The sequence below is a fragment of the Nerophis ophidion genome, linkage group LG14 (genome assembly GCF_033978795.1).
Source record: "Nerophis ophidion isolate RoL-2023_Sa linkage group LG14, RoL_Noph_v1.0, whole genome shotgun sequence".
Taxonomy (NCBI): Eukaryota; Metazoa; Chordata; class Actinopteri; order Syngnathiformes; family Syngnathidae; genus Nerophis; species Nerophis ophidion.
This window is the reverse complement of record NC_084624.1, coordinates 23,523,230-23,800,441: the sequence shown is the minus strand read 5'-3', so window position 1 is coordinate 23,800,441 and position 277,212 is coordinate 23,523,230. Positions and strand designations below refer to the sequence as shown.

The 277,212-nt window shown below is 40.2% G+C and overlaps 8 protein-coding genes and 1 long non-coding RNA gene across 24 annotated transcripts in view; 5 read left to right on the top strand and 4 right to left on the bottom strand.

The window, feature by feature from the left end:
* LOC133568318 (uncharacterized) overlaps nt 1–7,507 on the top strand; it is an 18,445-nt gene extending 10,938 nt beyond the window's left edge. The window contains exons 2-3 of one of the 2 annotated variants that reach the window (XR_009809569.1): nt 399–468; nt 5,407–7,507. This is a non-coding gene — a long non-coding RNA (uncharacterized LOC133568318). Of the gene's footprint in view, nt 1–398; nt 469–2,515 lie in introns of both variants that reach the window. The other variant, XR_009809570.1, reaches the window with a different exon arrangement.
* Nucleotides 7,508–40,355: 32,848 nt separating this feature from the next.
* capn10 (calpain 10) lies at nt 40,356–59,419 on the top strand. Of its 5 annotated transcripts, none has more exons than XR_009809568.1 (14): nt 40,356–40,634; nt 43,715–43,915; nt 44,592–44,723; nt 44,800–44,996; nt 46,778–47,010; nt 47,091–47,238; nt 48,219–48,385; nt 48,461–48,714; nt 48,786–48,988; nt 53,550–53,805; nt 53,880–54,070; nt 54,153–54,198; nt 58,609–58,941; nt 59,058–59,419. XR_009809568.1 is itself a non-coding variant. In XM_061920189.1 (14 exons), the coding sequence occupies exons 3-14, from the start codon at nt 43,772–43,774 to the stop codon at nt 58,645–58,647; spliced, it is 2,010 nt and encodes a 669-aa protein (XP_061776173.1). In that variant the 5' UTR covers nt 40,356–40,634; nt 40,752–40,812; nt 43,715–43,771; the 3' UTR covers nt 58,648–59,419. The 5 variants fall into 5 exon arrangements, 3 of the variants coding, with proteins under 3 accessions (XP_061776173.1, XP_061776172.1, XP_061776174.1); XR_009809567.1 differs by having other exon boundaries at nt 59,037–59,419; XM_061920189.1 differs by adding an exon at nt 40,752–40,812 and having other exon boundaries at nt 58,609–59,419.
* A 5,182-nt stretch (nt 59,420–64,601) lies between these two features.
* Nucleotides 64,602–67,772, top strand: eif4e2 (eukaryotic translation initiation factor 4E family member 2). Its single transcript, XM_061921098.1, is given in 6 exon segments — nt 64,602–64,757; nt 64,836–64,970; nt 66,914–67,018; nt 67,095–67,247; nt 67,325–67,465; nt 67,698–67,772. Coding segments are annotated over 6 exon segments (765 nt in total).
* Nucleotides 67,773–72,387: 4,615 nt separating this feature from the next.
* On the bottom strand, nt 72,388–84,176 carry LOC133568937 (phospholipid scramblase 1). 2 transcript variants are annotated; one of them, XM_061921120.1, is made up of 9 exons: nt 83,274–84,176; nt 83,088–83,153; nt 79,726–80,010; nt 79,588–79,665; nt 79,325–79,517; nt 77,634–77,745; nt 77,471–77,570; nt 77,347–77,405; nt 72,388–72,477 (listed from the first exon to the last, which is right to left on the bottom strand). In XM_061921120.1, exons 2-9 carry the CDS (start codon nt 83,095–83,097, stop codon nt 72,451–72,453), a joined length of 864 nt encoding a protein of 287 aa, XP_061777104.1. In that variant the 5' UTR covers nt 83,098–83,153; nt 83,274–84,176; the 3' UTR covers nt 72,388–72,450. The 2 variants fall into 2 exon arrangements, with proteins under 2 accessions (XP_061777104.1, XP_061777103.1); XM_061921119.1 differs by having other exon boundaries at nt 83,088–83,138.
* Nucleotides 84,177–88,047: 3,871 nt separating this feature from the next.
* On the bottom strand, nt 88,048–119,638 carry chrng (cholinergic receptor, nicotinic, gamma). Of its 3 annotated transcripts, none has more exons than XM_061920177.1 (12): nt 119,506–119,638; nt 111,384–111,520; nt 111,277–111,321; nt 111,090–111,214; nt 110,868–111,023; nt 106,042–106,139; nt 100,623–100,823; nt 100,433–100,547; nt 100,255–100,369; nt 96,899–97,184; nt 92,806–92,939; nt 88,048–89,098 (listed from the first exon to the last, which is right to left on the bottom strand). In XM_061920177.1, the coding sequence occupies exons 1-12, from the start codon at nt 119,561–119,563 to the stop codon at nt 88,910–88,912; spliced, it is 1,659 nt and encodes a 552-aa protein (XP_061776161.1). In that variant the 5' UTR covers nt 119,564–119,638; the 3' UTR covers nt 88,048–88,909. The 3 variants fall into 3 exon arrangements, with proteins under 3 accessions (XP_061776161.1, XP_061776162.1, XP_061776163.1); XM_061920178.1 differs by lacking the exon at nt 119,506–119,638 and adding an exon at nt 112,984–113,122; XM_061920179.1 differs by lacking the exons at nt 88,048–89,098; nt 92,806–92,939 and adding an exon at nt 93,285–94,343.
* On the top strand, nt 88,813–218,218 carry vwa5b2 (von Willebrand factor A domain containing 5B2). 5 transcript variants are annotated; one of them, XM_061920170.1, is made up of 26 exons: nt 88,813–89,114; nt 127,801–127,872; nt 138,652–138,865; nt 165,691–165,831; nt 165,958–166,042; nt 170,798–170,962; nt 171,132–171,332; nt 173,079–173,301; nt 178,942–179,102; nt 179,426–179,557; nt 179,629–179,753; nt 186,275–186,451; nt 186,520–186,630; nt 188,473–188,675; nt 197,976–198,090; nt 200,005–200,181; nt 200,284–200,488; nt 200,549–200,862; nt 204,353–204,572; nt 205,679–206,005; nt 206,075–206,212; nt 206,571–206,699; nt 206,773–206,823; nt 209,352–209,463; nt 213,599–213,722; nt 213,787–218,218. In XM_061920170.1, the coding sequence occupies exons 6-26, from the start codon at nt 170,824–170,826 to the stop codon at nt 214,537–214,539; spliced, it is 4,137 nt and encodes a 1,378-aa protein (XP_061776154.1). In that variant the 5' UTR covers nt 88,813–89,114; nt 127,801–127,872; nt 138,652–138,865; nt 165,691–165,831; nt 165,958–166,042; nt 170,798–170,823; the 3' UTR covers nt 214,540–218,218. The 5 variants fall into 5 exon arrangements, with proteins under 5 accessions (XP_061776154.1, XP_061776157.1, XP_061776156.1 ...); XM_061920173.1 differs by lacking the exons at nt 88,813–89,114; nt 127,801–127,872; nt 138,652–138,865 and adding an exon at nt 146,380–146,529 and having other exon boundaries at nt 186,362–186,451; XM_061920172.1 differs by lacking the exons at nt 88,813–89,114; nt 127,801–127,872; nt 138,652–138,865 and adding an exon at nt 146,380–146,529 and having other exon boundaries at nt 200,284–200,404.
* Nucleotides 129,322–139,034, bottom strand: prss56 (serine protease 56). 2 transcript variants are annotated; one of them, XM_061920174.1, is made up of 14 exons: nt 138,673–139,034; nt 137,726–137,884; nt 137,374–137,628; nt 137,059–137,248; nt 136,869–136,977; nt 136,142–136,298; nt 135,923–136,065; nt 135,693–135,852; nt 135,423–135,611; nt 134,208–134,399; nt 133,875–134,077; nt 132,983–133,505; nt 132,801–132,907; nt 129,322–129,841 (listed from the first exon to the last, which is right to left on the bottom strand). In XM_061920174.1, exons 1-14 carry the CDS (start codon nt 138,920–138,922, stop codon nt 129,668–129,670), a joined length of 2,811 nt encoding a protein of 936 aa, XP_061776158.1. In that variant the 5' UTR covers nt 138,923–139,034; the 3' UTR covers nt 129,322–129,667. The 2 variants fall into 2 exon arrangements, with proteins under 2 accessions (XP_061776158.1, XP_061776159.1); XM_061920175.1 differs by having other exon boundaries at nt 137,461–137,628; nt 138,673–139,033.
* On the bottom strand, nt 217,079–234,047 carry alg3 (ALG3 alpha-1,3- mannosyltransferase). 3 transcript variants are annotated; one of them, XM_061920181.1, is made up of 9 exons: nt 233,902–234,047; nt 225,846–225,945; nt 223,469–223,616; nt 221,370–221,530; nt 221,139–221,259; nt 220,873–221,078; nt 219,058–219,133; nt 218,843–218,988; nt 217,079–218,773 (listed from the first exon to the last, which is right to left on the bottom strand). In XM_061920181.1, exons 2-9 carry the CDS (start codon nt 225,917–225,919, stop codon nt 218,590–218,592), a joined length of 1,116 nt encoding a protein of 371 aa, XP_061776165.1. In that variant the 5' UTR covers nt 225,920–225,945; nt 233,902–234,047; the 3' UTR covers nt 217,079–218,589. The 3 variants fall into 3 exon arrangements, with proteins under 3 accessions (XP_061776165.1, XP_061776166.1, XP_061776164.1); XM_061920182.1 differs by lacking the exon at nt 233,902–234,047 and adding an exon at nt 233,127–233,800; XM_061920180.1 differs by lacking the exon at nt 233,902–234,047 and adding an exon at nt 227,322–227,537.
* On the top strand, nt 232,260–272,677 carry klhl24a (kelch-like family member 24a). Its single transcript, XM_061920176.1, has 8 exons — nt 232,260–232,533; nt 238,158–238,272; nt 238,348–239,192; nt 245,871–246,055; nt 251,043–251,161; nt 261,152–261,340; nt 268,519–268,707; nt 268,783–272,677. The coding sequence occupies exons 2-8, from the start codon at nt 238,198–238,200 to the stop codon at nt 268,981–268,983; spliced, it is 1,803 nt and encodes a 600-aa protein (XP_061776160.1). The 5' UTR covers nt 232,260–232,533; nt 238,158–238,197; the 3' UTR covers nt 268,984–272,677.
* The last annotated feature ends 4,535 nt before the right edge of the window (nt 272,678–277,212 follow it).

Here is a 277,212-nt window from a genome sequence, read left to right as displayed (position 1 = left end):
GTAATTGATCTTTTTTGTAACACAGTTAGTGAATGAAGCGCACATTTGTAGTTGTTTAGTTCTTCTGTCTCCTGCTGCAACACTGATGCTAACTCCCATTAGCACTTGTGAAGCGTTCCGTCAGACTGAGAGGCAGTGAGGCGCTTCTTTTTCCCCAAACCTTCCTGCAGCTCCGTCTGGTGAAACTCTAATGTCGTTATCTTTAGGGAGCACATCACACCACTCCCAGCAGATCCACTTCCTGCCGCCATAGAGCATTGGCTGAGAGGAAGACAAGTGTGTTAACTTTGGTCGTCTCAACTCGAGAAATCTTAAATCAGTCGACTGGAAGACATGGAAAGCAAACACGCCCAGAGGGAGTAGATCTCAAAGCAATGCTGTTTGTGTTTCACTTGCAGGCTTCCTCCATCGACTCAAAGCTGCGGGCGTGTGGGCGGAGCCACGATAGCACATGGGCGGGCCTTGCAGGTAAATGCCGTGAAGCGCTCAATGAGTTCGTCCATATGTGTGTGTAGAGCACAGCTGGGCAAATATTTTGACTCGGGGGCCACATTGAGAGGAAAAAATGTGTCTGGGGGGCCAAGGTGTATGCGTGTATAAATGATATGTACTTGTTTAGCTGTAAAAGTCTACTGTACAGTATGTGTTTCGGTGCCTTTTTTTCAGGGACACTGATGAAAAAAATAAGGGCAGTGTTCTAAAAAAGTTATGACAGACCACTTAAAAAAAAAACGGAATGGAATTTTGCAGTCTTTTACTTAAAGAGACACCAAAAATGTACATGAAAATAAAGAAAGTGGGATTTACAATATTAACTATGAACAATAAAACACTGAGTATTAAAAATATATGAATATCTTTTACTTCTCACAGCAACTCCTCGATAGTTGTGTATCTTTTACAATCAAGCAAAACACAACAAAAATGTAAAAAGCCTCAAAATATGAATGCAAAGTGTAATAAACACCTAAACATGATATATTATCACATAAAAATCTGCTTCTGCATCTGTTCCGTTTCGGGCTGGCTGCTCTGGAAAAAAAAACCCGCCCGCTCTGCTTTGTTCCTGGTCTGAGCTGCTGTGACATAGATTGCTGTAATAACTCCTATAACACCCAAATGCGCAGATTTTAAGCATTGAAATACTTTTTATAATTCAAGACTTACAGTCAATTAAAAACAGCACTGCACATCATAATGGCGGCGATAGTTTTAATGTTAAAGGTCTTAAAAATAATGTAGAACGTCCAGCAGGCCGGTTTGAAAATCATAATGGGCCTCATGTGGCTTGCAGGCCGTATTTTGCACAGGTCAGGTTTAGAGCTTCACTGTGTAAATGGAAAGGTGAGGTCAGAGGTGTCAAAGTCGTTTTCACGGAGGGCCACATCGCAGTTATGTTTGGCCCCAGAGGTCCGCTTCTAACAGTGAATACTATTTGTACACAATTAAAAAAAAAAAAGTTAAAAATATATGGTAAGTTTACATAATCAATAATAATTTCACATCAAAATTGTGTGTACATTTCTGTAAATATAAAAAAAGCAATGCTGTTTCTATGGTAAAAAAAAAAAGGCAGCTCAGTTGCCAACATTTTACTGTAAAATTTACATTTGTTTTTTTTACTGTGTATAAAAAAGACTACAATTATACAGTAGAATTTTGGCACCTGAGCTGCCAGTTTGTTAGTTTTTTGTTGATTTTTTTACCGCAATTTAACAACTGTAAATTTTTCCGTGTATTACTGTAAATGCCAAAATGGCACTGGAGTTTATCACAGTAAAAAAAAATTTTAATTTTGAGCTAAATTCTATAAAAACCACAGTAAATTTCACAATTTTACCATGAAATCTTTAGCTACTTTTGCATTGCACAATTTGATGGATAATTTGCTTTGAAATCATTATGGTTAGTATTTTTTCTATTTAAAAATGGTTTGAATGTTTTATGTTATATTTTTGTATAATTAGACAATATTTAAATGAACATTATTTGCGATTACATGGAGTACATATATTTTTGTTCTCCAAAAATAGAAAGAAAGAATATGTTTGGTAAGAAAAGTTCCAGTCCTTCATTGATACAAATTATTTCCAGGCTTTAGAGCAGGGGTAGGGAACCTATGGCTCGCGAGCCAGATGCGGCTCTTTTGATGATTGCATCCGGCTCTCAGGTAAATCTGATCTGACATTGCTTGACACGATAAGTAATGAATAATTCCAATTCTAATCACAGTGTTAGAAATAATGTTAAAAAAATAAAACATTCTCATGCATTTTTAATCCATCCATCCGTTTTCTACCGCACCTATTAAAGAAGTTCCGTTAATGGTAAGAAGTTATTTATTCATTTTTGGTTAGTGTGGGGCTTGCTCTCCTGGGGGTTCTTCAGACCACCAAGCACCGACATGAGAGCCTGTTTCAGGGCTACAATATTGTTTTATTTTTCAATAAGTCTCTCATTTGCTTTACAGCAATTGTCTTTTTCTCTTTCGTTCTCGCTCGCACTCTGGCTCCAGCCCCAACCCCGTCTCTCCTCCTGGCTGCTGCTTACAACAGAGCGACAGGTGATTAGATAACAAGGCCCAGGTGGGCCATCTACGCACCTGTTGCTGATTTCGAGGCCGATCCTGGCAACACCCCGCTTCGCTGCAGACCACGCCCCCTCCACAGTTAGCTTCAGAATAACAATGTTATTACAAAGAATAAGAGACCTATTTATACTCTAGAAATGTTGGTCTTACTTAAAAATACACGCGTTTAGTTGTGTTCAGGGTTGAAAAAAATAGCATATGGCTCTTACGGAAATACATTTTAAAATATTTGGACTCTTGGCTCTCTCAGCCAAAACGGTTCCCGACCCCTGCTTTAGAGGGTCAAAATAAAATGAAGTGGAGGGCCACATCCACCCCCTTGGCCTTGAGTTGGACACCTGTGGGTTACTGTAGGTCAGGAGTGTCAAACTCATCTTCATTGAGGGCCACATCGCAGTAATGGGTGCTTTTAGAGGACTACTTTTTAAAAATTGCTTTACATTATGCATGCCGGTAATAACCTGTGATTAATCATGATTCATTGAAATGCATATGCATTTTAATATTACATTTTTTTACGTATAACTTGTTTTTATATCATAAATAAAGGTGACAAGCAGTTGTTTTTATCCCACAAAAATAGTTTTACATTACAGTATATAATATTATCATTGACATGATCAGATATTATTAAAGCTTAAAATATGCATTTTTTTTTGTCCGTCAAAATTTAAAAAAATAAAATAAAAAGTATTTTATTGAAACCCATTTTTTTCCAGGCTTTCAAGGGCCAAATAAAATGACACCTGTGTGTTACTGTTGGTCAGGGGTGTCAAATTTGTTTTCACTGAGGCCCTCAACTGGCCCCCGGGCCTTGGGTTTGACACCTGCAGGTTGGGTAATGGAGAACTCCCCCCCCCCCTCCTTGCATACCACCCCTACACCCACTTTGCACCCCGCCTGAGGCGTCCACAATATACTGCCCATCTCGAGGAGTGTATGACCTCTGACCTCACGTCTAGCCAAAGGCTCAGGTCTGTGGGGGTCAAGCCAGGTGGCTTCCCAGGGTCTTATTGGCGCGTCCAGGATCACATGACATTTGAACCGCCGCCCCTTTTCGCTTAATTAAAAAACTCTCGTTTGATTTCCCCCCCCTCTACATTACGGGTCAGACGGTCGGGAGGAGGTCGGCGAAAACCCGTTAAAGTGGGAACATCTGCTCTGGCTTGGGTTCGCTCCTTTACCAGACGGCGAGAAGGCTTTAATCACGGCGACGGCGACGGTCCTGTCGCAACATGCTCGACCGCACGAGCAACTCCCCGTGGAAATTTTGGAATCTTTCCCATTGTTCCTGAAGGAAAAGGGGCGGGGCTTCGTATGGAAGTGGGGAACGCCAGGAAATGACAGGCATTCTTTGTGGACTGTTTGAAAATAAACGGGTGGCCCCTCCTGACAATTAGGCCCCAAACTTCAAAATGAGGACACAATTAAAACGTTCAGTTTTGCAGTGGAATCTTCTGTTTTCTATCTTTTTTGTCCTTATTTTGCCTCACATACCCCCCCGCCCCCCGAGTTTAACCGCCAGCCTGCTGCTTGAGCTCTGCTTTATGAGGTGTGACAGAGAGGTCTGTGCAGACTGGAACGTAAAGGACTTCAACGGACTTCACCCCTATACGGGCCCTCGTATACAGGAAGTGGCGCTTTACTGCTGAGCTGGCATGGAAGTGTGTGTCTAGGGTGGGGGGTAGGCCCTAATTGCTGACTTTCTACTTTTCGTGAAGGATGTTAGACTCAAAGTACATTTTATTTATAAAGCGCTTGTGCACAAAACATAGGAGAAGTAAAACAACAATTCAATGAAAACAACAACAACATAAAAAGGATACAAAGGGGATTAAAAATGATAGACAAAAGGTGCATTAACTAAAAGCTTTATTAAAAAGAGAAGTTTTCAAATGCTTCTTAAAAGTCTCAACACAGTAAAGATCACGGAGGGACTGTTGCAAGTTGTTCCAGAGCACACGTGTCAAACTCAAGGCCCGCAACATCATTTTATCTGGCCTGCAAACACCTGGAAATGATATGTGTCAATAAAATACTGTGTTTTTCGGACTAAAAATTTATTTTTTTTCCTCAAAACTTGACAGTGTGCCTTATAACCCGGTGTGCCTAATGTACGGAATAATTCAGGTTTTGCTTACCGACCTCAAAGCAACTTTATTTGGTACATGGTGTAATGATAAGTGTGACTACTAGATGGCAGTCACACTTAAGAGATATGTTTGGACTGCAATATGATGGCAGTCACACATAAGAGATATGTGTAGACTGCAATATTACTGAAGTGAACAACACCAACATTTTATATGTTTTATTGAAAATGGATTGTACATACAAGTATTATTATGGTGTGTGAATAAGGTAAGACATATTGTCTGCCGTTTTGTTTCACGATAATATGCAAAACAACTTTTCTTACCTGCTGATCTGTATTTGGAATCTGCATAAGTCCTGAAAAATAGTGTGCCTTCGCCTTTGTAGTCCGTGGAGACACCGTAGTCGATAAGCTTCTTCTTTTTCTCTATCTTCTTGTTATGGGACATTCATCATTCATCTGTTGCCATTTCTAAAATAAAGTAGTGTAAAGTTCTTACTTATATCTGTCAGTAAACTCGCCATGAAAGCACTAAAACATACCGGAACTTTAGTTATTAGAGGGTTCCGGTCGGACGGTTTTTCACGGGATACATTTCTGGCGTTGTTGTTTCCAGATGAGGAAATGCTGCTCCGTTATTGATTGAAGTAAAGTCTGAATGTCATTAAAACAGTTAGCGCCATCTTTTGACACTTCTTCCACTCCTGCCCTTGAACGCTAGACCGCTACAACAAAGATGACGGGGAGAAGACGCTGTCGAAGGTGAGCCACGTAAATAAGACCCCCCACAAAACGGCGCATCCTGAAGCGACTGTCAGAAAGCTACTTGAAGATGATCTGTAAAACATCATCAATGCAACATTTTGACCAAAGAATCACCATTACATGTTATGTAGACCAAAAAGAAGTATTTTCCATTTAGAAAAAAAAAAAAAAAATTTATTATCATACTTTCCAAACATGTTTTGTATAAATAAATATATTTTACAACAAACTACCCATCAAATGAATCAAAATGACAATAAATGTTACGTTGTTCTTTACAGCATATTACTGTAATTTGAAAAAAACTCCTACTGTTTTTTGCGTTAAAATTATGTTGACTGAGCTGCCAGTTTTTGATTGTAAAATCTTTGGGGGGTTTTTTAACGGTGTATTACTGTAAATGGAAAGACGGTACATTTGTTTTTATGGTACAACAACTGGCAGCTAAGTTGCCAGAATTAAAAAAAAAACTTGTACTGTTTTTCCATGAACAATATAATGTTGTAAAAATCAACGTCAATTTAACACAAGAATGCTAGCAATTAAACTGCCAGCCAATTTCTCATTTTAGAAATATTTCTGAGATGATAAAAACAGTAAAGATGCAGATTTTGTACTTGACGTACTTCTGTCTAGATGCCTGTAATAACAGCTTGTGTTCTTTTTTAGTCATAACACACTTTACTTCCTCCTCCTCTTTTCCCCCCACTGGGCCGGTGGTAGTTCCCAGGTATTTGAGCGGTCTAGCGTAGCTTGTTCAGTCCTCCGTGAGACAAAGGCAGCGTGCTTCCAGCAGAGGGATGAAAGAAAAAGGGGCCGTTCACCACTCCTGTTTACAATGGGAACCCTCCTTAGCAAGGCTGTAGAGCAAAAACCACCTTTCTCTTTTCCTTTTTTTATTTTTATTTTAACGTCGTCACAGAGAAGGGAGGCTGTCTATAAATAAGAACCGGATGTCATTTACCTTGCCCAAGCAACTTTTTCATCACAGGATAGGAGAAGGTGTTTGGATTGATTTTAAATGCAAAAAATTTTTGCGCACAAATATAATGCATATACATATATTTTTGCATATATATGTGTGTATATATGAATGTATGCATGTTTATGTATGTATGTATGTATGTATGTATATATATTAGGGATGTCCCAATCCAGGTTTTTGCACTTCCGATCTGATACCGATATCGTTTTTGCACTTCCGATCCGATACCGATACTGGCCGATACTGACCTATCTGAGCATTTATTAAAGTTTAAAGTTATTTAACCTACTTAGTTGTCAGATTCATATTGAAAAGGATTTTAGTACTCTTGACAACAACTAGCCAGCTGAATTAGGTGAGTTTGAATAATACACAATGGTTGGTATTTAAGGATAAACACAAAATATAAAAAATTATACATGACAAACAGAAATGGAATCATTAAACAGTAAAAAAGTGAACAGTATAAAGTGCAAATAATGCTGTAAACATTATTAAAAAAAGCAAAACACAAAAACAACCTGAGTGGGATAAAATGTCTATAACTCCGCATCAATACTTGCTCTTGAACAAGTGTAAACTCGCAAGAGTCGTTAAAATGTCTTACAATTTTACCACCACGCTTGACTTTATTGTGGCATGTTTTGCACTCCACCTCTTCACCTTTTTCGTTTTGAAGGATAAAATAATCCCACACAGCTGACATTGTTACCGTAACTTTTAATTCACACGGCCGTCTGAACGGTTAGAACGCAGACCTGTGGATGTTTTGAAGGTGTCCTGGAAAATGCGGAACGGAGTTTAGGACGCAGCAGAAGAGTGGAATGTATTATTTGAATCGGTGCGTTGGAAAACACAGACCGGACTTTTTTTTAAAAAACTGGATCTGGCTGGATTGGCATTTTCCCATGCCTTGCCAATACGCATTTTTTGGCAAATATCGGCGACCGATCCGATCCAAATATCGGATTGGGACAACCTTAATACATATGTATGTATGTGTGTGTATATGGATATTAATATATATGTATGTGTGTATATGTATTTCTGCATGTGTATATGTGTGTGTACAGTGGGGCAAAAAAGTATTTAGTCAGCCACCGATTGTGCAAGTTCTCCCACTTAAAATGATGACAGAGGTCTGTAATTTTCATCATACGTACACTTCAACTGTGAGAGACAGAATAAGAAAAAAATCCAGGAATTCACATTGTAGGAATTTTAAAGAATTTATTTGTAAATTATGGTGGAAAATAAGTATTTGGTCAACCATTCAAAGCTCTCACTAATGGAAGGAAGTTTTGGCTCAAAATCTCACGATACATGGCCCCATTCATTCTTTCCTTAACACGGATCAATCGTCCTGTCCCCTTAGCAGAAAAACAGCCCCAAAGCGAGTTGAGTTTATACCAAAAAGTTCTATTTTGGTTTCATCTGACCACATGACCTTCTCCCAATCCTCTGCTGTATCATCCATGTATTTTGGTATAAACTCTACTCGTCGTGTTTGGAGGAAGAAGAATACTGAGTTGCATCCCAAGAACACCATGCCTACTGTGAAGCATGAGGGTGGAAACATCATGGTTTGGGGCTGTTATTCTGCTAAGGGGACAGGACGATTGATCCGTGTTAAGGAAAGAATGAATGGGGCCATGTATTGTGAGATTTTGAGCCAAAAACTCCTTCCATCAGTGAGAACTTTGAATGGTTGACCAAATACTTATTTTCCACCATCATTTACGAATAAATTCTTTAAAATTCCTACAATCTGAATTCCTGGATTTTTTTTTCACATTCTGTCTCTCACAGTTGAAGTGTACGTATGATGAAAATTACAGACCTCTGTCATCATTTTAAGTGGGAGAACTTGCACAATCGGTGGCTGACTAAATACTTTTTTGCCCCACTGTATATATGAATGTACAGTATGTATGTTTATATATGTATGTATGTATGTATGTTTATACATGTATTTCTGCATATATACATATGTGTGTGTGTGTGTATATATATGAATGTATGTATGTTTATATATGTATGTATGTATGTGTATATATGTATTTCTGCACATATATATGCAGCATATGAATGTATGTATGTTTATATATATGTATGTTTGTTTATATATGTATGTATGTGTGTATATATTTATGTATTTATGCATACCGGTACATATGTATGTATGTATGTATGTGTGTGTATATATATACATATATGTATGAGATTTTTTTTTGTAAATATAATGCTCTTTCATATAACTAAGGGAAACTTAAAAACTACATTTCCTGGTGTTACTATTTTGGATTTTGTAGTATTTGCCCTTTAAGGGCATACTTTTACCAAACTCTTTTTTTTGTTTTGTTTAGTTTTAGGTTTCGATCTGGATTTTCCCAACCTCCCACCCCCACATTTCTTTTTTTTTAAAGATTTTGCTTACTGCATGGCTAGTGCATGAATTTCAAAGACAATATTTAGGAGTGGCTATTCATATGAAAACTGCTTGTTGCCAGAGGTCTGCTCAACTGACACATTTCATTCATGGAAAAGTCTGTTATCACTGTTAAATGATTGGTGCTCAGCGGATTGTTATCATCTGGCATGATCAGAAGGAAAAAAAAACTACAGCAGCCTTCTTTTTTATGGCCATAGCTCCAGCTCCAACCTGTTCTCAGGCACCTCTCTTCTGCTCCTTTCTTTATGACATCATAAATTCCTCCATTTCCTCCGACCAGTTTGTATAAAGGCCGTACCTGCTCGGTAATTGTCTGTCTGGCTCTCTCATCTGTCAGTGGCGCCGACTTCCTTCAGCGCCACGCTGCGTGAAGACACACATCACCTCCTTCAAGCACAAGGATTTGCTTGCAGGAAGTGAAGAAGGTTTCTGTCTCATTTTTTTCAAATTTGGGTCAGTGACCTTTCTGCATGCATGTGCACAACAACAGCCCACTCTCATAGCTTTTGTCCGTGGAAATGTGAGGATGAAGAGCGGAAAAGAAAGGATTACAGGGAAAGAAAGGAAGAAAGAAGCCCTGAGGAACATTCAGCATCCATCTGATGCATGGCCGGGTCTCCTCGGGGAGGCAGGAACAATACGCACACCAGCACGACGACATTCTTTAAGGGTTAAAAAGGTCAGGGGTCACCCGGCGACCCCACCCTGCCAATCAGTCTGAGGGCGCACACACACACCACTGTGACTTTGTTTTTAGCTTTATGTGGTCGCACTTGTTGAACAGACTCCGCACCTTGTGTTACGACCTGCCCTTTGCTCTTTACTGTCTCCTAGTAGTCTTTCTGCTTTTTACCTGCGCCACTTTTTTTTATTTACGACAGGGTTTGTACAATCTGCTGAGTCAGCAACAAGAGCACATGTGTCAAACTCATGGCCCACCACCTCATTTTATTTATGCAGCCTGGAATTACCACGCGTCTCTTTGTTTCTAAATGTAGTCAATTTCATATTTTAAACTGAATCAAATATTGCGACAAATGTTATATTATCACACATTCCAAACGTCAAAATAAGTACTCAAAGGCCTACTGAAACCCACTACTACCGACCACGCAGTATGATAGTTTATATATCAATGATGAAATATTAACATTGCAACACATGCCAATACGGCCTTTTTAGTTTATCAAATTGCAATTTTAAATTTCCCGCAAAGTGTCCTGTTGAAAACGTCGCGGTATGATGACTCGTATGATGACGCGTGCGTTTGACGTCTCGGGTTGTAGCGGACATTATTTTCCAGCTTTAAGTAGTCTGCTTTAATCGCATAATTACACAGTATTCTGGACATCTGTGTTGCTGAATCTTTTGCAATTTGTTCAATTATTAATGGAGAAGTCAAAGTAGAAATGTGGAGGTGGGAAGCTTTTTGCCCTTAGCCACAAAAACACAGTCGGTGTTTCCTTGTTTAACATTCCCGAAGATGAAGCTTTACTATGGATCAGAGCAGTCAATCGAACATGGATCCCGACCAAATGTTAACCGGCAGTTTTCGGTGAGAAAATTGTGGTAATAAGTCGGCTCTTACCGGAGACATCAGCGGAGCTTCCGTCTTGCTGCAGCTGCGTGACTTCCCTCAGAGACTCTGGCGTCAACACACCCGTAACCACACCCCTCCGCTTTTTAGGTACTCTATAATCTCACAAAAAGACTAGTAACACAATAGGCAGATAAGGGATTTTCCAGAATTATCCTAGCAAATGTGTCTAACAACATCTGAATCGCTCTCACTGCCCTCGCCTTTTTTTTGTTTTTTTTACTTTTTTCCCCTTTTTTTTTTCTAGTCCTTCACTCTAAATTTCCTCATCCAGGAATCTTTCATCCTCGCTCAAATTAATGTGGAAATTCTCGTTTTCTCGGTCCGAATAGCTCTAGCTGCTGCTAGCTATGATTGTCAACAATGTGAGGATGTGAGGCGCTCTACAACCCGTGACGTCACGCGCACATCGTCTGCTACTTCAGGTAAAGGCAAGGCTTTTTTATTAGCGACCAAAAGTTGCGAACTTTATCGTCGATGTTCTCTACTAAATCCTTTCAGCAAAAATATGGCAATATCGCGAAATGATCAAATATGACACATAAAATGGACCTGCTATCCCCGTTTAAATAAGAAAATCTAATTTCAGTAGGCCTTCAAATACAGTCGTTGTCAAAAGTTTACATACACTTGTGAAGGACATAATGTCATGGCTGTCTTGAGTTTCCAATTATTTCTACAACTCTTGTTTTTTTGTGATAGAGTGATTTGAGCACATACTTGTTGGTCACAAAAAATATTTTCTACTGAAAATGTGACCAAATCTGCTGGGTCAAAAGTATACATACATACAACAATGTTAATATTTGGTTACATGTCCCTTGGCAAGTTTCACTGCAATAAGGCGCTTTTGGTAGCCATCCACAAGCTCCTGGCAAGCTTATGCTTGAATTTTTGACAACTCCTCTTGACAAAATTGGTGCAGTTTAGCTAAATGTTTTGGTTTTCTGACATGGACTTGTTTCTTCAGCATTGTCCACATGTTTAAGTCAGGACTTTGGGAAGGACATTCTAAAACCTTAATCCTAGCCTGATTTAACCATTCCTTTACCACTTTTGAAGTGTGTTTGGGGTCAATGTCCTGTTGGAACACCCAAATGTGCCCAAGACCCAATCTCCAAACTGATGATTTTAGGTTGTAATCCTAATTTTTCATTGTCCCATTTACTCTCTGTAAAGCGCCAGTTCCATTGGCAACAAAACAAGCCCAGAGCATAATACTACCACCACCATGCTAGACGGTATGATTGGTGTTCCTGGGATTAAATGCTTCACCTTTTCTCCTCCAAACATATCGCTGGGTATTATCGCAAAACAGCTCAATTTTTGTTTAATCTGACCACAGAACTTTCCTCCAGAAGGTCTTATCTTTGTCTATGTGATGTCAAATGATGTTCTTTACAAGGTTATGTAAACTTTTGACCACGACTGTATTTGCTTGACTCATGATTTTGAAGCGACAAATTGTACAATGTATAAATTATTTTTCCGTAATAAACTGGTAGCTCAGTTGCCAGAATTTTGCCGTAAAAACACGAAACAAAAAAATGTTTAATATTGTTTTTCCATTTACAGCAATACACAGTAAAAACAACGCCCATAGGTTTAACAGTAAAACAGTGGTACTGTTTTCCCAGTTACATTTACTGTATAAACGTGGAACATTTTATGGTAAAATTTCAGCAGCTAAACTTTACTCTAAAATGTACATATTTTTCTTACAGTGTATGTCAAAATATATACCGGATTTTTCAAACTATAAGGCACACTTAAAATCCTCAAAACTCAACAGTGCGCCTTATAACGTGGTGCACCTAATGTACGGAATAATTCTGGTTTTGCTTACCGACCTCCAAGCAATTTTAATTTGGTACATGGTGTAATTATAAGTGTGACCAGCAGATGGCAGTCGCACATAAATGAAAGGTGTAGACGGCAATATGACTCAAGTAAACAACACCAACATTTTATACGTTCCATTGAAAATATAGAACAAAAAAATAAAAGATCAATCAAAAATTTTTTTGTTCGACTTTGGTAAGCTATGAAGCCGCACCGCTTAAATGGATTGTACTGTGCTTCAACATAAGAGTATTATTATAGTGTGTGTAAGGTAAGACATATTATCTGAAGTTTTGTCTCGCAACATTATGCGAAGAAACTTTTCTTACCTTCTGGTACCTGCTGATCTGTATTTGGAATCTGCATAAGTCCTGAAAAATTGCGCGCGTCCGCCCGCCTTTGTAGTTCGTGGGAACACCGTAGTCGATAAGCTTCTTCTTTTTTTCTATCTTCTTGTTATGGGACATTCCTCCTCTGCTTTTGCCATTTCTAATATAAAGTAGTGTAAACTTCTTCCTTATGTCTGTCAGTAAACTTGCCATGAAAGCACTAAAACATACCGGTGTAGTGAGTTTTCTCAATTCACCCAAGGAACTTTAGTTATTTGAGAGTTCTGGTTGGACATTTCCGGCGTTGTTGTTGCACTATAGAGCCACGGATGAGAAGACGCTGCTTCGTTATTGATTGAAGTAAAGTCTTAATGTCATTAAAACAGTTGTCTCCATCTTTTGACACTTCTTCCACTCCCGTCCTTTTACGCTACACCTCTACAACAAAGATGACGGGGAGAAGACGTAAATAAGACCACCCACAAAACGGCGCATCCTGAAGCGACTGTCTGAAAGCTACTTGAAGATGATCTGTAAAAGTAAAGTGAATTATATTTATATAGCGCTTTTCTCAAGTGACTCAAAGCGCTTTACATAGTGACACCCAATATCTAAGTTACATTTAAACCAGTGTGGGTGGCACTGGGAGCAGGTGGGTAAAGTGTCTTGCCCAAGGACACAACGGCAGTAAAACATCATCTATGCAACATTTAGACCAAAGAACCACCATTACATGTTATGTAGACTACAAGGAAGTCTTTTACATGTAGAAAAAAAAATACTTGACTCCTTTAATGTGCCTTATACATGAAAAAAGATCGAGAATAGACCCGCTCATTGGCAGAGTGCCTTATAATCTGGTGCCCTCTGTGGTCTGGAAAATACGGTAACAATAAATAATTGTGTAATGAAGAAATTGAAAATGTATATATTATTCACTGTTAAAATTGGCCCTCTGAGGGCAGCCATAACTGCGATGTGGCCCTCAATTAAAACAAATTTGACACGCCTGAACTTGAGGCTTAAATTCTGGCAGATGGGTGCAGGTTTGAGAGCTGCACATGGATGAAAAGAACCACAGACTGTAATTACTTTGGATATATAGGTCGTCTTTTATGACAAGCTTTGTGAGCACCATAGCACATTTCAGATAAAGTGAAGCACATGCATGGGGGTTGCTGTTTGAGGGCCCCCGCAAGGCACGTCTGGTAGTCATTATGAGTACTGTATACACTGGACTACGTTTAAACCTCGCCCACTGCCGCATCGGACCACCCCAGAGACAAACCGCTGGGACCTCCTTCTCCCCTTCCACGGTTCATGGGGAAGTGCTTTTTGGGATTTCCGGAGGCTCAGTTGGACTTTGTGACGAAAAAAGTCTAAAAGTGAAAGAATAAACTCAAAGTTCAAACTGTCATAATGCATAGACGTAGAGCAGACCGTGGCAAAATACGACCATGCGGCCCTTTAAGATTTTCAACCCGGCCCGCCGGACGTGCTACATCATTTTTTTAGACCTAACATCAAAACTGTAGCCGCCATTATGATGTGCAGTGCTGTTTTTAAATGACCGCAAGTCGTGAACTATAGAAAGTATTTCAATGTTTGAGATCTGCGCTTTTGGGTTTTATAGGAGTTTTTACAGTAATCTATGTCACAACAGCTCAGACCAGGAACAAAGCAGAGTGGGCGGGGTTTGTTTTCAGAGCAGCCAGCCCGAAACGCATGTGTCAGAAACAGATGTGGAAGCAGATTTTTACGTGATAATATATCATATTGTAGCTGTTTATTACACTTTGCATTCATATGTTGCTGTTTATTACAATTTTGTGTAATTTTGTTTGATTGTAAAAGATACACAACTATGGAGGAGTTGCTCTGAGAAGTAAAATATGTTCATATGTTGTTAATATTCAGTGTTTTATTGTTTATAGTTAATATTGTTAATACCACTGTCTTTATTTTCATATGCATTGTGGGTGTCCCATTCAGTGAGGTGGTCTGTCATAACTGTTTTAGAACATTGTGACTTTTGGTATTAGTGTTCCTGTAAAAAAGGGAGCCAAACACACTCTGTACAGCAGATTTTTACAGCTAAATGTGTATATATCATTTATACACGCATACACCTTGGCCCCGCAGACACATTTTTTCCCTCAATGTGGCCCCCCGAGTCAAAATATTTGCCCAGCTCTGACATAGAGAGACTTCAGCTCAGTTTTTTAAGTGAGGGATGAAAACAGTAAAAATGTGACGATAACCATAGAACAGGAAATGGGCCTTAATGTGATGTATTTAAATCAATTTTATCCCACAGATTTAAAATGACCATTTTTTATGTGCGTGAATAAGACACATGCATCACCTGATTATACCAGATATACAACAAACATTCCTCACCATGATGGGGTCTGCAAAGGGTGAGTAGCTTCACTGTATTTTAGTTTTATTGTACAGCCATGAATTTAACCGCTATACTGAACAATATAATCTGGAGCAAGGGTGCCCACACTTTTTCTGCAGGCGATCTACTTTTCAATTGACAAAGTGGAGGTGATCTGCCTCATTTATTTATATCATTTATTTTTATTTATTCATGAAATATATGTTTTTGTTAACAAGTTGAAGGGGTTTAATGATAATACAAGCATGTTAACATTCGTTTTTTTCATAAAGACAAGAATATAAGTTGGTGTATTACCTGATTCTGTTGACTTGCATTGATTGGAATCAGACAGTAGTGATGGTAACGTCCACATTTTCAAATGGAGGAGAAAAAAAGTCCTCCTTTCTGTCCAATACCACATGAAAGTGATTGTTTTTTGCCATCTTATTTGTCCAGCTTCCATACTCCTTTTTATACACTTTGCAAGAAATACATTGGCGGCAAACTCCGTAGCTTGCTAGCTTGTACACGCCAGCTTTCTGTGACTCTTATATTGTTTGCGCAGGCAGGATGAAGCAGGGCTTTTATTGTGAAGACAGGAACTTAGCTGTCGGTCTTTAGAGTTTTGGCGCCAGGTGAGAGTCTTTTGAAATAAAAAGTGTTTCTCGCCTTCTTGTCGGTCATTTTTTCTTAATAATGATCTGGCAGCAGCCAGCGTCATCTCACAAGATCCACGGGTGCTGTGAATGTCAATCAAGTGACAAAACTGACTTCTTAGTGAAGATTGACGAGCGCTCATTTTTATCATCACTACTGTCTGATTCCAATCAATGCGAGTCATCAGAATCAGGTAATACACCAACTTATATTCTTGTCTTCATGAAAGAAAGGAATGTCAAACATGCTTGTATTATCATTAAACACCTTTAACTTGTTAATAAAAACCTCTCTTTCATAAATAAATCAATATAAAATACGGTATATGAATTAAGTAGATCCCCTCCACTTGGTCAATTAAAATGTAGCTCGCCTGCAGAAAAAGTATTTTGATCTGAACTCACAGGCCACCAGTTGAGTAGCCCAAATGATGAAAAAGAGGACCTAAAATGGAACATTACTAAAGAAGTTGAACAATTGACGAGTGACTGCATCTTAAAAGGCAACACCAGGGATGTCACATGGCAGTTATGTAACAGTGAATAATGTATGGATTGGCCTCTGGATATCATTATTAATTATATAAATTGTTTTAAGAAGACTGTCCATTTTGCAGTAAAAACTTTACATTACAAAATGTTACTGTAAAATGTACTGTTTTTTTTGTTTGTTTTTTTACAACATTTTACTTTAAATGGAAAAACAGTACTACTGTTTTTTGGGGGGGTTTTACGGAAAAAGCTGGCCGCTTAGTTGCCAGAATTTTTGTGTTGAATTGACATTGGTTTTTACAACATTATATTTTTCATGGAAAAACTGTGCAAGTTCCTTTTTTATACTGGCAACTTAGCTGCCAGTTTTTCTACCGTAAAATCAAATGTACCACCTTTCCATTTACAGTAATACACCGCTAAAAAATACAACCCTAGATTTTACAGTCAAAAACTGGCTGGTAGTTTTTTCAATGTACAGTAATATGCTGTAAAGAACAACGTAAAATGTATTGTCATTTTTATTATTTTGATGGGTAGTTTGCTGTAAAGTTAAGTATTTTTATTTAGACAAAAACATGTTTGGAAAGTATGATAATATACTGTAATATTTAGTGCAATATTGTATACTATTAAAGTTTAAAAGGTGTGCAATTTCAAGCAGTACATATATTTTTTTCTGTCAAAATGGAAAAAAAGAAATAACATTTAGTGAGAAAATATGAAGTACTTCATTGACTCATATCATTTCCAGGTGTTTGCGGGCCAGATCTGGCCCCCGGGCCTTCAGTTGGACAGATGTGGGCTACAGCAACACCTGACATTACGATAAGAATCGTGTAACTGCCAAAAAGGAGAGGACTTAAAGGGGTGCCTTGAGGAACTTCTCAGTTATGTAAATCGCAAGTTTGGACCCTAGTGTTCTCCGTTTGCACACAAACTTAAAATGTCAACGCGAGGATCTGCCGATATGGTCCAAGTTCCCCTTTACGTGGTCTTTAGGTGCACTCTTGTCTTCTTTTGAGAATTAACCGGCAAAATGAACTGTGAGTTATACACCAGAGAGCAAGAAGGAAAAAAAGTTGTGTCCACATGAGGATTTGACTAAAGGTCGGCAATACATTCCACTCCCACAAACGTTCTCTTTCCCGATTTCCCACTTTCCTGGGTCCCTGTTTCAAGACGACTCTAATCCTCCTGAATATTATCATCCACATTAAATCCCTTCCCAGGCGAGCAAGGAGCAAATAAACGTTTATCCGGCTGCAGCTGCAGAAGCACTCCTAAGATCGTTTATTGTCAGGGCAAAAAAAAAAAAAATGGGAAAAAGCGCCTCTATTTTTCTTTATTTTCTCTAGCAGCTGACGTCTCTTCCCACTCGCTTCTCCTACAATGGTGGAGTGTCCTCGCCTTGGGAGGAAGTTTCCTGGAGGAATAAATGAGTGTGGCAATGCCAAGCTGCATGGTGCTTTGTTAGTGATGAGGCAGGAGTGGCCATATTTGCTGGGCAAATATTTCGAATCGAAGGCCACGTTGAGAGAAAAAATGTGTCGGGGGGGGGGGGGGCAATGTGTATGTGTGTTTAAATGATATATACACATTTAGCTGTAAAAATCTGCTGTACAGTATGTGTGTTTGGCTCCCTTTTTTCAGGAACACTCATACCAAAAGTCACAATATCCGATGGAATCCTAAAAAAGTTATGACAGACCACCTCAAAAAATCTGAATGGAATTTTACAGTTTTTTACTGAATGGTACACCCAAAATGTACATTAAAATAAAGAAATGGGGATTTACAATATTAACTATGAACAATAAAACACTGAATATTAACAACATATGAACATCGCTCCTCTTTTACTTCTCAGAGAAGCTTCTCGATAGTTGTGTATCTTTTAACAATCAAGAAAAACACAACAAAAATGTAACAAACAAACAAGAGTAATAAACACCTATAAAATGATACATCGGGCGGAAGGCAGCGTACACCCTGCACAAGTCGCCCTATTGTTGCTGAGGTAGGCTCCAGTGCCCCCGCGACCCGGAAGGAAATAAGCGGTAGAAAAGGATGGATGGATGGATGGAATATGATACATGATCACTGTGACAGTTGCTTGCTATCGTCGCTCGGGTTCAGTGGACCACCCAGGAAGGACATGCTTTTGAGCAGGTTTGACTCTTTCATTTTTTCAAATAAAGCTTGTCTTTAGTGTAGGTCGGATCGCTTTCCAGCTCCTCCTTTCCACTGATCCCTCACGGTCCGCTCTTTCAGCCGCCGTCGTCGTCGTCCTCGTCGTCCTCCTTTCTGGCTCGCTCTCTGTCGCTCTTGGATCGCTCCTGCAGGCTCTCCAACTCCTTCCTTGATCTCTCCTCCTTCTCTCTTTTTATACAGCAGGAGGAGATTATTTAATTGTGTGCCGATGTGTGTGCCACGCACCTGATTTAGATTGTGGCAGCGTCGCTCCCAGCAAGCCCCACCTCTCCGCTCCGCGCATCCTCCGCCTTTTTTCCGCCATCTTGGGCATGTCTGTAGCGTGCCCTGCCCCGCCGTCGGCCCATTGGCTCCGCCTCCCCACAATCCTCCATCGCCAGACGCATGCCGGGATTCCGCCTGACTGAGCCTACTCCCCCCTCCCTTTTTTGAAGGGGCGGGAAAAAAAACTGCCACGGCCACCTGTCTTCTCTTCTTCCATCGCTTACTCCACCGAGGCGAGCTTGTCCTCTTCCTCTGACACCTATTTGTCTTGTGGTTGTACATCCGCTTTTTCCTCCTCTTTGACCTTTTCTTTGTCTTTTTCTTCATCCCTTTCTTTGACCTTTTCTTTGTCCTCTTTGACCTTTTCTTTGTCTTCTTCTTCTTCGTCCTCTTTGACCTTTTCTTTGTATTCTTTTTCTTCATCCTTTTTGACCTTTTCTTTGTCTTATTCTTCTTCTTCTTTGTCCTCTTTGACCTTTTCATTGTCTTCTTCTTCTTTGTCCTTTTCTTTGTCCTCTTTGACCTTTTCTTTGTCTTCTTCTTTGTCTTCTTTGACCTTTTCTTTGTCTTTTTCTTCTTCTTCGTCCTCTTTGACCTTTCCTTTGTCTTCTTCTTCTTCTTCTTCTCCTTCGTCCTCTTTGACTTCTTCTTCTTCTTCGCCCTATTTGACTTTTTCTTTGTCCTCTTTGACTTATTCCTCTTCCTCCTCTTCTTTCACTTCTTCTTCTTCTTTTTCTTCCAGCACCACTACTTTTTCCACTGCTTCCTCTTCTTCATCTTCATCATCATCATGCTGTTTTTCTTCTTCTTTTTCTTCTTCTTCTTCTTCTTCTTCTTTTTCTTCAACTACAACCACGTCTTTCACTTCTTCTTCTTCCTCTTCAGCTGCACGTTCCACTGGCTGTGCATCTATCTCCTCAGCAGGGGGCGCCTCCTCTGCACCGCATTCTGCCTTCTTGTCTTCGGGGGGCCATTCGCCGCCACCCCTCTTGCAGGAGCCGGCAATTCTGACGGCTGCTTTCCGCAAGGCCCGCTAGCGCACCAATGAGAGCCCACAGGGGATCATCGTCCCCCGCTTCCGGTGGTCCAGTCACGTTGGGTGCCAAATGTGACAGTCGCTTGCTGTCGTTGCTCGGGTTCAGTGGACCACCCAGAAAGGACATGCTTTTGAGCTGGTTTCACTCTTTTATTTTTTCAAATAAAGCTTGTCTTTAGTGTAGGTTGGATCGCTTTGCAGCTGCTCCTTTCCACTGATCGCTCACAGTCCGCTCTTTCAGCCGCCGTCGTCGTCGTCCTCCTCTCTGGCTCGCTCTCTGTCGCTCTTCGATCGCTCTTCATCTGCTCCTGCAGGCTCTCCAACGCCTTCCTCGATCTCTCCTCCTTCTCCCCTTTTATACAGCAGGAGGAGATTAATTATTGTGTGCCGGTGTGTGTGCCACGCACCTGATTTAGATTGTAGTGGCGTCGCTGCCAGCAAGCCCCGCCTCTCTGCTCCACCGCATCCTCCGCCTCCTTGCCGCCATCTTGGGTAGGGCTGCAGAGTGCCCTGCCCCGCCGTCGGGCCGTTGACTCTGCCTCTCCACAATCACTTTTATGCAGAAATTTGTTGTAAAAATTTGCTTCCGCATCTGTTTCTGACACATGCATTTGGGGCTGGCTGCTCTGAAAACAAACCCCGCCCACTCTGCTTTGTTCCTGGTCTGAGCTGATGTGACGTAGATTACAGTGATAACTCCTATAAGACCCAAAAGCGCAGATTTCGAACATTGAAATACTTTCTATAGTTCAAGACTCACGGTCATTTAAAAATTGCACTGCACATCATAATGGTGGCGACAGTTTTAATGTTAGGTCTAAAATAATGATGTAGAACAGGGGTCTCAGACATGCGGCCCGCGAGACGTTATTTTGCGGCCCCCACCGTAATATGAAAAGTTTATGTTAGTGCGGCCCGCGTGTTTTATATGAATGGCTCTTGACAGCGTTGTGTGCAGAGCTGAAGGAATCTACCAATCACGGTGTGGCATATGGCTCTCGAGGGCCGAACATTGACGTCACTTGCGTGATTCAAGCAGAGAAACCTTTTTCCGCTTTTCCACTAGACCAAAATGGCTTTTTCAACGTTCTGGGTTGCCTACCCCTGCGTTAGTGGAAAAGCGGCAAATGAGTGAAAGCGACAGAAACGTTGCTATGGAGACGAGGGTTTTCTTACGTGCCTGGCTGCAGTCACTCCGCGACACCTGTCCGTCAGTAATAACAGTCCCCGATTACCTGGACCAATTCAAACTGTTATGTTTTTTTTCATTTTTTTATTTACATTGCCTCACACATTGTTGTTGACTGGAGAAATCGAATTATTATTTTTATTGCTTATGACTGATTTGTTTACTTAATTCTCATTTTGTTCCTTTATATTTTGAATTTATTTTGTGTTGAAAATAAAAATAAAGACATTTAAAAATATTTTTTTTAAGAAATCTTTTCTTGTGGCCCGGCCTCACCCAGACTCTGCATCCAGTGGCCCCCCGGTAAATTGAGTTTGAGACCCCTGATGCAGAACATCCTGTAGGCCGGATTGAAAATCAATGGGCTGCTTGTGGCCCGCAGGCCGTATTTTGCCCAGGTCTGCCATACAGTGAAAAGATGATCTCCCACCATCAACATAGCCACTAAGAGTGTGTGCGATCTGAGCTGTGGATGTTGGAAGAATGCAGTCTGCCCCCCACCCCGGGTGAGCTATGATCTCCCCTTGTAACCTCCGCCCCCGCCCCCCGTCACCTCTCACATGCACACACATATATATTCAGAGGGTCTCTGCACACAAAAGAAATATTCAGCTGTAGAGAGCGGGGGTCCCTCAGAGGGCGTGACATTGAACTGGATGGAAGGGGGAAGTGGATTAAGAAGAAATGGCTGGATGACACTCAGGTTGCCATGGCAAAGTCCCCTTTTTTCTGCTACTGCTTGGACACATCCTCCCTATATGTCACTTTAAGGTCTCATTGTGGGGTCAGGGCGTGACCATCCTTACTGGGGATATGTAGTTTAACATGGACAAAAACAATCTCAAAACCAAAGTAAAAGTCATCTTTACACTTTGCAGACGTAAACATGTTTGAAAGCACAATGACCTTTTCTTCTGTGTGTTTTTGTTCCACATGAAAAAACAAAAATTTCGACTGCTGTGAAAGTATTGACTACTATCATTTTTTAATCAGATTAATCACACTTTAAAAAAAAATAAAAATAATTAGTCCCAACAAAATAATACACAGTATTACAATAAAAATACAATTTCAAAACCAAACCTGGACCAGCAACATTCAGAATAGCAATCAAAAGAGCAATTGAGAGGACACACAAACATGGCACAAAACAATCCAAAAGTAGACAAACAATAATGAATAATATCCACAACAACATCAATATTAATAAGAGTAATAAAGTACTATCTATCTATCTATCTATCTATCTATCTATCTATCTATCTATCTATCTATCTATCTATCTATCTATCTATCCATCCATCCATCCATCCATCCATCCATCCATCCATCCATCCATCCATCCATCCATCCATCCATCCATCCATCCATCCATCCATCCATCCATCCATCCATCCATCCATCCATCCATCTATCCATCTATCCATCTATCCATCTATCCATCCATCCATCTATCTGGCCAACATAGCAGTGATTGGAAATCCTTTATTGACATTATCATCACAGCCATTCCTAAAAACTGAAATAAAAACATTTTAAAAATGAACACTTTTGAATTTGGATTAATCCTGATTAATGGCAGGTCGTCAATTGCTTGCGTCATTTAAACTAACTTCAAAGACAACCCCAATATTTGGACATAAATGCAATTTTATGGTCAGAATGTCACAGGAACAGTTTTTTTTCATTTTTTAACTTGAACGCACTTATTTTTTTCTGCTGATCTTTGCACCGAGGCGATCACTAAGTACAATAACCCGTGCTACCTTTTAGGTAAACATCCGAAGGTACGGGAAAAGAGCATCCACAGTCAAAATGAATTGCGTGAATAATCTGCGTGTATACATGATTATGTGATATTTTTGAGTGATTAATCACATGAGTTAACTCGTTATTTTTAACAGCCCTGCTTACAGTGCAGTAAAATTCCCAATTCAGATACCCCAAAAGTGGTACATTGGGAATTTAACTCACATTTTTGGGAGGAAAAAAAAAACCCAAAGGACAAACAAAAATAGGCTTGCTAAAACAGAAAAATTTCTTAAATGAAATGGTCGATTCTTAAATACATCACGATTCGAATGTGGACTTTTCTGAATCGATGTCGGACGTTCAAATATCGAATGTTTAAGTTTGTTAACTAAAGTAATACGGACAATTGTGAAATTTGAATCTAGTGCATACTAGGGTTGTATTGTATACCGGTACTAGTATAGTATCGCGGTACTAATGAAGCAAAAATTGTACTATACTCTCTTTGAAAAGTACCGGTTACCGGGCATGACGCCACGTCATGACATTGCTGGTTTTATAAGCAGAGGAGCATGTTCGGCAGCGCACACACTGAGTACTTACAAGCAGACACAGTGTGTAGACAGAAAAGGGAGAATGGATGCATTTTGGCTTAAAAACTAAAGATAAAGGTGAAGTTATAACACTGAAACATCCTCAGGAAGAGGTGCTTTAAGACAATACTAGCCAGCTAGCTGCTAATGTCCATCCACAGCTTAAGCTACTTCTAAATCACTAATCCTCGCCTCCATGGTGACAAATACAGTACGTTTCTTACAAGTATCACTGTAGGACGAGGTATAGCTCAACATGCTTCACTACAGGATACAATAGCTCACCGCCGTCACAATGTAAACAAATGCCATGGGTGGATCTACACCTGACATCCACTGTAATGATACCAAGTACAGGAGCGTACCTAGTCAATACTATTATGGTTACTTCGATATTTGTTATCGTCACAAAATCTTTTTTCTTTAAAAAAAATAAAAATCTTGTTATATTCATAAACTCAGGAAATACAGGAGAACTAAAATTATGATCAATGCATGATCCTGTAACTACTTGGCATCGGATTGATACCTACTCAGTGGCATAGTGGTTAGAGTGTCCGCCCTGAGATCGGTAGGTTGGGAGTTCAAACCCCGGCCGAGTCATACCAAAGACTATAAAAAAATGGGACCCATTGCCTCCCTGCTTGGCACTCAGCATCAAGGGTTGGAACTGAGGGTTAATTCACCATAAATGATTCCCGGGCGTGGCACCGCTGCTGCCCACTGCTCCCCGCACTTCCCAGGGGATGATTAAGGGGATGGGTCAAATGCAGAGGACAAATTTCACCACACATAGTGTGTGTGTGACAATCATTGGTACTTGAACTTTAACTTTTACTTAATTTTAACTTAACTTTAACTTTAAATGTGTGGTATCATCCAAAAGTAATGTAAAGTATCAAACAACAGAAGAATGAGTGATTATTACATTGTAACAGAAGTGTAGATTGAACATGTTAAAACAGAAAATAAGCAGATATTAACAGTAAATGAACAATTTAATTAATAATTCATTTTTACAGCTTGTCCCTCATAATGTTGACAAAATAATAGAATGATAAATGACACAATATGTTACTGCATAGATCAGCAGACTAATTAGGAGCCTTTGTTTGTTTACTTACTACTAAAAGACAAGATGTCCTGTATGTTCACTATTTTATTTAAGGACTAAATTGCAAGAAACATATTTTTTGTGTACTCTAATAACTTTTTTTGTTAAAATAAATTAGATTAGATTAGATTAGATTAGATAGTACTTTATTTATTCCGTCAGGAGAGTTCCTTCGGGCAAAATTAAAATTTTCAGCACAATCCCATTCAAGATCAGACAAACATTACAGGGAGACAGAACAGGATGGCTGATGGGTCTGCCTCCTTCCAGCGCCCCTTACAAAAAAGGTGAGATACAGGTAAACAATAGAAGATTAAAATAAAATAAAAAAATCAGTCTAAGCCTGGTCCCTGGAGAGGGGGTCCAGACTGAGGCCAAGGGAAAAAAACAACTCATAGCCATAGTACAGTGGTCCCCAACCACCGGGCCGCAGAATAATTTTTTATGGAAAAAAAAAAAGAAAAAAAAAAAATGTTTCATTTTTTTTTTTTATTAAATCAACATAAAAAACACAATATACACTTACAAATAGTGCACCAACCACAAAAACTCCCTTTTTCATGACAAAAACGTCCCTTTTTCATGACAAAGAAGAAAAAAGAAAAAAGGGAAAAAAAGGACACCCCCCCCTGGGCCGTGGGACAAATTATTAAGCGTTGACCGGTCCGCGGATACAAAAAGGTTGGGGACCACTGCCATAGTACACATCCCTCCTACATGTGTGTAAGAGGGAAACATCAAACATCAAAGGACATGAAAGACATTAAAGTAACGGAGCTGATGCAACCAGCCAATTCTACATAAAGCTATGAATAAAAACTAAAAGAAACATATACACTGTGGTGGCCTCTGCGCCAGTAATGCCTTTTTTTGTGGTTTCCTTTATTTAGAAAAGTATCAGAATACATTTTGGTAACGGTACCAAAATATTGGTATCGAGACAACCCTACTCACTACCAGGATTCATGTATTCCTTCAGTAGTTCTATTAATGCATTATAAACTTGCTAATGGATGAAGTATCCTCCATGCTTGTCAGAGTGTGTTGGTGCACATCACCAGCAGGAGAGCAGAGCACCAGCGGTAACTCAAAGAGCCAATTGTCTCCCTCCTTTATGGCTTTCTGAATTATAGCTGCAATAACGTGATGCATTTCTCATGCATGTCGGGCGAGGATGGGAGCGAGCGTATTGGCGTGGTGGGCTGACATTTGCCTCCTCCCGCCCCGCCAGAGTAATGGATTCCAGTCCACCTCAGCCACCACTCCCCCCATCCCCCCCCCCCCCCCCCCCACCCCACCCCGACATCCGCCCCCGTTGCTCTATGACATCAGCAACATAAGCCGATAAAACAGGGGGGTGGGGGGGTAACAAATGTTCATAGATGGGCGCCCGGGCACCATGACGTCAGAACCCCCCCCACAGTCGGCGAGGCGGCAGGGTGACACTGCTGCTAGTTGTCCCCCCGGACCCCCCAGCCTGGGACAATTGGAGCTCTCAGCCAGTTAAAAGACTGCACAGTGGGACATGGCAGCATTGTTCCCCGGGTGGGACCATGGTCCATAAGCACCATGACAGCCTCTAATATTATTCTGACTCATGTCACACGTCCAAGTGTTTGGAGGAGGCTCACAATAGAACAATAACTATCATCCAGATTTATTGTTTCTTGTATTCTTACTTAACTCAAACAGATAGAACCATCCATCCATCCATTTTTTACTGCTTATTCCCTTCTGGGTCGCGGGGCGCGCTGTTGCCTATCTCAGCTACAATCCGGCGGAAGGCAGTGTACACCCTGGACAAGTCGCCAACTCATCGCAGATAGAAGCCATTCGGCTTAGTGGTATTTACACTGCACAAAATGAAGACTGAAATGGAGTGTGTTTCTTGGCGCTGGTGACGATGTCGCTTTTTGATGCAGTACCGCCTGAGGGATTGAAGGTCAGGGGCATTCAATGTTGGTTTTCGGCCTTGCCGCTTACGTGCAGATGCCGGCTTTTGAACTTGGCGCCTATAACAGTCCGGATGGTTCTTTTCCTCTTTGTTCCGGAGGACAGGACACGACGTCCACAGTTTCCAAAAACAATTTGAAATGTAGACTTGTCAGACCACAGAACCCTTTTATATTTTGCTTCAGTCCATCTTAGATGAGCTCGGGCCCAGCAAAGCCGGTGGAATTTCTGGGTGTTGTTGATAATTGGCTTTTGATTTATATAGTAGAGTTTTAACTTAAACTTACAAATGTAGTGACCAACTGTAGTTACTGACAGTGGTTTTCTGAATTGTTCTTGAACCCATGTCAGGGTTTCCCACACATTCATTTATTTGTGGCGGCCCGCCACAAAAGAATTACGGCCGCCACAAGTAAATTTAAAAAATTGAAAAAATTATTATTATTATTTTTTTTCCGGCTTTTGACTCGCTTGACCGCTCATAAAAGAAATGGGACTCTGTCTGTAAATGGAGCTTGTAGTTACATATTATATAAATATGTAAATAAATATGTATATAAAGTGTTGTAATTATATTGCAACTCCGCGTTCTTCTTGGTCATCGCTGCCGCCGCTAACAACATCCCCCAACCCCCCGCCGCCCGACGACACCACCACAAATAGATGCCTGACCTGTGGGAAACACTGCATGTGGTGATATCCTTTACACACTGATGTCGCTTTTTGATGCAGTGGGCATGAAAGAAACAAAGGTCATGGGCTTGCCGCTTACATGCAGTGATTTCTCCAGATTCTCTGAACCTTTTGATGATATTACGGACCATGGATGGATGGATGGATACATGGTGAAATCCCTAAATTCCTTGCAAAAGCTGGTTGACAAATATTGTTCTTAAACAGTTTCCTCACGTATTTGTTCACAAAGTGGTGACCCTCGCCCCATCCTTGTTTGTGTATAACTGAGCATTTCACAGAATCTGCTTTTATACCAAATTATGGCGCACACCTGTTCCCAATGTGCCTGTTCACCTGTGGGATCTTCCAAATAAGTGTTTGATGAGCATTCTTCAACTTTCGCAGTCTTTTTTGCCACTTGTGCCAGCTTTTTTGAAACATCAAATTCCAAATGAGCTAACATTTTAATTTTCCTGAAGGAATCAATAAAGTACTATCCATCTATCTATCTATCTATCTATCTATCTATCTATCTATCTATCTGTCTGTCTGTCTGTCTGTCTGTCTGTCTGTCTGTCTGTCCGTCTGTCTGTCTGTCTGTCTGTCCGTCTGTCCATCTATCTATCTATCCATTTATCCATCCATCCATCCATCCATCTATTTGCCAAAGATAACAAAGTTTACCAGTTCGAACATTAAATACCTTGTCTTTACAGTCCATTCAATTGAATATAAATTGAAAATGATTTGCAAATCATTGTATTCTGTTTTTGTTCAGCATTTACACAATGTACCAACTTCACTGGTTTTGGGTTTTGTACAAAATATAAATATGTAAATATACTCACACCGGTGCTTCAGGTACAACCTTTTATTTTATTTATTTTCTACATTTAGTAATTATGCTTTAACTTGGTAGATTATTTTTTTAGTCTTCCTGTTTATTTCTGTGATGCTATATCATCAACACCTGGCGAGAGTAATATACTGCTGGCTTTAACTCTGTGGATTAAATTGAGTCTTTGTTTATTTCTGTTATGCAAGGCAGAAGACATCATTAGGAAGGAGCAACCGTGTTGATTAAATGACATGTACATTGTGTGGGAAAGCATATATTTTCAGCCTTGTTTATGGATTGTATTCAGTCTTTCTGTTTATTTCGATTATGCAGTGGTTCTCCAGCTTTTTTCTGCTCAGAAAACGCCTGGTTCTCCAAGTACCACCACCATTAAAAATACAGTAGCATAGTAGGCCTAAATATTCATTAAAAACAAGGCAGAGGTTTTTGGGTCTCTGAAAAATGACTTACAGTTTGAACAGTAATACTGTGTTTATATATTTAATTAAGTGATCCCTTGAGAAGAATTATGATGATTTAATAACGTTTTTACAGGAATTAAAATTGAAGTGTACTACTTGGCGCTGTTGATTTAGTCTTTTTATCTAAAGAAATATAAAAGTAGAATATACTCACACCGGTGCTTCAAGAGTAAACTTTTATTTTGGAAGTAAATTGGAAGTAACATTAAATTTGAAAAATACAAAAATAAAGATTTAATTCTGACATTAATGTGTAAATATTTTTGATGATTTTAAATACCAATATTAGGAGACAATATTAGGAAATACCGACTTGAGATTTTTTTTTTACTCCCCTAAAATTAGTGAAGGAAATTATATTTATATAGCGCTTTTTTAAAACATTTTTACAATAAGGTTAAAAGGGGAAAAAAAACTTTTGATATTGTGAGAATAAAGTTGATTTTTTTGCAATTGAGTCACTCTCCAAGAAAAGTTAAATAAAAAATAAAGTACAACATTTTTAAGAATTAATTATTTTCACCACACACTAAAAAATTTTGTGCTAAAAAAATAACCACATTTTAACCCAACTGCTGGTTCATAAAAGGACGACCTCCTTACTTGAGTTATTTTATCTCAACATTTTGGGTTAATTTTTTCAACCCAACGTTTGCGTTAAATTATTTAACCCAAAAATTGAGTTATGCTAACTCAACGTTGATTAATAACACAACTATTGGGTTTAATTTATTTTACACTAAAGATGAATTATGCTTACTACAATGTTGGGTTATTCTCAACCCAACTATTGGGTTGAGGAATTTAGCTCTCCTAGACCCAATATTTGGTTAAAAATTTTACATTTTGCTGCTGGATTGTCCTCTTCTTTCCCAAATACTGATCAAAATATTTTTTATTCCATTAATAAACTCTCAGAAGCTAGATATGAGTTACATTTATTTTTACAGGAACTGTCGTATATGGTCATAGTTGTTCTATACTTATATTTTCATGTACATAAGATGTGTGATTGCAAATAATGTTAATGGGATTAATCCACAATAAAATTCCCTTCAAGAATTTTTTTTTTAAATAAAAAAAAAAGTTTCTTACTCTAAAAAGAGTTACTCATTAAAAAACAACCCAAAAATGGTTCATAATTTTGAAAACCCAGAACTTGAGTTAAAATAATACGCCTCAGAACCCAAACGTTTGATTGCTCTTCATAAAAATAACTCCAAAATTCAACCCAACAGTCATAACTCATGAATTTGGTTATTTTTTAGTGTGCAGATGGAGCCACTTCACAGTTTGAGAATCCAAAAAAAGAAAAATCCTTTCACCCAAAAATGCGTTACTCATTGAAAAACAACCCATTAATGGTTCATAATTTTGAAAACCCAGAAATTGAGTTAAAATAATACAATTAAGGGGCGGCGTGGCGCAGTTGGGAGAGTGGCAGTGCCAACAACCTGAGGGTTCCTGGTCCGATCCCCGGCTTCTACCACCCTAGTCATGTCCGTTGTGTCCTTGAGCAAAACACTTCACCCTTGCTCCTGATGAGTTGTGGTTAGGGCCTTGCACGGCAGCTCCCGCCATCAGTGTGTAAATGAGTGTGTGAATGTGGGGAAAAAACAAAATCATAATAATACCCTTAAAATCCAGAAAATGAATTGCTCTTCATAAAAATAACTCCAAAATTCAACCCAACACTTACAACTCATAAATTGGGTTATTTTTTTAGTGTGCAGATGGAGTCACTTCAAGCCTTTTACCCAAAAATGCATTACTCATTGAAAAACAACCCAAAAATTGTTCATAATTTTGAAAACCCCAAAATTGAGTTAAAATAATATCATTACAACCCCAAAAATTGATTGTTCTTCATAAAAATAACTCCAAAATTTAACCTACCACTCGCAACTCAAAAATTGGGGTTATTTTTTTTGTGTGCAGTGGAGCCACTTCAGTTTGAAAATCCCCGACCTTAAAATTTTTTTTATATATGGATATATACATATACATACATACATACATACATTCATATAAAATAAAAAAAAGCCTTTCATCCAAAAATGCATTACTCATTGAAAAACAACCTAAAAATGGTTCATCATTTTGAAAACCCAGAAATTGAGTTAAAATAATACCTGTATGGCGCGGCACAGTTGGGAGAGTGGCCATGCCAGCAACCTGAGGGTTCCTGGTTTGATCACCGGCTTCTACCACCCTACTCACATCCTTGAGCAAGACACTTCAACCTTGCTCCTGATGATTCGTTGTTAGGGCCTTGCATCAGTGTGTGAATGTGGGGAAAAAACAACTAATGATACCCTTATAACCCAAAAAATGAATTCCTCTTCTTAAAAATAACTGTTAAATTTAACCCAACACTCGCAACTCATAAATTGGTTTTTTTTTTAGTGTGCAGATGGAGCCACTTCAGTTTGAGAATCACTGGTGTTTTAAAAAAAATAAAAATAAAAATGCATTACTAATTGAAAAACATCCCAAAAATGGTTCATTATTTTGAAAAACCCCACATTTAGTTATAATACCCTTATAACCCCCAAAATTGATCGCTTTTCATAAAAATAACTCCAAAATTGAACCCAACACTCGCAACTCATAAATTTAGTTATGTTTTAGTGTGCAGATGGAGCCACTTCAGTTTGAGAATCATTGATGTAAAAAAAAATTGTATATACACATATATATATATATGTGTATATATATATATATATATATATGTGTATATATATATATATATATATATATATATATATATATATATATACATATATATATATATATATATATATATATATATATATATATATATATATATATACATATATACATATATATATATATATATGGGACACGCACTACTAAATTGGCCCTAGTGTGTGAATGTGAGTGTGAATGTTGTCTGTCTATCTGTGTTCGCCCTGCGATGAGGTGGCGACTTGTCCAGGGTGTACGCCGCCTTCCGCCCGATTGTAGCTAAGATAGGCGCCAGCGCCCCCTGCGACGCCAAAAGGGAATAAGAGGTAGAAAATGGATGCATATATATATGGATGGATAGATGGATATATAAAGCCTTTCACCCAAAAATGTGTTACTTATTGAAAAACAACCCAAAAATGGTTTATTATTTTGAAAACCCAGAAATGTAGGTAAAATAATAACCTGATGGGGCGGTGTGGTGCAGTTGGGAGAGGATTCCTGGTTCGGTCCCTGGCTTCCACCACCCTAGTCACGTCCGTTGTGTCCTTGAGCAAGACACTTCACCCTTGCTCCTCATGGGTCCTGGTTAGAGCCTTGCATGGCAGCTCCCGCCATCAGTGTGTGAATGTGGGAAAAATACAATAAAAATAATAATAAAAATAACTCCAAAATTCAACTGAACAATCGCAACTCATAAATTGGGTTATTTTTTTGGTGTGCAGATGGAGCCACTTCAGTTTGAAAATCACTGGTGTTAAAGTTTTTTTTAAAAAAAAGCCTTTTACCTAAAAATGCGTTACTCATTGAAAAACAACCCAAAAATGGTTCATCATTTAGAAGACCCAGAAATTTAATGTGGAAAAAAAAAAATAATAATAATAATAATACACTTATAACCAAAAAGATAGATTGCTCTTCATAAAAATAACTCCAAAATTCAACCCAAAACTTGCAACTCACAAATTGGGTTATTATTTTAGTGTGCAGATGGAACCACTTCACAGTTTGAGAATCACTGATGTTAAATATTTGTGTCAATATTACAAATGTGTGTGTGATGTGTTGTTCTTCTCTCATGTGTTTCAGAAGTCAACCAGGAGACGACGAAGAAGAAGAGAAGGGCGGTAAACCCAATTCTTAGTCTTTGTTCCGCTCGAAACGGAACAGGAGTCGCGTGCCTCGGCGAACATTCAACGCTGTCGGTGAGTTTGGTATGGCTCACACAGAAACCATCGACCGTTGACTGTGCCCCGAGGTGCGCCCAGGCGACGTCAGCGCATGGCCATCTACAAAAGAGGCACAGAAGGCGCTGTGTGGTTCCGGGGACCTGAAAAGGTCACAATCAACATTCATTGCTGTCGCTGGGTTGGACTGTGTAGAAAAGCTCACTGAACAATGAGTGCAACTGTGGCCTCCATCTGCCTTGGCGGCCGGACCGGACGTTATTTCCTTCTTGTTTTTCGCTTCTGTTTTCTGGCTCCCGGGAGCCGTCATCACGGGGCGGGGGAGGAGGAGGGAGATGGCGACGCAAATAGACTCCCGGCTCGTCCTCATCCACCTCTCGTCTAATTGGCGGTTGTGTGCGCAGCAAGGGGGAAGGAAGCGGCGTGAATGTGTAATCATTTGGAGCCTCGTCTCCTTCAGATGTTGCATCCCTCTCCTTTTTTGTTGGTCTAATTACACCGTGCGCTCGGTTAACTCCGCGTTAACTGCCAGTCGGCCGCTGCCTGCCAGGAACGGGCCGGAGGAACAAACAAGCACTAGAATTAGTCCGGTTTGTAGGATAGTCTTTAAAAGGCAGCGATGAAGGGATTGTTTCGAGATTTATACACCGAGGATGTTCTATTGCAGGCCAATTATTTTGACCCGGGGGCCAAATTTAGAGAGGCCGGTATGTCTATCTATGTATACATATAAATGTATATACATTGGGGCAAAAAAGTATTTATTCAGCCACCGATTGTGCAAGTTCTCCCACTTAAAATGATGACAGAGGTCTGTAATTTTCATCATAGGTACACTTCAATTGTGAGAGACAGAATGTGAAAAAAAATCCAGGAATTCACTTTGTTGAAATTTTAAAGAATTTATTTGTAAATTATGGTGGAAAATAAGTATTTGGTCAACCATTTAAAGCTCTCACTGATGGAAGGAGGTTTTGGCTCAAAATCTCGCGATACATGGCCCCATTCATTCTTTCCTTAACACGGATCAATCGTCCTGTCCCCTTTGCAGAAAAACAGCCCCAAAGCATGTTTCCTCCCTCCATGCTTCACAGTGGGTATGGTGTTCTTGGGATGCAACTCAGTATTCTTCTTCCTCCAAACACAACGAGTTGAGTTTATATCAAAAAGTTCTATTTTGGTTTCATCTGACCACATGACATTCTCCTAATCCTCTACTGTATCAACCATGTATCCATTTTGGTATAAACTCGACTCGTCGTGTTTGGAGGAAGAAGAATACTGAGTTGCATCCCAAGAACACCATACCTACTGTGAAACATGGGGGTGGAAACATCATGCTTTGGGGCCGTTTTTCTGCTAAGAGGACAGGACGATTGATCCGTGTTAAGGAAAGAATGAATGGGGCCATGTATCGTGAGATTTTGAGCCAAAACCTCCTTCCATCAGTGAGAGCTTTGAATGGTTGACCAAATACTTATTTTCCACCACAATATACAAATAAATTCTTTAAAATTCCTACAATGTGAATTCCTGGATTTTTTTCTTCACATTCTGTCTCTCACAGTTGAAGTGTACCTATGATGAAAATTACAGACCTGTCATCATTTTAAGTGGGAGAATTTGCACAATCGGTAGCTGACTAAATACTTATTTGCCCCAATGTATTAGGGTTGTACGGTATGTCGGTATAAGCATAGTGCCGCGATACTAATGACTCCTATTCAGTACTATAGCACCTCTAAAAAGTAAAAAGTACCCCCGTCGTCGTCACGTCATTGCTGGTTTTACAAGCTGAGGAGCTTGTCCGGCAGCGCGCACACACAGAGTGCTTACAAGCAGACACCGTGCGTAGACAGAAAAGGAAGAATGGACGTATTTTGGCTTAAAAACTAAAGATAAAGGTGAAGTTATAACACTGAAACACCCTCAGGAAGAGGTGCTTTAAGACATGGCGAGCTAGCTCGCAGCTTAAGTCCATCCACAGTCGGCAGTGTTTTAGCTACTTCTAAATCACTAATCCTCGCCTCCATGGCGACAAATAAAATATGTTTCTTACAGGTAGCATTATCACTGCAGGACGAGGAATAGCTAAACATGCTTCACTACACACCGTAGGAGGATACAATAACTCACCGGCATCACAATGTAAACAAATACCATGGGTAAATCTACACCTGACATCCACTGAAATGATACCAAGTAAAATAGCGTATCTAGTCGATACTACTATGATTACATCAATATTTTTTGGCATCACAAAATCTTGTTTTGTTTTATTTTAATCCATATTCTGTTTATAAACTCGGGAAATATGTCCCTGGACACATGAGGACTTTCAATATGACCAATGTATGATACTGTAACTACTTGGTATCGAATCGATACCTAAATACACATGTACACATTTTGGACAACACTAATATTAAATCAAAAATAAAGTACCTAGCACAGTAGGCCCAAGTATTCATCAAGCACCACCACAATTACTAACATCAAAGTGCAGCAGCGTAGTAGGCTTTAATGGCCATCTTTCACCAAATAATTGATTTAACTTAATAATATATACAATACTATAGAAATATAAACACAAAATTGACAACCACAGTGTGTGTGTGAGTGTGTGTGTGTGTGTGTGTATTTGCAACACTGCTCATTTCACGTGTAATCTTTTTTTATTCTTTTCAAATAAAGTCAACCCTCAGCACTTGTGTGAGTATATTCTATTTCTGTGTTCATTGTACGTTTCCCCCTTTGTCATCAACGTTGTTAGTTTGCTTTAAGAGCAAAGTTTTACAAGTACATGATTAGGGTGAGAAGCTCTGTCATCCGGGAGGAACTCAAAGTAAAGCCGCTGCTCCTCCACATCGAGAGGAGCCAGATGAGGTGGTTCGGGCATCTGGTCAGGATGCCACCCGAACGCCTCCCGAGGGAGGTGTTTAGGGCACGTCCAACCGGTAGGAGGCCACGGGGAAGACCCAGGACACGTTGGGAAGACTATGTCTCCCGGCTGGCCTGGGAACGCCTCGGGATCCCCCGGGAAGAGCTAGACGAAGTGGCTGGGGAGAGGGAAGTCTGGGCTTCCCTGCTTAGGCTGCTGCCCCCGCGACCCGACCTCGGATAAGCGGAAGAAGATGGATGGATGATTAAGGTGGCACTATTAAGAGGAAAAGTCCAAATATTAGGAGATTAACTTCAAAACCTGACGAGATCGGCAACTCCTAACTCAAGCTTCTTAGTATTTGAACTATCACTATACTACTACCTCTTTGTCATGAAATCAGTATCTAATTCTTGTAAAAAAAATATATATATTTTTACAAGGATTAGGAACATCCGTAGACATTAATTAAAACTTTATTTTTTGTAGTAACGTTTTTTGTTACTGTGAAATAAATAATAAAAACATATGTTTACAATTAATTAATTATTCAAATGTTCACTAACTAATGGTTAAATTTCAACTTTACTCGTGTGATAAAGAATCAACATCAAAATAGTTTTTTGCAACATTAACAAAAGTTAACAAAATAATATTAGTTAATTAACAAAAGTTTGCAATATTAAGGAAATTGTTAAAAGTTAAAGTACCAATGATTGTCACACACATACCGCATTTTTCGGAGTATAAGTCGCACTGGAGTATAAGCCGCACTGGAGTATAAGTCACATTTTAGGGGGAAAATGTTTCGATAAAACACAACACCAAGAATAGACATTTGAAAGTCAATTTAAAAAAAATAAAGAATAGTGAACAACAGGCTGAATAAGTGTACGTTATATGACGCATAAATAACCAACTGAGAAGGTGCCTGGTATGTTAACGTAACATATTATGGTAAGAGTCATTCAAATAACTATAACATATAGAACATGCTATACGTTTACCAAACAATCTGTCACTCCTAATTAATAATTCTCCTGAAATCTTATATGTCTAGTCTCTTACGTGAATGAACTCAATAATATTATTTGATATTTTACGGTAACGTGTTAATAATTTCACACATAAGTCACTCCTGAGTATATGTTGCACCCACGGCCAAACTATGAAAAAAAATGCGACTTATAGTCCGAAAAATGCGGTACTAGATGTGGCGAAATTATTCTCTGCATTTGACCCATCACCCTTGATCCCCCCTTGGGAGGTAAGGGGAGCAGTGGGCAGCAGCGGTGCCGTGCCCGGGAATCATTTATAGTGATTTAACCCCCAATTCCAACCTTTAATGCTGAGTGCCAAGCAGGGAGGTAATGGGTCCCATTTTTATAGTCTTTGGTATGACTCGGCCGGGATTTGACCTTACGACCTACCGATCTCAGGGCGGACACTCTAACCACTAGGCCACTGAGTAGGTTCAGAAAATCACAAGATTAACGTCAAGATCTGCAGCTCCTAACTCAGACATATAGCTTTTTTGTTTCTGATAAAACTGTCACATTTGGAACGCATTTTGGATGCACGTGTTGAGTCACCCCCAGATGCACGAGGACCAGGACAAGCAGGGATTGCAGGTAGGAGCTTGGTTTAATATACAAAAAGTAAAAACACTGGTACAAAAACTGACAAAAGAAAGTGCGTGCCTTCGCATGGGAAGCTAACGCTAACAAGTATCGAGTTCAAAGAGTCCAAGAAGCGCGTGCCGAGCGCACGGAAGCTAAAGCGAAACTTAGCACAGATACAAAGAAGTAGATAACCCAACGTGATTGTTGCACGGAGCAAACAACGAACCAAGGGAGGAGGCAGGCTTTAATACAGAAACAATAATCAGAACACAGGTTTGCCTAACAAGCAAGAGTAGGTGGGACAAATGAAAAACCATGGAAACAAGATAAAACAGGAAGTGCAAAACTCAGAACAGGAAGAGTCCAACAATAATCAGAAAACACACAAAAGGACTCAAGAACAAAAACTATGTATGATCCGGGAGGCGGATCATGACAAAAACTAATTTTACTATTACCTCTGATTTATTCTCATAAAATTACAATCGAGTTCTTCATTTCAATTTTACATGAAAGTGTTTTGTTTTTTTTAACTTCTCAAGTCCTGACATGTTTTTTTTTTCTAATTCAGTTCAGTTTTTCACGTAAAAATAATTCCATTCTCGGAGCATTTTCTCCAAAAATTCAGATTTTCGTTTAAAAAAAAGTATCACTATACAAAAAAAATTATTTTCACTCGTGTAAAATTGCAATTTTTTTTTTTATTGTATTTTATTTTTTTTACTTTTCTCCCTCAACTTTTTTTGAAACTTGACCTAATTGTAAATTACATGACTTTACTTACACAATATTAAAACTTGAGATTTTTCTGTTGCAAAATTACAGCTCTATTTTTGGATCAAAATAAGAACAATTCTCAGACAATGACTTAAAGCTCTATAAATTGTCAGAATTTTTTTTCTTTTATTCACTTAATATGAATTTCTTATAATTAAAACATTTGCAGATTGATGAAAAAATTACAGCTTTGTTATTGTAAATATTTTCCCCAAAAAATGTGCATTCATCTTTGCCAAACATGATGCACCTTTGGGAGTATTTCATATTTGTGTGTATTAATTCTCAGTAAGTGCCCCCTTTTGTCATCAACCCCCCTGCCAGTGCCCCTATATTATTCATAAAGAAGCACTCTGTGCACTGGTGCAGAAGAGTGGAGGTGATGTAACAGTGCCTGTGAGCGTGCCTCCCGTCATTTGGGATGGATTCATGCGACAAAGGCAGAAAAAATGTTTGCTCAGCTTCGTTAAGCACACGATGAAGGTACTTTGTGCCATAGTCACACTGCATTGACCTAAAAATCAGCTCCCTGTTAAAGTGTAAAGGTGCAAATTGGCTATAAAATATTGTTTATCCGCAAATATCAAGCAAAAATGATGACCAAATAAAAAGCATGTTGAATTACCTAATGCCGTGTTGAAAATCCCTTGCACAATGTCCAAATGAAGCATGATATGATTGTCAGTAGAGCAGAACGCACATTACACAGTAAAAGAAGCATTAAATACAAACTGCAAAACAAGTGACGTTGGTACATTGTGTAAATGGTAAATAAAAACAGAATACAATGATTTGCAAATACTTTTCAACTTATATTCAATTGAATAGACTGCAAAGACAAAATATTTAATGTTCGAACAGGTAAACTTTGTTAGTTTTTGCAAATATTAGCTCAATTGGAATTTGATTCCTGCAACCTGTTTCAAAAAAGCTGGCACAAGCGGCAAAAAAGACTGAGAAAGTTCAGGAATGGTCATCAAACACTTATTTTGGCCATCCCACAGGTGAACAGGCTAATTGAGAACAGGTGGGTGCCATGATTTGTTTTAAAAGCAGCTTCTATGAAATGCTCAGTCATTCACAAACAAGGATGGGGCGAGGGTCACCACTTTGTCAACAAATGCGTGATCAATTTGTCCAACAGTTTAAGAATAACATTTCTCAACCAGCTATTGCAAGGAATTTAGGAATTTGACCATCAACCGTCCGTAATATCATCGAAAGTTTCAGAGAATCTTGAGAAATCCCTGCACGTAAGCGATGATATTAAAGACCTTTGATCCTTCAGGCGATACTGCACCAACAAGCCACATCAGTGTTTAAAGGATATCACCACATGGGCTCAGGAACACTTCAGAAAACTGCTGTCAGTAACTCCAGTTGGTCGCTACATCTCTAAGTGCAAGTAAAAACTCTACCATGCAAAGCCATTTATCAACAATACCCGGAAACAGGTGTTGTTGATAAATGGGCCCGAGCTCATCTAGAATGGACTGATGCAAAGTGGAAAAGTGTTCTGTGGTCTGACGAGTCAGCAAAACAAATTTTTGGGGGAAACTCTGGATGTCGTGTCCTCCGGAATAAAAAGGAAAATAACCATCTGGATTGCTATAAGCGCAAAGTTGAGAATCCAGCATCAGTGATGGTATGGGGGTGAATTACTGCCCAAGGCATGGGTAACTTACACATCTGTGAAGGCACCATTAATGCTGAAAGATACATACAGGTTTTGGAGCAACATATGTTGTCATCCAAGCAACGTTGTCATGCACGCCCCTGCTTATTTCAGCAAGACAATGCCAATCCACGTGTTACAACAGCGTGGCCTTATAGTAAAAGAGTGCGGGCACTAGACTGGCCTGCCTGTAGTCCAGACCTGTCTCCCATTGAAAATGTGTGGCGCATTGTGAAGCCTAAAATACCACAACGGAGACCCCTGACTGTTGAACAACTTAAGCTGTACATCAAGCAAGAATGGGAAATAATTCCACATGAAAAGGTTCAAAAATGTGTCTCCTTAGTTCCCAAACATTTACTGAGTGTTGTTAAAAGGAAAGGCCATGTAACACAATGGTAAAAAATGCCCCATGACAACTTTTTTGTAATGTGTTGCTGCCATTAAATTCTAAGTTAATGATTATTTTCAAAACAACAACAACAAATTCCTCAGTTGGAACATTAAGTATCTTGTCTTTGCAGTCTATTCAATTGAATATAAGTTGAAAAGGATTTGCAAATCATTGTATTCTGTTTTTATTTTCCATTTACACAACGAGCCAACTTCACTGGTTTTGTACTTATGCACACAATACTAGGAATGTCAATTGAAAAAAATATTTCAAGTATGGTGACACATTTAATGGATTATGTAAGGATATATATTAGAGTTATAACTATATTAGGTATAGTAGTATAGAAAAAAATCAAGATCAGTTTACACACACACTGTATGGATGCATGACTGAATAAAGTGTCTTTTATCTTATACAGTTCGCACCGAAAATGTATGTCTTCTCATACATCGGAATGCTGTGCAGGTATGTTTTCACACAAATCTAAGTGTCACTAGTGTGTGCCATACTTTAGTACTTTTGCATATAATAGATTGATTGGCAACACTAAATTGGCCCTAGTGTGTGAATGTGAGTGTGAATGCTGTCTATCTGTGTTGGTCCAGGGTGTACACCGCCTTCCGCCCGATTGTAGCTGAGATAGGCACCAGCGCCCCCGCGACCCCAAAGGGAATAAGCGGTAGTAAATGGATGGATGGATGGATGGATATAAAAGTATGATGAATAAATCTAAATATTTTGTATGCAGTTGAAAAGGACACATTGTTCATGTCATACACCTTGCTAACGGTAGGTGGCAGCCTTGTACAGCAGTACAGGTCAGGAAGCATCCACTTCCGGAAGTGGAGCTGTTGTCACACTGTTTAACGTTCATACTCGGCGATGTGACATATGGCTCTCTAATTGATAAAGAAACGTGTCAGCCTTAGTTATGAACCGTACTTGAAGCGACATGACGACAGCTAGTGAAGCGTGACAAAATAAGCGCCGATGGAGACGCCACATGGCCGGTATAACATACAGGCTAAGGAGCTTAGCCGCCGTGTTATGATGGCGACGGTGCGCTGGATGAAGATGCTCACAGCAGGTAAGAGAGTTTTTAATTGTGTGAGGTCAAGACTGTTATGTAGCATCACTGCTGTCATTGTTACAAATACTACTGTCTGCTTTTTATTCTGTTCGTTTTAACTGCGTGATGTTAAAGTGTGGTTTTAGCGCTGTCATGGTCACTGCTGCCATCTAGAGTGAAGAAGGCGTACTTGCAGGTAATTACCGCTATTTGAGGGACAAGCAGTAAAAAATGGATGGATGGTACCCAGTTCAGTGTTTTTCAACAACTGTGCCGTGGTACATTTCTGCAGTGGTTCTCACCCTTTTTTCAGTGATGTATCCCCTGTCAACATATTTGTAATTCAAGTACCCCCTAATCCAGGGGTGTCAAACTCATTTTAGAGGCAGGACATTTCTCTTAGCACCTAAAGTTCTGAACTTTATTGAGGATGTTCTCTACTAAATCCTTTCAGCAAAAATATGTCAATATGCTATCCCTGTTCAAATAAGAAAATCTCATTTCAGTAGGCCTTTAACCAACCGTGAGAATCGGAGGTAAAACTATTCAAAAGGCTGAAGTTTTCTCACTATATTTTCATACCTTAGTTGGCGCCTGTCATGGCGGTAATCCTAGAACCCGTTGGTTGAACACCTTACTTCACTGGTTTGGTCCATGTGGCGCCTCTAATGGCTCTGATATTCCGAAGCGTTTTGGGTGTATAGAAAATAGTTTTATCCATCTATTATTATTATTAATGTTATTACTATGGAAAAAGGACGACAACGAGACATCTTGCAATGGTAAAAGTAGATTTTCAAGACAAAAAATTATTTTCAAGGTAAAAGTTGATTATACGAGTACACAAGCTACTACCGACTATTCTTAAAACCCATTCAAAGACATTATTGGGGATGTCAAATAACGATGTGTTTGAAGCGGAAGACACAAAACGGCTGGTTTTAAGTTTCCACGCTTTACTTTGTACCTCTTGCTGTTCCTAACAGAATTGCTATTGTGACATCCAGTGGACACATCTAGAATAGCGGTTTCTTTAATAAAAAAAAAAAAATGCAACTCATTTTAATACTTGGCAAACTCATCAGGCGGGCCACATAAAACCTGTTGGCGGACCTGATCCCACGGGCCGTATGTTTGACACCCCTGCCCTAATCAGAGCAAAGAATTTTTGGTTCAAAAAAAGAGATAAAGAAGCAAAATACAATTGTATAACAGTGCAAAATATTGCTCATTTGTAGTGGTCTTTCTTGAACTATTTGGGGAAAAAAAATAAAAATAATAACTAAAAACTTGTTGAAAAATAAACAAGTGATTCAATTATAAATACAGATTTCTGCACATAGAAGTAATCATCAACTTAAAGTGCCCTCTTTGGGGATTGTAATAGAGATCTATCTGGATTCATGAACTTAATTCTAAACATCCATCCATCCATTTTCTTCCGCTTATTCCCTTTGGGGTCGCAGGGTGCGCTGGTGCCTATCTCAGCTACAATCGGGCAGAAGGCGGTGTACACCCTGGACAAGTCGCCAGCTCATCGCAGGGCCAACACAGATAGACAGACAACATTCACACTCACATTCACACACTAGGGCCAATTTAGTGTTGCCAATCAACCTATCCCCAGGTGCATGTCTTTGGAGGTGGGAGGAAGCCGGCGTACCCGGAGGGAACCCACACATTCACGGGGAGGACTTGCAAACTCCACACAGAAAGATCACGAGCCCGGGATTGAACCCTGACTACTCAGGACCTTCGTATTGTGAGGCAGACGCACTAACCCCTCTTCCACCGTGAAGCCCTAATTCTATACATTTCCTCACAAAAAATAAATCTTTAACATCAATATTTATGTAACATGTCCACAAAAAATCTACTTGTCAACACTGAATATTGCATTGTTGCATTTCTTTTCACAGTTTATGAACTTACATTCATATTTTGTCGAAGAAGTATTCAATAAATGTATTTATAAAAGATTCTAAAATTGTTGCTATTTTTGGAATATTTAAAAAAAATGTCACGTACGCCTTGGCATACCTTCAAGTACCCCCAGTGGTATGCGTACCCCCATTTGAGAACCACTGCACCAGTGTACCATGAGATACAGTCTGGTCTGCAGTGGGAGATTATCTAATTTCACCTAATTGGGTTAAAAGTTTTTTTTGCATACCAGTAGTTATAATCCACCAATAATGTGCCGTTGTTGAGTGTCTGTGCTGTCTAGAGCTCGGCAGAGTAACCATGTAATACTCTTCCATATCAGTAAGTGACAGCAGGTAGCTATCTGCTTTGTTGATGTCGGGAACTACGGAAATAGTTTGTCCTGATCCCAATATGCAACCGACAGCGGGAGGCAGCATGCAGGTAAAAAGGTATCTAATGCTTAAACCAAAAATTAACAAAAGGTGAGTGTCACTATGAAAAGGCATTGAAGCTTTGAGATGGCTATGCAAAACAAAAACTGAACTGCCTGCAAAGTAAAAAAAAAACAGAATGCTGGACGACAGCAAAGACAAGCATGTGGAGCAGAGACGGTGTCCTCAAAGGACATCCGTACATGAAATGACAATCAACAATTTCCACAGAAGGAAGGATAGCGTCCACACAACTTAAATATTCATGATTGCTAAAACAAAGCAGGTGCTGGGAATAGCGCTTAAAGGAAGACATTAAACTACTACAGGAAAATATCAACCAAACAGGAAAAATACACTGAAATAGGAGCACAAAACAAGAACTAAAACACTACACAGGAAAACACCAACAAACTCAAAATAAGTCACAGCGTGATGTGACAAGTTGTTACAGTACACCTACTTTGAGACAAAAGTTATTGTGATGCATAGTTGGTTATGGTTTGAATTCAGATCCAACGATTGCGAAAACAACTTTTTATTGTCAATATCGACTGCTGAGTTTCATTTTTTAATGTTTTCTGCTGGTGGTGTGCCTCCAGATTTTTTCAATGAAAAAAATTAAATAAAAGGTTGAATAACACTGACCTAGTTGATGTGCTATTGACTAATCCTCAAGTCACCTTTTTTTTTTGCATTTACAATGTTAACTGTTTTGTTTATTTATTTGTCTACAAAAAGCAATGAAGAGGGTGACGGCGGTCACAGCTGGCTGGTAGTTTGGAACTCAAAGAAGCCATGGGAGGCGACGAAAGGGAGGAGAGTTGTGATGGCAGTCTCTATGAGGACCAGGACTTCCCCTCCGATGACTCGTCAGTGTTCTGTGACAGGTCCACACCCATCTCCAGGCTGCAAGGACACATTACCTGGCTGCGTCCACAGGTTAGCCCCAGTTGAAGAGATCACGGAACAGAATGTGATGAAATATTTTGCTGATGTTCTGTTACCAAAATATTTAATCCGCAATTTGTGCATATGGATTGTGTACATTTGATTCTATGAGGGAGCATTAATGTCACACAGTGGATAAAAATAGTAAAAATACTGCACATAATTGTTTTATTGAAGATCTTTAACATCCCTCATCTTCAGAATCAGATCAGAAATATTTAAAAAACCTAGAGGGGAAATTAAGATTTTCAACACAATCCCATTCAAGATCAGATAAACATTACAGGGAGACTGAGCTTCAAGAGTTAGTCACCTGAAATGGTTTTCACTTCACTGGTGTGATTAAAGCTCATTGAGAGAATGCCAAGAGTGTGCAAAGCAGTAATCAGAGCAAAGGGTGGCTATTTAGAAGAAACTAGAATATAAACCATGTTTTCGGTTATGTCACCTTTTTTTGTTAAGTTCATAAATCCACATGTGTTCATTGATAGTTTTGATGTGACAATCTACAATGTAAATAGTCCTGAAAATAAAGAAAACACATTGAATGAGGAGAAGGTGTGTCCAAACTTTTGGCCTGTACTGTATATGTGTAAATTAATAATCAACATCAAACTGGATGATTGCACTGTATCACTACCATTATTTATTTATATTTTATCTGTAGGAGATCTGCCAATCACCGGTGTTCTTCCCTGACAACATCTACCAAAGTCATGCCAAACAAGGTTTACTGGGAGACTGCTGGTTTTTGTGTGCTTGCTCCATGCTGATCAGGAACAAACATCTTCTGGACAAAGTTGAGAAAATCACTTTCTTATATTGCTAATAATTATAGTAATGTTGTTGTTAATTAAATATTTGACGCTTTGTAGGTCTTTCCTGCCCAGCAACCTCTGTGGAGTGACAGCGGCTACCGCGGCTCCTTTCACTTTAACTTTTGGCAAAATGGACTCTGGACTGAGGTCACCATCGATGACCGCCTGCCTTGTGTTGACTCCGCTCTGTGCTTCTCACACTGCAATGGCCCCTCTGCATTCTGGGTGGCTCTGCTGGAGAAGGCATATGCCAAGTAAGTACACTTCAATCCATTTCTATTGTACAAAATCCAAAACCGTGGCATGTTGTTGGCACAGAACACTGTTCTACTTTGCATCAGTCCGTCTTAGATGAGCTCGGGCCCAGCGAAGCCGGCTGCGTTTCTGGGTGTGGTTGATTAATGGCTCTCGCTTTGAATAGTAGAGTTTTAACTTGCACTTACAGATGTAGCAACCAACTGTAGTTACTGCCAGTGGTTTTCTGAAGTGTTCCTGAGCCCATGTAGTGATATCTTTTACATATTGATGTCGCTTTTTGATGCAGTACTGCCTGAGGGATCCAAGGTCGCGGGCATTGCTGCTTACGTGCAGTGATTTCTACAGATTCTCTGAACCTTTTGATGATATTTCAGACCGTAGGTGGTTAAATCCCTAAATTACTTGCAATAGCTGGTTGAGAAATGTTGTTCTTAAACTGTTGGACAATTTGCTCATGCATTTGTTCACAAAGCGGCAACCCTCGCCCCATCCTTGTTTGTGAATGACTGAGCAATTCATGGAAGCTGCTTTTATGAGATAATATTTTCAAAAAATAACAAGGTTTACCAGTTTGAATGTTAAAGGCATACTGAAACCCACTACTACCCACCATGTAGTCGGATAGTTTATATATCAATGATGAAATATTAACATTGCAACACATGCCATTACGGCCTTTTTAGTTTACAAAATTACAATTTTAAATTTCCCGGGAGTTTTGTCTTCGAAACGTCGTGTAATGATGACGTGTACACAAGACGGCACAGGTTTTTAGGAAGTATGAGCGCTGCGCACACACACAGCTAAATTTCGTCTGCTTTAACGGCATAATTATACAGTTTTTTGGACATCTGTGTTGCTGAATCTTTTGCAATTTGTTCAATTATTATTGGATAAGTCACAGTAGAAAAATGGAGTTGGGAAGCTTTAGCCTTTAGCCACACAAACACACGGTGATTCCTTGTTTAAAATTCCTGGAGGTGATAGTTTCCTATGGATCAGAGCGCGGTCAAGAGAACATGGATCCCGACCACATGTCAACCAGCAGGTTTCGGTGAGAAAATTGTGGTTAAAAAGTCAGTTCTGACCGGAGAAAAGCTGAGCTTGTGCCGTCCATAGCTGCCGTCGACCTCCCTGAGACACTGCGCGTCAAGACACCCGTGGAGACACCCTTCGGACTATCAGGTAATATTAAACTCACTAAAACGCTAGCAACACAATAGAAAGATAAGGGATTTCCCAGAATTAACCTAGTAAATGTGTCTAAAAACATCGGAATCCATCCCAATGCAATCGCGTTTTTTGGGGGGTTTTTTTCTAGTCCGTCGCTATCAATATACTCAAACACAAATCTTTTCGTCCTCGCTCAATATGTGAGGAGCCATCAAACGTGACGTCATCGTCTGCTACTTCCGGTACAGGCAAGGCTTTTTTATTAGCGACCAAAAGTTTCAAACTTTATTGTTGATGTTCTCCACTAAATCCTTTCAACAAAAATATGGCAATATCGCAAAATGATCATGTATGACACATAGAATGGACCTGCTATCCCCCGTTTAAATAAGAAAATCTCGTTTCAGTAGGCCTTTAAGCATCTTGTGTTTGCAGTCTATTCAATTGAATATAGGTTGAAAAGAATTTGCAAATCATTGTATTCTGTTTTTATTTACCATTTACACAACGAGCCAACTTCCCAGGTTTGGGGTTTTGTACTTTAAATTTCAATACATAAAATACTTAATTAATAAATCAATCTGCCCTCTCCTTGTTTCTTTAGACTTCGTGGCTCGTACGAACAACTATGGGCGGGGCAGGTGTCCGAAGCCTTAGTGGACTTGACTGGGGGTCTTGCAGAGAGCTGGACCCTGTCCGGCATCAGTTCAGAAGAGGAAGAGAAACAAAAAGAGAGTCACAGTCAGGCCAGGATGAGCAGAAAGCTGGACCTGGATCTTATGTACCCAATGAGAGCTTTTTGCGTACTCTGTTGCTCCACTCAGCACATCCTTGGAGGTATGTTATGTCATATATGGTTTCTGAACCTTGTAAAATACTTTTTGATGTCATTAACTGATGATATCACCTGCTGTTAGGAGGAGAGGAGGTGGGTCAGCAGCACCATGCCATGGCTGTGATGGAGTGGTTGGATGTGAAGTCAGTAGCAGGGAGCAGCAGAGTGAGACTGTTCAGGATCAGAAACCCCTGGGGGAGGTGCTGCTGGGGAGGAGCTTGGACGGAAGGGTGATCATCCTTAATTCCTGTACTGTCTAAATGTACATATGTGTTTCCTTTATTTATTTAGTTGTTATTTTTGAATTTTTTTAGATATTTATTTTGTGTACAATTATGATACTTTTGGAGAGTGTGGAACGTGGTTTCATTTGCAAACCAGGGACGCCTCCAAAAACAAACATCTTGCCGAGAGATTAAAAAACGGGCTATAAAAGTGAGTAGGGAGTAGGACTGGGCGATTATATGATCATGATTTTATTGAGTTCGATATTGCCTCGATCAAACATTGCGGAAATGTTTATTGGAAATTACCGCAGCGATGCAACGTTGCTTGGTATAAAATTGCACGGGACAATCCACCTTTATTGACCGGGATCCTGTGTGTTTCTGTGAATGTGAAAGAAGGCTGTTTTTGTCAAACTCTTAATGTGTGACTCAAATGACACAGTTGGGTCAAAGATAAAACCGAAATTCTTTACAGAGTCGCTGTGTGTAATTGTTTGGTTGTCAAATGTTTAGGTGGTATTATTAATTTTTTGGTTGTCAAATGTTAACGTGGTGTTATTAAATAAGTGTATAATTGTTTGGTTGTCAAATGTTAAGGTGGTATAATTAAATAGGTGTATAATTGTTTGGTTGTCAAATGTTAAGGTGGTTTTATTAAATAAGTGCCGGTGTCTAGCAGGACCGATAATCAACATTTCCGTTTTACGTTGAGATGCAAAAAGTTGCTGGACATCCATTGTTTGATTTCATTTAGACATGCCTCCAGGTGACTACAATCTGGCGTGTTGGTCAGCTTTTGAAACACAACATATAGAAGGAGTACAAACTTTAGTCTCACTGACTGCTGCAGCTCACAATGTAGTGCGCAGTCATCGCAGGCATTCATGTTGAATCTATTTAAAAAATGTGGTATTACATTGTTCATTTTTGTATTGTTTATCTCTGATGTAGCTGCTTTTATCACTCTTCCTCTCCTTTTGCAGTGGAGCAGGATGGCGCACCCTTGACTCATCTGAGGCTTTGGCTCTCCAAGCCAGGGTGTCACAGGGCGAGTTCTGGTTGGATGAGACGGAATTCCTGTCCCAGTTTGATGATGTCACCATCGGCTACCCTATCAGTGAGGAGGGGAACCTGCTAAGCATCTATACTGGTAATTCTTCATATTTCGATATTTGTTTTTCCACTTTGTAATTTGTTTTCTTGATGACTTTCTCAATGATGTCAGGAAACGCGCTACCTTACTGCTATCAGCTCCCTGGCCGCTGGGTGAAGGGCCTTTCCTGTGGTGGAAGTCGAAACAGCCGGGGCTACCTCGATAACCCCAAGTTCTGGCTGAAGATGTGCAACAGAGGAGAGGTTCTTATCTCCCTTCTGCAGTACAGAAAGTGGAAAAAAATGGAGGACCAATTGGCGGACAGACGTTCCGGGAACGACATGAGACCCCAGCACTACCACGCCATTGCATTACACATGTGGAAGGTGTGTACTGCCATCCGCACTCAAGTGTTGCGTGTCCTGCTTGTGCGCCATCATCACTTTTCTATCGCTAGGTGGAGAAGAAGCGTTTTAATCTGAACCGTACTGTAAACAAGCCTCCATGTGCTTCAACCCACTGCCACGCCCACCAGAGAGAGGTGGTCTTGCATGGGCAGCTGGATCCCGGGCACTACCTTCTCATCCCCAGCTCCTACCAGCTGGGAGCAGAGGGCAGCTTCCTCATCAGGGTCTTCTCTTCGTCTGCTTCCTCCCTCAGGTAAGAACTAGCTAAAGATCCGCGGAACTTATGATGATAGCCAGAGAGCTGGAAATTGAGCTTACACACCGAGTACAACATGGATGAAGTGACACTAAGTCAACATCAATAGTGAGACTTTGTGTTTAGTTGTAATCCTTGTCCAATTTAAGATGGATTTTTGTTGCGCTTGACCATTTTTTCTCTCAGGGAATAAAACAGACTGGTCAATCCCAAGTTTTTTTGGATGACATACAGAACGGTACAAAACCACGTTTCCTAACGCTTCAGGAGACCAGGCCTTACAATGCAAGGATAGCATCAGTAAGTGAGATCTAAATCCAAACAAAACGAGTTAGCTTTTGTAGAGCGAAAACAACCCCTCTCACCCACAAAGGAACGCGGTTGCTTCTTCAAAACGGATAAGAAACTGGCCAAAACAGCTTTGTGAGCCGACAAACAGGAGCCCTTAAGACAAAACAAAGAGTTTGCTAGCGGACATAGGGAAACAAGAAGGTCACAAGAAGACACACTGCATGGGAAAATACTAGCTTCTTTAAACATGACTATGGATGAAGAAAGAACAACTTAAAAATATCTCATTCTCACACTACACATTTACTTTTATGTGTTTCGGTTTCCGGCCTTGGTTTCTACATTTTTGGTTTTGTCCAAGAATTTTCATTTCGATGCCTCTCGATTGAAGAGACTTGTAGTCACATGTACTTATAGCTTTAATGTTTACTATAAATAAATGAATTTCCTTCTGCATTAGTATGAGCGTTAAGAACATTCAAAATAGTAATTTATAAAGGTCCCAATTAGGGTTGGGCGATGCAGACGATACATTTTGCAGACGATAGAGATTTTAATAGTACGTCATATCGTGATAAATCATGGTAATGACACATTCTAGCTGTTTCCGGCAAATTTGACAACGACAAGTGAACAAATGCGCTCTCAAAGCGTTGTAGAGCATTCTCGTTTGCTAGCTATCAGTTAACGTCCCTCCGCAGTGTAAAGTTGTTTATAAATCAATAATCCTCATTTCCGTCAAGGCAAATAAACTACTTTTAAGTATCATCACAGGAGGACGAGGAATAACTACACACCGTAGGAGGATATGCTAATTGCTAAGCTAGAGCTGGTGGGCGGATTGATAGTATCAATATATGGGCGATGCGACATTGGTTAGATTGATATTTTTTGTTGTCTTTTTTTGTTAATGCTTACAAACTCCGTAAGTAAGTCCCTGGACAAAGGGTCACAATCACTAACTATGAGAGACAAGAACACCCGGTTTTTTTTTTCTTTTAAGGATTCTAAAGATGATAAAAATACGCTTGCAAAACGTGGCTAATGAGAGTCACCGTTGTAGCCTTCAAAGCCCTGTAAAACAGCTTCCAAACCCTCCAACTTGTTATGTACATGCTGCAAGTATATATATATATATATATATTTATATATTAGGGGTGGGCAAATTAACGCGTTAATTACGAGTTAACTCATCAATCTATTAACGCCGACAATTATTTTATCGCACATTTGCGTATGTTGTTTACATGCTTTTATTTTGTTAACGCCCGGCCGGATGTTCTTCGGCGTCAAGGGGCTCTTGGTAAAGATGGAACATTTGGCAAAAATACCGGACAATTCTGCAAATTTCATGGCTGGCTTACAGCGTGGTCACTCCGGGATCACTTTCGACCGCCAGACAATTCTGGATGTGGATAGATCGGGCCGTTTTGGACTGAATGACGCGTGCTTGCTAGACCGGCTAGCTAGCAGGGGAATACTTTGCCGGCTACATCCAGCGGCCTGTGAAGCAGCGGAGTATATGTGTTGTATGTCTATTCATGAATCATGCAGACGAGGAGTGTTGGATGAGTTCTTAATGTTTACTTTCAGAGCGTGCATATCACAACATAAAAGATGCCGTCATGGCGACACAACCTATACCGGACTACCGCGCATGCTCGTCACTCCTGTTGCATGCTGGGTAGGGTAGTTATTTTTTTCCCTGGCTCATAATATCACAATATAATACCATGTATATGCGTTCAGTTTATCAAAGCAGCAAGCAAATAATCGGAAAATTCCCATCATATCAATTCCTAGATATGGTCATAATTATTTTAAGTGCACTACGCATAATAAACACAACATTATTAATATTGCTACTACGGATAATTTGATCAAAAATTCCCTAAAAAAGCCCACTACCTATAATATAGGTTTTTTAAACATAAGATCCCTGATAAAAAAAATGTTTCTGCTGTTACCTCAGAAATAGCCTGTTCAGATGTTATGATTGTGGCTCAGAGATTTGTATGTAGATTATATTTATTTTCCATAACAAACAGGATAACTTAAATACCCTGGCAGTGGCAATAAGCTTAAATGTTTGTATTTACATTTTTTGAGTTAATTTTCATAAAATATGCTATTTAACTGCTACTGTTTAACAAAGACTGATTTAAATTGTGTTTGCACAACAAATGTTTTGGCGTTTTTGTTCACGTGGGAGAATATTCCAATAAAGGTGCACTACACACTACTTTTGAATTCATTATTGGGCTTTGCGTATACAATGCAGTTAATCACGACTAATCGGAGAAATAGTGCGATTAACATCGATTAAAATTTTTAATCGTTGCCCAGCCCTAATATATATATATAATGTTGTAACAGACACCCTCATGACAAAAAGGAATATTTACCTAGATTACCGTATTTTGGTAATTTTAAGAATTGCCAGGATTTATTTCCTCAGCGCATTTATTCCCGTTTTCCATAGCAGGACAATTCTGACTTCCGGCAACAAATGTGTGTCCTACTTCCTGAAACAAATGCGCGTGTGTTTTGTAATCATGGCAGACTTTGTAACAGCCCAAAAAGTTTGGGGAATTTTGGACGATGGAGGATTCACAACCTTATTTTTTTTAACCTGAATATACGGAGGATGAACTATAAAAGCGAGCATGAACAGAGAGTGAAACTTTGGTGCAGATGGAAACCGAGAGAGGGAGGTCGGTGTCATTTGACGCTGTAAATGTGAAACTTGGAGCTAATCTATGCTGACAGAAATGGCGTGATCACCCAAATTAAACCAGAAAAAAAATGTCTCTGCCCAGCAGGACCTAACGGAAAACTGTCAATCGAGTAAGTCACTATTATATTAATCATGGTACATGCTGTACATCACCGTACAACTACAGTACATACGCTGTCAAGCTAGCTGTGTACAAACAAAACATTCATCCATCCATCTATTTTCTACCGCTTATTCACTTTGGGGTCGCGGGGGGGCACTGGTGCCTATCTCAGCTACAATCAGGCGGAAGGCGGAGTACACCCTGGACAAGTCGCCACCTCATCTCTTCGCAGGCCCAACACAGATAGACAGACAACATTCACACTCACATTCACACACTAGGGCCAATTGAGTTGCCAATCAACCTATCCCCAAATGCATGTCTTTAGAAAAAAGAGATGCACCCTTTTAGTTGAAAAAAAAACATTTTAAACTAAAAGTAATATTTGTAATCCCAAAATTGGGGATAAAATGTTGAAATTAGGAAATAAAATCGAAATTATGAGCTAAAAAGTCATAATTATTAAATTTAAAAAAATTAACTGTCATAATTATGGGATAAGAAAGTCATAATTATGAGACAAAAAAGCCAAATGAAGTTGAAATTATGAGATAAAAACTCATAATTAAGATAAAAACTTTTTATTTAATAATTATAACAGAAAATGGATGGATTGAGAGACTTTCTTATCTCATAATTTTGTCTATTTATCTCATAAATATGACTTTTTAGCTCATGATTAAATTTTTTTTAAATCATAATTCCGACTTTTTTACTATAACCATTACTTGTATTGCATAATTAAAATGTTTATGTTATAATTTTGAGATCGGTAGAAAAATGGATGGATAGATGGATATTATAATTTCGACCTTTATCTCATAATTGTGACTTTCTTATCTCATAATTTCGAATTTATTTTATAAATACCTTTTTTTCTCATAATTTCGACTTTATCTCATAACTGTGACTTATTTCATGATTGTACATTTCTTATTTCTTGATTTCAACAAAACATTCAATGTGGGCTAATACTCGACAGATATGGTTGTTATTGTTTTACAGTCAGTACATTTTGAGTCTTATCGCATTGTGTTGTGCATTTCAAACTCAAAAGCCCTTCAGCTGCTGACACAGTAGCTTGCTTACCTTTTGCTGTAGTTAGCTTACGGTTAATGCCTTAGCATGCCGTTGCAAGGCGATGTGTTACTATGTTAGAAAAAGAGTTCCTCAGTGTTCGCTCTTACAATGACAATGTCGCTACAGCCTGGTTATTAGACAGGTTACGTAACGTAAATAAAGTTTTGTTGGTGGTTTTTGTATGCATTAGTAAACTGTTTTAGAGGCAGAATGGATCGATTACATCAGCTGCATTGCTAGCCAACTAAAACAAGCTTTTTGATCCAATAAATGCTCCGGAATGATGGTCTTAATAATATCATTGTATAAATGTGTGATATTGCTTTTTTTTATTGATCTGTCCTTAGTGCCTTGAAGAGCCTAGCACCTTCCCTGCCATCAACCACAGAAGGAGAGTGGGAGACAACTTATTTCCAGGGCTCGTGGACAAAGGGAAGCTCTGCCGGGGGAAGCAGGAACTTCAGTTCTCACCAACAGAACCCTTGCTTCCCTTTTACGATTTATGATGAGCCTGCAGCTATGGCGGGCGCCAACGTCAATGTTACCCTGAGCCAGATCTGCAATGACGCCGACCTGCACCCTATCGGCTTTCATATTTATAAGGTCACGAGACACTTTGACAGGAGAGTTAAATCATATTTAATTATGTTTAACATCTGGCTTTCATTGCATAACAGGTACCAGCAGGGGAACTCAGTCAGACCATCCCCAGTGAGGATCCAGTCGCCAGCTGTGTTCCTCACTGCTACACTCAGGATGTCACTATGGCCTGCTCTCTTCCAGCCAGAGCTTACCTCATCGTACCGTCCACGTACGAGCCTAACTGCACCGGAGCCTTCACCATCTGCCTTGCTCGCAGAATACAGAGGTTAGCCCTGACACCCAACTGTGGTGTATTTTGTAAATACACTGCCATTAGCAAGCATAAACCGTCTTTGTGTGTCCTTTAGGAGAGTTGTAAAAAGCCAGGAGAAGCTGGGAAGAACCATTCAGGAGGTTGGTTGCCATGTTTTCACCTCGCAGTACAGTAAACCTGATCTGGAGTGACCCCATTATAAAACCTATAGCCTATTAATTGCTATGGCAATGTTTTAAGTAACAGTGTTCAGAACCGTCATACAAGTGTAAAAATAAGTTAACCACTGTATAATAAACTAAAAAAACAGCTAATATATGGTATTCAGATTTAATTAAACTAAAGAAAACTTAAAAAAATATAAATAAAATATGTTTTAAAAAAGCTCACAACTCGAGGATTAATAAAATTCGAGGTGTAATAAAAGTAAAAAAAGTTTCCAAAAATATTTGCTGTGGAAGCTAAGCTCGGTAAAATAATCTAAGTAAAACTAAAATAACGTTGAAAAAATATTGGAAGATATCCACAATATGAACCAAATTAAATACATTAAATTTACTTAATCACATATTTTTTGCTATCTTGTGCAATTTTTGACAATAGATGCACAAAAATTGCACTGTTTCCACGTAAAGTATTTGATAGTGTTGGTGGTGTGCCTCCGCAGCATATTAGTCGTCACACCTAAAAACTGAGAGTTTTATTAAAAAACAAAATGGAGTAATACAATAGTTTGTAGCCTCCAGAAAAAAAACACAGTCAGATTTGTATTTATTTATTTTTGCCAATTGTATGCTAACATTGGGCCCAATTCCAACAAGTATTTCCTCACACACTTCTCTGTATTTCACTCTCTGACACGCGACAATACTTCCTCATTCTCGCTGACAAGGTGTGTTCACAGACCATGGGAAAAATGGACATCATAACAACATTAACACCAGCTGGTAGTTTCAGTATGTAAGGGTATATATAGTTTATTATTTCCGCACTGTTGATTCTTGATGCACCGAAAATTTGGCAGCTGAAAAAAGACCTACTTTGATCACCTGAACACCGCTGCCGAAACCGGATGTTGTTATGATGTGGTTTGTGGTTGTCTGGAGCGGAGGCAGGATGTTCCCGTTGTGGATGCACTTTAATATGTCCGAGATATACACGCCGACAGTTATCTTCAAAATTTAAGAGGATAATGGTGGCATTCAATGAGAAAAAGGCTCCCAGCAGCGCCTAGCAAGTGTGACGTGAGGCTCGCTTTTCATCGCGGACATGGAGTGACAGAAGTGAAGAGTCTCTAATAGGGACGTAACGGTAAACGGTATAATAACAAACCACGGTAAAATTCTGTACGGTTAGTAATACAGTTAAAATTTTTAATTAACAAAAATTGTCATTTATTAATGCATTTCAGGCAACACTGCTTATTGATTGATTGATTGATTGATTGATTGATTGATTGATTGATTGATTGAAACTTTTATTAGTAGATTACACAGTACAGTACATATTCCGTACAATTGACCACTAAATGGTAACACCTGAATTAGTTTTTCAACTTGTTTAAGTCGGGGTCCACGTAAATCAATTCATGGTACAAATATATGGGGGACGGCGTGGCGCAGTGGGAGAGTGGCTGTGCGCAACCCGAGGGTCCCTGGTTCAAATCCCACCTAGTACCAACTTCGTCACGTCCGTTGTGTCCTGAGCAAGACACTTCGCCCTTGCTCCTGATGGGTGCTGGTTGGCGCCTTGCATGGCAGCTCCCTCCATCAGTGTGTGAATGTGTGTGTGAATGGGTAAATGTGGAAGTAGTGTCAAAGCGCTTTGAGTACCTTGAAGGTAGAAAAGCGCTATACAAGTACAACCCTTTTATTTATTTATTTATATACTATCAGCATAATACAGTCATCACACAGGTTAATCATCATAGTATATACATTGAATTATTTACATTATTTACAATCTGAGGGGTAGGATGAGGAGGGTTTGGTTGATATCAGTACTTCAGTCATCAATAATTGCATCATCCAGAGAAATGGACATTGAAACAGTGTAGGTCTGACTCAGTAGGATATGTTCAGCGAGCAGAGAACATAGTGAGTTCAGATAGCATAAGAACAAGTATATACATTAGAAATACATTTGATTATTTACATTTGGTTATTTACAATCTGGGGAGATGGGATGTGAAGGGGGGGGGGGTGCTAGTAAAGGATTGAAGTTGCCTGGAGGTGTTGTTTTAGAGCGGTTTTGAAGGACGATAGAGATGCACTTACTTTTACACCTTTTGGGAGTGCATTCCACATTAATGTGGCATTCCTGGAAATGGCGTCACAGCCACTAGCGTTGTTCGGTTTGAACAAACATGGTGTAACACAACTATACAGACTTTGCTACGAAGATTTTCTCTTGGAGTTGGAGCCGAGCGCTTGGTTTAACTTCTTTCCCTCGCCTCACTTCCGTGCAGTCTCAGCGTGCGTTTAAGAGCGCACTGCTGTTTTTAGATGACGAAAGGTGTGGACAATATTGGAGACGGACACATTTGTCTCACATTAAAAGCATACAGCGAAGGAGAAAACGATTTGATGTTGCTTTTATTTTCTCAATATGGCGTCTTTCAGCTGTGACAGAGGTGAGGAAACATGCAGCAGTCGACGTATCGGAAAACATTGCCTTAACTTGTCTATAAAGAGTTTAGTTTGTTTACTGGGATGCTCATTCGTCCTTTATTTAACTGCAAACTATATGTGTTCAAATAACATTAATACTATCTGTAACGTTTTGTCATCGAATTGAACGCAGGCTGTGAAGATTGTGTTTTTGATGTGAGAGGTATCACTTCTGTTTAAAATTATGAATACTATTTTTATCTATATGGACACGAAGTGCAGTTACGTCTTATGACCATTAGGTGCCACCTTGCACAATTCTTGCATTTGTTTTTATTTGTTTATCTCTTATGTCCATATAATGCTATCTTGCAGAATTTTTACATTTATTTTATTTATTTTTTATTTTCTTATTACTTGTTTATAATGTTTGTGTTGCTTTCCCTTACACATTCAATTTCTACTTGAGGTTCGTGAAACCGTGTTCTTATCTACAATAATGTTTCTTCTACAAAAGAAAAACATTTTTTAAATGTGTTATTTGTGTTTTTTTTTTAAATAAAACTTGGTTAAAATATTTCAGTGCAAGTAATATTTGAAAATTATGAGCACATTTAAAAATATCGCCATAATAACGATAAGCGTGATTATTTTAGTCACAATAACATCATAAGAAATGTTCATACCGTGACATCCCTAGTCTCCAAACACCAGTAAAGTTTACACCAGTGGTTTTCAGCCTTTTTTCAGTGATGTACCCCCTGTGAACATTTTTTTAATTCAAGTACCCCCTAATCAGAGCAAAGCATTTTTGGTTGGAAAAAAAAAAGAAAGAAATAAAATACAGGACTATGTCATCAGTTTCTGATTTTAGTGGTCTTTATTTAACTATTTGGGAAAAAAAGATATAAAAATAACTAAAATCTTGTTGAAAAATAAAAAAGTGATTCAATTATAAATAAAGATTTCTACACATAGAAGTAATCATCAACTTAAAGTGCCCTCTTTGGGGATTGTAATAGAGATCCATCTGGATTCATGAACTTAATTCTAAACATTTCTTCACAAAAAAAGAAATCTTTAACATCAATATTTATGGAACATGTCGGACATGTTCCATAAACATTGATGTTAAAGATTTCTTTAACATCAATATTTATGGAACATGACCGACATGTTCCATAAACATTGATGTTATAGATTTCTTTTTTGTGGACATTGTCCACAAAAAATCTAGTTGTCAACACTGAATATTGCATTGTTGCATTCCTTTTCACATTTTATGAACTTAACATTCATATTTTGTTGAAGTATTATTCCATAAATATATTTATAAAGGATTTTTGAATTGTTACTATTTTTAGAATATTTAACAAAAATCTCACGTACCCCTTGGCATACCTTCAAGTACATCCAGGGGTACACATACCCCCATTTGAGAACCACCGGTCTACACCAACACCAGAAATAGATGCTAGATTTGTTGCTAGACGTTTTTAATAAAGACAGAATAACTAAAAAGATTGGTCAATAAGCTGCAATATTTGGAAAAATAAAGCAAAACAATATTGTGAAAGAAAAATATATGTTAATACTATAATTAATAATAACAGGTTTGTTTTAAATGTATGTATAATTTTTTTTTTCCTTTTTAAAGAAAATATTTGCATCACAGCAAATCTGATGACGTCATATTGACCATACCTCTAACCACGCCCTGACCGCAATGGCAATGGCAAATGAGGTCATAGTAACCACGCACCTCGTCACAAGTACAGTATAATGGCAAGGGGCGGGGGGACCCTGAATTGAGTACTGTTTAGCAAAAGAAGGACCTTACAGTATTTTATTAGAATTCTTCCGTGTTTTTATTTATGGTTTGTCAATGACCAGAAGATGGCGGCATTAACTAATCCATGTCTTTTTCGTTCTGTTCGGCAGGTGACTCACATCTCTGTGATGCAAAGCCAGCTCTCTTGAAGTCGGCACAGGATGTGGAGCAGTGGGAATGTGTGTGTCCGCTGGAACTTCCCTTTATCCAGAACTGCTGAGGCTCAGGGCTGGATGGGCAACAGCCCCACTCATTGGCCATTAAGACATCAGAGACTGTCGGTGGGCTGGGCTGCTAATGAACTATGACTGGACCGGCCGGTGTAAACAAACAGCCGCCATTGAAGAGGCCGCCACCGCTGTTTGCTCATTCGGTCGCTGATGTGCTTGCCGAAGCAGAACAAAGGGTCCTCTCATGAAGGTCCTCACAGAAGCGGGCAAGGGGTGAGTGGTTGGTCTGTCGTGAGCGCTGAGCCAACCAAACTTTACCAGGACACACCGAATAGTCTACCAATCTGCTTATTCAACTTTTTCAACAGACATCTTGTCACCATCCTCAGAGCACCCTTCAGACCACCACTCTGACCTGAACCCAGCCTCCGATACCGCCCCTGAGCGGCAGGATGCAAGCGATGAAACGAGGGCTGCGGCACATCAGAGGAGGTCGGCCCGTGTGAAGAGAGTGCCAGTTGGTTTTTTGTTGTTTGCCTCCTGTTCATCCACCATAACTGTGTGCTAAAATGAAAGCTTTCTGATGACCGAATCACTTGGGGGCAGCCAAAGAATATAGGAAAAGTGACGTTTTCTATGTTTTACGTCTGGAATAAGAGCAGTATTAACATATTTAAATAGTGACGTGTATGATGTTGTTACCTCTATTCACCACCAGAGTGGATGGGAAATAAAACAAGATGTGATTGGAGTGTAGACTTTCATTTTAAATGTAGTTTTTAAAAAAATGCTTCATTGGCCTTCAAATGCTGATGCTTAGTTGGATACCGAGTTGAAACTTCCAAGCAATATTGCTACGGTTAATGATGGGAGTGCTCTTCTGGTTTTAAGAACCAACTGCGAAAAAGAAAAAAACACAGCTCAAAGATCTTCAATGACTTGTTCCGCTTTTTAGGACAAACTGTACTGAAAAAAAACTCTATATAAAGATAGCTTACTACAGGCGTGTCGAATTTGTTTTCATCAAGGGCCACATTGCAGTCATGGCTGCCCTCAGAGGGCTGCTTGTAACAGTGAATGTAATAATATAAAAGTATAATCACCTCATTATATTATTGCCTTTGCATTTGGTTATTTGATTTGTGTACGTACAAATTGATAGATAACTTGCTTTGAAATCGTAAGTCCAGGTGACAAGCAGATATTTAAGTATTTATTGTTGTTTTTACAAACTGTAATATGTTATATAATAATTAGGGGTGCTAAAAAATGTTTTTTTTATCACATTCAGATCCCGATTTTTATTTGTCTCGTAGTGTTCAAAAATCCATCCATCCATCCATTTCCTACCGCTTATTCCCTTTCGGGGTCGCGGGGGGCACTGGCGCCTATCTCAGCTACAATCGGGCAGAAGGCGGGGTACACCCTGGACAAGTCGCCACCTCATCGCAGGGCCAACACAGATAGACAGACAACATTCACACTCACATTCACCCTCCGGGTACTCCGGCTTCCTCCCACCTCCAAAAACATGCACCTGGGGATAGGTTGATTGGCAACACTAAATTGGCCCTAGTGTGTGAATTTTGTATTTATTTTATATATATATATATATATATATATATATGTGTATATATATATATATATATATATATATATCCATCCATCCATTTTCTTGGGGTCGCTGGCGCCTATCTAAGCTACAATCGGGCGGAAGGCGGGATACACCCTGGACAAGTCGCCACCTCATCGCAGGGCCAACACAGATAGACAACATTCACACTCACATTCACACACTAGGGCCAATTTAGTGTTGCCAATCAACCTATCCCCAGGTGCATGTCTGTGGAGGTGGGAAGAAGCCGGAGTACCCGGAGGGAACCCACGCATTCACGGGGAGAACATGCAAACTCCACACAGAAAGATCCCGAGCCTGGATTTGAGGCAGACGCACTAACCCCTCTGCCACCCTGAAGCCCTATATATATATATATATATATATATATATATATATATATATATATACATACATACATATATATATATATATATATATATATATATATATATATATATATATATAACAACCTGTGCGTTTATGGACATATATTATATATATATATATATATATATATATATATAATGTATAACAACCTGTGCGTTTATGTCATACGTCAGCAACCAAAAAGAGGATTTGTAACCTGTAACCCATTTTGTTAAGGTGGTGTTGTTACTATTTTACCAAATAATACATTGCAAAAATCAGTTTGAATCCAGATTTGTGTTGAATCGAGTATCCATTATGAATCAAATCCTCACCCCGAGAATCGTAATCGAATGACGAGGGGCCCAAAGATTCACACCAATAACAATTGAATATTTGTTACATGAGCTGATAATAACAGAGTTTAAAACATATAAATAGGGTTGTACTTGTATAGCGCTTTTCTACCTTCAAGGTACTCAAAGCACTTTGACACTACTTCAACATTTACCCATTCACACACACATTCACACACGGATGGAGGGAGGTGCCATGCAAGGCGCTAACCAGCACCCATCAGGAGCAAGGTTGAAGTGTCTTGCTCAGGACACAACGGACGTGACGAGGTTGGTACTAGGTGGGGATTGAACCAGGGACCCTCGGGTTGCGCACGGCCACTCTTCCACTGCGCCACGCCGTGGGAGTTCCTGTTTTACATAATTTTTTTTCTGTCTAAATGGAAACAATGAAAACGTTTAGTAAGAAAGATGAAGTATGCACATTATTTACAGGCTGGACTTCAACTCTTATGGAGGAGAGTCAAGTCTATAGTGTGATGGATTGTGGGTTTGCCAGGTAAGCAGAATGGGCTTTGTGTTTTGCCTGGAGAGGTTTATGGATATCCGGTGGAATGTTGTCCAACCAGTCCTGATGATTACACCTGGTGTACCCAAGGGATTCCTCTGCTGCCTGATGGATGGCAGTCCTTAGGGAGTTCCAGCAGGTGTTGATGTTAGGGTCCAGGTGAGTATCAGGGATTGCAGACAAATTTTCTGCAAGCTGTGCTCTGAGCTGAGTAGGAGCAAAACACCTGTGCAGTGAATTGATTTAAGTGGTGGTAGAAGTGTGCAGTCTCTACCCACACTGTTTTGTCTTGGTCCCATGTGGCGTCCTCCAGTGGCATGTAAAGCTCATGAAGACCTTCTATCGCGACACCGGTCTGTCGGTGACTGCTTAATGTGGGTTCTTGCCACAGATTTTTCGTTAGAGGTTTTCTCCTGTAGCCTATAACCAAGTGGTTAGCCAGTAGGCACTGGTCAGTCGGATGGTGGTACCCTGGATGGAGGCTAAGCTTTCCACCCCCGGGGAATCCCATGCTGTTTAGCCTGAGGCTGCAAGGCACACAGCTACCGGGGACTGCCAGGAGGAGGCACAGCAAAGGTCTTGGTGATGGAGAGGCTATGTATTGGCAAGGAAAGACTTACGAATTCTGCTTTTCCATTGATTGGTTCTTGATCAGCCAGCCAGCGGCAGTTCCTGGAAGCGAGAGGCAGCAAGCAGCAGGCATGCAACACAGCAAGCAGCAGACAGGCATGCAACTATGCTATTCAAGAATGGCTGCACTAGACGCATCACATCACCCTGCGAGTCATACCCGCTAGCCCACATGTTTAAGAACAGCAAAGTGGAATTTAAACAGTGCTTGTGTTTTAATATGACCATATGACTTAATTTATGTCTATGATCCATTTGGTGAGGTAAAATGTGAAGGTTTGGCAAGACATCTGCAAAATATCAAGTGAAGTGCGGACTTAGAAGCGTTCTGAGAGAGTAGGTAAATAGTCCTGCTTTAGTTTTAGTTTAGATTTATCCATCCATCCATTTTCTACCGCTTATTCCCTTTCGGGGTCGCGGGGGGCACTGGCGCCTATCTCAGCTACAATCGGGCGGAAGGCGGGGTACACCCTGGACAAGTCGCCACCTCATCGCAGGGCCAACACAGATAGACTGACAACATTCACACTCACATTCACACACGAGGGCCAATTTAGTGTTGCCAATCAACCTATCCCCAGGTGCATGCCTTTGGAAGTGGGAGGAAGCCGGAGTACCCGGAGGGAACCCACGCATTCACGGGGAGAACATGCAAACTCCACACAGAAAGATCCCGAGCCTGGATTTGAACCCAGGACTGCAGGACCTTCGTAGTTTAGATTTAACAAGTTAAAAATGCGTCTGTGATTTACCCTAAAACCGTACAAAAAGGGTTGATACAGATTGTTAGACGATTAGTGTTCATTAAGCTGCTGGTCAACAATTTTTTGAGTATTTTCGAGATAAAGGGAAGGTGGGACAACGGCCAGTAGTTTACTATGAGGTCAGGATGGAGGTTAGGTCTTTTGAGCAGAAGATGAATAACCATTTTTTTGAATGCGAGGGGAACAGTACTAGAGGTAAGTTAAAGGCCTACTGAAATGAGATTTTCTTATTCAAACTGAGATAGCAAGTCCATTCTATGTGTCATACTTGATCATTTCGCGATATTGCCATATTTTTGCTGAAAGATTTTAGTAGAGAACATCCACGATAAAGTTTGCAACTTTCGGTGCTAAGACAAAAGCCCTGCCTCTACCGGAAGTCGCAGACGATGACGTCGCAAGTGTGGGGGCTCCTCACATATTCACATTGTTTATAATGGGAGCCTCCAACAAAAAGTGCTATTCGGACCGAGAAAACGACAATTTCCCCATTAATTTGAGCGAGGATGAAAGATTCCTGTTTGAGGATATTGATAGGGACGGACTAGAAAAAAAAAATGCGATTGGGACGGATTTTGATGTTTTTAGACACATTTAATAGGATAATTCTGGGAAATCCCTTATCTTTCTACTGTGTTGCTAGTGTTTTAGTGAGTTAAATAGTACCTGATAGTCGGAAGGGTGTCTCCATGGGTGTCTTGATGCAGCTATGGACGACACAAGCTCAGCTTTTCTCCAGTAAAAAGCGACTTTTTAACCACAATTTTCTCACCAAAACCTGCTGGTTGACATTCCGTCTTGATTCATGCTCGCTTGACTGCGCTCTGATCCATAGTAAAGTTTCACCTCCAGGAATTTTAAACAAGGAATCACCATGTATTTGTGTGGCTAAAGGCTAAAGCTTCCCAACTCCATCTTTCTACTGTGACTTCTCCAATATTAATTGAACAAATTGCAAAAGATTCAGCAACACAGATTTTCAAAATACTGTATAATTATGCTGTTGAAGCAGACGACATTTAGCTGTGTGTGTGTGCAGCGCTCATACTTCCTAAAAACCCGTGACGTCTTGCGTACACGTCCCCATTACGCGATGTTTCCAGGACGAAACTCCTTGGAAATGTAAAATTGTAATTTAGTAAACTAAAAAGGCCGTATTGGCATGTGTTGCAATGTTAATATTTCATCATTGATATATAAACTATCAGACTGGGTGGTGGGTAGTAGTGGGTTTCAGTAGACCTTTAATTATATGTAGCGCTGATGGTCCTAATATTACAAACCTCCTTGATGAGTTTCCCAGGAAGTGGGTCAAATAAACATGTTGTTTGTTTTATCCCATTTATAAGTCGCAGGAGTTCCTCCTAATGTTATTTCTTAAACAAGAGAAAACATTTTTTGGAGGGCAATAAGGTATGGCAAGACATCTGCAAAATATAAAGTGGTGTGAAGAGTTAGAAGTCAGCGTTCTGAGAGAGTAGGTAAATAGTTCTGCTTTAGTTTTAGTTTAGATTTAGCAAGCTAATAATTCCTCTGGGTACTTTTTGCTTAAGTTGATAAAAGCCAAATGCCAAGTTTGTGCTGCAATGAGGTGGCGACTTGTCCAGGGTGTACCCTGCCTTCCGCCCGATTGTAGCTGAGATAGGTGCCAGCGCCCCCCGCGACCCCGAAAGGGAATAAGCGGTAGAAAAATGGATGGATGGGATGGCCAAGTTTGTGTTTCTATCAAACCCAGTCTGAAAGATGACGACAGCGGTGACCACGACCAGGACCAAGGCTCACCGAAAGACAGTGAGAAGGAAAACATGGAAGATGAGGACCAGGAGTAGAACTCTACAAAGAAAAAGGTGAGCTTGTAGTGTCAAATAGCAATACACACTCATATGTGTTCGATAACACTTGAACTTTTGAACCCTCTGTAATAGATGGTGGTCCCAGGGGCCGGTGAGCACCCTCTATAGTACAACTACAGATTGTGGTACTCCAGACGAAACCCAGGTCGACCATCGAGCACTCAGAGCTCCGAGCAGAACATCAGACAGATTGGCAGCTTTGCCTCGGTTCGTCCTGTCTCCTTCGGGTATTAGTTGTTGACACACCATGTATTTACACTTTTTAACACGTGGCACAAGGGTTGTACAGTATCGCGGTACTAATGAATCAAAAATGGTACTCTCCTCTGTTTGAAAAGTACCAGTCTGCCATATTTTTTTACAGACGTGATGGCGCGTCGTCATATTGTGACATTGCTGATTTTACAAGCAGAGGAGCATGTTTGCCAGCGCACAATCACAGAGTACTTACAAGCAGACATACTGTGTAGACAGAAAAGGGAGAATGGAAGCATTTTGTCTTGAAAAGTAAAGATAAAGGTGAAGTTATAACACTGAAATACCCTCAGGAAGAGGTTTTTTAAAACATGGCTGGCTAGCTAGCAACTAATATTCTTACGCAGTCGGTAGTGTTTTAGCGACTTCTAAATCACTAATCTTCGCCGCCATGGCGTCAAATAAATTAAGTTTCTTACAAGTATCATCCCTGCAGGACAAGGAATAACTAAACATGCTTCACTACTTATCGTACGAGGATACAGTAGCTCACCGGCATCACAAGGTAAACAAATGCCACTGGTGGCTCTACACTTTGACATCCACTGTAATGATACCGAGTACAATAACGTATCAAGTCGATAGTACAATGATTACATCAATATTTTTTATCGATAAAATCGTTTTTCCTTTTTTAAAAATTCATATTGTTTATAAACTCAGAAAATACGTCCCTGGACACACAAAAACTTAAATTATGACCCATGTATGATCCTGTAACTACTTTGTATCAGATCGATACCTAAATGTGTGGTATCATCCAAAACTAATTTAAAGTATCAAACAACAGAAGAATAAGTGATTATTACATTTTAACAGAAGTGTAGATAGAACATGCTAAAACAGAAAATAAGCAGATACTGACAGTAAATGAGGGTTTCACGTTGGAAGAGGGGTTGGTGCGTCCTCACAATACGAAGGTCTTGAGTAGTCCTGGTTTCAATCCCGGGCTCGGGATCTTTCTGTGTGGAGTTTGAATGTTCTCCCCGTGAATGCGTGGGTTCCCTCCGGGTACTCCGGCTTCCTCCCACTTCCAAAGACATGCACCTGGGGATAGGTTGATTGGCAACACTAAATTGTCCCTAGTGTGTGAATGTGAGTGTGAATGTTGTCTGTCTATCTGTGTTGGCCCAGCGATGAGGGGGCGACTTGTCCAGGGTGTACACCGCCTTCCACATGATTGTAGCTCAGATAGGCACCAGCGACCCCAAAGAGAATAAGCGGCAGAAAATGGAAGGATGGATGACAGTAAATGAACTAGTAGATTAATAATCCATTTGTACAGCTTGTCCCTCATAATTTTGACAAAATAATAGAATGATAAATGACACAATATGTTATTGCATATGTCAGCAGACTAATTGGGAGCCTTTGTTTGTTTACTTTCTACTAAAAGACGAGTTGTTTAGTATGTTCACTATTGTATTTTAGGACAAAATTGCAAACAGAAACATATGTTTAATGTACCCTAAGATTTTTGGTTAAAATAATGCCATTTTTGTGGTCCTCTTTATTTAGAAAAGTATCGAAATACATTTGGTTCCAGTACTGGTACCAAAATATTGGTATCGGGATGACTCTACGTGGCACTGAATGCTACTCTTTGGCAGCATTATTCTCAGACTTCTTTGGACTATTCCTTTTCCTTGAGTATTGGTCCTTTCAATGAGTGCTGTCAAACTGAAGAATGTTATTTCATATTGTTAGAAAAGTGTATGCCGTATGCATTAATACAGTGTGCCAGGTTTTTTCTGCAGTTTAGCCATGATATGAGAAAAGATATTATAAGAAAATACATTTTCCACATGGTCTGGAGTGCATATACTGGGGGATGGTATCAACTTATCATTTCAACTTTTATTTCATCCCAAGACGCTGAACATTTTCTCGCCAAGGTGGAGCAGTTCTGGCGTTTCTACAGTCACATGATCCGACCAGGCGACATAACGGGCCACAGTGACTTCCATCTTTTCAAAGAAGGCATTAAACCCATGTGGGAGGTGAGCATCTCAGCGTGTAGCGTCGATCACGGTATGATTTTCTACGGCGTCTTTCTGATGGTATGAGTCTGTGCAGGATGATGCCAACAAGATGGGCGGGAGGTGTATCATCCGTGTGAGGAAAGGCTTAGCGTCACGGTACTGGGAGAACCTGATCCTGGCAATGCTGGGAGAGCAATTCATGGTCCGAGAGGAGATCTGCGGCGCTGTCGTGTCTGTCAGGTTCCAGGTAGACACATATGGCTGCAGCTTTATAGGAAGAGTTTGACGCTCCTAAAAACAAATTACCTTTTTGGAACCACCCAGGAAGACATTATTTCCATCTGGAACAAAACAGCCGGCGACCGGTCTACCAGGGCCCGCATCAGAGATACACTGCGACGAGTCCTCAACCTTCCCCCCAACACCTGGCTGGATTACAGGACACACAACGATAGCATTAAGTTTGTAAGTCACTTCCTGTTTCGTTCTCTCTCACATACTCCTACTGTAAATACTTGATCTCACAACCAAAGTGAGTGCAGACCTCACATTTCAGCAAGCATATTAATTACAGAATATTTTCTCCTGGGAAAATTATACCTCCATATTTGTCAAAGCAGTCAGTGTAGTGATAGGTCAACACACTAGTACTGCAACCAACTAACGATTATCTCAACACACCGGTGTCAAACTCAAGGCCCGCAGGCCAGATCTGGCCCTCCAAGTCATTCTATATGACCTGCAAAAGCCTGGAAATAATTTGTGTCAATAGAATACCTTATTTTCTTTCTTTACTTTCTTATTTCCTTACTAAAGGTATCAGTTGTTTTTTTTCCCATTTTAACAGGAAAAAAATTGTGTCCAATATTGCAACAAGTATTAACTTATCTAACTTTTATATTAAAACTTCAAATAAACACTTCAATATCTGCTTAACTTATGATTGCGAAGTAAGTTATCCATCAAATTGTTCAAAATGTGCACTCTTGTCACTTTTACCCTAAATCAGGGTAGCGGCGGGGTCTTAAAAAGTCTAAAAAATTCTTAAATCCAATAATTTGAATTTAAGGCCTAAAAATGTCTAAAATTATCTTAAAATCTCATAAAATGTCTTAATTACGATTTTGAAACGTCTTAAAAATCTATTGACGTTACTTTTAGTTAAAACATGCATTAACTTCAGTCTCGCTTTGAAATGTTTCGATTTTTGAGGACGCTATCAGGTAATACACAGCGGAACTTACTGTGCTGCCCGCTCAGAATTTGTGGAACACCAGCAGCTATTACTGTGTACGCACAGCTGTGTATTGACAGCTTATTTAGAATAACAGCGGACAAAACTTAACGAAAGACCACAGCAAAGCCAAATGACTTGCGTAAGATGGGTAAATAAAAGTTCAACAATTTTTGTCTCCTGAATAATCAATGTAATGCATGGTTGAAGCCGGTAGATGGAAACTTATGAAGTGTTTAGTACCCAGGTGTGCAGACATCAAGGAGGTAAGTGTATGTAAACATGGCGGTGAAAGTGAATGAAATGATCATGGAAATGGATAAGTCTGTGTCAAAAGATGCTGAAATGCCACAAACACTTGCACAACTTTACAAAGATAAACATAACAAAGGAGTGTTATGTGGGTTAAGTGGCGCAAATTGCCAAAGGAGATCACGAGATGTTTAATAGCAAAATCTTACTATGACATACAGTAAGCACACACTAAAAGTTTATCTGTGGTAGTTGTGTACTCAACAGTAAAACTGTATAAAAAAACATAATTCTCTTATTATTTATATCAGGGTTGTCCCGATCCGATATTTGGATTGGATCGGCCACCGATATTTGCCAAAAAATGCGTATCGGCAAGGCATGGAAGAATGCCGATCCATGTCCAGTTTTTTAAAAATCCGGTCCATGTTTTCCAACGCACCGATTTAAATAATACATTCCACTCTTCTGCTGCTCCCTCCGCTCCATTCCGCATTTTCAAGCACACCTACAACACATCCACAGGTCTGTGTTCTAACCGTTAAGACGGCCGTGTGAATTAAAAGTTAGGTAAAAATGTCAACTGTGTGGGATTATTTTACCCTACAAAATGAAAAAGATGAAGAGGTGGAGTGCAAAACATGCCACAATACAGTCAAGCGTGGTGGTAAAGTTGTAAGACATTTTAATGACTCTTGAGAGTGAGAGGCTTTTTAGCACTCATTATTGATGAACACAGGAGCAGGCTGACACCTGAGCATCTTGAAGTGCTCGTCTTTGTTAGAAAGAATCTCCCCATTATGCTTGGACTTCAATTGTTTGCCCCAGTCAGAGGGGGGGGGGGGGGGGGGGGGGGGAAGTATGTAGATAGTTTTTTTTTTTTTAAGTTTACACTTGTTCAAGAGCAAGTATTGATGCTGAGTTATATACATTTTATCCCACTCAGGTTGTGTGTGTTTTTCTTTTTTTAATAATGTTTACAGCATTATTTGCACTTTATACTGTTTACTTTTTTACTGTTTAATAATGCCATTTCTGTTTGTCATGTATAATTTTTGATATTTTGTGTTTATCCTTGAATACCAACCATTGTGTATTATTCAAACTCACCTAATTCAGCTGGCTAGTTGTTATCAAGAGTACTAAAACCCTTTTCAACATGAATCTGACAACTAAGTAGGCTAAATAACTTTAATACATGCTCGGATAGGCCAGTATCGGATCGGAAGTGTAAAAACAATATCGGTATCGGATCGGAAGTGCAAAAACCTGGATCGGGACATCCCTAATTTATATTATTTGTTCCAGTAATTTCAGGTCAGCGTCTCATGCCTAATATTTTCTCCAAGTTTATACAGCAACTGATATTAAAAGTGGTTGCCTGTTTAGTGTTTACTCTCATCTTATTGTGGGGTGAGGAAAGCAATGGAGATTTGCAATTGTCATCTTGTCATGCCTAAATAAAAACTAATCACTGTGTATTAGAAAAAAAAAACAGGTCGAAATGTATCTATACACAGCAGATACAAAATGAGCTCAGCACAATTGAATGTTATCCACATGATTCACATTAATATTCTCTTTGAGGCTTGCAAGCCATAAAGGCCTTCCTTCGTTTTAGACAAACAAACTGTCTGCACACAGTTTTTCACAACTTTGTGCAGATACAGTAGTACTGTAGATGTTTTTATCTGTTTGCTACATTCTGACAGCCGAATAAAACATTACCAAAGTTAAGCATTTAGTTTTAGCGGAGATGCTAACAGTCCTTTAGGGTGTCGATAACCACTGTGTTGATTGACCCAAGCAAGCGACAAGAGACGAGAAAAGCGTTCCTTTGTTGAGTCAGCTTGGAGACGACCAGAAAGCCAGGAGGGCATTATTTTAACCTGGAAGCCTCAGATGTCTTTTTTACTTTTAGATTAGATAGTACTTTATTTATTCCGTCAGGAGAGTTCCTTCAGGAAAATTATAGCAAGTATTCAAGAGTTGACTAATGACGTTTGCCAATTTGGTATAAACGTGGCTACATGCATCAACTTGAATCTACTGAAGATGGGAGTTTCATCAAAATACTTTGTTTTGGGACTCAACAATTCCTCTAATCATTTCCAACTTTTTTTTTACTGTTCCTGTGTGAAAGTTATCTGTAAAAGCAGATAATTCTGAAAAAATAATGACATCGGTCTACTCTGAGAACTTAAGTGGGAACCCAAAGGAGGAGCTCCCCAATGTGGGGCTGACATACACTTGGCATCTGATGAGTGGACCGCCATGCTGCCTGTATCACTGTGCCTCACAACAAACTATGTTCCCCTAACTGTCAGTCTGGCCTTTACCCGCTAGTCCAGTGGTTCTCAACCTTTTTTCAGTGATGTACCCCCTATGAAATTTGTTTTAATTCAAATACACCCTAATCTGAGCAAAGCATTTTTGGTTGAAAAAAAGAGATAAAGAAGTAAAATACAGCACTATGTCATCAGTTTCTGATTTATTAAATTGTACAACAGTGCAAAAGATTGCTCATTTGTAGTGGTCTTTCTTGAACTATTTGGGGTAAAAAGATATAAAAATACCGTATTTCCTTGAATTGCCGCAGGGCATGTAATATGCGCCTGCCTTGAATTACAGCCGGGTCAAACTCGCTTGGCAAAATAATTAGCGCATGCTTAGTATTACCGCCTGGTCGAACTCGTGACGTCACGAATGACACTTCCCTGGTCATCATTTTCAAAATGGAGGAGGCTGATTTCAATACCGGTGATTTAAAATCCCATAAAGGGAAGAAGATTAAGAGCTATTCATTAGGATTTAAGGTCTAAGCTTACATTACAATCAATATTTTACTGCATGCCTTTGGTAAGTGCCAAAGTGAGAAGAGGTTTTAAAATATTTAGCGCATGCTTACTTTTACCGCAAGCCTTTGGTAAGTGCCGGAGTGAGTAGAGGTTTTAAATTAATTAGTGCCACGGCGGCAATTCAAGGAAATACGGTAACTAAAAACTTGTTGAAAAATAAACAAGTAATTCAATTATAAATAAAGATTTTTCTACACAGAGAAGTAATCATCAACTTAAAGTGCCCTCTTTGGGGATTGTAATAGAGATCCATCTGGATTCATCAACTTCATTCTAAACATTTCTTCACAAAAAAAGAAATCTTTAACATCAATATTTATGGAACATGTCCACAAAAAAATCTATCTCTCAACACTGAATATTGCATTGTTGCATTTCTTTTCACAGTTTATGAACTTACATTCATATTTGGTTGAAGTATTATTCAATAAATATAATTTATAAAGGGTTTTTGAATTGTTGCTATTTTTAGAATATTTAAAAAAGAATCTCAAGTACCCCTTGGCATACCATCAAGTACCCCCAGGGGTACGCGTACCCCCATTTGAGAACCACTGCGCTAGTCCAAGGAATGGACTACTATGCTTTAAAGTCCTAAACTGGCAGGTGTAAAGACTATCTGCTATTTTGCAGTACAAGTAATGAAGCTGGGCTTGGAGTCAACGTCACCCATTGGAAGCTTGCTGGAGAAGCGTCTGTGGTTTGTTGGCAAGCTGCTAACACCTCTCATGTCTGGAAGAGTGCGTGTGCGTGTGTGTGCATGGTTGGATATTTGCTTGATGGGTAATAGCAATAAATGAAAAACATGCAGCTGCTGCTAATCTGTCTCAGTCAAATATGTAGATTGTCAAAAATGTCCATATAGTAAACTGCTAGTTGTCAAAACAACTTGCAAAAATGTATTTATTTGGTCTGAATTGAGATGCTAAATTTGAATAACTTTAAGAAAAAAGATTTACCTGTATATTTCATTAATTTGAAACATATAAAACACATTAAATATTTATAGAATGTAATATAATAATAAAAGATAGTGCCTCAAGTTATGAGTTGAAAATTTTTATTTTTTTAAAACAACATATTTTATTTGACCCATAATGACGTCTTCAGCTCATCTCAAAGAACATGTAATTCTGTGGAGAGATCAAAGAACAGCGTTATACAATTTAATGCAATCATGTTTCTAACTTTTTTAAACTATACATACAGTGCACCCGGAAAGTATTCACAGTGCTTCACTTTTTACACATTTTATGTTACAGCTTTATTCCTAAATGAAATAAATTCATGTTTGTCCTCAACAGGGACGGCGTGGCGCAGTGGGAGAGTGGCCGTGCGCAACCCGAGGGTCACTGGTTCAAATCCCACCTAGAACCAACCTCGTCACGTCCGTTGTGTCCTGAGCAAGACACTTCACCCTTGCTCCTGATGGGTGCTGGTTGGCGCCTTGCATGGCAGCTCCCTCCATCAGTGTGTGAATGTGTGTGTGAATGGGTAAATGTGGAAGTAGTGTCAAAGCGCTTTGAGTACCTTGAAGGTAGAAAAGCGCTATACAAGTACAACCCATTTATTTATTTATTTATAACATTGTGCACTCAATACCCCATAATGACAATGTGAAAAGTTATTTTGTTTTTGAAATGTTGAAATTTTATAAAAAATTAAAAACTAAGAAATCACATTTAGATTCTGTAAGTATTTACATCCATGAAGTTTAAAAGTGAGCTGAGGTGCATCCTGTTTCAACTCATCCTTGTGATGTTCATACAGCTTAATTGGACTCCACCTGTGGTTGGACATGATTTGGAAAGGCACACACCTGTCTACATATAAGGTCCCACTCTTGATAGTGCATGGCGCAGCACAAACAAAAAATAAAGTCAAAGGAATTATCTGTAGACCTTCTGGACAGGCCTGTCTGCAGGCACAAATCTGAGGAAGCGTCCAGAAAAATATCTGCTGCCTTGAAGGTCCCAGTGAGCACAGTGGCCTCCATCATCTGTAAATGGAAGACATTTGGAACTACTAGAACATTTCCTAGAGCTGTCTGACTGATAAAACTGAAGGGACCTAGTCATGGAGGTGACCAAGAACCCGGTGGTCACTCTGTCAGAGCTACAGCATTCCTCCGTAGAGAGAGGAGCCTTCCAGAAAGACAACTATCTCTGCAGCAAACCACCAAATCAGGCATGTATTGTACAACATGATTTGCTAATCCTTTTCAACTTATTTTCAATTGAATAGAATGCAAAGACAAGATATTTAATGTTCCAACTGAGGAATTTTTTTTTTTTTTTTTTTTTAAATAATCATTAACTTAGAATTTAATGGCAGCAACTCATTGCAAAAAAGTTGGCACAGGGGCATTTTTACCACTGTGTTACATGGCCTTTCCTTTTAACAACACTCATTAAACGTTTGGGAACTGAGAGGACCAATTTTTTTAAGCTTTTCTGGTCGAATTCTTTCCCATTCTTGCTTGATGTACAGCTCAAGTTGTTCACTGTTAATTGTCAATAAATATAAAAGTTAGTGTTAAGGATGGTTTATATACAGTATATGTGCCTGTGATTGGCCATGCTAATTTCAGTTAGCTTATTTATGAGCTAGTCCATTGTATGTTAGCATTAAGCTAGCGGCATTACAGCTCAACCTTCATCCTACATAATTGTATTTCTTTTTTCAGTTTATTCCAAATTATATTATTGATCTAATGTGATTCCTACATGCATGTGCACTTCATGTGTACATTTAATGTACTTTTATGAAGGTGATTAGTTTTACACTGACTTTATTGTGAAGAATATCAACAAAACACCTGAAGTTGTTTTTTCAAATCTAACTCAAAGGACTGTTTACATATTTGTAAAACTAACTTGCAACATTCAGTGAGGGCAGACTATTGTGTAGCCTGCCTTACCTTTTACAATAAGAAGCAACATCTGAAAGTGCATTGAACAGAGAGCACAGTCTACCAAGTCAAATTCCTTTTGGTACAACTGAATGATTGTGATCAGTGGTGTGCCGTCAGGGCGAGCAAAGCTTTCTCTGCTGGCCTAACATAACCAGAACTCATGATTATAATCAAATATCAAAGTTGTTTTTAATTTAATTTCCCTAAATCTCTCAAAGTATTCATATTATCTTCATGTCATATTATGCTCATTCCAATGCTGTTGTTTTTAAGTTATAGAGTTTTTATCCAATCAGAATTCAGCAAGCTTATGTTGCCATGCTGTACCAAATCTGCCCGGGCCCTTCAGAATCAACAATGTCTGCACTGTAAGTGAATGGGCACATACAGTTGATAGATAATTGCCATAACCAATCAGATCACGAGTTGTTGTCAGTAAGGCCTTCTCGCTGGCCTCACGGTAAACGTGACATTTGCGCGTCCTGTGATTGGATACTCACTGGTTTGAGCCACGGTGCTATGCAGATCAGCAGAGCCACACCCGGAGCCGTTAGCGGATTAATTGAATGTAAACGAACAAAACAGATACAGTTGATAGACAGTTGCGATAGCAGCCTATCTAGGTAGCCTGCTATTAACGAGACTGTTATTGGATACTCACTTGTCACTCCAAACTGAGTATCCAATCACAAGTTTCAATTTACTATAGCAAATAGTGTTGCACCGCAGCCATACTGGGCTAGCAGAAATCTCGGTTACTCGCTTTTTTAACCCACAAAGAAGGAGAAGAAAACGTTGATTAGGTGGCACATATATATTTACAAGGCCATTTTCAAGAAGGATATTTAAAGAGAAACTACATCTTGTGAGACGATGCCGGCCAACCCCGCAAGCTTGCTCAACGGTCCGAGCGGTGAAATGGGGAAATGCCTGCCACTTCTACCTGAATCAACCGACTACGAGCGGTACCACTGGCTTATACGGCGTCTAATGGGTGCTACAAATTGTGAGTAAAATATTTAATTTCTCTATTTTGTAAAGTTTTTAATGTTTTCTTTAACAATTATTGTAATTTTGACGGTACCACATAACATATGTTTTAATTGCAGATGCGGGTTTATTGATTTATAAATGCGCCAGAAACTAACCCGTTATGTACACTGTTGGTGGTGATTCAATCCCCAGTAGTGCATAAATGTGTGTCTGTATAGTATTTCTCCAGCAATTATCATGTGGTGACATAAATGATGATATTTTGAGAGGTAATCATTGAAGTCGGACATCACTGAAGGCCTAGGTGGGAAATGCACGGCCCGCCACTGATTGTGATGATATAAGAAAAAAATGTCAATATTATTAATGGTATTAAATAATAATATTATTTGTTTTTAAATATACATTAAACATTTGTTTATCCGTTTAAAAAAAATATGCGTCATCCATCCATCCATTTTTCTACCGCTTATCATTGCAAATAAAAATAATTGTCATATATATGACATACTGACCCCCCCCCCCCCCCCCATTATCCCAAAGCCTTTTTGCTAAATAAAAGAATGCACATTAAAATAATGTGGGATTTGTAATATTTGCTATGAATGATAAAACACTGAATTTTAAGAACTTAGGAATGTCTCTCCTCTTTACTTCCCAGACATCCATCTCAAGATCGAAAAACACGGTGAAACTAATGCAATGGAACAAAAAACGCAGATTAGTGTAATTAGTTGAATATCACTCAAAAAAGCACGGTGGGGCAGGGGTTAGTGCATGTGCCTCACAATACGAAGGTCCTGAATAGTCCTGAGTTCAATCTGTGTTAAGTTTGCATGTCCTTCCCGTGACTGCATGGTTTCCCTCCGGGTACTCCAGCTTCCTCCCACCTCCAAAGACTGGGGATAGGTTGATTGGCAACACTATATTGTTTCTAGAGTATAAATGTTGTCTGACTGTGTTTGCCCTGTGATGAGTTGGGGACTTGTCCAGGGTGTAACCCGCCTTCCGCCGGATGCAGCTGAGATGGGCTCCAGCACCCCCCTCAACCCCAAAAGGGACAAGCGGTAGAAAATGGATGGCTAGATGGATCACTCAAAAGCGCAGATTTTAACCATTGAAATGCTTTTTGTTGTTCAAGACTCATGGTAATATTGAAATGTGCACTGCACATCGTATTGGTGGCTCCAGTTTTGATGATAAAGTTTAAAACTAAGTTATTTGGAGATATCCAGCGGGCCTGTTGAAAAGCTCAACAGGCAGCCCACTGGCGGTAATTTGCCAGTGCCTGCTGCAATTGCTACCAAAGGTGCAACAACAAAGTATTGAGCAAAGGCAGTTAATACTTACTGTATGTACATTTTTTTTTACTGTTATTAAATTTTCAGAAAGCTTATTTTTCACATTTTTATTATAGGTATTGTGTGTAGAATTTTGAGGACAAAAATAATGTATTTCATTTTGGAATAGGCTGTAAGATAATGTGAGAGTGAGATATTTTTAAGTGATCTTTCTTAATCCATAGTCCTGTTTAAAGCAGCTAGTTTGTTCCCATGTGGTGTCTCTTCTTGTGACCTTGTTTTTGTCTTATGTCCGCTAGTATATTCTTTATTTTGTCTTATGGGCTCCTGTTTGTTGGCTCACAGAGCTATTTTGGCCAGTTCCTTATCTGTTTTGAAGAAGCAGCTGTACTCCTTTCTGGGCAAGAGGGGCTGTTCTGTTTTGTGACTCCTCTTGTCTGAATTTAGACTTTGCTTACTGATGCTTTGGTCGTGTTTTAAGGGCTGGTCTCCTCAAGCTTTAGTAAAACTTTAGTAAAACCAAGTACTATTCTGTCTCGGTGGTCCTTTTTACTCAACATATGTCATCCAAAAGAATTTGGGATTGACCAGTGTGTTTTATTCCCTAAAAAGGAAGACTGGTTGCATAACAAAATCAAAATGTGGAGAAAATAATGCCCTATTTATTGGATGCACTGTATACAAGTTTAATGTTTATGAGAATTGTGAGAAGTCTATTGCGGATTCATTGTTTAATAGAACACTGAGTGGGAAATACAACGACGATAACAAAATAATTAGTTATTATTGCTTACCAGTAAGAATGTGGCTGCCAGTAGTAACAGTTTGGTTTGTGAATCCATGCTCAGCGGCACTGCACACATGAAAGTGTCATTTGCTTCAATTGTGTTCCAACAAAACACATTTGATAAAACTCACCCTCCATCCCAAAATATTCATGGTCCATGTTGTGTTCCTGTTGAAAGCCAGGCCATTTCTTCCATATGGTGCCAATGTTCTCCCCGATGTTGGAGGTAATCTTATTTTGAAAAAACAGTATCTGGGCTCACGGTGCTAAAATGAACCCTTATGATGATAATACCTGGAATTGTTGGTTTGACAAGCAGCGACTTGGGCAGCACGGTCCCTGAATTTTGACTGCAGGCACTCCCTCTGCATCTTTGACTTCAATCAGGGGGGTGAACATGCTCCACCTGGAAACACACACAGTGACATTACAGCGACTATCTCCTCTCAGAACCCCGCAGTAAGCGCTGGCAACCAGCTCTTGATGCTTGGTCGCTCACATTGGAAGCTGTCATGATTCCGCAGAACCGAAATATTTACACCAAGTGAACCCCTAAAACCTCCGCTAGTCCTGAATTAGACACGTTTCTGGGCAATTTGAGCTACCGTATTTTCCAAACTACAAGGCGCACTTAAAATCCTTTTTTTTTTCTCCAAACTCGACGGTACGCCCAATGTACGGAATAATTTTGTTTGTGCTTACCGACCTCGCTATGTAATAAGTGTGACCAGTAGATGGCAGTCACACAAGAGATATGTGTAGACTGCAATATGACTCAAGTAAACAACACCAACATTTTATATGTTCCATTGAAAATATAGAACATTAAACACGGTGCTCAAAAATCTATCAAAATGTTTTAGTATGTCTTTGGTAAGGTATGAAGCCGCACCGCTTGATGTGCTTCAACATACGAGTGTTGTTATGGTGTGTGTATAACGTAGGACATATCTGGCGTTTTGTTTCGCAAAATTATACAAAAGCAACTTATCTTCTGGTACCTGCTGATCTGTATTTGGGATCTGCATATGTCCTGAAATTTTGCGCGCGTCCGCCTTTTTACTCCGTAAGACAGTAGTCGATAAGCTTCTTCTTTTTCTCTATCTTCTTGTTATGGGACATTCATCCTCCAATGTTGCCATTTCTAATATAAAGTAGTGCAAAGTTCTTGCTTATATCTGTCAGTAAACTCGCGCTAAACATACCGATGTTGTGAGTTTACATTATTCAGTTATTAGAGAGTTCCGATTAGTAGGTTTTTTACAGGACACATTTCTGTCGATGTTGTTTCTGGATGAGGAGATGCTGCTCCGTTATGGATTGAAGTAAAGTCTGTGATTGTGAATGACTGAGCATTTCATGGAAGCTGCTTTTAGACACAATCATGGGGCGGTATAGCTCGGTTGGTAGAGCGACCATGCCAGCAACTTGAGGGTTGCAGGTACGATCCCGGCTTCCACCATCTTAGTCACTGCCGTTGTGTCCTTGGGCAAGACACTTTACCCACCTGCTCCCAGTGCCACCCACACTGGTTTAAATGTAACTTAGATATATATAGTTTCACTATATAAAGTGCTTTGAGTCACTAGAGAAAAAGCGCTATGTAAACACATGTATAAAAATACATGCATAATTCATGGCACCCACCTGTTCCCAATTAGCCTGTTCACCTGTGGGATGTTCCAAATAAGTGTTTGACGAGCATTCCTCAACTTTCTCAGTCCTTTTTGACACTTTTGCCAGCTCTTTTTAAACGTGTTTCAGGCATCAAATTCCAAATGAGTCAATATTTGTAAAAAATAGTTCCTCGGTTGGAACGTTAAATATCTTGAATTGAATATAAGTTGAAAAGGATTAGCAAATGATTGTATTCTGGTTTTATTTACCATTTACACAACGTGTCAACTTCACTGGTTTTGGGGTTTGTATTTAACATGATACATCGCAGGGAAGGAATAATTAGCTGTCCTTCCTGTGCAGCCTACCTTTGAAACGCAGCCCCGATGAGTCGCTTTTGAGCCGTGTAGGCGCTTATTTCCATGAGGCAGCAACCGAAACAGCAGCCGTCCATCCTGAGCGGTCTGTGGAAGTAGAAGACCTGCTGGCCCTGCTGGTTGAAACCCTGCAGGGAGCAAGCTCGAGCCGGACCGCAACACTGAAGGCACATGCATGAGCTCTCTGACGGGAACGAAGGAGGAGAAGTTGAGATGTCCTGCAGGCACAGCTGGACGGGTGAGTGATGCCGTACCTTCCACGGCCACAAACAATTGGGACATGTTGGCCCCGGAGGTGATACTGTAGAGCCGTTGAGCAACACACTGTGGCCCTGCAAGCAGGAGACACATTGGACCTAAAGAATATTTGCACACAGCTGAGTGCTCCTCACCCTGTAGTTGTGGTCTGGCAGTGATGTGGAAGTCACTGACTTCATCCAGCACGCTCAGAGAGTTGGAGCCTCCTGCACCATCCAGCCAAGACTCATCGCTCCTCATGTTCTGTTGCTTGGCGGACAGTCGGAGATGTCGATATGGTGATGGCGAGTGACGGGGGCAGTGATACGTGGGGTCACACTTGTTTTGGAAAGCACTGAAGATCATGCGGATGTGCCTCTCTCGCTCCAGTTGGCCGAAGGGAAGAGGCTGGTTGGTCACGGCTGACATGATGGAGACACCTGATGAAGTAAAACACACCCCAAACTACTTACTTCAACCTTTTTTACAGGCCAAAAGTTTGGACACACCTCATTTCAATGTGTTTTCTCTATTTTCATGACTATTACTACATTGTACAAAACCCATTTCCATATGAGTTGGGAGATCGTGTTAGATGTAAATATAAACGGAATACAATGATTTGCAAATCATTTTCAACCCATATTCAGTTGAATATGCTACAAAGACAACATATTTGATGTTCAAACTGATAAACTTTTTTTTTTGTGCAAATAATCATTAACTTTAGAATTTGATGCCAGCAACATGTGACAAAGAAGTTGGGAAAGGTGGCAATAAATACTGATAAAGTTGAGGAATGTTCATCAAACACTTATTTGGAACATCCGATGGGTGTGCAGGCTATTTAGGAACAGGTGGGTGCCGTGATTGGGTATAAAAACAGCTTCCCAAACAATGCTCAGTCTTTCACAAGAAAGGATGGGGCAAGGTACAACTGCGTGAGCAAATAGTCGAACAGTTTAAGAACAACATTTCTCAAAAAGCAATTTCAATAAATGTTGGGATTTCAACATCTACGGTCCATATCATCAAAAGGTTCAGAGAATTTGGATAAATCACTCCACGTAAGCGGCATGGCCGGAAACCAACATAGAATGACCGTGACCTTCAAGCCCTCAGATGGCACTGTATCAAAAACCGACATCAATCTCTAAAGGATATCACCACATGGGCTCAGGAACACTTAAAAAACCACTGTCACTAAATACAGTTTGTTGCTACATCTGTAAGTGCAAGTTAAAGCTCTACTATGCAAAGCGAAAGCCATTTATCAACAACATCCAGAAACACCGCCGGTTTCTCTGGGCCCGAGATCATCTAAGATGGACTGATGCATAGTGGAAAAGTGTTCTGTGGTCTGACGAGTCCACATTTCAAATTGTTTTTGGAAATATTTGACATCGTGTCATTCAGACCAAAGGGGAAGCGAACCATCCAGACTGTAGTCGACGCAAAGTTCAAAAGACAGCATCTGTGATCGTATGGTGGTGCATTAGTGTCCAAGGCATGGGTAACTTACACATCTGTGAAGGCACCATTAATGCTGAAAGTTACATACAGGTTTTGGAAGAACATATGCTGCCATCTAAGCGCCGTCTTTTTCATGGACGCCCCTGCTTTTTTCAGCAAGACAATGCCAAGCCACATTCAGCACGTGTTACAACAGCGTGGTTTCGTAAAGAAAGTTTTAAAGTTAATGTACCAATGATTGTCACACACACACGAGGTGTGGCAAAATTATTCTCTGCATTTGACCCATCACCCTTGATCACCCCTTGGGAGGTGAGGGGAGCAGTGGGCAGCAGTGGTGCCGCGCCCGGGAATAATTTTTGGTGATTTAAGACCCAATTCCAACCCTTAATACTGAGTGCCAAGCAGGGAGGTAATGGGTCCCATTTTTATAGTCTTTGGTATGAGTCAGCCGGGATTTGAACTCACGACCTACCGATCTCAGGGCGGATACTTTACCCACTAGGCCACTGAGTAGGTAGCGTGGGGTTCCTGGCCCGCCTGCAGTCCAGACCTGTCTCCCATCGAAAATGTGTGGCGCATTATGAAGTGTAAAATACGATAGCGGAGACCCCGGACTGTTGAACGACTGAAGCTCTCCATAAAACGAAAATGGGAAAGAATTCCACTTTCAAAGCTTCAACAATTGGCTTCCTCGGTTCCCAAACCTTTTATCGAGTGTTGTTAAAAGAAAAGGTGATGTAACACAGTGGTGAACATGCCCTTTCCCAACTACTTTGGCACATGTAGCAGCCATGAAATTCTAAGTTAATTATTATTTGCAAAAAAAATATAAAGTTTATGAGTTTGAACATCAAATATCTTGTCTTTGTAGTGCATTCAATTGAATATGGGTTGAAAAGGATTTGCAAATCATTGTATTCCGTTTATATTTACATCTAACACAATTTCTCAACTCACATGGAAACGGGGTTTGTACATTGTCACATTAAAACCATGACAGCTGTGAAGTGAAAACCATTTCAGGTGGACTACCTCTTAAAGCTCATGGAGAGAATGCCAAGAGTGTGCAAAGCAGTAATCAGAGCAAAGGGTGGCTATTTTTCAGTTATTTCATCTTTTTATGTTAAGTACATAACTCCACATGTGTTCATTCATAGTTTTGATGTGACAATCTACAATGTAAATAGTAATCAAAATAAAGAAAACTCATTGAATGAGTGTGCGTGATTTAATTAAATTATTATTAAACAATATACATACTTATATAATACCTTCTGGTGCATTGTTTGGTGTTATGATTTATTCAAACATTTCCATTTCACGTCGTTTTTCCTTGAATATTGAGAGATGTTCTTAAAATAAAAATGTGTTTACAGATGTGAGTGAAAAAAGTCAGTAGTATTTTTTTATTACAACAAAAATCAATTTCAAATCAGTAAAATATACATTCGTAATGCTTCATGATAATGTATATACATTAATATATGTACATAGTGCTTCGATTTGCAAAACTTATGAAGAAATAAAAAATATTTGTACATTTTCAACTATTTTGATTACTTTTTTTAAACAGTTTCGTAAATAAAAAATTAAATATTTCGACCATTTTGATAGGAAAAATTAAACTAGAAAACATATATTGCAAAATGTCAACTATTTGTTTATTTTACTAAAAATAAGTAATCAGACCGATATATTGTAAAATGTTAACTTTTTTTCAAATGTAAAACTTTTTTAAATACTATTTCTTTTTTTAAAGTAAAAAAATAATGTGAAATCTTTTTTAAAAATATAAATAAAATAAAAATTCAGAATAATTATTTAATTAATTATTAATTAAAGGGTTTAATTTATGTTACCACTATTTCCACAATTATTAACTGTAATGAATACAAATTTGCTGGTCGACCTTCCACTTTGTACATACTACTTTTAACCTCAGCAGGTTATAGTGAGTCAACATAGCACTGCTCTTAATCAATATTACTTGCCAAAGAAGTTGATTAAACCTAACAAACAAAGTATATTTAGCTAAGGTTACCTTGGACCATGTCAGCATTGTTGGAAGTGAAGAGTAGTTGTTGTTGCTAATCTGCAAAGAATGAAACTTAGAAATAACATCTTGTTAACATTCAACAACACCATCATTAGGCGAGAGACGGTAACTTGCCGCACAATCTTCCAAGATTTCACATCGAAAAGAGTTTGTAAAAAGTTCCAGCCTTACCTTCTGTGGTCAGCTTGTGGTGATGCACACACCATCTCATGTAGAAGAGCAGCTATGTGTGGTCATGAGTGAGACGCTTTGTTGAACACCAAGTAGTGATGTTTGCCTTTGTAATGAATGTGTGTGTCCAGAGATCTTCTCTACCGCCTCTGTTGCCATGCCAACCAGCCGGATCTGCCTTTTGTGGGGCTAGAGAGGCACCACTCAGCCATGTAATTGAAATCCTGCTCGGAGAGGGTAACATTTTGGTCCATCTCTCACAAGTATAAGCAGAAGTTACTAGTCTTGCACTGTTCTTTGAAGGTTCCCTAATATGCAAATTACTTTGTAACTCGCCTCGAGATAGATGAGCCAACTCCGTGTGTACGCCCACTATTTTGTTGACGACAACTTGGAGGGGGAAGGAGGCTTCGCTACAGATCTTAAAGCAAAGTCTGTGAGTCGCCCAACTATTCACTGAGTTTGATAGTTAAAGTAAAGTTAAAGTACCAATGATTGTCACACACACACTAGGTGTGATGAAATTTGTCCTCTGCATTCGACCCATCCCCTTGATCACCCCCTGTGAGGTGAGGGGAGCAGTGGGCAGAAGCAATATCGCGCCCGGGAATCATTTTTGGTGCTTTAACCCCCAATTCCAACCCTTGATGCTGAGTGCCAAGCAGGGAGGTAATGGTTCTCATTTTTATAGTCTTTGGAATGACTCGGCCGGGGTTTGAACTCACAACCTACCGATTAAGTTTTTCTTGAGCAAATAGGCTAACTTAGCATAATGTTGCTGTTTAAATGTGACTGTAATGTTAGCAGTGTAGCTCACATACTGCTTTCCATTATTAAAAGCACTTTTAAACCGTCTAAATTCCAGTTTTGTCGCTAAAAACACACTTGCAATACTGTGAGACCTCTTAGACTTGTAAATTGTAAAAAAAAAAAAAAAAAAAAAGGTAAACAAATTATATATATATGTGTGTGTGTGTGTGTGTGTGTTTATATATATATATATACAGTATGTATGTTTGTGTTTGTGTATATATATATATATATATATATATATACACACGCACACACATACATACATACTGTATATATGTATGTTTGTGTGTGTGTGTTTGTGTGTGTATTTATATATATATATATATATATGTATATATATATATATATATATATATATATATATATACAAACCCTGTTTCCATATGAGTTGGGAAATTGTTAGATGTAAATATAAACCGAATATAATGATTTGCAAATCCTTTTTTAACCCATGTTCAGTTGAATGCACTACAAACACAAGATATTTGATGTTCAAAATCAAACTATTTTTTTTTTGCAAATAATAATTAACTTAGAGATTCATGGCTGCAACACGTGGCAAAATAGTCGGGAAAGGACATGTTCACCACTGTGTTACATCACCTTTTCTTATAACAACACTCAATAAACGTTTGGGAACTGAGGAAACTAATTGTTGAAGCTATGAAAGTGGAATTCTTTCTCATTATTGTTTTATGCAGAGCTTCAGTCGTTCAACAGTCCGGGGTCTTGTTGTCTTATTTTACGCTTCATAATGCTCCACACATTTTTGATGGGAGACAGGTCTGGACTGCAGGCGGGCCAGGAAAGTACCCGCACTCTTTTACTAATAAAACCACGCTGTTGAAACACGTGGCTTGGCATTGTCTTGCTGAAATAACCAGGGGCGTCCATGATAACGCTGCTTGGATGACAACATATGTTGCTCCAAAACCTGTATGGACCTTTCAGCATTAATGGTGCCTTCATAGATGTGTAAGTTACCCATGCCTTGGGCACTAATACACCCCCATACCATCACAGATGCTGCGTTTCAACTTTGCGTCTATAACAATCCGAATGGTTATTTTCCTCCTTGTTCTGGAGGACACCACGTCCTCTGTTTCCAAATATAATTTGAAATGTGGACTCGTCAGACCACAGAACACTTTTCCACTTTGCATCAGTCCATCTTAGATGAGCTCGGGCCCAGTGAGGCCAGCGCCATTCCTTGGTGTTGTAGATAAATGGGTTTTGCTTTGCATAGTAGAGTTTTAACTTGCACTTACAGATGTAGCGACCAACTGTAGTTACTGAAAGTGGTTTTATGAAGTGTTCCTGAGCCCATGTGGTGATATCCTTTAAAAACTGGGGTGGCATGGCGTAGTGGGTAGAGCGGCCGTGCCAGAAACCTGAGGGTTGCAGGTTCGCTTCCCACTTATTGACATCCAAATCGCTGCCGTTGTGTCCTTGGGTAGGACACTTCACCCTTCCCCCCGGTGCCGCTCACACTGGTGAATGAATGATGAATGAATGATAGGTGGTGGTCAGAGGGGCCGTAGGCGCAAACTGGCAGCCACGCTTCCGTCAGTCTACCCCAGGGCAGCTGTGGCTACTGATGTAGCTTACCACCACCAGGTGTGAATGAATGATGGGTTCCCACTTCACTGTGAGCGCTTTGAGTATCTAACAATAGAAAAGCGCGATATAAATCTAATCCATTATTATAAACTGATGTCCGGTTTTGATGCAGTACCGCCTGAGGGATCAAAGGTCCGTAATATCATCGCTTACGTGCATTGATTTCTCCAGATTCTCTGAACCTTTTGATGATTGTACGGACCGGACCGTAGATGGTAAAATCCCTAAATTCCTTGCAATTGCTCGTTGATAAATGTTGTTCTAAAACTGTTCGACAATTTGCTTACAAAGTGGTGACCCTCGCCCCATCCTTGTTTGTGAATTACTTAGCATTTCATGGAAGCTGCTTTTATACCCAATCATGGCACCCACCTGTTCCCAATTAGCCTGCACACCGGTGGGATGTTCCAAATAAGTGTTTGATGAGCATTTCTAAACTTTATCAGTATTTATTGCCACCTTTCCCAACTTATTTGTCACGTGTTGCTGGCATCAAAATCTAAAGTTAATGATTATTTGCCCAAAGAAAAAGGTTTATCAGTTTGAACATCAAATATGTTGTCTTTGTAGCATATTCAACTGAATATGGGTTGAAAATGATTTGCAAATCATTGTATTCTGTTTATATTTACTTCTAACACAATTTCCCAACTTATATGGAAACGGGGTTTGTATACACACACACACAAAATCTATATATATATCTTGTGTGTGTGTATATACATATATAATATGTACTGTACATATACAGATGGTAAATGGCCATATATAAAATCCATCCATCCTTCCATCCACGCAACCCGAAGAGGGACAAGTGGTAGAAAATGTGTGTCGAGTCATTGCTGGGATAACGAGTAGAGGAGAATGTTCGGCAGTCCACACACACATAAAGTACTTACACACTGTGTAGACAGAAAAGGGAAAATGGACGGTCTAAAAACTGATGATAAAGGGGAAGTTCTAACACTGAAACGCCCTCAGGAAGAGGTGATTTAGGACATGGCTAGCTAGCTATTAGTTGAAGTCCAGCCAATGTCTGCAGTGTTTTAGCAACTTTTAAATCACTAATCCTCGCCTCCATGGCGAGAAATAAAGTTTCTTACAAGTATCATCCCTGCAGAACGAGGAATAGCTAATAAACATGCTTCACTACACCGTAGCTCAACAGCGTCAAAATGTAAACATTGGTGGATCTACACCTGACATCCACTGTATTGATACCAAGTACAGGAGCGATACTACTATGATTATGTTAATATTTTTGGGCATCACAACTTCTCCTTTTGTTTTTTTTAAATTTATATCATGTTTATAAACTCAGGAAATATTTCCCTGGCCACATGAGGACTTTGAATATGACTAATGTACGAACCTGTAACGACTTGGTATCGGATTGATACCTGAATTTGTGGAATCATCCACAACTAATGTAAAATATCAAACAGAAGAATAAGTGATTATTACATTTTAACAGAAGTTTAGATAGAACATGTTGAAACAGAAAATAAGCAGGTATTAAAAGTAAATGAACAAGTAGATTAATAATCAAATTTTACAGTTTGTCCTTTTGTTGACAAAATAATAGAATGATAAATGACACAACATGTTATTGCATAAGTCTGTGTGTTTACTTACTACTAAAAGACAAGCTGTTTAGTATGTTCACTATTTTATTTAAGGACAAAATTACAATGATAAACATGTTTAAAGTACCCTAAGAATTTTCGTTAAAATAAAGCCAACAATGCCGTTTTTTGTTGTTCCCTTTTATTTAGGAAAGTCACAAAAAGTATCGAAATAATTTTAGTACCTGTACCAAAATATTGGTATCCAGACAGTGTGTGTGTGTGTGTGTATAATGTGTGTGTGTGTGTGTGTGTGTGTGTGTGTGTGTGTGTGTGTGTGTGTGTGTGTGTGTAGTATCTTGTTTTATAGCCTTTTGCCACTTTCTTGTCTCCTTTCCAGCAAGACAACACCCTTTGAAGAAAAAAAAAAAATCCTTCGATTTTAAAATGGATCTGCATATGAATCGTTTTGGGCCTAACATTAGATAGCCAATGCTAGCAGCTAACGTTAGCATCTTCCCGATGCACCTTCTCATCACAAGCACAGGTGGGACACAAACGTATGAGAGTACCAGGGAATTGACTAAGTCATATTTCGGGGCACTTTTGCCACATTAAGATGCTTGAACGTCATGACCTTTTTTAAGACAGTTCTCCATAACAGTGGTTCTCAAATGGGGGTACTCGTACCCCTGGGGGTACTTGAAGGTATACCAAGGGGTATGTAAGATTATTATTATTTTTTTAATATTCTAAAAATGGCAACAATTCAAAAATCCTTTATAAATATATTTATTGAATAATACTTCAACAAAATATGAATGTAAGTTCATAAACTGTGGAAAAAAAATACAACAATGTAATATCCAGTGTTGACGGATAGATTTTTTGTGGACATGTTCCATAAATATTGATGTTAAAGATTTCTTTTTTTGTGAAGAAATGTTTAGAATTAAGTTCATGAATCCAGATGGATCTCTTTTACAATCCCCGAAGAGGGCACTTCTATGTGTAGAAATCTTTATTTATAATTGAGTCACTTGTTTATTTTTCCACAAGTTTTTAGTTATTTTTATATCTTTTTTTCCAAATAGTTCAAGAAAGACCACTATAAATGAGCAATATTTGTCACTGTTATACAGTCTAATAAATCAGAAACTGATGACATAGTGCTGTATTTTACTTCTTTATCACTTTTTTTCAAACAAAATGCTTTGCTCTGATTAGGGGGTACTTGAATTTAAAAAAATGTTCTCAGGGGGTACATCACTGAAAAAAGGTTGAGAACCACTGCTCCATAACATCCATCCATCCATCCATTTTCTACCGCTTATTCCCTTTCGGGGTCGTGGGGGGCGCTGAGCGCCTATCTCAGCATTGGGGCATAAATGCGATGTCTCTCGACAAAATGGTGGTTTCTACAAACCTTTATCAAATAATACACCAAGTTTGCAGTTGACACGAATGTTCACTGCTGTTGGTCACATATCTATGTACAGTATGTTAATTTGTATTTTTTTTTTTTACAGTAATACAGTTTGTGATGCGTCAGTCAAACCTGGAGTCTGCCCACCAGAAGTGACACATAGGATTCAACAAACATGAAGATGCCATTCATCCCAAAGGGTCTACGCCCGCCTAGCTGTCAGTGAGATTGCTCATCACAGGGAGGTACTTCTTGGGGTCTCCCAGAAAAGGAGAGGAAGGAGGCTGGTTGAAGTGACCCATCAAGAAGACACCTATGGTGCCGATGAAAAAGAGCAGAGCCATGAAGATAAAGCAGACCCGGTCGATTACCCTGGCGACCAGGAACCACTCTTCATTCTCCTGCAGGGTGACAAAGGTAGGAAGCCGTTTAATTCATGAATCGAAGACTAGGGCACACGTGTCAAACTAAAGTCCCGCCAAAGCCTGGAAATAATGTGCAACAATAAAGCCCTTCAGCTTTCTTACCAAACATATTCGTTCTTTCAATTTCAACGTCAAAATTGTATACAATTGAATGTCTTTTCAATTTAAAAACTATCTGGCCATGCAAAAGCACAAATTAAACATATGTCCAAAGTGCGGCCTGCAGCTCCAGTTTTGTTGCCATATTATTGGATAAAAAAATTAAAATGTGCAAAAGCAAATATTATGATGTGTAGCAAAAAAAAAAAAAAAAAGCTTAACAATTTGATACTAAAAAACAGGGGTGTCCAAACTTCTTCCACTAAGGGTTGCATACTGAAAAGTAAAAGTATGTGGGGGTCATTTTAACTTAAAAAAACAAACAAACAAAAAAACGACATTCATACAAACAGTATTTAAAAACAGAACTTAGGTCTGCTTTTGTTACAAGTGACAGTATATTATTATTATTCGTATCAACATTTCAGCTTTTACTCATTATTAGTTACTGTTTTACTGTTTACTGGTTATAATTAATTATAGTCTACTTTGTCACTTATTACACAAAGGAGACAATAAGTTGTTGTCTTTAAATATATGTAATGTATGTACCTACTTAGTGGCCTAGTAGTTAGAGCAGTGGTTCTTAACCTGGGTTCGATCGAACCCTAGGGGTTCAGTGAGTCGGGCTCAGGGGTTCGGCAGAGGTCAAAACACACCCAACTCATTGTGTAAGTACAAACTTCTCCCTATTGGGGTATTACGGATACGGCAACAGCTGACTGATTTGCAGGTGTGAAATTTGTTGTGAGTTTAGGCACGGTCTTGGTTTTGTTGTTTGAACAAGGTGACGTTCATGCATGGTTCATTTTGTGCACCAGTAAAAAACAACAACATAGTAACACTTCAGTACGGGAAACATATTCAGCATTGATTAGTTGCTTATTAACATGCAAATTAGTAACATATTGGATCTTAACTAGTCATTATTAAGTACTTATTAATGCCTTATTCGGCATTGCCTTATTATAACCCTAACCCTGACCCTAACCCTAGCCAAATAACTCAAAATTAAGTCTTTGTTACTTTGAATATGTTCCCCGGGTGTCCAAATAACTCTAAATTAAGTCTTTATTACTTAGTATATGTTCCCCGAGTGTCCAAATAACTCCAAATTAAGTCTTTATTACTTAGAATATGTTCCCCGGGTGTCCAAATAACTCTAAATTAAGTCTATGTTACTTAGAATATGTTCCCCGTAATAAAGTGTTAACAAAAACCTCTAACTTTGTCTTGAATTTGAAAAAAAAAACACATTTTATTTTTTACTAAAGAAGAATGCTCGTATGAAACTGGTGGGGTTCGGTTCCTCCAACAAGGTTAAGAACCACTGGGTTAGAGTATCTACCCAGAGATCGGTAGGTTGGGAGTTCAAACCCCGGCCGAGTCACCCCAAAGACTATAAAAATGGAATCCATTACCTCCCTGCTTGGCACTCAGCATCAAGGGTTGGAATTGGGGGTTAAATCACCAAAAATTATTCCCGGGCGTGGTCACCGCTGCTGCCCACTGCTCCCCTCACTTCCCAGGGGATGGGCCAATGCAGAGGACACATTTCACCACACCTAGTGTGTGTGTGACAATCATTGGTACTTTCACTTTAACTTTAGCATTTTTTGCACAAAAATATATCAAAATGGCCCCTGAATACTTTTTAGAATGTGGCCCTTGCGCACCCCTGTATTATTAACATATATTCCAAACATGTTTTGTTAGAATAAAATGCTCGTCCCCCTGACTTACCATTTCAAAAGCAAATACGTCGTCCATACATTTGTACGTGAAATGTTTTTGATCAAATGCATAGGGAAGTGTGTCACAATATCAGGAGGAGATTATCCATCATAATTCATATTTATTTATTGTGACAGGCGGCCCTCTCAGCGACGTGGCCCTCAATGAAAAGGAGTTGGACACACCTATACTAGGGCCATAGTTTTACCATGAATTGATTAAGTGGACCCCGACTTAAACAAGTTGAAAAACTTATTCGGGTGTTACCATTTAGTGGTCAATTGTACGAAATATGTACTGAACTGTGCAATCTACTAATAAAAGTCTCAATCTATCAATCAATGGCCATTCCCCTAAAGTGGTAAGCCAAGACCACACAACCCTCTGCCAGAGAGTAGAGAAGAGTTTAGGTCAGGGGTCAGGAACCTTTTTGGCTGAGAGAGCCATGAATGCCAAATATTATAAAATGTATTTCTGTGAGCGCCATATAATATTTTTTAACACTGAACACAACCAAATGTGTGCATTTTTAAGTAAGACCAACATTTTAAGAGTATAATAAGTATTCTTATTTTTAATAACATTGTTATTCTGAAGCAAACCAATAATGAATAAAACAGTTCTTACCATAAATGCGATTTCTTGATCAGGTGCGGTAGAAAACAGATGGATGGATTAAAATGCATGAGAATATGTTATATTTTCAACGTTATTTTTAACACCGTGATTACCAGGGGAATTATTCATTACTTATCGCGGTGTTTTTCAACCACTGTGCTGCGGCCCACTAGTGTGTCGTGAGATACAGTCAGGTGTGCCGTGGGAGATTACGTAATTTCACCTAATTGGGTAAAAAATATTTTTTTGCAAACCAGTAATTATAATCCGCAAATGTGCCGTTGTTGAGTGTCTGTGCTGTCTAGAGCTCGGCAGAGTAACCGTGTAATACTCTTCCATATCAGTAGGTGGCATCAGGTAGCTAATTGCTTTGTAGATGTCAGAAACATGGTTTGTCGTGATCAGAATATGCAGGAGGCAGCGTGTAGATAAAAAGGTATCCAAACACTTCAACCAAAAATAAACAAAAGGCGAGTGCCGCTAAGAAAAGGCATTGAAGCAAAACGAAACTAAAACTGAATTGGCTGCAAAATACACAAAAACAGAATGCTGGACGACTGCAAAGACTTGCAGCGTGCGGAGCAGACGGCGTCGATAAAGTACATCTGTACATGGCATGGCAATCAACAACTTCCACACAAAGAAGGAGTGTGTCCGCACAACTTAAAGTTTTGCTTGCGAAAAAGAAAGCAGCTGCAGGGAATAGCATTCAAGGAAGACATGAAACTGCTACAGGAAAATACCAACAAAACAGGAAGAGCCACCAAAATAGGAGCGCAAGACACACAGGAAAACGCCAAAAAACTCTAAATAAGTTAGAGTGTGATGAGACAGGTGCATGGTGACAGTACACCTACATTGAGACAAGAGTTATAGTGATGCATGCTTGGTTATGGTTTGAATTCATATCCAACAATTGCGAGAACGACTTTGTATTGTCAGTATCGGCTACTGAGTTTAATTTTTTTCTGTTTTCTGTTGGTGTGCCTCAACATTTTTTCAATGAAAAAAATGTGCCAGAAAATGTTGAAAAACACTGACTTATCGTGTTAAGCAATAACAGCTAAGATTTATCTGAGAGCCAGATGCAGTCATCAAAAGAGCCACATTTGGCTCTAGAGCCGTAGGTTCCCTACCCCTGCTTTAGGTCCTAACCTAGTGATCAGTGCAGCCCCCGGGGCGTCCGTGAGTGACCCTTTTTAGCTGAGCTGGCTGGCGTCTGTTCCACTTACATTTTGAAAGATGTTGTGCTTCTTTGTCGTTTCGGCGATGTGTTTGCACGACGCCACGCATTGCTTCAGTTCCGGGGCAGCTTTAGCCAAACTGACGCCAAGCCTTTCAGACGTTCCCCCCTCCAGGCCCTTGTCTAGAGGGAAAGCAAACCCAATATGCATTTGTAAACAATAGTGGTGTACTAACACATTTTATATATATATATATATATATATATATATATATATATATATATATATATATATATGTATGTATATATATATATATATATATATATATATGTATATATATATATATATATATATATATGTATGTATATATATATATATATATATATATATATATGTATGTATATATATATATATATATATATATATATGTATATATATGTGTATATATATGTATGTATATATATATATATATGTATATATATATATGTATGTATATATATATATATGTATGTATATAGATAGATAGATAGATAGATAGTACTTTATTGATTCCTTCAGGAGAGTTCCTTCAGGAAAATTAAAATTCCAGCAGCAGTGTACAGAGTTGAGATCAATTTAAAGAAAAAAGTAAAAAGTATATAATGGGGGTTTAAAAGGCAACAAAATAGAGAAATATTACAAAAAGAATAAAAACAATGGGAATAACAATATAACAGTAAAATAAGAATATAACAAGACAAAGTAGGCAGTAGTGACCATGTTATGAAAACGTATTGCACTGTTAATGTTTTGCATCCCCTGTCATCCTAATACCCCCCGCCCCCCGACCCAGAGAGGAGTTGTACAGTCTAATGGCGTGTGGGACAAAGGAGTTCTTGAGTCTATTAGTCCTGCACTTGGGATGAAGCAGTCTAGCACTGAACAGGCTCCTCTGGCTACTGATAACGCTATGCAGAGGGTGACTGGCATCATCCAGGATGCTCACTAGTTTGTCAACAGTCCTCTTCTCTGCCACCGTCACCAGTGAGTCCAGTTTCATTCCGATTGTAGAACCGGCCCGCCTGATCAGTTTCTCAAGTCTGGAGCTGTCCTTAGATGTACTGCCCCCCCAGCACACTACCATGTAGAACAGAACACTGGCAACCACAGACTGGTAGTACATCCACAGGAGTTTTCTACAAATGTTGAAGGAGTGCAGTCTCCTGAGGAAGTACAGCCTGCTCTGTCCTTTCTTGTACTGGTGGTCCGTGTTAGCAGTCCAGTCCAGCTTATTGTCCACCCAAACCCCGAGGTACTTGAATGAGTCCACGGTCTGTACCTCAACTCCCTCGATCAGAATAGGTTGTGACCGTGGACTCGACCTCCCAAAGTCAATGACCAGCTCCTTGGTCTTTGACGGATTGAGCTGCAAGACGTTCGTGTGGCACCAGACAACAAAGTCCCTCACCAGGTTCCTGATGCACCCGACGATGGCTGTGTCATCCGCGTACTTCTGGATGTGACACAGCTCTGAGTTGTAGCAGAAGTCAGCGGTGTACAGGGTGAAGAGAAGAGGAGCCAGCACCGTTCCCTGCGGTGCTCCGGTGCTGCTGATCACAGTGTCAGACGTGATGTCCTTCAGTCTGACGTACTGTGGCCTGTATATATACTGTATATAGCCAAAAGTATTTGGCCACCCATCCAAATAATCAGAATCAGGTGTTCTAATCACTTGCCCCGGCCACAGGTGTATAAAATCAAGCACTTTGGCATGGAGACTGTTTTTACAAACTTTTGTGAAAGAATGGGCCGCTCACTGGAGCTCAGTGATTTTCAGCGTGGAACTGTCATAGGATGCCACCTGTGCAATGAATCCAGTCGTGAAATTTCCTCCCTCCTAAATATTCCTAAGTCAACTGTCTGCTTTATTATAAGAAAATGGAACCGTTCGGGAACAACCACAACCCAGCCACAAAGTGGTAGGCCTCGTAAACTGACAGCGAGGGGTCAGCGGATGCTGAAGCGCATGGTGCAAAAAGGTCGCCGACTGTCCTTAAAGACATGGATGACAGAGTCTGGTGTGGATGAACTTGACTGGCCTGCACAGAGTCCTGACCTGAACGTGACAGAACACATCTCCCATCCAAAGGCAAAACCTAGTAACTCACTTCTAGCTAATTTTGAGAAAACAAAGGAAAACCAATCTATTTTGATGCTGTCTTACAAAGATCTACAAAGTCATCAAACGTATAGATGTTTTCTTGAGCTTTCATTTTCTTGCCGATTGAGCCATGGATTGAATCTGCTCTCATGAACGTGTGGCCTTTCTCCAGATATTTTATCACAATCTCGGGTGGGCCCCATTCTGCGTTTGGACATGGGGCAAGAGCTGTGTACAGCGTCCAGTTCTTATTTTGACCTCCACAGTTATCTGCCCAAAAGAGTATGCAAGGGGAAGAATCAAGAACAATACATTTAATGAAGGTGCTTGCAACGTCCTGGGCCAATCTTCCAAATATCCCCTCGTGCCATAATATCACATAATCAGGTTGACCGTCGGCCCCCATTCGTGCAAATGTCTCATTAAAGACAATAAGGCGACTGACAGAAGCTCCGATTGGTCCTTTGAGATACTAGGTTTTTCTGTTGTATCTACGCGGTTATGTGGTAGTTGCTAGGTCCTGCCATGTGCGTAACAGCTTACTTATGGAACAAATTACAATATCGCATACACTAATGTAAAGCATATCACCTAGGAAACCCAAAATTATTATCAGCTCAGTTTTGACCAAAATTGAGTTACTGGGTTTTGCCTTTGGACGGGAGACTTTTGGGATGAAGTAGAACAGAGACTGAGATCCAGGCCTTCTTCACTAATATCAGTGTGTGACCTCACCAATGCATTTTTGGAAGAATGGTAGAAAATTCCTATAAACACACTCCGCAACCTTGTGCACAGCCTTCCCAGAAGAGTTGAAGCTGTACTAGCTGCCAAAGGTGGACCCACATCATATTGAACCCTATGGGTTAATAATCGGATGGCACTTCAAGTTCATATGTGAGTCAAGGCAGATGGCCAAATACTTTTGGCAATATAGTGTGTGTGTGTGTGTGTGTGTGTGTTTGTGTGTGTGTGTGTGTGATGAGTTGGCTACTTGGACAGTCGGCGACCTTTTTGCATATATATATATATATATATATATATATATATATATATATATATATATATATATATACACACACACATTTTCTACCGCTTATTCCCTTCGGGTTCGCGGTGGGCGCTGGAGCCTATCTCAACTACAATCGGGCGGAAGGCGGGGTACACCCTGGACAAGTAGCCAACTCATCACAGGGCCAACACAGATAGACAGGCAACATTCACATATATATATTAAAATGCCTTAGAACATTGACTCTCAAACTGTGGTATGCCAAATCACTTGTTTAAAGTACAGTGTTTTACTTTGCTATATTTAAACAGGGTTACAGTCCAAGCTGTGTGTAGTGTTACAGTGGCCAAAAATATTAAATAGATTTGTGAAATAAAACCTTTGCCTTGTTTTTAATGACTACTTAGGCCTACTACGCTACAGTATTTTAATGTTGGTCACTTGGTACTCAAAGAGCCAAGCTTTTTGGGGGGTGGGGGAAGTTTGACAACATGAAAGCATGCTTGCAGAGTTATCATTCATATATATATATATATATATATATATATATATATATATATATATATATATATATATATATATATATACACAAAAATCTCCTGACGATTGAGGGAACCCCTCATGAAACAGTTCTGTAGAGATGAAGTAGTCTTGTGATATTTCCCACATATACATATATATATATTTTCTCGAAGTTTTGAAAATAATTAGACATTTAATAATAAATAGCTTGATCAGTTTGGCTTCATGTCGGCTATGTTTTTCAACCAACTCTACTAAATTGTGTGCCTGTCAGTGCCCTTGAGGTGTCTAGCAATTGACCTGCTGATTTGACTAAACACATTTTTAGTTACAGTAGGTATGTTTTAGGCTGTGTGAGAAAGTTCAAGTCAATCCCAAATATGGGGTCCAGTGTTGTTGTTTGACACCTAGGAAACATAGCAGGCGGGCATGTCTTGCCAAATGTTGTGTGCACAAAATATACTTACTCAACTTCTCAAACACTGACTTCATCAGTCCCTTTCTCTCTTTGAGTCGGGCAAACATGAGCTCCGTCCGAGCTGTTTTTAAAGTATATTCCTCCGCCTTGTTGATGAGCATCATCGAGCTGCGGCGTCGGCATGGGGCCAAAAGCACCTTCTGCCCCTCATTGACTCCAGCGTCGCCATTGCTGTTCGGGGCGTCGGCGGCACAGGCTTCAGAGGAGGCGTGGTCATTGGGCGCCCACGGCTGCATTCGCATTCTCAGCAGTCGAGGCAGAACGTTCAGAAGGAGCTGAAGGAGACACCAAACAGATCCTCGCTGGACCAAGTACTTGATATAGATTCCAAACAAAGACAGAGGCCAGATACTTCAACCCATTAATGAAGAGGAGGTCTGACCAAAGAGAAAATAGGAATGGGCGATATGGCCTACAATCTATATCATGATATATATTGAAGCCTCCTGCGATGATGATGTATATTATTTTGTATGTATTTGATATGTATTTATATGGCTGCTGACATATCCGGTTAAATTAAAATAAATTTCGGACTTTAAGGTGCGCCTAATGTACTGAATAATTGTTGATGTGCTTACCGACCTCGAAGCTATTTTATTTGATACATGGTGTAATAAGTGTGACCAGTAGATGGCAGTCACACATGATATATAGGTGTAGACTGCAAGATGACGCCTGTAAACAACACCAAAACTTTAAATGTTCCATTGAAAATATAGAAGATTACACACGGCGATCAAAAATCCGTCAAAATGTTTTAGTATGACTTTAGTATGCTAAGAAGACGGACCGCTTGATGGATTGTCGGGGCATTACGGCGACCATAATCAGACGTACTGTGCTTCAACATACGGGTATTGTTTTGGTGTGTATAAAGACTGCAAAATGTCACCTTTCAGCAGACATATTATCTTGCATTTTGTTTCGCAATATTATGCAAAACCAATGTTCTTGACTGTGCTTCAACATAGACAGAGGCCAGATACTTCATAGGGGTATTATTATGGTGTGTATAAGGACTGCAAAATGTCATCTATTAGCAGACATATTATTTGGCGTTTTGTTTCGCTATATTATGCAAAACCAATTTTTCTTAACTTCTGGTACCTGCCGAAATTTTTGTGCGTGTCCGTCATTGTAGTAAGTTGATAAGCTTCTTCTTTTTCGCTATCTTCTTGTTATAGGGCATTCATCTTCCGCTGTTGCCATTTTTGATATAAAGTAACGTGAAGTTCTAACTTACCGTATTTCTGGGACAACAAGGTGCATTTAAAATCCTTTAATTTTCTCAAAACACGACAGTGCGCCTTATAAACCGGTGCGCCTAATGTATGGAACAATTCTGGTTGTGCTTACTGACCTCAAAGCTATTATTTGGTACACTAAGTGGGACCAGTAGATGGCAGTCACACATGAGATATAGGTGTAAACTGCAAGATGAGGCAATTAAACCACACCAAAACTTTAAATGTTCTATTGAAAATATAGAACATTACACACGGCACTCAAAAAATCCATCAAAATGTTTTAGTATGACTTTGGTAAGCTAAGAAGCCGCACCGCTTGATGGATTGTCGGAGCATTATGGCTACCATAGTCAGACGTACTGTGCTTCAACATACGGGTATTGTTTTGGTGTGTATACAGACTGCAAAATGTCACCTATCAGCAGACATATTATCTTGCATTTTGTTTCGCAATATTATGCAAAACCAATGTTCTTACCTTCTGGTACTTGCCGAAATTTTGTGCGTTTCTGTCATTGTAGTCCATTGATAAGCTTTTTCTTTTTCTCTATCTTCTTGTTATGGGGCATTCATCTTCCGCTGTTGCCATTTTTAATATAAAGTAGCGTGAAGTTCTAACTTATCGTATTTTTGGGACTACAAGGCGCATTTAAAATCCTTTAATTTTCTCAAAACACGACAGTGCGCCTTATAAACCGGTGCGCCTAATGTATGGAACAATTCTGGTTGTGCTTACTGACCTCAAAGCTATTATTTGGTACACTGATAAGTGGGACCTGTAGATGGCAGTCACACATCAGATATAGGTGTAGACTGCAAGATGACGCCATTAAACCACACCAAAACTTTAAATGTTCTATTGAAAATATAGAACATTACACACGGCACTTAAAAATCCATCAAAATGTTTTAGTATGACTTTGGTAAGCTAAGAAGCCGCACCGCTTAATGGATTGTCGGAGCAATACGGCTACCATAGTCAGACGTACTGTGCTTCAACCTACGGGTATTGTTTTGGTGTGTATAAAGACTGCAAAATGTCACCTATTAGCGGACATATTTTCTTGCATTTTCTTTCGCAATATTATGCAAAACCAATTGGTCTTACCTTCTGGTACCTGCCAAAAGTTTGTGCGTGTTTGTCATTGTCGTCCGTTGATATGCTTCTTGTTTTTCTTATCTTCTCATTATGGGGCATTCATCCTCCGCTGTTGCCATTTTTAATATAAAGTAGCGTAAAATTCTAACTTACCGTATTTTTCGGACTATAAGGCGCACTTAAAATCCTTTCATTTTCTCAAAAATCGACATTGCGCCTTATAAACCAGTGCGCCTAATGGACGGAACACTTCTGGTTGTGCTTACAACCTTGAAGCTATTTTATTTGGTGCAATGATAAGTGGGACCAGTAGATGGCAGTCACACATAATGTATAGGTGTAAACTGCAAGATGACGATAGTAAACGACACCAAAACTTTAATGTGCCATTGAAAATATAGAACATTACACACGGCACTCAAAAATCTACCAAAATATTTTAGTGCGACTTTGGTAAGCTATGAAGCCGCACCACTTTATGGATCGTCGGAGCATAACGGCTACCATAGTAAGACGTACTGTGCTTCAACATATGGGTATTATTATGGTGTGTACAATGGCAACTACTGCCAGACATATCATCTGGTGTTTTGTTTCGAAATATTATGCAAAACCAACTTTTCTTACCTTCTGGTACCTGCTGCAAATTGGCGCGCATCCGCCGTGGTTGATAAATTATCCTACGCTGTTGCCTTTTGTAATACAAAGTAGCGTAAAGTTCTAACATCGGTCAGTGGAAACTGACGCACTCATTAAAACTTCTATGTCGATTCATTTTTCCATTCCTCGTGCAGCCCTACAGGCAAACCAAATTAGAGCTTTTCTTCCTGTCGCTCACATACCAGTGAGCTGTTTTTTTTTACTTGAGTAGGGGCCAATCCAAATCCTACCACTTAGCCTTTACCCCTCTTCTTACCCTTTAAAATAGTGGAGGATTGAAAACCTGGCCCGAAGAAAAGAGGCGCCACTGGAAAATTGGCGCCTGTGCAGCCTCACCTTCCTCACTCTGTCCGACATTATGTGAGTGTTTGGAGTTCTCAGGGAAACGTTGAGGACGATCACGCAGTTCATCACCACCATGGTGGTCACCGACATCACGAACTTCAAATACCTGCGGCAGAACATAAATATTTCCAATAATAACGTTGGAATATTGAAAGTACTCAGGACTTACTTTCCGATAAGAGGACCTGCCTTTGAAGTCTCTGGAACCTTCTTGGCGATGAGGAAGAGGAACACTGTCTGGCCCAGAAGAGTGGCGATAGACATGGTGCACTTTTGGCCACCGGCTGCCAAAAAAATACAATGCACAATGTTGAGTCTCAACATCCCAGTTTTCAATAAAGGACATAAAAAATGAAGACCTTTAGCAGGGAGGTAGTACACCAGCAGGCAGAGAGAGGAGAAGAGCACGCATGGAGCGATGATGTTGATGATGTAGAATAGAGGCTTTCTCTGGATGATGAGGAAGAAGACCACTTCTTGGTACTCCAGGTCATCTTTTGTATACTGGCTGTGAATAACCTTCTTAGCTGGCCTGTGTTTGATGGCCCACTCTCCATTTTCTAGCAAGGACAAACAAAAATAATGCTGAATATCCAGGGGCGTCACTGGGTCTGAAGAACCTGGGGAGCATTAGCCCTTGCAAGATCTTCTCGCTCACAACTTTTCGGCACCGTATTAGAATTAAACAACAAACAATGGTTGAAAGTGGAGGTGTAAGAATGATTCAATCATCTTTAGTCAGCATGAGACGGTCCAAAATGACAAGAACAGTGTTGCTGTGTGGACAAACTAGCAGTCAACTTGCAAACAGGGAAATATTGCACAGATGATAGCAGTGTATACCAACTTGCACAGAACTACAGAGTTGAGCTGAAAACAGAGGAGGTTCTGGTGGAAAGAAACAATCTTGTCTGGAAAACAGGCGGGATGTCCACCCAAAGATAGGTTGTCTGTGCACAACCTCTTTGATTCAATATTTCTGCACTTGCAGTGTAAGGAAGCGATAGTTCTTTTAGAGTTGGGACACGATGGACAGAGAATCCGTTAATCATCTTTATTGCTGAAAGGTAGTCGTAAATGTGTACGAAAGCCTATTGTGTGCCGTTAACCAGTTCTGTAATTTTTCCTCTTTTCTCTATTTGTTTAGACCAGTGGTTCTCAATTTTTTTCAGTGATGTCCCCCCTGTGAATTTTTTTTTAATTCAAGTACCCCCTAATCAGAGCAAATAATTTTTGGTTGAAAAAAAGAGATAAATAAGTAAAATACAGCACTATGTCATCAGTTTCTGATTTATTAAATTGTATAACAGTGCAAAATATTGCTCATTTGTAGTGGTCTTTCTTGAACTATTTGGAAAAAAAGATATAAAAATAACTAAAAACTTGTTGAAAAATAAACAAGTGATTCAATTATAAAAGAAGATTTCTACACATACTGCGATGAGGTGGCGACTTGTCCAGGGTGTACGCGGCCTTCCACCCGATTGTAGCTGAGATAGGCACCAGCACCCCCTGCAATCCCAAAGGGAATAAGCGGTAGTAAATGGATGGATGGATAGCTGTAAATATACTCCTCCCCTCTTAACCACGCCCCCAAAACGCCCCGCACCCAACCACGCCCTTCGCCCGACCCCGACACCTCACCTCCCGAAATCGGAGGTTTACACATGGAAGTAATCATCAACTTAAAATGCCCTCTTTGGGGATTGTAAAAGAGATCCATCTGGATTCATGAAATTAATTCTAAACATTTTATTCACAAAAAAATAAATCTTTAACATCAATTTTTATGGAACATGTCCACGAAAAATCCAGCTGTCAACACTAAATATTACATTGTTGTATTTCTTTTCACAGTTTACGAACTTACATTCATATTTTGTATTATTATTATTATTATTATTTAATAAACATATTTATAAAGGATTTTGGAATTGTTGCTATTTTTAGAATATTTAAAAAAAATCTCACGTACCCCTTGGCATACCTTCAAGTACCCCGAGGGGTACGCAGACCCCCATTTGAGAACCACCGGTTTAGACCAAAGACACACATTCACATCTACCTTTCAGCCATAAAGATGAATTAACGGATTCTCTGGCCGGAATCTGTCCATCGTGTCCCAACTCTAACAGAACTACTATCCCTTCCTTATATTGGTCCTTTGAGCCGGATAGAGTTCTACCATCAGACACAACAGAATCATCAGCTGCCACCATTGATCGAAAACGGCTATTTTAAAGACGTGCTTTAAAGGGGAAATGACGTTACAGATTGACCTATCAACTTAAAGGCACAGGAACATTACAGAACTGGTTTACGGCACACAATAGGCTTTCTTAGGATTGTTTTGCTTACAGCTTGATGTTTCTGTTCAGCAAATACCGAAGACGTGGAAATGTTTAAAAAGCTTCCTTTTCCCTGTTATTACTGTAAAGGTCATTTAAGGCAGTGGTTCTCAAATGGGGTTACGCGTACCCCTGGGGGTACTTACCATGAATTGATTAACGTGGACCCCGACTTAAACAAGTTGAAAAACTTATTCGGGTGTTACCATTTAGTGGTCAATAGTACAGAATATGTACTGTACTGTGCAATCTACTAATAAAAGTATCAATCAATCAATCAAACTTGAAGGTATGCCAAGGGGCACGTGAGATTCTTTTAAAATATTCTAAAAATAGCAACAATTCAAAAACCCTTTATAAATTATATTTATTGAATAATACTTCAACAAAATATGAATGTAAATTCATAAACTGTGAAAAGAAATGCAACAATGCAATATTCAGCGTTGACAGCTAGATTTTTTGTGGACATGTTCCATAAATATTGATGTTAAAGATTTATTTTTTTGTGAAGAAATGTTTAGAATGAAGTTGATGAATCCAGATGGATCTCTATTACAATCCCCAAAGAGGGCACTTTAAGTTGATGATTACTTCTATGTGTAGAAATCATTATTTATAATTGAATTACTTGTTTATTTTTCAACAAGTTTTTAGTTACCGTATGTCCTTGAATTGGCGCCGTGGCGCTAATTAATTTAAAACCTCTTCTCACTCCGGCACTTACCAAAGGCATGCGGTAAAAGTAAGCATGCGCTAAATATTTTAAAACCTCTTCTCACTCCGGCACTTACCAAAGGCATGCTGTAAAAATTTGATTGTAATGTAAGCTTGGACCTTAAATCCTACTGAATAGCTCCTAATCTTCTTCACTTTATGGGATTTCAAATTACCGGTATTGAAATCAGCCTCCTCCATTTTGAAAATGATGACCAGGGAAGTTTCACTCGTGACGTCACGAGTTCGACCAGGCGGTAATACTAAGCGTGCGCTAATTATTTTGCGAAGCGAGTTTGACCCGGCAGTAATTCAAGGCAGGCGCATTATAAATATGCCCTGCGGCAATTCAGGGAAATACGGTATTTTTATATCTTTTTTCCCCAAATAGTTCAAGAAAGACCACTACAAATGAGAAATATTTTGCATTGTTATACAATTTAATAAATCAGAAACTGATGACATAGTGCTGTATTTTACTTCTTTATCTCTTTTTTTCAACCAAAAATGCTTTGCTCTGATTAGGGGGTACTTGAATTAAACAAATGTTCACAGGGGGTACATCACTGAAAAAAGGTTGAGAACCACTGATTTAAGGCATTTAGACTACAGCTGTCAAATTTAAGGCCCACAGGCCACACTTGACAATAGGAATGGTTGATATGGACTATCACAATAACCTGCCATTTATGGTGAATACAACAAAATGAAGATAAAAAACACCATAGAACTCCACCTTTTTGAGTTTGTCAGTGCATTCAGTCTTCAAAGCCCTCAAAACACGACTTTAAAACAGCACTAAGGCTATTAAACTACATCAATTAAGTTGAAGCAGCACACCTATACTGCAAAGCTGTAGTAGTGTGCTTTTTTATACGGCATGGGCGTTATTTTTCTGTCAGCAATATTATATTATTATGAGTTTTAGATTACAAATCAATCAGATCGTGTTTTAATAAGACTTCAGCGTGAACTCTCCAGCGCTCCGGTCGCATAATGGCCAATAATGATGACTACCGATATTATCGTCCGACAAACTTTAAAATGTAATATCGAAAATTACCGGTATTGGTTTCAAAAAGTAAAATTCATGACTTTTTAAAACACCGCTGTGTACACAGACGTAAGGAGGAGTACAGAGCGCCAAAAAGCCTTAAAGGCACTGCCTTTGCGTGCCGGCCCAGTCACATAATATCTACGGCTTTTCACACACACAAGTGAATGCAAAGCATACTTGGTCAACAGCCATACAGGTCACACTGAAGGTGGCCGTATAAACATCTTTAAGACTGTTACAAATATGCACCACACTGTGAACCCACACCAAACAAGAATGACAAACACATTTTGGGAGAACATCCGCACAGTAACACAACAGAACAAATACCCAGAATCCCTTGCCGCACTAACTCTTCCGTGATGTTACAATATAGACCCGCTGCTAACCTCTCTCCCCCCGACCCCACCACCTCAACCCCACCCACCTCAACCTCCTCATGCGAGCTGCTGTTTTGAGGCATGTTAAAAAAAATTATGCACTTTGTGACTTCAGTAATAAATATTGCAGTGCCATGTTGGCATTTTTTTCCATAACTTGAGTTGATTTATTTTGGAAAACCTTGTTAAATTGTTTAATGCATCCAGCGGGACATCACAACAAAATTAGGCATAATGTATTCAAACTGTGACTGTATATATCGATATCGGTTGATATCTGTATCGGTAATTAAGAGTTGGACAATACCAGAATATCGGATATCGGCAAAAAAGCCATTATCGGACATCTCTAATGATGACGCTTATGATGTATATTGTTGATGTGTATTATTCACCGAAATAGACGGATACAAAATATATAGTTGACAAAATGAGCAGAAACAGGCAAAAATAATGTTTTTGGATGTCACGCCAAACAATGTTCCACAACTGATCGCCGTCACGCTCTTCAGGGCAGACATGGAAGCAGATTTCCCCAAAACTTCTTTCATGATCTTCAGAAAATGTTGACTTGGATTGCACAGAATCCTTGAAATTGCCACAAATGCGCCAGCACTGAGAGGACTGGAATTGAAGCTAGTTTCTGGTGTTCTTGTCTCATAATGATAATGATTCCAAAAAAGTCCTGTTCCCCTTTAAAGTTTTCCATGCAGAAAACAGTGTGAAATGCATACAAAAAAATAATTAAATGATTAAATTTAAATTTTATATCGCTTTTACCTTTACTGAAGACGTTTGTTTGGGAAGACGGCGATGAGTGGAGCAGGAAGAGGGAAGGGAAGGTTTTCTTGAATCCAAAAGTGTTTCTCACCATCTTTATCAAAGTGTCGGTAATCGCAAATTTCTTTGGCCCGTGGGTGAGTTACTTTGCAGAGGTACTTGATAAAAATGAACGGACTGAGTCACCGACTGGGGATTCTTTGTTTGGGCACTGGAATGACTCACGGCGGAATAGACCACAGTAGTCCGTTAACTAACTGCGCATTGTTGGGCCGCACAATAACCGGGACGCTATACGAAAACCGGGGCAGAAATTGTGATGTACGAAACCAGAGATGGTGTCGTACATCAATAATTGTGATATTGCCCAAACAGTAAACAAAGCAGTACTTTCCCTCGTTGAAATGTTTCAGTCCTACTCTGTTCTGCTTTTTAGAAGCTGAAACTACTGCATGTGCTGTCGCTTCAAGTACTAAGTTGTCGTCACTCGTTGCACCTGTAAAAGCTTCAGGGTCAATATCGACCCACTCGAGCGTGCGGTTGTCCTCCTCTTTGAGAACCAGCTCAATCTCCCAGGCGCTGTAGGTCTGGGAGCTGCACACAAAGACAAGAGATACGGCCTGTCAGAGCAATGACAAAACAAACATTTATTTCCTTTCACCGGACAGCGTTGTGAAAAGAGGCGGTGAATGCAACTTTTGTCCCCGCTCTGGCCACGGCAAGCTCTATTGCAGCGCAAAGAAACGCTGACGTGGGAACACGCGGCAACTAGCCAAGATTCAAGACAGACTGGGAGGCTGTAATTCAACAGCGTCTAAGCCCCCTTATATTTGTGTGACCCCCATAAAGGTCTCCCTTTGTAAGTTGGAGTTGAGAGGAGTGATACGTCTCCTGTCTCTTCTTCATGGTTTGACACAGGTGACCATATTTTTAAATCACCTCAAACCAGCCTTTTTTACTAGACATTTCCTTAGAATAGAACCATCAATTTGTCCTTTACGATACATTCCTAAATTAAAAGTGTAAAAAAACCTTTAAAATATCAACCTAAAATCTAAAAAAATCGGGTACTATGGTATTTTACATGCCATATTTTCTGGAGCAAAGGCGTCCATTTTCTACCGCTTATTCCTTTTGGGGTCGCGGGGGGCGCTGGTGCCTATCTCAGCTACAAATGGGTGGAAGGCGGGGTACACCCTGGACAAGTCGCCACCGCCATCACAAAAGGCGCACCGGATTATAGGGCACATTAAAGGAGTAATATTTATTTTATTATTTTCTAAATGTAAAAGAGTTCCTTGTGGTCTACATAACATGTAATGGTGATCCTTTGGTCAAAATGTTGCATTGATGATGTTTTACTGATCATCATCAAGTCACTTCAGGATGCGGCATTTTGTGTGTGATCTTATTTATTTCGACAGCGTCTTCTCTCCGTCATTTTTGTTGTAGCGGTGTAGCGTGCAAGGACGGGAGTGGAAGAAGTGTCAAAAGATGGAGCTAACTCTTTTAATGACATTCAGACTTTAATTTAATCAATAACGGAGCAGCGTCTTCTCCTCCATGGCTCGCTATTGCAACAACAACACCGAAAATGTGTCCCGTGAAAAACCGTCCGACCGGAACTCTCTAACAATAAAAGTTCCTTGGGTGAATAATGTAAACTCAATTCACCGGTATGTTTTAGTGCTTTCATGGCGAGTTTACTGACGGATATATATACAAACCCCGTTTCCATATGAGTTGGGAAATTGTGTCAGATGTAAATATAAATGGAATACGATGATTTGCAAATCATTTTCAACCCATATTCAATTGAATGCACTACAAAGACAAGATATTTGATGTTCAAACTCATAAACTTTGTTTTTTTTTGCAAATAATAATTAACTTAGAATTTCATGGCTGCAACACGTGCCAAAGTATTTGGGAAAGGGCATGTTCACCACTGTGTTTCATCACCTTTTCTTTTAACAACACTCAATAAACCTTTGGGAACTAAGGATGCACATTTTTGAAGCTTTTCAGGTGGAATTCTTTACCGTTCTTGTTTTATGTACAGCTTAAGTTGTTCAACAGTCCGGGGTCTCCGTTGTGGTATTTTAGGCTTCATAATGCGCCACACATTTTCAATTGGAGACAGGTCTAGACTATAGGCAAGCCAGTCTAGTATCCGCACTCTTTTACTACGAAGCCACGCTGTTGTAACAAGTGACTTGGCATTGTCTTGCTGAAATAAGCAGGGGCGTCCATGATAACGTTGCTTGAATGGCAGCATATGTTGCTCCAAAACCTGTATGGACCTTTCAGCATTAATGGGGCCTTAACAGATGTGTAAGTTACCCATGCCTTGGGCACTAATGCACCCCCATACCATCACAGATGCTGGCTTTTCAACTTTGCACCTAGAACAGTCCTGATGGTTCTTTTCCTCTTTGGTCCGTTCACCGTTTCCAAAAAACAATTTGAAATTTGGACTTGTCAGACCACAGAACACTTTTCCACTTTGCATCAGTCCATCTTAGCTGAGCGAAGCCGGCGGCGTTTCTGGGTGTCGTTGATAAATGGCTTTGGCTTTGCATATCAGTTTTAACTTGCACTTACAGATTTAGCGACCAACTGTAGTTACTGACAGTGGTTTTCTGAAGTGTTCCTGAGCCCATGTGGTGATATCCCTTACACACTGATGTCGCTTTTTGATGCAGTACCGCCTGATGGAACGAAAGTCAGTTATATAATTGCTTACGTGCAGTGATTTCTCCAGATTTTCTGAACCTTTTGATGGTATTACAGACCATAGATGGTGAAATTCCTACATTTCTTGCAATAGCCCTTTGAGAAATGTTGTTCTTAAACTGTTTGACGATTTGCTCACACATTTGTTCACAAAGTGGTGACCGTTTCCCAATCCTTGTGTGTAAATGACTGAGCATTTCACGGAAAATGTTTTTATACTCAATCTTGGCACCCACCTGTTCCCAATTAGCATGCACAGCTGTGGGATGTTCCAAATAAGTGTTTGATGAGAATTCATCAACTTTATCAGTATTTATTGCCACCTTTCCCAACTTCTTTGTCACGTGTTGCTAGCATCAAATTCTAAAGTTAATGATTATTTGAAAAAAAAAAAAAAGTGTTTATCAGTTTGAACATCAAATATGTTGTCTTTGTAGCATATTCAACTGAATATGGGTTGAAAATTATTTGCAAATGATTGTATTCCGTTTATATTTACATCTAACACAATTTTCCAACTCATATGGAAACGGGGTTTGTAAGAACTTTACACTATTTTATATTGGAAATGGCAAAAGTGGACGATTAATGTCCCATAACTAGAAAATAGAGAAAAAGAAGAAGCTTATCAACTACAAAGGCGGACTCGTGCACATTTTCAGGACTTATGCAGATTCCAAATACAGATCAGCAGGTACCAGAAGGTAAGAAAAGTTTCTTTTGCATAATTTTGTGAGACAAAACGGCAGATAATCTCCTACCTTATACACACACCATAATAATACTCGTATGTTGAAGTAAAGTACAATCCATCATGTGGTGCGGCTTCACAGCTTACCAAAGTTGTGCTAAAACATTTTGATGGATTTTTGAGCGCGGTGTGTAATGCAAAGCGTCATGTAACATTTTGCAGTTCACACGTATCTCTTATGTGTGACTGTAATCTACTGGTCACACTTATCATTACATAATGTGCCAAATAAAATAGCTTCCAGAATTATGCCGTACATTAGGTGCACCGGGTTATAAGGTGTGCTGTCGAGTTTTGAGAAGATAAAAAGGATTTAAGTGCGCCTTATAGTCCGAAAAATACAGTACTTGAATGATGGAATGGATTAAGAAAAGAAACGAAACAAAGTACAAATATGATCCAGTTTAATAAACTGTTCAAACTCGAAGTGTTTGCAAAATATTAGGAAATCATACTGATTTTTTTTATGTGAATTAAAGCTTATTCAGGTAATATTGGAGAACTTTATTATGTATAATTTATGGATTAAAGTTGTGTACAGAGTGAGAACAGGAAGTTAATAACAGTGTTAGCAATTGCTATGGAATGGAAATGCAGTAGGATAAAATAAGCTCTGCTTCTTCCTACTCCTTTTCGGACAAGTTGGAATGAGAGACTGGAGATTGTGACGTATCATGTTGTAACTGTGACGTATCATGTTGTAACTGTGACGTACAGTATCATGTTGTAGCTGTGTCGTATCATGTTGTAGCTGTGACGTATCATGTTGTAACTGTGACGTCTCATGTTGTAAATGTGACGTCTCATTTTGTAACTGACGTCTCATGTTGTAACTGTGATGTATCATGGTGTAACTGTGACATCTCTTGTGGTAACTGTGACGTCTCATGTTGTAACTGTTACTTATCATGTTGTAACAGTGACGTATCATGTTATAACGGTGACGTATCATGTGATAACGGTGACGTATCATACTGTTACGGTGACGTATCATGTTGTAACAGTGACATATCATGTTGTAACGGTGACGTCTCATGTTGTAACGGTGACGTCCCATGTTGTAACGGTGACGTCTCATGTTGTAACTGCGACGTCTCATGTTGTAACTGCGACGTCTCACGTCGTAACTGCGACGTCTCACGTTGTAACTGCGACGTCTCACGTTGTAACTGTGACGTCTCACGTTGTAACTGTGACGTATATTGTTGTAACGGTGATGTATCATGTTGTAACGGCGACGCATCATGTTGTAACGGCGACGTATCATGTTGTAACGGCGACGTCTCAAGTTGTAACTGCGACGTCTCATGTTGTAACTGCGACGTCTCATGTTGTAACGGTGATGTTTTATGTTGTAACGGTGATGCATCATATTGTAACAGTGATGTATCACATTGTAACGGTGACGTATCATATTGTAACGGTGACGTATCATATTGTAACGGTGACGTATCATGTTGTAACGGTGACGTATCATGTCGTAACGGTGACGTACCCTGTCGTAACGGTGACGTCTCATGTCGTAACGGGGACGTCTCATGTTGTAACGGTGATGTCTCATGTTGTAACGGTGATGTTTCATGTTGTAACGGTGACGTCTCATGTTGTAACGGTGACGTCTCATGTCGTAACGGTGACGTCTCATGTCGTAACGGTGACGTATCATGTTGTAACTGCGACCTATCATGTTGTAACTGCGACGTATCATGTTGTAACTGCGACGTATCATGTTGTAACTGTGTGCATGTTCGAAATGAACTTGAACAGACAGCACCAGTTTGGGGTATTCGTCACGCAGTAGGTCACCAATGTGGTTTGTGACCCGGCCCACTCACCGGAACACCATGGTGCAGTTCTGCCAGTCGAAGGGGAAATAGTTGACTCTGATGGCACAAGCGCTGCGGTAGATGGCGGGTGGCCGCCATTCCACGCAGCCATTCGGAGACACCAGAGCGTTGCAGTAGAGCGCCACTTCAAACTGTCCGTCCACACTGCACACACGTTGCAACATCAACCATCAATCAACTTGATCAGCGATATGAGCGTGAACATCCCACTTGTTCTCCAAGATGACATCAGGCAGCCAGATGCTCTTTGAGGGCACGCGGAGCTCAGAAGTCAAGTTCTTGTACCGCGCTGACCTGGGTGGTTGGTCCCACCTCAGTCTGTAGTCGCACCATTTCTGCAGGCGGGAACATCTTGGTGTGAAAACTGCAGCGTCACGTTCAATATCAGACGGATTACCAGTTGGATCCAAACACTCGTCGTCAGAGCTTCCTCTTTTTCATTCTGAGAGGAGATGTTCATTCAGTATGAGTCACTATCACCGTGGGAGAAAGTTACAAGCTCACCAGGGAGATGAGGTTGGTCAGCGTCATCTTGATGTACACCAGAGTCACATCCCCACTCTTCTCCATGGGACGCACGTTCTTGTTGTAGCCCTTCATCAGCTCTTTGAAGAGTTCCCCCTCCAGGTTGACTGCAGAGGCTGCAGGGAGGGGAAGTAGAGGACATTTTAAAAAGAGCCTCCGCTGATACATGGATGTTTTTAGCAGGAAGAGAGTCAAAATGTTGTAATTGCGGCGGTTGGTACTTAATGGTATCCTCTGCCACAACTGCACGCAGGTGAGTGCAATCTATTGTATTTTTCGGACTATAAGGCGCACTTAAAATCGTTTCATTTTCTCAAAACTCGATAGTCTCCTTATAACCCGGTGCCCCTAATGTACGGAATAATTCTGGTTGTGCTTACCAACCTCAATGCTATTCTATTTGGTACATGGTGAAATGATGAGTGTGACCAGTGTGATACATCACAGCTACAACATGATACGTCACAGTTACAGCATGATTCGTCACAGCTACAACAAGATACGTCACAGCTACAACAGGATACGTCACAGTAACAGCATGATACATCACAGTTACAAAATGATACGTCACAGTTACAACATGATACGTCACAGTTACAACATGATACGTCACAGTTACAGCATGATACGTCACAGTTACAACATGATACCTCACAGCTACAACATGATACGTCACAGTTACAACATGATACGTCACAGCTACAACAGGATACGTCACAGTAACAGCATGATACATCACAGTTACAACATGATACGTCACAGTTACAACATGATACGTCACAGTTACAACATGATATGTCACAGTTACAACATGATACGTCACAGTTACAGCATGATACGTCACAATTACAACATGATACCTCACAGCTACAACATGATACGTCACAGTTACAACATGATACGTCACAGTTACGACATGATACGTCACAGCTACGACATGATACATCACAGTTACAACATAATACGTCACAATTACATGATACGTCACAATTACAACATGATACATCAGTTACAACATGATACATCAGTTACAACATGATACATCACAGTTACAACCGGATACGTCACAATCTCCAGTCTCTCATTGCAACTTGTCCAAAAAGGAGTAGGAAGAAGCTGATCTTATTGAATCCTACTCCTTTTCTATTTCATAGTAATTGCTAACACTGTTATTAACTTCCTGTTCTCAGTTTGTACACAACTTAAATCCATATATAATACATAATAAAGTTCTCCATAATTACTTAAATAAGTTTTAGTTTACTTAACCATATGAATAAGATTATCTCATACTTTGTAAACACTTTGAGTTTGAACAGTTTCTTAAACTGGATTTGTGCTTTGTTTGGCTTCTTTGCTTAATTCCTTCCATCATTCAAGTACCGTATTTTTCCGACTATTAAGTGTTATGTTCAAAGAAGGGAAAGAGGCGACAACCAGGACAGAACTGCGGTTTTTCAAGGTTTATTTGAAACCTTTGATGAATACATGACATGTGTATGCTACGCCAAGTGAATGAGTGTGACTATGTGTAATTTTAATAATGTAATGTAAAGGGAATGCCAGACGTGATGCTTACGGTAAGGTTAGCGACGTCCTGGTAAAGGTTCCTCGGGTCTGCTGGTCTTTATGCCGCTCCCTTTCATCAAGTCCAGGTGTGTTGATTATTGTTTGAGTACAGGTTTGTTGCTGCGTGGGCGTGCTGCGCTCAGCACTAGCGGGGACATGTCTGAGCGCACTGTTAACAGAGGCGCGTCCTGGCGCGTCCTGGCGCGCTGTCAGCAGAGGCGGCCGCAGCCTTAGCTGCCGAGGAAACGCGGGTTCGACTCCGCGTCATGGCAATAAGGCACACTTAAAATCCTTTCGTTTTCTCAGAATTGACAGTGTGTCCAATAACCCGGTGCGCCTAATGTACGGAATAATTTTGGTTGTGCTTACAGACCTCAAAGCTATTTAATTTGGTACATGGTGAAATAAGTGTGACCAGTAGATGGCAGTCACACATAAGAGATATGTGTAGACTGCAATGTGACTCAAGTAAACAACACCAACAATTTATATGTTCCATTGAAAACATAGAACATTACACTGGGCGTTCCAAAATCTATTAAAATGTTTTAGTATGACTTTGGTAAGCTATAAAGCCGCACCGCTTGATGGATTGTACTGTGCTTCAACATAGGAGTATTATTATGGTGTGTGTGTATAAGGTAAGATGTTATCTGGCGATTTGTTTTGCAATAGTATGCAAAAGCAACTTTTCTTACCTACTGGTACCCACTGTTGTCCTGAACATTTGCGCACATCCGCCTTTGTAGTCAGTGAACCTTATAATCCGGTGTGCCCTATGGTCCGGAAAATATGGTACCTTTTAATATGCTCTTGATTTACCGTTTGGTGGCTTTGAAAGAGAATGTTTTGTCACAACAGACGCTATAGTTTTGCATCTGGGGAAAAAAGAATCATCAGAGTTTTTAGTCTTTGAGATTAAAGACTAAACATCTAAAAAAGGATGTGTGCGTGCTTTTCATATTTATTATCATTATTGTTATTCATTTCAGTGAGGTACAACACACTTTTCACTACTCCATCATTTACTGCACATTTCTGTTGCCATGCTGCTACCTGTGGTGTTTTGCTATCAAACATGCAGCAAACATGTGACACTTTTTATGGTCTTTTTAGAAGATGTCCGGTGCATCTGTAATAAGGTTGTCTCGATACCAATATTTTGGTACCGGTACCAAAATGTATTTTGATACTTTTCTAAATAAAGGGGACCACAAAAAAAAAAATCATTATTGGCTTTATTTTAACAAAAAAAATCTTTGGGTACATTAAACATATGTTTATTATTGCAATTTAGTCCTTAAATAAAATAGAGAACATACTAGACAACTTGTCTTTTACTAGTAAGTAAACAAACAAAGGCTCCTAATTAGTCTGCTGACATATTGTGTCATTTATCATTCTATTATTTCGTCGACATTATAAAGGACAAGCTGTAAACATTGATTATTAATCTACTTGTTCATTTACTGTTATTACCTGCTTATTTTCTCTTTCAACACGTTCTATCTACACTTCTGTTAAAATGTAATAATCACTTATTCTTCTGTTGTTTGATACTTTACATTAGTTTTGGATGATACCACAAATTTAGGTATCAATCCGAGACCAAGTATCTGCAGCAGACCTGGGCAAATTAAGGCCCAGGGGCCACATGCTGCCTGTTGAGCTTTTCAATCAGGCCCGTAATGACCGTAAGTCTTCAACAATACAAAGTATTTCAAAGATTTGGAATCTGCGTTTATGTATGCTGTACCAGTTACTATGGTAATTTAACTAGTTACTATGGTAATGTAATTAGTTACTATGGTAATCTACGTCACAGCAGCTCAGACGAGGCACCAAGCAGTGTGGGCGGAAAGCGCTTCCACAGACGCGGAAGGAGATTTTCACAACAAAGTTCTAAAGCTTAGTGATGTATAGAATAGAATAGAAAATAGAAAGTACTTTATTCCTTACTTCCTCCCACCTCCAAAGACATGCACCTGGGGATAGGTTAATTGGCAACACTAAATTGGCCCTAGTGTGTGAATGTGAGTGTGAATGTTGTCTGTCTATCTGTGTTGGCCCTGTGATGAGGTGGCGACTTGTCCAGGGTGTACCCCGCTATCCGCCCGATTGTAGCTGAGATAGGCGCCAGCGCCCCTCACGACCCCCAAAAAGGGAATAAGCGGTAGAAAATGTATGGATGGATGAACTACTTTATTGATCCCTGGGGGGATTTTCAGCAAATATTAGATATATTAGATTATAAGTGTGCTTATTTTGTACCCTTTGTGTTCATATTTCACTGTTTGTTGCATTTTAGTAGCATTTCACTTGATTGTAAAATATGTTGATTGAAAGGGGGTGTGACATTCATATTTTGTCAATATTCTGTTTTTTTATCGTTCCTAGAAAAATTTAAAATTAGATTACGTTTTTTAAGGCGGTTTGTCATAACGTTTTTATCATTCAATCGGACATTATTGTGAGGTTTTATAATAGTGTTCTTAAAAATAGATATACCGGCCCCCAGACACATTTTTTTCTCTAAATGTGCCCCCCCGAGTCAAAATAATTGCCCAGGCCTGATCTACAGAATTATACATTGGTCATATTCAAGGTCCTCATGTGGACAGGGACAAATTTACTGTGTTTATAAACATAATATAATTTTTTTTTAAAACAAAAAAGATTTTGTAAATGCTGAAAAAAATATTGATGTAATCATGTAAGTATCGACTCGATATGCTCTTGTACTTGGTATCATTACAGTGGATGTCAGGTGTAGATCCACCAATGGCATTTGTTTACATTGTGATGCCGGTGAGTTATTGTATCCTCCTACATTGTGTAGTGAAGCATGTTTAGCTATTTCTCGTTCTGCAGTGATAATGCTACTTGTAAGAAACTCACTTTATTTGTCACCATGGAGGCGAGGAATAGTGATTTAGAAGTAGCTAAAACACTGCAGCTGAATGTTAGCCGCCAACTAGCTAGCCATGTTTTAAAGCACCTCTTCCTGAGGGAGTTTCAGTTTTGCAACTTCACCTTTATCTTTAGTTTTTAAGCCAAAATGTGTCTGTTCTCTCTTTTCTGTCTACACACTGTCTGCTTGTAAGTATTCTGTGATTGTGTGCTGCCGAACATGCTCAACTGCTCGTAAAACCAGCAATGTGACGATGTAACGAGGACGTGCAGTCATGCCCATTAAAAAAAAAAAAGGGGGCGTGGACCACTACTTTTCAGAGGCTGTATAGTACCGAATATGATTAATTAGTATCGCAGTACTATACTAGTACCGGTAACCCTAATCTGTAATGAAATTCACTTTTTTTTTTAGCTCTGCAGATGCTTTTATGGAAGAGAGGCTGCAATCAATGTGCTCAAGATGCAAAAAATGCATACTTCAAGGAGGGTCTATATATATATATATATATATATATATATGTTCATATTATTTATTCTAAATGAAAAAAAAACGAATGCCATTTGATAAAAAACAGATACCAAAATGCATCAATTGAATTTGTTTTAATCAGACCCTTAAGTCGCCCGCATGCAACTATAAAATTATAAAAGGATGTTGCTGTATAGACAGTACGTGTATATTTTATTTCTGACGGACAGAGGAAATAAGTTGACAAACACATTCTCTGTTCCTCGTCTGTCTTTGCAGCGCGAGAACTGATCTCACAACTATGTGTGTAACACTTGCAGTTTGCACATACATTTCAGAGGGGCTAAATAAAATGCTAAATAGTGCTTGGAAATCGGTGATGGATGGTAATACAATTAAAATTAAAAATTATTGTTAAAAGGTGCATTCACTAAAAGCCTTACTAAAAAGATAAGTTTTCAAATGTTTCTTAAAAGTGTCACCACAGTGAAGATTACAGAGGGACTGGTGAAAGTTGTTCCAGAGTCTGGAAGCTCTAGTCTGGAATGCCAGGGTTTTAAAGGGATTGTTTAGGATTTTTAGAAGACCCTGGCCTGAAGACCCTGAAGAGTGGGGGCATAACAAGTCAGTGATGTACTGAGGGGTACCGGTCTAAAGTCTGGCAGCTGCATTTTGTACCGTCTGAAGTCTCTTTAGTGTTGACTTGTTGAAAAGAGTGAAGCGAGAATTACAATAGTCAATACCAGATGAAATGAACATGTGAATGATCATTTCCAGATCCAATTTCGACAGCAAATTTTCTCACTTTAGAAATATTTCTGAGGTGATAGAAACAGTTTTTGGTCAACAGTGACCCTCCAAAGACTTGGACTGATCAAACAGAAGCCCAACGTTTCTGAAGCTGCTTTGAACAGATGCACCCAGAGTACCAAGGAAGTTCTTGACCAGGGGGATCTTTTTATCGGGAACAATTATCAGAGTTTCCCTTTTGTTAGAATTTATCCGGAGGGAAATTTGAGGACAACCAGTTTTTGATACAGGACATGCATTCCCAGAACTCAGATAAAAAGTGAAATTCTGAATCATTGAAGGATCATGACAGTTGAATATCATCTGCAAAAAAATGATAATAAACTTTTTAAAACTACTGTTTAAAACTAATGAAAACACATCAAGCGGGATCAGATACAACAAAAATAAAACAGGGCCCAGAACAGAACCCTGGGCCACACCACAGGACGGGTTGGACACATTGGACATTTCATCCTCAAAACCAACATTAAAAGTTTTTCAATTGACATAAGAAGTAAACCACTGAGGAACTGCACCAGAACACCCCATTTCAGATTTGACACAATCTATCAGTATCCTGTGTTCCACAGTATCAAGGGCGGATCTTGTAAAACTAAAACTGTGTCATGACTCGTGTCAGCGGCCGTCATCGCATCACTGGAAGCTTTCAAAAGAGCAGTTTCGGTTGAGTGAAATAAACTAAAGCCAGAATGGTATTTATCATAAACATCGTGCTGTAGATCACATGTAAAAACAGACAGCCACTATGTTGTGAAAATTATTATGCATATATATATATATATATATTCAATATTATCCATCCATCCATCCATCATCTTCCGCTTATCCGAGGTCGGGTCGCGGGGGCAACAGCCTAAGCAGGGAAACCCAGACTTCCCTCTCCCCAGCCACTTCGTCTAGCTCTTCCCGGGGGATCCCGAGGCGTTCCCAGGCCAGCCGGGAGACATAGTCTTTATACAACATAAATCCGAGCAACTTCTACTTCAACCTTTTTCCCAGGCTGATTATCCCAACTGCACAGTAGAACACACTATTTATCAACACATCATTAATACAAAACCCAAAACCAGTGAAGTTGTCACGTTGTGTATATGGTAAATAAAAACTTAAAACAATGATTTGGAAAAACCTTTTCGACTTATGTTCAATTGAATAGACTGCAAAGACAAGATACTTAACATTCGAACTGAGAAACTTTGTTAATTTTTGCAAATATTAGCTCATTTGGAATTTGATGCCTGCAACATGTTTAAAAAAAACCTGGCACAAGTGGCAAAAAAGACTGACAAAGTTAAGGAATGCTCATCCAACACTTATTTGGAACATACCACAGGTGAACAGGCTAATTAGGAACAGGTTGGTGCCATGATTGGGTAAAAAAGCAGCTTCCATGAAATGCTCAGTCATTCACAAACAAGGATGGGGCGAGAGTCACCACTTTGTGAACAAATGCATGAGCAAATTGTCCAACAGTTTAAGAACAACATTTCTCAACTAGCTGTTGCAAGGAATTTAGGGATTTCAACATCTACGTTTCGTAATATCATCAAAAGGTTCAGAGATTCTGGAAAAATCTCTGCACATAAGCTATGATATTACGGACCTTCGATCCCTCAGGCGGTATTGCATCAAATAAGCGACAGTGTGTAAACGATATCACCGCAAGAGCTCAGGAACACTTAAAAAAAACACCATCAGTAACTACATTTGGTCGCGCCATCTGTAAGTGCAAGTTAAAACTTTACTATGCAAAGCCAAAGCCATTTTTCAGCAACGCCTGTAGTCCACACCTGTCACCCGTTTGAAAATGTGCGACACATTATGAAGCGTAAAATACAACAACGGAGACCCCGGATTGTTGAACAACTTAAGCTATACATCAAGCAAGAATGGGAAATAATTTCACTTCAAAAATGTGTCTCCTCAGTTCCCAATCATTTACAGAGTGTTGTTAAAAGGAAAGACCATGTAACACAGTGGTAAAAATGCTCCTGTAACAACCTTTTTGCAATGTGTTGCTGCTATTAATTTCTAAATTAATGATTATTTGTCAAACAAATGCAGTTTCTCAGTTGGGACATTGAATATCTTGTGTTTGCAGTCTATTCAATTGAATATAAGTTGAAAAGGATTTGCAAATCATCGTATTCTGTTTTTATTTACCATTTACACAACGTGCCAACTTCACTGGTTTTGTACTTAAACCTTTTTCCAAGGGTAATTGTCTCAACTGTACAGTAAAACACACTGTACTTATTATGAACACATCATAAATATAATACAGGTGACGCACAAAAGTGATGGAATTCAACACGCGCACACAGTGAACACACTTACCTGTTGCAGAAATCAAAAGTAGCCTAATGAAGGGTGGCACGGACAATCTAGAATCCATCAGTGTGTGTGAGTGTGTTTGTGTTTGTGTATGCTGCACTGCATGGCACAATGATCACACACACACACATGGGCACTACTTAATAGAGCTACTGGCATCGTGTGTGCGTGTGCGTGTGCGTGTGCATGTGCGTGTGTGTGTGCGTGTGCGTGTGCGTGTGCGTGTGCGTGTGTGTGTGTGTGTGTGTGTGTGTGTGTGTCTGTGTGTTTCCCAGCATAAGTCAGTGTATTTCCAGTGCCACATAGCCAGCTGTCACAACACACATATTGTATTGTCACACACTCAAATACAGCACCCTGTTGTCGGTCAGACCTTTACATTCTAGAAATAAAATGAGTGATGGACACATTTAGAAAGGAAGGCAGCATACAGGGAACAACAGAAAAAGAAAAGACTACGCCACACAAGACCCCCTCCAAAGGAAAAACTGAACAGGTGATAAGTCCAACTCATTTGCAGGTGATTGAAGGCTAGACAGTCTTCGTAGAGGCTGACTTGTGTTGCTGGCACATTTTAGGCTTGCTGTGAGTTTGTGCATCGCAAAAATACTTTCCACACATCCTCCCAAATTGAGGAGGGAATGTAGCTGAAGTGTCGGGAGTGTAAGGGGCAGCTGCCACACACAACCTTATTTAAAGACTTAAGTGAGATGAGCACAAAGCCGCTTGGCCATATTTTTTTTTTGGGCCACCCATGGAATTGCAACACACACTTTCAAACACAGGGGGCCCGATCTACTAAACCAAGGGTGTCAATCTGGTTTAATCCAACCCGGAAGATGAGTTTGCTCAGTATAAAAATGAGCTGCATTTTTTTTTTTTATGAAAGAAACTGCTGTTATAAATGTGTCCACTCGATGTCGCAGTAGCAATTCAAGTGTAACCCACGTCACACATGACACTGTTTAAAGGCCTACTGAAATGAGATTTTCTTATTCAAACGGGGATAGCAGGTCCATTCTATGTGTCATACTTGATCATTTCGCGATATTGCCATATTTTTGCTGAAAGGATTTAGTAGAGAACATCCACGATAAAGTTCGCAACTTTTGGTGCTGATAAAAAAGCCTTGCCTTTACCGGAAGTAGCAGACGAAGACGTCACAAGGGTGAGGGCTCCTCACATCCTCACATTGTTTATAATGAGAGCCTCTAGCAGCAAGAGCTATTCGGACCGATAAAAAAAAGACAATTCCCCCATTAATTTGAGCAAGGGATGAAAGATTCGTGGATGATGATATTGATAGCAAAGGACTAGAAAAAAAAAAAAGTAAAAAAAAAAGGCGATTGCATTGGGACGGATTTAGATGTTTTTTGACACATTTACCAGGATAATTCTGGGAAATCCCTTATCTCTCTATTGTGTTGATAGTGTTTTAGTGGGATTAAATAGTACCTGATAGTCGGACGGGTGGGTCCACGGGTGTCTTGAGGCCAGTCTCTGAGGGAAGTCGACGTCAGCTGCATGGACGGCGCAAGCCCAGCTGATCTCCGGTAAGAGGCGACTTTTTATCGCAATTTTCTCACCGAAACCTGCCGGTTGACAAGTGGTCGGGAACCATGTTCGCTTGACCGCTCTGATCCATAGTAAAGCTTCACCTCCGGGAATTTAAAACAAGGAAACACTGTGTGTTTGTGTGGCTAAAGGCTAAAGCTTCCCAACTCCATCTTTCTACTTTGACTTCTCCATTATTTATTGAACAAATTGCAAAATATTCAGCAACACAGATGTCCAGAATACTGTGTAATTGCGCGATGAAAAGAGATGACTTTTAGCCGCAAATGGTGCTGCGCTAATATGTCCTGACAGTCCGTGACGTCACGCGCACGCGTCATCATTCCGCGACGTTTTCAACAAGAAACTCCGCGGAAATTTAAAATTACAATTTAGTAATAAATACTGATAAAGTTGAGGAATGCTCATCAAACACTTATTTGGAACATCTCACGGGTGTTCAGGCTAATTGGAAACAGGTGGGTGCCATGATTGGGTATAAAAGCAGCTTCCATGAAATGCTAAGTAATTCACAAACAAGGAGGAGGTGAGGGTCACCAATTTGTAAGCAAATTGTCGAACAGTTTTAGAACAACATTTCTCAACGAGCTATTACAAAGAATTTAGGGATTTTACCATCTACGGTTGGTAAAATCATCAAAAAGTTCAGAGAATCTGGAGAAATCCCTGCACGTAAGCGATTATATTATGGACCTATGATCCCTCAGGCGGTACTGCATCAAAAACCGACATCTGTTTGTAAAGGATATCACCACTGTCAGTAACTACAGTTTGTCGCTACATCTGTTAATGCAAGTTAAAACTCTACTATGCAAAGCGAAAGCCATTTATCAACAACCCCCAGAAACGCTGCCGGCTTTGCTGGGCCTGAGCTCATCTAAGACGGACTGATGCAAAGTGGAAAAGTGGTCTGACTAGTCCACATTTAGTATAACAAAGAGGAAAATACCCATGCGGATTTTTATAGGCGCAAAGTTCAAAAGCCAGCATCTGTGATGTAAGGGGGTGCATTAGTGCCCAAGGCATGGGTAACTTACACATCTGTGAAGGCACCATTAATGCTGAATAGTCCATACAGGTTTTGGAGCAACATATGTTCTCATCCAAGCAACGTTATCATGGACGCCCCTGCTTATTTCAGAAAAACAATGCCAAGCCACGTGTTGCAACAGCGTGGCTTCGTAGTAAAAGAATGCGGGTACTTTCCTGGCTCGCCTGCAGTCCAGACATGTTTCCCATCGAAAATGTGTGGCGCATTATGAAGCGTAAAATACAACAAGAAGATCCTGGACTGTTGAATAACTTAAGCTGTACATCAAGCAAGAATGGTAAAGAATTCTACTTTCAAAGTTTCAACAATTAGTTTCCTCAGTTCCCAAACGTTTATTGAGTGTTGTTAAAAGAAAATGTGATGTAACACAGTGGTGAACATGCTCTTTCCCAACTACTTTGGCACGTGTTGCAGCCATGAAATTCTAAGGTAATTATTATTTGCAAAAAAAAAAAAAAAAAGTTTAAGAGTTTGAACTGAATATGGGTTGAAAGGGAATTGCAAATCGTTGTATTCCGTTTATATTTACATCTTATATGGAAACAGGGTTTGTAATATGGTTTCTGTAGGAGGACAAAAATGACACAATTAACCTCCCTAATTGTTATAAAACACACTGTTTATATTAAACATGCTTCACTGATTTGAATATTTGGCGAGCGCCGTTTTGTCCTACAAATTTTGGCGTTCTTTGAACTCACCCTAGTTTGTTTACATGTATAACTTACTCCGACTTTCTAAGACTAGTTGTATGCCACTTCTTTTTCCGTCTCATTTTGTCCACTAAATTTTTTAACGTTGTGCATGAATGCCCAAAGGTGAGTTTTGTCGATTTTATAGACTTATGTGGATGCTAATCAGACATATTTGGTCACTGCATGACTGTAAGCCAATCGATGCTAACATGCTATTTAGGCTCGCTGTATGTACATATTGCATCATTGTGCCTCATTTGTAGCTATATTTGAGCTCATTTAGTTTCCTTTAAGTCCTCTTGATTAAATTTATATCTCATGACACACTATAGTATGGCTTTTAATTTTTTGCGGCTCGAAACGGATTTGTTTTTGTATTTTTGAACCAATATGGCTCTTTCAACATTTTGGGTTGCCGACCCCTGATGTAGAGGAAGGAGAAACATGGGCATGTCTGGATGACTCGCCTTCATCTTTCCAGTGTTTACCTGCGAGTAGAAACAGGTTGTTGGCTGTGGCGCGTTCTTTCCGACGTCACTTCCTGTGTGGGGTGCGGTCTTCTTCTCCGAACTCAGTTTGTAAACGATCAATACAGAGCTAAGAGCCGGAGATTCAAGAAATACACGGCACACTTACCCAGGTAAAAAAAATTCCGAGGAGGGAATCTTAAATGCTTAGGTTAAATAATTATTTGTTTAAGGGGTTATCCGGCTTATTGTAGACAAAGCCTAAAGGTAATGTGTAAGATGACTTTAAGCGCTCTCTGGATTGGCTGCCGTCTCTCCAATCAGCGCAGTTGCAAGCAATCAGCTGCTCCTGTTGTGGCTGGCAGCAGACTAATGCTGTAGCGACACATAATACCTTCTTTAATTGTAAATTACCCACTTAATGGATAAAATTACGAAACGTTAAAAGGCAAAGATTTAATTCAACGTGACCATCATCTTTGCAATTAGAGTTCCGTGCAGCGCTTGCAAATGGTTGACAGCACGATGCGCACCATGAACTCCATTGTAAAAATGTGTGTTTCTACATTTGTTGTTTGTTTTATTTTGTTTTATGCTTAAATCTACTATATTCCCATTGGTAAAAAGCCTACTGAAATTAGATTTTCTTATTCAAACGGGGATAGCAGGTCTTTTCTATGCGTCATACTTGATCATTTCGTGATATTGCCATATTTTTGCTGAAAGGATTTAGTAGAGAACATTGACGATAAACTCCTCTCTGAGCTGCCACCTTGTCGTGGTAGAGGAGTTTGCGTGTCCCAATGATCCTAGGAGCTATGTTGTCCGGGGGCTTTATGCCCCCTGGTAGGGTCTCCCAAGGCAAACAGGTTTTAGGTGAGGGATCAGACAAAGAGCAGCTCGAAGACCTCTATGAAAAAGACAAAACATGGACCCTGATTTCCCTCGCCCGGACGCGGGTCACCGGGGCCCCCTTCTGGAGCCAGGCCCGGAGGTGGGGCACGATGGCGAGCGCCTGGTGGCCGGGCCTGTTCCCATGGGGTCCGGCCGGGCACGGCCCGAAGAGGCAACGTGGGTCACCCCTCCAATGGGCTCACCACCCACAGCAGGGGCCATAGAGGTCGGGTGCAATGTGAGCTGGGTGGCAGCCGAAGGCAGGGCACTTGGCGGTCCAATCCTCGGCTACAGAAGCTAGCTCTTGGGACGTGGAACGTCACCTCACTGGGGGGGAAAGAGCCTGAGCTAGTACGCGAAGTGGAGAAGTTCCGGCTGGATATAGTCGGACTCACTTCGACGCACAGCAAGGGCTCTGGAACCACTTCTCTCGAGAGGGACTGGACCCTCTTCCACTCTGGCGTTGCCGACAGTGAGAGGCGACGGGCTGGGGTGGCAATTCTGGTTGCCCCCCGGCTTAAAGCCTGCACGTTGGAGTTCAACCCAGTGGACGAAAGGGTAGCCTCCCTCCGCCTTCGGGTGGGGGAACGGGTCCTGACTGTTGTTTGTGCTTACGCACCAAACAGCAGTTCAGAGTACCCACCCTTTTTGGGTACACTCAAGGGAGTACTGGAAAGTGCCCCCCCGGGTGATTCCCTTGTCCTACTGGGGGACTTCAACGCTCATGTTGGCAACGACAGTGAAACCTGGAGAGGCGTGATCGGGAAGAATGGCCGCCCGGATCTGAACCCGAGTGGTGTTTTGTTATAGGACTTTTGTGCTCGTCACAGTTTGTCCATTACAAACACCATGTTCAAACATAAGGGTGTCCATATGTGCACTTGGCACCAGGACACCCAGGCCGCAGTTCCATGATCGACTTTGTAGTTGTGTCATCTGATTTGCGGCCTTATGTTTTGGACACTACGGGTGAAGAGAGGGGCGGAGCTTTCTACCGATCATCACCTGGTGGTGAGTTGGCTGCGATGGTGGGGGAGGATGCCGGACGGACCTGGCAGGCCCAAACGTATATTGAGGGTCTGCTGGGAATGTCTGGCAGAGTCTCCTGTCAGAGAAAGTTTCAATTCCCACCTCCGGAAGAACTTCGAACATGTCACGAGGGAGGTGCTGGACATTGAGTCCGAGTGGAGCATGTTCCGCACCTCTATTGTCGAGGCGGCTGATCGGAGCTGTGGCCGCAAGGTAGTTGGTGCCTGTCGAGGCGGCAATCCTAAAACCCCTTGGTGGACACCAGCGGTGAGGGATGCCGTCAAGCTGAAGAAGGAGTCCTATCGGGTCCTTTTGGCTCATAGGACTCCGGAGGCAGTGGACAGGTACCGACAGGCCAAGCGGTGTGCGGCTTCAGCGGTCGCTGAGGCAAAAACTCGGACATGGGAGGAGTTCGGGGAAGCCATGGAAAACGACTTCCGGACGGCTTCGAAACGATTCTGGACCACCGTCCGCCGCCTCAGGAAGGGGAAGCAGTGCACTATCAACACCGTGTATGGTGCGGATGGTGTTCTGCTGACCTCAACTGCGGATGTTGTGGATAGGTGGAAGGAATACTTCGAAGACCTCCTCAATCCCACCAACACGTCTTCCTATGATGAAGCAGTGCCTGGGGAATCTGTGGTGGACTCTCCTATTTCTGGGGCTGAGGTCGCTGAGGTAGTTAAAAAGCTCCTCGGTGGCAAGGCCCCGGGGGTGGACGAGATCCGCCCGGAGTTCCTTAAGGCTCTGGATGCTGTGGTGCTGTCTTGGTTGACAAGACTCTGCAGTATCGCGTGGACATCGGGGGCGGTACCTGTGGATTGGCAGACTGGGGTGGTGGTTCCTCTCTTTAAGAAGGGGGACCGGAGGGTGTGTTCCAACTATCGTGGGATCACACTCCTCAGCCTTCCCGGTAAGGTTTATTCAGGTGTACTGGAGAGGAGGCTACGCCGGATAGTCGAACCTCGGATTCAGGAGGAACAGTGTGGTTTTCGTCCTGGTCGTGGAACTGTGGACCAGCTCTATACTCTCCACAGGGTTCTTGAGGGTGCATGGGAGTTTGCCCAACGAGTCTACATGTGCTTTGTGGACTTGGAGAAGGCATTCGACCTTGTCCCTCGGGAAGTCCTGTGTGGAGTGCTCAGAGAGTATGGAGTATCGGACTGTCTTATTGTGGCGGTCCGCTCCCTGTACGATCAGTGCCAGAGCTTGGTCCGCATTGCCGGCAGTAAGTCGAACACATTTCCAGTGAGAGTTGGACTCCGCCAAGGCTGTCCTTTGTCACCGATTCTGTTCATAACTTTTATGGACAGAATTTCTAGGCGCAGTCAAGGCGTTGAGGGGTTCCGGTTTGGTGACCGCAGGATTAGGTCTCTGCTTTTTGCAGATGATGTGGTCCTGATGGCTTCATCTGACCGGGATCTTCAGCTCTTATTGGATCGGTTTGCAGCCGAGTGAGAAGCGACCGGAATGAGAATCAGCACCTCCAAGTCTGAGTCCATGGTTCTCGCCCGGAAAAGGGTGGAATGCCATCTCCGGGTTGGGGAGGAGACACTGCCCCAAGTGGAGGAGTTCAAGTACCTAGGAGTCTTGTTCACGAGTGAGGGAAGAGTGGATCGTGAGATCGACAGGCGGATCGGTGCGGCGTCTTCAGTAATGCGGACGTTGTACCGATCCGTTGTGGTGAAGAAGGAGCTGAGCCGGAAGGCAAAGCTCTCAATTTACCGGTCGATCTACGTCCCCATCCTCACCTATGGTCATGAGCTTTGGGTCATGACCGAAATGATAAGATCACGGGTACAAGCGGCCGAAATGAGTTTCCTCAGCCGTGTTGCGGGGCTCTCCCTTAGAAATAGGGTGAGAAGCTCTGCCATTCGGGAGGAACTCAAAGTAAAGCCGCTGCTCCTTCACATCGAGAGGAGCCAGATGAGGTGGTTCGGGCATCTGGTCAGGATGCCACCCGAACGCCTCCCTAGGGAGGTGCTTAGGGCACGTCCAACCGGTAGGAGGCCACGGGGAAGACCCAGGACACGTTGGGAAGACTATGTCTCCCGGCTGGCCTGGGAACGCCTCTGGATCCCCCGGGAAGAGCTAGACGAAGTGGCTGGGGAAAGGGAAGTCTGGGTTTCCCTGCTTAGGTTGTTGCCCCCGCGACCCGACCTCGGATAAGTGGAAGAAGATGATGAAGACATTGACGATAAAGTTCGGAACTTTTGGTCGCTAATAGAAAAGCCCTGCCTTTACCGGAAGTCGCAGACGATGACGTCACCCGTTGAGGGCTCCTCACATCCTCACATTGTTTTTAATGGGACCCTCCAACAAAAAGAGCTATTCGGGCCGAGAAAACGACAATTTCCCCATTAATTTGAGTGAGGATGAAAGATTCGTGTTTAAGGATATTGATAGCGACGAACTAGAAAAAATAAAAAATCAAGTTAAAAAAAAAACGCGATTGCTTTGGGAGCGTTTCAGATGATTTTAGACACATTTACTAGGATAATTCTGGGAAATCCCTTATCTTTCTAATGTGTTGCTAGTGTTTTAGTGAGTTTAATAGTACCTGATATTCGGAAGTGTGTGTCCACAGGGTGTCTTGAGGCCAGTGTCTGATGGAAGTCGACGGCAGCTGTATGGATGGCACAAGTTCAGCTGATCTCCGGTAAGTTGCGACTTTTTACCACAATTTTCTCACCAAAAACTGCTGGTTGACATTTGGTCCGGAATCCATGTTCACTTGACCGCTCTGATCCATAGTAAAGCTTCACCTGCGGGAATTTTAAACAAGGAATCACCGTGTGTTTGTTTGGCTAAAGGCTAAAGCTTCCCAACTCCATCTTTCTACTTTGACTTCTCCATTATTAATTGAACAAATTGCAAAAGATTCAGCAACACAGATCTCCAAAATACTGTGTAATTATGCGGTTAAAGCAGACGACTTTTAGCTGTGTGTGTGCGCAGCGCTAGTATTTCCTTACAGTCCGTGACGTCACGCGTACACGTCATCATTCCGCGACGTTTTCAACAAGAAACTCCCGGGAAATTTAAAATTGCAATTTAATAAACTAAAAAGGCCGTATTGGCATGTGTTGCAATGTTAATATTTCATCATTGATATATAAACTATCAGACTGCGTGGTCGGTAGTAGTGGGTTTCAGTAGGCCTTTAAGTTTCCAGTGATTTTACCTTTAATAAGATGTATATATACATACATCTATCTATCTCTCTCTCTATATATATATATATCAGTACAAGCCAAAATTTTGGACACACTTTCTCATTCACAACACATCTGATGGCCCAAACCCCATTGATAAAGGAAAGAAATTCCACTTAATCAACCCTGATAAGGCACACCTGTGAAGTGAAAACCATTTCATGTGACTACTTGAAGCTTATCGAGAGAATACCAAGAAGTAGCTAAAAACACTGAAAACTGGGGACGGACATTAGCTGCTAACTAGCTTGCCATGTCTTGAAGCACCTCTTCCTGAGGGTGTTTCAGTGTTATAACTTCACCTTTATCTTTACTTTTTAGACTAAAATGCGTCCATTCTCCCTTTTCTGTCTACTCACTGTCTGCTTGTAAGTACACCGTGTGTGTGCACTGCCGAACATGGTCCTCTGCTTGTAAAACCAGGAATGTCACGACGTGACGACGACATGCTGTTATGCCCGGGAACCGGTACTTTTCAAACAAAGTATGGTACCGTTTTTTATTCAAAAGTACCGCGATACTATAGTAGTACCGGTATACCATACAATCTCCAAGTACATGAAATTGTATTGTTTGCAAACGTCGTGTAGCATGTGGCATTTGAATCGTGGATCATTCCCAAAGTATTGCTATTTACCGGTTAATAAGGGAGCATAATGAAATGTCAATATCATTTGGGGGTTTTGTTATCATTCCCCATCCTGGAATAAGGAGGGTAGACGGGACACAGCAGCTGCCCTGTTGATGGGAAAGCTTACTCTTGATGGTTGCAGGAGGGGATTCTATGTGTGGTCCCAGCTCTGGCATACCAGCACTCAGCTACAGGAGGCAATTTGTAGTCCATGGAGAGTCGCAAACCCCCATCCCGTTTGCTCCGAAATGACACACCCCAGCAGGAATAACAGTTTTATTATTATATGGATTTTCTTTTACAAAAATACAAAAATACAAATAAATATGGTATGAATAAAATAAATCTTCACAAGAGGCTCAACCTTTGCAAAGGACAGTATGAATAACTTATTTGTACAGTGTCATAAATTAGACTTAATTTTGATGTATTCAGTTTTTGGGTCTCTCGAAGGGAGACTGAATCCTCTTCACAACAAAGTCCCACAGAATAGTGTTCAGGTGTGCGTCTGCAGCGCCATGACAAGGTTCCTCCATGAGGTCTTGTGTCCACGGTCTTTCATCTGAGCCCACATCTCCTCAGTGTTTCCCCTGGCGGTTCCATCCAAGTCACGTCTTGAGGGCCTCCAGCGCCGAGGAAAGGATCCTTGGCACACTGCGATAGAACGATTCATTTCCCAGGCCTACCAGACCGTAGAAAGTCAGAGGACGTCCTCCCACAATAACTCTGACTCGCGCTTGGTAAAGTCCTCGATTGTTCTTGGAGCTCAGATCAACTAAAACCTGGATACAAGAAAAACAAAAACAATGTAACCATTATTACAGGGTTTCTTAACCTTTTCCACCTGCAGTCCCAACTTTTTCACTACAGAAGTGCCCGGGGTCCACTCAAATATAAACATTGAATTAGTAATCTCACTCTGGATTATCGTTGTCCCGATACCAATATTTTGGCACCGGTACCAAATGCTCGATACTTTGTAATAATTTTCTAAATAAAGGGGACCACAAAAATGGCATTATTGGCTTTTTAACAAACAGATCTTAGATTAAACATATGTTTATTATTGCAATTTAGTCCTTAAATAACTTTATTGCTGCCATTTGCATTTCCTAACTCCCTCAAATTTAACTGTAATGTTTGAAAACACAGTTTGAACTACACAAAATGAGTATTGGTCCATGTCAGGCAACATTTCTTATGTACAAACAAAGGGTACTGGTACCGGTACCAAAATGTATTTCGATACTTTTGTAAATAAAGGGGACCACAAAAAATGGCATTACTGGCTTTATTTTACAAAAAACTCTTACAGTACATTAAGCATGTTTATTATTGCAATTTTGTCCTTAAATAAAATAGTGAACATACAAGACAACTTGTCTTTTAGTAGTAAGTAAACAAACAAAGGCTCCTAATTAGTCTGCTGATGTATGCAGTAACATAGTGTGTCATTTAACATTCTATTATTTTGTCTACATTATGAAGGACAAGCTGTAAAAATAAATTATTAATCCACTTGTTCATTTGCTGTTAATACCGGCTTACTTTTTCTTTTAACATTTTCTATCTACGCTTTTGTTAAAATGTAATAATCACTTATTCTTCTGTTGTTTGATACTTTACATTAGTTTTGGATAATACCACAAATTTAGGTATCGATCCGATATCAAGTAGTTACAGGATCATACATTGATCATATTCAAAGTCCTCATGTGTCCAGGGACGTATTTCCTGAGTTTATATACATAATATAAAAAAATGGGACCCATTGCCTCCCTGCTTGACACTCAGCATCATGGGTTGGAATTGGGGGTTAAATCACCATAAATGATTCCCGGGCGCGGCACCGCTGCTGCCCACTGCTCCTCTCACTTCCCAGGGTGTGATCAAGGGAATGGGTCAAATGTAGAGGACAAATTTCACCACACCTAGTGTGTGTGTGACAATCATTGGTACTTTAACTTAACTTTAATAATTTTAAAAAAGGAAAAAAGATTTTGTGAGGATAAAAAATATTGATGTAATCATAGTAGTATCGCCTAGGTACACTATTGTACTTGGTATCATTACAGTGGATGTCAGGTGTCGATCCACCCATGGCATTTGTTTACATTGTGACGCCGGTGAGCTATTGTATCCTCCTACGGTGTGTAGTGAAGTATGTCTAGCTATTCCTCGTCCTGCAGTGAAATGGTACGGTTAAGAAACATACTTTATTTGTCGGCATGGAGGCGAGGATGAGTGATTTAGAAGTAGCTAAAACACTGCAGATTGCGGATGGACATTAGCCGCTAACTTGCTAGCCATGTTTTAAAGCACTTCTTCCTGAGGGTGTTTCAGTGTTATAACTTCACCTTTATTGTTAGTTTTTCAGCCAAAATGCGTCCATTCTTCCTTTTCTGTCTACACACTGTGTCTGCTTGTAATGTGTGTGCTGCCGAACATGCTCCTCCGCTCGTAAAAACAGCAATGTCATGACGTGACGGCTATACTTGCCAAACTTGAGACCTCCAAATTCGGGAAGTGGGCGGGGTTGGGGTTTGGTGGTAGCGTGGGTGTATATTGTAGCGTCATGGAAGAGTTAGTGCTGCAAGGGGGACTGGGTATTTGTTCTGTTGTGTTTATGTTGTGTTGCGGTGCGGATGTTCTCCCGAAATGTGTTTGTCATTTTTGTTTGGTGTGGGTTCACAGTGTGGCGCATATTTGTAACATTGTTAAAGTTGTTTATACGGCCACCCTCTGTGTGACCAGTATGGCTGTTGATCAAGTATGCTTGCATTTACTTATGAGTGTCTGTAAAAGCCGCATATATTATGTGACTGGGCTGACACGCTTTTTGTATGGAGGAAAAGTGGACGTGACGACAGGTTGTAGAGGACGCTAAAGGCTGTGCTTTTAAGGCACGCCCCCAATATTGTTGTCCGGGTGGAAATCGGGAGAAATTTGGGAGAATGGTTGCCCCAGGAGATTTTTGGGAGGGGCACTGAAATTTGGGAGTCTCCTAGAAAAATCAGGAGGGTTAGCAAATAATGGTGATGGCGCTCCGTCATGCACGTTAAAAAATAAAAAAAAATAAAAAATTGGGAAGCCATCCATCCATTTTCTACCGCTTGTCCTTTTCGGAGTGGCGGGGGGTGCTGAAGCCTATTTCAGCCGCATTTGGGGCGGAAGGCAGGGTACACCCTAAACAAGTCGCCAACTCATTGTAGGGCCAACACAGATGGACAGAACCCGTACTTTTCAAACAGAGAATAGTACCATGTTTGATTCATTAGTACCGCAATACTATACCAGTACCAGTATACCGTACAACCCTACTCTGGATTAAACAATTATGTCTATTACCTACGACAGCATTTTTAATCACAAAGATTATTATCAAGGCTTAGGTCAGGCTGATTACAAAATAAATACTAATCAAATATACTGCAAAAGACGGGACTCATCAGAACGGATGAAAATAAATGTACATACAATTATGCAGTGCTAAAATAAATAAATTCTAACTATATAAATAATAAATAATGTTTTTCACATAAACTGTCAAACTATCAGGGCAAATAAAAATAGAGCTTCACCACTTAAGTCATAATTTTTGCGTTTAAGAAACGCTTCTATGACTTTAGCTCCAGACTTCAGTTTGTTTGATATATACTGCCACAAGTGGTGGAAAAGTGTATGACAATTGAGTACTGTTGCAGCTCATAGCTGGACCTTGTCATTGTGAAGGATGATTACCTCTTGGAAATTCATGCGGAGGCTGCTGTTTGGGATATTTAACACCCAGCGGTATGAGTCTCTCACTTGGCTGACTTGCTGCGAAGTCTCTCGAATGCCAGGACAAACTAGGAGGACACACATTTTAGGTGATCAGCTGCCAACAAAACATCGTATGATGGCAGAGAAGGATTCATGCATACCTTTCCCACCAGACCCAGGTGTCTGTCCCTTATAAAGGAGGCTTCTTCTTTTCCTGTGGCGACCGAAAGGATTGCTGGCATGTAATGTCTGTCTGGGTTGAGACGTCGTCTTTGTGAGGTCTGCTGTAGTCGGTGGTTGAATTGTTGTTGACTGCCTTTGAGCAGGGGATTCTGAAGCCTTTAATTCTCCAAGATCAGTGCCATCAGAAGTATCTTGAGGTCCACTTTGTGTCTCATCACCGGTCATAGTCCTACTTGGCATCCTTAATTTATCAATTTCAGTCATCAGGGTTGGCAAAAGTGACCAAGTTTCCTGGGATTTCCAGGAGGGAGAGGGACCGGTGCTGACTTGTTGCCTCACGGAAGGAGTCGGATTAGGAGGAGGGTTGGAAGAATTCTCCTGGAGGAAGGATAGGTCCAAGTGGAGGATGGGGGGAGCAGCTTTAGAGTCCAGTTTGGAGTGCAACACTGAGATAATATCTCGGTATTCTTTCTCAAGTTGAAGAACCGAGTTGTCCCCTGTCTGGAAGTAACATGCATGAATTAGTATTAAAACATAGATACACACCTGATAAAAAATCTTACAGCAATTGTAGATTCCTACTAAGACAATGTTTGTATTGTGTTCCAAAGACTTGGAGGTCAACGTCCTGCTGCCGTGCAATGCATTGTGGGCTATTGACGTCAGAGGGTTATGTTGCCTTGCTAGTTTGCATGCAAACACTTGGAGAATGCCACACTGTGTTACCAGAGCACAGGACACATTGTGAAATCTCCCGTATAAGCTTAGAGAAGGAAGACTTTGGAAGACAATAAAACAAGATGGCACAAGATTCTTTAAGGTCAGCAAAACTAACTAACTGTCACCAGGTCAGGAAAATAATCTTGGTACCTGTAAAAAAAGGTTTTCCTCCTCTCTGGGCGTCGAAGAAGAGATGTCTGTCAATGTCTTGTTGGTTTCTTTCTCCATGTCCTCAGAAATGTTTACCAGGTACTTCTCCCAGTCCTCCACCAAGGGGCCTAAGTCTCTGAACAAAGGTGGAGGAAGTGGAGGAGAACCATCCTCCTCCGGTGTCACAGTGCCACCTAGCTGCTCTGCAAAGAATAAAACACTTGTTGCAGCTATTCTTTTTTAAATCACCCAGCTCACATGGTAAAAATGGCTATCGATTCCCAGCTTTTAGGGATGATCGTGTCGATCCGTCAAGTACAGTACAGTACGTACCTGTAATCTGTACACGGTCGTGGTCCCCAGCCGCATCCCTCCTGTCTCTGGTGTGAGTGAAAGCAGTGTTGTGAATGTGCTCCACCAGTTGAGGAAGAGTCTGGGTGAAGAAAGTTAGATCCACTCTATCCCGGATGTAGTCCTCGGCCCTCTGGAGTAGGTCCAGGAGGTTCTGCAGGAAGGAACGCAGCTCTGGATAGAAAATGATGAATGAAACATCAGAAAAACCGCAAACATAAGAGTTGGTTGTCCAGTGGGTATTACAAAACCCTAAACCAGTGAAATTGGTACGTTGTGTAAATGGTAAATAAAAACAGAATACAATGATTTGCAAATCCTTTTTAACGTATATTCAATTGAAAAGACTGCAAAGACAAGATAAATTTAATGTTCAAACAGAGAAACCTTTTTATTTTTTGCAAATATTAGCTCATTTGGAATTTGATGCTTGCAACATGTTTAGAAAAAGCTGGCACAAGTGGCAAAAAGACAGAGAACATTGAGGAATGCTCATCAAACACTTATTTGGAACATCCCACAGGTGAAGAGGCTAATTGGGAAGAGGTGGGTGCCATGATTGGGTATAAAAGCAGCTTCCATGAAATGCTCAGTAATTCACAAACCAGGATGGGGCGAGGGTCACCACTTTGTGAACAAATGTGTGAGAAAATTGTCCTGCTTAAGAACAACATTTCTCAAGAATGTAGGGATTTCACTATGTAAGGTCCATAATATCATCTACAACTACAGTTGGTCGCTACATCTGTGAGTGCAAGTTAAAACTCTACTATGCAAAGTAAAAGCCATTTATCAACAACACCCAAAAACGCTGCCGGCCTCCCTCGGCCCGAGCTCATCTCAGATGGACTGATGCAAAGCGGAAAAGTGTTCTGTGTTCTTCTAAATTAATGATTATTTGCAAAAAATATATATAATTTCTCAATTGGAACATTAAATATCTTGTCTTTGCAGTCTATTCAATTAAATATAAGTTGAAAAGGATTTGCAAATCCTTGTATTCTGTTTTTATTTACCATTTACACAACATGCTAACGTCACAGGTTTTGGGTTTTGTATTTTGATTGTGCTTTTTTATAGGATCTCATTGGATATTAGAAGTGTTTGCTTAGTGTACAAGCCAGCTTCATTTGGCATCATCAAAAATAGATGCAGCAGGGTCCTGATTGCAGATTTTTAAAAGAATGTTTTACGTACGACATTTCTTGAAGCGGATAAGACATTTGTCCTCGGCCATTCGGCTGCAAGCGCTTGTGGACTGGCCAGGAGGGCAGGTGAGGGTGTAGAAGCGGCACAGAGTGCTGAACTCTGATCTTTGCTCCTCCTCTGTCATCTCTGTAGTCCTTAGAAGCTCCGGACATGTTGGCTCCCGACTGCCAGATGACTCTGAGATGTCGTCAATACAGATGGTATTAATGATTATAAAAGTCATGTGTTGGATTGCATTTTTGTCTAAATGTCACTCACTCTGGATCTCGGCCTGAATCCAGTCAGAAAAAGCAGACACACGGGTATAAACTCCGGGCTTTCCCTTCTCGCCGCATCCGTCTCCCCAGGATGTAATTCCATGGAGCTGGAAGCGACCTGAAAGTCTGTCTTGGTAGATCAGCGGGCCTCCAGAGTCCCCCTACAGAAGACGATCAAAGAAAACAATGGAGTTCTATAAGGTTGACTCTATGATCAGTTGTGGATAATACCTGACAGGAGTCAATTCCTCCTGAGAGATAGCCAGCACACAGCATGGTGTTGGTGACCAGTTCTTTGCCAAGTGCGTTCTTACAAGTGGTCTGAGGCAGTAAAGGCACCTTGGCCTCCATCACTACATCAGCAGATGGGCCATCTGCAACAGGAATAACCCAAGGGAGTCAAGACGATAGAAAAGGTCTAACATTTTCAAAGTAAGAGTGTGAAGTCACCTTCATAGAGAGACCCCCAGCCTGCCACCAGACAAGGACTGCCAGTTGGAGGCTCCATCCCATAAGGCAGACACACGGGGGTGACACGGTCAGACAGGACTACTGGGTATGTTAGCTCCACCAGGGCTATGTCATTGTTGAACGTCTTTGGATTGAACTGTAAAACATGTAATAAGTTTTTACTGATATCTTGACTGAGATACTAGTTGGCTAAAGGGGTGTTCACACATTGGATGGTGTGACCCGACGATAACGGTAAGCCTTTTCCACAGCACTAACACATATTGGCGTGGTAGGACCACGGATCTCCCCAAAAAGCGCCGGAGTCCTCCACCCTCTACTCTGCATCAAAAGCAGTGCCTATGTGTAGTTCCTTGATAAGCCCATTATGCTGTAGTTACCGTGTAAGCGTTGCAAAGGTCTGGGAGGATGTGACTGGTGGATTATGGCGGTGTTAACACGGTATTATCACAGAGCTCACGGTGCAAATAAGGCGGTTGCGGTTCTTTGCAACGTGAAAGGTTTTTTGAAAACTTTCCATTTTAAACTGCCAAGACTACCCTCGCGGTTCTCAGGATTCATGGCGAATGAGTGACCAGGTTTTGTGTTCGGTGTTACCACTATCTTGCCAAACCGCCACGAGCCGCCATCTAACCTGGCAATGTGTGAAGGCCCTTCAACCAAAGCGCCTGCTGCATTTCACTTAGAGATAGGTTCGCAAATGTACCTTTGGATGAGGGATGATGCGGTTGACTTTGAGTATCTGCTCATCTGGGTCAGTCTTGGTGATGTCAAACTCCCCCACCACGGCTGACCAGTAGCTTTCACTGCGACTCCTGCAGTGTGAGCAAAGAATCAAGGTGTTCATGTAAAAACTGAACAAAAAATGTTGCCTTTACAATGATAAAAATACTTACCCGGCAAAACAGTGTGCTGCAGTGACCACCCAGGAACTTTCCACCAGAACTCCTCCACACATCAGGCCACCATCGAGCTGCAGATTGACCAACCAGGGCCAGCTGCCTGGTGGAGCAGGGGATCCACCCACAATCCTGGAACGAGGCCGGGTCATGTTGTGTGCTGATGATGACCTCTGACCACACACGGCTGCGGGTGTGGACACAAATCGATTATCAGTTATATATTTTTTTAGACACAATGATCTTTAAGACATTTGAGCCTCTTAGGATAATCTGCAAGAGTTTTTTTGCAGGAAATATGTATTCCCTCACCCTGCACATGCGTCTGAGTGGCGGGTTCCAGGTTCTGCATTGTGTTAAGCAAGCTGCACTGGAGGACACGAGCACTGCAACTCTCACCCATGATTCTGATGCAGCTCTCTTTGTCCAAGTTTCCGGCTTGACAGCGGTGTTGGTAGAAACCGCAGGCCTGGCTCAAAGCCCAACTCCGCTCTGCTTCGTCTTGAAGCTTCTGGGCCTTGCTGATGATGTCGCAGCTGGGTTCTGATAAGGCATTGGAAGGGGCAGCTGGGGTAGAAGAAAATTTGCAGAGCGAGGAATAAGCATTCATTGATAGTTTGACGGAAGAACTTTGGTTGACAAAGGCAAGGTGAATGGAGCTTACAGCAGGAATCAGAGGGCTGTCCACAGTCTTGAAACAGGCAGGGAGTGCAGCCTCTGCAGCCTGCCTCCGCCCGACTTCTCTCAGATGATGCTCGGTCGAGAGCAGAAAGGGCACTGGTCATGGCTGCTTCTAGAACCACAGTACCACGATCGGACAGAGCTACAGAGGACACAAGGAGCAAACTAAGCATTAAGGATAAGAAGTGCAGGAGGCTGACCTCAAATACGCAGAAATATCAAGTACTTCAAATATTTTATTGTTCTGAAAGGTGTTAGTTTGTGACCAACACGCAGGATTTTGTGTTAAGTTTAATGGAATTAGATTTACTTCTCTGGATGCCCTGTTGGAGCGTGTTGGGCAAACTAGCTCACACTGAATGCTCTGCGGATGCTTTCTACAGACACACTTCAATCAGGCCGCCAACCCTGCCGCCCCCCCTCTGTGCCGCTCAACATCACAGAACTGGACACTAACAAAAAGAGATGCTGATTGAAGTACTTAATTAGAGGGCCCGGGCTAAGCGGGAAGGCAAAGGCTGGCAGGGTATGGATGGACAAACCCAGGGGGCATGGACAGGCGGACCGCAGTGGAGGCTTGGACCTCACAAATGGGTAGTTTTAAACCTGTACAACTTTATCTTTTACTGTGTGCTTCTAGATTGCAGAAGTTGTGCATCACTTGATTCTTGCAACATTGAGGGCATATCTTAAATAGTATTCGGTTTCAGTTCGGTTCAAGGTTTAGTGCTGTATGAGGAGCCTGACTCTAAACCTGCTTCATGTGTAATTAGCTTTCATTTCAATTTGATTTGACTTTTTACTGGAACAATTACACAAAGTTATATCGATATAGACCGGCAACAATGTTGTATATATTTAAGAACTGCTTGGCTGTATCTGATAATCATTTTTTTCTGTTTTTTACAGCTGTCAAAGCTGAGTACTTACCTTTAAGTGCACTTTGGGGCATCCTGTAGACTTCTCTGCCTGCCGGAGCTGCCAGTAAGCAGTCCAGGCCCGTGAACAGCAGCGATACCAGCACCAGCATCGTGTCAGGGCATGGGGTGTCCAGTGGCCACAGCCGGGAGACACTTGTTGAAGAGAATGCAGAGACGATGCACTCTGGCCTGATGGCGTCCAGGTTGGTGTCTCTGCAAAAGCTTTCTCCCTCCTCCTGACTGTCTGTGATGCAGTGCATCTGTCTGTAAATTGAGGTAGAGGAACAATAAGTGTCTCCTTAGTGCTCCCGGGTATAAATGGCGTCTCCAGGGGAACACCAGCATGGGGGAGGAGAGGAAATGAGGGCGGGAGAGATGCTCCCATGCAGGGCCAATACACAAACAGATGAATTCATTAAGACTGTGACAGCAAATCAGGAGCAACTTGCCAAGGCTGGACATCACAAAGCGGTTTGGGTCTGTGAAAGGAGACACATGGGGAAGGGAGGGCGGGGGGGAAAAGGCGGGCTGATTGGCTGGGCGACAGGCGAGGGGGTGTTGTTTGAATGAATTAATAGGAGAGGAAGAGGGAGAAAGTTAGACAGATAAGGATATGGTCTGATGTGAAGGCGGAGGGGAGGAATGTGACGGGATGCGGCGTGAGCCCAGGGGGGCGGGGAGAGACAGTGAGAGAGGGAAGTGTCTGCTATTCTCCGTGCCTCTCAAAGAGGGCATTGTCCCTCTGAGGACGCCCGCATCAAAGGCGTCCCCCGGGCATCAATTGGCTGCCGCCTCCATTGATCACTTACACTCTTTTATTCCCCCCATTAAAATATTGTCAGTTCACATCACTTTTGTCTTTCTCTGCTGAACTCTGCTTTTGTTACATAAAAAATACGGTACATGAGTACTCAGGGACATGAAGTGGGAGATGTGTTGTCGTTGCGTGCAATGATCAGCAGCTATTTCCAAACCAGAATTTTCCGACCACATGTATCAAAATGTGAGCTGTTGTTAATGTGTTGGTTAGTTGCACAAAAGGGGTTCAGATATTTCAAACTCCTCAATACGATGCATTGCATTTCTACGCCAGTACAAAATAACATGACGTTTGTAAAAGCAGGTTTCATTGGAAATCAGGCGTACCAAACATTGCATTACTTTGGCAGGGATGTGTTTGAGTGGAATCTCAGCAAATACAAACTGAAAAGAAGTAAAGCTTATTTGTATTCAATACCAGCATAAAACGATGCTGTCTCTACATTTGGGTATTAAAAAAAATCACAGACAACAAATACCGTATTTTTCGGACTACAAGGCGCACCTAAAATCCTTTCATTTTCTCAAAACTCGACAGTGCGCCTTATAACCCGGTGCGCCTAATGTACGGCATGATTGTGGTTGTGCTGACCAACCTCGAACCAATTTTATTTGGTACATGGTGTAATGATAAGAGTGACCAGTAGATGGCAGTAGATGCACGCGCATCATCTTCATCTTCCGCTGTTGCCATTTCTAAAATAAAGTAGTTTAAAACTCTTACGTATATCTGTCGGTAAAATTACCAGGAAAGCACTAAAACATACCGGTGTAGTGAGTTTACATTATTCAGCCAAGGAAGATTACTTGTTAGAGAGTTCTAGTTGGACAGTTTTTCACAGGACACATTTCCGGTGTTGTTTTTGCACTCGTGAGCCATGGATGGAGAGATGCTGCTCCGTTATTGATTGAAGTAAAGTCTGAATGTGATTAAAACAGATAGCTCCATCTTTTCACACTTCTTCCACTCCCGTCCTTGCACGCTACACCGCTACAACAAAAATGACGGAGAGAAGACGCTGCCAAAAGGTGAGCCACGTAAATAAGACCGCCTACATAACGGCGCATCCTCAAGGGACTGTCAGAAAGCGACTTGAAAATGGTCTGTAAAACATCTATGCAACATTTTGACCAAAGAATAACCATTACATGTTATGTAGACCAGTGGTCCCCAACCACCGGGACGCAGAATAATTTTTTATTAAAAAAAAATAATAATAATAATAATAATTTTTATTTTTTATTTTTTATTAAATCAATCAATCAATCAATGTTTACTTATATAGCCCTAAATCATTAGTGTCTCAAAGGGCTGCACAAACCACTACGACATCCTCGGTAGGCCCACATAAGGGCAAGGAAAACTCACACCCAGTGGGACATCGGTGACAATAATGACCCAGTGGGACGTCAGTGACAATGATGACTATGAGAACCTTGGAGAGGAGGAAAGCAAAATCAACATAAAAAACACAATATACACTTACAATTAGTGCAAAAACCACAAAAACCTCCCATTTTCTTGACAAAAACGTCCCTTTTTTATGACAAAGAAAAAAAACAAAAAAAAAAGGACTCCGGTAACTTAGAGTCAAAATACTGGATGGATCTTTACAAAACATCATGTAACAAAACACTTTGTTTGAGCTTAGAGGTGCAAAGATGAGCAGCAAAAGGGAGAATAAGGATGATTTGAAAAAATGTACAACATTTAAGATCCCTTTTAAAAGTGTGTTGTGTGTTGGGTCGCACTGTGAACCCAGCCCCCTCCATGCACTCGTGCAGCACAATGGAGATGTGAGAGTGGGAACAAGCATGGGACAAACAGGCAGCGGCGCTTTTTCGTTTCTTCCCTCCCCTCCTGTCTTTTTCGCTTTGATGTCCTTTGATTCTTTTGCTTCCTGTTTGTTCGTCCTGCTCAACATCAAGCGTACAGCGGCCATGCCATAGTTTCCCAACGTGTCCCCTTTTCTGCTGGAGATGTTCCTACATGGAACATTTCTTGTCATTTAAGGCACACTGTTATTCACACATGGATCTACATATCTGGAAATCCGTTTAAGCACTATACCTCACAGCCATGATGTCAGGACATCAAATCATTTTTGTGCAACTCGCACTTCATACAACACTATAATGTAACAGTAGAAGGATGCGGGGTCGCCATGGCAATAAAAGATGTCATTCCCCTCTTTTTTTTTTTTTCACAATGTTTTGTTCCTTGTTCTTCTCATTTTTATTTGTTATCTTGATAATAACATAACAGAGAAACTTCCAAACAGTCTGAATGTATAGTTTGTCTAAAGTTTATATTAAAACTCTCAATATACAATATATTCGCTGTCAAACAACATCATGTATCCATAGAAATTAAGGTTATATATAATTGTATAAGTTTATTAATGTAACAAATGCTAAACATTAGAAACAGCCGCCAGTATTGTTCAGTGTACAGTAATAAATGAATGAAATACCCCTCTAAAAGTGTCAATCAAGTCTGAGCATTATGTTTGTAGTAACAAAATATTGAAACAAAAGGTATCTTTTTTTAATTTTATTTTATTTTGTCCTGTCCATCTACTCAGGCAAATCGTATAGTTGATGTATATGTCCATATCTGCTGTACAGATTTACTTTACAAAAGAGAAGTGTGGGATACTTATCTTGTGCCTTATTTGTATTTGACTTTATTAAATGTATTTATATTATTGTCTGATGCAGCGGGGCAGGAGTAAGAGGGGATAGAAAGAGAAAAAAGGGAAGACAGAGGGGGAAATTGCGGGGACAACAGAGGAATAAAACAGAGACAACAACAACAACAACAACAACCTAACAGCATCAACAAATAGGATGTGTACAAATATGATAGTAAAAGTGATAGCAAAGAAACAGTTAGTGAAATAAATAATAATAATACAGAAATGACAATGAACATTATTACACTACAAATGGAGCAATACAAATACCAATAGATATAGTGCTATTGATAATGAATAATAACAATAATTACCTCTATTATCAACAACACAAGTGTTCAAATGCAACAATACATATATGTAATGATAAATACAAATACAAAAGAAATCAGATAATTGAAGGAGAAGAAAGAGAAGCGGACTATATTAACCTTGTAGATTGTTATAATAACAATAGGTTAAGCTTTCTCAATGTGTCATGTGTTACCCAGTTTCCCCCAGGGCAACAACGTTTATATATGTTTGATGAAACGTGATTATGTGCATGAGTGTATGTATTTTTTATTGAGATTTTCCAGTCGGAGTCTTAGCAATGGTATACCCTTCTGGTAACCATTTACGGCTAAGGTAATGGAGCATGTAGGGTGAAAACTAATTGCGTGATTATTCTGCGAATAAACATGATTAATCACATAAGTTAATTTGTTATTTTTTTCAGCCGCACTTTAAAGGCAAAATATAGATTTTTATGTATAGAAATACTGCATACAAATGCTACCGTCACCCTTGGGTTGCACAGAAAACCAGCAGTGCCAGCATGAAAATAGGCAACATGAATAACGCCCCGATACTGTGTTCGGTTATGAAACCACTTTTTTCCCCATTGTCTCAGGCGGAAAACAATTGAAATGTAGGTCAGTGGGCTATGCAAGGGAGAAGAAGAGGTTCCCAACATGTGAGCAGACAGACTCTTGAAGCCCTCGACAATAGTCAAGCAGCTCGTCTGCACAAGCCTCATTGTTAGCCATGTTGTTAATTAGATCTATTATCACCTCAACTAGCCCAACTCGTATGAAGATAAAATGTTCACTCTGCTACAACGATGTCGTAGTGAGGATCTGGTTCATATTTTTAAATGCAATCCCAAGTCAGGCACAAATGATGGGCAATTGTCTGTTTTGTAGCATTTGGCTAAATGGAAGCAAAAGCATCAATCAATAAGCCTTTCCCATTCACAGTTATACATCCACATAGCGGGAACTTTGGGCTTGTGTTTCAATCAATCAAAGTTTATTTTTGCAGCCCTTAATCACAAGTGTCTCAAAGGGCTGCACAAGCCACAACAACATCCTCGGCTCAGATCCCACATCAGGGCTAGAAAAAACTCAAACCAATGGGATGACAATGACAAACCTTGGAGGGAGTCCATGTCACCCCCATTTGATCCAGTCTTCATTGCCTTCCAGTCAAATTCAGTTGAAGATTTTCGTGTGTTGCATGGTGGGGCTCCTCAGTACACCACTGACTTGTTATGCCCCTACTCCACAGTTCATGGTGGGGCCCCTCAGTACATCACTGACTTGTTATGCCCCTACTCTTCAGTTGCATGGTGGGGCCCCTCAGTACATCACTGACTTGTTCTGCCCCTACTCTTTAGTTGCATGGTGGGGCCCCTCAGTACATCACTGACTTGTTATGCCCCTACTCCACAGTTCATGGTGGGGCCCCTCAGTACATCACTGACTTGTTATGCCCCTACTCTTCAGTTGCGTGGTGGGGCCCCTCAGTACATCACTGACTTGTTCTTCCCCTACTCTTTAGTTGCATGGTGGGGCCCCTCAGTACATCACTGACTTGTTATGCCCCTACTCTTCAGTTGCATGGTGGGGCCCCTCAGTACATCACTGACTTGTTATTCCCCTACTCTTCAGTTGCATGGTGGGGCCCCTCAGTACATTACTGACTTGTTATGCCCTTACTTTTCAGTTGCATGGTGAGGCCCCTCAGTACTTCGCTGACTTGTTATGCCCCTACTCTTCAGTTGCATGGTGGGGGCCCTCAGTACAATACTGACTTGTTAGGCCCCTACTCTTCAGTTGCATGGTGCGGGCCCCTCAGTACATCACTGACTTGTTATGTCCTTACTTTTCTGTTGCATGGTGGGGCCCCTCAGTACATCGCTGACTTATTATGCCCCTACTCTTCAGTTGCATGGTGGGGCCTCTCAGTACATCACTGACTTGTTATGCCCCTAGTCTTCAGTTGCATGGTGAGGCCCCTCAGTACATCACTGACTTGTTATGCCCCTACTCTTCAGTTGCATGGTGGGGCCCCTCAGTACTTCACTGACTTTTTATGCTCCTACTCTTCAGTTGCATGGTGGGGGCCCTCAGTACATCACTGACTTGTTATGCCCCTATTCTTCAGTTGCATGGTGGGGCCCCTCAGTACATCACTTACTTGTTACGCCCCTACTCTTCAGGGTCTTCTGGCCAGGGTTTTCTTAAGATCCCAAAAACTCATTATAAAACCCTGGTATTCCAGGCTATAGCTCCCAGACTCTGGAACAACTTGCACCAGTCCCTCCGTAATCTTGACTGTGTTGACACTTTTAAGAAACATTTGAAAACTTCTCTTTTCAGTAAAGCTTTTAGTTACTCTACCTTTTAACTATCATTCATAATCACCATTGTACCCTTTTTATATTGTTTTCATTGAATTGTTGTTTTACTTCGCCTATGTTTTGTACAGTGCTTTGTGATTTTATCAGTGAAAAGCGCTTTATAAATAAAATCTACTTACTTACTTACCATAACACAGCACTATATGTCACACATGATGTGGTTTACCTTGGATTAGGCCGCGGAAAATTAAGGCACAGGGACCGCATGCTTTTCAATCTGGCCCAACGGACATTCCAAAATAATTTTTTTAGATCTTTAAAATGGAAAGTGTAGCTGCCATTATTATGTGCACTGCTGTTTTCTAATGACCGTAAGTCTTAAACTATACAAAGTATTTGAATGGTTGGGATCTGCGCTTTTGCATGATATACGACTTACTATTGTAATCTAATTAGTTACTATGGTCATCTAATTAGTTACTCTGGTAATCTAAGTCACAGCAGCTCAGACGAGGCACCAAGCAGTGTGTGTGGGGAGCGTTTCCACAGAGTGTCAGCCTGAAATGCGGGTGACAGGGACAGACGTGGAAGGAGATTTTTACAACAAAGTTCTAAAGCTTTGTGATATATCGGACATATCAGATTGTAGGTTTTTACTCTTTGCGTTCATATCTCACTGTTCGTTGCATTTTTGTTGCATTTTGCTTGTTTGTAAAATATGTAAATGAAGAGAGGGCATGATGTTCATATGTTGTCAATATTCAGTGTTTTATCCTTCATAGTTAATATTGTAAATCCCACATTTTTTATTTTCATGTACATTCTGGGTGTCTCATTCAGTAAAAAAAATGCTAAATTCCATTCTGTTTTTTTAAGTCATAATATTTGAAGCATTTAGTCAGACATTATTGTGAGGTTTTGCATAAGTTTTCCTAAAAATAGATATACCGGCCCCCAGACACTTTTTTTCCTCTAAATTCGGCCCCACGAGGCAAAATAATTGCCCAAGCCTGTCTTTAATCATGAGCTATTTCTCGCCTTCTCCAAACTTTGCTCTTCCCATCCAACCAAGGGATAAGGAGTCAGGTATTGCCAGAGCGGGGATAACGCAGCTGGCCGGTTCAAGACCTGTGCGGCACAAAATTATGAATATGGAGACGGGAGAGAAATCTATAAGGAACTATAAACGTGTTTAGCCGCTTCACTCAAAGTGTTTGGGACTAACCAAAGTGAAACATCCATCCTCCATTATTGCATTGCTGCAGAGCTCACACAGAACCAAGCTGTTGACAATTAATCTAATATGATTTCCATGACTCAAACAAAATACCTGTAAGATTGAAGCTTGTCTAGGCTGACATCTAGTGTCAAAAGGCTGGAATGTAAACTCCAGTGCAGTCTAAGGGCCAACCACCATTATTAGATTGTCTATTTTACCAATATTTCTGAACTAGAAAATACAGGTTCTGTAGAAATGGTGTGTCCATGCTCTAAACCAGTGGTTCCCAAAGTGGGCGGTGGAAAGATCTGGGGGGGCGGTGAGGAAGAAGGGGGCGGTAGGGGGGCAGCAGTCCGAAGTCGAAGTCAGAAGTTCGAACGTTTGTTTGACGATTTGTACACAACACGTGCAGCAGGACGAGTCAGTGGACGACGCATCAGGGTCCGGTTACCACACGCCGCTCTGGCCCAGTCAGATCCGACAGCATAGACTACAAAAGCAAAAGCTCAGGTTTGTAATTTCAAGCTTGTAATGTTCAGAATTTACAAAAAGTCATATCAAGATTTTTGGTTAGAAAAAAAAAAAATCTCTGACTGCTATCAAGTGCTGTGGAACAAGGTCAAGATGTACTTTATTGCCTTCCCAACATCATATTTAGTAGAACGGGGCTTCAGTGCAGTCGCCTTGCTTCTTTCCAAGCAAAGAAACCGACTGAAAATTACTGACCGCGGGGATCTACGACTTCTTCTTAGTGAGTTCCAGCCTGATGTTGAGAAGCCTATGTCCCTGCACGAAGCACATCCATCCCATTAATATTAAGTGTGAGACAATGAAGGTTACTGGTGGAATGTTTATTTACCATTCTATGTTGCTGAAACAGTTAAAACTGCTAAAAAATAAATTGGTTTACTAAATTGGGTTTTATTTGTGAAATACACATTTGTGTTTAACCTTTCTCTTTTCAAATTGCAGCATACCAAATATCAAGAAAGAGGTGTTTGTTTCCATATGTGTCTGTGGGGGGGGGGGGGGGCTGTATGCCAAGGGGGCGCCAGCCTGCAAAAGTTTGGGAACCATTGCTCTAAACGCTTTAGCAGAAGTGAAATGACTGTCAGAATATGTTCAAATGAACAATAGGAGTGGTTTGAATATTGAAGAATGCGAGTATACAAGGAAAAGTGGAAACAGTTTAACAGTGAAAAGGTTTCAATGTAGAAATACTCTATTTGAATGTTGAAGACAGGAAACTGTACTGCAACATACTACGAATTTAGAACTGCACAATAGTTGGAATTAAACAATGAGAATTGTTGAACAATTAGCCAAGGAAGTATGCGTCCCAGAATGAACTTACTGTATCAAGCCGAGGGTGAGTCTATGTTGGAGGTCTTTTATGCTATCATAGGCATCCGTCCGTCAGTAGTGACGATGGGTTCCTCCCACCGTCGAAGCTGGCGCCAATCGGGTGGAACTTAAGACTGCCAGCTTCTGTGTTGTTTCCTCCCTTTTCGGGGGAGGCTGGAGTGACCTCTCCGTGGCGCAAGCCTGGGCAGAAAGTATGGAGATCTTGGGTTGCCCAGACATCAGGATCCCCCTCTCGGCTGTGTCGATGTGGCCCAGAAGAAAGCAAGGCAATACATCTGGCATCGGCTTGGCTACAGGAACTGCCGGCGGGGGGTCAGCAAAGACACCCAGTCGCCTCAGGGGCTCCACTCCTGATTTTCTGTTTGGGTTTTCTCCCGTAGCCTTTTCTTCTCCCAAAGGTACCACAAGGCAGCAAGTGGGGGTCGGGGATGACAACTATTTGACTCATAGATGGGCCAGTGGTTGGCGGATGCCAGGGCGTCTCCACACACCATTGGGCCTGCACACCTTGCCTCTGGGGCCCACTGCTGCTCCGAGATCCCCTACAGTTTAGCCTGGGACCGCGAGGTCCCAGTTACCGTGTGTGGCCGAGAGGAGGCACTGTAGGAGTCTTGGTGGTGGAGAGGCTGTGTACCGGCAAGAGGAGGCTTACGCGCTCGGCTCTTCTTTTCACCCCGCGTAAGGAGGGCTAGCCGGTGGCAGTAGCTGAAAGCAGACAGTAGCAGGCAGAAGCAGCATGCAACATGCGAAATGCAACGTGCACTAACTACAAGCACTTCCACGCAGTGCTGCTGCACTGACGCTTCACACACACCCTGATTTACAACTGTGCTAAACATGTGTGTGACAGGACTACCTTGTTGGCTCATTTTGGGTATAAATCTGTGTTTTGTCTTTACAATAAAATGTATAGATTTATTTATTTATATGACTCATATGTAAAAAAAGAAATATTAGTTTTTTGGTTCAAGCCCATATTTAACAAAAGCATTTGACACAATTAATCACAACATCTTAATAAACAAATTAGAAAGGCTGAGAATCAGATGGTTGGTCTTGAACTGGGTTAGAAGCTACTTAACCAACAGGAAGCAATACGTGAAGCTAGGCGAACACACTTCTACAAAGCTGAAAATATTTTGTGGCGTGACTCAGGGATCAATACTTAGACCGAAATTGTTCAATCTCTATATAAATGACATTTGTAAAGTTACAAAGGACTTAAGTTAGTATTAGGGGTGTGCAAAAAAATCGATTATAATACAACTCGCGATTCTCACGTTGTGCGATTCAGAATCGATTCTCATTTAATAAAAAATTTATTTAAATTTTTTTTTTTAATTTCCTTTTTTTTTAGCAATCCAACAAACCAATACTCAATAACAATGCAATCTAATTCCAAAACCAAACCTGACCCAGTAACACTCAGAACTGCAATAAACAGAGCAATTGAAAGGAGACACAAACACGACACAGAACAAACCAAAAGTAGTGAAACAACAGTATCAATATTAGTTATAATTTCAGCATAGCAGTGATTAAAAATCCCTCACTGACATTATCATTAGACATTTAAAAAACAAAAAAAACAAAAAAACAATAGTGTCACAGTGGCTTACACTTGCATCGCATCTCATAAGCTTGACAACACACTGTGTCCAATGTTTTCACAAAGATAAAATAAGTCATATTTTTGGTTTAATAATTAAAACAAATTTAGATTATTGCAATCAGTTGATAAAAAATTGTATTTTACAATTATAAAAACTTAAAAAAAAAAAAATCTAATACTCTGCTAGCATGTCAGCAGACTGGGGTAGATCCTGCTGAAATCCCATGTATTGAATGAATACAGAATTGTTTTGAATCGGAAAAATATCGTTTTTGAATCGAGAATCGCGTTGAATCGAAAAAAATCGATATACAATCGGATCGCGACCCCAATAATCGATATTGAATCGAATCTTGGGACACCCAAAGATTTGCAGCCCTACTTAGTATTATTTGCAGATGATACGACTGTTTTGTTCGGAAGAGAACACGCACAATATAATAAAAAATAATAACAGAAGAGAAATATAACGTTAGAGGAAAATCTATTTTAAAACATTTGTATGCACGTACTGTACAACACTTAAAACCTTTAGCATATCAGTAAGTGGAATTAAATGATGAAATGGATTAGGCAAAGAAATCCAACAAAGCACCAATATGAATCAGTTTAAGAGACCGTTCAAACTACAAGTGTTCACAAAGTACACAGAACAATATTTATGATGAATATCTTGAATCCTTTTTTTCCCCCCTTTTGAGATAAAGATTATTTAGGTATTTAATATTTGTTTACTTACTCCATCCATCTTCTTCCACTTAGCCGAGGTCGGGTTGCGGGGTCAACAGCCTAAGTGGGGAAACCCAGACTTCCCTCTCCCCAGCCACTTCGTTTAGCTCTTCCCGGGGGATCCCGAGGCGTTCCCAGGCCAGCCGGGAGACATAGTCTTCCCAACGTGTCCTGGGTCTTCCCCGTGGCCTCCTACCGGTTGGACGTGCCCTAAACACCTCCCTAGGGAGGCGTCCGGGTGGCATCCTGACCAGATGCCCGAACCACCTCATCTGGCTCCTCTCGATGTGAAGGAGCAGCGGCTTTACTTTGAGTTGCTCCCGGATGACAGAGCTTCTCAACCTATCTTTAAGGGAGAGCCCCGCCACCTGGCGGAGTAAACTCATTTCGGCCGCTTGTACCCGTGATCTTGTCCTTTATGTCATGACCCAAAGCTCATGACCATAGGTGAGGATGGGAACGTAGATTGACTGGTAAATTGAGAACTTTGCCCTCCGGCTCAGCTCCTTCTTCACCACAACGGATTGATACAGCATCGATCCGCCTGTCGATCTCACAATCCACTCTTCCCTCACTCGTGAACAAGACTCCGAGTTACTTGAACTCCTTCACTTGGGGCAAGATCTCCTCCCCGAGAGATGGCACTCCACCCTTTTCCGGGCGAGAACCATGGACTCAGACTTAGAGGTGCTGATTCTCACCCCAGTTGCTTCACACTCTGCTGCGAACCACTCCAATGAGAGCTGAAGATCTTGGCCAAATGAAGCCATCAGGAACACATCATTAGCAAATAGCATGGATCTAATCCTGCAGCCACCAAACCAGATACCCTTAACGCCCTGACTGCGCCTAGAAATTCTGTCCATAAAAGTTATGAACAGAATCGGTGACAAAGGGCAGCCTTGGCGCAGTCCAACCCTCACTGGAAACGGGTCCAACTTACTGCCGGCAATGCGGACCAAGCTCTGACACTGATAAGACAGGGAGCGGACCGCCACAATATGACAGTCCGTTACCCCATTCTCTCTGAGCACTCCCCACAGGACTTCCCGGGGTAGACGGTCGAATGCCTTCTCCAAGTCCACAAAGCACATGTAGACTGGTTGGGCAAACTCCCATGCACCATGGACCCTGCCGAGAGTATAGAGCTGGTCCACAGTTCCACGACCAGGACAAAAACCACACTGTTCCTCCTGAATCCGAAGTTCGACTATCCAGCGTAGCCTCCTCTCCAGTACACCTGAATATACCTTACCGGGAAGGCTGAGGAGTATGATCTCACAATAGTTGGAACACACCCTCCGGTTCCCCTTCTTAAAGAGAGGAACCACAACCCTGGTCTGCAAATCCAGATGTACAGCCCCCGATTTCCATGCGATGCTTCAGAGTCTTGTCAACCAAGACCGCCCCACAGAATCCAGAACCTTAAAGAACTCCGGGTGAGTCTCATCCACCCCTGGGGCCTTGCCACCGAGGAGCTTTTTAACTACCTGGGCAACCTCAGCCCCAGAAATAGGAGAGCTCACCACAGATTCCCCAGGCACTGCTTCCTCATAGGAAGACGTGCTGGTTGGATTGAGAAGGTCTTTGAATTATTCCCTCCACCGATCCACAACATCCGCAGTCGAGGTCAGCAGAACACCATCCCCACCATACACGGTGTTGACACTGCACTGCTTCACTTTCCTGAGGCGGCGGTTGGTGGTCCAGAAACGCTTCAAAGCTGTCCGGAAGTTGTTTTCCATGGCTTCCCCGAACTCCTCCCATGTCTGGGTTTTTGCCTCTGCGACCACTGAAGCCGCACACCGCTTGGCCTGTCGGTACCTGTCTGCTGCCTCAGGAGTCCTATGAGCCAAAAGAGCCCGATAGGACTCTTTCTTCAGCTTGACGGCATACCTCACCGCTGGTGTCCACCAGTGGGTTCTAGGGTTACCGTCACGACAGGCACCAACCACCTTGCGGCCACAGCTCCAATCGGCCGCCTCGACAATAGAGGTACGGAACATCGTCCACTCAGACTCAATGTCCAGCGCCTCCCTTGTGACATGTTCAAAGTTTTTCCGGAGGTGGGAATTGAAACTCTCTCTGACAGGAGACTACCAGGCGTTCCCAGCAAACCCTCACAATGCGTTTGGGCCTGCTGGGTCTGTCCGGCATCCTCTCCCACCATCGCAGCCAACTCACCACCAGGTGGTGATCGGTAGAAAGCTGCGCCCCTGTCTTCACCCGAGTGTCCAAAACATGAGGCCGCAAATCCGATGACACAACTACAAAGTCGATCATGGAACTGCGGTCTAGGTGCCCTGGTGCCAAGTGCACATATGGACACCCTTATGTTTGTACATGGTGTTTTTTATTGACAATCTGTGACGAGCACAAAAGTCCAATGACAAAACAACACTCGGGTTCAGATCCGGGCGGCCATTCTTCCCGATCACGCCTCTCCTGGTTTCACTGTCGTTGCCAACATGAGCGTTGAAGTCCCCCAGTAGAACGAGGGAATCACCCGGGGGAGCACTCTCGAGTACTCCCTCGAGTGAATCCAAAAAGGGTGGGTACTCTGAGCTGCCGTTTGGGGCGTAAACGCAAACAACAGTCAGGCTAGATATAGTCAGACTTACTTCGACACACAGCAAGGGCTCTGGAACCAGTTCTCTTGAAAGGGGCTGAAGTCTCTTCCACTCTGGCGTTCCCGGCAGTGAGAGGCGACGGGCTGGGGTGGCAATTCTTGTTTCCCCCCGGCTCAGGGCCTGCACGTTGGAGTTCAACCCAGTGCACGAGAGGGCCTTCGGCGGAGGGAAGCTACCCTCTCGTGCACTGGGTTCAACTCCAACGTGCAGGCCCTGAGCCGGGGGGAAACAAGAATTGCCACCCCAGCCCGTCGCCTCTCACTGCCGGGAACGCCAGAGTGGAAGAGAGTTCAGCCCCTTTCAAGAGAACTGGTTCCAGAGCCCTTGCTGTGCGTCGAAGTAAGTCTGACTATATCTAGCCGGGACTTCTCCACCTCGCGCACTAGCTCAGGCTCCTTCCCCCCCAGCGAGGTGACGTTCCACGTCCCAAGAGCTAGCTTTTGTAGCCGAGGATCGGACCACCAAGTGCCCTGCCTTAGGCTGCCGCCCAGCTCACAGCACACCCGACCTCTATGGCCCCTGCTATGGGTGGTGAGCCCATTGGAAGGGGGAACCACGTTGCCTCTTCGGGCTGTGCCCGACCAGACTCCATGGGTACAGGCCTGGCCACCAGGTGCTCGCCATCGTGGGAAATCTGGGTCCTTTGTGTATTTTCTTCATAAGAGGTCTTCGAGCTGCTTTTTGTCTGATCCCTCAGCTAGGACCTGTTTGCCTAGGGAGACTCTACCAGGGGGCATAGAAGCCCCCGGACAACATAGCTCCGAGGAATATTGGGACACAAAACTCCTCTACCACGTAAGGTGGCAGCCCAGAGAGGAGAATAATGTCTTGATTTAGTTATTTAATTTTATATATACAGTATATTCATCATTAAATATCATAATTTTCACAGCTTTTTGGTTGGTAGAGGTAGATAGTGTTTTGAAGTAAAGTTCTGACTCTTTTTGTGAAGGCACAAAAACAGGTTGGGTATTGAGAACCTTACATCTATGAATATAAGATTTAGCCAATAGTATAATGATGTTGCAAAGGTAAAATTCCTTTTGAAATTGTTTCTCATACTGTGTAAATCCAAATAGCACATCTTTAAGACAAAACACACATAAATATTGTCCAAGATGAAAGGACAGATGTGTTGCCATAGTGATGGAGTGACTGTTAATGTTTCATCTTAATGCAAGAGGTCAAACTGACATTATTACCCAGAATGCGTTTCTGCAAAAGTATTGCTTTTTTGCTGATTTCAGACTGAACAAATGTTTTTTTACTACAACAAATACATTTTCCCATAGTGTTGAACATTTACTTGCATTCAAGGTTGTTTTCAGGGAGGCAAAAAAGTCAACTGTAAGGAGCACTAATTTATTGTCCAAAGTTCATAACATTATAATTGCCGTAAATTTTGAAAAAATGTTGGGTTGGCGAAGACTTCAAAAATGAACTACCAAATGGACTAATATCTTTAAAATTGTAAAAGTTCTTGAAAGTTGTATATTGTGGAAGTTCAGACCAGGGATGTCAAAGTGGTTTTCATTGAGGGCCACATGGCAGTTATGGCTGCCATCAGCGGCCCGCTTGTAACAGTGAATAATGTATGAATTTGCCTCTGGATTTCCTTATTAATTACAAACCCCGTTTCCATATGAGTTGGAAATTGTGTTAGATGTAAATATAAACAGAATACAATGATTTGCAAATCATTTTCAACCCGTATTCAGTTGAATATGCTACAAAGACAACAAATTTGATGTTAAAACTGATAAAAAAATGTTTTTTTTGCAAATAATCATTAACTTTAGAATTTGATGCCAGCAACATGTGACAAAGAAGTTGGGAAAGGTGGCAATAAATACTGATAAAGTTGAAGAATGCTCATCAAACACTTACATAGAACATCCCACAGGTGTGCAGGCTAATTGGGAACAGGTGGGTGCCATGATTGGGTATAAAAGCAGCTTCCATGAAATGCTAAGTAATTCACAAACAAGGATGGGGCGAGGGTCACCAATTTGTAAGTAAATTGTCGAACAGTTTTAGAACATTTTTCAACGAGCTATTGCAAGGAATTTAGGGATTTTACCATCTACGGTTCGTAAAATCATCAAAAGGTTCAGATAATCTGGAGAAATCACTGCACGTAAGCGATGATATTACGGACCTTTGATCCCTCAGGTGGTACTGCATCAAAAACGGACATCAGTGTGTAAAGGATATCACCACATGGGCTCAGGAACACTTCATAAAACCACTGTCAGTAACTACAGTTGGTCGCTACATCTGCAAGAGCAAGTTAAATCTCTACCATGCAAAGTGAAAGCCATTTATCAACAACACCCAGGAAAGTCGCCGGCTTTTCTAGGCCCGAGCTCATCAAAGATGGACTGATGCAAAGTAGAAAAGTGTTCTGTGGTCTGACGAGTCCACATTTCAAATTACCGTAGTTCCTTGATTTGCCGCCGGGGCGCTAATTAATTTAAAACCTCTTCTCACTCCTGCGCCTACCATAGGCATGCGTTAAAAGTAAGCGTGCACTAATTATTTTAAAACCTCTTCTCACTCCGGCACTTACCAAAGGCATGCAGTAAAAATGTTAGTGTGATGTAAGCTTGGACCTTAAATCTTACTGAATAGCTCTTAATCTTTTTCCCTTTATGAGATTTAAAATTACCTGTATTGAAATCAGCCTCCTCCATTTTGAAAATGATGATAGGGGAAGTGTCGTTACGTCATGAGTTTGACCAGGCGGTAATACTGAGCATGCGCTAATTATTTGGAAAGCGATTTCGACCCAGTAGTAATTCAAGTCAGGCGCATATTATATGCCCTGCGGCAATTCAAGGAAATACGGTATATTTGGAAACTGTGGACGTGGTGTCCTCCGGAACAAAGAGGAAAATAACCATCCGGATTGTTATAGGCGCAAAGTTCAAAAGCCAGCATCTGTGATGGTATGGGGGTGTATTAGTGCCCAAGACATGGGTAACTTACACATCTGTGAAGGCACCATTAATGCTGAATGGTCCATACAGGTTTTGGAGCAACATATGTTGTCATCCAAGCAACGTTATCATGGATGCCCCTGCTTATTTCAGCAAGACAATGCCAAGCCACTTGTTACAACAGCGTGGCTTCGTAAAAAAAAGAGTGCGGGTACTTTCCTGGCCCACCTGCAGTCCAGACCTGTCTCCCATCGAAAATGTGTGGCACATTATGAAGCGTAAAATATGACAGCGGAGACCCCGGACTGTTGAACGACTGAAGTTCTACATAAAACAAGAATGGGAAAGAAATTACACTTTCAAATAAATTAATAAATTAGTTTCCTCATTTCCCAAACGTTTATTGAGTGTTGTTAAAAGAAAATGTGAAGTAACACAGTGGTGAACATGCCCTTTCCCAACTACTTTGGCACATGTTGCAGCCATGATATTGTAAGTTAATGATTATTTGCAAAAAAATTTAAGTTTATGAGTTTGAACATCAAATATGTTGTCTTTGTAGTGCATTCAATTGAATAGGGGATGAAAAGGATTTGCAAATATTCCGTTTATATTTACATCTGACACAATTTGGGGGGTGCTACGGAAAAAAGCTAGCAGCTTAGTTGCCAGAATGTTTGTGTCAAATTGACATTGTTTTTACAACATTATATTGATGGCAGATTAATCGCAAACATGTTAATTTGGACAGCCATGTTTATTTCAGAAACAATGCTGATAGAAGTGTGTCCAAAGACAATATACAAGGCCAGGAAGACTTTGGAGTTTTCTTTGCCTGGGGTCAGTGAAGACTTTGACTGTGATCAAGTGTCTTTAAACACATTTGGAACGTTGGATCTTAACTGCAGAAAAATCTGTTAAAATACAAAATGTTGGAGTACTGTTGTCAAGCCATGTGTGCAAATGTTTTAAGCCTATCATAACATTTGCTTAAATGAAACCCATGATGCATTTAGTTTTTTGGACCTTTAAATACAAAGGTCCTGGGTTCAATCCCTGGGCTCGGGGCCTTTCTGTGTGAAGTTTGCAATTGCTCCCCGTGACTGCGTGGGTTCCCTCCGGGTACTCCGGCTTCCTCCCACCTCCAAAAACATGCACCTGGGGATAGGTTGATTGGCAACACTAAATTGGCCCTAGCGTGTGAATGTGAGTGTGAATGTTGTCTGTCTATCTGTGTTGGCCCTGCGATGAGATGGTGACTTGTCCAGGGTGTACGCCGCCTTCCGCCCAATGCAGCTGAGATAGGCTCCAGAACCCCCGTGACCCCGAAAGGAACAACCGGTAGAAAACGGATTGATGGAAAAACAGTACAAGTTATTTTTTCATTCTGGCAACTTAGCTGCTAGTTTTTCTACCGTAAAAACAAATGTAGCGTCTTTCCATTTACAGTAATACACTGTTAAAAAAGCAACCGTAGATTGTTCAGTCAACTGAATTTTAACGCAAAAAACAGTAGCAATTTATTTTTCAATTTACAGTAATATTCTGTAAAGAACGTAACATTTATTGTCATTTTTATTAATTTGATTGGTAGTTTTCTGTGAAGTTAAGCATTTTTATTTAGACAATTTTGTTGGGGAAAGTATGATAATATACTGTAATATTTGTTGCAATAATGGATACTATTAAAGTTTAAAAGGTATGCAATTTCAAGCTGTACATATGTTTTCTGTCAAAATGAAAAAAAAAATCATTTAATTTTATTAGAAAATATGAAGTACTTTATTGACACATCATTTCCAGGTGTTTGCGAGCCGGATAAAATAATCTGGCGGGATATATCTGGCCCCCGGGCCTTGACTTTAACACCTGTGTATTAGTAGGAAGAAAAAAAAACGTGAAAATTATGATGTACAGTAAAACTGAAAATATTGGTGAGTGTTTATTGAATGAGTCAACATGTCCTGAAATCTGTGAACTTTTTGACCCTTGAACGTAATCATTAGGATGAGCACTCTGGTGGTTCGAGGCGGATTAAAAACGCCAGGGAAGAAGTCAAGTCAAGTCAGCTTTATTTGTCAATTTCTTTACATGTAAAGACATACAAAGGAATCGAAATTTTGTTTCGCACTCTCCCATGCGTAGACAAAAAGAAAAGAAAACACAACAGTAAAGTGCAAGGTAAATACGTCTACCTACTAAAATGACAATATACATAGTTCCTGTTGTTTTTAAATAGGATATGGTTGTAAACAATGAGTGTTTCATCAGTAGTGCAAATACTTATGATATAGCAGCAGATGTGTGCAATTTTGAATAGTCATTTTTTCTGTGGGTCATGGGGTTTAGAGTTCAGGTTGTTCTGGGGATGGGGATTTCAAAGTCCTGACAGCCTGTTGGATCGGGCTGAGGATTGAGGGGTGGGGATGGGGAGTACGGGGGTGGGGGTGGGAAGAGAGTTCACCAGCCTAACAGCCTGGTGGTGAAAGCTGTTGGTGTATCTGGTGGTGCAAAAGCGGAGGCTCCTGTATCTTCTTCCAGAGGGCAGGAGGCTGAACAGGTTGTGTGCAGGGTGGCTTGCGTCACTCACAATTGTGAGTGCTTTGCGGGTGAGGCGGGTGGTGTATAAGTCCTGAAGAGATGGGAGTGGTGCACCAATGATTTTCCCAGCTGTTTTCACGATGCGCTGCAGGTCTCTTCTGTTGTATTGAGTGTAGCTCCCGCCCCACACAGTGATGCAGCTAGAATGCTTTCAACGGTGCCTCTGTGAAAAGTGGTCAGGATGGGTGGTGGAGCACTTGCCCGCTTTAGTTTCCGCAGGGAGTAGAGGCGCTGTTGGGCCTTCTTCACCAGTGATGCAGTGTTGGTAGTCCATGACAGGTCCTCACTGATGTGCATCCCGAGGAATTTGGTGCTCCTTACTCTCTCCGAATAGAACAGAATAGTAAATATATGAATTTTGGTGTACAATAACTAAGTGTACACAATAAACATCTTGCATGACATACGTATGAGAATATTAAATCCTAGAAAGTGTGGTGCTTTGAGACCATAACCATCAAAACAAAGGTCACATGATGTGATTGTGACCCCTCTTTCTGCTCCCGTCTCACACACCTGCAGGCTCTCTGCCAACAATGAAGGCATTCAACAGGACAAACAAACACATCGTGTGCACTGCTTAATGACCACAATTGTCTTGTTTTGTATTACTACTACGATTACTTCTATGAATACATTGAGTCCATCATTTTGTAAAAGCACACACGCAAAATAAGTGGTCAGTCAGTGTCTTGCGTGTATGGAAAAATGGATCTGATTACATATTTAAGGCCTCCGATTGAAAATATCACTTAAAACTACTTTCAGCACTTCAAAACTAGCATTTGTTGCCTATTCCTGCTCCATAAAATTAGACTTGACCATGAAATAGAATCATTTAAGGGGGAACATTACCACAATTTCAGAAGGGTTAAAACCAATAAAAATCAGGTCCCAGTGGCTTATTTTATTTTTCAAAGTTTTTCTCAAAATTTTACCCGTCACGCAATATCCCTAAAAACGGCTTCAGAGTGCCTGATTTTAACCGTCGTTATATCCGCCCGTCTATTGTCCTGTGACGCACTGCGTGAAGCCAACAGAAACAAACATGACGGATAGTACAGAAAGGTATAGCATAGTAGCTCGGATTAAGACTTGGATTTCAGCGGCGCAAGCGGTTCAACAGATTACACATGTATTGAAACGGATGGTTGGAGTGTGGAGGCAAATAGCGAAAACGAAATTGAAGAAGAAACTGAAGCTATTGAGCCATATCACCACAGACAGCGGCACGGGAGGAAGCGCGGACGAATTCGGCGATCGCCTTCTAACCAACGATTGGTATGTGTTTGTTTGGCATTAAATGTGGGTGAAGGGAAAGGCTGGATGCAAATATAGCTACAAATTAGGCATAATGATGAAATATGTACATACAGCTAGCCTAAATAGCATGTTAGCATCGATTAGCTTGCAGTCATGCCGTGACCAAATATGTCTGATTAGCACACTCCACATAAGTCAATAACATCAACAGCACTCACCTTTGTGATTTTGTTGACTTTATTGTTGGAAATGCATCTACTTTGAGTGTCGCAGGATATCCACACATTCTTGCCATCTTTGTGCCATCTCTATCGTAGCATAGCTGTCGTCGGTACAGTGTGAATCTTTTGGCCACTGGTGCAACTTGAATCCGTCTTTGTTCGTGTTGTTACACCCTCCGACAACACACCGACGAGGCATGATGTCTCCAAGGTACGGAAAACAGTCGAAAAAACGGAAAATAACAGAACTGATTTGACTCGGTGCGTGTAATAAGATTGAGAAAATGGCAGATTGCCTCATGTTGTGACATCACGGATGAAAGGTCATCGCTCGACAGGCTATCAATTGAAAGGCGTTTAAATTGCCAAATTCACCCTGTTAGGGTTCGGAAATCGGTTAAAAAAACATATGGTCTTTTTTCTGCAACATCAAGGTATATATCGACGCCTACATGGGTCTGGTGATAATGTTCCCCTTTAAATCCTTCAGAATTGTTGTTTCCCCTACACAAATGTGTATTCACTCTGTATTGTACAAACTCTGTTTCCATATAAGTTGGGAAATTGTGTTAAATGTAAATATAAACAGAATACAATGATTTGCAAATCATTTTCAACCCATATTCAGTTGAATATGCTAAAAAGACAACATATTTGATGTTCAAACTGATAAAAAATGTTTTGTTGAAAATAATCATTAACTTTAGAATTTGATGCCAGCAACACGTGACAAAGAAGTTGGGAATGGTGGAAATAAATAATGATAAAGTTAAGGAATGCTCATCAAACACTTATTTGGAACATCCCACTGGTGTGCAGGCTAATTGGCAACTGGTGGGTGCCATGATTGGGTATAAAAACAGCTACCCAAAAAATGCACAGTCTTTCACAAGAAAGGATGGGGCGAGGTACACCCCTTTGTCCACAACTGCATGAGCAAATAGTCAAACAGTTTAAGAACAACGTTTCTCAAAGTGCAATTGCAAGAAATTTAGGGATTTCAACATCTACCGTGCATAATATCATCAAAAGGTTCAGAGAATCTGGAGAAATCACGCCACATAAGCGGAATGGCCAGAAACCAACATTGTATGAGCGTGACCTTCGATCCCTCAGACGGCACTGTATCAAAAACCCGACATCAATCTCTAAAGGATATCACCACATGGATTCAGAAACACTTCAGAAAACCACTGTCACTAAATACAGTTGGTCGCTACATCTGTAAGTGCAAGTTAAAGCTCTACTTATCAGGCTGGCCCATGACAGTAAATTTGTGTTCTAGTTGTTTCCTATGTGTATAGTATTTCCTGTCAGCGCTCCTATTTTGTTGGTTTCCTGTCTTTCTCCCTGAGCGCTGTTTCCCCTCAGCTGCGGCTGATTGGCACCTGGCCACACCTGGACTGTCAATCAGCCCGCTCCTATTTGAACCTGTTTTGTCCTCCAGTCGAGTGCTGGATTATTGTATTGTATTGTCGTTCCTGTCGTGTCGTGTCGTGTCATGTCCTTGCAGCATAGTGGTAAGCTATATTTCGTTAGATGTTTGTAGCTTACTGTTTTTTGTTTCCTGCTTCCAATTTGTCTTTATACAACACGTAACGACTTCTGTTCGCGGTTCTGTTTTTGCTAGCCTCCATGCTAAGCCATATTTGTTTTCTAGCTCCCTTGCTAGCCTTTTTAGTTTGTTATCCGCCTCGTGCACGCTTTTTGTTGTAACCCTTTGGTTTGTTGTTGTTTTAGTATCTCTATTGAAACCATGTTTTCTCATTCAATGCCTGCCTCCTTCTCTGCATCTTGGGGTTCGTCACAAACTAACTCTGACACTATTATGCAAAGCGAAAGCCATTTTTTAACAACATTAAGAAACGCCGCTGGCTTCTCTAGGCCCGAGATCATCTAAGATGGACTGATGCAAAGTGGAAAAGTGTTCTATGGTTTGACGAGTCCACATTTCAAATTGTTTTTGGAAATATTCGACATTGTGTCATCCGGACCAAAGGGGAAGCGAACCATCCAGACCGTAATTGACGCAAAGTTCAAAATCCAGCATCTGTGATGGTATGGGGGTACATTAGTGCCCGAGGCATGGGTAACTTACACATCTGTGAAGGCACCATTAATGCTGAAAGGCACAAACATGTTTTGGAACAACATATGCTGCCATCTAAGCGCCGTCTTTTTCATGGACGCCCCTGCTTATTCCAGCAAGACAATGCCAAGCCACAATCAGCACATGTCACAACAGCGTGGCTTCGTAAAAAAATAGTGCGGGTACTTTCCTGGCTCGCCTGCAGTCCAGACCTGTCCCCCATCGAAAATGTGTGGCGCATTATGAAGCGTAAAATACGACTGAAGCTGTACATAAAACAAGAATGGGAAAGAATTCCCATTTCAAAGCTTCAACAATTAGTTTCCTCAGTTCCCAAACGTTTATTGAGTGTTGTTAAAAGAAAAGGTGATGTAACACAGTGGTGAACATGCCCTTTCCCAACTACTTTGGCACGTGTTGCAGCCATGAAATTCCAAGTTAATTATTATTTGCAAAAAAAAAATAAAGTTTAAAGTTTGAACATCAAATATCTTGTCTTTGTAGTGCATTCAATTGAATATGGGTTGAAAAGGATTTGCAAATCATTGTATTCCGTTTATATTTACATCTAACACAATTTCCCAACTCATGTGGAAACAGGGTTTGTATTTGAGGCCTCCAATTGAAAATATCACTTTAAACTACTTTCAACACTGTAAAACTATAGCATTCGTTGCCTCTTCCTGCTCCATAAAATTAGATTTGACCATGAAATAGAATCATTTAAAACCTTCAGAACTGTTTTTTCTCCGACACAAATGTACTTTAAAAAACAACAACACTTATTTCTGGGTTTTGACTTAGTCCTGTAACACAGTCCCACATTATTAACAGTAGGTAACACATGACATTACTTCTGAAAAATGTGGACTCTTCTACAAGTCAAATCCTCTGCAGGTCGTCATAAGTTGATGTTTATTTTTCATGTATTAGCCAATACTATGCTAAAAACTCACTCCTGTTACTTCGTCGTCTTTTGCCATAAGAACTTTGCACTAAGTTTGTATGGTATACTGGTAGTAGTATAGTACCGCGATACTAATGAATCCTATTTGGTACTATACCACCTCTAAAAAGTAACGCCCCCTTGTTTTTGTTTTTTTACGAGCATGATGGTGTGTCGTCGTCACGTCCAGACATTGCTGGTTATACGAGCAGAGGAGCATGTTCGGCGGCGCGCACACACAGAGTACTTACAATCAGACACAGAGTGTAGACAGAAAAGGGAGAATGGACACATTTTGGCCTAAAGAGTAAAGATGAAGGTGAAGTTATAACACTGAAACACCCTCAGGAAGAGGTACTTGAAGACATGGCTAGCTAGTTAGCAGCGAACATCCATCCGCAGTCGGCAGTGTTTTAGCTACTTCTAAATCACTCATCCTCGCCTCGATGGCGACAAATTAAGTAAGTTTCTTACAAGTAGCATTATCATTGCAGGACAAGGAATAGCTAGACATGCTTCACTACACACCGTAGGAGGATACAATAGCTCACCAACGTCACAATGTAAACAAATGCCATGGGCGATTACATCGCTATTTTTTAGCATCACAAAATCTTTTTTTAAATGTACATAATGTTTATAAACTCAGGAAATACGTCCCTGGACACATGAGGACTTAAATTATGACCAATGTCTGATCCTGTAACTATTTGATATTGGATTGATACCTATACCTTTTATCCTGCACTACAACGAGCTAATGCAACAGAATTTCCTACATATCTGTACTGTAAAGTTCAATTTTGAATGACAATAAAAGGAAGTCTAAGTTTCTTATTCTAAGTCTAAATGTGTGATATCATCAAAAACTAATGTAAAGTATCAAACAAGAGAAGAATAAGTGATTATTACTTTTTAACAGAAGTGTCGATACTACTATGATTACATAGTTTTTTTTTAGCATCACAAAATCTTTTTTATTTATTTATTTATATTATGTTTATAAACTCAGTAAATGTGTCACTGGACCAAGAGGACTAAAATGATGACCAATGACTGATCCTGTAACTACTTGGTATCGGATCGATACCTAAATTTGTGATATCCTCCAAAACTAATGTAAAGTATCAAACAACAGAAGAATACGTGATTACCAGTATTATATTTTAACAGAAGTATAGATAGAACATGTTAAGACATAAAATAAGCAGATATTAACAATAAATGAACAAGTGGATTGACAATCCATTTTTACTGCTTGTCCTATATAATGTTGACAAAATAATATAATTATAAATGACACAATATGTTACTGCATACGTCAGCAGACTAATTAGGAGTCTTTGTTTGTTTACTTACTACTAAAAGACAAGTTGTCTAGTATGTTCACTAGTTTATGAAAGGACTAAATTGCAATAATAAACAAATGTTTAATGTACCCTAAGATTTTTTTGTTAAAATAAAGCCAATAATGCCATTTTTTGTCGTCCCCTTTATTTAGAAAATAATAGAAATACATTTTGATACCGGTACCCGTCCCCTTAGTTTGTGCATTAGAAATGCTGCCTGACATGGACCAACACTCATTTTGTGTCGTTCAAAAATGTGATTTCAAACATTTCAGTTCATTTTGAGGGAGTTAGGAGATGCAAACGGCAACAATGAGGCGGAATGTAACATCACAAGTTGTATGAACTTGACCATGTTGAGATGCGCATACAGTATAGTACCAATGGGAGTGTAGTACATACAGTATAGTGCCAATGGGTGTGTAGTACATGCAGTTTAGTACCAATGGGTGTGTAGTACATACAGTATAGTGCCAATGGGTGTGTAGTACAAACAGTTTAGTACCAATGGGTGTGTAGCATATACAGTATAGTACCAATGGATGTGTAGTACACACAGTATAGTGCCAAAGGATGTGTAGTACATACAGATTTGTACCAATGGGTGTGTAGTACATGCAGTTTAGTACCAATGGGTGTGTAGTACATACAGATTTGTACCAATGGGTGTGTAGTACTTGCAGTTTAGTACCAATGGGTGTGTAGTACATGCAGTTTAGTACCAATGGGTGTGTAGTACATACAGTATAATGCCAATGGGTGTGTAATACAAACAGTTTAGTACCAATGGGTGTGTAGCATATACAGTATAGTACCAATGGGTGTGTAGTACATACAGTATAGTGCCAATGGGTGTGTAGTACAAACAGTTTAGTACCAATGGGTGTGTAGCATATACAGTATAGTACCAATGGATGTGTAGTACATACAGTATAGCGCCAAAGGATGTGTAGTACATACAGATTTGTACCAATGGGTGTGTCGTACATACAGTATAGTGCCAATGGGTGTCTAGTACATGCAGATTTGTACCAATGGGTGTGTAGTACATGCAGATTTGTACCAATGGGTGTGTAGTACATACAGATTAGTACCAATGGGTGTGTAGTACATACAGATTAGTACCAATGGGTGTGTAGTACATACAGTATAGTGCCAATGGGTGTGTAGTACATGCAGACTTGTACCAATGGGTGTGTAGTACATACAGTATAGTACCAATGGGTGTGTAGTACATACAGATTTGTACCAATGGGTGTGTAGTACATACAGTATAGTACCAATGGGTGTTTAGCATATACAGTATAGTACCAATGGGTGTGTAGTACATACAGATTTGTACCAATGGGTGTGTAGTACATACAGTATAGTACCAATGGGTGTTTAGCATATACAGTATAGTACCAATGGGTGTGTAGTACATACATTATAGCGCCAATGGGTGTGTAGTACATACAGATTTGTACCAATGGGTGTGTATTACATACAGTATAGTGCCAATGGGTGTGTAGTACATGCATATTTGTACCAATGGGTGTGTAGTACATACAGTATAGTGCCAATGGGTGTGTAGTACATGCAGATTTGTACCAATGGGTGTGTAGTATATACAGTATAGTACCAATGGGTGTGTAGTACATACAGTATAGTGCCAATGGGTGAGTAGTACATGCAGATTTGTACCTATGGGTGTGTAGTATATACAGTATAGTACCAATGGGTGTGTAGTACATACAGATTTGTACCAATGGGTGTGTAGTGCATACAGTATAGCACCAATGGGTGTGTAGTACATACAGTATTGTATCAAAGGGTGTGTAGTACTGTAGTTGAATATGCATCTTCTTTGCTCACCTACACTTGCCTGCAGTGACTCTACTCCACCCCCCCTCTCTCTCTCTCTCGCTCTCTCTCTCTCTCTGCCCAGGCCATTAGCTGTGAATTATGGTGCTGCTGCCATCACAGCCAATTGTCTGGACGACAAGCAGGCTTTGCCTCTCACTTTGCTTTGCCGTGTGTTAGCCTCCAGCCAAGTGGCGGGCTCGTCATCTCTGCAGTGATCGTGCAGGTAAGGTGAAAAGTCATGTTGCATTCTGGGCAGTCCTCACAGCACTCCATGCATGTTATGATGCATGACCATAATGATTGTGTGCTGTGTTGATAAAGTTCTAATCACTTCTTTGTTGGTAAAAAGGTGCTTTAAAAGATGCAACACTCCGAGTGAAGGGATGCAGAGACTAGACGAGGCACATCTTCAGACTGGGTATTGACCAGCACAGGTGATGATTTATCATATTCAAATAATTTCTGCAGCTTGGAACTGACAAAAATAGACAACATGACTTGTGGCATGCAGTACACTAAGTATTGAAGTCTTACTATGGCATTTTTTGGGACTATTTTGTGTTTCAGTGCCACTTTGTATGAGTTTATTACTATTACACTCTCACGGTGGCACTTTTCTTAATGCCAGCGTGTGTGTGTGTGTGCGTGTGTGTGTGTGTGTGTGTGTGCGTGTGTGCGTGTGTGTGTGTGTGTGTGTGTGTGTGTGTGTGTGTGTGTGTGTGTGTGTGTGTGTGTGTGTGTGTGTGTGTGTGTTCTTGTATTTCTACCCTTCTCGAGACATCAACAAGGAAAAGTACATTTCATAAGCGTACCGGTGAACAAGTTCAGACCGAAATCATGGTCCCTATACTGGAAAACCATTGCATCTAATAGAGTGTCTCATTTGCAACCCTGGTGGTGAAATCTATCAAAATGAGGGTGGTCCCAAAAAAGAGGGATTTTTGAAATTGACTGAGTTTCCCTTTTAAAAGTGCTCCTCCTGTGGTCAACATATGAAATAACAAGTGTGTGTTGACCCTGTGATGAGGTGACGACTTGTTCAGGGTGTACCCCGCCTTCTGCCCGAATACAGCAGAGATAGGCTCCATCATCACCCCCCTGCAAGCTCCAAAAAGGGATAAGCAATAGAAAATGGATGGATGGGTGTAAAAATTGGAAGTGCTCCCCCTCTGGCCAACATATGTAATAACAAGTGTGTGTAAGAAATTGAAATGTTCCCCCCAAAATTAATAATGAAAAACATGTACATAGAGACATACTGTAATAATTTGAAGTGAATAATGATGATTAAAAACCAATTAAAAACAAAACATTTAAAAAATAAAAAAATTACCTCACAGTGTTTCTATTTGTTATAAAATTGGGAACCATTTCTCATATTCTTTCTGTTTCTGTAATATTGTTATATTTTCTCATAAAATTCTTACCTTTTCTAAAATGTCAAATCATTACTTTTAAATGCAAAATGGTAACATTTGTCGTATAAAATTCTGACTTTTATCACAATATGGCCAATTTTTTTGTTGTTCTTATTATAATGTTACCAAAATGTTAAAGTTTTCTTATAAAATTGTGACTATTGTCGAGTAAAATTACGACTCTTTTCATAAAAATTGCCAACATTTTAAGCTTTTCTTATAAAATTGTGACTGGTATTGAGTTGAAAACCAACTTTTATCATAATACTGCAAAAATTCTTGTGCAATTCCAACTCATTTTTCACAACAAGCTTTTTTATATTTGTTTAGTATGTATATATTATTAATGTTGTAAATACAAATCTTTATATATATATATATCTTAAGAAGGTAACAAATACAATAATGTGTGTGTGTGTGTGTGTGTGTGTGTGTGTGTGTGTGTGTGTGTGTGTGTGTGTGTGTGTGTGTGTGAGTGTGAGTGTGAGTGGGTGTGTGTGTGTGTGTGTGTGTGTGTGTGTGTGTGTGTGTGTGTGTGTGTGTGTGTGTGTGTGTGTGTGTGTGTGTGTGTGTGTGTGTGTGTTCACAGAGCATCAGTTTGCCTCACTTAGGCGAAGCAGGCATTTATTTGCCCGATATGAGGCGAGAGCACAGTAGCCAGATGGAGGCTGTTGATCTTGTTAAAAAGGTCGACGTGAGAAGACCATTACCTGGTTGGCGGCAAACACACCCGGGTGTGAGCACACACACGCTAGTTAGCGTAGAGGCGGTGCACACCGGACGCCAGGCACTCTAAGTTATGAGAAAACTGTTGTCGTAAAACACAGCAGGCTGGATGTTAGGGATGAGTGCATCTGTCGTGGATTTGCATCCAACTTGTAATGTACTGTGTGTGTGATGCACAGATTAGTGTTGACCTGCCGGTTAATGATTGACTCAGCCCTCACACACTGGTTGCTAAGAGCCCCCAGGTAAGGGAGTCCAACAGTTGCCATGTACATTTAAATACTGTAGGTCAGGGACCAGTAGTGACACCATACCAACCCAGTTGTGACACCATACCGGCCCAGTAGTGACACCATACCAACCCATTTGTGACACCATACCGGCCCAGTAGTGACACCATACCAACACAGTTGTGAAACCATACCGGATAAGTATTGACACCATACCGGCCCAGTAGTGACACCATACCAACCCAGTTGTGACACCATACCGGCCCAGTAGTGACACCATACCAACCCAGTTGTGACACCATACCAAGCCAGTAGTGACACCATAAGGACAAGCAGTGACACCAAATTGGCCCAGTAGTGACACCATACCTGCCTAGTGGGGACACCATACCAAGCCAGTAGTGACACCATAAGGACAAGCAGTGACACCAAATCGGCCCAGTGGTGACACCATACCGGACAAGTAGTGACACCATACCGGACAAGTAGTGACACCATACCAACCCAGTAGTGACACCATACCGGACAAGTAGTGACACCATACCGACCCAGTAGTGACACCATACCGGTCCAGTAGTGACACCATACCAACCCAGTTATGAAACCATACCGGACAAGTATTGACACCATACCGGACAAGTAGTGACACCATACAGGCCTAGTAGTGACACCATATCAACCCAGTTGTGAAACCATACCGGACAAGTATTGACACCATACCGGACAAGTAGTGACACCATACCAACCCAGTAGTGACACCATACTGGACAAGTAGTGACACCATACGAACCCAGTTGTGACACCATACCGGCCTAGTAGTGACACCATACCATACCGGCCCAGTAGTGACAACATACCAACCCAGTAATGACATCATACCGACCCAGTAGTGACAACATACCAACCCAGTAGTGACACCATACCGGCCCAGTAGTGACCCCATACCAGACAAGTAGTGACACAACCTCCACCATCGACCGCTAGCTCGCCATCCACGTAATGGCCACCACTGGTCTAGGACAGTGGTTCTGAAATGGGGGTACGCGTACCCCTGGGGGTACTTAAAGGTATGCCGAGGGATACGTGAGATATATTTTTTTTTTAATTCTAAAAATAGCAACAATTCAAAAATCCTTTATAAATATATTTATTGAATAATACTTCAACAAAATATGAATGTAAGTTCATAAACTGTGAAAATACATGCAACAATGCAATATTAAGTGTTGACAGCAAGATTTTTTGTGGACATGTTCCATAAATACTGATGTTAAAGATTTCTTTTTTTGTGAAGAAATTTTTAGAATTAAGTTCATGAATCCAGATGGATTTCTATTACAATCCCCAAAGAGGGCACTTTAAGTTGATGATTACTTCTATGTATAGAAATATTTATTTATAATTGAATCACTTGTTTATTTTTCAACAAGTTTTTAGTTATTTTTATATATTTTTTTCCAAATATTTCAAGAAAGACCGATACAAATGAGCAATATTTTGGCACTGTTATACAATTCAATAAATCAGAAACTGATGACATAGTGCTGTATTTTACTTATTTATCTCTTTTTTTCAACCAAAAATTATTTGCTCTGATTAGGGGGTACTCGAAATAAAAAAATGTTCACAGGTGGTATATCACTAAAAAAAGGTTGAGAACCACTGGTCTAAGGTATGTACAAAATAAGAGGTCCGGCCCCCCAGTCCTTAACTTTCTGGAATTGTGGCCCCCAAAATCCCTGGACAAGTCGCCACCTCATCGCAGGGCCAACACAGATAGACAGACAACCTTCACACTCACATTCACACACTAGGGCCAATTTTAGTCTTGCCAATCAACCTATCCCCAGGTGCATGTCTTTGGAGGTGGGAGGAAGCCGGAGTACCCGGAGGGAACCCACACAGTCACGGGGAGGACATGCAAACTCCACACAGAAAGATCCCGAGCCCGGGATTGAACTCAGCACTACTCAGGACCTTCATATTGTGAGGCACATACACTAACCCCTGTTACACCGTGCTGCCACAATTTAATATTATTAGATAATTAAGTTAGAATATATTTATTTTAGCACTGCTCAATTGTATTTAAATGTATTTTTTATCTATTTTTATGAGTCGATTCTTTGATTCATGGATATCATTTCACGGTAAGTTGAGGTATATATATATATATATATATATATATATATATATATATATATATATACAGTATGTATGTATGTCGAGATTTCTGTGGTTTATCCGTTATACAGTTTCAATTCCGGGGTAGAGCGGAATATACGTTAGGTCAGGTAAAAATACAGAGGCTATTTCATCCCTCCAAGCCTGTTTCATTGAAACAGACTTGTAGGGATGATAAAGCCTCTGCGTTTTTTCCTGACCTAACGTGTGTATATAATATATATGTATATGTATATATATATATATATATATATATATATATATATATATATATATATATATGCACACACGTGGTCAAACTAGTTGATTTTGTTTATTAATACTATATATATATACATAAACATACACACAAACAGTCAAATTAGTTGATTTTGTTTATTTATATTATTGATTTATTCTATTGATTTTGTTTATTTTTATTTATATGAATAATATGGGGCAGCGGGTCTTTCTGTGTGGAGTTTGCATGTTCTCCCCGACTGTATGGGTTCTCGTCCAACTCCAAAGACATGGCAACACTAAATTGCCCCACACCTGCGGTCCTGAGAGAGAAAGCGGTAGGAAATGGATGGATGACAAAAAACATTACATGTTAGGATTAATATGCACACACACTAGTTTCTCTCCTCAGAGTTGTTGGGACCCCCAACTGAGAAAATGGTTGGACTGAGAAACCGCTCCACTTGGGAACCTTTGGTGCTCAAGTCCTCCTGCATCAAATCCTGCGCCATCGGCTGCTCCCTGGGCATCACGGCGCACCTCACCTATGCCAACGCAGACAAGGAGCCTGTTGAAGGTGAGTGATCAGGGCTTAGAAAACTCATATTTGCATAAGACCAATACACATCTCAGCTTCAGCTGGATGGGAAGTGATCTTGATCACCTTTAACACACAAGGGTTTTTATTTTAACTAAGCTTCTCACGACTAGACCCAACATAACATGGAGTACTATTTGTTATTTAGGTGTGTTTGTGTACCCTCTTGGAGAAAAAGAGGTGGTGGTGGGCTTTGAAGCCACAATCGCAGGACGGCAGATGGGCGTTCAGATCCAGAACCGAGGGAAGCTGAAGGACTGCTGCTTGGACTGCTGCCCTGGTTCTGGTCCTGACGGCCGGGAATGGAACTGCTGCGGGAGCTCCGGTTTGGACATGCAGTGCACCAATGGTGGGTCTGGAGCAATCACTTTATACAATGATTCTTTAGAAATGTGGCAGTCCTACTTTTGGAGCCTCAGCTGAATAATTCCAAGGAGCTGATTTTGTAATCTGCTGATGTACAAACCCCGTTTTCATATGAGTTGGGAAATTGTGTTAGATGTAAATATAGACGGAATACAATGATTTGCAAATCATTTTCAACCCATATTCAGTTGAATATGCTACAAAGACAACATATTTAATGTTCAAACTGATAAACTTTTTTTTTTTTTCAAATAATCATTAACTTTAGAATTTGATGCCAGCAACACGTGACAAATAAGTTGGGAAAGATGGCAATAAATACTGATAAAGTTAAGGAATGCTCATCAAACACTCATATGGAACATCCCACAGGTGTGCAGGCTAATTGGTAACAGGTGGGTGCCATGATTGAGTATAAAAGCAGCTTCCATGAAATGCTAAGTAATTCACAAACAAGGATGGGGTGAGGGTCACCAATTTGTAAGCAAATTGTCGAACAGGTTTAGAACATTTCTAAACGAGCTATTGCAAGGAATTTAGGGATTTTACCATCTACGGTCCGTAAAATCATCAAAAGGTTCAGAGAATCTGGAGAAATCACTGCACGTAAGCGATGATATTATAGACCTTTGATCACTCGGGTGGTATTGCATCAAAAACCGACATCAGTGTGTAAAGGATATCACCACATGGGCTCAGGAACACTTCATAAAACCACTGTCAGTAACTACAGTTGGTTGCCACATCTGTAAGTGCAAGTTAAAACTCTACTTGCAAAGTGAAAGCCATTTATCAACAACACCAAGGCCCGAGATCATCTAAGATGGACTGATGCAAAGTGGAAAGTCTTCTGTGGTCTGACGAGTCCACATTTAAAATTGGATTTGGAAACTGTGGACGTGGTGACCTCCGGAACAAAGTGGAAAATAACCATTCGGATTGTTATAGGCCCAAAGTTCAAAAGCCAGCATGTGTGATAGTAAAGGGGTGTATTAGTGCCCAAGGCATGGGTAACTTACACATCTATGAAGGCACCATTAATGCTGAAAGGTCCATACAGGTTTTTGGAGCAACATATGTTGTCTTCCAAGCAACTTTATCATGGGCGCCCCTGCTTATTTCAGCAAGACAAGTGTTACAACAGCATGGCTTCGTAAAAAAAGAGTGCGGGTACTTTCCTGGCCCGCCTGCAGTCCAGACCTGTCTCCCATCTAAAATGTGTGGCGCATTATGAAGCGTAAAATACGACAGCGGACTGTTGAACGACTGAAGCTGTACATAAAACAAGAATGGTAAAGAATTCCACTTTCAAAGCTTCAACAATTAGTTTCCTCAGTTCCCAAACGTTTATTGAGTGTTGTTAAAAGAAAAGGTGATGTAACACAGTGGTGAACATGTCCTTTCCCAACTACTTTGGCACGTGTTGCAGCAATGAAATTCTAAGTTAATTATTATCTGCAAAAAATAATAAAGTTTATGAGTTTAAACATCAAATATCTTGTCTTTGTAGTGCATTCAATTGGACATGGGTTGAAAAGCATTTGCAAATCATTGTATTCCGTTTATATTTACATCTACATCACAATTCCCCAGCTCATGTGGAAACGGGGTTTGTAGGATAAAACATGGCTATCACTGAGATAACAAGGGCAGACTGTAGATTTTGATAAATGTTGCTGCTGTTAGCTATTTTATTAAGCACTGACATGGAATGTCAATTTTGTGTCAGGACATCTCATTCTGGACGAAGACCTGGAAAGAACCACTTTCATCGTGGGCACAGGGGTCATAGGTCCCATGGATATTGTGTCCATCATCATGAAGACCTCACTGGAACTTCCTACACTAGAAAATGGAGCCATCCGCATTGTCTACCCGACAATCCTGACGCCCGTCGTCACACACATGACCACAAGCAAGAGTGAAAACGGGGGGAAATCCGAAGAAACCGGGTACGCTGAATCGTCAAAATACTGTAGAGCAGTGGTCCCCAACCACCGGTTCGGGGACGCGTTTTCTACCGGGCCACACAGAAACATAAATTAATTTATAAACTACCGCATTTTCTCTGACTTAACTTTTGTTTGTCCCACTAAACAGCAATAAGCTTGTTAATAGATGTATATTACAACTCCTTTGTTGTATAACATTAATGCACATATCAAATGTTCATGTGCCAGATTGTAGCCAAAAGCTAATTTTTCATGCTCTTTTTTTTTTTTTGCTGTTTTTATCTACCACACGTAGAAAACCGGTCTATAAAAATAATGCATACATTAAAGGCCTACTGAAACCCACTACTACCGACCACACAGTCTGATAATTTATATATCAATGATGAAATATTAACATTGCAACACATGCCAATACGGCCGGTTTAGTTTACTAAATTGCAATTTTTAATTTCCCGCGGAGTTTCTTGTTGAAAACGTCGCGGAATGATGACGCGTGCGCGTGACGTCACGGACTGTCAGGAAATATTAGCTCAGCACCAGTTACGTCGTCTCCTTTCATCGCATAATTACACAGTAATTTGGCCATCTGTGTTGCTGAATCTTTTGCAATTTGTTCAATTAATAATGGAGACTATAAAGAACAATACTGTTGGTGGAAAGCGGTGTATTGCAGCTGTCTTTAGCACTGAGACACAGCCGGTGTTTCTTTGTTTTTAACACGGAGCGGTCAAGCGAACATGTTTCTCTACGTCAAGCAGCATGTTTTTGGATGGGAATATTGTGATATATATCTTACCGGAGACATCATTGCATTATTCGTCCTCCTGCAGTAGCTGTTTAAAAGGCAGCTGTGAGCTTGGCTCCTCGGCTTCTCTCTGAGACACTGCGTGTTCACCGCAGCCATCGGACCTCAAGGTATGTCTTTACAATCTCACTAAAACACTATTAAAACAATAAGCAGATAAGGGATCTTCCAGAATTATCCTAGTAAATGTGTCTAATTACTTATGAAACGCTCACACTGCCGCCGCCCGGAACCGTCGCTTTTTATTTTATTTTATCTTGTGACGTCATCACCTGCGACTTCCGGTAAAGGCGAGGCTTTTTTATCAACACCAAAAGTTGCAAACTTTATCGTGGATGTTCTCTACTAAATCCTTTCAGCAAAAATATGGCAATATCGCGAAATGATCAAGTATGACACGTAGAATGGACCTGCTATCCCAGTTTAAATAAGAAAATCTCATTTCAGTAGGCCTTTAAACTGATCCCTGCTGGAAGAAATGTTGGGGAACACTGCTGTAGAGGATAAAATTTAATACTAACTAGAATTTGCAATGCATGTGAATGCCCTATGTGCGCGAACCGCCAAACCGCCGATACGTGTGAGCGCAACTAAAATACTTGAATGTCCGGCGTGAGTGGAGCGTGTGGATCTTGGAACGATTTGAATTGGATGAGAAATCTGGGATATGGGGAGGTTTGTGTATTGCCCCTTCATTTTCGATGGTGGGAGTTCCTGGTAATTCTGGGTAATCAGGGAGTTTTCGAAACCGGGAAACATGCTGGCTTGAATGTCCAGGGTGAGTGGAGTGTGTGGATGTTGGAACGGTTCAAATCGGATGAGAAATGTGGGATATGCAGTTGATTTCCCATACATTGTCAACGGGGAGAAAATTATTGGAAAACCTCTAATTTTGGGAAGCGGAAAACATGTTTTGAGTTCGACATAATTTGTACGGAATGAAAATGTTAATTTTGTTGTTCCAATTAAGAAGAATGTTTTGAAGTTGGAATGGTCGAAAATGGTTGAAAAATGCGGCCTGTAAAAACTTTTCCAGAAAGAAGAGGAACTCGGGCAATGGAAAACCAGGTATTCTGGGAATTATTTTCTTACTTGGTAGTTTGTTTGTCCGAGGTGAGTGAAGTGTGTGGATGGTGGAACGGTTCAAATCGGATGAGAAATGTGGGATATGCAGTCGGTTGTATATTTCCCATCCAGTGTTAATGAGAAAATTATCAAAAAATTCCGGGAAAACAGGAAATTTTGGGAAAGAGAAAACAGGTTTTGTGTTTGACAAATGTCAAGAACAGTATGAGCGGATGGTTAGAAGGTCACAATCAGGTAAAAAAAAAAAAAGGGGCATTGTATAACAATGAATACATCTATTCATTTTAATAGAAATTTGGGAATTTCGAGAAAAACTGGGATTTTTTTAAAATATAGGTAATACGATTGTCGTAGATGATATGAATGGGTTGGTGTTGGAATTTTTCAAGACAGTTGAAAAATGTTGACGCAGTAACAGTTTGAATTTAAATGGGTATTTCGGAATTCTTGGAATTTTGTACAAAAAGAAAAATGTTAGTTTTTTTGTTCCAACTAAGAAGAATGTTTTGAAGATGTAATGGTCAAAACGGTTGAAAAATGTGGCCTGTGAAAATTTTCCAGGAAGAGGTGAAACTTGGGCGATGAAGTGAAGTGAATTATATTTGTATAGCGCTTTTCTCAAGTGACTCAAAGCGCTTTACATAGTGACACTCAATATCTAAGTTACATTTAAACCAGTGTGGGTGGCACTGGGAGCAGGTGGGTAAAGTGTCTTGCCCAAGGACACAACGGCAGTAACTAGGATGGCACAAGTGGGAATCGAACCTGCAACCCTCAAGTTGCTGACACGGCCACTCTACCAACTGAGCTATGCCGCCTGGGAATTCCTGAATTTTTTTTAACTTGGTAGTTTGATTGTCAAAGGTGAGTGGAGTGTGTGGATGGTGGAACGGTTTACATCGGATGAGAAATGTGGGATATGCATTCGATTGTATATTACACATCCATTATCAATGAGGAGAAAATTATCGGAAAATCAGGAATTTGGGGAAAGAGAAAACATGTTTTGCATTCAAAATATGTGAAGAACAGCGTGGGTGGATGGTTGAAAGGTTGGAATTGGGTAAAAAATTTGGGACATTGATTAACTTTGAATATGTTCATTTATTTATTTGGGAATTTTGGTAAAAACGAGGAATATCACAATTGTCCTAGATGATGGTATTGGAATTCTTCAAAACGGTTGAAAAATGTTGACATAGTAACAGTTTAAATTTAAATCGGTATTTCAAAATTCCTGGAATTTCGGGAAAACCGGGGAATTTATACTAAAAGAAAAAGTTTCTTTTTGTTGTTCTAATTAAGAAGAATGATTTGAAGGTGAAATGGTCATAAACGGTTGAAAAATGTGGCCTGTGAAAACTTTCCAGGAAGAGATGAAACAAGGGCTATGGAATACCGGGAATTCTGGGAATTCAAATAATTTTTTGATTGTCCAAAGTGAGTGGAGTGTGTGGATGGTGGAACGGTTCAAATCGGTTGAGAAATGGGGAAATTGAGCTCGTTCGAAAAATGACCTACTCATTTTCATTTGGGAAAAATGGCTCGGAAAACCGTGGATTCTGGGTAATCTATGATATACTTGTTTTATTTTATTGGGGAGCTCACAATTCCCGGTTTTGATACTTGAATGGTTCTGATCGGATGAAAACTGTGGGCTGCGGAGCGCGCCAAAGTTTTGCAACGGAATAATACTAGTAAATAGATTGTGTTTGTGATTGTGTTTTGGCATAGAATCCAAACAACAAGTCACAACATTAGTGAGACAGTTTTGTGAGATCCCATACAATAATTTGCTCCTCTCAGTGCCGTTCTACACCATTGCAAACTACAAACACAGCAATAGGGCCTGATCTATTAAAGGTTTGTATGTAGTAACTCACCTGCAAACTTAATAGCACACACTAAGCTGATCTACTAAGGTCAGGAGCAGAGGATTGTCTCTCTTGAGTGAGCCAAAAAAGTAATCGCAATCCATTCAGTGTGTCGGTCTTCATGAAGAAAAAATGCTGATTATCAGAACGCCCACAATACTGGGAAGAGAAAATGCAAATATTATTATTCAGCACACGCATTGTGATTTACCATGGCAAAAACTGTTCTGCGGCCACTATTTTGCGTCTTTATTTAACAGGTCTGAAATGTAAGTATAAAGTGACACCGTTACGCACACGTCTGTGACAAAGGAGGAAAGATCACGCTGCAAAGACAGTTGGACAGGGAATCTTTCGTACTCGGTGTGCATGTCAACATATCGGGACTGTCAGGAATAAAGAAGAATAGACATATTGTCTATTCAGCAATATGGTTTTATAATTTTACAGCTGCTGGATGTCTTAAGAGGCTGATTAAAACAAATTTAGTTTATTTGTTTTAGTGCCTGCTGTCATTTTTTTTATGGCGTTCGCATCTTCATTTAGGAGATATAGTAACGTAATATAGCTCCTATATGAAAAAAACATCTTGCAATATGCATTTGATTGCATTTGGATACTCCCTGCACAGCTCACAGTCAGTGTGCTAAAAATGTTTTCTGTACTCGAGATTGTGATTCTATATTGCAAAAAAAGTGTTTAGATATGTGCCGCTTGTTTAACATTGCAAAAACCCGCAGGTTGGAGAGCACAATAACATGTATGTATGAAATGCTAAAATAATCAGGGACGTTCATGAAAAATAAGTTGCTAACCTGTTTTATCTTTCAGCATTAATGGTGCCTTCACGGATGTGTAAGTTACCCATGCCTTGGGCACTAATACACCCCCATACCATCACAGATGCTGGCTTTTCAACTTTGCGCCTATAACAGTCCGGAATGTTCTTTTCCTCTTTGGTCTGGAGGACATGACGTCCACAGTTTCCCCCCAAAAATTGGAATGTGGACTCGTCAGACCACAGAACAATTTTCCACTTTGCATCAGTCCATTTTAGATGAGCTTGGGCCCAGCGAAGCCGGCAATGTTTCTGGGTGTTGTTGATAAATGGCTTTGGCTTTTCATAGTAGAGTTTGAACTTGCACTTACAGATGTAGCGACCAACTGTTACTGACAGTGGTTTTCTGAAGTGTTCCTGAGCCCATGTAGTGATATCCTTTAAACACTGATGTCTCTTTTTGATGCAGTCCTGCCTAATGGATTGAAGGTCTCGGGCATTCAATGTTTGTTACGCTTACGTGCAGTAATTTCTCCAGATTCTCAGAACCTTTTGAGGATTTTACAGACCGTAGATGGTGTGATCCTTAAATTCCTTGCAATAGCTCATTGAGAAATGTTGTTCATAAACTCTTTGACAATTTGCTCACACATTTGACAACAAAGTGGTGACCCTCGCTCCATCCTTGTTTGTGAATTGCTGAGCATTTCATGGAAGCTGTTTTTATATCCAAACATGGCACCTACTTGTTCCCAATTAGCTTGTTCACCTGTGGGATGTTTCAAATAAGTGTTTGATGAGCATTCCTCAACGTTTTCAGTCTTTTTTGCCACTTGTCCCAGCTTTTTTTAATCATGTTGCAGGTATCAAATTCAAAATTTGCTAATATTTGCAAAAAATAACAAAGTTTTCCAGTTCAAACGTTAAGTATCTTGTCTTTGCAGACTATCCAATTGAATATAGGTTGAAAAGGATTTGCAAATCATTGTGTTCTGTTTTTATTTTTGGGGTTTTGCAAAAACAATATTGTATTTGCTCCAATAATAATAAGGTTTCCTCAAATGACCCATTACTCTCTCTGTCTCTCTTTTCAGACCAACCAGCTGTTTTGGTGCCACCTCAGGAAAACAGGACCGGGTTCTAGATACACAGCAGCAGTATTGTGCCCATGCCATCTTCACACGTCCAGCAGCAAATTTGGCTCCTTATGAACTCAACTTTCAACTGCTGGTCCGAGGGGCCTGTCTGCTGGCCGGTAGTTTCTCTGCTCTTGCTGACACGGTCGTTCTTAACACCTCAACATCTTGGATACTTGAAGGATACTTAAAATGTTACCTCCACAGCCAGACCCCCAAAATCATACGGTGTGGGGTTCCACCCAGGTTTCTGGGAAAATGTGCCTGAAAAGGTCAAACCAGCTGTGTGTTTTGCTATTAGTATGATGATAACCATAGACTGGAACGGTTTTATGCACCTATTGCCATTAGGGGACAGTATCACTCTACATTCCCTTTCCGCTATGTGTTTGCCAGTAGGGTGAGTAGTTTTAATTTAAATGTAAATCTAAATGTAACTCAGGACTGGAGAGCCCCACTCACGCCCTGAGGGCCGATGCTGACCCCAGTGCCCAAAGTGCCTCCATCACCTACATCACCTTAGCGCAGGAGCATCCCTATGACCGACACATAGAGATCATTCTGCACCTCAGCGGTGAGTATGTCCTCCGGTCTCCTGTTTTGTCGCTTTTTGTGTGAATTGTGCATGAACTTTCTTCTTGGCAGAACCACACAGCCCACTGGTCATCATAGAGAAGGGCAGACTCTCCTTTGCCCAGTACGGAAAGCACATTCACTCTCGACGGGATTTCATCCGCTGCACCCGCAAAGATCCCCAACCAGAGAAAAAGGTTGGCTTCTAAAGTTCTGTTCTTGAAATTGATATATATATATATATATATATATATATATATATATATATATGTATGTATGTGTGTGTGTATATATATATATATATATATATATATATATATATATATATATATATATATATATATATACATATATATATGTGTATCTATATATATATATATGTGTGTGTGTATATATATATATATATATCCATCCATCCATCCATTTTCTACCGCTTATTCCCTTTTTGGGGTCGCGGGGGGCGCTGGCGCGTGTCTCAGCTACAATCGGGCGGAAGGCGGGGTACACCCTGGACAAGTCGCCACAACATATATATATATAGACATATATATATATATATATATATATATATATATATATATATATATATATGTGTATATGTGTATGCATATCACTCAATCAATCAATGTTTATTTATATAGCCCTAAATCACAAGTGTCTCAAAGGGCTGCACATACCACAACGACATCCTCGGTAGAGCCCACATAAGGGCAAGGAAAAACTCACCCCAGTGGGACGTCGGTGACAGTGACAATGATGACTATGAGAAACTTTAAAGAGTACCGCATATGTGGGCAATCCCCCCCTCCCCAGGGGACCGAAAGCAATGGATGTCGAGCGGGTCTAACATGATATTGTGAAAGTCCAATCCATAGCGGATATAACATAACCGTGAGAGTCCAGTCAAAAGTGGATCCAATATAGTAGCGAGAGCACCGTCCAAAGTGGAGCCTGCAGGAAACCATCCCAAGTGGAGGCGGATAAGCAGAGATGTCTCCAGCCGATACACAGGCGAGCAGTCCATCCTGGGTCCCGACTCAGGACAGCCAGTACTTCATCCATGGCCACCGGACCTAACCCAATCCACAAGGGAAAGGGTAACAGAGGAGAAAAGGAAAAGAAACAGCAGATCAACTGGTCTAAAAAGGGGGTCTATTTAAAGGCTAGAGTATACAAATGAGTTTTAAAATGAGACTTAAATGCTTTTACTGAGGTGGCATCTCGAACTGTTACCTGGAGGGCATTCCAGAGTACTGTACCCCGAATGGAAAACGCTCTACAGCCCGCAGACCTTTTTTGGGCAATACAATCGGCAAGATAGGCTGGTGCTTGACCGTGTAGTATTTTATACGTAAGTAGTAAAACCTTAAAGTCACATCTTAAAGGCCTACTGAAATGAGATTTTCTTATTTAAACGGGGATAGCAGGTCCATTCTATGTGTCATACTTGATCATTTCGCGATATTGACATATTTTTGCTGAAAGGACTTAGTAGAGAACATCGACGATAAAGTTTGCAACTGTCGATGCTAAGAGAAAAAGCCCTGCCTCTACCGGAAGTCATACATATATATATATACATACACATGTATATATGTATACATACATCACATATATGTGAATGTATGTATATATATGTATGTATGTATGTATATATATATACATATATATATACATACATATGTGTATATATATATATATATATATATATATATATATATATATATATATATATATATATATATATATATGCAGCTGAGATAGGCTCCAGCGACCCCAAAAGGGACAAGTGGAAAATTTATGTATGTATGTATGTGTGTGTTTGTATATGTATGTATATCTATGTATGTGTGTATGTATACATAGTATGTATATATGTATATATACGTATATATGTGTATATATATGTGTGTGTATGTATGTATGTATACATAAATGGGTTGTACTTGTATAGAGCTTTTCTACCTTCAAGGTACTCAAAGCGCTACATAAATGCGTATGTATATACAGTATGTGTGTGTGTATATATATATGTATATATGCTTATGTATGTGTGTGCGTATATATATATATATATATGTGTGTGAATGTATGTATGTATATATATAAATATATATATATATTTATATATTTACACATATATACAGTATATATATATATTTATATATATATATATATATATTCATATACATACACATAAATACATACACATATATATATATACACATATACATATATACAGTATATATATACATACATATATATACACATACACATATAGGTGTTTGTATGAATGTATGTATATATATGTGTGTACATATGTATATACGTATATGCAGCTGAGATAGGCTCCAGCAACCCCAAAAGGGACAAGCAGAAAATGGATAGATGGATGGATTGATGTATGTATGTATGTTTGTATATATGTATGTGTATATGTATATACAGTATGTATGTATATATATATGTATGTGCACACATATGTGTGTATGTATGTATGTATATATCCATCCATCCTTCCATCCATCCATCCATCTTCTTCCGCTTATCCGAGGTCGGGTGGCGGGGGCAGCAGCCAATGCAGGGAAGCCCAGACTTCCCTCTCCCCAGCCACTTCATCCAGCTCCTCCCGGGGGATCCCGAGGCGTTCCCAGGCCAGCCGGGAGACATAGTCTTCCCAACGTGTCCTGGGTCTTCCCCGTGGCCTCCTACTGGTTGGACGAGCCCTAAACACACTCCCTTGGGAGGCGTTTGGGTGGCATCCTGACCAGATGCCTGAACCACCTCATCTGGCTCCTCTCGATGTGGAGGAGCAGCGGCTTTACTTTGAGCTCCTCCCGGATGGCAGAGCTTCTCACCCTATCTCTAAGGGAGAGCCCCGCCACACGGCGGAGGAAACTCATTTCGGCCACTTGTACCCGTAATCTTATCTTTTCGGTCATGACCCAAAGCTTATGACCATAGGTGAGGATGGGAACGTAGATCGACCGGTAAATTGAGAGCTTTGCCTTCCGGCTCAGCTCCTTCTTCACCACAACGGATCGGTACAACGTCCGCATTACTGAAGACGCCGCTCCGATCCGCCTGTCGATCTCACGATCCACTCTTCCCCCACTCGTGAACAAGACTCCGAGGTACTTGAGCTCCTCCACTTGGAGCAGGAGTTCTTCCCCAACCCGGAGATGGCACTCCACCCTTTTCCGGGCGAGAACCATGGACTCGGACTTGGAGGTGCTTATTCTCATTCGGGTCGCTTCACATTCGGCTGCGAACCGATCCAGTGAGAGCTGAAGATCCCGGCCAGATGAAGCCATCAGGACCACATCATCTGCAAAAAGCAGAGACCTTATCCCGCGGCCACCAAACCGGAACCCCTCAACGCCTTGACTGCGCCTAGAAATTCTGTCCATAAATCGGTGACAAAGGACAGCCTTGCCATAGTCCAACCCTCACTGGAAATGTGTCCGACTTACTGCCGGCAATGCAGACCAAGCTCTGACACCGATCGTACAGGGAGCGGACCACCACAATAAGACAGTCCGATACCCCATACTCTCTGAGCACTCCCCACAGGACCTCCCGAGCGACACGGTCGAATGCCTTCTCCAAGTCCACAAAGCACATGTAGACTGGTTGGGCAAACTCCCATGCACCCTCAAGAACCCTGCCGAGAGTATAGAGCTGGTCCACAGTTCCACGACCAGGACGAAAACTACACTGTTCCTCCTGAATCCGAGGTTCGACAATCCGGCATAGCCTCCTCTCCAGTACACCTGAATAAACCTTACCGGGAAGGCTGAGGAGTGTGATCCCACGATAGTTGGAACACACCCTCCGGTCGCCCTTCTTAAAGAGAGGGACCACCACTCCGGTCTGCAAATCCAGAGGTACTGCCTCCGATGTCCAGGCGATGTTGCAGAGTCTTGTCAACCAAGATAGCCCCACAGCCTTAAGGAACTCATCCACGCTAGGGCCTTGGCACCGAGGAGCTTTTTAACTACCTCGGCAACCTCAACCCCAGAAATAGGAGAGCCCACCACAGATTCCACAGGCACTACTTCCTCATAGGAAGACGTGTTGGTGCGATTCCTTCCACCTATCCACAACACCCACAGTTGAGGTCAGCAGTGTACTGCTTCCCCTTCCTGAGGCGGCGGATGGTGGTCCAGAATCGCTTCGAAGCCGTCCAAAATGTCGTTTTCCATGGCTTCCCCGAACTCCTCCCATGTTTTTGCCTCCGCGACCGCTGAAGCTGCACACCGCTTGGCCTGTCGGTACCCGTCCACTGCCTCCGGAGTCCTATGAGCCAAAAGAAACCGATAGGACTCCTTTTTCACCTTGACGGCATCCCTCACCGCCGGTGTCCACCAACGGGTTCTTGGATTACCGCCCCGACAAGCACCAACTACTTTGCGGCCACACCTCCACTGAGCCGCCCCGACAATAGAGGTGCGGAACATGGTCCACTCGGACTCAGTGTCCATCACCTCCCTCGTGACATGTTCAAAGTTCTTCCGGAGGTGGGAATTGAAACTTTCTCTGACAGGAGACTCTGCCTGACGTTCCCAGCAAACCCTCACAATGCATTTGGGCCTGCCAGGTCTGTCTGAAATCCTCCCCCACATTGCAGCCAACTTACCACCAGGTGGTGATCGGTAGAAAGCTCCGCCCCTCTCTTCACCCGAATGTCCAAATCATGAGGCCGCAAATCCGATGACACAACTACAAAGTCGATCATGGAACTGCGGCCTAGGGTCTCCTGGTGCCAAGTGCACATACGGACACCCTTATGTTTGAACATGGTGTTTGTTATCGACAAACTTTGACGAGCACAAAAGTCCAATAACAAAACACCACTCGGGTTCAGATCCGGGCGGCCATTCTTCCCAACCACGCTTCTCCAGGTTTCACTGTTGTTGCCAACATGAGCGTTGAAGTCCCCCAGCAGAACAAGGGAATCACCCGAGGGAGCACTCTCCAGTACTCCCTCGAGTGTACCCCAAAAGGGTGGGTATTCGGAACTGCTGTTTGGTTTCGTAAGCACAAACAACAGTCAGGACCCGTCCCCCCACCCGAAGGCGGAGGGAGGCTACCCTTTCGTCCACTGGGTTGAACTCTCCCGTGCAGGCTTTGAGCCGGGGGGCAACGAGAATTGCCACCCCAGCCTGTCGCCTCTCACTGTTGGCAACGCCAGAGTGGAAGAGGGTCCAGCCCTTCTCGAGAGAAGTGGTTCCAGAGCCCTTGCTGTGCGTCAAAGTGAGTCCGACTACATCCAGCCAGAATTTCTCTACTTCGCGCACTAGCTCAGGCTCCTTCCCCCCCATTAAGGGGGGATGGATTTTTCGTGAAAAAGGGAGGTTTTTTGGGTTTGTGCACTAATTGTAAATGTATCTTGTGTTTTTATCTTGATTTAATTAAAAAAAACAAAAAACAGTTTAATAAAAATAAATAAATAAATTATAAAAAATTCTTCTGCGGCCCAGTACCAATCGAGCCGCTTACCGGGCCGTGGCCCGGTGGTTGGGGACAACTGAGGTAGATCACCTCGACTTGATCAATTGAAAAGTAGCTCACCGGCAGAAAAAGTGTGGGCACCCCTGATATAAAGTGTGTGTATGAGGCAGCGACGTTGGGTTTAGAGCAAGGGTGTCAAACTCAAATACAAAGTGGGCCAAAATTTTAAACGGAACAAAGTTGAACAAATTAACCATTTATTAGGGACCCAAACAAGGTTTGCATTAAATATTGAACAAGCAAGGCTTGTATAACTTTAGTGACATGCAAAATCCAGGTTCAAATAATAATAATAATAATAATAATATTATTTAAAAAATATCAATGGCATATCAAATAAAATTTTAATAAAAATGTTATACCTTTTTTTCTATTTGCAATTTTCTGAGGTAAATATCAAATGTTTTCCAGAGGCTAATAATACATTTGAAAATAAAATAACAATGATGAATGAACCAAACATTCAAGCCTTGAAGTGGCAAGAGAAAATGCATGAATAAAACATTAATTAATGGTCAGTTTGCTGGAAGTTTCCCGGAAGAGTTAGTGCTGCAAGGGTTTCTGGGTATTTGTTCTGTTGTGTTACGGTGCAGATGTTCACCCGAAATGTGTTTGTCATTCTTGTTTGGTGTGGGTTCACAGTGTGGCGCATATTTGTAACAGTGCTAAAGTTGTTTATACGGCCACCCTCAGTGTGACCTGTATGGCTGTTGACCAAGTATGGCTTGCATTCACTTGTGCGTGTGTGTGTGTGTTAAATCCACAAATATTATGTGACACGCTGTTAGTATGGAGGAAAAGCGGACGTGAGGACAGGTTGTAGAAAACGCTAAAGGCAGTGCCTTAAATGCACGCCCCAATATAGTTGTCCAGGTGGAAATCGGTAGAAATTCGTGAGAATGGTTGTCCCGGGAGATTTTCGGGAGGGGCACTGAACTTCAGGAGTCTACCGGGAAAATTAAGAGTGTTGGCAAGTATGAGTATTAGCGGTGAATGCGGTGTTACAGCGGCACCGACGCTGTACAACACCGGCGGGCCAGCTCTAATGCTAAATTGATATTGCCTCAAGGGCCAAATTAAATTACACGGCGGGCCATTTCTGGCCCATGGGCCAGAGTTTCACACCCATGGTTTAGAGTGTTGTGGGGGCCCAGAATTAGATTTTACACGCCTGCTTGAGATCCAACTAAATTGTGACTTGCAGGTGGAGTTTGTGAGAAAGCGCTACCACAAGGACATTCTCAACAACCCAGTGTTGATGCTCAACTTCTGTCCTGATTTGTTGGAGGAGCCTCTGGAGCTGAACAAAGCAAACAGAGAAACCCTGTTTCTGGTGGATGGCAGCGGCAGCATGAGCGGCGACAACATGCGTCGGGTGAAGGTGAACTCAAGCAGCCAGTCTGCCATGGTTTGGTGCAGAAAGACCTTTAAGATGCTTTTCCCCCACAGGAAGCAATGGTGGTCGCGCTAAAGAGCCTCCCTGCAGGCACCTTGCTCAACATCGTCGGCTTCGGCACAAACGTCAAGTCTCTCTTCACGGCCAGCCAGCTCTGCACCGACGTGAGTTTGCATCACTTCAAGGGGAATTTGAATTTCCTGACGGCAGATGTTTTTCAAGCGTGCAGGACGCCCTGTTTGACGGTCTCTAATCAAGCGATAGGTCACGTCCTGGGGTTGCCTTAGCAGCAGAGTATCAGGTTAAATCCAGGCGAGGGTCTGCGAGGACACACAGTATTTTCACAAGCCTGACCATATGGTGACCTTTTATGCATGTTCAGCCCTCCAGCAAGGCAGGTGCTGATGTATGTTTACCTTTGCTTTATTACACCAGGTCTTCTTCAATCACTTTCCACCCTGGCTGTGTAATTGGGGCATCTGACATCAGGACAATCCATGTATGTCGCAGGTTATGTCCGCGCAGGCTTTGTGATCCTTAATCACCTACCACCTGCAGATAATATTCAACTGCTATCCTCAGATTCAGAGTAGGGTTGTCCCGATACCAATATTTTGGTACAGGTACCAAAATGTATTTTGATACTTTTCGATACTTTTCTAATAAAGGAGACCACAACAAATGGTATTATTGCCGTTATTTTAACAACTAATCTTATAGTACATTCAACATATGTTTTTTATTGCAATTTTGTCCTTAAATAAAATAGTGAACATACTAGACAACTTGTCTTTTAGAAGTAAGTAAACAAAAAAAAGGCTTCTAATTAGTCTGCTGACGTATGCAGTAACATATTGTGTCATTTACCATTCTATTATTTTGTCAACATTATAAAGGACAAACTGTAAAAATTGATTATTAATCTATTTGTTCATTTACTGTTAATATCTGCTTACTTTCTGTTTTAACATGTTCTATCTACACTTCTGTGAAATGTAATAATCACTTACCGGTTTTCTTCTGTTGTTTGGATACTTTTTACAATGGATACTTTACTACTTTACATTAGTTTGGATGATACCACAAATTGAGGTATTGATCCGATACCAAGAGGTTACAGGATCATACATTGGTCTTAATTTAAGTCAGCTTGTGTCCAGTGACGCATTTCCTGAGTTTATAAACATAATATAATTTTTTTTTTTTTTTAAATACTAAAAAAAAAAAAAAATGTTATCATGGAATTATCGACTAGATACACTATTGTACTTGGTATCATTACAGTGGATGTCAGGGGTAGATCCACCCATGGCATATGATTACATTGTGAGCTATTGTATCCTCCTACGGTGTGTAGTGAAACATGTTTAGCTATTCCTCATCCTGCAGTGATAATCATACTTGTAAGAAACTCACTTCATTTGTCACCATGGAGGCGAGGATTAGTGATTAGCATGTTTGGCTCATGTTTGTGAAGTAAGCATTTTTGTCTCATGTTTGTGAAGTTAACATGGTTGTGTCATGTTTGGGAAGTTAGCATGGTTGTGAAGTTAGCATGGTTGTCTCATGTTTGTGAAGTTAGCATTTGTGTCTCATATTTGCAAAGTTAGCATGTTTGTGAAGTTAGTATGTTGGTCTAATGATTGTGTAGTTAGTATGTTTGGCTCATGTTTGTGAAGTTAGCATGTTAGTCTCATGTTTGTAAAGTTGACATGTTAGTCTGAAGTTTGTGAAGTTAGCATGTTTGTGAAGATAGCATGTTTGTCTCATGTTTGTGAAGTTAGCACATTTGAAAACTTCTCTTTTTGTTAAAGCTTTTAGTTAATGCACCTTTTAACTATCATTTTAACCACCTTTGTATCCTTTTTATGTTGTTTTCATTGAATTGTTGTTTTACTTCACCTATGTTTTAAACATCGCTTTGTGATTTGATCTGTGAAGCGCTTGATAAATAAATTGTACTTGCTCACTTATTGGCAGAGTTCTGACAGCATGTTCTGCCTCAGGTGACGCTGATGCAGGCGTACGAGTATGTCCAGAAGATGAGAGCTGACATGCGAGGCACCGACCTGATGGGGGCGCTGTCCTGGGTGTACCAGCAGCCCATGCAGCAGGCGTACCCTCGCCAGGTGTTCATCATCACAGACGGGTCCATCAGCAACGTGGGCAAAGTTTTAGAGCTGGTCCGAAGGAACACGTGCGCTGGCAGGTATGGAGGCATTAGACACTTTTCCACCGCAGGAACGTCCCTACTTACTCAGGTAAATAAAGTTCCTCCCGTGTTTCCACCAAAAACTAGATTTAATTCTTCAGGAACCTTTCGGAGTTCCTCCGAGCTTGGTGGGACTTTTTCAAGCAACCAGGAACCTTTGGGGGCCTGTCGAACACTGATTAGTTGAACACCGTTGAGCGTTTCCTAAAAGACGTTTTTCAAAGCCATGACCACGATTGGAATAAACGCGACGACTTGTTTATTTTTTACTTATTGTATTTCTATTACAACAAACTTGACAACAAAAAGAAAGAAGAACGGAAGATTTCAAAATGCAGGAACTTTTGTGGGGCATCTTTGTGCTGAAGAACGCTGATCAGTGAAACTTTTTTGCAGTGTTTTTACTCGGTCGTAGACTTTAAAATACAAACCTCGTTTCCATATGAGTTGGGAAATTGTGTTAGATGTAAATATAAACGGAATACAACAATTTGCAAATCATTTTCAACCCATGTTCAGATGAATGCACTACAAAGACAAGATATTTGATGTTCAAACTCATAAACGTTTTTTTTTTTTTTGCAAATAATAATTAACTTAGAATTTCACGGCTCCAACACATGCCAAAGTAGTTGGGAAAGGCCATGTTCACCACTGTGTTACATCACCTTTTCTTTTAACAACACTATAAACGTTGGGGAACTGAGGAAACTAATTATTGAAGCTTTGAAAGTGGAATTATTTCCCATTCTTGTTTTATGTAGACCTTCAGTCGTTCAACAGTTCGGGGTCTCTGCTGTCGTATTTTACACTTCATAATGCGCCACACATTTTCGATGGGAGACCAGCCTTGACTTTAGGCGGGCCAGGAAAGTACACAATGTCGAATATTTCCAAAAACAATTTCAAATGTGGACTCGTCAGACCTCAGAACAATTTTCCACTTTGCATAAGTCCATCTTAGATGATCTCGGGCCCAGAGAAGCCTGCGGCTTTTCTGGATACTGTTGATAAATGGCTTTCGCTTTGCATAGTAGAGCTTTAACTTGCACTTACAGATGTAGCAACAAACTGTATTTAGTGACAGTGGTTTTCTGAAGTGTTCCTGAGCCCATGTGGTGATACCCTTTAGAGATTGATGTCGGTTTTTGATACAGTGTCGTCTGAGGGATCGAAGGTCACGGTCATTCAATGTTGGTTTCCGGCCATGCCGCTTACGTGGAGTGATTTCTCCAGATTCTCTGAACCTTTTGATGATATTATGGACCGTAGATGTTGAAATCCCTAAATTTCTTGCAATTGCACTTTGAGAAACGTTGTTCTTAAACTGTTTGACTATTTGATGTGTACAACGGGGTGTACCTCGCCCAATCCTTTTTTTGTGAAAGACAGAGCATTTTTTGGGAAGCTGTTTTTATACCCAATCATGGCACCCACCTGTTCCCAATTAGCCTGCACACCTGTGGGATGTTGCAAATAAGATTTTGATGAGCACCCCTCAACTTTATCAGTATTTATTGCCACCTTTCCCAACTTCTTTGTCACATGTTGCTGGCATCAAATTCTAAAGTTAATGATTATTTGCAAAAAAAATAAAGTTTATCAGTTTGAACATCAAACATGTTGTCTTTGTAGCATATTCAACTGAATATGGGTTGAAAAGGATTTGCAAATCATTGTATTCCGTTTATATTTACATCCAACACAATTTCCCAACTCATATAGAAACAGTGTTTGTATATGCAGTTTTGGATTATTTTTACAAACTTCATTTCGATACACAAAGATATGAGAAGTGGACGGACTCTTTTAAACGTATTTACACTTGAAGCGGCGATCTTAGCTGCTTCCTAATCTGACTTCTTTGGACAAATTTTGGGAAAATGGAGGCTGCACATGAGTGTAACAAAGGTAAAAAATATTAATTATTAACTATTTACTTTGTTATATGTTACAAAAGTAGTCAGTGACTCTCCATTTGTCATTATTAGCCTTAACCCCAGTGAACAGAATGCTAATGCTAACGCTAAAGCCTCTGTGTTCATGTTGTCAGCATGAGATAAACTCTAACATTTATTATTCATATATTGTTATTTCCAGATAAACACTGACATTTACTATTTATATATTGTTATTTTCAGATAAACCCTCAGATTTATTATTTATATATTGTTATTTCCAGATAAACACTGACATTTATTATTTATATATTTTTATTTACATATAAACCCTGATATTTATTATTTATATATTGTTATTTAGAGATAAACCCTCACATTTCTTATTTATATACTGTTATTTCCAGATAAACCGTCACATTTATTATTTATATATTATTTCCAGATAAACACTGACATTTATTATTTATATATTGTTATTTACAGATAAACCCTCACATGTAGTATTTATATATTGTTATTTCCAGATAAACCGTCACATTTATTATTCATATATTGTTATTTCCAGATAAACACTGACATTTACTTTTTATATATTGTTATTTTCAGATAAACCCTGACATTTATTATTCATATATTGTTATTTCCAGATAAACACTGACATTTACTATTTATATATTGTTATTTTCAGATAAACCCTCACATTTATTATTTATATATTGTTATTTCTAGATAAACACTGACATTTATTATTTATATATTTTTATTTACATACAAACCCTGATATTTATTATTTATATATTGTTATTTAGAGATAAACCCTCACATTTATTATTTATATACTGTTATTTCCAGATAAACCGTCACATTTATTATTTATATATTATTTCCAGATAAACACTGACATTTATTATTTATATATTGTTATTCACAGATAAACCCTCACATGTATTATTTATATATTGTTATTTCCAGATAAACCGTCATATTTATTATTGATATATTATTTCCAGATAAACACTGACATTTATTATTCATATATTGTTATTTACAGATAAACCCTCACATTTATTATTAATATATTGTTATTTACAGATAAACCCTCACATTTATTATTTATATATTATTTCCAGATAAACACTGACATTTATTATTCATATATTGTTATGTACAGATAAACCCTCACATTTATTATTTATATATTGTTATTTACAGATAAACCCTGACATTTATTATTTATATATATTTGTTTCCAGATAAACACTGACGTGTATTATTTATGTATTGTTATTTACAGCTAAACCCTCACATTTATTATTTATATATTGTTATTTACAGCTAAACCCTCACATTTATTATTTATATATTGTTATTTAAAGATAAACCCTGACATTTATTATTTATGTATTGTTATTTACAGATAAATCCTGACATGTATAATTTATATATTGTTATTTACAGATAAACACTGACATTTGTTATTTATATATTGTTATTTACAGATAAACACTGACATGTATTATTAACATATTGTTATTTACAGATAAACACTGGTATTTATTATTATCTAATATTTGTTATTTATACATTATTTACAGATAAACCATGACATTATTATTTATATATTATCTGTATATGGTTATATATAAATAAACACTGCATTTGTCATTTATATATTGCTATTTACAGATAAACACTGACATTTGTTATTTACAGATAAACACTGACACATATTATTGATATATTGTTATTTACAGATAAACCCTGACATTTGTTATTCATACATTTTTTACAGATAAACCATGACATTTTTATTGATATATTGTTATTTACACATAAACACGGACATTTGTTATTTATATATTGTTATTTACAGATAAACACTGACACATATTATTGATATATTGGTATTTACAGATAAACACTGACATTTATTATTTATACATTATTATTTACAAATAAACCGTGATATTTATTATTTATATATTGTTATTTACAGATAAACCCTGACATTTATTTATATTTTGTTATTTACAGATAAATCCTGACATGTATAATTTATATATTGTTATTTACAGGTAAACACTGACATTTGTTATTTATATATTGTTATTTACAGATAAACACTGACATGTATTATTAACATATTGTTATTTACAGATAAACACTGACATTTATTATTTATATATTGTTATCTACAGATAAACACTGACATTTATTATTTATATATGTATTGTTATTTCCAGATAAACCTTCACATTTAGTATGTATATATTATTTCCAGATAAAAACTGCCTTTTATTATTTATATATTGTTATTTACAGATAAACACTGACATTTATTATTTATATAGACTTTCTGACTGTTAGACATTGCGGACAAAAGCCTGACTTTTTATGAACAATTCCGTACATTTTATTTTAAGTATTCTCCTTTTGTATATTATTGCTTGGTATTTCATTTACTCACTTTTTGGTAAAATAACTCTGACCTCATTTTGTCTGTTTATTGACATGGTATCAGTGTAGAAATAAACTAAACCACTCCTCCATACGTCATCAGCATGATTTGTTTAAACTACCTTGAACTGTAAAATGTGGTAGAAATACAAACCACACATTTACACAGGAAACGATAGATCCAGGAACCATATGGAAAAGGGCCTCATGTCTGCTTTTTGTTCCAGTGCCAGGTTTTCGGGCTTGAAGGTGGAGTCACCGATACCTATTTCCTTCCTGACTACTTAAGTGCTCTCATTTATTCCCTCTGTGCCTGTTGATTCCTGATGCTTCACCCTTCTGTCGTGCACTTTTTGTTATTATTTGTATTCTTTCTTCTCTGCATTGGGGTCCTACTCCAGACAGGCATGAGAATCAGCAGCCTTCTGTTTCATCCATCTATTTTACCCAGGGGCAAACATTGTGGTCTTCTACAACCACGCATTTTGGGCCACTTTTCTACCCATAAACACACACCTTGAGACAGAAATGTACTCGCGCTGTGTGTTTACAATAAAGCAAACAGAAATGGAGTAGAACATGGGTGTCAAACTCGTTTTCATTGCGGGCCACATCGCACTTATGGCTACCATCAAAAGGCTGCTTGTAACAGCAAATAATATAGGAATTTCCCAATGGGTTTGATTATTATTTTTTGCGTGAACTGTAAAATAAAATCTGTATATTTTACTGTAAAACTCAGTCACCAGAATTGTACTGTAAAATGTCAAGTGTGTTTTTTTACAACATAGTACAGTAGGGAAGGAACTCGTATTGTCTGGTTCAAACACTGATAACATCTATTAAAAAGACAAAGAAGCAAGGAATTAAACAGAGACAGAATTAAATTTGGCTCAATTGAGGAGAAACGTCTGGTTTGTACTCTTGTACAGCTTCCCACCACGCTCTGACGAAAGATTGTATGCCACCTCTTTTATTTTGGACTTTCCCTGATTACATGGCAACAGCTGTTTTTAAAGGAAGGGGTTTGTTGCTGTGGTCACAAAACTGTTCAAAGAAAAGGTGCCTGGACTCGAGTCAGGTCCTGCTTCTTCTCCGCTTTGTAGATCTCGGGTCAAGACAAAATCTTTCTGTGGATTAAAATACATCAAAGAAACCGACACTTTCATGTCGCTTCCCATCATACACAGTGGAGTTTTACAAGCCATTTGCTTGTTAGGATCAAAGACAGCTTTTGTCTTCTCGCGGAGAACTCATGGCAACACAAAGTTTTGTGATAACTTGGATACAATTACTCTGACACGTATGGCTCCATCCATTTCTGGGTGGATCTCACGTGAGAGGAAGGTGGGGGTTAATAATTTTGCAATGCAGTCTGCTGAAAATGATGGAAAGTGCCACTCTACATTGCAACTGACGATGTGGTCAAAGTTGGAACTGCCACAAAACACATTTTAAGATATATTATCACCTGTCTGGCAGCTCAAGTGGATAGTGCATTCCCTCAGTTCAATACTTTTCATGTGTCAGGTAACCTGCAACAAATGGGGTCATATGAATCCCCTTCCTACTTCACGATAAAAAGAGAAAAAAAACTAGCAGCTGAGTCGCCAGGACTTTACTGTAAAATCTACAGTGGTTTTTAAAACATATTACTGCGAATGGGAAAAATGGTACCACTGTTTTTTTTACAGAAAACATGGCAGCTTAGCCACCAGAATTTTTCTGTAAACTTTACAATATTTTTTTTTACAACATTTAAAAACACTACCACTTTAATATTATTCTGGCGAGTGAGCTGCCACTCTTTTAACATAAAAAATGTTGTACCGTTTTTCCATTTACAGTAATACACCGTAATTCGTGATTACATTAACTTTAGATTTTAGGGTACAAAATTAACAGCTCAATCAACAGAAATTTTCCGTTAAAAAAAAAACTGTGATAAAATTGTTTTCAATTTACAGTAATATGCTGTAAAAACCACCATAGATTTTACCGTAAAAGCTATTGTCATTTTTACTATGTACAATTTGATGAATAACATGGTTTGAAATCAGAAGTCAAACATATTTAAGTAATTACTTTTATTTTGACAAATAAATTGTTTACAAAGTATGATAATATAATATTTGCAGTGACGTGCTGTCAGGGGAGGCAAGTGAAGCAGTGCCTCACCTGCCACCAGGTGGCTTAACCATGGGACGTTCCAAAACGAAGTAATACAATAAAATAAGTTTTAATTAGTCTCTTTTGGTTTATACTTTCCGTGAGATTTTAGTGTGGTTCCTGTATATTTTGATAATTTTCATGGTCAAAATCGCGGAAATTCCATGTTTCCTGATCAAAAGAATGCAGCAGATGAGAAGTGAGGCAGACACAGGCGGTGCCTCCACGGTTACACACAGTGTGTATTGGGCGTGCATGCGAGGGGGCGCATGCTTGTTGCCACGTGGAAAAGGCAGGTCTTAAGGCAGCAAGTAACTCTGCCTCAAGGTAGGGGGCGATATATTGTCATCTTGCAGTTCAATGCCTCAGCAGTCCTCTGGGAGAAGTGGGGGCGCTCAAGCTAGCAGACACAGGTCTCTCCAGCGGAAGCCAGCATTTTTTTATTTTCTTTTTTTTTAAACTGTATTTATAACAAACATGAATTTTTTTTTAGAGTAAGCCAGCGTTTTTGTCAGATGCTAAAATATTGTTTAATTTCTTGAAAATAAATTTAATTAAATACATGTGTCTGCCAATATGGAGGATTATATACTGTATCCAAGATGAAATACCTCTCTAAACTGGACTTTAAGACAAAACAATGCGATCATACAAAGTATGTTTTCATGGAGGATAGCTATTGCTGCTTCAGATACAAATACAGAAATGTAAGATACACTCACAATACTTGATTTATTTTGTCAAAAGCAAATGGGACCAAAAATTATTTAATATCAACTTTATCAAATAGTTTTGGACCCCATTTATCATATCATAATATCATTATAATAACGTTTTTATGAAAGCGAATAACTCCATATTTACCCCTGTAACTCTAATGTGCAACCTAAATCAACAATGACAAGAGCTGCATATACGAATTTAAATAAGAGAAAAAAGAAGAAAAAAAAGTATGTATACCTCACTTGGTGTTTAGTTCACCGCACGTCACTGAATATTTGTTGCAGTATTGGATACGAGTAAAGCTTAAAAAGGTATGCAATTTCATGCAGCATATTTTTTTGTAAATTGAAAAATGAATACATTTAGTAAGAAAATATAGAGTACTTAAAGGGGAACATTATCACAATTTCAGAAGGGTTAAAACCAATAAAAATCAGTTCCCAGTGGCTTATTTTATTTTCGAAGTTTTTTTCAAAATGTTACCCATCATGGAATGTCCCGAAAAAAGGCTTTAAAGTGCCTAATTTTCGCTATCTGTAAATCCACCTGTCCATTTTCCTGTGACGTCACATAGTGATGCCAATACAAACAAACATGGCGGATAGAACAGCAAGATATAGCAACATTAGCTCGGATTCAGACTCGGATTTCAGCGGTTTAAGCGATTTAACCGATGGATGGTTGGAGTGTGGAGGCAGATAGCGAAAACGAAATTGAAGAAGAAACTGAAGCTATTGAGCGAATAGCTATTGAAGCTATTCGGCGATCGCCTTCTAACTAATGATTGCATCTTTTGACCACAGGAGCAATTTAACGCCGTCGATTGGTAAGTGTTTGTTTGGCATTAAATGTGGGTTGAGGGAAAGGGTGGATGCAAATATAGCTACAAATGTACATACAGCTTGCCTAAATAGCATGTTAGCATCGATTAGCTAACAGTCATACCGTGACCAAATATGTCTGATTAGCACATAAGTCAATAACATCAACAATACTCACCTTTGTGATTTCGTTGACTTTATTGTGGAAATAAATCTGCTTTGAGTGTCGCAGGATATCCACACATTCTTGCCATATCTGCCATGTTAGCATCGATTAGCATGCCGTGCTAATCGATGCACACTCCACGTAAGACAATTTGAATCCGTCCCTGATTGTTTTGTTACACCCTCCGACAACACACCGCTCACGAGGCATGATGTCTCCAAGGTACGGAAAACAGTCGAAAAAACGGAAAATAACAGCTGATTTGACTTGTGTGTGTAATGTGTTTGAGAAAACGGTGGATTGCTTCACGATGTGACGTCACGGTTGAAAGGTCTTCGCTCCGACAGCCGAACAATTGAAAGGCGTTTAAATCGCCAAATTCACCCTTTTAGAGTTCGGAAATCGGTTAAAAAAACATATGGTCTTTTTTCTGCAACATCAAGGTATATATTGACGCTTACATAGGTCTGGTGATAATGTTCCCCTTTAATTGACGCATTATTAGTTCCAGGTGTTTGCAGGCCATATAAAATGATGAACCGGGCCAGATCGGGCCCCCGGGCCTCGAGTTTGACACCTGTGGAGTAGAACGTGTGTGCAGCATGAGACTAACGTCGAAGGGCTGGAGTAAATATCAGCCCCGCCCATTAATCCCTTAAGTGCTCTCGGCAATAAAAGTCTCCCTGGGTAATATACAGTAACTCCATTTGTAGCTCATTAGTATGCTGCTGGTGGACCGACTTTCTTCTCAGAATTTGGTTTGCTTCCTTTCAAATTAATATACTTACATAACTGATCGACTTTGTTTCAATTGTGGCGTATAAATGTTGAAGAATTATGAAAAATACAGCATGTTTTTTCAAAGTAAAAATATGTTTAATCATGTAAATGTAGTGAACGCGCTGAACGCTGTTTCTAATAGACGTTCCTTCTAATATAGCTAAATACGGCAACCAAAATAGGAGAAAAATCTGGAAGTATGACGCAGTGCACGATTTTAAACACATCTGGTGTCTAGTAGGAAGAGCAGTGATTGTACCTTTCTTGTGTTGTGATGCAGATGCTTTGGCTTAGGTCTGGGTCCCCGAGCCTGCAGGCGACTCCTGCAGGGCGTGGCCAAGCTGACAGGAGGCACCACAGAGATTTTGGAAGATGGGGAACGCCTTCAGCCAAAGGTCAGGATCGCTGCCACCTTGTGGGGAAATGTGAAGACATTGCCGAATGAATACAAACATTCACATATAAACTAGCGATGTGCTAATCGATCGACCACTGATCAATATCGGAGGATTTCTGTAAAAAAATCGCAATTGTCGATTAATGCCTTTTTAATGATGATCACAAACGTCAATCTCCTCTGGCTGACACTGTATTTGTTTTTAGTCCCCGGTTGACAAGTGGCTGGCGGCTAATTCTCCCCAAAGTTAACAATAATCACTTCCGTTACCGCAAATAAACTATATTTTAAATACCATTATCACTGGAGGACAAGGAGAAACCTGTTACACCAGATCTGGGCAAATTAAGGCCTGGGGGCCGCATGCAGTGTGTTTAAGCTTTTCAATCTGGCCCGCCGTACATTCCCAAATAATTTTTTTAGACCTTTAACATCAAAACTGTAGCTGCCATTATGATGTGCAGTGATGTTTTCAAATGGCCGCCGTAAGTCTTGAACTATACAAAGTATTTGAATGGATGGAATCTGCGCTTTTGCATGATATACTAATTACTATGGCAATCTAATTAGTGACTATGGTCATGTAATTAGTTACTATGGTCAACTAATTAGTCACTATGGTAATTTAAGTCACAGCAGCTCAGAACGAGGCACCAAGCAGTGTGGGTGGGGAGTGTTTCCACAGAGAGTTTCCAGAGCGGCCAGCCTGAATTTCGGGACGCGGAAAAACATTTTTACAACAAAGTTCTGAAGCTTAGTGATATATCAGATATAACAGATCGTAGGTGGGGGTTTTCTTACCCGTCACGTTCATATTTGGGTGTGTTTGTTGCATTTTTGTTGATTATAAAATATGTTGATGGAGAGGGGGTTTGATATTCATATATTGTCAATATTCAGTGTTTTATCGGTCATAGTTAATATTGTCAATCCCACATTCTTTATTTTTATGTTCTGGGTGTCTCATTCAGTAAAAATATGTAGAATTCCATTCCGTTTTTTAAGGCAGTATGTCATAACGTTTTTAGCTTTTAAACAGACATTATTTTGAGGTTTTGTATTAGTGTTCTTAAAAATAGATCTACCGGCCCCCAGACACATGTTTTTATCTAATTTGGTCCACCGAGTCAGAATAATTGCCCATGCCTGTTCCAAACGTGGGCAGCACGGTGTAAGAGGGTTTAATGGGGACGGCGTGGCGCATTGGATGAGTGGCCGTGCGCAACCCAAGGGTCCCTGGTTCAATCCCCACCTAGTACCAACCTCGTCAGGTCCGTTGTGTCCTGAGCAAGACACTTCACTCTTGCTCCTGATGGGTGCTGGTTAGCGCCTTGCATGGCAGCTCCCTCCATCAGTGTGTGAATGTGTGTGTAAATGGGTAAATGTGGAAGTAGTGTCAAAGCACTTTGAGTAATTTGAAGGTAGAAAAGCGCTATACAAGTACAACCCATTTATTTATTTAGTGCATCTGCCTCACAATACGAAGGTCCTGAGTAGTCCTGAGTTCAATCCCGGGCTCGTGATCTTTCTGTGTGGAGTTTGCATGTTCTCCCCGTGAATGCGTGGGTTCCCTCCGGGTACTCCTGCTTCCTCCCACCTCCAAAGACATGCACCTGGGGATAGGTTGATTGGCAACACTAAATTGGCCCTAGTGTGTCAATGTGAGTGTGAATGTTGTCTGTCTATCTGTGTTGGCCCTGCGATGAGGTGGCGACTTGTCCGGGGTGTAGCCCGCCTTCCTACCGATTGTAGCTGAGATAGGCACCAGCGCCCCCCACGACCCCAAAGGGAATAAGCAGTACAAAAATGGATGCATCACAGTTCGCCCACACATTCAGGTTTTCATCAACTGGGAACATCCCTTGAATGAACACATGAGTCACTCATGCATGATGTGTAACTGCCTTATCAGCTCATCAAGTCACTGAAAAAGGCCCTTGAACCTGTGCTGACTGATGTGCGGATTGACTGGTACCTGCCCGAAAATGTGGAGGCCCTTCTTTCCCCAAATGAAATACCTCCACTCTACCCGGGGAACCGCCTTATTGGTTACTGCACGCTGTACGACATGACAACATTTAAAGCCAAGGTACACCAGACACGTTCATTGTGTGAATGTTGAGAGATGTCCAACATGTCAGTTTCTATGGACAGTACACCAACGTTTATTCCCTCCCACTCTATGTTTTAGTGTCAAGGGCGGGCCTATAAAGATACACGTAATGTCTCCATTGGCTCGGTTTTTTGCCAGTCGAATGATGAGATGTCGCCGCCTACTTCGGAACTCATGCCTGCAGCTGCCTGCTCGGAAGGTAATGACTTGGAAGAGGCGCTGAGGGAGATATCCCGAGACATCTCCTCTGAGTTTTCCTGTGCCAAAGATGCTGACCCCACAGGTCAGTGATAATAAGTTTCTTGTTCGTCTACAGCGTTTACCACTTCTATTTACTACTCAGGCTGGTCCAGTGATGTTCGGACAAGGATCCAGGAGACCTCCTACATCCAGGAGCAGTATGTCCTCACCCACTGCTCCCTTAGTAGCGAGCGCAGTCCTCCTACGCACGTGCAGGCCTCGTCAAGTTCGAACACTACGAGCAGGGCCTGTCCGCCTGATCCCATTGACTCCGCTCCGCTGTTGGACACGGGATCTTTACCACAAGGTCTTGAGAAAATGCCCGCTCTAGAACCGAGATCGTCTATGTCTCGCTGGGCTGACTCAGAGTGGCAGGAAAACCTCTCAGCTGAGAGTCCGCACGACAGCATGAAAAAGGTTCATACTTTATATGCAAGCCTGTCTTTGTTTGAGTCGTTTTGGGGTTAGTGTCAAGACTTCAAAAACGCCTGCAGACCACATGCTGTACATTAGCACTGGCGCCTCTACCGTATTTTCCGGACTATAGTGCGCACCGGTATACAGTGGGGCAAAAAAGTATTTAGTCCGCCACCAATTGTGCAAGTTTTCCCACTTAAAATTATGACAGAGGTCTGTAATTTTCATCATAGGTACACTTCAACTGTGAGAGACAAAATGTGAAAAAAAAATCCAAGAATTCACATTTCAGGAATTTTGAATAATTTATTTGTAAATTATGGTGGAAAATAAGTATTTGGTCAACCATTCAAAGCTCTCACTGATGGAAGGAGGTTTTGGCTCAAAATCTCACGATACATGGCCCCATTCATTCTTTTCTTAACACGGATCAATCGTCCTGTCCCCTTAGCAGAAAAGCAGCCCCAAAGCATGATGTTTCCACCCCCATGCTTCGCAGTAGGTCTGGTGTTCTTGGGATGCAACTCAGTATTCTTCTTCCTCCAAACACGACGAGTTGAGTTTATACCAAAATGGATACATGGATGATACAGCAGAAGATTGTGAGAATGTCATGTGATCAGATGAAACCAAAATAGAACTTTTTGGTATAAACTCAACTCGACGTGTTTGGAGGAAGAAGAATACTGAGTTACATCCCAAGAACACCACACCTACTGTGAAGCATGGGGGTGGAAACATCATGCTTTGGGACTGTTTTTCTGCTAAGGGGACAGGATGATTGATCCGTGTTAAGGAAAGAATGAATGGGGCCATGTATCGTGAGATTTTGAGCCAAAACCTCCTTCCATCAGTGAGAGCTTTGAATGGTTGACCATACTTATTTCCCGCCATAATTTACAAATAAATTCTTTAAAATTCCTACAATGTGAATTCCTGGATTTTTTTTTCAAATTCCGTCTCTCACAGTTGAAGTGTATCTATGATGAAAATTACAGACCTCTGTCATCATTTTAAGTGGGAGAACTTGCACAATCGGTGGCTGACTAAATACTTTTTTGCCTCACTGTATAAGCCGCACCCACTAAATCAGGGGTGTCCAAACTTTTTCCACTGAGGGCCGCACACGGAAAAATTAAAGCATGCTGGGGCCATTTTGATATTTTTAATTTTCAAACCATAACAAAATATATGGATTTTTCAAAATTATTTTACCTTTAGGGGTCCCGGGGACCATAAAGGGTCTCAGTTAATAAAATGTTAAAAATAAGTCAAATTTGTATTATTATTTTTAATTTAATGCTTAAAGTAAATCTGTATATCAACTTGAAAAAAAAAGGTTTTATGGCATTTCTGTCAAAAACATTTTTGTTTTTTTTAATAGTAAAACTGAAATATGCAGTATTTAGTAATTAGAGCCCTAAAAGATCAATAAGGCAGGATACAGTAGATTTTAATTATTTATTATTTTTGAGTAATCACAGTGAAAAAATAAATAAAATACCATTAAATACATTTGGGATCCAAAAGGTGCCCCACTCAGAAAGATGGATGGATGGATGGATTTTTTTTAACTTTCAACACTTAAGTTACGAGATCAACTTCAGATATATCTGTCGATTTTGCGTTTTAACTATTATTTTGTTTGTTTTATGCTCTTTTGTCAAAGAAAACTTTTTCATATGGCAACTGCACAATATATGCAATATTTCCCACATAAAACATTTTAAAGTGAAATATTTGAACTAATTGGAGCTTTGAAATTAATTCATTATAACATGGATTTTTTGTTTTGAACAATGGCAAAAAAATAAATAATTGATTGATTGAAACTTTTATTAGTAGATTGCACAGTACAGTACATATTCCGTACAATTGACCACTAAATGGTAACACCCGAATAAGTTTTTCAACTTGATTAAGTCGGGGTCCACGTTAATCAATTCATGGTAAAAATGTTTTTTACATGGTAAAATAAAGACAAAAGAAAAAAAAACAGCCTGCATTACAGCTTTGTGTCAACATTGCAACTTTTTCTCGATAGATTTCACCTCATTCCAATATTTTTAATATTCTTTTTTATTTTTGCAATAGCATTTCCAGAATGTGTGGCGGGCCGGTAAAAAATTAGCTTCGGGCCGCACATTGGACATCCCTGCACTAAATGGTAGGGAAAAAACATGTTTACATTTATTAGCCGCACCAGACCATAAGCTGCAGATATCTACGTTGCAAAATTAGTTATTTACACAGAAAGATTATTTAAATGTTTATTAATATAACTTAATTGTTTCCAAACGGTGCCTGTAAAACGGCTGATCAAACAAAACAGAAGTCATCGTCATGAACCCACGAGCTAAGGAAGCTCGCAATCCAATCAGCTAAAGAGATTCCATAACTCTTTGTAAATTTACTGAGGAATTTGTGAAACTGTAACAATACAAAAAGAATGCCACTGCAAGTTAATAGTACTAACACACACTCATAAACGTGCTAGAATATTAATTAGCTCATGCGAACAACACTCTCTTCATTACATTACAAATATGCATGATAACACTCTTACAGACATCACACATGGGACAGTTGAGTAATTAAAACAGTTTTGGTTATATTTGTAAAACGTACAAACGTTGCTTGGAGTGGTGAAAGAAGAGTCCACACAAGCAGAAATTAAATGGACGCCTAAAAGACGGAACGGCACTTCTACTTCCGGTTGAAAGCACTAAATAGGACTCATCCAAAAGATGATGCTATAGCACAGACAATAACACCTTTTCAGTATATTTTCTTGTTTTATTTTAAAAACTATTTGCGTAATGGCCGTCTGCGAATAAAATTCCATAATTTAACCGCACCCTTTTATAAGCCGTAGGGTGCAAAGTGTCGGAAAAAAATAGCGTCTCATAGTCCGAAATTTACGGTATATTTTATCTGGATTCTTTGTGTGCGGACAGTAAGAAGGACCCATTCGTCACAGTTTACCTGACACATGAAATGTGACCAGCTAGGGGGGTGCACTATACAGTTTAGCCGCCAGACGGCAGTCGAGTGTTGTCTGTCTAAAAATGTGTTTTGTAGCAATTCCAACTTTGACCACAGCGTCAGTTGTTATGTCGAGTGGCGTTTTCTATCATTTTTAGCAGACTGCATTGCAAAAATGATTAACCCCCTCTCCCTATACATAGATACACAATAACATTTATACACATATACAAACATACACATACAGTATATACTGTATATATAATTATAAATATGTATATATAAATACATGCATATATTTTTACAACTATATATCATTTATAAAGCTGTAAAAATATATAATATATGCTAAAATGCATAAAGTCTAGTCAACCAATCTAGTCAACCAGCATCATAAATTACTCACTGACCCCCGGTGGTCCACGGGCCCCACTTTGACAAAGTCTTCAGACATCCCCGACATGTCAGTACTTGCCAATACAAAATGTTCAATTCCACTTTCCAGAGTTGTGCTGAAGAACCTCATGGGAGACAAAAATCGCTGGCCCGTTCAACCATGGCAGCACGAAGCTTCTCATCGCCGCAAGGTGAGATGGAGATGCATCGCCTCAGGAGAGCTCTGGAGAGGGTCTCTTTCGACCAAACTCTGGGAGGGAGGCTGGATGAAAGTGACGGAGAATCAAAGCCAGCAGATGTACTGTCCCACAGAAGCCTGAATGATTCCAGTGAGTATTTTTTCATACAAAATCCCTTTTCTCCTTTAATGTTGCTATCTAATGGCCTACTGAAATGAGATTTTCTTATTTAAACTGGGATAGCAGGTCCATTCTATGTGTCATACTTAATCATTTCGCGATATTGCCATATTTTTGCTGAAAGGATTTAGTAGATAAAGTTTGCAACTTTTGGTCGCTAATAAAAAAGCCTTGCCTTTACCGGAAGTCGCAGACGATGACGTCACAAGGGTGAGGGCTCCTCACGTCCTCACATTGTTTATATTGGGAGCCTCCAGCAGCAAGAGCTAATCCGACTGAGAAAACGACAATTTCTCCATTAATTTGAGCGAGGAGGAAAGATTTGTGGATGATGATATTGATAGCGAAGGACTAGAAAGAAAAAAAAAGGCGATTGCATTGGGACGGATTCAGATGCTTTTAGACACATTTACTAGGATAATTCTGGGAAATCCCTTATCTTTTTATTTTGTTGCTAGTGTTTTAGTGAGATTAAATACTACCTGATAGTCGGAGGGGTGTGTCCACTGGTGTCTTGAGGCCAGTCTCTGAGGGAAGTCGACGGCACCTGCATGGACAGTGCAAGCTCAGCTGATCTCCGGTAAGAGGCGACTTTTTACCACAATTTTCTCACCAAAACCTGCCGGTTGACAAGTGGTCGGGAACCATGTTCGCTTGACCGCTCTGATCCATAGTAAAGCTTCACCTCCCGGAATTTTAAACAAGGAAACACCGTGTGTTTGTGTGGCTAAAGGCTAAAGCTTCCCAACTCCATCTTTCTACTTTGACTTCTCCATTATTAATTGAACAAATTGCAAAAGATTCAGCAACACAGATGTCCAGAATACTGTTTAATTGCGCGATGAAAAGAGACGACTTTTAGCCGCATATGGTGCTGCGCTAATATGTCCTCTACAGTCACAAGAAACTCTGCGGGAAATTTAAAATTGTAATTTAGTAAACTAAACCGGCCGTATTGGCATGTGTTGCAATGTTAATATTTCATCATTGATATATAAACTATCAGACTGCGTGGTCGGTAGTAGTGGGTTTCAGTAGGCCACTAAGTTTCTCTTTCTTTTCTCCTCAACCCTCAGGCGGACTCCTTTTTCCCGCTTCTCCTCTCGACTGGGATAACTTCACAGACCCCGAGTATCTTTTCACTGCCGTCTCTTTGGAGGATCCTCCACCGGGTCAATGTCGCTCACTCATTCACGGGCTTCTAGGAGGCAGACCCGTGTCCTGGGAGGTCACCGTCAACCTGAGCCACCTCTGGGTGCCTGAAGACAAGAGTGCCACAGGGGTGGCAAGTGGAGGAGGAAGTGAAAGGGAATCTTGGGAGGAGATCGTTCACCAGCTCACCGCTCGCTCCGTCATAAGAGACTTTGAGAAATTGGCAGAGCGGGAGAACCAAACAGAGCACGGTTAGGTTTAATAGACCGATTCATCTACAATAACACACATAATGTATACCCGCTACTGCAATTTCTTAGGTTCAGCAAAGCGATACCGTGTGAAGGCTATCCAGACCAGCAAACATTGCAGTGTCACCTGCATGTACACGGCCTTCACCATCCTTGACAGCAACCCCAACAGAGGCTTCCAGGAAAGTATGGAGGTCCAAAACACAGGTGTGACACCTATCATCATCATCATCATAATCATTATCATTATTTTATAGTCGTAGTTTGCTGTAATGCATGTATTTCATTCATATAGGAAAACAAAAACAATACTTTAATCGAGTGATTCTTTGGCGTACCACCAGTGGTACACATACTGCAGTTTGAGAATAACTGGTTTAAACTATTTACTGGTACTCGCAGCTTAAAATCGGCAAAATGGCGTTCAGTTTTTGTGCCTGAACTCTTTGCATTTATACCTTATTCAGCGAACTAAACGGTAAAAAAAAAAATCAGCTCTCATCGTGGTGCAGAGTACTGTGCACTTTGACATCACAGCAAACTTCAATACCCTTTTTGTGTTTAGGTACACTTGTGAGGAGCAGTCGCCGATCCCACTCAGGTAGTCGCAAGCAAAAAACTTACTCTGTAGGTCTGGGCAGACGACCTGCCAGTGGAGACTGTGAAGAGGTTGAGGACACATTTAACTCTACAGGTAGACAAAATGGATGGCGACGGTTTTCTTTGCTGAGATGGTAGATGATCAGCCATCTTTTTATATCTTTCAGACAGAGATGACACCCCTACATCACCTCAAAGCCTTATATCCTGGGACTCCAGTAAGTCTACTGTCCCAAAACATGTCCTCTCTCTTACCTCTAGTGCAGGGGTGTACAAACATTTTGACTGAGGGGCCACATATATATTATTACAATAATATAATGGATGGCGACATAATTAGAGTATCATTTAGAGCAGTGGTTCTCAAATGGGGGTACGCGTACCCTTGGGGGTACTTGAAGGTATGCCAAGGGGCACGTGAGATTTTTTTAATATTCTAAAAATAGCAAAAATTCCAAAATCCTTTATAAATATATTTATTGAATAATACTTCAACAAAATATGAATGTAAGTTCATAAACTGTGAAAAAAAAATGCAACAATGCAATATTCAGTGTTAACAGCTAGATTTTTTGTGGACATTTTCCATAAATATTGCTGTTAAAGATTTCTTTTTTTGTGAAGAAATGTTTAGAATGAAGTTCATGAATCCAGATGGATCTCTACTACAATCCCAAAAGAGGGCACTTTAAGTTGATGATTACTTCTATGTGTAGAAATCTTTATTTATAAATGAATCACTTGTTTATTTTTCAACAATCTTTTATTTATTTTTATATCTTTTTTTCCAAATAGTTCAAGAAAGACCACTACAAATGAGCAATATTTTGCACTGTTATACAATTTAATAAATTAGAAACTGATGACATAGTGCTGTATTTTATCTCTTTTTTTCAACCAAAAATGCTTTGCTCTGATTAGGTGGTACTTGAATTAAAAAAATGTTCACAGGGGGTACATCACTGAAAAAAGGTTGAGAACCACTGATCTAGAGTATGTGAAAGTTAAACTTCCGTGACAACCTCCTTAAAGTGTTTTAATCAATCAGAAATATCAAGCAGCTAAAATGCACCAAACATGGATAAGTGTGGAGAGTGTTTTGCATTTTTCCTATCATCCCTTGTAATGGATTTAACTGGGTCCCATTTAGTTTTTTGCTTTTTTTTTAATTGGACGTTTTAAAAAAAAAATTATATTCACAATGTTCAATGAGCAGATTGTGTTATGTGTGACCATTTTTCTTGAATTTTTGTGCTGGTTGACTTTTTTTTCTCTCGGCACCATGACTTGGGAAGGTTGTTTGGATGGGGACTTATAAGTAAATGCTTTGCTGTGTTACCTTGTAAGTATAAATAATTGTTGAGTTACTATTGTTGGCCATCAGATGGGGATAATACCAGAGTCGACACATCTGTATTTTATGAATATGAAGGTCCTGAGTTTAATCCCGGGCCCGGGATCTTTCTGCGTGGAGTTTGCATGTTCTCCCCATGACTGCGTGGGTTCCCTCCAAGTACTCTGGCTTCCTCCCACCTCCAAAGACATGCACCTGGGGATAGGTTGATTGGCAACACTAAATGGTCCCTAGTGTTTGAATGTTGTTGTCTATCTGTGTTGGCCCTGTGACGAGGTGGCTACTTGTCCAGGGTGTACTCCGCCTTCCGCCCGAATGCAGCTGAGAAAGGCTCCAGCAACCCCCGCGACCCCGAAAGAGACAAGGTGTAGAAAATGGAGGGATGGATAAATACAGCGCTCCAGACCAATTTGCTTACTGAATTTGTGCTGGCTCGCGGATGAAATTGGAGACGGCGATGTGTCAACTGCGGCTGTAATTTAGCCACATGAATAACATGAATATTAAAAGCATGTTCATCAAACTTCTTTATTATTACTTGGAGTGTTCCAAGAAAACGCTTTCACTTTCGATACAATATCGACATTGGAGCCTTGAGTATTGGCCCATATGATATCAGCAGGATCCGTAGACAAGGTTTGATCTAGTGAAATCAGGTTTTAGGTATAAAAAAAACACTAACCTTATAGTGTTAAAGTAGATACTTGAATTATTTAGTAGTGTGGTATGTTGGAAAAGAACAATGGTTGGGATTAAAACACTAACCTTACAACAGAATAATGCTTTTCAAGTGGAGTGTTAATTTGTGTTTTGGCGACACCTAGTGGTCAAAATAATCAATCAAATTAAGGGCAACACGCAAGCAGTTGAATGATGCGGACATGTTTGTTACTGAATTTATCTGTAATTATTTTGCAACTATAATTATTTGTTACCTGTTCATAGTGACAGCTGTCAAGTCTTACACTTCATAATTGTTCAATTAAAGACACTCATTTTTTCACATTGTCAAGAATTTTGAAAACAAAAAATAATTTATTCAATTTTGGAATAAGGCTGTAACATAACATAAAACGTGGAAAAAGTGAAGCGCTGCAAATGCATTGTATAATAAGTCTAATATGTCGAGCTATTGAGCTTACATACAGTAGCTGATAGCTCTGAGTAGCCTACCATGTATACCTTTTTGTAAATAACGTCACTACATTACGAGGGAAGATAAAACTTGTGTGCTTATTGGAGAATATTTAGCTGTTAACTCGCTGTCAAACTTTGCACAAGTAAACACGCTGCTGGACTGCTTATATCTGAGTTTTTAGATCCAATGTCAATATTGGATCAGGACAGCCTTAATTATTACTGAATGCATATTTGACCTTTCTGCTGTTTCAGATGTCGGGGGCAATGCCCCCAGTACTGCTGCCTCAGCAACAACGGGCCCCTCGTCCACACGTTCTCAGAGATCCATAGAGAGCAAGTCAATGGAGAGCTTCTTTGGAACGAGGTAAGCTTGGAAAACCATGACATAAAATGACACACTGTTGTTAATGCTTTACTTCATACTTGCCAACCCTCCCGGATTTTCCGGGAGACTCCCGAAAACTCCCGAAAACCTCCCGTGACAAATTTTCTCCCGAAATTCAGGCGGAGCTGGAGGCCACACCCCCTCCATCTCCAAGCGGACCTGAATGACGTGCATAAAGAGCGAGCCTGCCCAATGACGTTATAACTGTAGAATGGTCGAGGGCGAGTTCTTGGTTTCATATGTGGGTTTATTGTTAGGCCGTTTCATTAAAGTCCTCCCAGCCCGGTAATAACACACAACAACAGCAGTCACATTTTTGTCTGCCGTAAAGCAGTTCAGCTGCTGTAAGCTCCAATGTTGTGCGCTTTTGACACTCTTAAGCAGGACAATACTGCCTTCTACTGTACATAGAATAGAATAGAATGTACTTTATTTAATTCAGCACCACAGTTCGCTCACAATAAACAATGATAATAATAAATAATATATTATATATAATATATGAATAATATAAATATATTCTACATATATTCTACATTTAAGTGCAGTCAAGGAACATATGCATTATACAGTCTGATGGCTGTCGGTATGAAGGACCTCCTGTGTCGTTCCGTGTTACATTTTGGGAGTCTGAGCCTTCCACTGAACATGCTCATTCTCTCCGCAAGGTCCGAGTGTAGTGGGTGGGAGGTGTTGTCCATAATGGCTAGGAGTTTTGCTAGACTTCTCCTCTGCCAGAGAGTCTAGCTGTGGTTAGAAAAATAGTGACAGACAATAGAACAAAGATGGACATTTCAACCCTTAACTCAACAATGAGTAGATGAGTGTTATGTGTGTGTATATGTGTAAATAAATGAACACGGAAATTCAAGTATTTATTTTATTTATTTATATACATATATATATATATATATATATATATATATAATATATATATATATATATATATAATATATATATATATATATATATAATATATTCTAGCTATATATATATATTTATTTTATTATATATATATGATAAAATATATATATATATATATATATATATATATATATATATATATATATAATAAAATACATATATATATAGCTAGAATTCACTGAAAGTCAAGTATTTTATATATATATATATATATATATATATATATATATATATATTAAATATATATTAAATATTTGACTCTTAACCATGCCCCCCACTCCCCACCTGCTGAAATCGGAGGTCTCAAGGTTGGCAAGTATGCTTTACTTATATTCACTGGACATGTAAACACCATCAACAGTTTAGTTCATTTTGCTCATAGTGCATTCGGAAAGTATCCACAGCGCTTCACATTTTATGTTATGAATTTTCCATCAAAATTACCTTATTCCAAAAATATAAGTCATTTTTTCCTCAAAATTATACATGTTACACCATCCTGACAATAAGATAAAACATTTTCTAATTTGCATATTTAATAAAAGTAAAAAAAAACGCGTTCACAGCCTTTGCTCAATACTTTTTTGATGCACCTTTGGCAGCAATTAGAGCAGGGGTCACCAACCTTTTTGAAACCAAGAGCTACTTCTTGGGTACTGATTAATGCAAAGGGCTACCAGTTTGATACACACTTAAATAAATTGCCAGAAATAGCCAATTTGCTCAAGTTATCTTTAATAAATAAGTCTCTCTCTCTCTCTCTCTCTCTCTCTCTCTCTCTCTATATATATATATATATATATATATATATAAAGGGTATTTATGTCTGTCATTCCGTTGTACATTTTTTTTCCTTATATGGAAGGTTTTTTGTAGAGAATAAATAATGAAAAAAACACTTAATTGAACGGTTTAAAAGAGGAGAAAACACACAAAAAATGAAAATTAAATTTTGAAACATAGTTCATGTTTAATTTCGACTCTTTAAAATGCAAAATTCAACCGAAAAAAATGAAGAGAAAAACTAGCTAATTCGGATCTTTTTGAAAAAATTAAAAAAATAATTTATGGAACATCATTAGTAATTTTTTCTGATTAAGATTAATCTTAGAATTTTGATCACATGTTTTAAATGTGTTAAAATCAACTTTGAAATAAGATTTAAATTTGATTCTACAGATTTTCTAGATTTGCCAGAACAATTTTTTTAAATTTTAATCATAATAAGTTTGAAGAAATATTTCACAAATGTTCTTTGTTGAAAAAACAGAAGCTAAAATTAAGAATTAAATTAAAATGTATTTATTATTCTTTACAATAATAAAAAAAAAATACTTGAACATTGATTTAAATTGTCAGGAAAGAAGAGGAAGGAAATTAAAAGGTAAAAAGGTATATGTGTTTAGAAATCCTAAAATCATTTTCAAGGTTGTATTTTTTATCTAAAAGTGTCTTTCTGAAAGTTATGAGAAGCAAAGTAAAAATATAAATGAATTTATTCAAACAAGTGAAGACCAAGTCTTTAAAATATTTTCTTGGATTTTCAAATCCTATTTGAGTTTTGTCTCTCTTAGAATTAAAAATGTCGAGCAAAGTGAGACGAGCTTGCTAGTAGACAAATCAAATTTAAAAAATAGAGGCAGCTCACTGGCAAGTGCTGCTATTTGAGCTATTTTTAGAACAGGCCAGCGGGCTACTCATCTGGTCCTTATGGGCTACCTGGTCCCCGCGGGCACCGCTTTGGTGACCCCTGAATTAGAGCCTCAAGTCTTTGAATACGACGCCACAAACTTGGCACACCTATCTTTGGGCAGTTACGCCCATTCCTCTTCGCAGCACCTCTCAAGACCCATCCCACTGGATGGGAAGTGTTGGTTTTCTTCCGGGATGTCTCTGTACATTGATGTTTTCATCTTTCCCTCTATCATGACAAGTTTCCCAGTTTATGCCGCTGAAAAACATCCTCACAGCATGATGCTGCCACCACCACTAAAAAGACTTGAGGCTGTAATTTGCATCAACAAAGTATTGCGCAAAAGCTTTGAATACAGGTGATGTTTTGAAAAGTGTTTTTTATTTTTAATATATATTTTTTTATATTGTCAATAATTTTGAGAACAAAATATAATTTCATTCAATATTGATTATTGGAGTCACGATTCGATAATATATCGATTCAATTCGATTCAAAAACGTTTTTTTTTTCCCGATTTAAAAGGATTCTGTATTCATTCAATACATAGCATTCCAGCAGGATCTACCCCAGTCTGCTGACATGCAAGCAGAGTAGTAGAATTTTGAAAAAAGCTTTTATAATTGTAAAGGACATTGTTTTATCAACTGATTGTTTTATCAACTGATTGCAATAATGTAAATGTGTTTTACCTTTTAAACAAACCAAAAATATGACTTATTTTATCTTTATGAAAACATTGGACACAGTGTTTTGTCAAGCTTATGAGATGTGATGCAAGTGTAAACCACTGTGACACTATTGTTTTTATTTTTTATAAATGTCTAATGATAATGTCAATGAGGGATTTTTAATCACTGGTATGCTGAAATTATAACTAATATTGATACTGTTGTTGATGATATTCATTTTTGTTTCAATACTTTTGGTTTGTTCTGTGTCTCCTCTCAAGTGCTCTGTTTATTGCAGTTCTGAGTGTTGCTGGGTCAGGTTTGGTTTTGGAATTGGATTGCATTGTTATGGTATTGCTGTGTAGTGGTTTGATGGATTGATTTAAAAAAACAAAAAAAAATTTTTTTTTTTAAATTAGAATCGATTTGTTACTGAATTTATCTGTAATTATTTTGCAACTATAATTATTTGATACTTGTTCATATTGACAGCTGTCATGTCTTACACTTCATAATTGTTCAATTAACTAATTTTTTCACATTGTCAAGAATTTTGAGAACAAAAAATAATTTAGTCAATTTTGGAATAAGGCTGTAACATAACATAAAACGCGGAAAAAGTGAAGCGCTGCAAATGCATTGTATAATAAGTCTAATATGTCGAGCTATTGAGCTTACATACAGTAGCTGATAGCCCTTAGACCTATGACACTTAATAATAAGTGTCATAGGTCTCATAGAGCAGGTGTATTTCATGTGGCCATTCAGTGACGTTTCAAGGCAGGACACATTTGGATACCTGTAAAAGTCACTGCAAATCTTCCAGGTTTCCGCTCGGCAGACTCAGATCCTCTATTTCATCAGGAAGACAGGTTCCTCTCAAGTCCCACTGCCTCTCTGCAGAGAGTGAGAAACAACCTGACAAAGAAGCGTCAGACTACCTGCCCCTGGTGAGTCATTGGGTCATCAGCAGCACATCTAAGCAGGCACTTTCATTCACCACTGTCTCCTTAGGTTCGCCTGCAGCTAGCTTCAGGAGCCTTTCTCCTCACAGAGCTCTACGCCGACTGCGTCCAGATCTCTTTAGACCGCCTAAAGAGGGCATCACCCTACACCCTGCATAGACGCAGCCTCAGCCCACCTTTCCGCTGTCCATCTCCCAGCGCTCCATCTTTGTCCTCGGCCGCTAAAACCCCGGCTAGTCATCACGTCACCTTCTCACCATCCTCCTGCTCCCTCGTCAAAACAAACGCGCCTCCTTTTCACCACACCCGAGACGACATCCCACTGATGCTGGAGCCAAGGCTTCGCAGAAGACACCTGTCCGACAGAGATCCCGTCCCCTTGTCCCCGGACCTCCCCAGCTCTGAGGAAGGCTCCCTCGAGCTACCGAGCGGAAATTCGCCAGGCCTGAGCCACGGCCAAGCCGACAGCGGTCGCGGGTCAGAGACCGACATGTGTGAGGGCTCATCGCTGGAGCTGGCCTGCCTCCAAGTCAGCAGCCAATTGGCTCAAGATGACCTGGAGGGCTCGAGCTGGGCAACGGCAGTGGCCCTTGCTTGGCTGGAACATCGCTGTGCCGGATACTTCATGGAGTGGGAGCTGCTGGCTGCAAAAGCGGACTTCTGGCTGCGAGGTCAGGAGCTGCCAGAGGGGGTGGACCTGGCCGGGCTGAGGGGGGCCGCCAGACAGCTGTTTCTGCTGCTGCGCCACTGGGATGAGAACATCAAATTCAACATGCTGTGCTATAACCCCAAGTACATGTGAGACAATCACCTCTGGAAACTGAGCCAAATGCAAGTGCCGTTATTGAGTTAAATCTACCATGCAGTTATCTTAAGAAATAGCCTCATCTTACAAAGCCAAATCATCAAGAGTCAAAGTTAAAGGCCTACTGAAATGAGACTTTCTTATTTAAACGGGGATAGCAGGTCCATTCTATGTGTCTTACTTGATCAATTCGCGATATTGCTGTATTTTTGCTGAAAGGATTTAGTAAAGAACATTGACGATAAAGTTCGCAACTTTTGGTCGCTAATAAAAAAAAGCCTTGCCTGTACTGGAAGTAGCAGATGATATGCGCGTGACGTCAGAGGTTGTGGAGCTTCTCACATCGGAACATTGTTTACAATCATAGCCACCAGCAGCGAGAGCGATTTCCCCATTAATTTGAGCGAGGATGAAAGATTTGTGGATGAGGAAAGTAAGAGTGAAGGACTAGAAAAAAAATAAATAAAAAGACTATAGAGTGGGAGCGGTTCAGATGTTATTAGTAGGGTTGGGTACCGAGTATCGATTGGAACCGGGACTAACTTTCCCATTCTCCCGGAATGGTTCAAAAGTTTAAATTTTGATTCCTAGTTTCGATACCCAGTCCGCCGACCCGGAAGAAGAAGCCGCTGAACACCAACGAAGAAGCGCCCACCGCCGGAAGTGTTAGCCGAACGAGTCAGTCAAGCATGGATAGCAGGCGTCGACGGTCGAAAATGTGGCTTTATTTTACTAAAAAAAAAGGAAATATCGGCGAAATGTAACAAGTGCGACAGGACTGTTTCGTGCTTAGGAGGGTGCAAGTCGAACATGATGAAGTACCTCCGAGTTCATGGAGTACAAATAAATGCGTGTCCCGTCTTCGACAGGAGACACTATCTGTCCAGAAAACTCACGCATCCTGCCTGAGAAGGCGGATATGGTCATTTTCCTAAACAAGAACTGTCTCTGATTTTATACTGTATCTGCTACTAATCTGGACTGGGTTTTGCAAGTTGTTTCTTATTGTTTATTTGCTTTTCTGCACCAGGTTAGCCCATCAGTGGGAGCACGGTAACATGTTTAAGTACCTGCAGCATCATACACTTGTGTGTGTGTAAATGTGATTTCATGAGGTTTTCAAAAATAAAGCTCTCTTAATGAAAGAGTGAAAATGTATTTATAATATTTATATTCAAGTTCATAGATTTGATATTGATATTCTAGTTGAAAACAGGGCTTTAAGGAATTTGTAGTAAAGTTCACAAAATGTTAATAGAATTAAAATTGATGGGGAATGTCAGACTATTTCACTCAGAAAGACTGTAGCTCATTTAAAATATCCTGAACTTTTTTTTGACCCTGCCTTTTTTTTTTAAAAGAAAGAATCGGAATCGAGAATCGTCAGGAATCGGAATCGAAGCAAAGAATCGGAATTGTTGGAATTCAAACGATACCCAACCCTAGTTATTAGACAAATTTACTAGGATAATTCTGGAAAATCCCTTATCTGCTTATTGTGTTACTAGTGTTTTAGTGAGATTATATGGTCGTACCTGTACAACATGAAGGTCAGCCCCACACCTTTCTTCAGCACCAGTCCACGGGTGGTGGCGATGCCCATCTCTGCCCTTTGCAAGAGACCCTTTCCGAAACACGATCTTTCGAAATGATCGCTGCATAATACACTGTACTTTGTGTCAACCGTGTTCGCTTGATTGCTCTGTTCCTAGTAAAGCTTCACCGTCAGGGACGGCGTGGCGCAGTGGAAGAGTGGCCGTGTGCAACCCGAGGGTCCCTGGTTCAATCCCCACCTAGTACCAACCTTGTCACGTCCGTTGTGTCCTGAGAAAGACACTTCACCCTTGCTCTTCATGGGTGCTGGTTAGCGCCTTGCATGGCAGCTCCCTCCATCAGTGTGTGAATGGGTAAATGTGGAAGTAATGTCAAAGCGCTTTGAGTACCTTGAAGGTAGTAAAGCGCTATACAAGTACAACCCATTTAATTATCTTTCGAGAATGTAAACAATGAAACACCGGCTGTGTTTGTGTTGCTAAAGGCGGCCGCAATACACCGCTTCCCACCTACAGCTTTCTTCTTTGACGTCTCCATTAATCAATGAAGAAATTGCAAAAGATTCAGCAACATAGATGTCCATAATACTGTGGAATTATGAGATGGAAAGAAACGACTTATAGCTGTGAATGGTGCTGGAACAAAATGTCCTCTACAATGCGTGACATCACGCGCACGCGTCATCATACCGCAACGTTTTAGCATGATACTTCCGTGCGAAATTTAAAATTGCAATTTAGTAAACTAAACCGGCCGTATTGGCATGTGTTGCAATGTTAATATTTCATCATTGATATATAAACTATCAGACTGTGTGGTCGGTAGTAGTGGGTTTCAATAGGCCTTTAAATACAGCCCGTCCAATTTTAATATAGGAGCGCCAAATTTGTATAGTGGATTTTTTTGTTTGCAAAAATAAACTATAATATGGGAACTTGACTACTTGTGGTGTCTGCACAAAAAGGGAAACAAACAACCCCTGTTGTAAGTAGCATTTATATTTATTATAAAACGTCACATTTTTTTACTGTGCTAATGATCTGTGACATGTTCACCACAGGAGGACATGACATCGTCACAAGAAGCTGGCCTACAATACTCGTACTTAGTAACTTTAAAACAGGAGTTGAGCTTATTCCTCACATGCTACACATCATTGCAGACCTGGGCAAATCAAGGCCGGGGGGCCGCACACAGCCTTTTAAGCTTTTCAGTCTGGCCCACTGGACATTCCCAATTTTTTTCAAATGTTTTTAAATAACCGTAAGTCTTGAACTATACAAAGTATTTCAATGGTTGGAATCTGCACTTTTGCATGATATACTCGTTACTATGGTAATCTAATTATTTACTATGGTAATTAAGTCACAGCAGCTCAGACGAGGCACTAGGCAGTGTGGGTGGGGAGCGTTTCTGTCAGGGACAGATAAGGAAGGAGATTTTTACAACAAAGTTCTAAAGCTTAGTGATATATCAGATTGTAGGTGGGGTTTTGTTTGACCCTTCGCATTCATATTTTGCTGTTTTTGTTGCATATATGTTGCATTTCGCTTGATTGTAAAATATGTCGATGGAGAGGGTAGGTGACGACCATACGTTGTCAATATTCAATGTTTTCTCCTTCATAGTTAATATTGTAAATCCCACATTCTTTTTTTTCATTTACATTCTGGGTGTCTCATTCAGTAAAAAAAAATTTAAATTACATTCCGTTTTTTCAGGCGATCTGTCATACCGTTTTTAGCTTTTAATCAGACATTATTGTGAACTAAAAATCAGATATATCGGCTCTAAGACACATTTTTTCTCAAAATGTGCTCCCCCCGAGTCAAATTAATTGCCCACGCCTGCATTATTGCGTGCTTTGTGGAATATTGAGAGAAAACCTCACTATGCTGCTGTGTTTCTAACAAAGGGTGTTATGTAAATAAAAGTTATTTAAAAGATAGACCTACTGAAATTAGAAGATGACACATTTCAATATCACAATGGATGACATACTTGTAAGTCATGATGTTGTGATTACAAGATTTGGATATTGTTGCAACATTTACTGCATACTCAATGTTTCATCACATCGTGTTAAATAGAAAATCACCTCATTGTGTCATGTGCCACCAAACAGTGTTGCCTTGGAGTGACACCAACATTACTTGATGTGTTTTCTTGAATATACACGTGGATTTTGCTTTCAGCACACTTAAATCTCCACGGGGAATTCATTGTTTTGAATAATAAAAATACTAATTGGTATTGTGACAAAACCGGAGATACCATTCCTCCCTTCATAGTGGCAACAACTGCGTGTTTCATCATGTGTGCAGCTGTCTCTGGACTCTACCTTTGCTTCCTTCACTTTTTAGCACAAAGCTAAGACGCCAATAATGGCTCCTTGAGAGTCTATCTCATTGGCGGTCTCTCTATGCTGTTGTTCAGAGAGTGGATGGCGCCTCAGCAGCTTTCACCCAAATACACTCCTAAGTGTACCACGTCTCATTGGCATTTGTCCTTGACAGGTGCTTTTGCCTGCGTTTCAGCTGGTCCTGCTGGGTGCAGGGGCGGAGCTAACCACAAACAGAGCAGAACGACAAAGTGACACACGTGGAGGGCTATGGAGCTGCTGCAAGTCGAGGGGTAAGTGTTCCACGAGAGCTCAATAAGACCCAAGATCAGGACCCTAAAGATACAACAGCACAGTTTACCTGTATGCATCTCATATTGCTTAATGTTGCATCCTTGTTATTACCTGAGGAGGTGGGCCATCTTTTTCACTCCTCGACTCCATAGCACGTAGGGCAGCGTGTGGAAGTACCACACGTAGAACTGGTAGTGCAACGAGCGGCTGAAGCACATGCCAATGAAGTTGGAGGTAAACAGAATGAGAACGATCTGTAATTGGATGTTAAGGTAGGACAGAAACTACGGAAAGCTAAACGATTGCTGATGTTCCTGAAGGATATGATTGACAGTGGTTTTCTGAGCTGGGACTTTCCTCTTGCCAGGTTCCTTGAAAAGTTCAAATGGGCTTTCGCCCTGCCTGAAAAGAAGAGAAAACACACGTATTTACCATATTGTAACCACTGCCTATTTCTATCTATAGGTGTACATGCAGTCCGACCACTCGGACGGGTCAAACGTTTGGAACTGATTGAAGCAATTAGAGCCGCTGCTCATTAGGGCTGTCTTTTACTAAGGATTTTCAAAGCATATTCTGATTAGTTAGATTTCGCCCATACTTAACGATCCGTCGAATTTATGGCATTGTTATTGTTATTTAAGCGAGAACAGATTGTTATATTGACTGCTCAATAGATGTCAGTAAAGTCACACGGACGTACATTAACTCGGTAAACAAATGAAGAAAAATGGTCAGAACTCGAAGGTCACTTTCTAAGTTACTTTAATAAACGTGAAGCAATAAATCAAAGAGAAAAATAACACCCAAGCATGAAATATCCCAGTCTTGGTAGAAGGGGACTGTGAGGAGGGTTGAGGTGGAAGGGATAGGTTACTGTTTAAGAGTCTTACGCGTTTCACTTTCGTTTGTTTAAATCAGACCTAAGCAAAGTAAGACCCGTGGGCCACATGCGGCCCGTTAGATTTTCCATCTTTGAATTAACGGCAAAACTGTCACTGCCATTATGATGTGCAGTGCTGTTTTTAAATAACCGTAAGTCTTGAACTATAGAAAGTATTTCAATGGTTGAAATCTGCGCTTTTGGGTGTTATACAAGTTATTGCGGTATTTTACGTCACAGCAGCTTAGACCAGGGACAAACCAGAGCAGGCAGCCCCAAACGCGTGTCAGAAACAGATGCGGAAGCAGACTTTTATGTGATAATATATCATAAGGTAGGTGTTTGTTACATTTTTGTTGTGTTTTGCTTGTTGTTAGTATTCAGTGTTTTATTGTTCATAGTTAATATTGTAAATCCCACTTTCTTTATTTTCATGTACGTTTTGGGTGTCACATTCAGTAAAAAAACTGTAAAATTCCATTTCGTTTTTTTGAGGTTGTCTGTCATAACGTTTTTAGAACTCTCGGATATTGTGACTTTTGGTATGACGTAGTGTTCCTGAAAAAAGGTACCCCAACACATATACTGTACAGCAGATTTTTACAGCTAAATGTGTATATATCATTTATACACACATACAAATAAGCCCCCCAGACACTTTTTTCTCTTTCAATGTGGCCCGAGTCAAAATATTTGCTCAGCTCTGGTTTAAATAGTGGAAACCGTTTGCTTACTTTAACTTTATTAGAAGGTACAACCCTCCCTCGACTTGCTTTCTCTTTCGTGTCTCACTTAAACTGCTCCCCCTGCAACCTGTGTTAGCTAGGAACATTAACATGATACTTTGACTATGTTTACGCTGCAAGCAAAAGTAGACAAAATCTTATTATTGAAATAGTTGTTTTTTTCCATCTGACTATTTAGTTTATAAGAAAAATATGATCTTTGTCAAACTCCAGTATAAACACACACAGGGCCCAATGTGGCTTGATGTCATTTGCATGCGCAATTTGATAAAATGAAAACAAACATATTTGACCGTAAATGAACAAGGAAGGCACTACTACACAAGAAAACGTTGACTATTCCAAGACACTCCTACCACTTACACAATTTCACATGACTATATTTGTGGTGAATAAATACAAGCTCTACAGTCATTTTGGTTTTAATCAGATGGTGTAGTGCAACAGCAGGTGTCATGTAAGTGATGTTCCCCTATTTATTAATGTGACTCTTCTGCCGAGTATTCCCTCACCTTTTCCAGCGACGAAGAGCAAAGAGCAGCAGGGTCAGCAGGTGAGCTGCCAACAAGACGAAGTGAAAGTACCGGTTCAAGAAGAGCCACTCAGGCAGGAAGCGCCAGTTGACCGTCCACTTGAACATAAACTGACGCCCCAGGTCAAAAGCCTGACTCACGTAACCGACATGGTTCTCCAGGAGGAAAGGCAAACCCAACAAGAGCTGTAATGTATCAGGACAAGTTAAATACGATCCAAGTGTGAACCAGTGATTATTATCTACCTGTATGTTTGCACAGAGAGCAAGTTTAGGGATCATCCTGATTAGACCAAACTCGGACAGCAGAAGGAAAAGTAGTCCAGGAGCAAAGAGGAGCACGTTCATTTTCACAGACACTGCTAAACTGTCAGAAAGAGGAAGACGGTGCAGTTATTTAAAAAAAAAAAAACTAACTCATTCAGCTCACAGCAAGGCATCTCGCGAGCAAACGTCTTCACGGGAGCCCACACTTGCCTGTAAAGACCACAGCCAAGGGACCAGTGACCATCAATGAAGAGGTTAACAGCGGCGAATAACAGCATCATAGCCACTGGATCGTTGAACAGACGCAGCACGAAGATTGAGTGGATCCGATAGGAGGCACAACACATAAAGAAGAACACATACGGAGGAACCTATGGGACGAGGAGGACATTAAGAAACACAACTTGGAGAATAGACAAACATTATAGTCATGTTGGCGGTTAAGAAACTCCAGCTGTTCTAAAATGCTACATCTTGACTGCTGAGGAGAACTCAGAGAAGAGCTCAATTGATGTTATAAACAATCATCAATTTCATGACCTTAAGGCTGGATTATTTTGAGTTTATATTTACAGACTGTTCTAGCAAGCCTTTAAGGATCCTCTATCACAGAGGACTGAGCAAGACTGCGGAAAACTTTGGAAAGCAACGATGAATTCGTTTTTGAAAGACACACTTTTTAATAATTGATTTTTAAATAGATACATTTGTATTAAGGGCAAATACACTTGTATAATAAAGTATATAACACACAACATGTGCAATTTTCACCTATGATGATTAAATTATGTGTATTTCTTTGACATTGATGCAAATTTCCCTCGTTTTTCATGTTTTTGCTGTGTTCGTGGACTTTTTGAGCCTGCACTGCTACATGCAGATCAGAGTGGCTCCTGAGATTTTATTCATTTAACAATTGAGCCACTGTTTGTCAAACAATTGTGGATCAAAAATAGTTTGTCTAGGTCTAAGGATAAAAGTTGGCTCTTCTGCCGCTAGCTTAATGCTAATGTACAATGGACCAGCCCATTGACGGGCTAACAAAAATGTACATTGTGATCTTTTTAGACTTTTGTACAAACGTTTAACAAATGAGATTTTATAAATTGACAAAACAACAAATGTATTTCCATTTACATGCATACAGGCACCTAACTCTGTGGACACACATATACTACTTAGCCAGTCTGGGGTTTTGTGTGCCGCTTAATTAAAAAGCCTGTTGCTCAAACCTCAAACTCAACTTTTGAAACAAATTCATGTAGTAAATCTTTAGTTGAACATGACTGCCATTGCACATCAACTAATCAATACATTCCTCTATTTTAAAAACAAAAACAAAATTTGGCTTCTATTTTTGACAAATATAGTAATTTGTTTGTTGAGTCTGTTCTGTTCAACCAAAATTGGTGGCATGTGCCAGCTGTTGGTGGTTTTATTATACTTTTGGGCTTAAAACAATTGATTCCACTTGTACTAGCTTCACTGTTCTAGTACTATTGATGGGTCAGTAGGGCTGGGCGACATGGCCTTTTTTTAATATCTTGATATTTTTAGGCCATATCACGATACAAGATAAATATGTCAATATTTTGCCTTAGCCTTAAATGAACACTTGATGCATATAATTTCAGCAGTATGATGATTCTATGTGTCTACATTAAAACATTCTTGTTCATACCGCATTAATATACGCTCATTTTAAACTTTCATGCAGAGAAGGAAATCACAACTAAGTCAATTGACCAAAACGTTATTTATTTAAGTTATTAGCAAGTGACTTTTCAAATGATGCTACATATTAGCAGTAATATTACTTTTGATAGCAACGCTTGTGCCGCACACTTGACAAATTAAAGTTGACTATTCGACATATTCACACTTGATGCCGAACCACCGCCAGACGATGGACCCCCCGCTGTTTTTCTTGGGAATTATTTTTTCCTTCAGTCGCACCTTCTTTCTCTCGTATTACCACTCGCACGGTTTCGCTAGCATCACAGCTAATGTTACCCATGCTGCTACCTCTCTGCTCCGTGAGGGCGTATACGTATGTGACATATTACATGACAGTATGTGACGTGTGTAAGTTTGTGCGCTTGCTGTATGTGAGAAAGAGACACAAGAAGAAGTGGGAAGAGCCTGTAGTGTAATGCCCGCAGCTTAAAGCAACTGCATGAGAACGTATAATCGAATATCATGATATAGTCATTTTCTATACCGCGCAAAGACAAAACCGCGATATATCGTGTATATCGATATATCGCCCAGCCCTACGGGGCAGTATAGCATCTTATACACAAACTGACCTTCTTGGTGCGGCAGTATACTCTGAAGACCAACAGTAGCGTGATGAGGTAGAAGACCGCAAAAATATACTGGCCCAAGCGGATGTTGGCCCCGGAGCTGGTGATGTAGTACAGAGCAGTGAAGATGTACACAAAGCCAGCTGGATACCTGCAGTCAGAAAATCATTATTTACACATTATTTTAGACTATGTTTACACTGCAGGACAAAGTGGACTAAATCTAATTTTACATTGAACTAAAATGTGATTTTCATCAGACTCCAGTATGAACGCACAAAGGCCCCAATGTGGCCTCGACGTCACTTGCATGCGCAGTTCGATAAAGTAAAAAACAAAAAGGAAGTTGACCACAAATGAAGTGACCCAGAACCACAACAGAAGGACGTACACGAACCCATTTGTCTGCTCAATAGAGAAACAATAAAATGTGTAACTTTCCATGTCTCTACTCCGGACATTAAAAAAGTAGAACTCTTGACTGCGGTAAACTTATTTTGAAAACACCGTTCTTCATTTTCTGTCGTCGTTGTTGTTTTGGGTCACTTACAGACGAGGATACGTAAAAGGGACACTGAGTATGTGCAAGTGACCCAATGTCCAAACATTGAACAGGAAATAGAGAAAATAGCTTTCCACTTGGTTTAATTCCCGTTTTAGATTTTCAAAAACATCAATGATATAGGACAGGGGTGCCCATTACGTCGATCGCGAGCTACAGGTCGACCGCGTGGGATGTGTCAGTCGATCACCAGCCAGGCTTTTAAAAAAATAGACCTAAAAATTAGCGATCATCAATCTTCTCCAAGACGTCACTTGATTGACATTCACGGCACCCAAGGGTCTTGTGAGATGATGCTGCATGCTGCCAGATCATTATTAAGAAAAAAATTACCTAGAAGAAGGCGAGAAACACTTTTTATTTCAACAGACTCACGCGCCGTACCTTCCGTCAAAACTCTAAAGTCCAACTGCACATTTCCTATCTTCACAATAAAAGCCCTGCTTCATGCTGCTTTCCGAGACTCTTATTTTGTTAGCGCAGGCAGCATGGAGCAGGGCTTTTATTGTGAAGATAGGAAATGTGCAGTCGGCCTTTAGAGTTTTGACGGAAGGTACGGGGCGTGAGTCTGTTGAAATAAAAAGTGTTTCTCGCCTTCCTCTGTAATTTTTTCATAATAATGATCTGGCAGCAGCCAGCGTCATCTCACAAGACCCTCGGGTGCTGTGAATGTCAATCAAGCACGCTACGGAATTTTCCGCCAATGTTTTTCTTGTAAAGTGTATGGAAGCTGGACAAATAAGATGCCAAAAACCAACCACTTTCATGTGGTATTGTACAGAAAGGAGGACTTTTTTTCTCCTCCATTAGAAAATGTGGGCGTTATCAACACTACTGTCTGATTCCAATCAATGAAAGTCATCAGAATCAGGTCATATACCAACTAATATTCTTGTCTTCATAAAAGAAAGACACCTATATGCGTTACACATGCATGTATTATCATTAAACACATTTAACTTGTTAACAAAAACGTCTCTTTCATAAATAAATAAATATAAATGATATATATGAATGAGGTAGATCCCTTCGATTTGGTCAATTGAAAAGTAGCTCGCCTGCAGAAAAAGTGTGGGCACCCCTGATATAGGATAATCGATAACAATCATTTGTCGTATCAAACCAAAAAAACTTGGAAAAAAGATTTTTATGTGAAATTATTTTCAAATTCCAAACAAAAAAGGGATGGCTGCAACGTACACGTTACCAAAAAGGCAAAGTGATTTTCTTTTAGTATTTTTCTGTGCACACGAATAACGTGGCTTGATTTAAAGCTGACGTAAAAGTCGCAGAGGTCCCATTGCTGTTTAAGACTACAGTCACATTTTGAAAAGATACGATTCCAAACCGATTTCGACTACCTAACGGACAGCGTGGCGAAGTTGGTAGAGTGGCTGTGCCAGCAATCTGAGGGTTGCTGGTTCAATCCCCACCTTCTACCATCCTAGTCACGTCCGTTGTGTCCTTGGGCAAGACATTTCACCCTTGTTCCTGATGGGTCCTGGTGAGTGCCTTGCATGGCAGCTCCCGCCATCAGTGTGTGAATGTGTGTGTGAATGGGCGAATGTCGAAATACTGTCAAAGCGCTTTGGGCTCCTTAAAAATGGGTAGAAAAGCGCTATAAAGTACAACCCATTTACCATTTACCTCCTGATGTGACCCAAACATGATGCGAAAAAAATCAGATTTGAGGCACTTATGAGCATTCAGACTGGCAAAATATAACAGATCTGGGTGAGTTCAGGGCAAAAAAACATGTTAATTTGGTCCACAGCCTAAACGGAGCCTAAGTTCTTTTTATGCAAGGCCAGAACTTACACCAAGGGGCCCGTGTCTCCTTTAAGCTGGGTGTAGTCATAGGTACCATTGATGACTCCTTCCACTTCATCCATGTAGGCTTTCCAGTCAATTTCAGTGTCTGCAAGATACAAATTAATTTGTTTTACAATTATTTATTTTATATTCTAAATATACAATTGTATATGCTCTACAACACAATGGTCATTGGCATAAATACAGTAATGATCCTTGGCTGTTTATTTTAATAATCGTAGACCCATCCATCCATCCATTTTTCTACCACTTGTCCCCTTTGGGCTCGCGGGGGCAGGGATCATTTAGACCAGGGGTGTCAAACTGATTTTAGATGGGGGACCACATGGAGAAAAATGTACTTCCAAGTGGGCCGGACTGGTAAAATCACAGCACGATAACTTAAAAGTAAAGACAACTTCAGATTGTTTTCTTTGTTTGAAAATAGAACAAGCACATTCTGAACATATACAAATCATAATTTTGTCGGGGGTTATTTACACTTACATGTTGCGGTTAATTCTACGCTATCTTTTTTTTTTTTGTCGTTACTTATACTTTCTGAATAATTTATATGATATTGTATTTATGATGCAATTGCCATTTTGGCGTCATATGCTCTGTTATTTGTTTAGATCAGGGGTGTCAAAGTCATTTTAGAAGGGGGGGCCACATGGAGAAAAATCTACTTTCAAGTGGACTGGACTGGTAACATCACGGCACGATAACTTCGAAATAAAGACAACTTCAGCTTGTTTTCTTTGTTTAAAAATAGAATAAGCACATTCTGAAAATGTACAAATCATAATAGTGTTGGGTTTTTTACACTTACATGTTTGTGTTGTATTTTTATTTGTTGTTATTTATACTTTCTGAATAAATTATGTGATAATGATCATCAGTCAACTCATTGGTGTTAATTTTCAATCTATCAAAATAAAAAATATCAAAATCTAATTACAGCAAGTTATTTATGTACTTTGCTCATTTTCCACGACTGGTGCACTAACATCATGTGGTTTATTTTCATTTTTTTACATATGTAGCATCATCTACAAAGATACAAAAAATTGCTATTGCAACATCCAGTGGACACATTTAGAACAGCAGTTGCTTTCATTCAAAAATGTCGACCAATTGTTATACTCATCCTGCGGGCAGGATAAAAGTGTTCGCGGGCCGTACGTTTGACACACCGGATTTAGACATTCATATCAATAGAGGGATACACTCCAATATTAAAAAATACACTTTCTATGCTATACCATTAAATCAATTAATAAATGGCTGGGGGAAAAAATATCGAAAAGTACGTCTTCATTTTAACTCTTGAACCGGACCAGCAATGGCATGCATGAGCTGCAAATTCCATTTGACAGGTGGTTGTCTAAAATGCTTGCTAACGCTAACCTTGTGGCATCACTTACGTCCACCAGAGGGGCAGATAGCCATAGCATGCTAACTAGCCTCAAGGCTACTTACATGCTACTTTCTGAATGACCCACACATTGATGCCGATCTCCAGAAGCCACAAAACGGACACCATTAGAAAGGTGTACTCCGTCTTGAAGAGGACTAAATGTTTATCCTGCCACAGCGAGTGAAGCGTCGTCCGTAGGACAGACGTGGAGGCAGGAGGCTTTTTCCTCACTCCCGCCATTGCTGACATTTGAGAGACATGCGCAGTCGAGCGGTCCAACTTTATCCGTGACGTCATGGGTCGATCACGTGACAGAGTCAGCCACGCACTGAATAACAAATATGGTTTGTTTACGTAGTGAACTCGCCTTGGTACATCTCAGTGAGGTGTTAGTACCCGTAATAATAATATTTTTCAAACTTTGAGTTGTTATTTTTGGTAATTTATGATTACTTTTTAGACTGGTTCTGATGTTAATTTTACACTAAATTTCACACATATTTTTTACGTGTTTGTGTATTGAAGCAGGTTTCCATTCCAAACAACAACTTGTTAATATCTTGAACCTAAACTGTAAAGCAGGGGTCACCAACGCGGTGCCCACGGGCACCAGGTAGCCCGTAAGGATCAGATGAGTAGCCCGCTCGCCTGTTCTAAAAATAGCTCAAATAGCAGCACTTACCAGTGAGCTGCCACTATTTTTTAGATTTCATTTATTTATCATCAAGCTGGTCTCGCTTTGCTTGACATTTTTAATTCTAAGAGAGACAAAACTCAGAAAGAATTTGAAAACCCAAGAAAATATTTTAAAGACTTGGTCTTCACTTGTTTAAATAAATGCATTTATTTTTTTTACTTTGCTTCTTAAAACTTTCAGAAATACAATTTTTGAGAAAAAATACAACCTTAAAAATTATTTTAGGATTTTTAAACACAACTTTTTACCTTTTAAATTCCATCATCTTCTTTCCTGACAATATAAATCAATGTTCAAGTATTTTTTTTATTATTGTAAAGAATAATAAATACATTTTAATTGAATTCTTCATTTTAGCTTCTGTTTTTTCGACGAAGAATATTTGTGAAATATTTCTTCAAACTTATTATCATTAAAATTCCCAAAAATTATTCTGGCAAATCTAGATAATCTGTAGAATCAAATTGAAATCTTATTTCAAAGTCTTTTGAATTTCTTTTAAAATTTTTGTCCTGGAAAATCTAGAAGAAATAATGATTTTGGTCTTTGTTAGAAATATAGCTTGGTCCAATTTGTTATATATTCTAACCAAGTGCAGATTGGATTTTAACCTATTTAAAACATGTGATCAAAATTCTAAAATTAATCTTAATCAGGAAAAATTACTAATGATGTTCCGTAAATTCTTTTTTTTTTTTTTCAAAAAGATTTGAATTAACTAGTTTTTCTCTTCATTTTTTTTCGGTTGAATTTTGAATTTTTAAAGAGTCAAAATTGAAGATAAACTATGTTTCAAAATTTAATTTTCACTTTATTCCTGTTTTCTCCTCTTTTAAACCACTCAATTAAGTGTTTTTTTCATCATTTATTCTCTACAAAAAAACTTTCGTAAAAGGAAAAAAAATGTCTGACGGAATGACAGACAGGAATACCCTTTTTTTTAATATATATAGATTTGTTTATTAAAGGTAAGTTGAGCAAATTGGCTATTTCTGGCAATTTATTTAAATGTGTATCAAACTGGTAGCCCTTCGTATTAATCAGTACCCAAGAAGTAGCTTGTCAGAGTTATTTGTTGATGAACCCCTAGATGCAGAGACGGAGGCAGGCATAGAATATGAAAACATGATTTAATTAAAACTATCCATCCATCTTCTTCCGCTTATCCGAGGTCGGGTCGCGAGGGCAACAGCCTAAGCAGGGAAACACAGACTTCCCTCTCCCCAGCCACTTCGTCTAGCTCTCCCTGGGGGATCCCGAGGCGTTCCCAGGCCAGACGGGAGACATAGTCTTCCCGGCGTGTCCTGGGTCTTCCCCGTGGCCTCCTACCAGTTGGACGTGCCCTAAACACCTCCTTAGGGAGGCGTTCGGGTGGCATCCTGCCCAGATGCACGAACCACCTCATCTGGCTCCTCTCGATGTGAAGGAGCAGCGGCTTTACTTTGAGTTCCCTCCGGATGGCAGAGCTTCTCACCCTATCTCTAGGGGAGAGCCCCGCCACACGGCGGAGGAAACTCATTTCGGCCGCTTGTACGCGTGATCTTATCCTTTCGGTCATGACCCAAAGCTCATGACCATAGGTGAGGATGGGAACGTAGATCGACCGGTAAATTGAGAGCTTTGCCCTCCGGCTCAGCTCCTTCTTCACCACAACAGATCGGTACAACGTCCGCATTACTGAAGACGCCGCACCGATCCGCCTGTCGATCTCACGATCCACTCCTCCCTCACTCGTGAACAAGACTCCGAGGTACTTGAACTCCTCCACTTGGGGCAGGGTCTCCTCCCCAACCCGGAGATGGCACTCCACCCTTTTCCGGGCAAGAACCATGGACTCGGACTTGGAGGTGCTGATTCTCATTCCGGTCGCTTCACACTCGGCTGCAAACCGATCCAGTGAGAGCTGAAGATCCCAGTCAGATGAAGCCATCAGGACCACATCATCTGCAAAAAGCAGAGACCTAATCCTGCGGTCACCAAACCGGAGCCCCTCAACGCCTTGACTGCACCTAGAAATTCTGTCCATAAAAGTTATGAACAGAATCGGTGACAAAGGACAGCCTTGGCGGAGTCCAACCCTCACTGGAAATGTGTTCGACTTACTGCCGGCAATGCGGACCAAGCTCTGGCACTGATCGTACAGGGAGTGGACCGCCACAATCAGACAGTCCGACACACCATACTCTGAGCACTCCCCACAGGACTTCCCGAGGGACACGGTCGAATGCCTTCTCCAAGTCCACAAAGCACATGTAGACTGGTTGGGCAAACTCCCATGCACCCTCAAGAACCCTGCCGAGAGTATAGAGCTGGTCCAGAGTTCCACGACCAGGACGAAAACCACACTGTTCCTCCTGGATCCGAGGTTCGACTATCCGGCGTAGCCTCCTCTCCAGTACACCTGAATAAACCATACGGGGAAGGTTAGTTTAAAACTAAACAAGAACAAACAAAAAGCACGCACGTGGGCGGAATAACAAACTAAGGGAGCTAGCACTGGAAGCTAGAAAACAAAAAGGAACTTTAGCATGGAAGCTAGTGGATAGCAAACAGAAAAACTGGAAACAACTAATGCTAACAGAAACAGCTTACCGCTACGACGACCAGGACAAAATGTAGCACGACAAGTAGTAGCTGTAACAAAACTACATGATAGGTAGCACGACAAGAGTGACATGTGGCAACGACAATCCAATGATCCAGCAACTGACACAAGACAAAGCAGGTACAAATAGGAGCGGGCTGATTGGCAACGGGTGTGGCCAAGTGCCAATCAGCCGCAGCTGAGGAGGAACACAGCACTCAGGGAACAAGACAGGAAGCTGACAAAACAAGAGCACTAGACAGGAACTAAAGACAGGAGATACTAAACACAGAGGAAACAGACAAATGCAGAGGAAAAAACTAAAACATAGACAAACTTTCAGGGGAAAGCCTGACATAGCTCTTGGTTTCAAAAAGGTTGGTGACCCCTGCTGTAAAATATGTATTGTATGGGCTGTCTTATAATTGACAATAGCCACAATGCACTTTTTTATGCTGTGAAGATAGGTTTTGCGCAGAATAAGACTTGCTTGTAAATGAAAAAGATACTTACCTTTGTTCCACTTCCACTTTGTTTATATAACACATTGAAACAACAACATTTTTCCAAAGTGCTGCACAACAATATTAAAAACCACATTCAAATATTATCCTGAGCTCCACTAATGACTAAATAAAAACAAAAAATAAAAATAAATAATAATAAATAAATACATATAAAAGCAATATAAAAACAATGTAAAATAAATATGATTAAAAACGATTTTAAGGGTGAAACCAGTCAAAACAGTAAATAGGAATTACAATTTTAAAACACAGAGGGCAACAGAGGACCACACAACTCACGTACTGTTAAAAGCCAGAGAATAAAAATGGGTCTTAAGACAAGACTTACTGTGGGAGCAGTTCGAATATGGAGGCAGTTGTTGTTGTTGCCTCAGGTGTCAGGTGCAACAATTTAACAGCAGAGGGAGACAGCCTCCTATCTCACACTGCTGTTAAAAGCTTTTGGTAAACTAACATCTACAATTTTTCCTCAAGCATTTTGTAAATCCTGCAAATCAATATTGATAATGGTGATTGTGCAAACATTGTGTAAATAGCCATCTCGGTCCCCTTGATTTTTTTGTCAAGATAATATCTGCTTTTTAAATTATTGATTATTCTGTTAATTTCAAAAGTTTCAGGCATATTATATATTTTTTATATGATTCCCATAGGCCTTATGTGATGTTTCATTGCAGTAGGTACAGCAGCATATGTAATGCAATAGTGGTGTCAGCCAGTTGTTGTTCAAAACAATGAGCGTGAGGGGTAGTGGGTCTGAAGCCTTTCAGAGAACTCAGAGGGGAACTCTCAGAAATATTTTGCAACGGATAAGGAACATATGATGACGTCACTCTTTTTTTTTTAAGCTTGACTCCTCCCCTTACCCTGAGGTAGTGTTCACCTGCTCCCCAGCCATCGCGTTTACATTGCTGCCGAGATTGAATTTCGAACTAGCCTAAATAACAACAGCATATCCTTCTTTACTGCATTCATAAAAACTCGCTGGTGTTTTCTTCCCAAAGTTTTGCTACAATGTGGTTTAATGTTGAAATGTGTGCTGCGTTCGCCTGTAAAAGCCGAGTTTGTTTGCAAACAAAAGCCAGCCACGTGGAGAACCTGGGCTACCTGGGAAGTGTAGTTTTGAAGTAGGCGTGGAAAACGCGCTAACACGACATGTTAACAACATTACCCACAATGCACCAGAAACACCAGCTGAGTGCGAGCACTGGGGCAGGAACTTTTTTGTGTCAAGTATAAATAGGTTCTGTGTTTACAGTTAGCTAGATAGAGCTCTTTGTTGTTGCTTCAAATTTTGGGACAAAATGTGCGGACTGAGCAACAGCTTATTTTCTGTCACTTAATTCCTTCAGGAAAGTTATTTCAAACTATATCCAAACACCCTTTTTTTGCCAGAAGACACTTTTTCTTTCCTTTTTTTTTTTTAGATTTACCACCCGAAAGCGTCCTTTGGAAACCTTACTAAGGTAATACCTGTGTTTCTTAACTAATTGTGCTCTGTGTATTGTCATTTTTTTAAGTAATAATGTCCAAATATTTGTCGTGAAAACAACAATACAGCGCTAATGTAAGCGGTGTGTTGCCCTCGGCCTAACGGTCGGCAAAGAGACATGTTGTCGCCTTTGTTTACGACAAGCACGTTTCCTGTATTGCAACGATACACCAACTGCACCACTGAACCGTTACATAAAACCATTTTTTTTCAGTGGAAAATTAATATTTTCAATATTTTTGATTTAAAAATATGTGCACATGATTTGTACTTAATGTTAATTACATCACAGTTTACACTAGAATAAGTAGCACAACTGTCCACAACTGATTACATTTTAATCCGATATAACATGAATATGTATTGTACTTGGTGATAAAATATTGTTTTTATTATTCATAATGTGCTTTGTCAGATGTCCGCTGTGGCCAAACCAGTCCTCTGGTCTTGATGAGGCGCTTTGTTGCATGCTATTGGCAGGTTTACTGTACTTACATACGCACATGCAAAAAGACTATTTTGAACATTAGCCAAAGTTTAAAAATAGTTTGAAATAAATGAACTCACCCCTCTAGCTATAATCATCTGCAACAAATCCTTGCCACAGTGTCGAAGTCATATTCAGGTCAGATATATTTGTGACCTTTCCATAGCCCGGTGGTCAGCAACCCGCAGCTCTCGAGCCGCGTACGGCTTTTTAGTGCCGCCCTACTGGCTCCCTGGAGCATTTTTTAAAAAGGATGGAAAATGGAAAAAGATGGGAGTGGGGGGAAATATATTTTTTTGTTTTGGTATGTTTTTGTTTGAGGACAAACATCACACAAACCTTCCCAATTTATTTATTTAATTGTTAGAAAGCTTACTGTTTAAAGGCCTAGTAAAATGAGATTTTCTTATTCAAACGGGGATAGCAGGTCCATTCTATGTGTCATACTTGATCATTTTGCGATATTGCCATATTTTTGCTGAAAGGATTTAGTAGAGAACATCCACGATAAAGTTTGCAACTTTCGGTGCTAAAACAAAAGCCATGCTTTTACCGGAAGTCACAGATGATGACGTCGCAAGTGTGGGGGCTCCTCACATGTTCACTTTGATTTTAGTGGGAGCCTCCAACAAAAAGTGCTATTCGGACCGAGAAAATGACAATTTCCCCATTAATTTGAGCGAGTATGAAATATTTGTGTTCGAGGATATTGATAGCGACGGACTAGAAAAAAAAAAAAAAACATGATCGCATTGGGACGGATTCCAATGTTTTTAGACACATTTAGTAGGATAATTCTGGGAAATCCCTTATCTTTCTATTGTGTTGCTAGTGTTTTAGTGAGTTAAATAGTACCTGATAGTCGAAGCTGTACGTCCACGGGTGTCTTGGCGCGCAGTGTCTCAAGGGAGTCGACGGCAGCTATGGACGGGGCAAGCTCAGCTTTTCTCCGTTAAGAAGCGACTTTTTAACCACAATTTTCTCACCGAAACCTGCTGGTTGACATTCCGTCGTGTTTCATGTTCAATTTTCACCTCCAGGAATTTTAAACAAGGAATCATCGTGTGTTTGTGTGGCCAAAGGCCAAAGCTTCCCAACTCCATCCACTCCACAAATTGCAAAAGATTCAGCAACACAGTTCTCCAAAGTACTGTGTAATTATGCCGTTAAAGCAGACGTTTTGTCCTACTAATTTTGGCGATTGTTGAACTCACCATAGTGTGGACTGTGACGCAACAGTTTGTTTACATGTAAAATCTTCCACTCCTTCTTTCTCTCAATTTTGTCCAACAAAAGTTTCATGCTGTGTGTGAACACACAAAAGTGCGCTTTGTTGATGTTATTGACTTGTTGGAATGCTATTCAGGCATATTTGGTCAGTTCATGACTACAAGCTAACCAATGCTAACATGCTACCTAGGCTAGCTCTGTATACATATTGCATCATTACGCCTCATTTGTAGGTATATTTGAGGTAATTAAATATCCTTTATTTTTATCCCCTTTGTATATAATTGAATTTTGCATGTCTTATGACACATTATCTGTATGTAATATCAGCTCCATTTCAGATAGTTGTTTAGTTGTTTGTGCGCTATGTTGTTCCAGACCACAGCAAACACTACCTAACTTGCCAAAGATTGTAATAAATCTATTAAAATAAGACAGCCTGCCGTTTCCTTTAACTTGAACACACACATCTATACCTTTTGGACATTAAAAGCCAGTAATTTCCAGGAGTTATCTCACCTTCTGAGTAGCTTCTGATTTACTAATGGTTTCAAAAGGTTTAAAATTATATGGAATACATTTCATAATTTCTGTCAATCAAGATTTGCTTCAGCCTGCGACACATAGTTATTTTGATAGTAGGCTATTATAGTTAATATAGACACTTACGTCATGTGTTGCATTCATTATAACACTTATACAGTACACGGCTTTTCATTTTTTGCGGCTCGCGACAGATTTGTTTTTGTATTTTTGGTCCAATACGGCTCTTTCAACGTTTTTGGTTGCTGACCCCTCACATTGCCCGTGTAAACTGGAAATCTACAAATGTGGCATAACTTGTGAGATGTCTTGTCTTATTTAACTAAACCTCTCATCAGCTGTAAGAAACCCACGCTATAGTACTACTTTTAAAGGAAGCATTAAATTATTCTGCTTTGAAATTGGAGTTCAGAACATTCAGATGTTCTCTTTTAATATGTAACAAACAATGTATTATTAGTTTTCCCTGTAATCAAATAAATTAAGTCAAATGTCCACCCATATGTGGCATATTGAAAGGACAAAAGACACTAAGTAGTATTACAGGTTTTGTACTGCTTTGAGGAATAAAATATCTAACTTATTTTGTATTTTTGTCTCATTTATGACTTTTTTGTTACTTTTAGTGTAAATACTAGAGGGACAACGGATGGATAGAAGATTTTGGATCAAAATGTGTTATCATTGAAGCTCCGGGTCCAAGTTGTCCACACTGTGCCCACGCCTGCGCGCTTCCACTGTTGTTTTCGCACACTGTACCGGTGAATCCCTGCCCCCACCTCTTAAAAAAAACCTGACTGACAAAGGTTGCTCAACCTGTCTCCCGCCTCTTTCCGTCTCCTGTCTCATGGAGACCATTGTGCCTGCGGGCACAACTGTTTGGTGTCAGGGTGATGAGCTATAGTAAATGACATGTAAACACTGTACCAGAGATTCTTTTTGAAAACAGTAGTTCCCCAAACAGAATGAAAATTGATGTGAAGCTTTTGAACGTCAACCTTATGTCACTCATTTATGTGTATTTTATTTGTAAGTTCTTTGTTTGCCTATGCTGAGTGTTGTCAGTTTGACCAGTGATTCAGTCAGGTTGCCATGTTCTGTGTACACTTCATTAGATACACCTGAAGAATCGTCACCTTTACAAAGACAAAAATGCCCAATTTTCATAAAATCTGCCAGAGAGGTATTGATTTAACAGTGAACAAATTATACTTAGAGATGTTCATTATTGTTTTTTTAATCATATAATGACATTCAGGTAACCAAACTTCAGTATTAATTACCCATATTATAACAGTTTAGACCAGGGGTGTCAAACTCGTTTTAGATCGGGGGCCACATGGAGAAAAATATACTCCCAAGTGGGCAGAATGGTAAAATCACGGCACGATAACTTAAAAATAAAGACAACTTAAGATTGTTTTCTTTGTTTAAAAATAAAACAAGCACATTCTGAAAATGTGCAAATCATAATGTTGTTGTTTTTTACACTTATATATTTTCGGTTAACAGTACTCTATCTTTATATGTCATTATTTATATTTCCTGAATACATTATGTGATAATGTTCATCAGTCAACTCATTGGTGTTCTATTGGAAATTATCAATATGAAAAAATTACATCAAAATCAAATACAGTATGTTATTTGTGTAGTTTGATCATTTTTCTCCACTGATGTACTAACATCATTTGGTTTATTTTGTAAATATGTAGCATCTTCTACATAGATAAAAATAATTGCTATTGTGACATCCAGTGGACACATTTAGAACTGCTGTTTCTTTCATTTTCTTTTTTTCAAAAATTTCAGGCGGATTTTTATACTTAGCAAACTCATCCCACGGGCCGGATAAAACCTGTTTGCGGGCCTGATTCGGCCCTCGGGCCGTACGTTTGACACCCCTGGTTTAGACCTACAACATTGCCCACTAAAACGAATAAATCATATTTCACTATTATATAAAATGTATTTATCATTATGATATTTAAATATAAAACTATAATTTCATTATTTTTTAACACTGAATAAAATGTTCTAGATCAGTATTTTCATATTTAAAACTACATTAGAGCTAAGGATGGGTACATTTCACATGTAAACCAATATGGTGCCAATTCATAGTACTCGGGAATCCATACCGGCGTCCGGCACTCATCAGTACCAATTTTTAGTACTTTTGTGTGTGTTGATAAATGTTAATTGTTTAATAATAAAATAATGTTTTACTGCAACATTAAAATGAGCTGATAATGGTAACTGTGCTGTCCAGTTGTTAGATCTTGTTTTCTTATTACGGTGCTGAGTCTCATTTGCAAGGATTATATAGTAGTTGCATTTTTAAGATGTTAGAAACAGTAGTGTATGGAGTGGACTAAAGTGTGTTGCTTAGTCAGGAAGTAGTCTGTCATGAAGCTGAATGTGCCAGTCCGGTTGTATGTTGTGCCCAACAATGTGTTTATACTGAAAGTATTGTACTTATTACAGTACACACCAGCTGTTTAATTGTAACATGCATCTTGGTTTTGGTTTTTGATGACTAATTTTGGAGGTGTTGAAATCGCCATGTAAGATCCCTTATGCGAATCAGAAGTAAGTCTATGGTAAAGCAATGTAAATTAGCATTAAGCTACCGCATTTTGGAATTACTGTATGTTTGAGCATTTTCAATCAGGTATACTTGCTTTGGTGGCATTGAAAGTTGCAACATTATATAGAGGCCGTTTGGCTGAGGCTTGAGTGCTTGTGTCCCTGCCAAGTGTTTGAACTGGTAATTAGTCTGCAACTGGACGTGACATCACGAATAACAAAAGGTAATGAAATATGGCTTTTTAAATTTCATGTCGTTGCTCATAAATTTGCAAAATTTAGTACCTATTCCTAATTACAGCCTGAAAACAAATTTTCTAGAGGTTTTTTTTGTTGCTTAATTTCCTATTTCAATATGACTGAAGGCAACTTAAAATTATGTTTTTCGTCATTATTCCCAAGCTGCTGCACCTCCCACTGATGGAGGACCTGATCACATTTTGCATTTCCCTGTTCTACTGTTTGTACTCGGAATTGTCAGGGTGCTTTAGAATGTTGCAAAATAGGGCACTTTTTAAAAATAGTCCAAAAAACATTATGATTATATGAATAATAACTGCTGACAATAAAACCAAAAAAATTATAAAAGTGACTTATAGGATTTTATCGATATCGCAATATATGAATAATTTGTTTTTACAAATGGACTTAATAACTTTTCTGATTAACGTTAATGCTTTTTCATGTACTTTTCTGACACTGCTATAACAATCGTGTAAATCGTCTAATGATACGTTCATGTTTTCAAGCTATCTTGAGGATCCGAGGTTTCCATTGAAGGCTGCAGTCATGGTGTTGATTCTGGGCAGACGGATGAACAGGGAGGACACTGGTATCAGAGACTCACCAGCTGTCAAACGCAAGGTGTATTGAAAAGTCTTATTTGTCTTTTAAAGGCTTTGTTTCTAAATCTAACCCAATTATTTTTTTTTTCTTCAGGTATTTGAGGTTGACTCCAAGACCATAGCGAGCCAGGATGTGTTGGACTTCTGCTCTGGCTCCTCCCACTCCGATGGCATCCTGCAGGTGTTCAATGAGTTCCGCGACTGCCGCTTGTTCACAGACGTGGTGATCAGCGTTCAGGGGCGCGAGTTCCCTTGCCACCGCGCCGTGCTGTCCGCCTGCTCTTCTTACTTCAGAGCCATGTTCTGCAATGATCACAGAGAGAGCCGCGAGATGCTGGTGGAAATCAACGGCATTCTGTCCGAAGCCATGGACTCTTTCCTCACCTACGTTTACACCGGCCGCGCAAAGATCACCACAGAGAACGTCCAGTTCCTCTTTGAGACCTCCAATCTCTTCCAGATCGCAACTTTGCGAGATGCCTGTGCAAAGTTCCTAGAGGACCAGCTGGATCCGTGCAACTGCTTGGGCATCCAGCGCTTTGCCGACGCTCACTCCCTCAAGCAGCTGGCCAGCCGCTGCCGTATTTACGCCCTCGCTAACTTCTCCGAGGTGGCTCAGCACGAGGAGTTCCTGGACCTACGCAAGGAGGAGCTGGAAGAGTACATCGACAGCGACGAGCTATCCGTCGGTAAGGAGGAAATGGTGTTTGAGGCGGTGATGCGTTGGGTGTACAGCAGTGTGGAGCAGAGGAAGCCCATGCTGAAAGCGCTGCTGCACCACGTCCGCCTTCCGCTTTTGCACCCCAACTACTTCGTCCAGACTGTGGAGGGCGACCAGCTCATTCAGAACGCTCCAGAGTGCTACCATCTACTCCATGAGGCCAGACGCTATCATGTCCTGGGAAATGAGATGATGTCACCCAGAACTCAACCACGCAGGTAATGTTTACCTATTGAAGTAAAAGCTGTTTAGAAAGTGAAACAAAAGCTATACAGGCGCGCTTCAAATATTGCAGCTTCACCACACCGCATATTTTTGAGGGATAAAGCATATTCTACATTTTGTTGGTCCTAAGTTAAGCATTTTCAAGCACCATCCATCCATCCATCCATCCATCTTCTTCCGCTTATCCGAGTTAGGGCAGCAGCCTAAGCAGGGAAGCCCAGACTTCCCTCTCCCCAGCCACTTCGTCCAGCTCCTCCTGGTGGACCCAGAGGCGTTCCCAGGCCAGCCGGGAGACATAGTCTTCCCAACGTGTCCTGGGTCTTCCCCATGGCCTCCTACCGGCCGGACGTGCCCTAAACACCTGCTTGGGAGGCGTTCGGGTGGCATCCTTACCAGATGTCCGAACCACCTCATCTGGCTCCTCTCGAAGTGTAGGAGGAGCAGCGGCTTTACTTTGAGCTCCTCCCGGATGGCATGGCTTCTCCCGCCACCCGGCGGAGGAAACTCATTTCGGCCGCTTGTACCCTTGATCTTGTCCTTTCGGTCATGAGCCAAAGCTCATGAACATAGGTGAGGATGGCTACGTAGATCGACCGGTAAATTGAGAGCTTTGCCTTCTGGCTCAGCTCCTTCTTCACCACAACGGATCGATGCAGCATCCGCATTACTGAAGACGCCGCACCATTCCACCTGACAATCTCACGATACACTCTTCCTCCACTCGTGAACAAGACTCCGAGGTTTTTGAACTAATCCACTTGGGGCATGATCTCCTGGAGATGGCACTACACCCTTTTCCGGGCGAGAACCTTGGACTTGGACTTGAAGGTGCTGATTCCCATCCCAGTCGCTTCACACTCGGCTGCGAACCGAACCAGTAAGAGCTGAAGATCTTGGCCATATGAAGCCATCAGGACCACATCATTTTCAACCACATTTTCATGCACAAAAAAGCTAAATAATATCCATACTACAGTAGTGATGGCCACTAGAGGGGATCCAACGAATTAGACCGTGCTGTTCAGCATCATGGCCTCCGTTTGGCTCAATCTTGGGCGACATTACTATACTGGAATGAAAGAGCGGCACTGTGACTAGAGTCTTATTTCATGACGAGAGGGTACTCGTAATGTTGAAAGTAATGAATGATTCCTATTTTGCGGAAATACATTTTTTAAAGTTAAAGTACCACTGATAGTCACACACACACTTGATGTGGTAAAATTACTCTCTGCGTTTGACCCTTCCCTTTGTTTCAACCCCTGGGAGGTGAGGGGAGCAGCAGCGGTGGCCGTGCTAGGGAATCATTTTGGTGATTTAACCCCCAATTCCAACCCTTGATGCTGAGTGCCAAGCAGGGAAGTAATGAGTCCCATTTTTATAATCTTTGGTATGACTCGGCCGGGATTTAAACTCACGACCTACCGATCTTAGGGCGGACACTCTATCCTTAATGCCACTGATCGCGGTCGATTAACTGCGATTAACCGAGGGACGACTGTACTACAGATCCATAGATGAGTAACAGTGTGTCCACTCAGTTTGCAGGTTTGACACGCACATGCTCTTGCAGACTGGCCAATTAATGTACTTAATTGTGATCGTTCCTCCCTGACAACTTGTCACGTTTTTATAAAACTAATCAAAACACGGTCTCCAAACGAAAGCAGAAGTCAAAACCAGTAGCGTGGTCGCTGCAATAATATAATGGTAAAGGGGAATCCCTGGACTGATGGGCTGCTTACAGGAGACGTTTTTTTAATATTTGAATAATTTTGCCTTCTCATTTGTAAAACGTATCATTTATAATCCAAGTATACCTACAGTGTATGTTGAGAAAAGTATTTAAAATGCTAACATTTAAATAAGACTGGGATGACAGGCTGTTATTTTTGTACATTTGTGAAAAAATGTGTAGACAGGCCCCAAATTGAGTCCAAAAACTATATTAAAATATCATTTATACAGGGATAGGGATGACATAATTAACAGTATTAAGGATAACCGCAGGAAAACTCCCGACGACTAGTATTACCATTTGAAATTAAAATGATCGAAAATCCTTGATTGATAATGACACATTGATAAACTCACAAACTGAATGGCACAAGCACAATAGTTTGAATGTTAACATGAAAACAAGAGGCATTAACGTCTTTCCCCATTAAGAAATGACACACCCCAAATTCAAACTACTGTCTGAGCAACTAAACTATTTAATTTTGCACATTGAACATACAAGATGTGCTCTCTGCGGACAGAGTGATCATTCTATACTCAGAGGAATAGGAGGCAAGGGTGTTTATACGATGCGTTTAAGGACCACTGAACACAGTAGAATGCCTCAACACACGCCAGAAATAACAATATATTTTATTTGTTAAAAACTGAGTCATTAAGACCGAAAAAATACTCAAACTTAAAACACTATCAGTGAAGCATAAGAAACACAAAACTTTCAAAATGTTGGGTTTTCCAACAGTCTATTTATTTCAGTTATATAAAAAATGGTCAAAAGATTTCCGTGGGTGTGTAAGTACTTTTTGAGCACATTCAGCAGTACTGCTATAATAATGATATGTTGTGATGATTTTGAACTCTGCCACATTTCCACCACCATCATTCACTGAACACCTATTGAGCAAAACATGTGACGTTCATGGATGATGGACACAAACGAAAGAGAGAGGTCACAATCGTCACATCCCTGTAAAGCAGGCCTGGGCAATTATTTTGACTTGCCAAATTTAGAGAAAAAAATGTGTCTCGGGGCCGGTATGTCTGATTTTTAGGAACACTAATTCGAAACCCTCACAATTATGTCTGAATGCTAAAAACGTAATGACCACCGAAAAAAACGGAATGGAATTTACATTTTTTTTACTGAATGAGATACCCAGAATGTACATGAAAACAAGAACTTTGGGATTTCCAATATTAACTATTAAGGATAAAACACTGAATATTGACAACATATGAACGTCACACCCCCTCTCCATCGACATGTTTTACAATCAAGCGAAATGCAACAAACACAGCGAAATATGAACGTGAAGGGTAGAAAAACCCCACCTACAATCTGAAAAAATATCAGATATATCACTAAGCTTTAGAACTTTGTTGTAAAAATTTCCTTCCACGTCTGTCCCTGACACCCGCATTTCAGGCTCTGGAAAAGTTAAAGTTAAAGTACCAATGATTGTCACACACACACTAGGTGTGGCGAAATTTGTCCTCTGCATTTGATCCATCCCATTGTTCACCCCCTGGGAGGTGAGGGGAGCAGTGGGCAGCAGTGGTGCCGCGCCCGGAAATTGTTTGTGGTGATTTAACCCCACATTCCAACCCTTAATGCTGAGTGCCAAGCAGGGAGGTAATGGGTCCCATTTTTATAGTCTTTGGTATCACTCGGCCGGGGTTTGAACTCCCAACCTACCGATCTCAGGGCGGACACTCTAACCACTAGGCCACTGACCACTCCCCACCTACACTGCTTGGTGCCTCGTCTGAGTTGCTGTGACTTAGATTACCATGGTAACTAATTAGTTTACCATAGTAACTAGGATATGATGCAAAAGCGCAGATTCCAACCATTGAAATACTTTGTATAGTTCAAGATTTACGGTTATTTGAAAACATCATTGCACATCTTAATGGCAGCTACACTTTCCATTCTAAAGTTCTAAAAAAATATTTGGGAATGTCCGGCAGGCCAGATTGAAAAGCTCAGGTCGCATTCGGCCCCCGAGCCTTAATTGGCCCAAGTCTGCTATAAAGGGATGTCGCTGTAAATGTTCTGAACTCCTGTTTCAATGCCAGCGTTGCAATGGTGTGGATGTAGCCCCAGACAACAAAGTAGTGGAGACTGAATCAACAGCACCTATGCTGGTTGCAACTAAGTAGTGTACTTTATTATGCCTTAGCTGCAAATTGATTTGGTAACAATCAAGACATTATTTTACCCAGGCTCCAATTACAATGTCTAGCAGTATACTCGTCATGTACTTGTATAATTCAACCATCATTTAACATAGATAGAAGTCGTTTGTGACAGAGCGAGTGTTTTTGTGCCAAGCGTGTCTGCTAACACGTTGGTGAACAAGGAAGCAGGGCACGTTGATACACACTCTGGGAAGAAAAGAAGAATCTCAATAATAACATGATGCAACAAACGACCACAGGGAAATGTTGAGTCTTGTGCCTGCTGCCAATTCATCTACGCTCCATTCCGCTGTATGTTTTTTTTTTTTTTCCATTTGTTTGTTAAGACAAAGGCTTAGTGGCGCCGAGTGATGAGTCATTAATTAAATGTAAACCCGAGCACAGGGTGGGCAGCTGCACAGCACACAGCAGCTGCTCCATTGAGGTAGATGACCTGCTGTAAGGGCTCATTAGGGACCTTGCAAGTTTTTCATCAGATCAAATATTTGTGCTGTGTATTTTAAGTGTATTGTGTTCGTATCCAGGCAGATCTGTTAAGAGTAGGCAGCCAAGTAGACAGTTGGTCCTCCAGTTTTTTTGCTGTTTGCCCGGGGGGGGTAGGGATCACTTCTCTTCTGCTCATTCTCCCTCTGCTGTGCTCTTGAGGAAGCTTCCAGAACATCCAGACTGCGTCATTTGAATAGATAAATTAAGACAAGACAAGCCATGCCTAGTTTGTCTCATACATAATACATGGATGTCAAACCACACCGCCTACCTGCATTTTATTCCATCTTAAGAGGCTAATACACTGGAAGCCGGATGAGCAATTTTCAGCTATGTGATCACGGGGACATGTCGTCATACATACATAATACATGCATGTCAAACCACACCGCCTACCTGCATTTTATTCCATGTTAAGAGGCTAATACGCTGGAAGCCGGAAAGCAATTTCCAGCGATGTGATCACGTGGACATGTCGTCATTATTCCCCATGTTTTGTTTTTGTTCATGATAGCAGCCCTTGAAACTTGAACTTTGACTGGAGATAAGTAAAGCTACTCGTGTAGGATTTCTTCCAAAAAGTATTTATTAAGGGCAGCTGTATGAAAAAGCAGGCTTTGCTACACATCCTAAAATAAGGTCTGGAATTAGAGATGGGAGATATGCCCTCAAATTTTGCGACTACTATATATCTCACAATATAATATTTGGTGTGCAAATAATAATAAAGCCATTTTAAAATGGTTTACAAAGGCTCTTAATTCGGCTGCTGACGTATGCTGTAACTTATTGCACAATTTCTGGTTGTATTATTTTGTAATAACTACTAAGAATTGACTTGTTAGTTTACTACTTTTAATAGCTGGTTACTTGCTGTTGTGATACTATTAAAAATGTACTAAGCATATATTCTTCTGTTGTTTGGATACTTTTCATTAGTTTTGGGAGATACTAAAAATTAGGGTATCAATCCAATACCAGATATTTACAGGGGCAGTAGTGGTCATACCTGTGCTAATACTACCCATTTTCAAGATTATTGAATGACAAAATATTTTAGCACAATTATAATCAGTCAAAAACACAAGACAGAGGTTCTAACAATATCAAGTATTAAAAATATTTTTTACTATTGGCTTTGATTTAAATCGTTTGATTTTTGCCTTTGCAGCTTCCTATGCCCAAGGACTGTAAACAACAACAAACTATTTTTTGATTATTAAAAAAATTGATTTAACCACTGTAGTATCGACCATGTACTGATACTATACTCTGTGTCGTTACTGTTGATATTTGGATATGTCCACCCAGCTCCTGTTAACATTTAAAAACTGTAGCTTTGGGGCTAGCATTTCCTCCTACGGTGTGTTGTGTAGCATGTTTAGCTATTCTTTGTCCTTCAGTGATAATGATACTTGGAAGAAACATAATTTATTTGCCGACCCAGAGGTGAAGTTTGTTCACTTAGAAGTAAGTGCCACTAGGCTCGCTAGCGGGGAGGCTACATTGCGTTGAGGACGTGGTGGTTCACTTGTTGCTGTCAAATTTGATAGAATTTGTCATCAACATACATTCTCACAATAAAACAATAGTATTAACAGCTATATTGCTGACCAAATGTATGTCATTTAACCCTACCTGGAACTTATTTCCCTACTCTTAGGCTGTCATATGGGTTATGGAGCATCTGTAATGTTGGGTAAGGGCAGAGGTATGGTTTATATGTAAAAAGTACATGGGACGGCGTGGCGCAGTGGGAGAGTGGCCGTGCGCAACCCGAGGGTCCCTGGTTCAAATCCCACCTAGTACAAACCTCGTCACGTCCGTTGTGTCCTGAGCAAGACACTTCACCCTTGCTCCTGATGGGTGCTGGTTGGCGCTTTGCATGGCAGCTCCTTCCATCAGTGTGTGAATGTGTGTGTGAATGGGTAAATGTGGAAGTAGTGTCAAAGCGCTTTGAGTACCTTGAATGTAGAAAAAGCGCTATACAAGTACAACCCATTTATCATTTATTTATCATTTACATGGAGCCCTTCTTGGAGCCACACACACTATAGAGAGAGGTGTGGACAAACACAGCTCATTTGCATTTAGGTTACATACACAAAATGTTGTGTTTAAAAGGTCGGATTTTGGACAATACACTCATGGACTTAAATTGTAAAAAAATAGTCTATATTATGGGACCTCAAAGTATAACTGCACTAACTAATGTGATCAAACACAATGCATCTCTCTTCTAGGTCGACTGGCTACTCTGAGGTGATAGTGGTGGTAGGCGGCTGTGAACGGATAGGAGGCTTCAATTTGCCCTACACAGAGTGTTACGATCCAGTTACAGGCGAATGGAAGTCACTGGCCAAACTGCCCGAGTTTACCAAGTCTGAGTACGCTGTGTGCGCCCTCCGCAATGACATCCTGGTGTCAGGTAAGAACCCCACTGTGCTGCACCGTCATATTATAGCGCTGTGACATCATAGGTTCTAACAAAATCCAAACGTTGTAAATGGTTTGTAAATAGCAGACTGAAGCGTAATAATTCATATTCAAGGTATTTACTTTAGTTTGTAACTCTGCACTTTATACAGGGTCTTTCGACTAGCCTCCTATCTTGGGTTATATTTACCGTTGCAGCCGACTTGAACCTTGAAGGAAAATATGACAAAAACATCTGGATGCACTCTCCAGACTTCCGTTTTTGGCGCACTACATTCTCTGGTAGTCTGTCAGTAGGTCAGTCTGCAATTTAAGAGAATATGCTTTTTATATGTTTGAATGTATTTGATATCATTTGTAGTTTAATTTTCTTTGGCTGTTGGAACCTACCCAGGGCCATCAAACGGTCTAAGCCACTCTTCGTGACAAACATACCGAAATTAGCATTACATCATTCACTGTAACTTTAGAGCCAACAATATTCTTATTGTCAACGTTTTTACACTAGGACATTGGAGACAAAATATTTTTTTCCTTCTGATATGTGACCTATTTTGAATGCGTGTTCAAGGATGGGCCATGTACAAACATGCCCAGCATAAGCTGTAAACGTGCTTGAAAAGAAACAGCAGCAGTTGAAAGATGCAAAAAAAAAAGAGGAGAGGGGGGAGGTCTTTCCTTAAGCTGTCTGTTTATGCTCTCTTTTATATGAGCTCATTGCCAAGTCCTCACGTGTGCACCGTCTATCTACCCGCTGCCTGGAAAAGTCAACACACTCCTCCTCCCTTCTCTTTGTCTCGCAGACTTACACATTCACTGACCCATTTTCATAACCACTCTTATCAACTTCTAACTTTACTTCATTCCAGTACACTGCCTATATGCCATCTCCTCTGTAACTGGAGTAAATAATGTTGTAGGTGCACAGCTGCACTAAGCTGCAGTCTATAATAGCAAGTGTTTATCCAGAACTAGTCGTGCTTTCTCTCCCAGGACGACAATTCTTTACAGTCATTGCAACACGGTAAACCATGCACTTTATCACACCCAGCAACATTTGCTCATTTCAATATCTCAGTTGTGTAGCTCATACTTTGTAAATAAAGTATCTCACTAAAGATAATCAGCATCTATTTAATTACAGTGTATTTTCTCAATGGGCTTTGGTAGAGAAAATAAAGTTGGATATACTTTGGAATAGTCAGTGTAGAGCAGTGTAGATTTACTACCCACTAGGGTTGTCTGGTATATTGATGCTAATAAAGTACTGCGGTACTAATTGATTGAAATCGGTACTATACTGCCTTTGAAAAGTACTGGTACCGTTCTTTCATCTGAATGCAGCTGTGTGGTGGTAACTACAGAGCCGAGGCGCATGATTTTGAGTGTGTCAAAACGCAAACACAAAGTGCATACAAGCAACAACATCCTGGAGAGGAAGAATGGCAAAAAACAACAATTATACTGGTTCATAAAGAGTGTGAGAAGTACAATATGGAGGTATTTAGACTTCAAAACTAACAATAAAGGTGACGCTTTAAACAAGATGCTTTAGAAACACGCCTCGCCAAATGTGGCGGTTAGTATTACCACCTTTGCTTCAAACATAGGTAAACATTCAAATAATGAACATTCAGATCTGCACAAGGATTTTAAATAGTTACAAGTAATTATGTAGTTGTTATACCTGTCCTGCTGTTCTGTTCCGGTGCAGACTGCCGTCAAGGAGCACAGGGCAGACGTTTCCTTCAGGGTTGATGTTTTCGTTGGGGGTAACATCGTTTACTTTACCCGCCAAAGGGTCTGTTAAGCTCCGCTTTCAGGTCAGAATGACCAGGCCGCTGATTTGTGACAGTCTTGCATGAAGATAATTGCCTTTCGTCAAGCATGGTGGTATTGTTAAAATCTGGGGCTGCATGAGTGCTGCAAGTCCTGTGGAGCTGTGGTTCATTGTGGGAAACATGAATGCCAATATGTGCTGTGATATGCTGAAGCAGAGCATGGTCACTTGGGAAACTTTCCAACATAAAACGAGCCCAAGCACACCTCCAAGATGTCTCGCTGAAGAAGCTGAAGTTGGAGGTCATGGAGTGGCCAAGTATGTGTCTAGACCTAAACCCGAATACCGAAGCTTTTTATTGCTACTTTCACACTACATAAAGGATGTCCAGTTCAGATTTTTTTGTCAAATACGATCTTTTTATATAGTCTAAATGCAATGTCTAATGTGAACGCTGTCTGACGTCCCACGTGCTGCAATATTTACAGAAGGTTCCAATTAAGTCTCAGTCCTGGTGCGTTAGTGGCAATTTTTGCAATCCAAGTCAACATTTTCCCAACTGAATTATTACGTGTGGAAAATTAAAGGGAAGCTGCACTTTTTCTTGGAATTTTGCCTGTCGTTCACAATCATTATGAAAGACATGACGACGGATGGATATGTCTTTTTTAATGCCTTCTAAATGTTAAATTAAACTCTGCTTACAGAGGAGCCAATGGGAGCTCCACTATTCCGGCCATAATTTTCGATAAACAACTATTCAAAAAGCGCCACTAATACTAAATTTACATTTTGTGACTTGAATATTAACCAAGTTTTAGTGATATTGTTGTTTTAAGCGCTAACGCAGGCAAACTATTTATCACTTCCGTGTCTCCCTTTGTTTACATCAACAAGTGGTCTGCTGTTTCCTCGCTTCCCTGATCCCTGAAAGTTTATTGTAGATCATAAATCCTGCATCTTACCTGTACGGTAAATGGCTGAGGATATAATCCGACAAGTTGGGACACTTTGACCGCCATGTAGGACCTGGAACTTCCGAGGACGACACAAAAAGCGCTTGTTCCTCCCCCCCGTTTCTTTGTGAGGATAATGAGACATCTTTCATCTAAATGGAAATGTATAAACATCCCATCAGTCGGCATCCTAATGACAGCAGACCTTGTACTGTTAGTGATGTTTTATTATGTTTGTTGGCTTTCATAAAGTCTGCAGTGAGCAAAAATCAGGGATGAAGGAGAAAAAAAAGCAAACATTGTGATGCGTTTTTAAAATGAATGCGCCGCGTATACTTAAAATTATCAAAAAACGTAAATATTAAATGTTATTATTATAAATGTGCCCGTTACCACATTACATAAAACCCTAATGGAGATGTATGGATGTTTTTATAGGGGATTTACAGGCTCCATTGCAAGCGGACTTTTGATCAAATGTATTTAATATTTACAATGCATAAAAAAAAAAATTATAGTCATGGATTTCATAATGATTTTAAACGATCGGCAAATTTCCCCAAAAAGTGCATTTACCCTTTATTTGCAATTGCGGGACATTTGCTTTGACGTTGTCTCCAAAGAGGGTGTCTGCGAGAAGTCGGTCACAGGAGTGATGGAACATCGACAATTTTGATGAAGAATTATGACGACTTAGTTCGTATTTGGAAAAAATCTGAAGGACAGTGTTTATACTGACATGAGAAGTTCCAATACAGGACACATATGGGCAAAAACATCTGAATTGACCTGCTTTGTGAACAAGTTACATTTTTAAATTATTGTTCCATGAGAAGATATACTATAACATATGTCAAAAGGAATCATTTGCTAAGACTAGTAACATTGAAAGAAATGGTTTGCATCATAAATACTGTCGTCACACAAGTGACAGTGATTCCTGTTTGGTGTGGCCTCAGGCCACACCAAACAGGAACAGAATGAATCAAGTTTTTAATCAACAGAATGAATCAAGTTTTTTTGTGAACAGAATGAATCAAGTTTTTAATGAAAACAGGCACCATGTCTGCAGGTTATCGTATCTTTTTTAAGATTACAAGTCTGCCTTTGAGGTCCACTGTCTTAACTTTTCTGTATTTTGTTGAAATTTAGAAAGCAAAGTTAACTGTGTAGCTCTGATGACAAAGTAAATATATATAAGACTGCTGTCACTTATTTTAATAGTGTCATAAAAACAACACCGTAGCCATGTCCAACAGGCTATTAGTTGTAAAATGTATTATATTAGATTTTTAAGGAGAATATATATATATATATATATATATATATATATATTATATATATATATATAATATATATATATATATATAATATATATATATATTATATATATATATATATATATATATAATATATATATATATAATATGTGTATGTATATCCATCCATCCATTTTCTACCGCTTATTCCCCTTTGGGGTCGCGGGGGGCGCTGGTGCCTATCTCAGCTACAATTGGGCGGAAGGCGGGGTACAACCTGGACAAGTCGCCACCTCATTGCAGGGCCAACACAAACAGACAGGCAACATTCACACTCACATGCACACACTAGGGACAATTTAGTGTTGCCAATCAACCTATATATATATATATATATAAATTTGAATTTGTTGGTGAACCAGCGTCCTTTGCATTGGACATTTTGCTTTAGGTCTTCTTTTGTCAGAATTACACATTTCTGAGGGAAAATAACCCTGTTAAGCAAAGCACACATGTCCACTGCAGAGGACGCTGGTTGTCAGGTGGTTAAAGCCACTAAACAGAAACAAATGCTAATCCGGAAGTTTTTTAATGGCATTTTTCACCAGCATGTGATGAATTTATGAATGGTTTTAAAATACCACTGTCTGACAAAGAGCTTGTTATTAAATGATTCAAAGTAATCTACTGTTTGAAGTACAGGAGTGAATATATTCTAGGAAGAGGGGCTTTTTCAAGACTAAAAGGGCACATGTGAGGACTTGTAAAAATATGTCAGGCTTACGAGCTGATTTACTGCCAAATATTGTTTTTCTATAACTTCTTAGAGTAATTTTTTATTTTTTAGTCCTCTATTTGACCTTTCTTGGCACCTTTCTAAGAGCAAGAGAATGGTTTGATAAGACACTTCTAAATTGTTTGAAATTAAATACCATATTTTTTAAATGTTGCCAAAGTTGAATGAGATTGTTGTGTTCCGTACAGGCGGTCGCATCAACAGCAGGGACGTGTGGATGTACAACTCCCAACTCAACCTGTGGATCAGAGTGGCTTCTTTAAACAAAGGACGGTGGAGACACAAGATGGGCGTCCTGTTGGGCAAGGTGAGTGACTTTTTTTTAACATGTTTGTTGTGTAAACACAACATATTCTATCCTTTGTGGTTTGAACTTGATGTGCCCCGAGTGAGTGGTACACAATGGATCATAATTTAAGATGACTAGACTGTGAAGACTCAGTGTCTGAGTTTACGTTTGCAATAACTGCTCGGAAGTCAATAGAACGCTTTCAGTCTACTTTAAGGTCATTTCAGGTTCTAGTCGACGCCTCCAACCCTCATACAGAAGTACTCCACATACCCCCGTAACCGCCAGACATGCAGGAATTTGGTTTTAAACATACCTTTTTCTACCTGTATAATTGACGCTAATAATCTAGTAGCAGATAGGAAGTCACTCTAAATTCCAGTCACCTGTGTCAATATTGTGCTTTTTGCTTATCGGTCATGTTAAACCATAAGGGCAAGTTATCACAAGGCGCGTGTTATCTATTGTTTAAAGCCGCACACCAATTCTCTGTTTCGTCAGTCTAAAAGCCCCTAGAGCAGTCCAAAATGCAGCCCTGGGGCCATTTGCGGGATCACAGCTTGAGTTTTGTTGGTCCACTGCATATTGCCGGAATAAAACCCAACAGTAAAAATGTACGGAAAAAGATGTAATGTAGTGAAAAAAGCTGAACTTGTGATGCTTACAAACTCAAGGGTTCTCCAATGTGCTGAAAAGTCCAAGTATGCAGGGGCCATTTTGAAAATGGTTTAATTTAGTAAAAAAAAGACTAACACAAAACTTAATGTGCATTGCGTTACAGGTGCAAAGTGTATTATTAGTATCACAATTTCAGCTTTTTGTCATTACAATAAAGTGGAACCTCGATTTACGAACCCCTCTTTTTCTGCACTACTATTAGATTGAGCCAAATATGCCTCTGTGTGCAAACCATGTCTTTGTGTACCAACCCTTTATTCATTCATTTGTGTCACGCTGGCAGCCATTTTGTGCTCACTTGTATTAAAGAAATTGACAAAGCAGGCTTCGTACAACAGCAAAGTTGGAAAATCATGCCAAAGCGGACTTATATCACAGCAGAGGAGAAGACACTACCTCTAATACAGCTGCATTATTTTCCAAGAAACTCGCACAAACACGGCCTCTCCCTTGTCTCCCTCTCCTTTACCTTCTCTGGTCAGTTGCTCATTTGCAGATGACAATGTAAAGTGGAGTTTACTTTTTAAAATACAGTATTTGCTATTGTACCAATATAGTTGTTAAGGATTTTTGTGATTTCTGATAAGTTTGCAGCACATACAGGACCGTTTAGCTTGTTGTTGTTGTTGTTTTGCCTTGATAATAAAGAGATAGTTGATCCATTACCTCCTTGTTATGTTTGTTTGATATACAGTACTGTATAGCACTTTATATTTTGTTCGAAGTGTACAAACCTTCACTGAAATATAGACTCGTCGAGGCTGGAACCCATTATTTATAGTTACATTGTTTGTTATGTAGAAAATTGCTTCACTATACAAACTTTTTTTTGACGAACTGTACTTAAATGTAGAATATAAGTAGAATATATTTATATCATTCATATATTATATTTAATATATGTTATATATTATTTATTATTATTATTGTCTATTGTGAGCGAACTGTGGTGCTGCTTTTCCCCCAGGGATCAATAAAGTACTTTATATTATATTCTATTCTATTAATTCATAAATCAACATTTTTACTTTAGATTTTTTTGGTAACACTTTAGTATGGGGAACATCCATCCATTTTCTACCGCTTGTCCCTCTTGGGTCGCTGGAGCCTATCTCAACTACATATTCACCATTAATTAGTTGCTTATTAAAGTAACAACGACTTAATTTAGAGTTATTTGGACACTAGGGGAACATATAAGGGTTAGGGTTAGGGTTACTAATAATAAATAATTCTGAAATTATTGAGGGAAGACTCTTAGTTAATGGCTTACTGGTTGTATAATAAGGCCATGCAGAATAAGGCATTAATAAGTTACTAATTTGCATGTTAATAAGCAACTAATTTATGATGAATATGTGTTCCCCATACTAAAGTGTTACCGATTTTTTTTTTCCTGACTCTATGCTGCAGGCCAACAAAACTCCAGTTGCGGACCACAAATGGCCCTCAGGCCACACTTTGGATACCCTTTTAATAACTACTAATAAAACACTTTGTCATCAATAACACAAAGCTGACACTAAGTTTTGTTTTATAAACTGTGTATTTGTATGTGGTATATAGAGTTATGTGTGTATGTGTATATGTAAAAAAAAAAAGTATAATTTTTTTGCAAAGAAAATATAAGCTAAAAATATCACATGGTCGTATTCAGACCCTTTGCTGTGACTCTCATATTTAACTCACATGTTGTCCATTTTTTCTGATCTTCCTTGAGATGGTGTGTCCAGCTGTGTTTAGTTAAACTGATTGAACTTGATTAGGAAAGGCAAACACCTGTTTCTATAAGACCTTACAACTCACAGTCCATGTCAGAGCCAATGAGAATCATGAGGTGCTGTGAATCTTTGGCCACCATTCGAAACTAGGGGTAAAAATTCAATTCAAAATCAATACTTTTTAATAACATTGGGTGCTAGTTCTATGATTAACTACATTCCTCCATAAAATAAACAGCTGTAAAAGCATTTTATTTTACAAAATAAAAAAATATAATGGTCCCCGCATACTTTTGACTTCTCAATATGCAGTCCTTGGTGGACAAAGTCACGTAAAACACTTAATAAAAACCTAAAATGCATGTGTCAGTCTGTACATTACACCTATTAAGTGTATTTGACTTAAAATTGCTCTCATGAATCCAGCTTTACTTGACCAAAAACCCTGTGGAGTGTAGAAGTTTGCCACTGGGCCGCACTATTACACACAACAGGCAACAAAGCTTGGAAGACCAACCAATTAATCCAATCCGATATCTGACTTTTCACACAAATCCAGCCCCAAAGTCCTCTACATGAAACATTTATTAGATTGGATTTACTATACTAGAAACTGTTCATAATGTGGCTCTACCAAGATACCTTCTGGATTGTTTACCACAATGTGACATCAATAACTCACACAAATCCAGCTTCCAGCACTGAAAGCCTTTTTGACTGAAGTATTGGTACTCGTGGCACGATGCCTAATCTCTACTGGCTGTGCTATTTACAGTCTCCCAATACACGGCCAGGTGGACATTCCTGTTTAAGGGCACCAGACGTTCCTTGGATCTGTGCCCATCGCTGGTGCCTGCTGCTTGCATTGTAGCGAGCCCTTCTGCCTTTGCATAAGTGTGTGATGCAGAACCATTACTATAAGGTCCTATGGTGTTTCAACATAACAACTTGGATACTTGTTATGGTCTCCTACAATGTTTGTCAACATTGCACAGCATATATGATTGTAAATAACAAGATAATACGTACAAAATTAAATCCCATCTCAACTCTAAACAAAATAAACACGTAACAATTTATTTTATATGCAACTGTGAGTGACAGGTGACAACCAGCGGCCACAACAAATGAAACAATGTTCGTCAATACTGTCTAATTATTGTTATTATTACTATCATTATTATTTTTCAAGACGCTTTAAAGAGGACAGGAATTCCAACGATCATTTTTTTGAGCAAAATTGTTTATCGGCAGCATAACCACTCAAAAAATATTAGTATAAAAGTCTTTCTAGTAAAACTGGCCATTGTCTGCCGTACAAACCAGACCAAAACCAACTATCTGTTATTTGCCATATTAACAGCACCCGCTCGCTCTTTCTCACTTGCACCAACACACACACTCATGGCACTTAGCCACTGATGCGTTTATGGCCACACAAAGTGTAAAATCCGGGTCTGTACACTGTGACGCCCCAATTTGAGGTGTGCTGCCTATTCTACTGTCATTTATTAAGAATGTTGTTATTTTTTTAATCATGAAGTGCTGTTACTAGATTACAGAAATGCTCATAAAAATATATATTTTACAGACAAAAAGTTACAGGAATGTACTATTTCCCATCCTCACATCTCATTGTGCAACTTGTGAATGTTTTAAGGGGAACTAAGTGTGATTTCTGAAAGGGGTAAACCTTAATTCCAAAACAGGACCCCCACCCAGACATAAAATACGAGTACATAGCTCATAAAAAAGCATTTTTTTTTGTGGTTATTTTCATTGTAAGTGAGCTAATTCACATATTTTAGAAAACAATCTCATGGAGATAACTGCTGTCATTTGATTATAATAAGACATTTAAAGTACCAGGAGAGTGGGAAACAAGTTAATTATTGTGTTTTATTGTATTTATTAAACCATATCCAATTGAATTTACAATCCGCAAAGTATGTGTAAACACCGTTTAAACATCACAAAATGCCACAAATTCTGTCAGCCATTTTGAATATTCCGCTCCGAATACCTTTGGCTATTTTTGGAGCGCGACATCACAGTAGTAACACTTCTGCACTCTGACCATGTCGTCACATCAGTCATACTGAAAATATCCAAACATTTGAAAGCGATGTGATGATATCATTCACAATCCAAGAATGCATATGCGTGGCTTTTTTATGCACTCGAAATTGTGCATAAATAGCTAACAATTAAGTCAACAGATTGATGGCCCTCTATACTCTCTCTAAAAACATCAAGAAACTGCCAACAATATTCCATTTACATGTCGTAACTTGAAATGAACCTAATATGAGCGATATTGTCATAAGCGCCAGAGCTGATGGCGTATTTTAGCGGCGCATTGATATCATTAAGCTAATGCTAGCTTACACTGCTATTGTTGACACACCATAAGCCGGCAACTACTTCTACTTTGTCTCAGACTGGCTAAAAGTAAATTCTAGGTTATAATTCATGCATCGAGTAGACAAATGTGGCCATAGTCCAAGAGACTGGTTGACTTTCACATCACTGCAAGATGTGACAAAAGACCCCAAAAGATGCTTCAATTATGTGAGCGTCCCGTCGGTCGGCATTCCGGCGAGAATGGAAATATTACTGTAAGTGTTTGTTTTATCATGATTTAAAACGGTTAGTTTGTATGTTTAGCACCTAGCAATGCTGCGGATGCTAGTGTCAAAATAAAGCTGCATCCGCCCGGGAGCAGTCGGCTTCTAAAATGTATTGCTCATCCTCTTTGTCTTCGGGCTCAAAAATTTAAGGTTCTGGATCATAATTTTTCTCTCACAAAGTCTGTTTGATTTGGGTTGTTGCTGATGGGGAAGGGATCTTTGATTCCAAGCGACGTTAAGAGTTAAAGTCCCAAAGATTGTCACACACACACTAGGTGTGGTAAAATTTGTCCTCTGCATTTGACCCATCCCTATGTCACCCCCTGGGATGTGAGGGGAGCAGTGAGCAGCACCGTGCTTGGGAATCATTTTGGTGATTTAACCCCCAATTCCAACCCTTGATGCTGAGTGCCAAGCAGGGAGGCAATGGGTCCCATTTTTCCAGTCTTTGGTATGACTCGGCCAGGGTTTGAACTCACGACCTACCAGTTTTAGGGCGGACACTCTAACCACAAGGCCATTAAGCTGGTTACACAATCACGTGAATGGCTTCCTCATTAGCTTTCAAAATGGCTCAGGATTCTCAGTGAGATTGATAGTATTTTGATCATATCTATTCGCAAACTTTGGAAGTCTCTGTGTCATAAATCAGATGTATATGATAATAGCCTCAATATAGAGGAAACTTGTCTTTCCACTTTACTTCTACTTGATGGCAGGTGTGAGACAGGTGTGCTGCTGGTATGGCGACAGTGTGCATGTCTGATGTTGCTCACGTGCTCCACTGAATGCTCCGGGAGTTTTTGCGTTTGCTCACACACCACAAATTAGGGGGAACATTGGTCATGAGGAGGTTGTCGTAGTAAAAGTAATTCAAAAACAAAGACAGTTAGTTAGATCATTAATGTACAGTGCATTTATTTGTGTGATGAAAGCTGAGCGTACTTTGTATACACACGCCACAGTGACACAACTTTAGGACTTACACACATAGATGTTCCTGGAGAGACATTCCTTTCACTCCCAGAGGAGGTTCCCGTCTCTTGACCACTTCTTGTGTGTGCCGCACACGTATCGGCTTTTTTGCAATTTTTTCATATGTCTGTGTAGGTTTTTTCCTTTTAGGAGCTTTTCTCCTTTAACTAATTAAAGTGCAAACGCTGTATTACACGGGTAGGATATTCAGTAAATCTGTGGGGTTGATTTTCCATCCTCTTTTGCTCATTTCCTCATTTAATGTCCCCATGTTATTTCCCCATTTTTTGAACGGCAACACAAATCTGACACATTTTATGCATAAAGAAGGCTGCATGTTGTTAGCGATATGAAGATTTCATATCAGGGTTATAATTAATGTCACACTTGTTGAACATGCTCAAAAATTTATTTATTTAAAAAGTATATATACACTGAAATCTATTAACAAAGTTTTATTTATGAATAAACAAAAAATATACTTCTCTTGGCAAAGGAAACATTAAATTTGGTTCTGGCTTCCTAAGAGTCATATTATTGAGATGTGTTTAAATATGTTTATCTTCTTCTGTTTTAAATTTGTGGAGTGGAAAACGGGTGTTTTGGGGTGGTGTGGGATACTTGAATGTAGTGGTCCTCAAATTTTTCACCAAGTACTACCTCACAAAACACTCACCTGACCATAATCACCAGCATTAAAATATAGTATCGTAGTAGGCCTAAGTATACATTTAAAACAAAGCAGAAGTTTTATTTAGAAAGTAGATTGTAACATTACACACAGTTTGAACAGTAACACTGTGCTTGAATATAGGAAATAAAACATTACAATATTCATTTAATTAAGTGATTTTTCGGCATACCATTAGATAGAGCCCGTGTACCACTAGTGATACCTTTACCACAGTTTTAGTGTTAATGTATTCATGTTAGCATTGAGCAAGCGATTAGCGTGCTAGCTGCGTCTGCAGGTAATGAGCAGTATCACTGAGTTTTTCCAAGTGTGATTATCCATCACGGTTTTACAATACTCACAGTTTGAAACATTAGTACTTACCACTCTAGTGATAAACCGTGATAAAATTCAAGACGGTCATAGTTAAGTCTCAAAATCTTCTACTTCTGAACTGCTACACACAAAAGGGGTACAATTTGTCATGTTTACTGTGTTGCCTGTGCTGTTGTTTTTACGGCATACACACCACATAGCAAAACTATTATAAAAAAACTAAGTTGATCTCGTAAGTGTGATTGGCTCACACAACTCAGTGGAGTCTGCAAAACATCTTCTGTAGCTTTAAAGTGTTTTGCTGATTTACCGCAAACTTTGGCACATATCTATAAGGGCCTATTAAGCACTTATTTGAGAAAGATTGGTTGAAAAACATGGCTGTCATCACGCAAAATATCTTTGAAAGGGCACAGACGGAACAAATAATTACCAAGTATTAGTCATTGAGTATTGATTTAATGATTTGAAAATAAGAATATGTATGCTAGAAAGTCTTTCAAAGTATTTTGACTACAACCAATAGGCTCGCCACATTCAACACCAATTTTTTCTCCATGACTGTCGTTTAATTGTATGCATTTGTACATTTAGTTTTGGTCTTTTTTTCTTTTGTGAGAATTAGAAATTTAAAAAACATGTTATGCAAAACACAAGTGTCCACTGCAAAGGACACTGGTTGTCAGGAATACTTTTACGATATAATGTTTACGTAGGGCAATTGTTTGGATTTACGGACTTCACACTGGTGTTTCACGGCACACAAACACCTATCTGTCCTGTCTCCTCCTCTGTTGCACTTGCACAAAAATAGGTCTTGTCCCTAGCATGTCTGTGCTCAGGGACGGCTGTTCATGTCTATCACTGTCAATGTTTTTCCACTAGGGTATTTGTTTGTATGAGTTGTTCCTCCTCCCCTTGCCGTAAGTGTCGCTCTTTAACTGCATAGGCTCAGAAGCACAGAATTTGGACAATGATAGCCTTTTTGTGATTTTACTTTAATAATATATTGCCACAGTGAGTTTGAAATAGAATACTGTATTTTTCGGACTATAAGGCGCACTTAAAAATACTTTTTTTTCCTTAAAACTCAACAGTGCACTTTTTAACCCAGTGCGCTTAATGTACAGAATAATTCTGGTTTTGCTTACCGACCTCAAAGCTATTTTATTTGGTACATGTTGTAATGATAAGTGTGACCAGTAGGTAACACATATTATCTGCTATTTTTGTTTCACAATATTACGCAAAAGTAACTTTTCTTACTTTCTGGTACCTGATGATCTGTATTTGGGATCTGCATAAGTCCTGAAAAATTGCGAGTCCGCCTTTTGTAGTCCATGCCGACACCATAAGCTTCTTCTTTTTGTTTATCTTCTTGTTATGGGACATTCATCCTCCGCTGTTTCCATTTCTAATATAAAGCAGTGTAAAGTTATTTCTTTTATGTGTCAGTAAACTAGCCATGAAAGCGCTAAACATACCGATGAAGTGAGTTTACATTATTCACCCAAGGAAGTTAAGTTGTTAGAGAGTTCCAGTTGGACGTTTTTTTCACGGGACACATTTCCACACTTGTTATTGCACTAGTGAGCCACGGATGAGGAGATGCGGCTCCGTTATTGATTGAAGTAAAGTCTGAAAGTCATTAAAACTGTTAACTCCATCTTTTGACACTTCTTCCACTCCCATCCTTGCACGCTACTCCGCTACAACAAAGATAACGGGGAGAGGATGCTGCCAAAGATGAGCCACGTAAATAAGACCGCCCACAAAACGGCGCATCCTGAAGCAACTGTCAGAAAGCGACTTGAAGATGATCTGTAAAACATCATTTATTCAACATTTTGACCAAAGAACCACCATTACATGTTATGTAGACCACAAGGTAGTCTTTTACATTTAGGAAAAAAAAAAGACTCCTTTAATGTGCCTTATAATCCGTTGCGCTTTATATATGAAAAAGATCGAAAATAGACCATTCATCAGCAGTATGCCTTATAATCCGGTGCGCCCTACTTTCCGGAAAATATGGTAATCAACATGCAATTAAAAAATAATGTTGAGGTTTATTTTAAGAGGTTTTGCAATAAAAATACATTTACCATTTAGGATGCAGAATATGGTACATTTTCAAGGACCCAGGACATATATGACAATTTAGGACACTTGTAATATGACCATAATTTGTTAAAAAAGTGAGGGGCTCTGTATGCCACTAAATCATTCTGCATATCGATATGTGGAGTAAAATTATGGAATTGATTGAGTGAGGAACTCAACCTACCTAATATGAGTGGATTCAAGAAACAAACATAATGAGGTGGCAGGTGCTCTCTATAATTGTGAGCTCTAGCAGATGGTGGTTGTCATCAGCACATGCAAAACACATAATTTTAACGGCCAAACTCACCAGAGGCAGTGATGATGCAAAGCGTAAAATACAAATACCTGTTCTCAACGTACAGTTCTTCTTATTTCTCTTATGTTTGGTATGTTCCTCTCTTTGTCTTCCTTCCCTCTTTTTGCCTTTCCAGAGTACTAGTTTGCACGAGGAGTTTCGATTGCATCAGATATGGAGCAATACTTCTCATTGTTATAAACACTTTTTTCCGTGTTTTCTCACCATTAGATTGTGCGTGTGTATGTTACCAGCCGCTTAGTTTTCTTGCCATTAAAATGTTTTATTGGCACTAAGAAGTATGTCAATGGTGGAAGACGTATTGTCTGCAAGGGTCACGCTGAAAAAGCTTGGCTATTGACAATAGCCTGTAGGCCGGAGTTTACAGACGTCAGTCAGAGATTGTTTATTTGGAAGCAGTGCGTCATTTATTTTCCTCTCCGCACCGGATAGACCGGTTCTCTTTGTGCTGATGTATGAGCACATGTTCACCTTTGATAATTAGGTGAGCTCTTGGTGTTCAAACTGTGCAATAAGACGTGTCCCTTGCTGTATCTCAAAGCTGATCAACTGTATGTGTGCTTGTGTTCTCAGGTCTACGCCGTGGGTGGCTACGATGGCCAAAGCCGCCTTAGCAGCGTAGAGTGTTACGACTCCTTCTCAAACCGCTGGACAGAGGTGGCACCCTTGAAAGAGGCGGTCAGCTCTCCGGCCGTGGCCAGCTGTGTCGGCAAGCTCTATGTCATAGGAGGAGGGCCCGACGACAACACCTGCTCTGACAAGGTTGGAAGCGCAGATGCTTGCACCTTTCTTTAACACACACTTTGGATCACGGGTGCACATTACGTCGATGGCGAGCTAGCGGTCGCTAGTGGAGGGTGTGTCAGTCGATTGCCAGCATTAAAAAAATAGACCTAAAAATGAACGATCATCAATCTTCACCAAGACATCACTCTCGTCATTTAATTGACATTCACGGCACCCGAGGGTCTTGTGAGATGACGCTGGCTGCTGCCAGATCATTATTAAGAAAAAATGACCGACAGGAAGGCGAGAAACACTTTTTATTTCAACAGACTCTCACGCTGTACCTGCCGTCAAAACTGTAAAGACTGATTGCACAGTTCCTATCTTCACAATAAAAGCACTGCTTCATCCTATCTGTGCTAACAAAATAAGAGTTTCAGAAGCTAGCGTGCCCAAGCTAGCAAGCAACGAAGTTTGCCGCCAATGTATTTCTTGTAAAGTGTATAAAAAGGAGTATGGAAGCTGGAGAAATAAGATGGCAAAAAACAACCCCTTTCATGTGGTATTGGACAGAAAGGAGGACTTTTTTTCTCCTCCACTTGAATACGTGGACATCATCATCAATTACTACTGTCTGATTCCAATCCATGCAAGTCATCAGAATCAGGTCATACACCCATTTATATTCTTGTCACCATGAAATAAAGGAATCTATAAATGTTAAACATGCTTATATTATCATTAAACACCTTCAACTTGTTAACAAAAACTCTCTTTCATAAATAAATCAATATAAATGATATATATGAATGAGGTAGATCCCCTCCATTTGGTCAATTGAAAAGTAGCTCGCCTGCAGAAAAAGTGTGGGCACCCATGCTTTAGATGAATAGTGATGACAGCCTTTTATTTATATCTTATTAAAACTTAAACATAGTTTGGAAGTAGATAGTTAGTCAGTGACCTTTATTTAACGAGGAAGTAGACCCAATGAGATTCAGAATCTCTTTTTCAAGAGGGTCCTGGCCAAGATAGCAGCTCAAATAGATTTAATGTAAAACAACTATAAACACGAATAAAACAAAACATAACACAGATACAATACATTTGCAGTTGTAAATCACATAAATACATCATAATCATCATCTGCATTCAGAGCGAGAACATGTGCATTCAGTACTACTTAATTCCAATTTTAAACTGACCCAAATTTGGCAGGTAATCCAATTTTAAAATGACTCTGTAGTTTACACCCGGATGAAGATGCCAATGCTTTGAAGTCAGTTTAGCCATAAAACAGTCCTCAGTCGAGGTATAACGTACACTACGGGAGTCAAACTTATTTTCATTGTGTGCCACATGGCAGTCACGGAAGCTCTCAGAGGGCCGCTTCCTGACACTAATGTCTACCTCTAGGATTTTACGCAAATTCAACGAGTCACTTTGAATATTGCGCCGCCTTGCAACTTTACTCGATAACTGCAAATTCCCTGCACATTTTGCCAATCATCGTTATTTTCACCAATCATATTTGTCCCAGCTGCACTCAAACGCAGCGCAACTAAACTTTAAAACTTACAAAGGTTGCTTGGAGTGATGAATGAAGAAGCCCTACGAGTAGACATTCTACGGACGGCTAGAACAGTTGTTCTCAATTGGGGGTACGAGTACCCCTGGGGGTACTTGAAGGTATGCCAAGGGGTACGTGAGATTTTTTTAAAAATAGCAACAATTCAAAAATCCTTTATAAATATATTTATTGAATAATACTTCAAGAAAATATAGATGTAAGTTCATAAACTGTGAAAAAAAATTCAACAATGCAATATTCAGTGTTGACAGCTCGATTTTTTGTGAACATGTTCCATAATTATTGATGTTAAAGATTTTTTTTTTTGTGAAGAAATGTTTAGAATTAAGTTCATGAATCCAGATGGATCTCTATTCCAAGCCCCAAAGAGGGCACTTTAAGTTGATGATTACTTCTATGTGTAGAAATCTTTATCTATCTCTTTTTTTTCAACCAAAAATGATTTGCTCTGATTAGGGGGTACTTGAATTAAAAAACAATTCACAGGGGGTACATCACTGAAAAAAGTTTGAGAACCACTGGGCTAGAAGACTGAACGGCCCTCCTGTTAAAAAAAAAAAAAAAAATTTGCTGGTAGATGGAAGGATACTGCAGCAACTGCGATGAGAGAACTCGCCCAAAGATGGCGCCAGAGCACATACAATAAAACACCCTCTCAGGGTTTTTGCTTGTTTGTTTTTATAGAAATATTTTTTTTATTATATCCGCAAGCTGAATCATTTTATACTCCCTGACAGGACAGAATGGTCGACCAAGTCTTTAGAGTCAATTTCACTTATGAAATGGTTATAACACTTTCATGGTGGTAGTGAAAGTGCTGTGTTTTTGGAAACCAGACAGTAATTCATTTAGAATGTCAAATAAATCTTTCAGCTGTTCACTTATAAACCCTTCCAAGACCTTGGCCAACTTTTTCTTTGGATTCTATTTTATTGGGAAATTATCAGTCACCACTTTTTAGTAAAAAAGTAACAAGCAAGTTCCAAATGTCAGGATGTATTCCAGTTTCAATAGTCAGATTGAAATTGTGTTAGCAGCAATTCTTAACAAATACAAGAATCTAACACAAGTAGACATGGGTCAAGGTGTTAGACTCTAAAAACCCAGCATTAGAGTGTGTGGGTGTTTCCGATGAAATGTCTAGTGCATGTACAGGATGGGATGTAAGACGCAAGTCTCGGCTTATGTTTGTGGTGGAAAGCTGTATGTCAACCAGCGGGTGGTGCCAAAACAGCATTTACATAAATCAGTCGGCAACCTTTACCACTCAAAGAGCCATTTTGACCCGTTTCACAAAATAAAGAAAACAATGGGAGCCACAAAACTCTTGAAATTTAAATTGAAATAACACTACATCAGAGTTTTTGTTTTTTTACTTTGTGCTATGTATAAACCAGGGGTCTCAGACACGCGGCCCGCACCTTAATATGAAAATTTAATGATAGTGGGGCCTGCAAGTTTTACATGAATGCCGCTTGACAGCATCACACTTAAAATCCCTCCTGAATATTGCGAGAGACTACCGAATGTCAGATCAACTATTCTCGTGAATCTTTGCAGAATTTCCATCGATTAACAATAATAAGGGCATCCTATGAAGGTGCTGCCTTTGGCGCCCTCTACAACACGTTCAATCAGCTTGCAATCCCAGTCACATGTCGTATGAGGCTTCTGCAGACACACGCCAACCATTGCAAGGCATATTTGTTCAACAGCCATACAGGTTACACTGAGGGTTGTGATACAAACAACTTAAGCACTCTTACTAATATGCGCCACACTGTGAACCCACACCAAACAAGAAAGACAAACACATTTTGGGAGAACGTCGGCACTGTAACACCTCATAAACACAAAATAACAAATACCCAGAATCCCATGCATCCCTACTCTTCCAGGCTACATTATACACCCCCCGCTAGCACAAAATCCCCCCACCCCCTCCGTGCGTCAGTTGAGGTGGGCGGGGTTGGGGGGGGGGGGGGGTTTGGTGCTAGCGGGGCACCCGCTAAGAGTAACCCTCATTGTAACCTGTATGGCTGTTGGCTAAGTATGCGTTGCAGTCACTTTTGTGTGTTAACAGAGGCTGAATATAATATGTGACCAGTCGACACACAGATCGCGTGATGTAAAAGCGGGCGCGACGACATGTTGTAGAGGAGGTGAAAGGCATTGCCATCACTGCACACCCTCAGTATTGATGTCCAGGTGAAAATTGGAGAATGTTAACCCCGGGTGAATTCTAAGAGGCACTAAAATCTTTAAACCTCACGGAATAATCGTTGGGGTTGGCATTTTAGCAGCTGAGCCACATCAGAGTGATCAAAGAGCTGCATTCGGCTCCGGAGCCGCGGGTTGCCGACCCTGACATAAATGAACCTGAGCCTTTGTTATTGTCATTCACACATGCCAGTGACTTGCAGCAAGAACACAGAGACACGGTGCCAAAAAGTCCCTCTAAGGTTGGGCAACTTAGCAGACAACAGAGGACGAGTTACAAAACTCAGTTTAAGAGGATGTGCAATTGTACACTTATCAAACAGCTGTTGGGAAGCCAAGAAATATATCACGTTTGTATGAACTCTACCAGTTTTGTGCACTCACACTCTACACCAGGGATAGTCAACAAAATAGTTTTCCAGAAAAATGAAGACCGGGGGGCTGGACTTCTCCTATCACTATTAGTCTTATCTTGTATAATATGTAGAACCATTGTCCTCTACAGTAGACATATGATTTTGGTCTATTTGTTTTGTCAGAGTTACAGGAGCGCTCTTCTGTTTTTAAGAAGGAGCTTCTTCAAAAAAGCTAGTCAAAGATCAACTCTATTACAGCGCTATAGTGTTTTTAGAAAATCTGCTGCAAACATTGGAGTCTCTGTGAAGTTTTTTAAATAAACTCACTTGTTCATAGTTAATATTGGAAATCCCCCTTTCTTTATTTTAATGTACATTTTGGGTGCCCCATTCAGTAAAAAAATGCAAAATTACATTCTGTTTTTATAGGTAGTATGTCATAACTTTTTTTGAATTCCATCGGACATTGTGACTTTTGGTACTAGTGTTTCTGAAAAAAAGCCCCCAAACACACATACTGTATAGCAGATTTTAACAGCTAAATGTGTATATATCATTTATACACTCATACTCCTTGGTCCACCAATTTTTCTCTCAATGTGGCCTCCGAGTCAAAATATTTGCCCAGATCTGGTTTACAGTGATCCAAGTTTCTCTATACAACAGGAGCACTTCAGTGTTTTTAGGGATTTGCTACAGAAATATTTGCGTCACAAGTTTTGAACTGAACTCGAGGTCCGGTATTGTGTCATTCCTAGGTCGAGGTTGACCCCTGCTGTCAACAGAATACATGAAAGACATAGTAATAAAAACACTAAATGCTAGACTTTAATGAAACCGTAATAAAAAAAGAGAGAGAACAAGTTCTAGTTCTGCTTTATAATTGGAACAAAAAGCAACAGGAAACTAACTTTTTGCTTTATCTTTCCCACCAGCAGCCTCATTTGAAACATTTAAGGTTATGCAAACTAGCACAAGCCTTAAACCACATAACCTCTTACAGTAGGGGTTGCCAACCCGTCGATTGCCACCCATCAGTCGATCTTTGAGACACTACTGGTTGATCGCAAAAATATAAGAAAATATATTTTTATTAATTTGACATTAGTAACACCCCCACCCGGAGAGTGACCAACAGATCCACCAACTGGCACGCATTTTAACCCCCGAACATGCCTGCACACCCTGCCTCTCTCTCTTTAGCCGCACAGCCAGCGGCTCTCGACACCGCGGCCACTCCCCCAGAGCACGGCGCACACTTCACCCGCACGTCTCGCAAATGGGCATGGCATGACATGTACAAAAATCCTCGACCTGCAACAATGCATTAAGGCTGGTTGTTGCAACGCATCGGACATTTTTTAGCATCCAATATCTACTCATTTACTAAATAAGCTACTAACAAGCCAAATACTAGAGTCTGTGAACATTGCTCCAAAGTAGGGATTTTGTGTTGATTTATCGTGCATACAAAGGTAAACTTAGACATGTGCAGAGGCAGTAATACATGGTAAATTAGGGCAGCAGCTGGAGAAGGACTTCCCCGTTCCCTCTTAATGAAACACGAAAAACCCGCCAGGTGAACAGCTGATTTTTTTATTTATTTCTAGCGCTAACATAAGCTGACTTGTGTCCCATATGTGACAATAAGCGGAAGAAATACACCACATTACTAAGACTATAATGGCCATAAACGGTTAGCTACTACAGCTGGGGTGCCCAAAGTGTGGCTCAGGGGCCATCTGTGGTCTGTAACTCGTTTGTCATTGGCCCTAGGCACATTACAAAAAAAGACACCAGTAAACATTGACAAAACAGCAAGCAACAAAATAAGAATTTTTTTTGTTGTGATATCAGCCAATAATAATGCAAAGCTTTTTAAAAAAAAAAAAAAACAACTATAGAAAATGTAATAACAAATGTGTGTGTGTGTGTATATATATATAATATACATATATATATATATATATATATATATATATATATATATATATATATGTATATGTGTATATGTGTACCGTATATATATCTCAATCCACATTCAATTTATGACACTTCCACCACAAGAGCCGAAGAGAGACTAAAACATGATCGGAAAAAGGAACTTGTTTTTGTCTTAATGGATACTGAACAATATGTGCGGTGTTATGTTCATGGTTTTCTTTTTTTTCTTTACTACAATTTTTAATCAATCCAACATATCAATACATAATAATGCAATAAAATTCCAAAACCAGACCCGACCCAGCAACATTCACAATAGCAACAAGCAGAACAATTGAGGACACACAAACACGACACGGTACAATCCAAAAGTAGTGAAACAAAAATGAATATTATCAATATTAGTAACAATTTCAAAATAGCAGTGATTAAAAATCCCTCATTGACATTATCATTAAAAACGTTAATAAAAAAAAATTATAAAAAAAAACAAACAATGCATCGCATCTCATAAGCTGGACAACACACTGTGTCCAATATTTTACACAAAGATACAATAAGTCACATTCTGGTTCATTTAAGGCTTAAAACAAATTTCAATAATGGATCCCATATTCCAATATATGACTCATTATTATCTAAACTAAATGCAGTTTTTTTCTACTGATATCATCTCCATAGCTTGTGTATACCAGTCAGTATGAGTTGGACTATCAACATTTATCAATTTTTTTCATATAACCCGTTTTGTTATTATGCATATTGAAAGAAATGCATTTTTACTCTTTGATGACACGTTACTAAATTGATTGAGATCCCCAAGAATACAAGTTTGCAGTGTCATTGGGATGTTTATATTAAGGAATGTGGTTGCTTCTTTTGTTGTTTTCAACCATAACTTTTATTCTCTGACATTCCCACAATAAATGAACAAGAGTTCCCTCAGCTGCCCGACACTTTGTACATAACTTGCTATCTACTACTAGGAACTTGTTTTTTCCTTAATGGATACTGAACAATATGTGCGCTGTTATGTTCATGGTTTTCTTATATCTGCTGAATGTCTTCATCCTACATTGGCATTAATCGACTTTACGCCCCAGGTCCAATGCTACGATCCGGAGTCGGACACTTGGTTGTTACGAGCCAACATCCCAATCGCCAGGCGCTGCATCACCGCCGTTTCTCTCAACAATCTCATCTACGTCTGCGGCGGTCTCACCAAGTCCGTATTCTGCTACGACCCGGCGGAGGATTACTGGATGCATGTGGTGCACACGTTCGCCAAACAGGTAGTTTGTCAAACATTCCATGTACGCAGAATTTGTACATTGAAGCCAATTGATGGTTTTTTTTTCTGTTTGTAGGAGAGCTGCGGCATGTCCGTGTGTAACGGTAAGATATTCATCCTTGGCGGCCGGGGCGAAAATGGCGAAGCCACGGACACAATCATTTGTTACGACCCGGCAACGGGCATCATCACAGGAGTGGCAGCGATGCCGCGATGCATCTCCTACCATGGCTGTGTAACCATCCATCGCTTCAATGACAAGTACCATAGGCCATGACCATAAGACACACTTACACTTCATCACATCACACGCTCATCATTCACTTAATTTATTTCCTCACAGTGTCATGTAGCATTGCGCTGCTATGAACCTTTAGCTATTATAGTCGCTCTGTATGTAATCATATTAGTGGCCACAATGGCATCATAATGTTCACATTAATAGCCTCAGAAAAGTCCAAAGAAAAGTCAAGTTTATTGTTTGCACCCGTGTTTTATGTTGAAGAGTAACGTTTGTTCATAACCCCACTAATTGACATCACTCCACAGGAACAATCAACTTCAATGTTTAAGAAATTGATACATTAACATTATTAGAATATTGAGCAAAGCTATTGAAAGTATGTAACCTTAACAATAACAAATACAATAAAATACAGTACAGGCCAAAAGTTTGGACACACCTTCTCATTCAATGTGTTTTTTTTATTTTCATGACTATTTACATTGTTGATTGTCACTGAAGGCATCAAAACTATGAATGAACACATGTGGAGTTATATACTTTACCAAAAAGGTGAAATATCTGAAAACATGTTTTATATTCTATCCGTCCGTTCATCCATCCATTTTCTACCGTTTGTCCCTTTTGGGGTCACGGGGGGTGCTGGAGCCCATCTCAACTGGATTTAGGCGGAAGGCGGCGTACACCCTGGACAAGTCGCAACCTCATCGCAGGGCCAACACAGATAGACCGACAACATTCACACTCACATTCACACACTAGGGACCATTTTTTTTTAGTGTTGCCAATCAACTTATCCCCAGGTGCATGTTTTATATTCTAGTTTCTTCAAAATAGCCACCGTTTGTTCTGATTACTGCTTTGCACACGCTTTGCATTCTCTCGATGAGCTTCAATAGGTATTTTCCAACAGTCTTGAAGGAGTTAGCTCATCGAGAGAATGCCAAGGGTGTGCAAAGCCGTAATCAGAGCAAAGGGTGGCTATTTTGAAGAAAATAGAATATAAAACATGTTTTCAGTTATTTAATCTTTTTTTAGTGCATAACTCCACGTGTTCATTCAGAGTTTTGATGTGACAATCTACAATGTAAATAGTCATGAAAATAAAGATTGAATGAGAAGGTGTGTCCAAACTTTTGGCCTGGACTGTATGTCGATACAATTCAAAACTAATAATTTTTTTATGTCGATGTACTGTGAAATTTTAATGAAATACACATCAAAAATCTTAATAAAAAAAAAGTGAAAGACATATTATTTTTGAAATTTTTTTGAAAATATATTTTTGATACTTAAAAATGGCTGATGAACAAAAATAATGATTTGATGCAATAAATACAAAGTAATCAAAATTAAATGAAAATGCAATACAAATACACTGCAACAAAAGTAAAGGGTAGACACTTATTAATAATATTTATAATAAGTTTTTTTATAACACTGAAGAGTAAAAACCAACTTTGTAAATAAGACAACAACCGTTCTGTTTGCAGTGCATGCTTACATGCATAATCATGAAAAGTAGAAAAAAAGATCAACAATGTGGAAATATTGTTCCGTTAATGTGAGAAAAGAAAAAGTCACAGACGATAGCCGTTGTTATCACTCCTTCTTCCCTTTTTAGATATTCTTTTCTCTTTTGCTACTTAAGATATTGTTCTGCGTTATTATTCATATTAAGCTCATTATTACTGGTATTTTTTAATTAAGGTATGTGTTTTTCTCCAGTTGTATTAGGTATGTACACTTAGTAGATCTAGTCATTGTTTCATAGTGTAGCTGGGTATGAGGGTTGTTTTATTACATTTAATAAGATCATGTGTGTTTGAGCCTGTAAATACAGTATAATTGTTGTGTTAGTGTAACGTACGTTTGGACGAATTAGGCCACGTCTTGTTAACACTTCCCTAAGGCTGGCACCTTTTGACTCGGGCACTTGCATTTAAAAACATAACTCGGGGTAACCGTGGATACCTCCATATGGGTTTACTAGCTAGCCACGGCAATGTGGGAAGCAGTGCTAAGAATGGATGGGCAAGCAATTAGGTATGTTTTAAATACAGAATATAAACTAATTGGGTTATATTTCAAAAATATTTTTTTTATTGAGTTTTTTAATCCAAAAATATTCGAAACAAGAAGGGAGGGGCAAGAAACCAGGCATGTTTTAAATATAGAATATAAATTAATTGGGTTATTTTTCTATAATATAAGTTTAATTTAGTTTTGAATCAGTTTTTCTGAGCCAACAAAATATATGAAAGAAGAATGGATGGGCAATAAATTAGCTATATAATAAATGTACATTATAAATTAATTAGGTAATGTTTTTATAAAATAATATATTTAAGTATTTAAGTTTAAATTTGAGGGGGGGGGGTGTTTAGGAAAAATGTTCGAAAGTAAAAGGGAGGGGCGAGAAATTGGGTAAGTTTTAATTTAAAAATAAAAATAATTGGGCTATTTGTAATTGAGGTCAAATTTAAGTTTTATTTGTATTTAAGAATATCAAAAAGTTTTTTAGGATCCCAAAAATATTTTCCTAAATGTTCTGAACTCTTGTTTCCATGCCAAAAATTGAAAATTGTAATTTTCCTTAAGGAACTCTCCTGACGGAATAAATAAAGTACTATCTAATCTAATCTAAAAACAAACACCTTAAGTGGAGGTTTTTGTGGGTGGAGCGCAACTTCCCATCATGGTGTTGGAATGAATTGAGACTGAATCAACAGCGCCTCTGATGGTTACAGCCAGTACTGCGCTCTGTTTTGATTGAAACGCTTGAAGACAGGATTAATCAACAATCAAATTCACTCAGTTAACTAATTAATATGCCCATCCCAATAGTTGTAAATGGCGTACAGTGAACGGTGTGGTTTAAGGTCAGTAAACGTTTTTACAATAGTGTTGATAGGCAAGACATTGCTGTGAACTTATTTTTGTTTTTCTTATATTTAAATGTATCTTCATTGTTGCATATTGTGTTTTTATTGTGTGTAACAGAGCCCCAATAATGCACTTTGATAGAGTAGATGATCGTAAACAGTAGTTCTTTTTTGTTTTTTACTGTATCAGTAAATGTTATTTGGAATTGTGTCTTGTTGCAAAAGCCCCGTGACAGCGCCTCCTGTTGACCGCAATCTGCTATGGCTAATCACAAGACCAACAACAACAGAACAAAGTTGACACGGCCGAAAACACATCATCCTCACACAGGAGGCCAGCGAGGAGGCAACAAAGTAGTAAAGTAGCGAGAACGGCAATAACTTTTGCAAGAATGAAACGTTATGTTTGTGTGTGTCTGGGATTTCACTGAAAATTTACTCAACTATGTCCTCCATTGTTTTTTTTCTAAATTTGATTATTTTCTATTTAGACTTTCATACATGCTTTAAGAAGATTTACATTACTTTTTTTGCATTTGTGTGTTTTACTTTTTGTGTAGGGTGGTGTGTCACTCTTTTTACACAGCGTGCAAAAAGATATCATTGGGATTTTAAGGCAGTAAGAAACCAACATGGGTGGATTTGACGCTAATGGGATTGTGTTTGATAAGTGTACCTTTTTAAAGAATAAACCAGCAGGGGAATATTGATGATTTTTTAAAAATATGACCCAATAATTAGTTACTACACTTTGTATGTACGATGTGCTGTTTTTAAGATGTTTGTAAGTGTTTAACTTGTATACAACAAACATCAATAAACGTTTTTCTTTCTGTACCAAATATGGTGGGTTGTTTTGTTTTTTTTAATCATTGTCTAATCTGATTTTTGATATTTTGACTTTTAACTTTGTAAGCATGTTTGAAAATACAATACTACTACTAAGAATGTGTATAAATAACTACAAAACCCGAAACCAGTGAAGTTACCACGTTGTGTAAATGGTAAATAAAAACAGAGTACAATGAATTGTAAATGACCTACTCAGTGGCCTAGGGGTTAGAGTATCCGCCCTGCGATCGGTAGGTTGTGAGTTCAAACCCCGGCCGAGTCATACCAAAGACTATAAAAATGAGACCCATTACCTCCATGCTTGGCACTCAGCATCAATGGTTGGAATTGGGGGTTAAATCACTATAAATGATTCCCGGGGTGTTGCACAGCTGCTGCCCACTGCTCCCCTCACCTCCCAGGGTGTGATCAAGGGGGTAGGTCAAAGGCAGAGGACTAATTTCACCACACCTAGAGTGTGTGACAATCATTGGTACTTTAACTTTACTTTAAATCCTTATTAACCTATATTCAATTGAATAGACTGCCAAGACAAGATACTTAACGTTAGAACTGAAAACTTGATTTTTTGCAAATATTATCTTATTTGGAATTTGATGCCTGCAACATGTTTCAAAAAAGCTGGCACAAGTGGCAAAAAAGACTGAAAAAGTGGAGGGATGCTCATCAAACACTTATTTGGAACATCCCGCAGGTGAACAGGTTAATTGGGAACAGGTGGGTGCCATGATTGGGTATAAAAGCAGCTTCTATGAAACGCGTGATCAAATTGTTTAAGAACAACATTTCTCATCCAGCTATTACAAGGAATTTAGGGATTTCACTATATACGGTCCGTAATATCACCAAAAGGTCCAGATAATCTGGAGAAATCACTGCATGCAAGCGTAATTAACATTGAATGCCCGTGAGCATTCAATGCTCTCTGAGCTGCCACCTTACCGTGGTAGAGGAGTTTGCGTGTCCCAATGATCCTAGGAGCTATGTTGTCTGGGGGCTTTATGCCCCCTGGTAGGGTCTCCCAAGGCAAACTGGTCCTAGGTGAGGGACCAGACAAAGAGCAGCTCGAAAACCTCTATGAAAAGTAAACACAAAGGACCCAGATTTCCCTCGCCCGGACGCGGGTCACCGGGGCCCCCCTCTGGAGCCAGGCCCGGAGGTGGGGCACGATGGCGAGCGCCTGGTGGCCGGGCCTGTACCCATGGGGCCCGGCCGGGCACATCCCGAAGAGGCAACGTGGGTCCCCCCTCCAATGGGCTCACCACCCATAGCAGGGGGCATAGAGGTCGGGTGCAATGTGAGCTGGGCGGCAGCCGAAGGCAGGGCACTTGGCGGTCCGATCCTCAGCTACATAAGCTCGCTCTTGGGACGTGGAACGTCACCTCACTGGGGGGAAAGGAGCCTGAGCTAGTGCGCGAAGTAGAGAAATTCCGGCTGGATGTAGTCGGACTCACTTCGACGCACAGCAAGGGCTCTGGAACCACTTCTCTCGAGAGGGGCTGGACTCTCTTTCACTCTGGCGTGGCCGGCAGTGAGAGGCGACGGGCTGGGGTGGCAATTCTGGTTGCCCCCCGGCTTAAAGCCTGCACGTTGGAGTTCAACCCAGTGGACGAAAGGGTAGCCTCCCTCCGCCTTCGGGTGGGGGGACGGGTCCTGACTGTTGTTTGTGCTTACGCACCAAACAGCAGTTCAGAGTACCCACCCTTTTTGGGTACACTCGAGGGAGTACTGGAGAGTTCTCCCCCGGGTGATTCCCTTGTCCTACTGGGGGACTTCAACGCTCATGTTGGTAACGACAGTGAAACCTGGAGAGGCGTGATTGGGAAGAATGGTCGCCCGGATCTGAACCCGAGTGGTGTTTTGCTATTGGACTTCTGTGCTCGTCACAGTTTGTCCATAACAAACACCATGTTCAAACATAAGGGTGTCCATATGTGCACTTGGCACCAGGACACCCTAGGCCGCAGTTCCATGATCGACTTTGTAGTTGTGTCATCGGATTTGCGGCCTCCTGTTTTGGACACTCGGGTAAAGAGAGGGGCGGAGCTTTCTACCGATCACCACCTGGTGGTGAGTTGGCTGCGATGGTGGGGGAGGATGCCGGACAGACCTGGCAGGCCCAAACGCATTGTGAGGGTTTGCTGGGAACGTCTGACAGAGTCTCCTGTCAGAGAAAGTTTCAATTCCCACCTCCGGTGGAACTTTGAACATGTCACGAGGGAGGTGCTGGACATTGAGTCCGAGTGGACCATGTTCCGCACCTCTATTGTCGAGGCGGCTGATCGAAGCTGTGGCCGCAAGGTAGTTGGTGCTTGTCGTGGCGGTAATCCTAGAACCCGCTGGTGGACACCAGTGGTGAGGGATGCCGTCAAGCTGAAGAAGGAGTCCTACCGGGTTCTTTTGGTTCATAGGACTCCAGAGGCAGTGGACAGGTACCGACAGGCCAAGCGGTGTGCAGCTTCGGCGGTCACAGAGGCAAAAACTCGGACATGGGAAGAGTTTGGGGAAGCCATGGAAAATGACTTCCGGATGGCTTCAAAGCGATTCTGGACCACCATCCGCCGCCTCAGGAAGGGGAAGCAGTGCACTGTCAACACCGTGTATGGTGCGGATGGTGTTCTGCTGACCTCAACTGCGGATGTTGTGGATAGGTGGAAGGAATACTTTGAAGACCTCCTCAATCCCACCAACACGTCTTCCTACGAGGAAGCAGTGCCTGGGGAATCTGTGGTGGACTCTCCTATTTCTGGGGCTGAGGTTGCTGAGGTAGTTAAAAAGCTCCTCGGTGGCAAGGCCCCAGGGGTGGATGAGATCCGCCCGGAGTTCCTTAAGGCTCTGGATGCTGTGGGGCTGTCTTGGTTGACAAGACTCTGCAGCATCGCGTGGACATCGGGGGCGGTACCACTGGATTGGCAGACCGGGGTGGTGGTCCCTCTCTTTAAGAAGGGGGACCAGAGGGTGTGTTCCAACTATCGTGGGATCACACTCCTCAGCCTTCCCGGTAAGGTTTATTCAGGTGTACTGGAGAGGAGGCTACGCCGGATAGTTGAACCTCGGATTCAGGAGGAACAGTGTGGTTTTCGTCCTGGTCGTGGAACTGTGGACCAGCTCTATACTCTCGGCAGGGTTCTTGAGGGTGCATGGGAGTTTGCCCAACCAGTCTACATGTGCTTTGTGGACTTGGAGAAGGGATTCGACCGTGTCCCTCGGGAAGTCCTGTGGGGAGTGCTCAGAGAGTATGGGGTATCGGACTGTCTTATTATGGCAGTCCGATCCCTGTACGATCAGTGTCAGAGCTTGGTCCGCATTGCTGGCAGTAAGTCGGACACGTTTCCAGTGAGGGTTGGACTCCGCCTAGGTTGCCCTTTGTCACCGATTCTGTTCATAACTTTTATGGACAGAATTTCTAGGCGCAGTCAAGGCATTGAGGGTTTCCGGTTTGGTGGCCGCGGGATTAGGTCTCTGCTTTATGGAGACGATGTGGTCCTGTTGGCTTCATCTGGCCGGGATCTTCAGCTCTCACTGGATCGGTTCGCAGCCGAGTGTGAAGCGGCCGGAATGAGAATCAGCACCTCCAAATCCGAGTCCATGGTTCTCTCCCGGAAAAGGGTGGAGTGCCATCTCCGGGTTGGGGAGGAGACCCTGCCCCAAGTGGAGGAGTTCAAGTACCTAGGAGTCTTTTTCACGAGTGGGGGAAGAGTGGATCGTGAGATCGACAGGCGGATCGGTGCGGCGTCTTCAGTAATGCGGACGTTGTACCGATCTGTTGTGGTGAAGAAGGAGCTGAGCCGGAAGGCAAAGCTCTCAATTTACCGGTCGATCTACGTTCCCATCCTCACCTATGGTCATGAGCTTTGGGTCACGACCGAAAGGATAAGATCACGGGTACAAGCGGCCGAAATGAGTTTCCTCCGCCGTGTGGCGGGGCTCTCCCTTAGAGATAGGGTGAGAAGCTCTGTCATCCGGGAGGAACTCAAAGAAAAGCCGCTGCTCCTCCACATCGAGAGGAGCCAGATGAGGTGGTTCGGGCATCTGGTCAGGATGCCACCCGAACGCCTCCCGAGGGAGGTGTTTAGGGCACGTCCAACCGGTAGGAGGCCACGGGGAAGACCCAGGACACAGGCTGGGGAGAGGGAAGTCTGGGCTTCCCTGCTTAGGCTGCTGCCCCCGCGACCCGACGTCGGATAAGCGGAAGAAGATCGATGGATGGATGGCCCGTGAGCTTTGATCCCACAGGCGGTACTGCATCAAAAATCGACATGATTGTATAAAGGATATCACCACATTGACTCAGGAATCCTTCAGAAAGCCACTCTCAGTAACGGCAGTTGGTCGCTATATCTGTAAGTGCAAATTAAAACTACTATTCAAAGCAAAAGCCACACCCAGAAATGCCCCCGGCTTCCCTTGGCCCGAGCTCATCTGAGATAGACTGATGCAAAGTGACCCCGGACTGTTGAACAACTTAAGCTGTACATCAAGCAAGAATGGGAAATAATTCAACCTGAAAAGCTTCAAAAATTGG

Coding starts and splice junctions, on each gene's coding strand:
- prss56 (XM_061920174.1), bottom strand. CDS start 138,922: ATGCACTGCATCACAGACAGTCAGGAGGAGGGAGAAAGCTTTTGCAGA. Junction 137,249..137,373: donor CACTCAGACGCATGTGCAGG/GTGAGGGAATAC, acceptor CCACACCCGCAG/CCGTGTGTGGTCAGAGGTCA. Junction 132,908..132,982: donor ACCTGGGTCTGGTGGGAAAG/GTATGCATGAAT, acceptor GTGTCCTCCTAG/TTTGTCCTGGCATTCGAGAG.
- chrng (XM_061920177.1), bottom strand. CDS start 119,563: ATGGATTCTAGATTGTCCGTGCCACCCTTCATTAGGCTACTTTTGATT. Junction 111,215..111,276: donor CGAGTGTTTGGATCCAACTG/GTAATCCGTCTG, acceptor TCCCGCCTGCAG/AAATGGTGCGACTACAGACT. Junction 111,024..111,089: donor GATGTCATCTTGGAGAACAA/GTGGGATGTTCA, acceptor ACGTGTGTGCAG/TGTGGACGGACAGTTTGAAG.
- vwa5b2 (XM_061920170.1), top strand. CDS start 170,824: ATGGTTGGACTGAGAAACCGCTCCACTTGGGAACCTTTGGTGCTCAAG. Junction 171,333..173,078: donor GGACATGCAGTGCACCAATG/GTGGGTCTGGAG, acceptor ATTTTGTGTCAG/GACATCTCATTCTGGACGAA. Junction 206,213..206,570: donor TATGGAGGTCCAAAACACAG/GTGTGACACCTA, acceptor TTTTGTGTTTAG/GTACACTTGTGAGGAGCAGT.
- capn10 (XM_061920188.1), top strand. CDS start 43,772: ATGGGAGGCGACGAAAGGGAGGAGAGTTGTGATGGCAGTCTCTATGAG. Junction 44,724..44,799: donor ACAAACATCTTCTGGACAAA/GTTGAGAAAATC, acceptor GACGCTTTGTAG/GTCTTTCCTGCCCAGCAACC. Junction 54,071..54,152: donor CTTGCTCGCAGAATACAGAG/GTTAGCCCTGAC, acceptor TGTGTCCTTTAG/GAGAGTTGTAAAAAGCCAGG.
- alg3 (XM_061920180.1), bottom strand. CDS start 227,508: ATGTCAGCAATGGCGGGAGTGAGGAAAAAGCCTCCTGCCTCCACGTCT. Junction 223,617..225,845: donor GGAGACACGGGCCCCTTGGT/GTAAGTTCTGGC, acceptor TTCTGACTGCAG/GTATCCAGCTGGCTTTGTGT. Junction 221,260..221,369: donor CTTGGCTGTGGTCTTTACAG/GCAAGTGTGGGC, acceptor TCTTTCTGACAG/TTTAGCAGTGTCTGTGAAAA.
- LOC133568937 (XM_061921120.1), bottom strand. Junction 79,666..79,725: donor TGCCAGACCACAACTACAGG/GTGAGGAGCACT, acceptor TCCTGCTTGCAG/GGCCACAGTGTGTTGCTCAA. Junction 77,571..77,633: donor TGTCAAACCAACAATTCCAG/GTATTATCATCA, acceptor TTTCAAAATAAG/ATTACCTCCAACATCGGGGA.
- klhl24a (XM_061920176.1), top strand. CDS start 238,198: ATGGTGTTGATTCTGGGCAGACGGATGAACAGGGAGGACACTGGTATC. Junction 238,273..238,347: donor CACCAGCTGTCAAACGCAAG/GTGTATTGAAAA, acceptor TTTTTTCTTCAG/GTATTTGAGGTTGACTCCAA. Junction 246,056..251,042: donor CAATGACATCCTGGTGTCAG/GTAAGAACCCCA, acceptor TGTTCCGTACAG/GCGGTCGCATCAACAGCAGG.